Source organism: Tympanuchus pallidicinctus, unplaced genomic scaffold (genome assembly GCF_026119805.1).
Source record: "Tympanuchus pallidicinctus isolate F22 unplaced genomic scaffold, pur_lepc_1.0 scaffold40, whole genome shotgun sequence".
In the NCBI taxonomy this organism is placed as follows: Eukaryota; Metazoa; Chordata; class Aves; order Galliformes; family Phasianidae; genus Tympanuchus; species Tympanuchus pallidicinctus.
This window is the reverse complement of record NW_026294759.1, coordinates 156638-369182: the sequence shown is the minus strand read 5'-3', so window position 1 is coordinate 369182 and position 212545 is coordinate 156638. Positions and strand designations below refer to the sequence as shown.

Genomic DNA, 212545 nt, shown 5'->3' with positions numbered 1-212545 from the left:
GCCAGAAATTTTTGAACTGGCATCCATTATCTTGCACCCTAACTTTAGGCAAATGTTGTACAACACTGTGCAACATAATGATGAAAACCATGCACTAATAGATTGATAATGGAATGCCATATCACTTGGCCCAATAAGGTTGATATTCTGGTACATACAGGCTTATGGTCCTCCATGGAGGACTTCCAAACATACAGTCATGAACTAGGGATGAAAGAGACAGTATAAGAGGAAGCTTTTGAAGCTTTAGTTTAGTAAAATTTTTGTCTGGAATGAGGAGACCTAATTTTACAGCAGGCACCCTCCCATCAATAAAACACATTAGAGTCTATATTGAATCCCCTGAATTCCCTGGTAGCCTTAAAGGCCATCGTTCTGCAGGCCATGCAGTTGGTGGCTGATCTGGGAGAGATGGAGTGCTTGAGAGCAAGTTGCAATATTAGGACATTACAAGGGGCTGAAGTATTTCCAGTAATTAAAACCAGGACATCCGCCTCCCAGATACCCTGACTGGGTCTAATGCTGGTGTCCCAAAAACGAAATTTAATGATCATGTGCAGGCTGGAGTGGCCTTCACTAAGATTGATTGCCAACCCAATCATGTTCTGCTTCAATTGTGGAAACAGTTAAGGGATGATCAAAAATTTCAAAATACCCCCAAAAGAGCAAGGGTATGAATGATTGAACAAGTCCCAACAAAAACTTGGAATTTAGAGCACATTATAGTCCTTAATAAGGAGAAAGCTCCCTCAGGTGACTTGGTCTAAAATGCTTGAGCCACCTGAGGAAAAAGATTTGGAAATTGCACAACTAATGGCGTGACAGGGTATGCTAGTTCCACCATAATTAGGACCTCTTGATAGGAATGGAGGCCCTATGTTGATTTAATGGTTTTCTGGTCCCAGTGGAATATACAGTGTGGATACAGTTTATTGAAAACATCAACTATTTATGGGTATCCAACCAAGTTTAATGGGGATAGAGTGATGATCTATGGTTTTGCGGTACAGACCATTCCTGTCTTCCTGTCACCCAGACATGGTTAAGGTTGAGGGTCAGGTGTCTCCTGCCTTGGGAGTATAAGGTGTCTATTGCCCCATTCCCAGAGTACATCTGGGGCATAGACATTTTATGGTGTCTGGATCTCCAGACAATTGTAGGAGAGTTCAGACTCCGAAACAGGTGTATTACTGTCTGGGTGATACAGGAGAGATATCTTGCAAAGTATGAGCCTATTTGCCTGCTAGAACCATGCTGGATTACTAATGTGAAGCAGTATAGACCTCTGTGGGGGGGAAGGGGGAGGGGCAGTTGATTATATAGGCCCTCTCCTGCGATCTGAGAGGGCCAGATATGCATTAACTTGAGTCAATATGGCAAGTGGACAGATTCAAGCCTATCTGGTACCAAAGGTAAACCTGGTCCATACCATCAAGGCTTTAATCAAGTTAATGGCAGCTTATGGGACGCCACAGGTCATTGACAGTGACCAGGGTACACACTTCATGGGTATGATGGTACAACACTGAGCAGAAGAGAAGAACACTGGATGGCGATTTGATCCGCCATAGAATGCAATGGGAGCAGGCCTTGTTGAACATTATAGTGGCATCCTTAAGCCTGCTCTGCAGATAGACTCTTGGTCCTTGCAGGAGCGGGCAAAGAGATTGCATGAAACCCTGTGGGACCTAAACAAAAGACCTGGGGATGGCAGACCCAGTGCCCTGAAGATGCATCAGACAACTTGGGCTTCCCCTCTTAGGATCCAAACTGTGGGCACTGAAAGTCAGCTGAGACCCCAAATTGACAATGAAAATAACCTTCTGCTTTCTGCCTCTGAGAATCTAGAACCTGGTACCCATAGAATAGGGTACACCATGAAATGCCCTGAAAGGTGCAAGTAGGACCAAAGTGGTGTAGCCTACTTGCAACTTGGGGGAGAATATTGGAGGTGGGGGGATTAGTAGTTCCTCGGTATACGGCCTACTGACATTGTGGTCAATGCTTCTTTTGCTAAAGGGATCCTAATTGTGTCCCTGTGGCAAATCAGAATCACTCTCTTTGGTACCTGATATATAAGCAGTCACAAATATCTGGCCAAAGGGTGTGATACAGATGGACAGGACATGCCCCAGTGCAAGCCGAAGTGTTGACCCAGGATGGCCTGTATCTTGCCACAGAGGACAGACCTCCCCCCCAGTACCTCTGAAACATCTGTACTGCTGCCTGTGAGTCTTTGGAGACTCTAGGATCACCGGAGGGAGCAAAATGTCATTGAAGCACTCCAATGTCACTGTGAGATCAAGAATGACACCCACTGATGACCTATGTGGGACAGATGGAACATAAGATCGACTTGCACCAAACAACTACATGCCTCCAGTAACACCACGGAGCACTGGCCCATGAGAGGATATGAACTTCAACTGTGAACCAATCATCAATTCTTTTATATTGTGTCAACCTACATCGCAATGGGAAATTGTATGTGTCACAGTATGCTGGATCCCTGTATTAGGAAAGACTCACCCTCCAGCTGGCTCAATCATTGGTTCATGCTGTGAAGGGGTGGAATGTATGGAAACTGCTGAGTCAGCCTGAACCACTGACTGAGCACCTGGAAGAAAGACCTGGTCAGTCCTAGAAGCACAGACGAAGGATGTGTGATCAAAAAGGGTGGATCCAGGCTACACTGATTTTATACCTAATTTTGAGGGCTGTCTGGCACTGAGGAAGGATCTCTTGCTGCAGTTCTCTCTTTTGTGGAGTCTTCCTGTGAGCCTAGATGTATGGACATGGGTGAGCATCCTTTTTTTGTAACACCTTTTCATTGCATGTAATTACTGGTCCTTGCTGCCTTTATATCCCCATTCTTCAGTAATTTTAGCACTATTCAGCCATAAGGAATCCAGGAATCCTGGGGTTTCCCTCAGGAGTTCCACCTTTGGAGTATTAAGGGTCCCAATGACCAGCCAATGCATTATCCTTTTAAAATAATCCATCGTAAGTATGTACATTGCTGTCACTGTTGCCTGGCTTGCCAAGTGTAAAATAATAGAAAGCACGACAATGACAGCAAAGCAGCAAGATCCCAGGCCATAGCAAGAAAGGAGCTGCTCAAACACAACAGCAGGGGAGAGAGCAGTAGAGAGAAGGGAAGAACTACTACCTACCCTTAAATGAGGTCTGGAAAGGAGTGGATCCTCCCCTGGGTTGGCCCTGTCTTCCTAATAGGTGCTCAATAACTGTTTCGAAACATAACTAAGCATTTCCATTACACTTCATACGGCTGATGACTAAAGTCAGTCAAGCTGAAACTAAACTAAACTAAACTAAAGCAGTCAAGCTGGCAAGTCAAGACAAGCCAAGCACTTTAAGTATTTAGTAAACAGAGTATCTCAAATTACTTGCTGTTTTGTGTATTGCATGATAAATTCTTGCAGTCCTGCTCTTGCCCAGTGGGTGTGTAACCACAGTGAGGTGTGAAATCACCTGGAACTGAATTAATTACTTCTCTGCAACACAACGAGCGCCCACAGTTGCCCATGAAAGTACGAACAGCACCAACTGACTATAGCTCACTACCAATACATGCACCTGTCTGTGCCAGCTCCATGCAGTTTCCTTCATAATCTCTGAACAATGTATGAAGTGGAAAGCAAATCAAATAACTTCACTAATGAAACAACAACTGACCCTTGGGAAAAGTTTTTTTGGCAAAAGTAGACAACAAATACGTTCAGAAATTGAAGCCTGTGTATAGAAAGGGCAGTGTTTAATTTCCAGCAGTAGAATATTTCTTGTGGCGTGTATTTGCACTCTTCTGCAAATGTAAGCCTGCATGCACCCACTGCAGTTCTGTACTGGCAAAGCTGATGCCATGGAAAAATCCCTAATGGAGATGAGACCTAGAACTCTACTTAGTCTATCATGAATAAAAACCCAAGTTATTACAATTATAATATTTTATCAAGGCAATGAATACAAACCATCTGGCGTAAGAACATTTCACATCTTAAGACAGACCACTTAAGGACACCTATACAGGTCGTTTTGCTCTTGGCAGCAATCTAGCACCTACATGCTTCTGCCTCTTCTCTGGCACTGTTTCTTTTCACTATTGCTCTTGGAACTAGGGACTCCTTCATGTCAGTAACTAGAATCAGAAAATCAAATTACTCCGGGAAAAAAAAGCAAAAAAAAAAAAAAAAAAGCAGAAAATTAAATGTTTAGAAAGCTCACTTTTATGTAGGCTAGCAGAAGTAGATGGAATATTGAAAACTCTGATCATGGTGTTCTTGCACTGATTTTTTGACATTTTTGCCTGGCTGAGGTATTTTGCGCAAGGTTGAAGCTCCTCTTTTAAGTTCTGCATGTCTTGTTTATTTAGGAAAAATAAGCTTTCTGAGACAGGATGTTTCTTTTCAAAGACTCAGGATGGCCATAAGTAAGAAACAAGGATAGACGTCCTTGAGGTTAGTTCAAAACAAGTCCAAAAGAGTAACCAATCAAAAGGTGTCCTTGTGCCCAATTATGGACAAAGTGAGAACTAGGATATCTCCCCAACTGACCACCAAAGGTTATCTAAGATCCCCCACACAAGCACAGATTCAAATATATCATATAGCCTTGTACTTTAAGGACTCCATGAGTTTTGAAAAAAAAAAACAGCGAGGTGTGACTTAGATAGGCATGTAGTGAAAACTTTTTGGACTATAAATAGAAGATAGTGTAAAGACTCTATGCCCTGGATTTGTGGAGATTTTCCACTTAGTGGCCTGTGCAGAATAAATCAAAGTCTCTTCTCTATGCTCTCGTCTTTTTGAATGTGTTTTGAGAGACTTAAATCGATAGCAATATGAGCTAAAGGCTTCCCTTGCAGACTGAGTGACAAATCTTCACAGAAATACTTAAAAACATAAAAAGACTGTAGATCTCTGTCCCTAGTGCTTCCTTTCTGGAAATCTCACCAGAAGAAAACATCAGAACTAAGAGCCAGTTGCAGTTGCAGAAAATAAGGGAAAATAAACACCCAAAAGCAGCACATTAAAGAAGAACTAGCATAGTTTTACGAGGACAGTCTAAACTGAACTGTAATCAATCAAAATAAATGAAGATTGGACTGTCTTACAAATACAGTTTCTTCTGGGACAGACATTAGAAAACATTAAATATGTAAAACAGTTGCTGCAAAATCAAAGAACAAGACAGGAAAAATGGATCCCCCAGATCACTTTACAGCCACAACACTGGGGCATGAGGTGATTAAATGACAAAAGTGGGGATTTAAATATCCATGTTGCAAATCAGCTTAAGTTTTCATTCAGCTATGTCTTGTTTCTTTTCTAAACTACATGCTTCAGTTTATCAACCCTCCATTATACAGCTTCAGCTGTATATATATTCATATATATATATTCATGGAATCATGTCAAACTTAATTACTGAAATGGTTCTACTTAGAGATAAGACACAACAAACCATGGGTCTGAGCAACATAGAACTAGGCAGGACAGGAGCCCCTCCCTTAAACCTTATTTCAAAGCCAAAGGAAATAATTCAGGTAAGAAAAGTTCATCTGAATTTTTTTCATTTATCTTTGTAGGAACCTTATAAATGGACTCTGACAACAAAGAAAACATGTAAGTAGGCCTAGAGGAAGAAGTAGGGATTTAATTAAATCTCTTTATCCTCCTGTTTCTAGACCCAGAATACTCTTTTCTTGAATGTTACAAACTTGCTTTAGCTTTTGGCATAATGGTTTCCTAGTGACTTTTTCTTCCACATTATCCGGCTCATTTTTCATTAGTTCTTTGACTTCTTGAACTAGATAAAGGAGATGAAGAATTTGAGTGGTGACAGCAAAGAAGAAGAACTGATTCACACTGGTAGGAATGCCCTCAAACTTGTGTTAAAGATGTGGCAGAGACAAAAAGAACATGTCCAGAGCTGCTAGAGTGTCATGCTTCTTCATCAATCCTGCATCACTAGTCTGCATCAATACTGAGGGCAGCATAAATACCAAGACAAACAGGGTGATCACATACTAACCCACTTCTTTCCCCTCTTCTCAGTGGACCTCTTACTGTGTCAAGAATGTTCACCACTTAGTGTTGTCAAAGCCCAGGTGTTGGGTTGCTAGGATGTAGATGACAAGCTTAATAATATGTGAGATATTTCATATCAAATCCCACATCTGCAAGTCCTCAGTAGGTCTTCAGAATGAAATTGCTGCAGGATAGCAAACCCTGTGATTTTCCTAGTGGTCAGGGATGTCTCCACTGATGTCGTCTTCCTCTGAGGACTGAGTGGGTGACTGTTCTTTTGGTGAATTCAAAGTCTAGATTATGGGTATTGTGCACTGAATGTTTAGAATTTGATATGATTTGCAGAGGATCCAAGTAATTAAAAATTCTAAGATGATTAAAAATCCCAGTTAATAAGAAAGCTAAGTACTAAATTTCTGTGTAACAGAACCCTACAATATTTACTAAAAAAATTGTGTAACAATAAACTATGCTGATAGCTAAATTTTTATTGATACTAAAGCTCTAATCATAGCCACAATACTGCTGAAACACACCAGCCACTGCCTCACTGTGCTTGCATCCACTGTTTGGTCTCTAAAAACATTCAGCAAGTATCACTGAATGTTAGTGGGTGCTATTTTTTTCTACATGGAGGAATTCAAACCTTCGCCTCATACACACTTCCATGTCAGACACCTTTTTCTCAGACTGTCCTGCTGCCATCTGTCACACAGGAATAAAAGGTAATGGAATTTTGGTGGCAAGATTCAGCCTCTACTGCCATAACATCAATACCTGCCTCTGATGGGCCATCATAATGAAACAGGAGGCATTATTTTCAGAGCAGCCCTTACAAAATATACAATATTGTTAATATATAAGTAACAAATCATTTTTATATTATTTTTTCTCTTAAAACATTCAAAAAAGAGAGAGGAACAAAACTGTAAAACTAGTGGGATATTTAACCTTGTTTTTGTGAAACCAAAGCATCATTCTGATTTGATGGCAGTGTCTGCAATTCTTAGTGAGGTTTCAAGGTATTCAACAGATTTTTGATGAAATTTGACTCTTCCTGTGCTTCATCCTAGATGATAATTGTTTCAAATGTGTATACTTACAAAATATGGTATGATTGTGAAGCAAAGGATGTTTTTCTCTGCTAAGACAGAGATTATGAAAGTCTAGTAAAGAGTCACGATCAGATTTTTGAGTTGAATATCTGATTGCATCTCTATATATTCCATTTGAAAATTTGCAGGTGGTGTATTTATATAAACTGAACATGGTCCTTCAAATGTAAATTGATTTTTTTTTTTCTGGCAGACTTGAAACTCCAAGCAGTGCGGTGATGTTGACACACCCAAGAGATGAGATGTGATCCAGAGAAATCTAGATGGGCTTGAGTTAGATGGGCTCAGGAGAACCTCATGAGATTCAATGAGGCAACCTCTTCTACCAGTACAAGCTGGGGTATGAAAAGATTAAGCAGAGCCCTGTCAAAAAAGACCTGGGAGTACTTGTGAATGGCAAACTGGACATGAGCCAGCAATATACCCTCGCTGCCCATACAGTCAACTGTATACTTGGCTTCAAGAAAAGAAGCGTGGCAAGCAGTCTGACTGAGGCGCTCCTGCCCATCTGTTCTGTGCTGGTGAGGCCTTGCCTGGAGTACTATTGAGATGGACCTGTTGGATTGCATCTAGAGCCACAAAAATGACTTTGACTAGAACTACAAAAATCCAGTACACTTGTTTGCAACACTGCTTGTGCTTATGTCAACAGGTAAAGAATATAGCACCATGCTGTCTCTGCTAAGAAAAAGAACAACAAAAAAAGGCAACCAAACTGTCAAACTTGTTCTCCATTGCCTATACTCATTTCTTGTACTTCTCATTTTTGAGGAAATGGTTCTTTACCTCCAGGATACTCTTATTTAAAGATTAAGCACTATTCTTCAATGAAGAATCATCAGCTGTCAGGTACAATAGGAGTTACCATGTCACAACTACAGCATACAGGAGATGGAGTTTTTTGGAACTTAGAAACAAAGAGCCAAATGAAATTATCTTCACAGGTCTCTTTCTCCTGCTGCATTGCAGGAGAGATTTCCTTAGTTATTTGCTCCAAGATAAACACATAGCAATGTGTGTACATTTGTACATAAATAAATGAAAAACAGAATACTGCTGCACAAGCTCTCACCAGAAGTGAGATATAAGCATGGCAATTGTGTTGCTGGCATCATAGTGATCCAGGATGGTCAGAGAGTGATCCATCAAGCAGTACGTAAGAATACACACACAGGACTGGATGGAAACTATGAGAGAATATATCAATGTGAGTATGCCCTTAAATAAAGAAGTGTCACAACAGGGAAGGAAACATGTATAAATGAATCTGAAAATGCAAAATTCAGCTTCCTTGTGGGGAAGGAAGCTTCCCTGTCCCTGGAGATATTCAATCCAGGTTGGATGGGGCCCTGGGCAGCCTAATGTAGTATAAAATGTGGAGGTTGATGGCCCTGCCTGTGGTTGGGGGGGTTGGAGCTTCATGATCCTTGAGGCTCTATGCAAATACAGTTCCTCCAAACAGGTCTGTGTCCATAACTGCACTGCTCTACTTTTGTAAATATCTCTACCTCAGTTTGAGGCCAATTCCCAACTAGCGATACAAACCAGAACTTTCCCAAGCTGTGTTGGTACTCTGAAGACATCTCTGTGTAAGACCATATGATGACTCCAATAACTTTTTGTTGAACTTAATGGACAATCAGAAGAAGGCAATGGTGGACTTCCTGTAGGTTCTCAGATCTCCTTCACTGCCTTCTCTCACGCAGCATCACAGATAATGTAATATGCAAATGTAGCCTCCCCTTACAAGAGTAGAAAAATCAGACAGGCCTATTAGAATCCACAGCAATATACTGATAGTCAGAGATTTAAGAGCACCTAACAGTTTAGCTGTAGATTTGCCAACTGCAGTAGCAGTTTAGGTACCAGCTGGTTTCATTCATTCATTCATTTCAGTTTGCTGACTGACAGCTTAGCATGGCTAAGAGCTCCACTGCCCGTTAGAGCAGAGGTGTTCAACAGCAGGCCCTTCAGGTCAGCAGAGGTAAATGAGGGAAGGAGACGTTAGGTGCCCCTCTAGCCTTGGAGTGAGTTAACCTTGGTGCAGTCCTCTAATTCAGAGAGGGTGCAGAAGGGTGCTGCCCCTGGCATCTAGCCTGGGGAGCCTCAGGGATCTCTCGTGGTGCACGTGGGCTGCAAAGGGAGCAGGTCGGGCATCTCTGGTGAACAGGCTCCAGGCAGAGCTCAGACAGGAGAACTGGTGCGCTATGGCCGCACTTTTCTCCCTCCGAACGCCACGTAGTTGGTATGCCAGCAGAAACGAGCACGTACGAATCCAGCGCCGTCAGAATTCCCTCCCCTCGTAGGGCTGGAGCTTACCCCTGGTCAGCGCCCCTAGCTCCTCCCAACTTAGTAGCGTCGGTCCAAGCCCCTCCTTCCATTTCCGCTGGCAGGATCTGGAGCTGTCTCCTGACTTGCGCCTGCAGGTCTCTCAGGACTCGGCCCGACACAGCCTGGTCCGGTCCGGTCCGGTCCGGTCTATTCAAATGAGCGAGGGTGAGCTCCGAAGCCGCGGGCAGCTGGCGGGAAAGTTGTGGATGCCTCCCAGCCTTGGGAGTAGGCAGAGTGGGGTGGTGTGGGAAAGCCAGTCGTGGGTGCTGTGGGGAGCCAGTTGCACGGAGAGCAGGCTTGGCGAGGGACACTAGCATAGTCCCGGTGGGCTGTGGGACTTCTTCCTCTGCCTTTTGTTTCCATCTTGCATTTTACTGAACTCCAGGAACGAAAACTGATGGAGCTAATATAGTTTCTGCCTCCAGATGTTTGCCTTGCAAACTTTTAGACCTGTGCTGTTCAAGCTGCAGTTCTAACGCCTCGGGCCTTTTCTGTAATGGAGTTGTGGAGATTCTGGCAATTTTGGCTTAGGGCACGTGTGTTTTATTTTTTTTATTAATAAAGATTATTATTAATAAAGCTGCATGAGAAGACTATGGGATCAGAACATAACTCCTGCAGCATCATTTGCATTCCTGTAAGAGAGGCAGTAGGGGAACACTCCACAAGTAGCAGTGGATCCCCTACCCTACTGCGGCAATGCGGGGGGGGGAGGGGGTTGGGAGATGATGAATGGAAACAGGTTTCTGCTTGGGATGGCAGATAACCCCGCTCCTGGCCTTACCTCACCTCCCCAGCTTTCTTTGTATAATTGATATGAGGCCCGCGGGCAAGAAAGACAGGTAAATGAAGAAATTGAAGAAAGTCCATCCAGAGGGCTGTCTAGTATGAGACAGTCAACCCCATGCCTCAGGACAGTCTCTGTCAAGAACAAAAGAAGAGTAATGGTCATAGGAGACTCCCTTCTGAGGGGAACTGAGGGCCTGGTATGCTGACTGGACCTTCCAGGGAAGTCTCCTGCCTCCGTGGTGCCCGGGTCAGGGATGTCAGTCAGAAGCTTCCTGACCTGGTGCAGCTCCTAGTATTTCAGGTAGACAGTGATGAAGTTGCAGGGAGGAGCCAGAGGGCTTTCAAGTGGGACTTCAGGGCATTGGGGCAGTTAGTTTATGGAGCAGGAGCTTGGGTGGTGGTAACCTCCATTCCTTTGGTAGTAGGAACAGAAACTGAGAGGAGCAGGAAGACCCACCTGATAAACATATGGCTAAGAGGCTGGTTCCGTGAGAAGCATTTTGGGTTTTTTTGATCATGGGACAAATTATTTGGCACCAGACCCGCTAGCAATGAGAGGGGACCATCTTAGTCAAAGGGGGAAATGGATTCTGGCTCAGAGTTGTCAGGGCTCATTGCGAAGGCTTTAAACTGGGTTTGAAGGGGTAAGGGGATAAAATGGCTTGCTAGAGATGAGCCTAGGGACAGCATTCCAGGGTCAGAGGTGAGACCAGTAGTCCAACTGAAGTGCATCTGTACCAGTGCACATCAGCATGGACAACAGAAGGAGGCAGAAGCAGTGGTCTGACAGGAGAACTATGACCTACTCCCCGTCACTGAAACATGGTGGGATTGTTTTCATGGCTGGAGTGCTGCAGTGGAGGGCTCTAAGGGATAGGCAAGGAAGGAGAGGCAGTGTGGTATCTCTCTGCTTATGAGTATTTTGAGTCTGTAGAGCAGCCGAGGAGGTTACTGGAGTATGTGGAAGATAACTTTCTATTGCAGCTGATGAGAGAGCCTACCAGGAGGAGCATGCCATTGGATCTACTGTTTATGAGCAGAGAAGGAATGGTGGGAGAAGTGGTGGTCGGAAACTGTGTTGGGTGTAGTGACCGAAAAACAAATGATCTTTCTGTTCTTGTTGAAGTAAGGCATGGGAAACCTGACCGGCAGTGAAGACCGAGGCGGTGATCTTGTTAAGCACTCAGCCTTTTCCGTGTCTGATAAAGCTAGTTCTCCATTGTTGTTTATCAGGGGCATGCTCTCCTTTGCCTGTCTCTTCTGCCCACTGTGTCTAAAGAATCCCTTCTTGTTATTTTTCATGTTTCTTGCTAAGTTTAATTCCTTCTGCACCTTAGTTGTCCTGGTCCTTTTCAGCAGAAGTCTGTCTTTTCCTGGTGGCCCATTTCTCTGGTATATCTAGCGCTCTCAAAATAGTAACCGTGCTCTGGAGCACATTTACTGCATCCCCTAGTATTGTCACCCTCTCCAGAGCCTAAGAAGGACAAATCTCAAGATAGGCTTCCCTGGTATTTTATTTTCACTAGCCTCTGGATTGCGTATGATGGTTCAGTCACTGCTTTTGAGCCCAGCATCCCAGTCAGCTTTTCTCTTACCTAGTTGTCAACCCATGCAGACAGTAATGATACGCAATTGCTGTGGGAGAGTACTGAAAGGCTTGCTGCAACTGAGAGAGATGATACCTAGTGCTTTCTCTTTGTTCACAAATCCGGTTGTTTTATCATAAGAGGTTTGAAACTAGGTTCATGTTGTATGAAATAATTGTTGAAACGATGAAACATTGTTCATTGTTTCAATTCACCATCGTCTTTGAAGCCCAGAAACATGCTCCAGGAGTACTGTCTTCATGCACCAGTACCTGCTGTGGGCCAAACATCTGGAAAACAGTTCTGTAGAAATGGACTGTGAGGTCTTGGCTGGCAACAAGTTGACTAGCCACACGTGCTTTGGCAAGGAAGTCCAGCAGCAAAAAGGGCTCAAGGAAGACAGTTCTCTGCTCAGCAGGGTGAGGCTACCTCTGAAGTACTGTTCCTCAGTAAAAAAAAAGATATGGACGTATTGGAACTCATCCAGAAAAGCTTCACAAGAATGATGAGGGGACCAGTGTGAGGAGAGGCTGGGAGTGCTGTGACTGTTCAGCCTGGAGCAGAGGAGACTGAAGGGGCAAAGCCTGTCAATGCGTAGAACCCAGTTGGTCACAGTCCTATGCAACCTGCTGCAGCTGACCCAGTGTAGGTGAAGAGTCTGGACTAAATGATCTTGAGAAGGTGCTTAAAAACATGATGATTTTGTGAATTCATGATTGTTTTGCAGGTATCAAAGTGAAGTTAACCCAACGACTTAGGCAGGTTGTCCTTTTTTCCTGTTTGAAAGCATATGAAATATTTATTTTTCTCCAGTCATGTGAGGCCTACTGTGATCTCTGGAAGGTTTCAAGCACAGTTGGTGAACAGTTTTGCTAGTACATCAACCTGTTCTTTAAGCATCGTAGAGCACAAACTGTCTGCTTTCAGGTACTTCTCTGGGTTGAGGTGTGTGTTTGTTGTTACAGCTCTGTGGCTCAGTCCTGATTCTTCTGCACCTTGAGGCCTATGTCCAGAAGCAGGGACCTGAGACTTTTCCTGTGAAGGCTGAGGCCAAGAAGACATGAAGAACCTTAGCCTTCTCTGTATCTGTCAATATTGCACCATTTGCCCCTCAGCAGGCCCATGTTTCCCTTGTTTATTTTACTGCTGAGGTAGCTTTTCTTGTTGCCTGTGATGTCCCTTGCCAGTTTCAAATGCAGTTGAGCTTTGGCTTTTCTAGCAGCACTGTACAGTGTCAGAATGCATGTTGTGCTCCTCTGTACCCTGTCCTCACTTCTGTCTCTCGTGAATGTTATCTTGATTGTGATAGTGCCTTTTTTTCCAGTAACTAAAACCTAATTTGGATTTTTGTGTCTTAGCCCCACTGGATAGCTTATCTTGATAGTTTATTTTTTTCTTTTTAGAGTACTTGCCTTTCTTAACTGTGTACCGAATACTCTTAGGAGTCTTGCTTTTTGGTATGTTAACTTTGTCACTGGTGTGCAGGAGTTCGCTTCATTTGCTGGAAAAGGACTGTATGCCCTTCAAGGAAGGCTTCTCTAGTTCCGCGTGCTAGTTAAACTCTCATTAAAATTCACGTGTAGGAGTTGTGGAGGAGAATAAGGTTTTTCAGTTATGTTTTTATATAAAAAGGGTACTTAAAATACAGTGAATTGTCTCTGTAGTTCTCCTTTAGTTTTAATGTTTGCATATCTTACAGCTTGGGCTGTAGAAATAGGTGATGAATTCTTTTCTCTTTTAAAATTCTCATCATTTCTTTCTTCACCATCTAGCAGAACTTTCCCTTGGGCTCTTTCCAGTTCTCTTAGGAACAGAGGTCTGAAGTTGATTTAAAAAAAATCCCAAAACCCAAAAACCAAAAAGCCAACAACACTGCTACAGGGCAGAATCACACCGTACCAAGATTTGCCTACAGCGCTTTTAAAAAATTGACTTTATTTTTAATTTATGGCGACTAAGAAGACAGCATAATAAATAATTTTTTAGCTCGTGTATTTCATCTTCATCTTGGCCAGCTTTTACATTAATTTTAACACTAGGTGGCAGCTGAAACATTTTAGAAAGTGCTCTTCAGGAGAGCAGCTTTCTTTTCGTCATTGCCAGAAGAATGGAGATTAGTTAACTATGTATTATATTTTTATTTCTAGCAAATAACTTTATTACTTTCATTTGTTTTGAAAACTAAAGACCTGTCTCCTACCAGCACTTGTGCTTTTGTAGCACTGTTGTGTAGTTGTCTGATGTGCAGTCAAGGAGAAAGTGTAGTTTTTCATTTGAGTAGCTTTGAGAGCATGCTGCTTGTGCTTCCTGTGTGATTTCATGGCTGCTTTGAACTGTCTTGTTTCAGAAAGGAGAGAGGTGTCAATGACTGAAATATATTGAAGGGCAGTGCTGTTAACTTTTTCCTCAAGAATGCAGAAGTACTTCTCCTTTGTTGTTTTTTGTTTTTTTATTTTTTATTTTTTTCTGTCGTTGGTATGTAATTTTGAATTAATTTCCAAAGGACTTGAGTTGGTCTTTTCTTATTCTATGCTTCAAAGTTATGTTTTCCCCGGTTTTTAATTTTGTCTGGGATGATACTGTATTTCTGTCCAAACTGTCCAAAGGAATATTCAGTATCATGTAAGATCACGTGGAAGGAATGTTTGAGAGTGAGGGGAGTTCATCACTTGGCTTACCACTACTCGGCGACTAGCTGGGCATCAATCAGCGAGTGGTGAAGAATTGTTTGTGCATCACTTGTTTTATATATAGATGTATTATATATGTATATGTATATATGTATACATATGTAATATATGTATTTCAGGTTATGTGTTTCAGGGTATGTTTGGATCTGAGAGACAGGATGTCTCAGGAGCAGAGGCAAGCAAACTATGCGCTCAGAGCAGTACAGAGGGTTATGAGTTTTGTGTTTTTTCTTGTGGTGCTGAGACTGATGAAAAGCTATGGATTGCCGTTTTCCAAGATTTTAGATTAGAATGGCTTGGACTGTAATCAATGAGGATGGAAAATATGTCTCTCTTTTTTTGCTGCGGTATCTTAAAAGCGCTGCAGGTTCTGTCTTTGCTTGGTTTCCCTTATCATTTCCACTTGTATGCTGTACAGAATAGCTGTTGGTACGCTCTCATGTAGTGAGGCTGATGTGTTTCATAAACTTGTTATGTTACTGGAAAGTGAATTCTATCATGAAGCTTTACCATACACCTGGGTAGTTTTTGGACATCAACCGTGCATAATAAATTAAGACTTCAGAGAGGTTTGGCAAGAAGTCATAATATCAAAACGATGAGTTTACTGTTGTAGAACTGGAAGAATTTTTTTGTTAGACTGAAGATGAAATAAAAACAAAGCTGCTCCTATTCAGATTGTAGAAACTAAAGTGACATAGAGAGGAGGAATGGGCTTTTTGAACATTTTACATTGAACTCAAGATGTTGGTTGAAGCCAACCTCTGCTGTTCATTTTGATTAGGACAAGTTAGAGACCTGGGAGAAAGATTTCTGCAACTTGTTCCCTCTCTAGTGCTCTTTAAGAGCTATTAAGTCAGGAGGGAGGTCAGCAAAACTGCTACTCCTTCTAGGACTTCTAGAGAGTGGACTTTGGACTGTTTAGGATGTCGGTTGGGTGAATCCCTTAATAGTCCTGAAGGTCAAAGGAGTCAGTCCAGAAGTGCAAGACACTGCTCAAGAAAGAAATCTTCAAGGTTCAGGAACAGGCTGTCTTCCTGTGCCAGAAGATGAGCTGTGAGGGTAGAAGACTGGCCTGGCTATTAGGGAGCTTTTGCTAAGACTGTAGGGCAAAAAAGAGAGTTCATTATCTTTGGAAAAAGGGTCAAGCAACTCGAGAAAAGTACAAGGATGTTGTGAGGGTACGCAGAGGAGAAATTAGAAAGGCAAAAGCCCAGCAAGAACATAGTCTGGACACTATTGTTAAAGATAATATATTTGTAAAGCGTTTTTAATTAATAGCAATAGAAGAGCCAAGGAGAATCTCTTGCCTTTATTAGATGCAATTGGAAATGTTGTCACCAAGAATGAGGGAAAAGCTGAGCTTCTCAATGCTTCTCAATGCCTTCTTTTCTTCTGTCTTTAATAGTCAGGCCTGTTATCCTCAGGGTTCTGAGATCCCTGAGTTGGAAGATTTTATGAGCTCTAGCAAGACCAAGCACTGGGTCCCACATGTCAGTTACAAAAATGTAACTGACGCACTGCTACAGGCTTTGGGCAGAGTGGTTGCATGGAGGAAAAGGATCTGGGGTTGTTAGTTGACAACTGGCTGAACCTGAGACAGCAGTATGCCCAGATGGTCAAGAAAGGCAATGGTATCCTAGCTTGTAAAAGAAATAGGGTAGTCGTCAGGACTAGAGAGGTGAACACTGCTCTGTACTCTGCACTGATGAGGCTGCCCCTTGAATGCTGTGTTGAGTTTTGGGCCCCTCACTACAAGGACATTGAGGCTCTGGAGCATGTCCAGAAAAGGGCAACAAAACTGGTGAAGGTTCTGGAACAGAAGTCTTATGAAGAGTGGCTGAGGGATCTGAGATTGCTTAATCTGGAGAAAAGGAGACTCAGGGGAGACCCTGTTGCTCTCTATAGCTACATGAAAGGAGGATGTAGTGTGGTGGGGGTTGACTTCCCAGATAGCTAGCGGTAGGACTAGAGGTAATGTAGGTTGCCTCTGGAAAGAATGTTCAGGTTGGATATTAGGAAAAATTTCTTCTCAGAAAGAGTTGTGAGGTGTTGGTACAGGATCCCAGGGAGGCAGTTGAGTCACTGTCCGTGGAGCTTTTCAAGAAAAGGTAGATGTTGTGCTGAGTGGTCAGAGGCATGGATCAATGTTGGACTAAATGATCTTAGTGATCTTTTCAACCTTCTGAGTGGAGAGATGGGCATTCCTGTTAATCTCTCTTGAGAAAAGTAGAGGGTTGATTGTGAGCGTCAGTGTTGTCTAAGATATCATGATCATTTTGTTATGCCTCATAGCTGATCCTGTATTGAACAGCAGTTTGAATATGTGACTTCAGGTTCGTTCCAGCATGAATTCTCTTATCTGTGATAACACTGAAGTGATAACATTAAAGACTGATCTTAGTTTCAAAATGTACAACATAATTTTTTTTTCTTATGCTCTTTTGAAAGTTCTTCCTGTTGCTGTCCAAGTTCTCTGTTATAATGCAAACTCTGTCATGCTGTTCTAATGCCTGATATTTCTGAAGATGGGAGTGACTAATAGCTATTGTGTTTATTTCCATAAACTCTATTATAAATCTAAAAAAAGGGAAGCAAACTGCATTAACTAGTAAAAAGGTGATTGTATTTCTGAGTTTGGAGTCACTGCATGTCTCTAGTAATCAGCTGAACTGTGGGAACTAAGTGTTATTGGTTATAGTGATGTTGTTAAAATAGGACTGGCTTCTGAGTATAGACTTTGCTGATTTATGACTGCTTAGACTGGTGTGTATATTCTCATAATAAGGTATGATGAACTATGTCAACCTCACCCATTCATAGAACCATGAGAGCTGCAGAGAGAGGACCATGAGAGCTCTTCTTTATGTGGTATGTCTGTGGAGGTGGCTGGGCTAGACTGGAGAAGGAACTGGAGGGGGAGAAGGGAGAAGTCAGTAGGCTAAAGGGGAGGAAGGATGAGGTGGTAAACTGAACAAGGAGGAACAGAGGAAAAAATATATTATACCAAGCAGGTTGGAAGGAGCCTTAGCATAAAAGCTTGTGACTTCATACTAGGAAACTGAGATCAAATCCTAGAGAGTAAAGGGCTCCATAGGCTTTCTGTATTTTGGTTTTCTGGGATCTAGCAAGTTTACTCCTAATTGAAGTCATTTGACTTGAAGAATTGAAGGAGGCAGAGCTTGAAGTTGAAGGAATCCTGAGTTTGGGAGACTATGGGGAAGAACTCATAGGAAAAATAATGTAATTGGTATAATTTTATCTGTACACAAGGGGTTGCACTGTGTAACCGCTATGTAGTTATTACTAATTTCTAATTTCAGTGAAAGGAAGTTCTACCAATAGTGTTCAGCTAACTTTATTTTGCAAAGTTTGATGTGTACATATCCCCAAATCACCTTTGCTGTGCATTTTATGTTAAGAATGTAGCCTCCTGTGAATGAAGGTTATTGCTTTGCTCTGTGTAAAGAAAGTGCAGCTGAAGTTATGAAGGATTGAAAACAACACAGAAGAATTTTGGGGGCTGGAAGGGATCTCTGGAGATCATCAAGTGGAAACTACCTGCTTAACTAGATTCTTTAGTTCCCTACAGTGAGTTCCACAGAAAGGTGTCCAGGCAGGAGACTCCACAACCTCTCTGGGTAGCCTGTTCCAGTGCTTTGTTGCCCTCAAAGAAGTAATTTGTCATGTTGATATGGAACTGTCTGAGTTCCAATTTGTGCTGGTTGCCCCTTGTTGTGTCACTGAGCACCACTGAAAAGAGTCTGGCCCCATCCAGTTGGCACTTGCTCTTTAGATTTTTTTGTAAGATTTTTTTTGATTTATTTGTAAACATTGGTAAGATCTCCAGTCCCAGGTCTCAGCCTTTCCTCAAGAGGGAGATGCTCCAGGCCTGTAATCATCTTTGTAGCTCTCTGCTGGAGTCTAGGAGTTGCCAGTCTTCCTTGAACTGGGGAGTCCAGAACTGGACACAGTACTTTAGATGTGGGCTTCCCAAGGGAGAGTAGAGGGGAAGGATCAACTTCCCTTGACCTGCTGGCCACACTTGATGCACCCCAGAATACCACTGGCCTTTTTGTCCACAGGGGCACTGCAGGTTCATGGTCAATCTCTTGTCCAGCAGGACTCCCAGTTTCTTCTCTGCAAAGCTACTCTCCAGCAAGTCACTCCCTAATCTATACTGATGTGTGTGATTATTCCCCCTCAGGTGTAGGACTCTATACTTGCTCTTGTTGAACCTTATCAGATTATTATCCACCCAACTTTGCAGTCTATTGAGGTCTTGCTGAATGGTAGCACAGCCTTCTGGTGTGTCAGCCACTCCTAGAGTTCATTAGCAAACTTGCTGAGGACCTTCATCCAGGCCATCGATGACAGTGTTAAATGAGACCAGTACTGGGGAATTCCATTAGCTACTGTACGTGATACAGTGATGCGTATTGAAGGAAAGCACTCATTTACAACCAAGTGTAGTATAATTCAAACATTTATGTTGGTCAAGTTTTGTGAATATTTGTTAATAACCAATCTCTCTTTTTTGTATATAGTTGCAGTAGTTTGTATGAAGCTTTTGAACACTGGAAATGTTACTGTTCTGTAATTCTTTTCCACATGTTTGGTGGAAGTCCTCGTCGCATGCTGGCTGGTTTGCTGTTTCTGTAGCACCCTCCCAGCGCTGGTGTGGTGCAATTTAGTCTTGAAAGTACCATGAACACTGAGTCTTTTGTTGTTTGTTTTCATGTTATTTTTTTTTGTTGTTGTTGTTATAGCAGTAGTCACTAGAAACAATAATGAGACCAATCAGAAAGTGGGACTAATGGAGAAGAGTTCAGCAGGAGAGGTCTTGGTTAATCAGTTCTTGTTGCTGTAAGCGTTTAGTCAGGTGTCTTGGTGGTGATAGCATGTCTAAATACAAAAGGAAGGATTAAACTAGTAGTTCTGATTTAATTTGGCACACAAATTGATGTTTACCTTTCCTCAAATTTCTGTTTTTCCTTCAGTTTCTGTTAGTCTGTTTTAATAATTTACCTGTTGTCAATATTTAAATTCATATCTGCGTGGAGTCAGTGTATTATGATCTAGAGACAGTGTTTAGACTTGTTCCTTTTTTTCAAAGTGAGGTGGGATTTGACATAACTTCTGTTTCATTTTTTTCCCCTCAAGCCCTTATTTCTGTTCTCTTGAAGAAATTGTTTTTGATTTGAGTTTAGTCCAAAAGGCAAAGAGGTTCACTTCACCTCTCTAGATTTGCTCTGGAACTTTTATTTTGGCATACATCCAGTTACCTCAAGTAGGAAAGATCTCTGTGAAGGATACTCGCAGTAAGTTAATCTAATCTTTAATGCTGCTTCCATTAACGTTAAAGGGAGATGAATTTGACTAAGACCGAGCCCTTATGAAACCTTGTTGTAATCTGTTAATTTCTTGGCACAAAAGATGAGAGAGTTCAGAGTAAAATGGTTGCAATGCAATGCTCATGCATTGAAGTGCTGCCAAGTAGCAAAGCAAATGTAACTGGAGAGTACAGTAATTCTAATTGATCGCTAACATTGTTCTTCGTCTGCTTTCTTACCTGTATCTGACATTTGGAGGGAAAGCAATCAGGGAAGACCGTGCTATTGGCCTGGTACAAAATATTAAGTCTATGAACCACTTTCGTTAACTCTTTCATTAATTATGTTGTTTTATGCAAGTGTACACTTACAAATCAGCTTGGAAAAACAGTCTGTTAGCCTTATGTTTGCTGTCCTATGGATGAGCTGCAGAGCTACTTCTTCGTGTTTTTGTATTCTTCTTTGGGAACATAGCTTTGCCTGGCACGTGGTTGGACTATGCAGTATTTGACTGTTTCTGATAGAGAGGAACCAGCTTCTGGACCTTCTGTGAAAGGAAGGGAGAGAGAAAGGAGAGAGAGGCTTTTTTTAGTCATATGTTCTGTCATGTCATATGTTCCACACTGAATGCTACAGGGAGGCCCAGCAGTGGGTCCAGCTGAAGGATAATAGTCTTGACTTGCCAAATGCTTTTCTGATGCTTATATTAAACTTGTAAAAACAACTGTAGGCAAGGAACGTGTGCTATTGTACGTTTGGGGATGAATGATGAGAGATTATGGTCTGTGAAAGGAAAGAATTTCCTTTGGGCAGCTTGGAAAAGGTGAAGAACGTATTAGATGAGGCTAAGAAAAAAAAATGTTGAAGCTCGCTTTTATTCTTGTGTAAATTGTCATTGCAGGTGATGCCACGCAATGGCTAGTGACACAGTCTTAGGAGTATGGCATTGATCCTAAAATTGTTTATGTAAGGGAGAACAGAAGATATGGGATTTTTCAGCATCAAAGCAGTATTTTTGTTGTCCAGCTACTATGGAAAATCTAACTTGAGGGTTCCGTATGTTTTTTGGGGAAAAAAAAAAAAAAAAGCAATATGTATTAAGAGGTGCACAACTAGTTTAAAATCTGTACTTTTTTATAGGACACAAATAGCCTCTGGAACTTTCTCTTACAAGGCAGCACAGATATAGCTGGATGGTGTTAAGTATTCATATAGGTAACATTTGTATAAGGCAGAATGCTGCAGTCTATCAATTAAAGAATCTATGAAATGTCATGGTGTAGCATTTAAGCCATCTATAAAAAGCATTAGTTTAGGCATAAAGTGTCTTTTCTGTAAGACTGCTGTGTGTTAACATCTAGTAATGATTGTTTGGTTTAGTAGTTGTGCATGTCTGTCATGATCTGAATGTTGCTCTGTTAATTCCCATGTCCTAGTTAAGCTGGACTGTACTCCTGGGTGAGGGAGGACACCAGTGGAAATATAGCTGAGGAATATTGAAATGGTTGATTTTTGGCCTAGGAGTTTCCTTACTGCCACGTGTTATGATTGCAGTGCTGTGAACTTTTTTTATCTTGACCTCTTCAAAATTTAATACTGTGAAAATTAATACATGATTCACTGTGAAATTTAAAATGTTTTATAGTACGAAATTGAGAATTCGCACACCAGCCTTAACTCTACCCCCAGGAAAGAAAGCATACCAAGTGAGTGTCTTAAGTCACAAGATTATGTGAGCACTGGGCACTAGGATGTACTGTATTTGGCTAATGTTTACATTATGGATCTGGTCCAAATCCATGGCACTATTGAAACACTAATTATACTGTATGATCGTGTTACACTGGTAAAGGGGCATAGGTTGGATTCCTATAATGATAATATGTGAAAGAATGCATGTCTACAGAGAGAGAAAATATGATATTTCAAACATTTTTCTTGCATGTACAGGAATATGCAGTTTTCTACACTTTCCATTATTTTACTGAAACTGTTTCAAATTTAAAAGTTAGTGTCCTGTGTCTAACGCAGGCCTAGAAATTCCATCAGTTTCTTTACCTTGATGATCAGTGTTAGCTATGGGATTTCAGATAGCCCTTTACTGTAACTCAAGGGCTTTGTTTTTGAAGGTGTCAGTTTCTGTTAAGAGGATAGGATTTTGTCACATTGAACAGAATAGGAAAGGGGTTTTTAGTTTCTGTGAAATATACTGAAATTTATGCATATCAAATTGTTTTAAATAATTGAATTTTGGGGCAGGTCTATTTTTCACTTGTCTAGTTTGTTTTGAATTTGTAAGGAGGGTTATTGCTTCCAAATTCTTTGTACTGTGCTGGATGGAATGAGGCACAGAGAGAAGGGCCTGAGAAGTATTGTACAAATACATGCTGTGCAGTTTAGCCCAAAAGGAGATCAGAGAATGAAAGTGAAAGAATTATGAGAACAGATTTCATTAACTTCTTTGGCTGGCTTACAATTGCAGAAATAAATTGTTGACCTGACTGTATAGGAGATGTGTGTTTATAAATATATATATATGTAATTCACCTAGGTGTTCTGCACCTGACATTTTGTTTGTATTTCATATGAGTTCTTGACATAAGTCTATGTTCTTTGTCATTTACAGAACTTGTGCAATTAAATGGGTAGTATTAGGCTAGGCGGTCAGGAATGTTACTGAAAGTCCTGCTAAGATAGCTTAAGGAAGAGAACATTCTGTGAAGCAACAGCCTTGGGATTGGCCTCTGTCATGGTAAGAGTAATTTTGTTTCTTTTTGTTTATTTGCATCTTTTTTTTTTTTTTTTTCAAAGACCTCAAATAGAATTGATTCTGTCCCGTGTAGCCTGTGTAAGTTGCTAAGTAATACGATATAGCTAGGTTATAATATGCTGTAAACTTTAATCTCCACTTTGATGGGGAGAAAGGAAAATTATTTGTCACAGAGATACTGTTAATTACTCAGGTTAATTGAACCTGGAATTTTTGCTCCCATTGTTAATTAATTTAAGAGGTGCTGTATGGTGTCACCAAGAAAACATTTTCTTATTACTTCTGAACCATTAGAAAATCAGATTTGTGTTCCTCTCCCTCAGGAAGATTTTTCTCCACATTAAAAATCTTAAATAACGTTTTCACTTTGAGTTTTTAGTGGTGTTTGAAACTAAATCTCATGCTTGAAAGACTAAGTGAGACTTTACTCTTCCTTGATTGAGAGGAATGTGAAAATGCAGAGATGAATATATTTACTGATGGAACATCATTCTCTGGTCTTCTTTAGCTCATTTTCACTATTGCTTGTCACAAAGCTTCTGCAGAGCTGTGGTTTTGGAGAAGGGGGAAAATCGTCAGAACTTCCAACTCTCTGTTGAGCCAATATAAAATTGTTTCCTATTAGTCTGTTTCCTGGCACTTTGTCCAGTTGCTGCAGATCTTCAGGCATCTGGGACACCCCCAAGAAAAAACACAGAAGTTTTTTCCTGATATGGACCACTTTTTTTTTTTGTACAGTGTATTGTTCAGGATTATAGATGTCTTTGCTAGGGCAGATACATGCGCTGACCATTCAGTGCATTTGAAAAAAGTTAAGCATATATCTAGGTAACAATAGTCACTAGTCCTAGTTCTGTCTCCTTCATGAAGCTATCAATCACCCTCCTCTTTGTGTTCTTACTGGAACACAATTTATTTACTGGGAAGGTATTAACTTGCACTCCTCTCTGTATTGTTCGTGGCTAAGCTATGCTATTCAGCTGTTTCATCTTTTCCATACTGCCTTTGCTGCCTGCATCTTTATTGCCCTTGGGCTGACATGGGGATTAGTTGACCTAGAATTGTAGAAGCTTACTTGTTTTAGAGTCCCTACTCTTATACACTGTATAAGAAGGAAAATAGAGGAATTGATTAGTCAGCTAAGATTCAGCATTCAATATCTGGGGACAAAAAAACAACACAGTAACATTAATGAGGAAAGCATGACAAATGCACTATTGCCATACCGAGCTCAGGATGTAGGAGTAGAAAACCAGTTTGTATTTCCTCTAATTTGCCGTCATTGTTCTGTTTCAGAGCCTCTTGGAGAGACTCACAAAAGTAACTCTGCAGGAAACTTACTTTTCTAATTGAGCGGTATCAATCAAATTTCATTTAACTGATGCAATTATTTGAGTTGACAGTTGATAAAACTACTTCAGATTTCTTTCAGGCATTCAATACAAAACCAGCCAGTAAAGTCTGATGAAAACTGAAAGTGATTTGTGATCATTGATAGTGATTTGAAGAAATAATTACACAAAATATTCTGTTAATATATCCCTATAAACCTAGCTGGAGTAAGCATTAGAAGTAATGTTTTCTTGCAACACCATAGTAGCCCTTAAAATGTTATGAATGGGATTTGTGATGTAGCATTGTAAATGGGGAGGCATGCTGTATCATATAAGGTATGCTTGATAGGAGTATTACTCCTATGCATCCAGTGCTGTCAGTAAGAGTTCCTGCTTAATAGTAATTAAACTTTTGCTGTTGAGTCTCTCTGCATTGATTTCTTTGTTTCATTAGCAATCAACAAAAGTCTGTTGTGCGACCAGGGAATAAGTTACACATGTTTTAAATTGTCCCAATGGATGCTAAGCAAGATAAAATGTCAGCTCTGGATTGATAGCATTTAGTTTGTGTATGTATTTTTACCTTTTCTACTAGAGGTGAGCACGTAGCCAGATTTTAATAAACACTGCTAGCAGTATTAAGAGTGATAGAGTATGGGCATGGAGATAGAAGTTTGCATGGCTAAGAAAATGAATGGAATTCAGTACCTGTGACACTAAGCACAGGTGTGTGGGAAGCAGTTGCAAAAGCAGGAAGATTCCTGTTTACAGGATGTTTGAATTCAGGTGGAAAGTAAACTTAAGGCAGAATCAGACTCTGTTGGGGCTCTGCCTCTGACATGAGAATGCTTTTTCAGTTGTTTCCAGCTGAAAGAAATGATAGTGGACTTGTCACATAGTGCTGCTAGGAGGAAAAAAAAGGAAGTTACTGAGCAAATCTCATATGATGAATATCTTCTTGTCCTATTAATTTGTAATCCTTAATTTAAAGAGTTTGTGCAAATTAAGGTGGAATTAGATAGTATCAGATGCACTTTTTTTTCAAGTGACTTTCATTTTAAAAGACAGATTTTTATAAGGATACTTGTAAAATTTCTGACAAGTGTTGGCTGCTCTGCTGTTGGCTTTTTTTCTACTTTAAAGTTGTATGCAGTGTCTATTATTTGTTAGTGTGATGCACTATGCAGTGAAAGAGCTGATGTCAAGGAACGTACATTTTTTAATGTTTCCTGCTTTTGTTTTTCATGCAAATGCTTCCTTTCATAGCAGCCCATAACAAAACATAGACTAAGCTCTAGGTTTGGTGTCTTGTTTGGTTTTATTTTTTTTAACAATTGTTACTTGTTTGGGAACAGTGGTTTACAGTTGGCTTGTACCAGCTGTCTACATTTAGTGGATGAGGATGCAGTTCAAGCAATCCAGCCAAGCTTAGACAAATTCCTGACAAAATTATTATATATCTTCTATAATCTTATGATCTGGTAGTCTTGCAAGTTTCTTAAAGGAAGCTTTGGGTTACTCTCTGGCATGGTACAAAAAGGGGAGGTTCACTGGAAGGCGAATGTGGGAAAAACAGTAAGAGATGCTGTATGACAAGTAGTATACAATCATTGTAGATTGTAGAAGTTGTCATCAGGGTTTGTGATGGATCTATGAGTTTAGTGTATTTAAAACAGTTCTGGACATATATAATGAATATCCACATGTTATACTCAAGAAATATTACTTTGGGAGCGATTTTGTATGTTTGGGTCTATCTTTAAGTCTATTCTATACTCACTATGTTTAATTAGGGATTTTCAAGTTTTCAACCTCCCTTATCTGAGATTCTCTATGAGACAATGACCTCTATAAGATTGTTGCAATTTCTTGTGAGATTGTAGCAGTTAGCATTTCAAGACTGCACACAGTCCTGTCCTTTAAGTGGAGAGCTTGCAGGATGTGAACATTAATTTTACTCCGGTCTGACCAATGTGCCTGTACATTTACTTCTCAGGGAACCAGTGAACTTCTGACATTGTAAGAATGTATGTGGAGTCATGTGAAGGGAAGGCTGCTCAATCACACTGGATCCATGTTTCTTTGTCAGCAAAAACAGGCTTAGTGCAGCGGGATTGCACTATGGGAGTGTCAGAAAGAAGAAGGAAAACATGCTGCAGGCCCCCAGGTATTAGTCTGCCCACTGTTGTAGAACAGTCAACACAGAGGATAGGAAATTCCTAAATAATAATACATGTGATGGTTGTAGTACCTGAGCATGCCTATGCAGCAGTAGTGCTGAGAATGTGCACAGAGCAACAGCACCACCGTGGAGGTGTGTGGCTGAGCAAAAAGTGATTTTAAAAATTTTGTACTTTCTGAACAAGTCCTGGTTTACTCTACTTTAGAAACTTTGACATTCCTGTGAAATATTTACATAAACATAATTCTCTGTTTTAAAACTCCATTTGTCATTTGCCCTCCTAAATATTTATTTAACTGTGCTTCTTTGAGACAGGCCACTTACTGTGATGTAATGCTTACTGCTGACAATGGTGTGAACAGTATTGAATTTTTTTGACAGATTTCACAAAAATGCTGAACAAAAGTAGATGTGTAATGTGGGTGACTGTTTCTCTATGTGTAACTGAGAGTCATGAGATCAATTCAAAGCCAAGTATTACATCAGACTCTTGTGTTCCAGGCAGTGATTTGATTTGACCCTGCTGGGTTACTGCTGCTCTTAAAGTTTGTGTCAGTAAATCTTTTCTTGATTGATGTGAAGTCTTAATTTAGGTAATGACATTATTAGAACAAACATGACTACCTACCGCAGCAGCTGGGCTGAGTCAGAAACCCAGAGGGGCCACAGCCCTTCAGGGCTAATGCATACACATAGATGGACCTCCCAGGGACCTTCAGCTGTGGAGAACTCTGGAATCTGGAAATCCCTCAGGAGACTTACAGAGGATTGTCATGGGTGGGAGTGCACCCTTCTCAATAAACTTCTTGAGCAGATGGCTGAGCTGCAAGATGAAATTACTAGGCTGAGAAGTATCTGGGAATTGGAGAGGGAGATGAATAGGAGGAAATCTGACATGTGCTGACCAATAGCCCTGTCCTAAGTCTCCGCAAGGGGAAGAAGCTAAGCCAGCTTCCCACTTTGAGGAAAAATGTCACAGTAACATGCTGGACTTTCGTCTCTGCTTGGAGCAGAAGGAGGCCACATATGCCCATGAACAACAGATACCAGACTCTGGGGAAGGAAAAAGAAAAGAGTGTGGAAAGTAGTCAAAACCCAGGAAACAACAAGCCTGTTAAGCAGGACTAACAAAGGGACCACATCAGAACTAGCGCCACCAAAAAAATGCATGCCTTAGTAATTGAGGACTCCATGCTGAGGGGTGGGGCTCTGAAACCCCCATTTGCTGACTAGATAGTCTTTCCAGCAAGATTTGCTGTCTGTCAGGGTGCATGTTAGAGATGTCAAGATGAGGCTACCATATCTGATGAAACAGATGACTACTATACATTTGTTCTCATTCGAGTTGGGTCTCAGGAGGCCATGGCAGTAAAACTGCAGAACATTAAAAGAGACTTTACATCCCTTGGAAAGACATTGAAGGGATCAAGAGTGCAAGTAGTGTTCTCTTCTGTCCATGTGATTGGCAACTGGAAAGAAGGAGGAGAATGGGTCAGGTAAATTACTGGCTATGTGGATGGTGTCATGATCGGGGCTTAGGGTTCTATGACCTCGGACAGGCCTTTTTGAGAAACTCATCATGTGGGTACTGGTGGGGCAAAAGTGTTCTGAGAAGCAAGCTGGCTGGACTGATTACCAGGGCTTTAAACTAGATTCAGTGGAGGAAGGAGGTGGAATTCTTTGTTATAGGAAAGGGCCAGGGAATGCTGTCACTTTAGAAAAGTGTGTGTGGGAGGAAATGCTGAGTCATCCCAAAGGTTCTCATGAGTACTCCTCAGAGAAGATAACATTGCTAATAGTGTGGCTGAAGTGCCTCTACACCAATGAACACAGTCTGAGTAATAGGCAGGAGAAGTTGGAAGGATATAATAATAAGGGACGTCTGATTGTTGGGGTGTACTACAGGCTGCCTGTTCACGGGGAGCCTTTGCATGAAGCCTTCTTGCTTTGATTGCAGTTTGTTGTGCTCACAGGCTTTCATCTTGTTCGGGGATTTCAACCACATGGAAAGCAAAATGGTGGGCTGCAAGCAATGTGGTAGACTCCTGGAGAATATTGACGGTATCTTCCTGGTCCAGGTATTAGACAAACCAACCAGAGGAGAAATGTTTCTGTATCTGGTACTCACCAGAGATGAGCTCAATAAAGAGGTTAAGATTAGAGGTACACTGGGCTGTAATGACTGTGCCCTGGTAGAGTCTGTGATCTAGAGGAGGATGGGCCTGGCAAAAAGCAGAGTCAGCACCCTGAAATTCAGGACAGCAAAATTCAAGCTATTTAAGGAATTACTTAGGGAGATCTCTGGGAAGCTGCCCTTAAAGACAAAGGAGTGGGGTGAAGCTGGCAACTCTTTAAGGAGAGCACCAAAGCTCTCTGATCCCCAGTATGAGAAAACAAGCAGGGGAGGCAAGAAACTAGAATGGCTCAGCAAGGATGTGCTGGTCAAACTGAGGGAAATGGATATGTACAAATGGAAACGAGATGTCACTTAGGAAGAATACAGGGAGATTGCCTGGAAGCGCAGAGGTGGGATCAGGAAAGCCAAAATGCAGGTGGAACTGCAGTTAGTAAGGGATTTAAAAAAACAAGAATGGATTCTGTAGGTACACTGATCAGGAAAGGCAGACCAAAGAGAGTGTAACTCTCTGATAAATGAGAATGGAGAACTGGCAATAACAGACATGGAGAAGGCTCAGGTACCCAGTGAGTTCTTTGCCTCAGTCTTTACTGGCAGACAGGCTTCTTGTCTCTCACATCTGGGAAATTCACATCCCTGAACTTATGCAATCTCAAAATCAGAGCATCTCAGCAGGTAGGAAGTCAAAAAAGGGAGCCAGGAGACATGCATGGTTAAACAAGGAACTGCTGGCAAGCTCAAATGGAAGAAGAGAGTTTGCATATCATGGAAGAAGGGGCTGGCCACTTGGGAGGAATATAAGATTGTTATCAGAGGATGTAGGGAGGCAGCTTGGAAAGCTAAGGCCCCCTTAGAATTAAACCTTGCGAGAGGGGTCAAGGACAACAAAAAAGGATTATTTAAATACACTGCAGATATAACAAACACTAGAGGCAATGTAGGCCCACTGATGAAATGAGGTGGGTGCCATGGTGGCAGAAGGTACAATGAAGGCAGAGTTCTTTGTCTCTGTCTATACTGCTGGAGGCTGCCCTGATGAGCCCTATACCCCTGAGGCCTCAGAAGAAGCCGGGGTAAAGAAGGAGGTTGCCTCAGTTGATGAAAACTGGGTTATGGACCAGTTGAGCAATCTGAACATCCATAAATCCATGGGGCCTGATGGGTGCATGCAGGTGCTGAGGGAGCTGGCAGAAGTCTTTGCTAGGCCACTCTCCATCATCTTTGGTAAGTCCTGGGGAACAGGAGAGATGCCTGAGGACTGGAGCAAATGTCACTGCAGTCTTCAAAAAGGGCAAGAAGAAGGACCTGGGTAACTATAGGCTGGTCAGCCTCACCTCCATCCCTGGAAAGGTGATGAAACAAGTGGTGTTGTTTCTAGGCATATCAAGGAAAAGAGGGTCATTAGAGGTACTCAGCATGGCTTCACCAAGGGGAAGCCATGCTTGACCAACCTGATGGCCTTTTATGAAGAAATAACCAGGTGGATAGATGATGGTAAAGCAGTGGATGTGGTCTATCTTGATTTCAGTAAAGCATTTGACACTGTCTCCCACAACATCCTTGCAGCTAAACTAAGAAAGTAAGTGTGGTCTGGACAATCGGGTAGTGAGATGAATTGTGAACTGGCTGAATGGAAGAAGTCAGAGAGATGTGGTCAGTAGGAAGGAGTCTAGTTGGAGGCCTGTGTCTAATGAGGTCCCTCAGGGGTCGGTACTGAGACAGGTGCTATTTACTATATTCATCAATGACTTGGATGAGGGAATAGAGTGCATGGTCAGCAAGTATGCTGATGACACAAAACTGGAAGGAGTAGCTGACACTCCAGAAGGCTGTGCTGCCATCCAGCGAGACCTGCACAGGCTGGAGAGTTGGGTGGGGAAAAATTTAATGAAATACAACAAGGGCAAGTGTAGAGTCTTGCATCGCAGCAAGAACAACCTCAGGTACCAGTATAGGTTGAGAACTGATCTGTTGGAGAGCAGTGTAAAATTACAGAATTGCTCAGGTTGGAAAAGAACTAAAAGATTATCGAGTCCAGCCACGACCTAACCATAGTGCCCTAACAACCCTCCACTAAATCATGTCCCTGAGCACCACATCCAAACGGTATTTAAAGACATCCAGGGATGGTGACTCAACCACCTCCCTGGGGAGCCTATTCCATGCATAAAACCCCTTTCAGTAAAGAAGTTTTTCCTCATATCCAACCTAAACTTGCCCTCGAGCAACTTAAGGCCATTTCCCCTCGTCCTGTCACCAGTGAGAAGAGACCAACCAGAAGCCAGGATCTTCTCAGTGACATCCAATGATAGAGCAAGGGGCAAGTCGGTCCAAGCCCCTCCTTCCGTTTCTGCTGGCAGAATCTGGAGCTGTCTCCTGACTTGCACTTGCAGATCTCTCAGGACTCGGCCCGACAGCCTGGTCCGGGGAACACTCCACAAGTAGCAGTGGATCCCCTACCCTACTGCGGCAATGCGGGGGGGGGAGGGGGTTGGGAGATGATGAATGGAAACAGGTTTCTGCTTGGGATGGCAGATAACCCCGCTCCTGGCCTTACCTCACCTCCCCAGCTTTCTTTGTATAATTGATATGAGGCCCGCGGGCAAGAAAGACAGGTAAATGAAGAAATTGAAGAAAGTCCCTCCAGAGGGCTGTCTAGTATGAGACAGTCAACCCCATGCCTCAGGACAGTCTCTGTCAAGAACAAAAGAAGAGTAATGGTCATAGGAGACTCCCTTCTGAGGGGAACTGAGGGCCTGGTATGCTGACTGGACCTTCCAGGGAAGTCTCCTGCCTCCGTGGTGCCCGGGTCAGGGATGTCAGTCAGAAGCTTCCTGACCTGGTGCAGCTCCTAGTATTTCAGGTAGACAGTGATGAAGTTGCAGGGAGGAGCCAGAGGGCTTTCAAGTGGGACTTCAGGGCATTGGGGCAGTTAGTTTATGGAGCAGGAGCTTGGGTGGTGGTAACCTCCATTCCTTTGGTAGTAGGAACAGAAACTGAGAGGAGCAGGAAGACCCACCTGATAAACATATGGCTAAGAGGCTGGTTCCGTGAGAAGCATTTTGGGTTTTTTTGATCATGGGACAAATTATTTGGCACCAGACCCGCTAGCAATGAGAGGGGACCATCTTAGTCAAAGGGGGAAATGGATTCTGGCTCAGAGTTGTCAGGGCTCATTGCGAAGGCTTTAAACTGGGTTTGAAGGGGTAAGGGGATAAAATGGCTTGCTAGAGATGAGCCTAGGGACAGCATTCCAGGGTCAGAGGTGAGACCAGTAGTCCAACTGAAGTGCATCTGTACCAGTGCACATCAGCATGGACAACAGAAGGAGGCAGAAGCAGTGGTCTGACAGGAGAACTATGACCTACTCCCCGTCACTGAAACATGGTGGGATTGTTTTCATGGCTGGAGTGCTGCAGTGGAGGGCTCTAAGGGATAGGCAAGGAAGGAGAGGCAGTGTGGTATCTCTCTGCTTATGAGTATTTTGAGTCTGTAGAGCAGCCGAGGAGGTTACTGGAGTATGTGGAAGATAACTTTCTATTGCAGCTGATGAGAGAGCCTACCAGGAGGAGCATGCCATTGGATCTACTGTTTATGAGCAGAGAAGGAATGGTGGGAGAAGTGGTGGTCGGAAACTGTGTTGGGTGTAGTGACCGAAAAACAAATGATCTTTCTGTTCTTGTTGAAGTAAGGCATGGGAAACCTGACCGGCAGTGAAGACCGAGGCGGTGATCTTGTTAAGCACTCAGCCTTTTCCGTGTCTGATAAAGCTAGTTCTCCATTGTTGTTTATCAGGGGCATGCTCTCCTTTGCCTGTCTCTTCTGCCCACTGTGTCTAAAGAATCCCTTCTTGTTATTTTTCATGTTTCTTGCTAAGTTTAATTCCTTCTGCACCTTAGTTGTCCTGGTCCTTTTCAGCAGAAGTCTGTCTTTTCCTGGTGGCCCATTTCTCTGGTATATCTAGCGCTCTCAAAATAGTAACCGTGCTCTGGAGCACATTTACTGCATCCCCTAGTATTGTCACCCTCTCCAGAGCCTAAGAAGGACAAATCTCAAGATAGGCTTCCCTGGTATTTTATTTTCACTAGCCTCTGGATTGCGTATGATGGTTCAGTCACTGCTTTTGAGCCCAGCATCCCAGTCAGCTTTTCTCTTACCTAGTTGTCAACCCATGCAGACAGTAATGATACGCAATTGCTGTGGGAGAGTACTGAAAGGCTTGCTGCAACTGAGAGAGATGATACCTAGTGCTTTCTCTTTGTTCACAAATCCGGTTGTTTTATCATAAGAGGTTTGAAACTAGGTTCATGTTGTATGAAATAATTGTTGAAACGATGAAACATTGTTCATTGTTTCAATTCACCATCGTCTTTGAAGCCCAGAAACATGCTCCAGGAGTACTGTCTTCATGCACCAGTACCTGCTGTGGGCCAAACATCTGGAAAACAGTTCTGTAGAAATGGACTGTGAGGTCTTGGCTGGCAACAAGTTGACTAGCCACACGTGCTTTGGCAAGGAAGTCCAGCAGCAAAAAGGGCTCAAGGAAGACAGTTCTCTGCTCAGCAGGGTGAGGCTACCTCTGAAGTACTGTTCCTCAGTAAAAAAAAAGATATGGACGTATTGGAACTCATCCAGAAAAGCTTCACAAGAATGATGAGGGGACCAGTGTGAGGAGAGGCTGGGAGTGCTGTGACTGTTCAGCCTGGAGCAGAGGAGACTGAAGGGGCAAAGCCTGTCAATGCGTAGAACCCAGTTGGTCACAGTCCTATGCAACCTGCTGCAGCTGACCCAGTGTAGGTGAAGAGTCTGGACTAAATGATCTTGAGAAGGTGCTTAAAAACATGATGATTTTGTGAATTCATGATTGTTTTGCAGGTATCAAAGTGAAGTTAACCCAACGACTTAGGCAGGTTGTCCTTTTTTCCTGTTTGAAAGCATATGAAATATTTATTTTTCTCCAGTCATGTGAGGCCTACTGTGATCTCTGGAAGGTTTCAAGCACAGTTGGTGAACAGTTTTGCTAGTACATCAACCTGTTCTTTAAGCATCGTAGAGCACAAACTGTCTGCTTTCAGGTACTTCTCTGGGTTGAGGTGTGTGTTTATTGTTACAGCTCTGTGGCTCAGTCCTGATTCTTCTGCACCTTGAGGCCTATGTCCAGAAGCAGGGACCTGAGACTTTTCCTGTGAAGGCTGAGGCCAAGAAGACATGAAGAACCTTAGCCTTCTCTGTATCTGTCAATATTGCACCATTTGCCCCTCAGCAGGCCCATGTTTCCCTTGTTTATTTTACTGCTGAGGTAGCTTTTCTTGTTGCCTGTGATGTCCCTTGCCAGTTTCAAATGCAGTTGAGCTTTGGCTTTTCTAGCAGCACTGTACAGTGTCAGAATGCATGTTGTGCTCCTCTGTACCCTGTCCTCACTTCTGTCTCTCGTGAATGTTATCTTGATTGTGATAGTGCCTTTTTTTCCAGTAACTAAAACCTAATTTGGATTTTTGTGTCTTAGCCCCACTGGATAGCTTATCTTGATAGTTTATTTTTTTCTTTTTAGAGTACTTGCCTTTCTTAACTGTGTACCGAATACTCTTAGGAGTCTTGCTTTTTGGTATGTTAACTTTGTCACTGGTGTGCAGGAGTTCGCTTCATTTGCTGGAAAAGGACTGTATGCCCTTCAAGGAAGGCTTCTCTAGTTCCGCGTGCTAGTTAAACTCTCATTAAAATTCACGTGTAGGAGTTGTGGAGGAGAATAAGGTTTTTCAGTTATGTTTTTATATAAAAAGGGTACTTAAAATACAGTGAATTGTCTCTGTAGTTCTCCTTTAGTTTTAATGTTTGCATATCTTACAGCTTGGGCTGTAGAAATAGGTGATGAATTCTTTTCTCTTTTAAAATTCTCATCATTTCTTTCTTCACCATCTAGCAGAACTTTCCCTTGGGCTCTTTCCAGTTCTCTTAGGAACAGAGGTCTGAAGTTGATTTAAAAAAAATCCCAAAACCCAAAAACCAAAAAGCCAACAACACTGCTACAGGGCAGAATCACACCGTACCAAGATTTGCCTACAGCGCTTTTAAAAAATTGACTTTATTTTTAATTTATGGCGACTAAGAAGACAGCATAATAAATAATTTTTTAGCTCGTGTATTTCATCTTCATCTTGGCCAGCTTTTACATTAATTTTAACACTAGGTGGCAGCTGAAACATTTTAGAAAGTGCTCTTCAGGAGAGCAGCTTTCTTTTCGTCATTGCCAGAAGAATGGAGATTAGTTAACTATGTATTATATTTTTATTTCTAGCAAATAACTTTATTACTTTCATTTGTTTTGAAAACTAAAGACCTGTCTCCTACCAGCACTTGTGCTTTTGTAGCACTGTTGTGTAGTTGTCTGATGTGCAGTCAAGGAGAAAGTGTAGTTTTTCATTTGAGTAGCTTTGAGAGCATGCTGCTTGTGCTTCCTGTGTGATTTCATGGCTGCTTTGAACTGTCTTGTTTCAGAAAGGAGAGAGGTGTCAATGACTGAAATATATTGAAGGGCAGTGCTGTTAACTTTTTCCTCAAGAATGCAGAAGTACTTCTCCTTTGTTGTTTTTTGTTTTTTTATTTTTTATTTTTTTCTGTCGTTGGTATGTAATTTTGAATTAATTTCCAAAGGACTTGAGTTGGTCTTTTCTTATTCTATGCTTCAAAGTTATGTTTTCCCCGGTTTTTAATTTTGTCTGGGATGATACTGTATTTCTGTCCAAACTGTCCAAAGGAATATTCAGTATCATGTAAGATCACGTGGAAGGAATGTTTGAGAGTGAGGGGAGTTCATCACTTGGCTTACCACTACTCGGCGACTAGCTGGGCATCAATCAGCGAGTGGTGAAGAATTGTTTGTGCATCACTTGTTTTATATATAGATGTATTATATATGTATATGTATATATGTATACATATGTAATATATGTATTTCAGGTTATGTGTTTCAGGGTATGTTTGGATCTGAGAGACAGGATGTCTCAGGAGCAGAGGCAAGCAAACTATGCGCTCAGAGCAGTACAGAGGGTTATGAGTTTTGTGTTTTTTCTTGTGGTGCTGAGACTGATGAAAAGCTATGGATTGCCGTTTTCCAAGATTTTAGATTAGAATGGCTTGGACTGTAATCAATGAGGATGGAAAATATGTCTCTCTTTTTTTGCTGCGGTATCTTAAAAGCGCTGCAGGTTCTGTCTTTGCTTGGTTTCCCTTATCATTTCCACTTGTATGCTGTACAGAATAGCTGTTGGTACGCTCTCATGTAGTGAGGCTGATGTGTTTCATAAACTTGTTATGTTACTGGAAAGTGAATTCTATCATGAAGCTTTACCATACACCTGGGTAGTTTTTGGACATCAACCGTGCATAATAAATTAAGACTTCAGAGAGGTTTGGCAAGAAGTCATAATATCAAAACGATGAGTTTACTGTTGTAGAACTGGAAGAATTTTTTTGTTAGACTGAAGATGAAATAAAAACAAAGCTGCTCCTATTCAGATTGTAGAAACTAAAGTGACATAGAGAGGAGGAATGGGCTTTTTGAACATTTTACATTGAACTCAAGATGTTGGTTGAAGCCAACCTCTGCTGTTCATTTTGATTAGGACAAGTTAGAGACCTGGGAGAAAGATTTCTGCAACTTGTTCCCTCTCTAGTGCTCTTTAAGAGCTATTAAGTCAGGAGGGAGGTCAGCAAAACTGCTACTCCTTCTAGGACTTCTAGAGAGTGGACTTTGGACTGTTTAGGATGTCGGTTGGGTGAATCCCTTAATAGTCCTGAAGGTCAAAGGAGTCAGTCCAGAAGTGCAAGACACTGCTCAAGAAAGAAATCTTCAAGGTTCAGGAACAGGCTGTCTTCCTGTGCCAGAAGATGAGCTGTGAGGGTAGAAGACTGGCCTGGCTATTAGGGAGCTTTTGCTAAGACTGTAGGGCAAAAAAGAGAGTTCATTATCTTTGGAAAAAGGGTCAAGCAACTCGAGAAAAGTACAAGGATGTTGTGAGGGTACGCAGAGGAGAAATTAGAAAGGCAAAAGCCCAGCAAGAACATAGTCTGGACACTATTGTTAAAGATAATATATTTGTAAAGCATTTTTAATTAATAGCAATAGAAGAGCCAAGGAGAATCTCTTGCCTTTATTAGATGCAATTGGAAATGTTGTCACCAAGAATGAGGGAAAAGCTGAGCTTCTCAATGCTTCTCAATGCCTTCTTTTCTTCTGTCTTTAATAGTCAGGCCTGTTATCCTCAGGGTTCTGAGATCCCTGAGTTGGAAGATTTTATGAGCTCTAGCAAGACCAAGCACTGGGTCCCACATGTCAGTTACAAAAATGTAACTGACGCACTGCTACAGGCTTTGGGCAGAGTGGTTGCATGGAGGAAAAGGATCTGGGGTTGTTAGTTGACAACTGGCTGAACCTGAGACAGCAGTATGCCCAGATGGTCAAGAAAGGCAATGGTATCCTAGCTTGTAAAAGAAATAGGGTAGTCGTCAGGACTAGAGAGGTGAACACTGCTCTGTACTCTGCACTGATGAGGCTGCCCCTTGAATGCTGTGTTGAGTTTTGGGCCCCTCACTACAAGGACATTGAGGCTCTGGAGCATGTCCAGAAAAGGGCAACAAAACTGGTGAAGGTTCTGGAACAGAAGTCTTATGAAGAGTGGCTGAGGGATCTGAGATTGCTTAATCTGGAGAAAAGGAGACTCAGGGGAGACCCTGTTGCTCTCTATAGCTACATGAAAGGAGGATGTAGTGTGGTGGGGGTTGACTTCCCAGATAGCTAGCGGTAGGACTAGAGGTAATGTAGGTTGCCTCTGGAAAGAATGTTCAGGTTGGATATTAGGAAAAATTTCTTCTCAGAAAGAGTTGTGAGGTGTTGGTACAGGATCCCAGGGAGGCAGTTGAGTCACTGTCCGTGGAGCTTTTCAAGAAAAGGTAGATGTTGTGCTGAGTGGTCAGAGGCATGGATCAATGTTGGACTAAATGATCTTAGTGATCTTTTCAACCTTCTGAGTGGAGAGATGGGCATTCCTGTTAATCTCTCTTGAGAAAAGTAGAGGGTTGATTGTGAGCGTCAGTGTTGTCTAAGATATCATGATCATTTTGTTATGCCTCATAGCTGATCCTGTATTGAACAGCAGTTTGAATATGTGACTTCAGGTTCGTTCCAGCATGAATTCTCTTATCTGTGATAACACTGAAGTGATAACATTAAAGACTGATCTTAGTTTCAAAATGTACAACATAATTTTTTTTTCTTATGCTCTTTTGAAAGTTCTTCCTGTTGCTGTCCAAGTTCTCTGTTATAATGCAAACTCTGTCATGCTGTTCTAATGCCTGATATTTCTGAAGATGGGAGTGACTAATAGCTATTGTGTTTATTTCCATAAACTCTATTATAAATCTAAAAAAAGGGAAGCAAACTGCATTAACTAGTAAAAAGGTGATTGTATTTCTGAGTTTGGAGTCACTGCATGTCTCTAGTAATCAGCTGAACTGTGGGAACTAAGTGTTATTGGTTATAGTGATGTTGTTAAAATAGGACTGGCTTCTGAGTATAGACTTTGCTGATTTATGACTGCTTAGACTGGTGTGTATATTCTCATAATAAGGTATGATGAACTATGTCAACCTCACCCATTCATAGAACCATGAGAGCTGCAGAGAGAGGACCATGAGAGCTCTTCTTTATGTGGTATGTCTGTGGAGGTGGCTGGGCTAGACTGGAGAAGGAACTGGAGGGGGAGAAGGGAGAAGTCAGTAGGCTAAAGGGGAGGAAGGATGAGGTGGTAAACTGAACAAGGAGGAACAGAGGAAAAAATATATTATACCAAGCAGGTTGGAAGGAGCCTTAGCATAAAAGCTTGTGACTTCATACTAGGAAACTGAGATCAAATCCTAGAGAGTAAAGGGCTCCATAGGCTTTCTGTATTTTGGTTTTCTGGGATCTAGCAAGTTTACTCCTAATTGAAGTCATTTGACTTGAAGAATTGAAGGAGGCAGAGCTTGAAGTTGAAGGAATCCTGAGTTTGGGAGACTATGGGGAAGAACTCATAGGAAAAATAATGTAATTGGTATAATTTTATCTGTACACAAGGGGTTGCACTGTGTAACCGCTATGTAGTTATTACTAATTTCTAATTTCAGTGAAAGGAAGTTCTACCAATAGTGTTCAGCTAACTTTATTTTGCAAAGTTTGATGTGTACATATCCCCAAATCACCTTTGCTGTGCATTTTATGTTAAGAATGTAGCCTCCTGTGAATGAAGGTTATTGCTTTGCTCTGTGTAAAGAAAGTGCAGCTGAAGTTATGAAGGATTGAAAACAACACAGAAGAATTTTGGGGGCTGGAAGGGATCTCTGGAGATCATCAAGTGGAAACTACCTGCTTAACTAGATTCTTTAGTTCCCTACAGTGAGTTCCACAGAAAGGTGTCCAGGCAGGAGACTCCACAACCTCTCTGGGTAGCCTGTTCCAGTGCTTTGTTGCCCTCAAAGAAGTAATTTGTCATGTTGATATGGAACTGTCTGAGTTCCAATTTGTGCTGGTTGCCCCTTGTTGTGTCACTGAGCACCACTGAAAAGAGTCTGGCCCCATCCAGTTGGCACTTGCTCTTTAGATTTTTTTGTAAGATTTTTTTTGATTTATTTGTAAACATTGGTAAGATCTCCAGTCCCAGGTCTCAGCCTTTCCTCAAGAGGGAGATGCTCCAGGCCTGTAATCATCTTTGTAGCTCTCTGCTGGAGTCTAGGAGTTGCCAGTCTTCCTTGAACTGGGGAGTCCAGAACTGGACACAGTACTTTAGATGTGGGCTTCCCAAGGGAGAGTAGAGGGGAAGGATCAACTTCCCTTGACCTGCTGGCCACACTTGATGCACCCCAGAATACCACTGGCCTTTTTGTCCACAGGGGCACTGCAGGTTCATGGTCAATCTCTTGTCCAGCAGGACTCCCAGTTTCTTCTCTGCAAAGCTACTCTCCAGCAAGTCACTCCCTAATCTATACTGATGTGTGTGATTATTCCCCCTCAGGTGTAGGACTCTATACTTGCTCTTGTTGAACCTTATCAGATTATTATCCACCCAACTTTGCAGTCTATTGAGGTCTTGCTGAATGGTAGCACAGCCTTCTGGTGTGTCAGCCACTCCTAGAGTTCATTAGCAAACTTGCTGAGGACCTTCATCCAGGCCATCGATGACAGTGTTAAATGAGACCAGTACTGGGGAATTCCATTAGCTACTGTACGTGATACAGTGATGCGTATTGAAGGAAAGCACTCATTTACAACCAAGTGTAGTATAATTCAAACATTTATGTTGGTCAAGTTTTGTGAATATTTGTTAATAACCAATCTCTCTTTTTTGTATATAGTTGCAGTAGTTTGTATGAAGCTTTTGAACACTGGAAATGTTACTGTTCTGTAATTCTTTTCCACATGTTTGGTGGAAGTCCTCGTCGCATGCTGGCTGGTTTGCTGTTTCTGTAGCACCCTCCCAGCGCTGGTGTGGTGCAATTTAGTCTTGAAAGTACCATGAACACTGAGTCTTTTGTTGTTTGTTTTCATGTTATTTTTTTTTGTTGTTGTTGTTATAGCAGTAGTCACTAGAAACAATAATGAGACCAATCAGAAAGTGGGACTAATGGAGAAGAGTTCAGCAGGAGAGGTCTTGGTTAATCAGTTCTTGTTGCTGTAAGCGTTTAGTCAGGTGTCTTGGTGGTGATAGCATGTCTAAATACAAAAGGAAGGATTAAACTAGTAGTTCTGATTTAATTTGGCACACAAATTGATGTTTACCTTTCCTCAAATTTCTGTTTTTCCTTCAGTTTCTGTTAGTCTGTTTTAATAATTTACCTGTTGTCAATATTTAAATTCATATCTGCGTGGAGTCAGTGTATTATGATCTAGAGACAGTGTTTAGACTTGTTCCTTTTTTTCAAAGTGAGGTGGGATTTGACATAACTTCTGTTTCATTTTTTTCCCCTCAAGCCCTTATTTCTGTTCTCTTGAAGAAATTGTTTTTGATTTGAGTTTAGTCCAAAAGGCAAAGAGGTTCACTTCACCTCTCTAGATTTGCTCTGGAACTTTTATTTTGGCATACATCCAGTTACCTCAAGTAGGAAAGATCTCTGTGAAGGATACTCGCAGTAAGTTAATCTAATCTTTAATGCTGCTTCCATTAACGTTAAAGGGAGATGAATTTGACTAAGACCGAGCCCTTATGAAACCTTGTTGTAATCTGTTAATTTCTTGGCACAAAAGATGAGAGAGTTCAGAGTAAAATGGTTGCAATGCAATGCTCATGCATTGAAGTGCTGCCAAGTAGCAAAGCAAATGTAACTGGAGAGTACAGTAATTCTAATTGATCGCTAACATTGTTCTTCGTCTGCTTTCTTACCTGTATCTGACATTTGGAGGGAAAGCAATCAGGGAAGACCGTGCTATTGGCCTGGTACAAAATATTAAGTCTATGAACCACTTTCGTTAACTTTGTGAGAACAAGATAAACTATCAAGATCAGCTCTCTCTGCAAAACAAGATATTTGCAGCTACAGCCACAAATATCAGTTACCTTAAAACTGTTAGCATACTTTGTTCTATCCCAGGGTCATTCTTTAGTCAGGGACTTTTATGTCCCCGACACAGTATCTATATATGTATTTGTCAATTCTTTTTTTCCTTTTCTCTGTCTTGATTTTTTTTTCAACCCATGAGCTCTAGTTTTTCTCCTGATTCTCTCCTCCATCCCATTGTGTCAGGGTGCTTGGAATTGGGGATGAGACATCACATCATTTGTGACACAAAACACATGTTCACAAACACAATCATCCAAAGCAAGCATTTAAGAGTTTTATTGCATACACACTCACTGATCCACCAAGAGATCCCAGAAGTATGATTAGCCAGCACATCTTGGATTGGATAAGGTGTGGGATCGGTAGGCTCAGGACCTTGCAGGCAGTGGTGTCCTCTGACTAAATTACATTACTCTCCTATCCTCCTTAGGATTCTTTATACCCTGAGCTGGGTCATGTACTCTACGCATGGCCAACACAAAAATGTATGGTGTAATGCAAACGGGGCAACCAATCTACGATTTATTGCCAGTATCTCGTTACTCTTATGAAAACACCACTTTGGCCATGTAAGTTCCTTCATTGTTTCATTGTGATTTCTGTGCACTGTATACTTTATTCTCCATTTAGGTTTTTAGATTCAGTATGGTTACTGTGGCTGCAGCCGTGCTTGTGATACTGAGAATCATTTTAGTTCAGGCATGAAGTTTACGTTCAGGCGGTCAGACAATCCGTACACATCCCTGGGAAGGGAGGGAGTGAGCAGATGACTGTGTGGTGCTTAGCTGCTTGTTTGGTTAAACCACAACAACCTAGCAGGTCAGATCCTTTAAAAAGAAATCTGATGCGTTTATTATATGGTACCATGCCACCTAATGATCATCAGCATCCATTGCAAGCTGTAGAGACTGGATGATGTCATACAGTGTAGCAGCAGTCTCAAATTCATGGATTGAGTCAAGATGTGACTGGAGGAAGCCATGGGAAGCAATGAAGTGTAATTACATCTCCTATGAACACAGGCTGAGAAAGGTGAGGCTCTTCAGCCTGGAGAAGGCTCTGAGTTGATCCGATAGTGGCCTTTCAGTAACTAAAGGGAAGCTACAGGAAAGGGGCCAGACTCTTTAGAAGGGTTTGTGGTGATAGAACAAGGGAAAATGGTTTCAAGCACAAAGAGGGTAAATATAGGTCAGATATAAGGAAAAAGTCTTTAACAATGAGAGTAGAGATGCACTTGACCAGGTTTCCCAGAGATGTGGCTGATGTCATATCCATGGAAACTCTCAAGGCAAGGCTGGACCAGGCCCTGGGCAACCTGACTGAGCTGTGCATGTCCCTGTTCATTGCAATGGAGTTGGACTAGATAACCTTTAAAGGTCCCTTCCAACTCTGAGGATTCTATGATTCTATGAGGTGCAAAATAAAAATAGTTCGATGGGCTGTAGCCTCTAACTGACATAATTCCTGGCACATTCTTATTTTAGTTTTGCTTAAGCATCCAATTATTCTAGTATAATTCTTTGAACTGAAGATGGAGCTAATATCTTGTCCTGACATCTAGCTGATGGTGTGGTCAGCATCTAAGAAGACCGATAGTACAGACATACTATATTAAGTATAACCGTCCTGGGAAGTTGAACAAGTTTTTTGGAAAACTTTAAATTTTTTAAAACTAGATTAACACATTAATTGCAGTAGAAAGTGTTAGAACAGAATGGTGCTTAGGTTTAGTTTTCTGTCTCTACATGCGGGTTCTGTGAGCCTCCCTAAGTGGCTGTGGGAGAGGAAGGGCAAAGAAGAAGAAAGGATAAAGAGAGAAAATAAAATAAGAAAATATCAGTTAACTTCTACAAGTAAAACAAATGTTGATTTGTGTTTCACCCTCTTTTCTGTGGAATTGGCCACCTACTTTAGAATTAAGCTATGATACAGCTAAGGTTGCTGGGCATTCTGTCAAATCTATGTAACCTGTTACTAGTCTGTCACTGGGGCTACAAAAATAAAAATCTGCTACGTTTACGCATCTTTATTTTTTAGCTAGAAGTAAGCTGAATGAATTATTGGCTCTGGAATTAATAAGGTACTTAAGACTTCTGATTATTTTTAGTGTTGGGGATAAGGCGGCTATAGCTAGGAAATTTTATAATAGATGTAAACTGTAAATCCAGTGATGACTTTTTTTCTTTTACTGAAATTGTTCAGTCACCTTTGACCCCACAGCACTATACCTTGGCATCTTTCTGTAAATATGGATGTATTAAAAGTACTCTAGCTGGCCTAATCAGATGCAGTTTCCCAGGAATGCAGAGGCAGCCCCATTCTCAGTTGTTGTCTTTAGTTTGAGTGTTTGAATGTATTTTTGCTTAGTTCTCCATCTACTTAAGTAAGAATAAGTTTTTTAATGATAAGAAGTGAAACACTGTAACAGGTTGCCCACGGAGGTGGTGGTGCTCTGTCTCATGGGACACTAAAGGTCAGGCTGGGCAGGACTCTGAGAAATGTGAGGTAGCTATAGATGTCCTTGTCTATTTCTGGGGAGTTGGACTAGATTACCTTTAAAGGTCCTTTCTGACTCAAACAATTCTATAATGTTGTGATACATAGGTCACTCCAAAAGTAATGCCTCTTATTTCCATGGAAACTGCAACTGATACAAAGAGCACAGTAACACATTCAGAGAGCAAATTCCCAGCTACAAAATGCTATTTTTCAACATAGTCACCACCTTTAGCTATGCATTTTTGGCAGCAGTGAACAAAAGCCTGCATGCTGTGCTTGTAAAAATCTGCATCAGGAGAAGTGTACCAGAAATCTTATCTCTGCTTTAGAGATAGGAAAGGTATTTTTAAATACCCTGTGCTACTTATTTTTAAGAGTATAAATTATCTTTCTCTGATGTGATGGAGCAGTTTAAAATTAAAGAATACTTTTGCTTCCTTGGTGGGATTAACTGAAGTTATCTGTTTTCTTTGGTGTTTAAGCTCACAAAGAATACATCAAAACAATGATCTGAAGTAGAAATACATTTGAAAAAACATATTTGAACTCATGCAATTGTAGGGCTGCATGAACGGAGCTTTTAAGAGATAGCTTTTCGTCTTTGAATGCAGTCATGAAAATTGACATAGCAGAAATGCTAAGTCACAGCCTGAAACAGTGATTGAGTGCCTGGTGGGAATGCAGAGCCAACCCTGGGGAGTTGCAGTGCACCTGAGTGACTGAAAAAGCTGGAACCAGTATCTACCCCTTTCCAGACCTCATTTAAGGGCTGGCAGCAGAGGTGAGGGCATCTTTCTAAAGATCCCTGCATGCCAGAAGTCATGCAAAGGTAGGCAGTATTTTTTTCTCCTTTGTTTATGTGTTATGTGTCCTTTGCTGCATCTGGCCTTATTCTCATTTACTGTAGCCTAAGATTGTGCCACTCTGCAGTTATTACTGTTCTTTCCATCACATTACAGCATTATGACTGGCAATATAGCTGTTCCTAAAATCTCAAGTAATACCTTCTGTTGATTTATTAAAACAAAATGTGTATTTGAACAAAAATGCATGTTCTTGGTAGCAAGGTGATTTGGACTTTGGTTGACAAAGAAATTCCATATGTAACTCTGTGTGGGATTTTTTTTTCTAATTATGGGGTCATTGTCAAAAATGAAGAGCATGTAGAAGAGTAGCTGATTCTCTGTAGATACATTTTATTTTGCTTTTCAGTGATTTGTAGATGATTTACCTGGAGTGTACGTAAACTGAACCTTAAGCATGCCTCGTGTTGTCCTTGTTCTTACCTATCACCTGCCTTCTGGCATTTCATTCTTTCACAGTCACTTGTACAGAACTGTGGCATGGAAACAAGCTTGAAAAAGACCTCTAAGAACATCCTTTCCAACTGTCCCCCATCAACAATATTTCCTACTAAACTATGTCCACCAGTACAACATCTAAACACTTTTTAAACACATTCTGATATGTAAAGATTTAAACCCTCTATGACCCCAACCTTACAAGGAGAAGAACATCATTATTCTTGTACTTGACATCTCTTATCCAGCTCGGTGAATTCTAAGAATTTAAGAATTACAGACAGAAGGTAAACCTCATAACTATATGATAAAGGAAAACAGCTTAGTGCAAATCTTGATGTTCTATTTGGTGTAGGTAGAGAGCTAGGGAAAGCTGATGGGGAAAGTTCTATTATTTGTATTTCTTTATTAGAGATTCTAGATCGATGTATTTAGTGTTTTAAAGGCCTGCAATTAGTGACTTTTTAGTGTGCCCTTTAGTTTGAGCACTCATATAGATATCTACATGACAAATGTTAAACCTGCAGCCATTCCTTTTATATGCTTCCCAAAATATAAGAAAATTCAAAATTTGCTATTTAAATTTGAGTCTTTGTACTTCCTAGGATGAGGCCCTTTGGTGGTGTGCTTCCTCTTTTGGCCAGACTAAACAATATGACTGAGTCAACCATCTTTCCCCATAAATAGTGAGCAGCTGAGAGCTCCTTGAGTTTTCTTGCACAATAGTTGGCTGTATCCCCTCTTGAGAAGGAAAACCTCTTGAGAGGTGCAGAGATCCCTTATGCTTTAACATCAAGCTGCCTTGCAAATATAAGTACTTGGTAAGTGACTAATACCTTTAAGATTCTTAAGCTTTGCTAATACTGTATCTTTGATTGTGCACGTATAATCCTTCAGACAATAAACCATTAAGTTTGGGAGTTGGACTGGATTTGGCTGTGCCTGAGCAGCTTACCTCTGTGATTCAAGAAGTTTAGAAAGCAAGGAGTTCTACTCTGAGCCACCATGTGAGAACCAGATGAACCTAAAGATGAACCAGACTGTTTGTTTGCTTTGTAACTGTTGCTGATATTTCTAAGCTTTGGGAAAAATAGTAAATCACAATCCTGTAAATGCAGTAGTAGCCATAGAGGAATACATTACATTGTATTCATATATTTTATATCTTCGCAGATGTATAATAATAGGAAGTTGCCTGTTGGAGTTGCAATTTAAATCATTTTTTCAAATAGAGAGATAAAACAGCAACAAGTAGAACTTTGTTAATGTAATGACAGTATAATTTTCCAGTCTCCTTGAAGTTAAGGGTGAGACTGGGGTTGCCAGCGCTGGTATACTGTTTAAATTGAAGTGTAGAGAAATAACGTCAAGACTTTGTTGTCCTTTTGGTGGCAGTACTGGCTAAAGTAATGCTTTGTGGATGGTGTTGTACTTGCCCATTCAATTCTGTTGCAGTCCTTAGAGCTCTAGTCTTTCTTTAAGCTTCTTTCATTTGCTTGTTTCTGTAAGTAGTCTTAAAAGGTATTGCTCACAAAGGCTGTCGCTTGAAGACTGTTGGTATGTTGCTATGTAGAATATAGTTCTAAGTTGAGATCCTTGAGGTGGTAATAGAGAATGTATCTGTTCAGACAGTATTACATAATGTGGCTTGGTTAAGTTCCTTTCGTTCTGCAACTCGCGCAGCATCTTGATCCTGTGTTTAAAATAAGCAGGGTAGACTTTGCTCATTTACAAAAAAAATGTGTGGGAAAAAAAAATAAATGTTTACTGTACTGATACTTGCAGTTATACCTTTTCAGGTGTAAGATTCTACACTTGCTTTTGTTAAACCTCATCTGGTTTCTTGCTATCCTCTCCAGGAGGATCTGTCCAGGTCTTGCTGAATGGCAGCAGAGCTTTCAAGTGTGTCAGCCACTTCTCCCAGCTCTGTATCCCTGGTGTACTTGCTGAGGGTGGATGCTATCCCCTCATCAAGGTCATTGATGGAGATAATGAACAAGACCAGACCCAGCAGTGACCTCTGGGGAACACTCCTAGTTGCAGGTCTTCAACCAGATTCTGCACTGTCAATCACCACCCTCTGAGCTCTGCCAGTCAGCCAGTTCTCAACCCACCTCACTGTTCATTCATCTATCTGACATCTTCTCAGCTTTTTTATCAGGATGTCGTGGGAGACATTGTCAAAAGCCTTGCTGAAGTCAGGGTAGATGACATCCACTGCTCTCTGCCTATCTACCCGGCTGATGATGCCACCATAGAAGGCTTGGCAAGGTTGGTTGAGCATGATTTTCCCTTGGTTAATCCATGCTGACTATTCCTGATGACTTTGTTCTCTTCTAATTGCTTAAAAGATGGCATCTAGAACAAGCTGTTCCACCACCTTTCCAGGTGCAGAGGTGAGACTAACTGGCCTATAGTTTCTTGAATCTTCCTTCTTGAAGACCAGAATGACATTGACTATCCTCCTGTCTTCTGGCAACTAACCTGTTCTCCAAGACCTGTCAAAGATGATAGAGAGCAGTTTGGCAATCATATCTGCTAGTTCCCTCAGCCCACATGAATGCATTGCATCAGGGCCCATGTATTTGTTCATGCTGATCCCATGTAGACACTCCTGGACCACCCACTCCTCACCTAGAGGGAAGCTCTCCATTTCTGAGGCTTTCTCTCTTCCATCCAGGAGTCCCAAGGCAGAGTCTTTTAAGTGAAGACTGAAGCAAAGAAGGTGCTCAGCATCTCCACCTTCTTAGCATCCCCTGTTACCAGGACATCCCTGTTGTTCAGCAGGGCACCCACATTGTCTCTACTCTTCTTCCTACTGTTAACATACTTAAAAAAACCCCTTCTTATTATCCTTGATTTTCTTTACTAGCTTCAGCACCAGGTGAGCTTTAGCCTTTCCCGTTGCTACCCTGCAGGCCCTGACAACACTCCTATACTCCTCCCAGGAGGACAGGCCCTTTTTCCACATTTCATAGACTTTTTTCCCTTTGATCTTATCCATGAGTTCCTTGCTCATCCATGCAGGTCTCCTGCCTCCCTTCCCTAATATCCTACTCTTAGGGATGCACTGGTCATGAGCTTGGAAGTGCAGTTTAAATGTTGCCTTGCTCTCATGGGTCCCCTTATCTTTTAGCACTCTAGCCCATGTGGTATATCCAAGTAGGTCCCAGCAGAAGTTGAAGTTGGCTCTCCGGAAGTCTGGGATAGCAATCCTGTTTTTTTTTGCCTTACTTTTTCCATTCAAGGTCTTGAACTTCACCATTTTATGATTTCTACATCCCAAGCTGCCCCCAACGTTCATGTCCCTAACAACTTTATCCTTGTTTGTAAGAACAAGGCCCAGAAACAACCCCTGCCTTGTTGGCTCCTCCACCACATGCTTGAGAAAATTATCTTCAACGCATTGTGGGAACCATTTGGACTACGCATCCCTGGCCATGTTGCTTACCCAGCAGATATCTGGATGATTCTTTTTACTAAATGTAGAGTACTACTTTTTTTTTGTCTGCATCATCATATGTTCAACAATTCCATGTTACTGGTATCAGTGAAGCAGTGTACACTGGAATGTGTTTTATCAGGTGGCTTTATCTCTGTCTTACTACAGAGTAGTATCATTTACTGTTTTATCACTACATCAGTAATACCATTTGAGGTAGGAAGACAGAGGGGCTGAGATGAAGTGTTGCGGTAGTCGTCTTATTTAATCCAATTCTCAGGAATGCCAGAAGTGAGTATGCCTTCAGATGCATTCTGTGCACAGTGGTCCTGACCACCTAGGACCTGGCTGATTGCCAGCAAGGATTTCAGAGTGTGCCTGTGGTGATTATGAGGGTCAAGTTTCTGATGTCTCCCTGAAGTGAGATGTAGTAACAGCTGTGCATTTCTATCCTGCTGCCGAACAGGAGTGGGATTCATTTTTTGATTCTGATTCATACTCATGTGCTAGAGTGTATTTCTGATCATCTTTCAAATGGTGTTCAATTCACTTTCAGTTGGGTGTCTTGAAAGCACCTCCTACATCAGAAGACTCAAGGAGCTTCGAGTGAAGGAATAGACAGAATAATCAGCAGTTTTTGAAGGTTTTGTCAAGGAGTCTGGGCTGAGGAGGAGTCTCTTGGCAATATAAGGCATCAGTGACCCAGTGCAAATGGATATTTTTAGGGAAATGGGAAGTTCTGTTCTGGGTGCTTTAAGCCACTTCTTAGTATTGGTCCAGTAGTTTTATCTGTCTCTACTTCAATATTCCCATCAACTTGTTGTAAGATAAATTGAACTTGACAAAATGAAATTTACTCTTATACAGCCAATTTATGTGGATGATATTTTCTATTATAACTTGGTGTGGCAAGTATACAGAAAAAGGACAATAAATACAAAAGAGTAAAAAGTATTAAGTTCGACATTTTATGCCTTTGTTTCATGTAATTACATCATTGCGTTTAACAGCTTTTGTTTATACCAGTAAGATGCTGGCTTGTGAGAATTCTTCTAAGACTTCCTCTTTATTTTCCCCTCTTCCAAAATTTGTAATTTTGGAAGCTGCGGATTTGTAAGTTTCAGTTTGCCCTGTGTTTTTTCTCTGCTCTATCGTTTTCCTTCCTGTGGTCCTCAGCCCAGTCTAATTGCTGTCAAGTGCAGCAGCTGCTGCATCTGCATTGCTTAAATTGGTAATAATTTCTGTGTGTCTGGTCAAGTGAATTCACCTTTAACATCCAGCATAGACATACCATTCCCACAGTGCATCTTGGTTTTATTTCCTGTTATCTAATAACACGTTAGTGTATAGTCTTCATTAAGGAGAACAAAAGCTGTCCCACAAAATAAGGAAAAATGAAAAGGCACCGAATAAAACTTTTTTTTATGAGCAAGTGTCTCATTTAGAGCATTATTTTTGATATCCATAGACTGAGGTTGGGGGTGGGGGGGTTGATGGTTGGAAAATCATACTGTACATCTTCGTGTTATGTTGAGCTCATTCTAGTGAGTTAAGATCAGCTCTCTTTCCCTACAACTTACTGTTTGATCAGGAGCATGCAAGTATCCAAGATGTAGAGCAACACAAAGGGATATTGTGTCTGTCCATGTAGCATAAAAAACATAAGATGAGAGAGCATAGTCTGAAAATGTGATTACAAAGAAGTGATGATTAAAACAAAAAAACATCAAACATAATTCCTCAAATAATGGCCCTTTCAGAACAAAGAACAAATATCACTGCTGGGGTGGTGCGTTTACATTGGTATTTCAGTAGCTGCATTTTTTTCTTTACCTACAGGCACACAGGGGAGAATTAATTAAATAGACAGTTAGTGTAAAATCACAAAATAATTACCAGTAATGTGTTTAAAAATCACCTTTGGTAAGCTTACTTTCTTTGCTCTTTTTTGTGCAGTGTAGAGCTCATATAATAAACATAACGTGTCAATAAGATATGGGGGAAAACCATGTGAAGGATGCTTTTAAAGGTGTTTGTTTCTATTGTATATCTTGTTTACTTAGTTTGCTCATTCCTGTACATTAGAAACTCAGCTGCACCAGCAATGTGATGTAAGGAAGATTCGTGGTAGTATAAAGTAAGGGAACTGGAGACAGAAAATACGAGGGAAAGGGATTCATTAAAGCTTAGTTCCTCTCTGCCACTTATTTTGTTGTAAAGCTGTTAAACATTCTTCAGGCTTATTTTTCATGATTCCATAGAAACTCTACAACCTTGCTAGTATAATTTAACAAAATATCTGTAATTCCAAAAATTACAGTACAGCTGTAAAATTGCCAGGTGGTAGTAATGCTGCATGTTTGTACTGGTGCATCTAAAGAACTGTGGTCATTCCTTGGCACTAGCACGCTTGTTTTAGCACACTTAATTTTATGGTAGTAACCATGTATTGACTCTTCTGTCTTTCAACTCTTCCTAGTTTCCTGCCCCTCACTTTGATGGTAGCTTCCTCTGTATTTAAATCCAGTGTCAAACTGGTATACTAGAAACAACTTGGAATTTGCAAATGATGTGAGCATTAGAGTTGTCTCCTTTTTGAGGTAAGAGCTATTTTACGGCTTCTGTTTTGACAGGATAGGGCAAAAAGAGAAACTTGTCATTTGTCTTTGATTTTGTGATGTCCCTGTCAGAGCTACAGGATTTTCATGAATTCCTAATACTCAGTGCATGCTGTGCAGTGCATGTATTTGGATTTCTTTCTGATGCTTTTTGTATGGTCTTCCTCTGCATTTCATAACATGTCCCATACTCCTAGGCCCCTGCCATATTTGGTAAGGTGACTCTGAGAGCTTTCCCACTTGCCTTGTCTGATGAGTGTCACACTTGGGCCATAGAGCTGGTTGAGGCATCCTGGGATGACTGTTTCCTGAATACTGTTGGGATCTTCCTTGCCTTTGTGCCTCAGTGCATGCATGCATATATGTGTATGTAGATAAAAGCCTTTGAGAGATTGACTGATTTCCTTCCATGGTCGTGGTATTTCCTTGAATTCGTTGATCAGAAAACTAAGACTCAGTTAGGGGTGTTAGAAAGCAGACATTCTTGGTGCCAGAAGCACGAGGGGATCCTTCCAAATCAAATTGCACATCTTTGCACAAAAGATCTTCAGCTTATACACGTTAACGTTACACGTGTTGCATATAGAGGGGTTTTCCCATACAGTCCATACATATTCAGTACTTTCCCCAAAACAATTAACATTAGATTCCGCCTCTTTGCCTTGATGGCACAGTACTTGCTTTCACAACTGGCAGAACTTTCCCTTATCTGCTTAATATGAAGACTTGAGGGAACTCCCTTATCTGCCCAATAAAGACTGTTCAGTGTATCGTCCTTATGTACTTCCTGTTTTCAAGCTATAGAGTCACTCTTCAACAGACAATGGCAAATTTAATAATATCATTACAACCAGCCTGATTCTGTGACTATTGGGTTGGGGGACCCATGGGCCCATACCAAAGGGAAGGGGGAAAAAGGGAAAGGATAAGGAGATGGGTCTAAAACCAAAACAGTGGCAACAATCTTGGGAAGAAAGCTAATTTACTGAATAAGATACTGGAATGCAAAATATAATACAATATAACTAATTGAAGCCAATAAATCAAATGAATGAGAGAGTGTGCAAAAACCGAGAGTCTTATTCTAATGCTGAAGACAAAATGGCTAGGGAGCACACACGCTACAGAGATGAGCAGAAAGGGGAAAAAAGGATGTCTCATGACCTGCAGTTTTTATCTTTCCCTCTGAATGGAAAATGGAAACAGAACAGTGAACAGACTTCTGCGGTATGTAGTTCTCTTATGAGAGAGGTATATGTGGATCTACCGGTGGTCCATGGAGCTGGAGCATTAACTATTTAAATCCCAGTACTCTGTGTGATGTAATGGTGTGGAATACTGATAACAAAAATCATAAAGCCAGGACAAACTTGTATCACTGGAAGTAACTGAAAAAAGGTCTTACTGAGGTTTCCTTACCTGTGCTTCTTCATGAGTGTGAAGAGCTTTTTACCAAATGACCAGTCACCATCTGCAGTAAAAGTCAGTAAATAGACTCCAGCCTTTGGGTACCAATTAATTTTCTACAAAAATTGAAATAATTCCTTTTTCTCCTTATTTCTCTTTTTATGACTCTTATTCAAGAGTTCTCAAGTATTGGATTGCTACAAAACTTCTTTGTATAGGATGGGATTAGTGATTGATGTGTGATGGTATTTCTAGTCATTTTGCTTATTTTTTGTAATGTAAAATAGTTTTCTGTAGTGAGTTTAAGTGTTTAGACAAAGAAGATTTGTCCTGTGATGAATGATAACCTGACTGAGTTGATAAGAACAATTCTAGGTAATTTATGCAGTCCTACTTTCTTTCATATAACTGGAAATATATAGTAGGGATAAAAATGGTTTGGGATCTCCAAAGATATCTCTTGTCTTGTGCTGATCCAGCTGCTAGCTTTGCTCCAGACCTCTAGTATCCCCACTCTCTGTTCCTTTTTCCCTTTCTTTCTTTTTTTTTTTTTTTTTTTTTTTCCTCCACCCTCTAGTCTGCTACAGCTGTTGGAATTTCATCATTGTCTCAATTTCTTATTAACATCACAGACTCTTCAGTTTCAAGGGGAATGTCAGCTGTGTGCCATGCATATGTACTATTGCTAGGCAATCTGTATCTAAAATATATATTACAGTGTTGTAAAGCTGTATTCCTTGGTAAGAGGCACACTTAACATTGAGAAGCATTGAATAGTGAGAAATACATACTTGTGAGAAAGTTTTTTAACATTGTTGGTAGGATCTGCTTTTTGATCCTTTGTACTGTATTTTGTCTTATCAGTATTCAATTTAACAATAGGTGACAGTATATTTATTCCTTTTGGCAGTCTCAGTGCCATGGAATTCATATATTCTTCCCTTTGGATCTCCTTAATGCTGGTCTTACTTTTTGATTAGTGTATTATACTTGTGCAGAGAGAGTATTTGCAACATAAATCACAAACCCTAGGACAGCGCTTGTATATTTAATTTATAAACTGCTGGGACACAGAATAGGCTTTTCAGTCATGATAAACAGGAGGCATGTTGATGTGTACCCTATATGCATGTATCTGTGTACCAAAAGAAATGGTGTGAGCGTGGATTAAGAAAAAGTCATGGACAACATGTTATCTCTGATGCAGAGCTGCACTTTTCGTATGTGTGACCATTGCAGATGTGTTCAGTGTTACCTGTCATTGTTTGTTGACTCATTTGAGCAATGAATGCATATTGTTAATTCCGTTGTGCAAGCATGGCCTTACTTTATGCCATCAAAGACAGTTTAAAGTAAAATACTGCTCACTGGACTTTCTGTTCTTTGTCAGGAAGCAGCAAGGGTTTTTGCACAACTCTTGGTGAATTCTGGATATTTTTCTCTCTTCTAATGCAGCTATTTCATCAAATCCTTTGCTGAGAACAAAGAATGTGGGTCCTTTTGCAGTTTTTTGTACAGTGCATGGTTTTAGGATGCTTTCCTGAGGACAGGGGTTGCAAAGCTGAAGATTTGCCGGAGTGTAATGCTTGACATTGGTATTTATCTGCTGTGGTAGTATATCATGCTGACAGTGAACACAAAACCAGCCAAGGGATGGGTGGTGAATGTTTGAGATGATGTGACTAGAGCATTGTTTTGAAAAAAAAGATCCTGTTTAGAATAAGCAGAAAAGAAATTTCTCTGCAAATGACTGTTCAGTTTTATCTATGAGGACTTAATCTCTGAATGATTGCTGCTTCTCTGCTATGAGCAGAATACAGCAGTTACTCAAAAACTCCTCAGCGTCACTAAAATAATCTTCTACATTGTATCTTGCTACTGCTCTTCTCTTTAGGATACCATAATTTTGTCTATCATAGAATTACTTGAGTTGTAGTGGACCTTTAAAGGTGATCTAGTGCAATGAACAGGGACATCCATAGCTAGATAATATTCCTCATAGCCTGGTCCAGCCTCACCCTGAATAGGCATGGGGCATCCACCAACATCTTTGGGCAACCTGTTCCAGAGCTTCATTACCTTTATTGTAAAAAAAAAAAACATTTTCCTTATATCCAGTCTAAATCTCCCCTCTTTTACTTTGAAAAAGTAGCTAAGGTACTTTTGCTTTTTGTTTTGAACATGCAAGGAGACAAACATCCATTGTCTACCCATATACTTATGAAGACGTAGATTAAAAGTTAATAGAAGATTGTATGTAGAGAGATTTGAACCTTTGGGGTTTCTACAGAGATGCTCTGCAAGAAGCACAACTATTGTCCATTTTTCTGAAGAGATTTTAATGAAGTGAATGCAGTGTGGTGTTACCCATTCTATAGGTTTAGTTATTTTAGTGGTAACAGCTAGTGGTCATTGGTTGTAAAATCCATAGATATATTGTCTTTAAGGAAGGTCCCCTCAGAGTGAGTTGTTTGCTAGCAGAGCTGGTGCATACTGACTTCTCATATCTAGTAGTAATCCTGAATGTGGCATGCTGAAAAAGATGAAGTGGTGGTAGTTGCAAATGCAGTTTCACTAAGTTCTCACTTACTTTGGTTGATTAGAGTGAAAGCAGGGTCTTGCTCTGTGACCTAGGCAGAAAGTGATGAATGTATGGCTCCATTACACAAAACCTGAGAATGTTTCTCAACTTTGAGGCTCTTGAAATTCACCAGTGATGAAGACTAAAACACCCTGTGTTTTAGTACTTCAGTTAGGCTGCTCTGTACTGAAGAATGTTTGCTGATATGAAGGCAGAAATGAATACCTTTGGTGCTCATCTTTGATTTTCTAAGTTGAAGACACCCTTGGTTGAAATCTTTATGAGATTTTAAGAAGCTTTGAGGATTGCAGATCATGTCTCTTAGACTGTGAATCAGCACATTTTGAGTTAAGAGGAATGCAATGGTATTGTGATAGTCTTGGATGGATCTTTCTGTTTCTTATTTTTACTGATCAGAAGAGATTTGCTTTCTTAAGCTGCCTGTGACTTTTGGCCTCATGATTTTATGTGTTCCACTCAGGACAGAATGCTCAGCTTCTCTCCACTTCATGTTGAATACCAGTAGTTGAAAGCTTTATCTGGTATGGTTAATATTCTCATCAAGCAGTGCTGAAATTGCATTTTTATTTTTTGTTTATTTATATTTTTAACCTAGTGGTTGTGATTACTTAAATGTACTTTAAGCAATGTTTTTAAACTCTGCAAGCACTGGTCTGAAAAAAGGTGTTGAAAACAGACTGGCAGCTTGTTCTGGGGTTGTGGAACACTTATGTGGTTTGTTCTGTGAATGACGGTTTTTGTATAGACTTATCTTTCTACAGGTTTTATCAAATCCTGTCTACTTTCTCCTGCCAAATAAATACTGCCTAATAATTTACAAATATGTTCCTTCAGCTTAATCATTTATAAATAATAAAACCTTTTTTTGACTTAAACATGTGCAAGTCATTGACAGAAGTTCATAGCAGCTTATAATGTGCTGTGCCTGGCAGTGTTCTTTGAAGAACCAGTGGTACTCCGGAAAATCAGCTATACATTATGATGTTCCCAGTAGGCATCTTAAGAGAATAAAAGAAAATAATGTCTTTACTATGCACCATGGTAGTAGGTGCACTAGACTTTAATGAATTTCTCATTCTTAAACTGAGCAATTGAATTCTTAGTTATTTGCAGGATATGAAATGATTTATCTGCAGAATCTGTGCCTTCGTATATGGCATTAGTAACTAGTTATAATTTAAATGTTTAGACTGTTGCGAAAGCATTCTAAACAATTGCTTCATAAACAATTTGAATAAGTGTTTTGAATTCTTTAGAATTCTGTGTTCTTACTTATTTTCCATGTTGTTGGCTTCTACTCTGTTAAAATACTAATGGTAGTGTCATCCAAAGTTGGGAAATAACAACTCCCATGTAGTGCTAGAAAGCAGGCATTCTTCATTCATAACACTGCGGATGGATATCCTGGACCAAGCCAAGTGCACCAGCCTGAAGTTGGCTACATTGTTTATACATTTAGAATATACATATGCAACACAACTTATTTGTTACTTTTCTGGGAACTCAGTGAATGTATGTTAATTTCACTTGAGTGTGTGCAAAACAACCCTCTGGTGGTCATCAGTGGTCCCAAGACCCCTGTTCTTCATCATTCTTTATGTTCCTCCTCTTGACTGTCAGATGACCCTTTTTGATTTTCTGACCAAATTGGCTGCTTTTTATAGTTGGTTCTGCAAGGACAAGCAGTTCTTCTGTCAGTTAGCCCCTCTCTGTCTCATTTCATTCTTCTTTAGTTAATATATGACCACCCAAGTCAGCATGATTCTCAAAGATAAGACCTGTTCATTGTTAGTTTCCTAAAGCTTACGGTTAGCTTAACCGTTATTATCGGCCTTTAAATTTTAACTTTTACTGTTTGTGACTTCTATCTACGAGATAATTAATCTTACTGATATCAGTAGAATTGCACACTCCATCTGCAGCACCACTTCGAAGGAAAGAAAAGCAAGGAAAGGCAGATTTTGTCCATGTCATTCACTTATAAATAAGTCCTTGCAGAATAATAAGGCCATTGTCATTGGCTTCCTTCCCCCCTCCCACTGAACAGTAATAGACTTCACATAAGAATAAAATCCCTTTAGCTGGGTACCTTTTTACGAGAGGTCTGTATTATATTACATGTTTCTAGCTGGTGGCTCAAATTTCTGAAGTAGGAGAAGCAGGATTTTTCTGATTACCAGCTAAAGTTTGAATTTCCAGCCCCACTGCACTCCAAACCTGCTGGCTACACCAGGCTTGTGGATTTGTTAATGTTCAAGCTACATTCTTACCATTCTTTTCTCACAGGAAAATATCTGTAAGTGACCGTCTAAAATTCCTTTCTCTGCTGGATTTCCTGTCACCCTCAGGAACTTTCGTGTCTTCTTTATTTTGAATGTTAGTATACCTCTTAAAAATAACCAGCCTGGAGAATGGTGATAGATTAGTGCCATTTGGGTAAAGGAACATCTGTTGAAGTATATAATTCCTACCTCATTTTAAAAGTACATAGTGTCACTTTATTTTTGCTTGCATTCAGTATGTATTTTATTTCTAGTTTTTATTCATAAAACAGCATTATTGCAGCACTAGCTTTTTTTGTTGTTTAATTCATGTGTCATTAGTTCCATTAAGGTTTGATGCTTGATCTCACAAAGATTTTATTCCTAAAGTTTTCATCCATAAAGCTTGGTGTCAACAACTGTTACAATCTGATGTATTTTGGGGGAAGAGGAAGGAAGAAAAAAGTTCAGCTTAAGTAGGAAAAAAAAAACTAAGGGAATAAGCAAGTTGTCATCTTGATTGAATTCAAAATTTTCTTCAACTCCAAGAAGGAGACTTCACAGCCTCTCTACGCAACCTGTGCTAGTGCTTAGTCACATGTATAGTGAATGAAGAAAGTGACAGAATCATTAAGGTTGGAAAAAACCTCTAAGATAATCTAGTTGAGCTGTCACCTACCATCAGTAGTGTCCACTAAACCATTTTCCTAAGTACTACATCTATCCTTTTTTCACCTACAGGGACCCTGACTCCACCACCCTCCTGGGCAGCTGTTCCAATCCATTGCCATACCTTCTGAGAAGAAATTCTTAATATACAATCTGAACCTCACTTGACACAACTTGAAGCCATTCTCTCTTGTCCTATTGCTGTTAACAGAGAGAAGAGGCCGATCTTACCACAGCTTCCTTTCAGGTAGTTACAGAGAGTGATAAGGTTTTGTACAAGCTGCATTATCATACAGAATATCTAGAAGCATATGGTTTATGCCAAAGGTATTGTAACATTGCATAAATTTAAGGCTTTTATTCTTCAGAATAAAATACCACATTCATACGTTAAAATAATTATAGAATGTTGACTAGTGCCGTTTAAGAAAATGATTGACTGAATGTTAAGACTGTTGTTTGAAATAAAATAATGCTAATATATTTAGAAGAGAGAAAAAAAGACAAAACCCTGCACAAAAAGTTGAAATGCTGCCAAATGATATATCATAACACATTGAAACTGACCGTATTAATGAAAAATAGTCTTGTTTTTTACCTCTTTTTATTAACATGCCATCACTTTATAGAAAAAATCCTTGCAACTGTTGATATTTGGTGAGATCTCTGTTGCTGTTGACTTTTCACATTGGCAGTATAAAGCTGTGGGGAGTAGTCTGATCTGACCTGACAGACTGTGAAACCTGCTGTCATTACTTGTACTCAGTGTAAATGTCTTCTTTCTTGGAGGGGGAAAAAGTCATCAAAAAAATCCTGATGCAGTGGCACTCTGAAATACTGAGGCATTAGGCCTTGCATGTATGCATAGTATCACGTGTGGTGTGCTTGATGGTTAGTGCTTTGGTGCGAGTACTCACCCACACCTTCAACTTAGAACCCAAGACTGGTTTTCTGCATTGTTTCTGTAAATCAGCTTCCTTCATTGCATCTATAGGACCTCTGCAGGGTCACAGATTTGTGCTGAAGGAATCCAGACTGTTTTCTCTTAGGCACGTTGTTTGTGAGACCTGTAGAGGAGGAAAAGTTCAGGAAAGCACTAACAGGCTGTAGGCACAGAAGAGGTCAATTCTGTCCTCCTCACTCTTGAAAACTGTTTAGGTTAGCTTTACCAGCAAAGATATTGCACTTTGCTTTATCTGACAGTCTAGACAAAAAAAAAACAACATTATGAAGCTATGAAAAAGTCGTAAGGAAACAGCAACAAAAAACAAGCTATGTCTGCTATGAAGAACAGCCTGAAAATACAGTCTGGATGACCTCTTTTAAGCTACTTTTTTAAACAAGTGGAAGAACTATATGAAGCTTGACTATTGCAGTAGTGACCTATAAATAGGGAAAAAGCATCAAGTTTCTTCATAGATTTTTCTCTTGTTTTTTGTAGAAATGAAAAAATTCTTTTTTTTTTTTAATGTCACTTTGTATGAAATGATGAAGGAGCTGAACTAGTTGCTTAGACTGGAATGAAAGCAGTAGCCTCTTGAAAACATTGCTGCTGTTAAAGCTGATATCCGTTGCTTCAATTCTATACTTTGTTTAACAGCAAAACTAGAATAGTTTACGTGTTTATCTAATTAAAAACATTTTACTATTATATATTTTCTTAGATCTTAGAAATTGTCATAATTTGAAATTTTTAATAATTTAATTTTATATGACAAATATGCCATATACTTGCAGGTATTTTGACTTTTTTGAAGCATTCTTTTACTTATTTTTTTATTCTTTGGAAATGGCATAGCTTGTATTTAAAATGGAGCAATCACCCTCCAAGTTGTTCACCCTACTTTAGATAATTCATTTTCTTTCAGTTGCTTTGCGCACATTAGCTTTTTAATTTTTCATTTTTGAATGATCATTATGTAAAGTCAATTATAATATTGATATTGCTTTTGCTACAAAATAAACAGAGATATGGGATGCTGTTAATTCTTGCAAGATCTGGTGTAAAAATGCTGAAATGCATTTTTAGTTGCTGTGCCAGACTGTTGGAGAGGCTAGTTTCCCAGCAGGGTTTCAGTTTCAGAATGAAAAAGACACATGGATCAAGCAGTCCCTGCACTGCCATGTTGCAGCAGAATCCCATAAAGTGAGGTATTCATTTGTAATTCAAAACTTCAGGAGGGATCCAGCTGAAGCAATGGAGGTCCTACTTTTTGGCATTCACAGAGCAGCTGCCTGGGCACTGTGCCATTCATCAGAGGCAATACACATTCCTTCTCAATCCTGCTGTGATTCCCTTCCCTCTCTCTTGTTTCAAATGCTTTAGTAATGATAACATCTCTGAATTTTTATCAGAGGAAATGGAACTGATGTTGCTCATTCTGAACATGCCAGGATTATTCTTCCAAGTTCAGCCCACTAAAGGCTTACTACTGTTTTTCTCCTGGTTGTTCTCTTTTAATGCTCAAATAGGTGTGCACTTTATTGTAATTACAAGAAAAAGACTTTTCCAAGAAAACAAACAAATAAATAAATAAATATTCATGTCCTTATACTCTGAGCTGTATTGTTTGAGTACTAATCTAGTCACATATATATAATTCTTACAATATGAACATTTATAGCATGTATGTGTTTGTTTAAATATATTAATTATATAAGATATTTGTATATTTACAAAAAATTTTTTGGAAATGAAGGCCATAAAATAAAAGCAGCTTTGATCTGTTTCAGTTACAGTAGCCATGAGATCCTATCTTTGTAATCAGTGTAGGGGTTTGTAACTTAATTTTCATTGCTGTATGTTAGAAATGGTTCGGGAAGTTTTTGTTATCACATTTTGTGAGAAGCTATAGGTAAAAGCATATATATATATATAGAACTTCAATCTGTCTTCTGAAAAAAATGAGAAAATCCACAACTTGTCATCATGAAATAAACCTCAGGGACTTCTGTACAAGAGCACCTGTGAGAGGGAATGAATACCTGATGAGTAGTCTTTCCATCACAGAATGCTTGTCTCTTTATCTAATAAAAGCCTTGTTCTGAGAAGGCTGATGAGCATAGAGGATATAAGAAAACTTTCAATTTTAACCATAAATCCAATCACCTACCGTGTTTAAGAAAGAAACTGTGAAAGGGTGGATTACCTGTGTGTAGTGATCTGCAATAGTCTCTGCATATCCTAATCATTGGTCTGAAAGCTGCTGCCAACTGGTAGTTTTTTGGGGGGCTGTGAGAAATGAGTTCCCGTTCAGGCTTTAGTGGATAGAGGCTTTTGCTACAGAAAAGCAGACTCGCTGCTTAATCCCTGTTGGTGGTGTCAGTACAGATAGTGGGGTCAGAAAAAGCCCAGGCAGCATGTAGTTGTGAACATTTTGTCTTGGTGCAGAGAAGGTGCTTGTTTGTGATTCGCTCCTGGCTGTAAGGAAGAGAGAGGCTACAGACTATGTACAAACACAACGTTATTTTCACATAACATGTTATTATTAGCAAACATAATAAAATCAATAATGAGAATAAACCATAATAATTTTACATACTAATGAGTAAACTGAGAGAGCATTACTGATGTTTCAGAAATTAAGCACTGACAAAAAGTGAGAAGCAGAGGAGGTTTTGTGTTCTTAACACCAATGAAAGGACAGTCATGGAACTGATTGAATGAAGAAGGTGCAGAATCTCCAGCCTTGAGGGTTTTTAGGAACTCATATTGTGCAAACTATTTGTGTGGAGAATACAGTCCTGGACAGTAATTAGATTTTTCTGAAATTTTTGTGAGGTCTGGAAGACACAAAATAATTCTCACAGAGTTGTGAGACTAATGTATTTCTTCTGCTGGTTTCCTTGGTAGTAGTTACATAGCATCTCATCTGTTTCCCAGCTGTGAGTATAGCATGCAGGATCTGGCATGACATACAGATTCTTGCTGAGCAACTGACTCTATCTTTTCATACTCCTTCTGGAGAGAAGGGCATACTATGTGAATTCTTGAATTCTGCTTTTCTGTGTCTAATTCTGTGAAAGTTAGGTGATTAATAGGTTTATGGTAACTTGCATGACTTTAGTTAATTTGCCTCATGTGAATTCATGATGATGCCACTTTTCAATGAGATCACACCCAGCTGTTCCCTTGAGATGTTACTTCATACTGTCTTGAAGGGGCTTGCGTTGCTTCTTGCAGCCAAGGAACACCTATTAAGTCTTTTGCTTCTTATTGTTTAATTAGTGTGTGCTATTCAAACTTTACTCTAAAAACAGCTTGCACTGACCTTATAGTGATGATATTGAAATGCCTCAAACTTTCATGACATGAGGAGCACTCATTTATGCACTATTTTACATATGGAAGTTCAGAGACTCATTGATTATGAGATAGCTTTATTGTACTTTTCTTTTTATTTACTCTAAAAGATAGAACCTGTCTACCTGTCATTAGTTATAGACATAAATAAAAGCCCAAGCATATACTTTGTAAGGCATAGAAGAAGGTATGTGTTATATGCTTGATATAGAATATGATTCATAAACTTCTAATTCTGCTCTGTGACCTTGGTAGGAATTTATTCAGCGTGTGTTTCTTCTGATTTTGACAAAAGGTACTTCTCAAAACATTCAAGCAACTAAAATTTAAAACTGCTAAGGATATATTTTGCTGATTATCAGTTCACTGTTTGACTTCTGTTTTCTTCCCCATCAGAAAACAAACAAACAAACAAAAAAATAAAAACCAAAAACTTCAGGGTTTAATTAAGATAAGTTATTCTTCATTTCAGGATCCTAAACACAATTTTCTGAAATTCTGAACTTTTTACTTGTTCTGTTCCAGGACAGCTGCCTCTGACTGGGGAAAGTTGCTTTTTCTTTTCTTATCAGCCTGTCAATTTAATGACTTGAAAATATCACCTCCTTTGTCTCCTAGGATATCAGCTCTGCAAAGAAGGCTTCAAGTAACAGGTTCCAGTTGTTGGAAAAGGCACCTCTTTAATCATGACAAACCTGAATTCAGTTTCCTGCTCCTTCTAGAAGCTTTCTGTTCAAGCTTTTAACAATTGGTATCCTTTTGCTTACCTGTAAAATGAGATATATCCTTCTGCACAAGATTATCCACCAAGTGAATCAAGAACAGAAACATTTAGACCGTTATTGCAGAGTATTTGAGGTTAAACTTAAATTGTGATTGCTAGGATTGAGCCTTGCCCTCCCTTTCCTCTGTGCATGTTTTCATTATCATGCTAGTGCCTTATGGAGCTACTCTGATCAGATTCATGATATTTTATTTCATCAGAATAGTTTCCAGTCATTGCATTTTCTTGAAATGACTTACTGAATGGGTATACAGGTTGCTCTGAAAGAAATGTCTCCTATTTATTCTCATTGAAACTACAACAGGTGCCAGTAGCGCAGTAACACTATTTGATAGAGCAAATTCACAGCTACAAATCACTATTTTTTTCACTACCAATTTGCATGGCTTAGTTGATTGAGATGCTTTTCATTTCGTGATGTGATGGCTTTGTATGGCCATCTGGAACAAGGTTTGTTTTTCATGTTACTGTCACTGTTGCTGAAACAGACTACCTGTCACCTCACTGTGATAACATTCTTAAGTTCTTCATAAATGTTAAGCAAGCATCAATAAGTGTCAGTAGGTTCTTTCTTCAATTTTTTCTTCATGGAGGAATTCAGTGACACACCTTTGCTTCATATGCATTTCCATATCAAACACCATTTTTTCTGGACTTCCCATCTGCTGCTGTCTGTCTCAGCAACAGAGTGTAGCAGGATATTGGTAGGAACGTTCAACTCCTACTGCCATACCACAACATCTACCTCTGATGTGGTGGGACAACATAATAAAAGAGATGGCTTATTTTCGGAGCGTCCCTCATACTCGTGACCTGAGAAGTGTGGAATGCTGCAGGAAGAGTGAGAAGACAGAGGAATCAGGAGTTTGAATTTGCAATTGATTACTTTAAACTGCTAACCCCGTGCAGCCCAGTAAGAAACTCCAGTGTTTAACCATGAGATGATTGTATTGACTGAATACCTACGTGCAGACCAGTACAAAGAAGCCTTGTTCTCCACAGGCATGATATAAAGGTACTCCTTGCTTGAAAGCTTTCTTTTTCTTCTTAAAAAGCCTTTGAAATGCCATCTTTATCTTTTCCTAATAATGGGCTGATTTGGAGGATTGTGACTGTGGTAGCAAACTCCCAGCCAGTCCTGAGCATGGGGGGGATTTGCTGGTCAGTTGCCTGCAAGTATATCTATGGAGACTGTTGTGATTCATCTAAGGGTTTTCAAAGAACTGGCCTATGTCATCACAAGATCTCTCCTAATTAATTTTCAATGGACTTAGAGAGTTGAAAATCTGGAGAAGATCTAGTTGACCAGAAGCTGGAAAACATTTTTGAAAAATTTTCAAGAAGGGCAATAAAGAAGACTCTTCTAATAACAGGCTAGACAATCTCATTTAAATGACTGGCAAATTTGTGGAGATTATTCTGGGATTGCGAAGAACACCTGAAAGATAGTGTGATCATTGGTCTCAGCCAACACAAGTTGGAGAAAGTTCTGTTTAACAGACTGACTTTCTTTTTATGACAAGGTTACCCAAGTAATTTATCAAGGGAAGCCAGTTGATGTAATCTTGAATTTCAGCAAAGCTTTCCACACTGTTCCTTTTTTTTTTTTCCAGAAGAAAAAAACAAAAGTACAGCATACAGGTAGGCAAAATATAAGTGAACAGTTGGCTGACAGGTCAGGCTCAAGTTGTTATTGGAAATGGTGTTATATCAGGCTGTGAGCCAGCAGTAGTGGGTTTCCTCAGGTCTCCATTTTAGGGCCAGTTCTCTTTATTGTTTTCATTAATGACTTGGATATAGCATTTGAAGGTATACTAAATAACTTTGCAGACAGCAAGAAAAATTATCAGAAGGTGCTGACTCCCTTGATGCAGAGTGGCTTTGCAGAGGGATCATAACAATTTAGAGGGCTGGGCAGTTAATAACTGCATGAAGTTTAACAAAAGCGAGTGCCAGATTCTGCACCTAGAGTGGTGCAAACCAAGTATATGTACATACTGGGGGACAAGCATCTGGAAGGATCCGCAGATTCTGGTTGATGGCAAGTATGAGTCAGCAGTATGTTTTGGCAGCCACAAGGGCCAAGAGTATCCTGGAGCACACCAGGCACAGTACTGCCAGCTGGTTGAGCAAAGGGTTTGTGCTTCTCTGTGCTGTACTGTGCAGCCTCAACTCAAGTAGCGTATGCAGTTATGACCACCAGAAAATGAGGAGATAAAACTATGAGAGTGCGTCCAGAGGAGGATATGAAGATGGTTAAGGGTCTAGAGAAAGACATATGAGGAGTGGCCAAGGTCAGTTGGTTTGTTCAGCCTAGAGAAGAGGAGACTGAAGCGAGGCCTCATGGTGGACTACAGCTTCCTCAGGAGAGAAGCAGAAGGGCAGACGCCCATCTCTTTGGTACCACAATAGGAACTGAGGGAACATCATAAGACTATGTTGGGGAGGTTTGCATTGGATATTAGGAAGAGATTCTTGGTTGAGAGTGGCCAGATGCTGAAGAGGCTCCCCAGGGCTGTGGTCACAGCATGAAGGCTTGTGGAACTCCAGAAGCATTTGGGCAATGCTCTAAACATTGGGTTTGGTTTTTGATTGGGTGGTTCTATGTGGAGCTGAGAGGTGGACACAGTGATCCTTATAGATCTCTCACCACTCAGTAAAAGTAAAATTTTTAGAACATTTTAGTAATTAGAGAAATTTTGATCCTTTAACCACAATCCATATTCCATGCAACTTGTTCATGGATGTGCCTTTCAGTCTTGTCTCTTACTGTTACCCTGCTATACAATTCTTAGCATTTGTCTCTGAACCCTATTGTAGTTGATCTTCCTTTGCATTAGTCCTTGTCTTGTAGAGAGCAAACCCAACCCTCTGTCATGTTGCTCTTAACTTGTAGAAAGTTTCTTTGCCTTTTTTTTCCATGATGCAGCAAAGAAAAAAGTGTGTGTGGAGAGACCAAAAACAACTTGTCTCTGTATAATCAATGAATATTAAGATGTTATAATTATGAAATAAACAAGAGAGTTAGGCAAAGCAGATTACGATAACAAAAAGAGAATAGATAGAAAGCTTACCCATATCCTGGGCTCACTTACAAAACCAGCAGAGTGAATCTCCAGAAGAGATCCTTCCCCACTGGTAGTCAGCTCTTAAATAGGTCTAGGAGAGGTGCAGCCAGGCTCCACCCTTCCAGCAGCACAGGTGAATTGCCTTCACCTGTGCTCCTCTGGCTGACTCACTGCTCGCCTCCGGTGATCAGTCAGAGGCTCAGGCCATGACTCAGCAGTTCTCATACAGTCTTTCTGAAAGTAATGCTTCCTATTTATTTCCGCAAAAACTACAACAGATTTCTAAAGAGCAGTAACATTATTTGATAGAACAGATTGTCAGCTACAAAACACTATTTTTCTACATAGTCACCAGCATTAGCTTTGAATTTTCACCAACAGTGAACAAGAGACTGCATGCTGTACTCATAAAAATCTTAAAGGCAATCTGGAACATTTCAATCATTCACATTTTCATTCACATCACTGACCATTGCTGAAATATAACACACACTACCTCATTGTGACAACATCCACTCTTTGGTGTCTGTAAGTGTTCAGCAAGTGTCAATGAATATCAGCGAGTACCATTTTTTTCTGGATGGAGAATTCAATTACACACTTTCGCTTCATATTCACTTCCATGTCAGATGCTACTTTTTCAGACTTCCCCTCTGCTGCCACCTGTTGCATGGCAACAAAACGTAGTGGAATGTTGGTGGGAAAGTTCAACCTCTTCTGCCATATCACCAACATCTGCCTCTGACATTATGCCAACATAACAAAGCAAGAGGCATTGCTTTTGGAGCAGCCCTCATTTTTTTGTGTGTGTGTGTTTAGTGTACAGGGAAGGAGACAGTAGCAAGTCTCCAGATGTTCTGTTTCTGAAGGTGTGGGGCAGTGTGTTGATAATGCATGATTTCATTGAAGAGTAAGTATTTTTGAAAGATATTTCACAAGAAACGAATCACTGGGAGATGTTTTTCTGGGACCATACATTTATTTGTATAGTGTCTCTGGCAACATACATAAAAATATTGTAAGTTATGTATGCTGTAAGTCGTATGTGGTCTAATATTTGTATACATGTGCACTGTAATTTCATTGTTGGGGGAATATGAATGCTTAAGAGGAAATTCTTAATTTTAAAACTAAGGTTTCTCAAAAGACTTATGCTAATTTAATGAATTTGCAGTGTGTTCATCATAACAAGCTCCCTGCCCCAGCCTCCCTTGATTTGATTGATTCTTTAAGAGAAATAAGTTCAGTATTAACGAACAGTGCACTCTTGATCTCCACATTCACATGAAATTTCAGAGGTTTCTGTTAGGCTATATGGTTGGAGGCTTGCGAACACTTAATGAACAGAGGAGTGATGAGAGTGAGGGAGCCCCACTAACCTAAATTATTGCTAAGGGAACTCTTTAACGTAGCTTCTCTCCCAGGCTGTTGCAGAGTAGTGATCAGCCTGGGTAGGAAGCCTGTGAAGTCTGGGTCTGATATTGAAGACACCAGAGGATCTGAGAGTCAGCTGCTGAAGGAGTGTGGAGACAACAGAAAGACCAGTTCTGACTGATTCACCAAACAACTATTCCAAGCAGATGGCCTCTTGTGATTGAGGTAACTTGTTCATACTTATAGTTTGTGCAGCAAATGGGCCTTTGGCTCATAACAACTCTTAGATATTTGCAGATAAAGGATTTTTTTCTTCTTTTTTTTTTCAAGCCATTCTATTTGGTAAACAAGCTGGCTGGACAGATCAGTAGAGCATTAAACTTGATTCAGTGAGGGAAGAGGATGGACACATCTGTGACAGAGAAGAGCCAGAAAACACTGTCACTTTAGGAAGCAGCCCCAAAAAACCTCAGATTTGTCCCAAAGGACTTCTGGACACTACTAGAAAACTGTGACCTAATTGCTATCACAGAAATGTGATGAAATGGATTACACAACTGGAGCATGACGATTAGGGGCTACAGACTTTTCAAAAGAGGTAGGCAGGGCAGGATGGATAGGGGAACAGCCCTTGATGTTAAGAAATAGATTGCAAAGAGATGCCTCAGAGAAACTGCCATGATCAGGTTGAGAGCTTGTGGGTAAAAATCAAGGACCAACGCGGTAAAGAAAATTTGGTGGTCAAGGTCTACTGCAGCCTGATCATGGGTAGCATGTTGACAAAGCCATCTTGGTTCAGCTATAAGAAGTGTCATGCTTGCAGGCTCTCATCCTAATGCGAGATTTCAGTTGCCCAGACATCTGTTAGGAAAGCAACACCGTAGGCTACAAGTAATCCAGGAGACTCCTGGAGTGCATTGGAGGATAACTATCTGGTCCACATATTAGACAAACCAACTGGAGGAGAAGCATTACTGGACCTGGTGCTCAACAGTGCAGATGAACACAGTCTTCCAGGTGTGGCTTCACCAGTGCTGAAGCATCACCTACCTTGACATGGTGGAGATATTTTGCCTAATGCAGCTCAAGATGCTGTTATTCGTGTATTGTAAGGGGACATTCCTGGGTCATGCTCAACTTGATGTCCACCAGGGCTCCTAGATACTCTTCTTCCAAGGTGTTTTCCAGCTGGTGGGCTCCCAGCTTCTACTTGGGGTGCTTGGTGTTGTCCATCTGCAGCACTTTGCAGTTCTCTTCACTGAACTTTATAAGATTCTTGTTCACAAGAGGACAAATAAGCCATGTGGAGAAGGAGTGAAAAAAAAATAAAGTTTGCTAGGATGCACTTGATGACCTGGATAAAAATCTTTGCAGCAATAAAGACTAAATGCATACTGCACTTTGATTACAAATATGTAGACAGTAGATCAAGGGAAGGGATAATTTCTGTTTCCTGTTGCTCAGTACTTGAGGCTACATCTGGAACATTCTGTCCAGTGTCATGTCTAAGATGCTAGCAAGCAAATTCAGAGAAGAACCACTGGACGTTTTTAAGGGTCTGGAGTACATGATGTTTATAAGTTCTAGGTAGCTGGTTTTCTTTCCTGAAAAATAAGCTAATTTACTGTGTGTAGGGTAGTGTGTAGAGACAGAGTCTTCTCAGTCCTTCACAGTAATGACAAGAGGGTACTCACAGTAGGTTGTTAAATACGAATGGAGGCAAAGAATAAATTCTTCCCTGAGAGTGCTTCTGTGGGAAGAGGTTACAGTAAGAAGCTGGGGGATCACCAGCCTCAGAAGTTTTCCAAATTCAGCTGAACAGGATGTTAAATAATGTGATATAGCTTTGAATTTAGTCCTGCTCTGAGAATGGGGATGGAGTAAGTGATCTATGGAGGTCTTTTCCAACCTGAATTATTCTATGAGTCCAAACACTATTACTAACTTGTTTCTTCTTGCAAAAGTGTGACTTTAAATTTGTTTTAATGTTAAAGTGATTAAGCAGTATGTGAAAAACAAGTTAAATCTCTTTTTCTCAGCTCCACTACAGACTTTTCATAGTTTGGGTTCATTTTAGTGCCATAATTACATGACTGTTATCTTTATGCTAAAATGAAGTGTCTGTGTGACTGAAAGGTGTTGCCAACCACTAGATCAAACTGTTCAGGGTCCCATTTAACTTTCCATTGAAGACTTCTAGGGATGGAGCATCCACAACTTTTCTAGGCAATTGTTCCAGTGCCTTGCCTTTCCCTAAGTGAAGAATTTCTTTCTAACATCTAACCTGTCTCCCATCTTTTAGTTTAAAACCATTCCCCCTGGTAATATAATTATCAGACCATGTAAAAAATTAGTCTCTGCCTTTTTTATGAGCTACCTTTAAATACTGAAAGGCCACAGTGAGGTCTCCCCAGAGCCTTTCTAGGCTGAACAAACTCATGTCCCTCAGCCTGTCTTCATAAGAGAGATGCTCCAGCCTCTGATCAACTTTGTGGCCCTTTTCCACTTGAAATGGATGTGGATCTGTTGAAGTTAACAAACTTCAACAGATCCACATCTTTCTTGTGTTGGGGGCTCCAGAATGGTTGGTCTTGATGGTGCTTCACAAGGGCAGAGTGGAGGGGAAAAATCACCTCACTCACCCTGCTGGCCACCCCTCTTTTGATGCAGCCCAAGATGATACAGTTGGCTTTCTGGGCCACAAGTGCACACTGCTGGCTCACATCCTGCTTTTTGTCCACCAGAACCTCTAGTCCTTCTTAGCGAGACTGCTCTCAAGGAATTCTTCTCCCAATATGTACTCATGTCTGTAATTATTCCACTCCAATTGCAACAACTTGCCCTTGGCCTGGTTACTTAAGTTCATTTGGGTCCACTCCTCAAGCTTTTCTAGGTCCCTTTGGGTGTATCCCTTCCTTCTGTTGTATCAACTGTACCACTCAGTGTCATCAGCAAACTTGCTGAGAATGCACTCAATCCCACTATCCAAATCATTAATAAAATTTTTAAAGAGCGCTGGATAAATAAGCCCATGGTGAGATGCTTATGTAAATGTATATGAATACTAGATACCAGTTAGAATCCTGTAATTCTGTCTTAGACTCTTGTTGGCTGATTGAAGCAGAGAAATAAGTTTACATGGATACTTGGGTGGATATTAATGTTACTTTATTTTTCTTCATAAACTTAAAGGCTTTAACTATCATTAGTATTTTTGTCTTCATTTTAATACTGGCATTTACCTTATTTTCTGGATGATATTAGGACATTTTTCTCAGATCTTCAGTGATGTTAGAGTGGGCTATGTTGCATAGATTTCTTAATGTGTTTCTGCCAATTGTAGAAAATGACTGTTGTGGTTAAAAACAAAAAACACAATAGCAAACAAATACAAACAAAAATTAAATCTGGATGTTGATGGGATTGGCCTATTTGAGCATTGTGAGAACTGCAAAAGCTGTGCATGAAACAGAATCAAAGAATCACAGAATTGTAGGGGTTGGAAGGGACCTCCAGAGATCATCGAGTCCAACCCCCTGCCAAAGCAGGTTCCCTACACCAGGTCGCACAAGTGGGCATCCAGGCAGGTCTTGAACATCTCCAGAGAAGGAGACTCCACCACCTCCCTGGGCAGCCTGTTCCAGTGCTCCGTCACCTCACTGTAAAAAAGTTCTTGCGCACATTTGTGCGGAACTTTCTGTGCTGCAGTTTCCGGCCGTTTCCCCTTGTCCTGTCTCCATTCATTCTGCCCCCCACACCTTAGATACTTATAGACCTGGATCAGGTCCCCTCTCAGTCTTCTTTTGTCGAGGCTGAACAGACCCAGTTCACTCAGCCTTTCTTCATAAGATAGATGCTCCAGGCCCTTCACCATCTTTGTGGCCCTCCGCTGGACTCTTTCCAAGAGATCCCTGTCTTTTTTGTACTGGGGATCCCAGAACTGGATGCAGTACTCCAGATGAGGCCTTACCAGGGCAGAGTAGAGGGGGAGGATCACCTCCCTCGACCTGCTGGCCACGCTCTTTTTAATGCATCCCAGGATGCCATTGGCCCTCTTGGCCACAAGGGCACACTGCTGGCTCATCGCCAACCTGTCGTCCACCAGGACGCCCAAGTCCCTCTCCGCAGAGCTCCTCTCCAGCATTTTATATGTTGGTGTATTTTGGAATCCTTTTATCCTTTATCAGTGGTTATATGAGAACAGTCTTTAAAATGATTTTCTGCCTCATCTTCTTCTAGCAATTCTGCTTTGATTATTGCCTTCATCTTGATTGTTGTTCAGTTGATGATTTCAATTAAACTCCCCTCTAATATTAGCAAAACATGTTGTATCAGCTTCAGAGCTCTGGCTCTCCAATAAAGCTCGTCATATCTTTTAGCTCATGCTCCAGATTATGATTCCAGTCAGCAATTTGCTCTTGCTGCTAGGAAGGCTCATGGTATTCTTGGCTGCTCTGAGGAAAGGATTGCCAACAGGTCAGAAGGTGATTCTTCCCATCATGGGCGTAGATGTTGATGAAATAGTTCAGTGGAGGGCCACCAAGATGACCAAGGAGCTGGAGAATCTCTGCTATAAGAGGCTGAGGGAGACGAAACTGTTGAACCCGAAGAAGAGGAGACTCAGTGTGCAAATCTTTTCTATAAATACCTGCAGGGAGAGTGCACAATAGGCAGAGCCAGGCTCTTTTCTGTGGTGCCCAGTGCCAGGACAAGAGGCAATGGGCAGAAACTGCACTGGGGCCAGGATGGAGTTCTTAGAGCGGGTACAGAGGGAGGGCCACTAAGATGATCAGAGTTCTGGAGCAGCTCTCCTATTTAGAAAGGTTGAAGGAACGGGGCTTGTTTAGCTTGGAAAAGAGACCTCATTGCAGCCTTCCAGACTTGAAGGGAGCTTATAAACAGGAGGGGAATGGCTGTTTCTGAGGGTGGATAGTGATAGGACAAGGGGAAATTATTTTAAACTGAGACAGGGGAGGTTTAGGTTAGATATTATGGGGAAGTTTTTCACACAGTGTGGTGGCGGACTGGAACAGGTTGCCCAAGGAGGTTGTGGATGCCCCGTCCCTGGAGGCATTCAAGGCCAGGCTGGATGTGGCTCTGGGCAGCCTGGTCTGATGGTTGGAGACCCAGCACATAGTGGGGGAGGTTGAAACTACAAGTTCATTATGGTCCTTTTCAACCCAGGCCATTCTATGATTCTAGGAAACTGGAACACAAGACGTTCTATCTGAACATCAGGAAGCACTGTACTTTGCAGGTGACCGAGTATTGACACAGATTGCACAGAGAAGTTGTGCAGTCTCCTTCTTGGAGGTCTTCAAAAGCCACCTGCACCTGAGCAATATGCTCTGTGTGTGCCTGCTTGACCACAAGCTTAGGACCTTCCTACTTCCAGATGACTTCCAGAGGTCCCTCCCAAGCTCAGCCATTTGATTCTGTGATACCTGGCTATAAGCATCAAGTTCATTTTTGGCAGGGGGGGAGGAGGGAGAAAGTATTAATCCTAATTGGTGTAGAAATAAAAATGGTATTCAGGTTAATATGTGGAGATTCTGCCATCCAATCAAGTCATGACACCTTTATGATGATGATAAGTTCCCTTCTAGAATACCCTGCGCTCAGTGAGTCTTTTATACATGACTGTGATTCATCTGTAAAGATATCAAACTGCCATTACATTATTTGTGAATATCCCTGCTAATTTTGTGATGTGTACTTGAGAGTTCAAAGTGTGACTGCCTAGCTGCAATTCTGTCTTGCACGTTTTAAAATTCTGCTAAATCTTAGTGAATAAGTCCCAGTTTTCTTTTGTACTTACGGTTTTGGTTGACCTCATAGTCTTTCCTTTCATTCCACCAGACTCCAAGCCCTCCAGCTGACTTGACATCCTCTATTTATCTCTAACTCAGCTATGAATGCTATTAATACAGCACACAGAATACTAGTCTGGAGTCATGCACATGCTTGACTCTGGGAGAGCTTTCTGGACTATTCTGTCTTGCTGCTATCAATATGTCAAATGAATCCTACTGAGTGTTGTGTTAGATTTCCAGGACATCCACTGCATCCTGCCATCTCCCATCCCAGATCTGATTGCAGATTTCGAGGCATCTAAAAGTTACTGAAAGATCATGATAGAAGTTCTTATTGCATAAATCTTATTTCCACAAAAATGCAGATTAAAAGTAAGTTGCTTGGTTTTGGGGAAGGAAGAATGACTGACTAGAAACTGTTGCTAACACCATGCTGCTTACACCAAACTTCAATTATACGTAATGCAGAAATTCTGTGCTTTTATTTATGTTCTTGTTTTGTTTCTGTGCCTGGGAATTGCAGAAGCAGAGAGGCCACCAGAAATAAACTACAAGGGCTACTCCAAAAGTAATGCCTTGTATTGTATTATGTTGGCCTACCACGTCAGAGGCTGAATCTTCCTACCAGGTCCTACAGTTTTGTTGCTGTATGACATGGCAGCAGAATAGCAGTGTATAATCAATGGATATTAAGATGTTATAATCACAAAATAAACAAGGGAGTTAGACGAAGTAGACTATGATAATAAGGAGAATAAATGGAAAGTTTACCTGTACGCTAGTACTGGTAGCCAGCTCTTAAATGGGTCTAGGAGAGGTGCAGCCAGGCTCCACCCCTTCCAGCAGCTCAGGTGAATTGCCTTCACCTGTGCTCCTCTGGCTGACTCATGGCTTGCCTCAGGTGATCAGAGGTTCAGGCTGTGACTCAGCAGTTCCCATACAAGCAGTATGACAAAATGGTGTCTGATATGGAAGTGTGTATAAAGCAAAGTTGTGGAATTGAATTCATCCATGCATGAAAAATTTGACTTGCATGAAAAACATTTGAAAATTTGACATGCATGAAAAACATTGACTTTTGTCAATGCTTGCTGAATGTTTATGGAGACCTAAGAGTGAATGTGAGCACAGTGCATTTTTGCAGTGATGACAGCAACATGAAAGACATCCTGTTTTTAAAATTTTTTAACTTGCTTAGGTGTGTGCTAAAATGGCATGCTGGCATACTGAAATGAAAATTCTAAAACTCTCAGTTCTGTTAGCAGAACTGCTATTTTTTATTAAATCTCTCTTTGGTATGTGTTTTTATTTTGGACTGCACTGAGTTATTTTTTCTCCAGGTTACAGCAGGCAATGCTAGATTAGCATAGAACATGATTGCTTGTTAGGAGAAAAAAAAAATGTATTGTCCTTGAGAAGGTAAATCATGTCAGGTAATGAAAATGTTTAACAATGAAAAGAACGTACACCACTCTGAAAGTATGTGAGTAGGATTGCTTAGTTTAATGATAAGGTTAATTTTATTTAGTAGTGTGGAAGTTGGGAAATAAAACATTTAAATTCCTTCAAAAATTTTCTTACAGTCTCTCTTTTCATTATTAGTGTCCAAGGAACAATTTCATGTCTGTTTTCTTAATATTTTATGCTCCATGTAATATAGCATAGAAAACACAAAGCACAGCAATGGAGATTTTTCGATATGCTACCATTTGCCATTAGAAGAGGATCTGATGCACACATGTACCACTATTGCTTTAAAAGGTTCTTTTTCCCCTGTTCTCCCATATCCTTCTTTATTCTCCCTCCCCTTTTCTCCACTGGTTGTTTTTATGCAGTTTCACAGACTCTTTTCTTCCTTGCTGAAACTATAAGGAAAAGAAAGAAAAATGCTTATAAGAATAGAACAGTATGACAGAAAACTACGGCTACAGGAGAGATTTGAAGCAGATGGTATATCTAACCAACTTACAAGTCTGTCTGCAAAAACTAGCATTAGTTTATGCTGGTAATACCCAGTTAAGAAAACACGCATGCCTAAAAATTGTATCAACTTCTCAAATCAAAGTTATTTAATAGATTTCCACTGTCATGATATAGTGTCAGCATCAAACTAAATTTTAGCATCTCTGTGGTCAAGGATCATGGTTTCTTCTCCTACATAAATGAATTTAGTTTGGAATCTTTTGGAAACCTATTTTTGAGGAGATTAAAACAGCGTTTCATCTGTCTGTTACATCTCTAGGGTCAAATAGATTTCTTTTAATGAAGTCTTTAAATAATTACTTATCCCTGTTTTTGTGGATAAGTTACATTGTTGTGTTTGGGAAAGGTCTTGCATTCTAAGAAACACACCCATGTATGGGATTCATGCCCTACATAGGATAGAAAAGGATAGATAAGATACAGAAGACAAGAATAGGATAGAAAAGATACAGAACTTGATGATGGAAAAGGCTGGAGTTTGTTGTGTCATTTATTCTGTTAAATGTGGATTTCAACAAGATAGTAGTCACCACGTTAGAAAAGATAATTACCAGATTAATTCACTCAAATAAGAAAGGTTTTATGCTTTTCAGATGCTTAATAGGATAAGGTTGTTACTAATTTGAAAAATCTAGCTACTGGTGAGATATTTCTCCTCCTTGTGTTAGCAATTACAGTTTGCCAATTTTTCAATGCCTGTGATTGTATTTACCTTCTAAGTAAGTGACTGCTACTCTGTACTTAAAGACCTCTGCACCGTGCAGTTCAGTCTAAGTCTTTTGCATTCTGGGGAGAAGTTAAGCTGTGATAATTACACAGAAACAGACTCCATAGTTGAATATCAGAGCAAAATGTTAGAGTAATAGAAAAGTCTGTATTGGAAAAACAAACTGGAGACTATATTGTCCAACCTTCTGTTGAAACAAGAATCTTAGTTTAGGTTTTCCAGGGACAGGTCACATGGAATGTTGAATGTTTCCAGTGAGGAAAGTTCCATCATCTCTCCACATTATTTTTTCCAGTGTTTAATTGGTCTCCCACTGCATGTCATTTTTTCCTTACATCTAAACCAAATTTTCCCTAGAAGCCAGTTATTTCTGTTGCTAATCTTGTCACCCTGCATCCTTGTGAGCATCCCTATCATCATCTTTTATAACTTCTTTTAGCTACTGGAAGATGCTGATTAACCTTCTGGAAAGTATTTAGGTATTAGACAGAACATCTGATCATGAACTAGTGTCTGCCTGCAGCCCTAGAAATAACATTTTATGGGCTGAAGGTTTTATTTCAAAATAGCATGTAGCACCTATTGAGCTTATCTTTACTAGGCATTCTGCCCCTAAGCATGTCTTTCCTCTTCTGGAAGTCAGTTGTTTCACATTCCTCAGCATTTGGAAATGTATGTCAATAATCTATAATCTGGTTTTTAATTCTGAAAGATTCCTGGTTATTTTCAATATGCAGTTTACAGAATGTGTGTAATTGCTGCTAGTATCCAGCCTGTGGAGTCTGAGAGGGAATCTGGTTGACAGGACTTTACAGCATTTATGTAGCAACATACTAACCATCAATGTTTTGTTCGTTCATTTGTTTCCCCACTGAGAATGCAAGACTGTTGAAATCTGCTTTGGATTCTTTGAATTGTAAGTTTTTTGTTTTTTATGTTAAATCTGGATCTTAAATATAAACAAATATATCTTTAATATAAACAAATCTGGATCTCATCCCCCACTCTCCCATCGCAAACAGGAGTTACTTGGTCGCAGGCTAAATCTTCTGCCAGCAAACAGTCCTGAGCACTATCTTCCGAAGGTAAACAGCTCCAAAGAAATGCTTTGAAATGTAAAATTGTCCACGCAGCAACACTCATCTCTCATCTCCTAGAGTCTTATCGGAAGAAATACCTCAGAAAGCAAGCTTTGAGCCAGAAAGCAAAGAAGGGTTCATATACCTCCTTCAGGTAGTTGTAGAGAGTGATAAGGTCTCCCCCTGAGCCTCACCTTCTCTAGACTAAACAATTCTAGTTCCCTCAGCTGCTTCTGATAAGGCTTGTACTCCCCTCACCAGCTTCGTTGTCCTTCTCTGCACATACTCCAGGACCTCTGTGTCTTTTTTGCAGAGGGCAGGTGAGGGCAGGGCTTGAGTACACTGTTCGCTTTAGTGCAGTGTTCATTTTTGAGCTGCTCAGTACAAGAAAGACTAGAAAGTACAAGAAAGGCCCTGGAGTGTGTTCAGAAAAGGGCTCAATTACTTTCCCAGCAGCTCTTTTTTTACGGTGTTTTGCTGCAATTTTACCTTTTCTGTGAAGAGTCCTAGGTGCAAGCTGATCTGCACAAGGTCCTAGCTGAAAATGAAGCTAAAAACTGTATTACAAAATAGTGATAGGCACTCTGAAGGAGGCACTGAACTAGACTAAGTGTTGTTTGGTTGCTTGTTTGAAATAATCAAGACAATTTATTGGTCTTTTTTGTATCATTATATATGAACTTGGCATTGAATTATAGGGCAGGTGAAAAGACATCATTCAGTTTGGAAGAGGATTCTGCACAGAAAAAGAAATCATACATTAAAATTAATCAGATCTGTTTGTGTATCCACAACTGGACTGATTAAACTTTTACTCCTTTTTGTTTTTTTGTAACCTACAGATCTTCAGTAGTACCTCTGCTATGGAGTGAAATTTATTTATTTTCTTATTTATGGTCTCAGATCCAATTTCTTAATACAGTTAAAAATTCCATTGACTTGTTCTGTAAAGGTCATATTTAGTCACAATACTCCCCCTCCTGTCTTTAAAGTGGCTTGCTAATTAATATACTTTAAAAAATTAAATACAATTAAATGATATATTAACTGAGCTACACAAACACTTAGTGTTTACAGCTGGAGGAGGTAGCATCTGATCTGTAAAGCTACAGTGACAGAAGATTACTGAAGCTTGCAAGGTCTCCTTGGTTGTAACAACATAATCGTAAGAGAGAGTCATGTTTATTTTTTACACAGCAGAAGGGGAGGCTAATCTTGTTCATTATGCCCTAGTGCTAGTTCATCAGACTTCAATTTTGAAGTTGGATATTGGCTCCATTTATTTCTTTGATTGTTCTAGTTTATAAACTGTGGTGTCGGCCAGTCATGGACAGCTCTTAGTGGTAGGTGCTACTGTAATGGTCAAAGAGGTAATCCCCCTGCCCTGGAAGTCTTGGAGGGGGAGCAGAATAACCCCTCCATGATTCTGGTAGGAACAGTTAGAAACCTGAACTGTCAAAAGTCCATGGGGCTGGATGGGGCCCTTTGAGGGTGCTGAGGGAGCTGGCAGAAGTAACTGCCAATCTGCTTTCCACTGTCTATTACCGTTCCTGGTCAACCAGAGAGGTTCCAGAGGATTAGAGGCTTGCCAGCATGACTCCCCTCTACAAGAATGATTGTAAGGAGAATCTGGGGATCTGCAGGCCCATCAGCCTAACCTTGGTGCCAAAAGATTATACAGCAGATCATCTTGAGTGATACCACATGGCATGTGCGAGACAACTGGGGGATGAGGCCCAGCAAGCATGGGTGCACGAAAGGCTGGTACAGCTTGACCAACATGATCTCCTGCAGTTGAGTGACTCTCCAAGTAGATGAGGGATAGGCTGTTTAATATCTTTATTGGTGACCTGGATGAGGGCATTGAGTGCACTCTCAGTAAATTTGCAGATGACACCAAGTTCGGGGGAATCTTCGGAGGGATCTGCTTGAGGGTAGGAAGGGATGGGGGATCTGGATGGGCTGGATCACTGGACTGAGGCCAATAGAATGAAGTTCAGCAAGATCAAATGCCATGTCCTGCACTTTGATAACAGTAGTCTCGTGCAGTGTTACCGGTTTGGGTCAGAAAGCCTGGAAGACTGTGTAGAGGAAACAGACCCTGGGGTATTTGTCAACACTCAGCTGAATGTGAGTGTGTCCAGGTGGCCAAGAACGCCAATGGTATCCTGGCTGGTACCAGAAATAATGTTGCCTGCAGGAGCTGGGAAGTGATCATCTCTCTTCATACAGCCCTGGTGAGGGCAGGGCTTGAGTACCCCGTTCGCTTTAGTGCAGTGTTCATTTTTGAGCTGCTCAGTACAAGAAAGACTAGAAAGTACAAGAAAGGCCCTGGAGTGTGTTCAGAAAAGGCAGTGTAGCTAGTGAGGGTTCTAGAGCACAAGCCTTATGAGGAGCAGATGAGTAAACTGAGATTGTTCAGTCTGGAGAAGATGAGGCTCAATAGAGCCTCACTCTCTTACAACTACCTGAAAGAAGGCTCTGGTGAGGTGGGTATTGACCTCTTCTCCAGCATAAGCGATAGTGAGAATAGAGGGAATGGCCTCATGTTGCGCCAGTGGAGATTCAGTTTGGACGTTAGGAAAGATTTCTTCTGGAGAAGAAGGTGCTCAAATTTGCTTCGCAGGAGTTAGTGGAGGCGTTAAGAAATGTTGAGATATGAGGGTCATGGTTTAATGGGAAATATTGGTGATAGGTGGACAGTTGGACTTGACTGTCTTTTCCAATCTTGGTGATTCTATAATTTTGTGAAGAAATCAGGATGGTCTACTAATAAAAAATTGAAAAAGTCTTGGGTGAGCTTTTTTTCTTAACCAGCAATATAAATGTTTCTACCATTTACAGACTCCGACTGGATTTATGGAGATTTTTTGTACATTATAAAATAATCCCTTTTTAATCTTGAGGTGTGTATAATTTGTTATTGTAATGTAGCTGTTAGTAATTGAGGCAGATATTTATAATGCAATATTTTTCACAAATACGCAACATTATTTTTTTCTGAATATCCAACTCCTTTCTTTCTAGTTTGTCAGTGTAAATCTTACGGCAAACTAAAGAGTAAACAGAAAAAAATATATTAGACTGTAGACAACCTGTGCAGTCTCATTTTTTGCTGAGTGCTTATTTTGGTAAATTCTGAAAGTAACTAGCTGCAGCATAGGATTGAAATGGCATAACTTCACAATCAGTGAAATTTCAAGTAAATTTTCAAAGAGTGTTTTCATTCTTCTAAAACAATACTTAGGTATTTGCTTTGTGCTTTAAATGCTACTTACCCTGCAAATTCCAATGTCTCAGGCAGATTCCTGATCACAGCATACCAAGGTTTCACATCTTTGGATTTTTTTCTCCTTGTGTTATGTGCACAAACTTTTGTGCTGCAGTGTTTCATGTGGACTACTTAGTCTTTATCATATAGTTGCAATTATGATGGAGAAACTTGATACATATGGTAATACGGTAATTCTGAAATGACTTCTAAAAAACAGAGTGAATAAGCATGCTTAATAAAGGGTTGGGCCTGCCTGCTAAAATGTTATTCAAACACAGAGAAAGAATTTTACATTCACAAATGCTAAGTATTTCATGGCATGAAGCACTTCGTGGTTATTTTCACAGGAAAATAAGGATATTTTCACAAGAAGAGCCTATCAATAATGGTACATAACTGCTTTAGGAAGTTGATTCCAATGTTTCAATGTAAAAATAACAGAATTTTAAGGAGCTGTTGGGCATAGATATCTAAGAGTAAAGAAATTTCACAGGATCAGCTCTAATTTGGCTTTTTTTTTTTTTTTCTCGGTAGTTGTATTTCTTTTGTAGTGGTCTCCTATTATCCTTTCTCTGAAAAAAGAGAACAGTAATTTACAGTTTAAATGTTTTCTCCCTTTGCAACATCCTTGTGGTGTGCTTAAAGTCTTGACAAAATGACAAATTTGAAAGCACCAAGTGTGACCAGAATTACTGCCCCTTTCCCTGCCCCCCCTCAAGCATAGGCACCAACGCACATGCACACTCCTGCTTCCTCTATTTCAAGGTCCTACCAGGCATTTTGTGCTACTATCTGGAAAAGAAATGTGACATTTGTGTCAATGCTTCTAGTTCATAGTCTACTTACAGCATAGGATGATACATCAGCATACATAAAAATAATCTCTGAATTACTGGTTAAGCAGCCTGTAAATAGGTGGAGGTTCAGATATTGTTACATTTCAAGTTTTAAGAATTCACTGATCATCCTGAGACAGCAGCTCAGCTTTTCTTATGGTTAATTATTTCAGAGGTGACGGTGTCACTGTGTGCATGCATAAGTGAGATATGTGTCTATTCAGTGTATGCTGGTTGCTAGTCTGTTCCAGTATCTTGTCCCATGACATTTAAGCCCGAAGAAAATTCTGTTTGTGTAGTCAGTGTTCATTTTGTGCATAGTGGGAGGCTAGATCTTGGCTGTCTAATATATATTTTAACATGATTTGATTGCACTGTACAAGTACTATTACCTCACAGTTCTAGCTCATAAACAGCTAAACAGTACTTGACATTTAAAGAGATTTTCTGTTGTGCACTTGTATAGTCAAGAGTAATTCTAATCCTATTAAAGATACTGTGTCATGGAGGCGTGCCCTGTGGGAGAAGGCTTCTTCTAACTGGTCAGATGGAAAGCAGAGGGGAGGAGCAAGAAAGAGGGTGGATTTATTATTTGCTATTAGGTCAGGGATTTCTGTGGGAAATGCCCAGTGGTTGCAGTTGCTGCTGATTTCACATCAACAGCAGTGAAACACAGAGTGCACTCTGATAGCTGATTACTGAATGAGATACTGTAAACGGGTGGGAAAAAAAGACAGCGTGTGAAACAGACAGACTCAGAGAGGGAAGGTTAGAGCAGGAAAAGTGGTCAGGCTGCAGAGTATTCTCCTAGGTGTACTGCGGAAGCTTTTTGGAAATGGATGCAAGGACCATCTGCTGCCTACAGATTAGAGGGCTGTAGAATAAGGGCAGAGAGACGAGCCTGTGGCTCTTGAATAAAAACTGAAGTTCTGCATATCTGATTTATCAAGATAAATCATGAGTCTGTGCATGGATAGGATATTAATGAATAAATCCATGCTATGGATAGAGTACAGCCTGCATTGCTATAAAAAATAGATAAACAGCAACAATGCAGTGAATAAATTCTGCAGTAATTATCTGATTTATGTATGAAGAAAAAGAGAAGTGAAATACAGAAAGCCTGTATTGCATTGCATTTAACACTGAGAGATGCTGTACATCATTGAATCTGACAACTATGGAAAGAGAAATCATGGAGAAGTCAAGTAGCGAGGATTCTTCAATTCACCGGAGTCCATCTTTGGATAGCAAAGACTCAGATTTTGCTAAACCTTCTACCTCAGGAAGGCAATTTGGTCGAGGTTTTACTGCTGGAGCTTTCTATGGTACAGCTGGATCACGCACACAGAACCACACTGGCATCGAAACTGGGACTGGTTCTGGGACTGGGACTGGCATAAAAAGTGACAAATACAGTGCACCCAAAGGCAGCAAATATGTGGTCTTTTACCTGGATCTATCCTTTGTTTTCCTTTTAGAATTTAAGAAGTGCGACATGACAAGAGGCTGCCTGTGTTGTTTGAAATATATGATGTTCCTTTTCAATTTGATATTTTGGGTGAGTATTGCATTTTCAGTTGCCTTCATTTGTTAGTGCTGTCTGTACTGCTGCATTACATTTATAGTGCATCTTTGAAGCACTACAGTAAGTTCTTCCCCTCCCCCCAGCTGTCTCCTCTTCCCCTCCTTGCCCTGTCTCTCATGCTTGCATGGAATACATTCAGTATTAAACCCTCATTAAACTAATGAGAAAATATACATTATTAGTATATTTATTATCATCTGGTTGCTGAGATTAAATTAATAAATCTTGAAACTCAATATTCTTTCATGTTTTGAACTGTGTTATTTAAGAAATGGCAAAACTGTTATTCTTCGGGAAGAGAAGAATTACTGTAGGGTTAAAATCCTGTGATGTCAGGTTTCATAATTTATTAAGCTGAAGTTAAATATAATTTTGAAGTGCATTCTCGCTGTTGACATAAATGTCATTTATTTATTGTAAACTTCATTCACAAGCTGCCTTTTTGTTTGAAGGAAATTCTGTTCCATTTCTCCAATTAAAAACAATGAATTGCCTATGTCCTAACCTCTTACAGTATCAGCATAAATGTGAAATAACTGGAATGATGAAGTAGTCTGGGTTCAGTTTCAGCGACAGTTGTCCACACTGATATATGAAATTGGAGGTCTGCATTTACTTCTGAAGGATCAAAATTGATTTTCCTCCGTCAGCCAAGAGGCAAGAGGAGTTGTAACAATGCCTTAACAAGCAAATTAAAAGCATAATGTCTACTTTGAACAAAATTATGTGAGATACAAGGAAGGGAGGAGATGTTCAAATCAATTGGTAGCTTGGCATCCTTGAGTGAACAGTATTGCTGAGGGACATACAGACTAATGGTAATACTCGGTGCATGAATACAGCTGAAAATGAAATAGTTTGATTCATTTAAAAGCAAAGGTCACTGTTTTCCTGATGACTACAGTGTTTGAATGTATGAACCATATCATTAATGTTTGTGGTCCGGAAATACACAATATATCTCATAAATAAACGAAGACGTCTTTTCTAGGTTTATTTTAAAAGAAGGGCCATTAACAGTACAGTTTAGGTGGACTGGAGTCATCGGTGTTCAAATTTGGAATCTTACTAGCGGCTTCTCTGTTCATCTGACCCACTTACTGAAATAACTTTTAGGAGCAAGCATTAATGGGAGATTTGGTCTAGCACTGAACCACTCTAGCAACAGTGATCTTTTAACAGTAATAGATTGAAATGTTTCAACCACTGAAATTGTGTGAATCTTACTTAAATAGAAAGAAATAGAAAGAAAGGAGTGAAGAAGATTCCATCAAAGTTTGTATGTTGTTTTCTTTTTTTTAATCTTTCGTATATGAACACTACTAGGAAGTTGCCTTAACTGTTCCTGGAGTTAATCATTTTTATTCAACCTGAAGGTTATATTACTTTGATGCCTTGGAAGCATTTTTTTCATGTGATGCTTGTTGCCATTATTTTTGGAACAGCTCTTCTGATATCATTATTTGTGTTCTCTGTGATCAGTCATTAGTTATCTCTTCGCCCTCACTTACTAAAATATATGTGTTTTCTTATGAGGATTATATTACTTTTCTTTCTGTTGTTAAACATTGTCACATCTCTGATATTCCAAAAATGTTTTTTTTTATGAGCTATGCCATACAGAATAAATACGGTTCTGTAGAACCACAATTACAGAAAAATGCTAACGTGCAAGATGTCAAGTACTTTTCGACGTTGGTTACAACAGAAACTTGATCAACCAGCCTGGTTTATGTTGTTCACCTTAGCTGTATTAAATTCCTCCTTTCTTCTCTTTACCTGACTTGAATTCAGTTTTGCCAGCCAAACTTGACATCTTGTGCATCATTCGAGAGGACTGAAGTCTTGCTAGATTCTTATTTTTAGTAATCAGACTATGTTATTATCCTGTGTCTCAAGCCATTCAAGTAAATAGACCATCTCATTTTACTCATGGAAATGTGAGCTAGAATGAAGCATGCTTCGTTCTACTGTGTAGTGTAGAAGTGTAGTGTACTGTACTGTGAAGTGTACTGTACTGTAGTTTGCCACCTTTGGCTTTGTATCTGGAACCTTTGTTTGTTACATTATGGCTGTGGGTATTTGGCTGTGTGTGTGTGTTCATTGCTGACTATGAAAATTTCGGTGTCACTCACTGCTGCCTTAAACTCTCCTGCTAGCCCAGCTCTGGGCTTCCCAGGCAGCTCTGCCACTGTCTCCTACTTCTACTCTGTACTGAAGCACTCCCTGCTTTTTCAGTCCTGTCTTTCCTCTCAACCCTTTTTCCTCATTCCCAGGTCTGCCTGGTCTCATTCGTCCTGGTCGTCAGCTCACTGAGCTGTTAAGTACAGAGCATGTTTCCCAGCATTGCTGACCGAGCTGTGTCTAGGACTGTAGTATCCCACTGCAATTTGAGCGTTGCATCCTTCAGAACCATGAAATTGTGTCTGCTCTTGAGCAGTTACAATCATCTTTTGTAATGCAAAGTGATTTCTTTTATTAAAAAACCCTTTTTTTAGGCAACTGTAAACAGAGATTGAAAGCAGTTCTAAAGTGTCTTTAAACAGATGCCAGTCTAGCAGCTATGTGGCAAATGAAGTAGTTAATGGGCAATCTGAAGGACTTGTGTACTTTCCAGAAAGCCACTATGTTCTAGATTTATAGTAGCACAATGGGTGGCTGCTGGGAAGTATTGTTCTACTGTAGTGCTACAGTAGTTCTTTAATACATCTACTGAAAAATGGGGAACAGTGTTTACCTCTGGTGTCCAAGAACTGTGAACCCCGTTACCTTGAACAGTTCTTAGCGTTGGCCCAAAGAAGGATGTTTTTTCCATTATTTGCTTATTGACATGGAGAAGATTTAGTCTCTCCCACATGTGCCAGTGAACTGTACTATTCCTTCTGCCTGTCAGCCAGATCACACATATTTGAAGACTAATTATGTATGCATATATAAATATACAATATATATATATATATTGCAGAGGAGAGCATTAGAGAGGTTAAGATTGGAGGCAGCTTGGGCTGTAGTGACCATGCCTTGATGGAGTTTACGATTTTGAAGAATGTGGACCTGGCAAAAAGCAAAGCTAGGACCCTGTGCTTTAGGAGAGGAAAATTCCAACTGCTCAAGGAATTGCTGAGTGGGATCCCCTGGGAAACTGTCCTTAAGGGTGTGGGTACAGAACAAAGCTGGCAGCTCTTTAAGGTAACCCTTTTGAGAGCACAACGGCTCTCCATCCCCAGCAGAAGAAGTCGAGCAGGGGAGGCAAGCAACTGTTGTGACTGTGCAAAGACCTGCAGCTTAAACTGAGAGAAAAAAGGGAAATGTTCAGAAAGTAAAAGCAGGGTTGTGTATCCTGGGAGGAATACAGGGCTGTTGTCCGTGCGTGTGAAGATAGGCCGATCACAAGCGGTGTCGCACAGGAGTCAATCTTGGGACCAGTGCTCTTCAACGTCTTTATCAATGACATAGACGATGGCATCGAGTGCTCCCTCAGCAAGTTTGCAGATGACACCAAACTGAGTGGTGTGTTCGATACACTAGAGGGAAGGGAAGCCATCAAGAGGGACCAGGACAAGCTAGAGAAGTGGGCCCATGAAAACATAAAGAGGTTCAGTAAGTCCAAGTGCAGGGTGCTGCACTTGGGTTGGGCACGATATGACTTGGGGCTTGTATAAATACAAGCTGGGGGAAGATCTCCTTGAGAGCAACCCTGCAGAGAAGAACTTGGGGGGTCCTAGTGGATGAGTAGCTGGACATGAGCCTGCAGTGTGCACTTGCAGCCCGGAAGGCCAACTGTGTTCTGGGCTGCATGAAAAAAGGGGTGGCCAGCAGGGAGAGGGAGGTGATTGTCCCCTTCTACTCAGCTCTTGTGAAGCCCCATCTGCAGTACTGCATCCAGGCCTGGGGCCCCCAGTACAGGAAGGACGTGGAGCTCTTAGAGCGGGTCCAGAGGAGGGCCACTAAGATGATCAGAGTTCTGGAGCAGCTCTCCTATTTAGAAAGGTTGAAGGAACGGGGCTTGTTTAGCTTGGAAAAGAGACCTCATTGCAGCCTTCCAGACTTGAAGGGAGCTTATAAACAGGAGGGGAATGGCTGTTTCTGAGGGTGGATAGTGATAGGACAAGGGGAAATTATTTTAAACTGAGACAGGGGAGGTTTAGGTTAGATATTATGGGGAAGTTTTTCACACAGTGTAGTGGCAGACTGGAACAGGTTGCCCAAGGAGGTTGTGGATGCCCCGTCCCTGGAGGCATTCAAGGCCAGGCTGGATGTGGCTCTGGGCAGCCTGGTCTGATGGTTGGTGACCCTGTACACAGCATGGGTGTTGAAACTAGATGATCATTATGGTCATTTTCTACCCAGGCCATTCTATGATTATGTGATTCTATGATAAATAGATGTAGGTCACTCTGAAAGTAATGCCTCCAATTTATTTCCGTGGAAACTACAACAGAAATTGAAAAAAGTTAGTAAAGTGCTCTAGAGAAAATGAAATAGTTCCTGGTTATAATGATGAGGAGTGAGTTTCTGATATGAAGTAGAAAGTAAATTAATATTTTGTAAAGCAACTTTTACAAGACACTGCAGCAGTTTCTTGAAATGCTTCTTAATTCTTATTAGTTCTTTTGTGAGTTGAAATTCCAGTGCTGGTTTCATGAGGAAATTTTGGAGGCAGACATTCTGCTTTCTTGTATGTCGGTCATTCTTAAAGTAGTGCCTCCTGTTTGCATTGAAACCACAGCAGATACAAGTAGCACAATAACACTATTGGACAGAACAAAATCTCAGCTACAAAATGCTATTTTTTAACTAGTCACCACCGTTAGCTGTGTATTTTTGCCAGCCATGGGCAAGAGTTTGGATGCCTTGCTTTTAAAGACCTGCACCAGCAGAGGTGAACCACTGTCACTGTTTCACAGCTGCTACGATGGTGGTGTTGCTCACACCATCCATGTTTCATCAGCCTGAATAGGTGAAAGTCAGAAGAGCAGTCACCAAATCTGGACTGTACAGTGGGTGTGGTAGGACAGTTAAGAGAAAACTAGCAGTCTTCAGATGGGTATGGGGCCTGATGTTATTGTGTTGCAAGAGAAAAGTTATCTTCTCTGACCTGGAACTCTGAGCCTTTAGCTTAGTCAGCATTGTGATGTAGCTTTCAGAGTTGATGGTTTGTATTGGTTCCTGGAAATCCAGAAGGCTCGCCCCTTTCTTATCACAAGAGATGATTCTCATCATTTTACCTACTAGAGGTTGCTTCTTGATCTTTTTCTTCAATAGGGAATTCCCATGTGGCCACTGTGGACTCTTTCTCATAGTGGTGACACCTTTTCTCATCAATGATGATGATACAGTTCAGGAAACTGTCACCTTCAGCTTCGTATTAGTTCAATAGATCCTGACAGATATATATACAGTGTTCTTTCTGTTCCTGTGAGCGTTCACGGGATCCACATGGCACAAACTTTGTGATTCTCCAGTGTTGCAACCATTGTTTTCAGTGCACTGGAGCTCCATACATGTATTCCTGATTGTAATCCACAGATTCTCATGGATGAGCTCTTCATTTTGTAGTGTGACAGCTGTGCATGGTTGCCTGGATTGTTTCTTGCCTTACAGCTTTGCTTCATATGCACTTCCATGTCAGATGGCATTTTGTCAGACTGCTACTCTCCTACCATCTGTCACATGGCAACAGAATGTAATGGATCACTGGCAGGAAGGTTCAATCTTTACTGCCATACCATCACCTGCCTCTGATGTCATGGGCCAAGGTAATAAAATAGGAGGCTTTACTTTCAGAGCAGCCCCTGTATATAACACACACATATATGAGCATATGTACACATATTGTATACACATACATACATATATATGTGTGTACATATTTTTCTTCAGACTTATCTGTATTGACAAGTATATGCATGGAGGTGATGGAAGAGTACATTGTTTAGTGGATTGTTCTTGTCTCCATGTAGCAAGTATATTGTTGCTGAAATAGATGTGGTAAAGAGTTGGAGTATTGTTTCTGCCCAACAGGACATAAGTTTTGTTGAATTAGATTCATGACAAAAAATACATTTTTTGAAAGTTAAAAGCAGATGTATGAGCTAATGTTGAAGGATTGCATGCGAGTTCCACACAGCAATTTGATCTAAGTGTGGCTGAGCAGTAAGTTGAAACAGAAGGTGTTTCTCCACCATACTACTAAGAGCTACAGGTGTTTCTCTGTGGTCCTCTTAGCAGTTGTTCATGACCATCTGGCATTGCTTTCTTTCAGAGATTAGGGAAGTCTGAGCTGAGGGTTAAGGAAGCTTATAGTATTTAAATTTGGCTGGGATGATGATTTACACTGAATTTATCTTAAGTGTGTAATATGTTTTGCAAAGGGATGGGGCAAGTGCAAACATTTGCTGACTTAGTTTGCCTTCAGAATGTTTATGAGCAAATATATGGAGATTGAGGAGCTCTCTGTGTAGCTCTGCAGAAGAAATCCAGTATTGATGTTTGCCTTTACAGGTAGCAACTTAGTTGTCAAGAAAGGTATTCATTAAATTAAAAAGTTTAGGTTACATGTATTTGTAGGATAGGTTTCACTTCTTTTTTTTTTTAATCAGAGGAAAGGTTTATAGAAACTGTTTTCACAGACTGTATCACAAAATCATGTTGTGTATAAAATGGAAATTTTATAAACAAAAATTTTTAAAATAAATTTTATTCATGACATGAGAATTTCAAAATGAGAATTAAAAAGTAAAATTTGAACTGTCAGGAAGAAATTATTGAAACTTCAGCAGAGAACTTTGCAAGAAAACAGACTTCAGAAGTTTAATTTATCAGTTAAGGTTAGTGAATGCACATACAGTGAGGCATTTATAATACACTTAACATTGCTTTGATTTTAATATAAAATGTGTCTTATTTTGGGAACTATGTATCTGTTAAGATGATACAATTTCTGATCTTCTGTATTTCAAGGAGCTGTAAAGCTAAATGCAGTCAGGTTGTTAATGTGTCTTATTAGTTGTTTATATTTAAGCTATTTCAAAAGTGTCTCATAGGAACAGTACTAGTTTATTATTAGTAATATAATTATGAGGATAAGTTCACATATCTAAGTTAAATGGAGTCAAATTTCCAAATTCAGTTATTTGATACTCAGTTTTGGAGTAAATTTATAGCAGATTGCTAAGATTTTCTTTTTGCTAGAATGTAAAGTACAGAAAAATGTGGGCTATAGAGTAGCTGACCTTGAAGTATCAGCAAAATTTTAATTCAGCAGATTTTCCATTGATACTGTGTTACAGATAAAAACTATTGCTCCTGATGAGATTTTTCTGCATTAGTTATTTGTCTAATTTATTATTACAGCAAGAGTGATTCATATTTTTTCTTACAGATGAAAAACAATGTTGTGTGATTATCATTGTACATAAAGACAGTAGTACTGCAGCCATGCAAGTCACATTTTATTAAGTCTCAGATCACACTAAAAGAAAGGGAGCACGTCTGTATCTGTTTGGACGAGACTGCTGTCAGAGATAATGGTACTGTAGACCAGGCAGAGATTTTAGAATGGTTTATTTATGGTAACATACTTAAATGTTTATTTACCCTTAACAGGAATATATGAAATAGCACACCAAAGCTTAAACGCTTATTTGAGCCTGTTGGTCAGTTAAATCTTGTGAGCAGGCTTTGTCCCTCTGCATAATTGAAAGTTAATCTCTGAGGCTTAAGAGGGGCAGATGGTTTATCCCTGAAATGAGAAAAATTGCAAATTACTGATATCTTACAACAGGAAGCACGTTCAAATTCTCGTGTCTATTCTCTTGCCCCTGGCTGCATTATCTGATAACTCCATTTATTGACACAGGGAATAATGACAAAGAGAGACAGGCAGAGAATGACCCTGAGATGCTTGTCCCTTGACATAATAGACATATTTATTTCTGTTATATTTTGACTGTTATGTCATAAGACAGCAACAGAATAACAATTGCAGTACAATCCCATGAAAGTAAGGGTACTAAAAATAAATAATAATAATAAAAGTTATTCAAAGCAATATAATGAAGTCTGGAAAAGAAGTGGTCCTAATTTTCTAAAGACTGTTTTCAGTCACATTAGCAGAAGAACTCCATTTTTAATATGAATTTGAGAAGCTGAGAAAAGATTCCACAGTTTAGTTTTAGTTTCCGAGTGCTATGGCACTCTTCAGGTTGCCTATGCAAATTTACACATCAATGTTGGATTACACTTAGCAAAAAAATGTTTTGTATGTCAGTGATTTGTCTAGAAGGAGAAGGAAAAGTAATATGTAGTTAAACAGTATCATGTCCTAATGAATATGTTGTGAATAAACTCCATTAAAAATAAATATCATTATAGCATAACAGTTATATGTTATTTGAGGCCTGGGGCTAGGTTTATTTTAAAATACTGAGGCTTACTTCAGAGTTAAGCTAGACATTTTTATCTTCACGGCAGGGGCCCCATAACTGTTTTTAGGGAAGTGAGTCTAAGCTGATTAACTCGATAGGGGGGACATCTGATATGTCACTTTTCACAGTGTCTCAGTTACTGCTCTTTACTAACATCGTATTTTAATCAGTTGGTGGTTTGAGTTTTTTGAGTTTGTTTCTATTATTTTTTTTTCCCTTCAGTCCTGGAGCGTTCTTCCTCTAGCTGTAGGTTGAGCAGGCCACTTCTGCTTGCTATTTTGAGTAAATGGTCAGTTGATTCATAACTTAAAATGCAGGTTTGTTTTGTGCATCTGATATAGAGTAGTGTGCTGTACATAGTTTCCTAATTTATGTATTAAGAAGCTTATATTGATTGAAAGTGAAAAGTAAAATAACACTTTCAAACTAGAAAATATGTCCCCAGTCCTCCAACTCCCAGAGTAGACTTATTTCTTTAAGAATATGACTCAGGTTCTATTTTATATATCCACTGTCTCTCTGACCTTAAGAAAGTATGTTCAACCCTCTGTGTCTTAATTCCTGCAATTTTAAAAAATAACTATAATACCAACTTTTATAAGGCTATGATTATAATAATGAATAAGCAAAATAGCTGCAATTGTCCTTACTTTCCTCCAAACCCATAGAGTCTTCTAGATCATACCAGTAAGTTGCTTGACTTGGCCTTTGTTAGCACATTCCTTGTATGTCTTCTTGCTGTCTTCCTTGAAAGTAAGTCTGCAAATGCTGATCTGAAGAGGTATAATCTTCCTTGTGCACGTAGAGTAGGATGAGCTTGTAACTCCATTAACAAAATGTCCAAGAGGCTGTCTATTTAAATGCTGCTGGTGCAAAATGGAACCTGGGTAGAAAAGATGTGATGCAGTCCAAATTTGGAAAGTAAAGTTCAGTTTGTTTCACCGTGTATAAAATTAGGGCATTTCCTGGAGGCAGCCAAGTTGTCACATACAATTTGGTACAGTATACTTTGTAGCTCCTGTATTCCTCTCACATCACTAGTAAGGTAACCTAAACTTTCAGCAACTCACTGAAGCTTTAAATTAAAGATGGAATTGTAATGGGTATCTAGGGTTCTTTTTTAAGTATCTTGCAAAAACAAATAAATGACACCTTCCAAATAAATTAGAGGGATCTAATACAGCTGGAAGTGTGTTACTGAATGTATTTAATGAACTTATTGGGGTGGTAACATCAAACTTAATAATGTTAATGTCCATTTACAGAAATGACCATGGACATTAAACCCAAAGCAATTTCACAGCTTTCTGAAACAAATTAGCTCTAAGTCTACTTCAGCTCAGTACCTTCCTGCTTAGGACTGCTGAATATATATTCAGCAGATACCTGAACTTCCAAGTGTTTGGAAATTGGACTGTGATGATCATTCTTCTTTCCTGCTGCTTTTCCTGAGCTGAGCAAAAGTTCACATTAATGTCCAAACCTCACTGAATTACTCCTGTCATCCAGTATACTATGGATATAGAATATTCTTGGCCTTGCTGCCAGTTTGTATTTTGAAAGTCATGTGTCATTCATCTTCTCTGGTATCTGTCAAAACTGGGCACCATGGTCAGCAGGTTTATCACTGCTTAGATAGAGCAGGTAATGCTAGATTTCTCAGAGCATTACAATACATCCAGGTGATGTTTATGGTTGCCCTGGATGAAGTCATAGCCAGGTCCAGTGGTATTAGTAACCAGTCTGAACCTTCCTGTAAACATTTAGTGTCACGGTAAGACAGTGTCTCTATTCTGCCTTGGAGGGGATGCAAGCTTAAGCACACTATATCTAACGTGCAATTTATTTTACTCTTTGTGTTTGCTAGGTTTGTTATTAAGTTCAGTAAATGAGAAATTATTTTTTAGAGGCAGTAGTGTTTGCAAAAAAAAAAAGTTATTTCTGTTTTATTGGGGAAGAAATTGTGCATCTGTGGGTTCTTGTTCAGCCTACTAGGTTCTCATTGCAAGCTGAATTTGCTACTCCTTCCTTTGGCTTATTTTCTGACTCTCCTTAATGTAAACCCTTGTACTGTTTCTCTAATCAGTGCACCTGAAATAGTACTTCAGTGTATTTTCAAGCATATGTAAGGTCTGTGTGTCTTTCTTCAAATATTATACTGACAAGTCATAAGAAGACAGGAACTGAATCTGTATTTTATTTATTTTATTGTAGATTTCTCCATAGTTCCTAAGTGCATTCAGGTACAATTTCAACTGCTGTAGGTTAAAATTGTAGAAAATGACTACATAACTGTTGATTCTTAAGAGCAGCATCTTGAATCAACCGTACATGACTGGGAAATGTATGATGTGTTGAGAGTTGTTGCAAGGATTTTAAATCAGCACAAATTGGTGTGTGTCTTGTTAGTTACAGAACTATTAATTCCAAACACTGTAAGGATTTGTGACTCACAGGTGTTGGTTTTCTTTACTAAAATAAGTGTTTCTTTTTTAAATTTGTTTATTTATTTATTTATTTAAGTTCAGTACAATTAAGTGGACTGAAACCAGAAAATCATGAGCTTCCAAAGAAGATTATGAGCAGATGACTGTAAGCTGAAAGGATTCATTAGTTTAATTACTGATCATAAACAGAGATGTATTAGTTGCTAGCAGGTTTCTACTATTTTGCACATACAGTGCAAAACATGTAAGGATGAAGTGTGGAACTGGTTACTCAGAGTAATTCTGTTATGTATGATCATCTCTGTATACTATAAAGTACAATTACTGAGTCTGAAATGGTGCAAAAATGAAAGAGTTTACAGTGTGATATTCTGTGTTCACTTAATTTGCTAGCTCAGAGAACTAAATAAAATCCGTATAATAAAATGAACAGTTTTGTAATGATCTCTGCAACTGACCACATAGGATTCATTGATTTTTTGTGTCTGACCCTGTAGCATGTACTCTGATTTTTTTTAGATGGCCTGACTTATATGGATTTCTAGTAATTCTGCTAGTAAATTTCAGTTACCAGGAGGATTACTTCTGAATCAAAGCTATATTCTTCTGTTAGGGTTCTTGATTAATTTGTTCCCACACTTTTCTTACATATAAGCTGAATGCTTATAATCTGTTAGCAACGGTGTGACTGCTAGATAGCTTGAGTTATTCACAAGACTCATTTCTTCTTCTTTATTGTCTTTGAAAACTTCCAATCAGTTATGTTCTTAAGCAGGTAAGAGATGTTGATGTTCTGTCAATGAATTGTAATTCAGAAAGGTAAACATCTAAACTAATCAGCTGAATAGGAATCTTACTGTCCTGCGTATTCCCTCAGCCCCCATTCCAGTTATTCTAGCTCTTGTCATGTTTGCAAAGAGGGCCTTTTCTTTTAGTGTCTTTTGGTTGTGAAGATATTTTTTCTAATTTAACTAATAAACTGTATTGTCTTAATTATTCTTCCTTAGCATTCCAATTGCCCTGTCAAATCAATTTTCACTGTTTTAGGGAATTGATGTTACATCTGTTTCTATAAGACTTAGTCCCTTGGGACCAGTTAATGTATTTATCCATTTGACAGTCTGTAAATATGAGCAGTGCTTTTTATCCTCTTGATACACATGGCAAACTGAGCCACTAGAACTAAATATCTCCATGGATGCTCCACCTTTAGAGGGCCAAGATCTCAGACTAGCGGACTGAGCTATTGGGGGCAAGGACTTGCAAGTAGCACACTCCAAATTCCAGTAGGCTTGTGGTGCCTCTGTGTTCCTCTGTGTATGCATGACGTTGCCCATGAGCTCAAAAATTCTGCCAGTCACATACTTTGAGCTTTGTTTTTTTTTTTGCAGTGGTGTTCCCTGCACTTCATTTCCAAATTAACTTGGACAGAGACAGCTAGAGTCTGTGTGTCTGTATGTTCTTGTATGACTCCAAAGCAGATAATAAAAAAGTATAAACAATAAATAAATAAACCAACATGATATCTAATACTTGCAGAAGGCAGAGAAATTAATTTTTTTTTTACATTCAAATCAGAAAAAAATTAATGTAAAAATAAGATTACTGCATAAGTAGTATTTAGCAAATGTTTAGATCACAGTATACGTTTAGATTATGGAATCACAGAAAAAGTCTAGGTTGGTAGGGATCCCTGTAGATCATCTTGTCCAGCCTTTTGCTAAGTGGAAGGCAAGTAGAAGTTAAATTGTATTACTCATGGCGTGATCAACCTGAGCCTTGAGTATTTAAAGGAACAGATATTGCATAATTTCTTTTGATAATCTATTCTAGTAGTTCTCAATTGATTCAGTTTGTTTTCAGTTTTTTTCTATGTACACAAAAATTCAGTACAGCAGCTTTTGTACACTGCTGATCTTGATGATGTTCTGCCAGATTATCTCCAAGTTTTGAATATTTTTCTTGAACTAGGAGGACAAAACCTGGACATAGCATTCTGAGTGTCATCTAACAAGTGCTGACTACAGCAAAATAATCATATCCATTGATAGGTATAAACCAAACCAAAAAATGTTAAACCATACATTTAAACCAAACACTTCTTTCAGTACTTTTAGTAATCTGTCCTGCAGTTATGTCAGTGTAAGCCTTTCAACCTGAAGGTGCAGTTTGCACAAGCTGACAAAAATAAGTGAATGTTATGACTCCCGCATTCAGGCTGCAGGGAAGTACAATTGTGTTCTCTAGTACAGTATACTGGTTTATAAATTGTTGTAGGTGCTACACTGCTTCACAGTATTTTTCAGAAGTGTTTAGTTTTTTGTTGTTGTTGTTTTGTTTTTTGGTGGTTTTTTTTGGTTCTGGAAGAAGCAGTGTTACTGCAGCTCAACAGTCACTGTGTGCCCAACCCCAGCTTATTCCAAATGATTTGTCCTTTTTGAAGCAGAGCTTGCATTCGGAAAGATTAAGTACTTGCTGTCTCAAAAGTGTCATGCCAAAGGTGGCAAAAGATTTTTTATTCTTCAAGGTTGACTTTAAGTCCTGTACTTCTGAGGTTGATATTTTTTGCTGATATCCCACCTTTTTTTGTGTCTATGTTTATAACAATTCCATTGTTGTTGTCTATCTCGATATCTATCTTGGGAAACTCAGCAGAGCAAGAGAACCTATAGCAGGAGTAAACGGTAGGAGAGCCAGAACAATGGAAAGGAGAAAAAAAATCTGTTTGGATCTGAATGGTTTCTGTTTGCCTATTAATCAACAACTGTAAAAATACCAGTTAGATCCTGATTCTAGATCTCTGAAGAGTTTTTCAACAAGCTTCAAAGAGGAAGTACATAGAATTAATATAGGAGGAAGAAAACAACACTATTTTAGTCCCATCTGGTCTCCTACTTGTGAGAATACATAAACGAGACAATTTCTGTCTTTTAAAGCTGTGCTATGTACATCATAAAAAATATGAAAGAAATGAGGAGATTAAAAGCTTTCTCCATTTTTTCTCCTCTACTCTTCCCTTACTCTTCCCCCACCCCCCTTTTTTTTTTTGTCAGAATGAATGTCATATGATTTTGTTGCTGCCCCAGATCTGCCTGTACTTGTCTGCGTGTTGTCCTCTTCCAACCTTACTGGTTCTAATGTCATAACTGCCCTGCAGGTTCAAAATCTGAGTAACTGCTGGGGAAGTAAAGGTCCTAATTATGATAGGCTATGATTAAGTTTCTGTAATAACTTGTGATTACTTGCTTTCTTTCTCAGTCTCTCTCAGAGAAAGCTAAAAGGTTTCATTTGCACTTATGTGAGGCATTGCTTTTATAAATCAGATAGCACTATGCTAGCATGCACCGTTTGACTAACATAACTTCAGATTTTTGAGTCAGCAGCAGGTAGATTTTTTTCTTAGATATTGAAAGAACCTCGGTATCTTGTAAAGAGACTTGTTGCTGGTTTCAGCTTACTCCTAAACTGCTTCTAGAATCCATAATTAAAGCACCACTTTAATAACGTCCAGCATACTTTCTTGCTTAATTGTGGCTTTGGGGAGAGGAAGGCTTATTCCTTCATTGTTGCTGCACTGTAGTGTTCCCAACTCTGTTCTTATGAGATTACTATCAGAATTGACATTCATTTCAGTGGTGACTCTTTTTGCTCCATTATGAGTGCAGATTAATGGCTGGTCATTGATGAAATGTATTTTCTAGCTAGCTGCTTCAAGGTTATCTGTGTTATAGGAGGGATTGTGGGCAGGTCTAGCAAAGGAAACTTTCAAACTCAAGAGCATGAAAAGGAAAAACAGCTTTAGTGAATTATGTCTGCTTAATATTATATAGACTTATGAAAAACCTTGGGAGATCAGAGCTTGCCACAAACACGTGACAATATCATTCCTATTCTGGGCAGACCCTGAGTTGTTTTTTGTTTGAAAGATTAAATACTATTTGTGGTGCTTGTTTTGGTCATTAACTGTTCCTTAATTTAGTTGAAAAGTTGCTGAGAAATATCCTAGCAGTTTTGTTTGATGAGATTCTGAATGAAGAAATAGTGAAAGGTGCTCCTAGCAGCCGAGAGTTTAATTTGAAATGGATTAGGCAGAAACAGGAAATACTTCTCCATATATTTTACAGGTGGTGAACTGGAATATAAAGTTAGTGATTCATGAAACAGCTCCAGAAGTATGAATAAAGGTCTCAACTGACCCTTAATTCCCTTAAGACCTCTAGATGATTGATTATTTTCTTCCTATTAGAGTTTTTGGATTCAGTAATTCTATAGACATAATTCTCTATGACAATTTTATTACGTTAGTAAAGGTTAGTAGACCCCAGTAAGTCCCCCAGGTCACTACAAAGAAATGCAAAGGGGCCCTTGCCCCATTAAGACTTACAGTTAAGAAATTTGATTGAGTGCAATAATTGACACCCAGCTAAAAATTGAAATTAAGGGCAAGTAGCAAGTTCAGTGGTGTGTGTTTGATTTTCTGCACTCACTCCAAACCTTGGTTGATGACAGTGAATCTACTTGTAAGCAGTTGGTCTCCATTTTTATGAAAACCTTTAAAAGAGGACTAAGTCTGTCTTCAATTTTAAATGTTGATTTGATCCCAGAATTGATCCTATGTAGTTAGGCACACAAAGATTTGGGAGATAGAGATGTCAGTGAATGCTTAGGTGAACCACACATATTTCAAGCCTGGCAAATAAGTTTTTGTAGTTGAAGCAGTGGATCTAATCAGAAAATTAAGTTATTCATTCAAAATTCAGTCATTACCTGATTAGAATGCGTCACCAGCAACTTCTTAATCTGGTATTTAAATGATAGTCATAAGAAACACTTTTTTAGAGTTGATGACTCTTGAGTTTCACAATTCTGGGACCTCTGACAACTTTCAAAGGCAAGACCTTTGATGTTATAGGCCAGCAGAACAAGAGGCATTACTTTTGGAGCAGTCCTTGCAAAATATACAATATAATTAATGAAATATGGTGTGATTGTGAAGCAAAAGATATTTTTCTCTGCTACAATAAGAATTTTGAAAGTCCGGTAAAGAGATGTTATCAGATTTTTTAGTTGAATATATAATTGCAGCTCTGTACATTCCATTTGAAAATTTGTGGGTCATGTATTTATATCAACTGAAAATGGTCTTCCAAAGGTAAACTGATTTTTTTTTTTTTTGCAATCTTGAAACCCCAAGATGTAGGGTGCAGTTGACATCTCCTGGGAGATGGAATACTATTCAGAGAGATCTAGACTGGCTTGGGCAGTGGGCCTAGGTAAACCTCATGAGATTCAACAAATCCAAGTGCAAGATCTTTCACCTGGGTTGAGGCAACCCTTTCTACCAGTACAAGCTGTGGATGAAAGAGTTGTGCACAGCCCTGCTAAAAAGGGCTTGAGGGGTGCTGGTGGGTAGCAAGGTGGACATAAGCCAGGAGTGTGCCCTCACAGCCCAGACAACCAACTGTATCCTGGGCTGCTTCAAAAACAGTATGTCCAGCAAGTAAAAGGAGGTGATGCTGCCCCTCTACTCAGCGCTGGCAAGGCCTCACCTGGAGTGCTGTGTCAAGAGGTTGAGTCCTCTGTATAAGAAGCTATGAACCTGTTGCAGTGAACCCTGAGGAGGGCCACAAAAATGATCCTAGGGTTGGAACATCGCAAAAACAGTCTGGGGCTGGTCAACTGGGTGAAAATAAAGCTCCAGGTAGACCTGAGAGCGGTCTTCCAGTATCTAAAGTGGGCTGTAAGAAGGAAGGGATCAGACTCTTTTGCAAGGCCTGTTGTGATGGGATAAGGGGAAATGATTTCAAACTTAAAGAGAGAACATTTAGATTGGATACGAGGAAAGAAAGTATTTTACAGTGAGGGTGGTGAAGCCGTGGCACAGGTTACCTAGAGATGGGGTGGATACCCCATCCATGGAGACATTCAACATCAGGCTGGATGGGGCTCTTAGCAACTGCATCTAGCTAGCGTGTCCCTGTTCATTGCAGGGGATTTGGACTAGATAACCTTTAAAGGTCCTTTCCAACTCTAATGATTCTATGATTCTATTTTCAAATTCCTTTATCGGAAGAAAAAGTGTGGCTGCGTATTCTTCACTGTTCAGAGCCCTGTGTTTAGCCAGTGTATCAAAACGCATTCAATTATCTGCCATCACTTGAGTCAGCATTGCACAGCACTGCCCTCCCCATATCCTGCTTTCAGTCTACACAGAGTTCATAGCATGCTGATGGTTTGGCTGTTGCTGAGCAATGGGTGCATTATGCATTGTGAGGTTAGTGGGGCCACACATAGCCCCTAGGCCCCTGGTTGCATGTGCCTGATCTAGTGGAAGCTGTTTCTGCCTATTGTTGGGGAGCTGGAACTAAAGTGATCTTTAATGTCATTTCCAACTCAAATGATTCTATGGTTATATCATTTTGGAAGCTGACAAGAATAAAAATAAGCAGATCATTTGTGTGCTTTACACGCTCACTCTAATTTGAATGACTCTAATATGGATTAATCTATGTTGTGTTTTGTTTTTTGTTTTTTTTTTTTACTTCCTTCTGTGTTTCTCAGATGTATGTTACTGTAAGCATAACATTGCTAACCATAAAAAACATTTGAAGTCTCCTGAGCTAGTAACTATATATATACAATAAATACAATGTGTTTCTTGAGTATTATTAGCCTGGCAGTGCACTATAGATGTATTCTGTTGTATTTTGTTACACTATACAGAGAGATTAATCTTACCAAATCTGCTGTCAAGTAATTATTACGCGCTCATTCAACATCTTGCCCTTATGTCATATTTCAGTGGTATAGTGGTGGGAGATTTTAGTGCCATTTCCACTGTAAGGCCCTATGTGAAAACTGTAACACCAGGGAAGTGGCTTTCCTGTGTCTTTACTTCAGATGGAGGAACATGAAAGTCATCTTAAGTTCTGTGGATATTTACTAATACTGAGGAACAAGATGAAAAAATTACTGCCGTTCAGCAGTCATCCTATCCTCCCATGTGAGTGACATGAAACATAATGAATACTAAAGTCCACAGTTGCAACTTACAGAAATCCAAATATCTTTACATTTATTCACTACTAATTTGCTCATGTTTGGCTCAAATAGTGATTTATCGGTTTGATTTATAGTGCTGCTGTTTTGCTTACAAATTGGAGATATTATTGAGCTCAGACTGCTTTTAAAATTAGTGAAGAGTAATTGCATTATGCCTGTAATTTAAAGATGTTAACAATTCTTAGAACAAACAAGCAATTACAGTTAAATTACAACATTTTTTATAGTATAGGTTGTTAGATTGTTACTGTGGAAGGAGTGATGGAAAACCTCAGAAAACTGTCTGATTAGCCATCTTGTAACATCATTTTGTTTTGAATGGAAATGCTGCTTTAGCCTGTTTTTCAGATGCCTGTCCCCAGGTATCTGCTGCCTAATTTGCTTGAAAGTATAAAACATTCAGTCATGGTGAGACTTCTTATAAGGTTGTGTTTTGTATTCTGTGATAACTTTACTGTTTAGCCCCATATTTCTCCTGTTAGCCATTTTTGAAACTTTGAAACTTTGAAACTTTTGAACATTTTTGAAATGAAATGGGCAAGCATGGTCGGTTATATTTGGTATACCTACGTATTCTCAAACTGTCCTCAGGACTGGCAGATTGGTTACTAATGGCAAATTTCTTAGTATAATGGAGAACGTATACTCTTCTGTAATGAGCGAAGTAAGTAAGTACAGTTTGATTTTTATAATTCTCAACTTTTTAACAAAAGTATTTTTTATCAGAGGGCTTTTTGATTGCATAGTTTGCATGTTTGAGGAAGTGTCATGTACAAGCAAGTGAGAACATTCTGTTTCCTTTTTTCTTAAGATACCTATGGATCTTCTGCAGGTGGAGAAGAATAGTAAGTAATGATAGTTAACAAATCCATAGAGGAAGGGGAAGGTGTTGAGTGAACGGAGATTACTTCTTAACTGTAATGTAAAATTTATGTGGCGAGGCTTAAGGTAGACTAAGTCCTTGAGAGTATGTTTCTTGTGTCATATTTCTGATAGGAAAAACTAAAGGAGTGTTGCCAGTGGAGTTTCATGTGTGATTTCCTGCCAGGTATCAATAAGAGGAATAAGTAATGTGTACAAGAGTTGTCACGGAAACATGTACTTATGAGTACAAGCTATAAGTACATATATGTACTATAAGTGTACAAGTATTTATCTAGACAACAGCTTAGACAAGAAAGATACTTGTTCTCAGCTGATGTTGTAGCATGGTGTGACACAATCTCTGGTGCATGACAGACAAGTAGTGACAACTGTCATAAACCATTTAATTTTGGGTTTGCAGGGTTATGATTTCGATTTAGATAATTTTCAATAATCAAGTTATATCAGTCAGCTTCCTGATAGTTTCTTCAAGCAAAACACAGCAATACCAAACACAGCAAGACATGAGACCTGTACTTTATAGTCCGAAAAAGGTAAAAAGCCCATCAAAACCAAGCTATAAATATTTTTGCTTAATAGTGTCATTCCTGGAGGCTGTTTGTGGTGGGAGATTTTGAATGTGAGTTTATTCCTAGTGATTTCAGGCATACAAGCTTTTTGTTTCATTTGAACATGCCTTATCCCTATACTTACTTAAATCTAAATCTTTTCCATTGATTATAAGGAAGTAGATAGATTTGGCATACACACCCATCTTGGTGCAGAATCACAGAATTGTTAGGGGTCAAATTCTAGAGGTTTTAAGTTAATGAAAATTGGTAATTCAAGACAAGAATTCTGAAAAAGCTCCTGAATGGTAGATTTGTATTGCTTTTGCTCCCTAATTATATGAACTATATGCTCTACACAAATAAGTCTGTAGTTTAAATTTAAAAGTTCAGTGGAATTGCACCATGTTCTAAAATTACAACCATTTTAACACTGGAGATTATTGTGAATACAACATCATAACATTTGATGTTTTAGGATTTTTGGAGAAGAAAAATTACTGCTGTGAAGAAAGCTTGTGTGCCATATGGAATGAAAGCTCACTGCAACAAGCTATTAGTTGCATAGCTGAGACTTCTACATGCAGCCTTAATTTTGCAAGGTCGTGTCAGTTATTTATAGAAGACAGTCCATATAGCAATCTAGCATGTCTTGTGACAGTTATGCCTATATTAAATTGCATTCTCTGGTGACATTTACCAGTCAAACAGGATTGTAAAATTGAAAGAATAAGGTTATTTAAAAAAAAATCTAAGTCTGTCTTTCTAAGCCTATTGGCACTTTATCTTTCTAGGCATGGAACTTATCCAGTTGGTTTTTAAAGTTTACAAAAAAGCAGGTTTTGTATTTCACATCAGCCCTGTCAATATCGCTTATTCTGTTAACTGTGACATTCTCTTGATATGTTGTATGTACTTGTTAGAACTATAAAATCATAGAATGTCTTGATTTGGAAAAGAACCATGGGTATCATCAAATCTAGTTCCTGACTCCATGCAGCACAACCTAGGAGGTAAACCAGAAGTTCTGTGAGCATTGTGCATACACTTCTAACCTATCCCCAGAGAGAAAAGATCAGCATCTCCCTCTCCATTCTCTGTCATGAGAAAGTTGTAGACAGAAATGAAGTCACTCCTCAGTCTTCTCTAATCTGAACAAACCAAGTGACCTCAGCCATCCCTTGTAAATTTTACTGTATAGTTCTTTCACTGTCCTTGTTTCCCTTCTTTAGACACACTCCAGTATTTTTATAACCTTAAAATATGCCCAAACCTGCACACAGTGCTCAAGGTGAGGTCACATTAATGCAGAGAAGAGCAAGGACATTCACTTCCTTCAACCTGCTAGCAATACTGTGCCCGATGCATCACAGGATGGATACAGTTGGCCTACTTGGCCACCAGAGCTTTAACCTTGCCATCAACCAAAACCCCTAGATCTCTCTCTTAGGACTGCATTCAATCCACTTGTCTACCATCTCTGTACATCTGTACTGTTTCAGGTGCAGGTTCTGACTTTTGCTCTTGTTAAATGTCATACAGTTGATGACTGCCCAGCACTCTGATCTATCAAGATCTGTCTATAGAGCTTCTCTATCCTCAAGGGAAGCAGCAATTTCTACCTATTTATTATTGTCTCCAGATTTAATGTGCAGTCAATTCGTATATCCAGGTCACTGATAAAAATATTTAAGAGAACCCTGGAGAACAGTAATGCTCTATTTTTCACCACCATTAGCTTGTCATTTTTGCCCTGGATGGACAAGAGCCTGCATGTCATAAAAAGTCTGTGCCAGCAGAGGTGAATTGCTGGCTCTCTTGCCAGTGCTGAAACTCACCATCCACCACCTCACAGCATCCATTCTCTGGTCTCCATAAGCATTCAGCAAGGATCAGTGAATGTCATTCGCTGCCATTATTTCCACATGGAGAATTCAATTCCACACCTTTGCTTTGTATGCATTTCCATGTCAGATGCCATCTTTTCAGACTGCCCCTCTGCTGCTGTCTGTCACATGACAATGAAATGTAACTGAACATTGGTGTGAAAGTTTACTTATCTTTACTTCCATACCACCATCTGTCTCTGATGTCATGGGCCAACATAGTAAAATAGGAGGCATTACTTTCAGAGCAACTCTCATAGTTTTTTCCCCTGCAAATGTGTGATCCGTATTCATGAGAAGATATTTATTGCTATACTGGATATTATTAGTATTATATGCTGGAACTTGAATACAAACTTAAGTCAAAGACAGCCACCGAAGAACATCAGAACAACTAGCAGGGAGATCAAACTGCTAGAACTGGAGTGACTCAGGAAGATCAGGATTTGCAAGGATTTGCAATCATTTAGAGATTGTTGAGCCCATGACACCTCAAGCCATCAAGGAAGAGATGAAATACAGAAATGAGCTCAGGAGTGTGGAGTGAACATAACCATCAGTGCTATTGCACAGACTATCCATTGGCAATGGAACAAGTTGCCAGAGAAGTTCTGGAGGCCCTGTTCCTGTAGGCAGGCCAAGTTGGATAGGACTCTGGGCAACCTGATCTATTGAGTGGCAACCCTGACCATAGCAGAGGTTTGGAAGCTCATCTTTAGGGTCCCTTCCAACCTAAGCCATTCTATGATTTCAGGTTCACTGAAAAAGACACAGAGCTCAGCAACTGAAGGAGAAAAACCACTGACAAAATGGCGAAAGAGTCTGGAGTCTTGTAGTCTTGTAGAGCTGAGAAATACCAGTATTTTGTAGCTCTTCTCAGTCACAACCCAGCAATCTCTCCTCCTTTCCTTGATTGTCAAATCAAAAGAGAATCTGTGGCTGAAATGAAAGTAGTCAGCATGTTTAAACTCTCAAATCAATGAATCTAGCAGTAGCCAAGACTTTGGCCTCCATGATCTTATTGTAAGAGGAGGGCTAAAGGAGAATCTCCATCCTTTACTGGATGTGGAGGGGAACATGACCACTGAGGAGAAGGAAAAGGATGAAATTCTCAATGCCTTCTGGGCATCCCAGTCTGGGATGGGGAGCAGAATAAACCCCCCACAATGCAGGCAGAAACAGTGACCTACTACTTCACCTGGACTGCCACAAGTCCATGGGGCCAGATGAGATCCACCTGAGGGTGCTGAGAGAGTGGCAGATGTGATTGCCTAGCTGCTTTCCATCATCTATCAGCATTCCTGGTGTCAATGGTTTAGGGTTTAGCTGGTTTAGCACAGTTCTGTGACTAATGTGGCAGGGGGACCCACAGACCCATGCCACGGGAAAGGGAAAAAGGAAAAAGGGGAAAGGATAGGGAGATGGGCCCAAAAACAAAACGGTGGCTACAATCTGAGGAGGAAAGTTTGTTTACTAAAAAAGATATTGGAATGCAAAATAACACGATATAATGCAATGTTATTGAAATTGAGGCTAATAAATCAAATAAATGAGAGAGAGAGAGTGTCCTAAAACTGAAGGCCTTAGTCTAATGCGGAAGGTGAAATGTCTGCTAAGACAGGCAGAAAGGGAAAAGAGAGAGAGCCCTCTTCATGATCTGCGAACAGTTTTATCTTTTCCTCTGAACAGAAAATGGAAACAGAATCATGCAAAGTCCTCTGGGGTATGTAATTCTTCTTTTCTGAGAACCAGGTATTTGAAAATATCGACAGTCCATGGAACTGGAGCATTAACTCTCTAACTCCAGTGCACTACATAATGTTATGATGTGGAATACCTATAACAAAAATCATAAAACCATGATACCTGGTCAACTAGAGAGTTCCTGGAGGATTGGAGGCTTGCCAGCATGACTCTTATCTACAAGAAGGATCTGGAGAACTGCAGGCCCATCAGCCTTGGTGCCAGGAAAGGTTATGGAGCAGAACATCTTGAGTGATATCACATGGCATGTGCGAGACAACTGGAGGATGAGGCCCAGCAAGCATGGGTTCACAAAAGGCTGGTCCAGCTCAAGATTTCCTTCTGCAATTGAGTGACTCCTCAGGTAGATGAGGGAAAGGCTGTTGACGTAGCCTACCTAAAGTTCAGCAAAGCCTCTGAAACTGTGTCTTGCAGTATTCTTCTGGAGCAACTGGCAGCTTCATGGCTTGGACGAGTACACCCTTTGCTGGGTAAAGAACTGGCTGGATGGCCAGGCCCAGAGAGTGGTGGTGAATGATGACCACGAAATCCAGCTGGTAACTGGTGATGAGTGGTGTTCCCCATGGGTTTGTATTGGATTGTGTCCTGTTTAATATCTTTATTGGTGACCTGGATGAGGGCATTGAGTGCACTCTCAGTAAATTTGCAGATGACACCAAGTTCGGGGGAATCTTCGGAGGGATCTGCTTAAGGGTAGGAAGGGATGGGGGATCTGGATGGGCTGGATCACTGGACTGAGGCCAATGGAATGAAGTTCAGCAAGATCAAATGCCATGTCCTGCACTTTGATAACAGTAGTCTCGTGCAGTGTTACTGGTTTGGGTCAGAAAGCCTGGAAGACTGTTGTCATGGTTTTATGATTTTTGGTCATCAGTATTCCACACCATAACATCATGTAATGCACTGGGGGTGGGGTTTGATATCTGCCGAATGTTCGTCCGCAGGAGAAGAACTACATTTCCCCAGGAGGCTTTGCGGTCAGCAAGGGGATATAACTCCATGCAAGGTCACCTGAGCCTTCTTCTTCGCCTGCTCTTCGCTATCTGCGCTTCGCCGCCTGCGTTTCGCCATCTGCACTTCGCCGTCTGTACTTCAGTCACTCAACTGGACTGCACTTCTCACCCCAGCATTGTGGTGAGGTCTATACAATTCAAACAGACTCTCTCTCTCTCTCTCTCTCTTTGTAGTTTACTAATACTATATTTAGTAAAATCATTTGTTCCACCTCAGATCAGTGCTGTTGTTTTTTCAAGTATTTTGAGGTCCCCTGCTTCCCCTTTCCCAGAGGCGCGGATCCGCAGATCCCTCCGCCCTGCTGGTCACGGAACTGGGCCGGACCAGCCCATAAACCGTTGACAACTGTGTAGAGGAAACAGACCCTGGGGTATTTGTCAACACTCAGCTGAATGTGAGTGTGTCCAGGTGGCCAAGAACGCCAATGGTATCCTGGCTGGTACCAGAAATAATGTTGCCTGCAGGAGCTGGGAAGTGATCATCTCTCTTCATGCAGCCCTGGTGAGGGCAGGGCTTGAGTACACTGTTCGCTTTAGTGCAGTGTTCATTTTTGAGCTGCTCAGTACAAGAAAGACTAGAAAGTACAAGAAAGGCCCTGGAGTGTGTTCAGAAAAGGGCTCAATTACTTTCCCAGCAGCTCTTTTTTTACGGTGTTTTGCTGCAATTTTACCTTTTCTGTGAAGAGTCCTAGGTGCAAGCTGATCTGCACAAGGTCCTAGCTGAAAATGAAGCTAAAAACTGTATTACAAAATAGTGATAGGCACTCTGAAGGAGGCACTGAACTAGACTAAGTGTTGTTTGGTTGCTTGTTTGAAATAATCAAGACAATTTATTGGTCTTTTTTGTATCATTATATATGAACTTGGCATTGAATTATAGGGCAGGTGAAAAGACATCATTCAGTTTGGAAGAGGATTCTGCACAGAAAAAGAAATCATACATTAAAATTAATCAGATCTGTTTGTGTATCCACAACTGGACTGATTAAACTTTTACTCCTTTTTGTTTTTTTGTAACCTACAGATCTTCAGTAGTACCTCTGCTATGGAGTGAAATTTATTTATTTTCTTATTTATGGTCTCAGATCCAATTTCTTAATACAGTTAAAAATTCCATTGACTTGTTCTGTAAAGGTCATATTTAGTCACAATACTCCCCCTCCTGTCTTTAAAGTGGCTTGCTAATTAATATACTTTAAAAAATTAAATACAATTAAATGATATATTAACTGAGCTACACAAACACTTAGTGTTTACAGCTGGAGGAGGTAGCATCTGATCTGTAAAGCTACAGTGACAGAAGATTACTGAAGCTTGCAAGGTCTCCTTGGTTGTAACAACATAATCGTAAGAGAGAGTCATGTTTATTTTTTACACAGCAGAAGGGGAGGCTAATCTTGTTCATTATGCCCTAGTGCTAGTTCATCAGACTTCAATTTTGAAGTTGGATATTGGCTCCATTTATTTCTTTGATTGTTCTAGTTTATAAACTGTGGTGTCGGCCAGTCATGGACAGCTCTTAGTGGTAGGTGCTACTGTAATGGTCAAAGAGGTAATCCCCCTGCCCTGGAAGTCTTGGAGGGGGAGCAGAATAACCCCTCCATGATTCTGGTAGGAACAGTTAGAAACCTGAACTGTCAAAAGTCCATGGGGCTGGATGGGGCCCTTTGAGGGTGCTGAGGGAGCTGGCAGAAGTAACTGCCAATCTGCTTTCCACTGTCTATTACCGTTCCTGGTCAACCAGAGAGGTTCCAGAGGATTAGAGGCTTGCCAGCATGACTCCCCTCTACAAGAATGATTGTAAGGAGAATCTGGGGATCTGCAGGCCCATCAGCCTAACCTTGGTGCCAAAAGATTATACAGCAGATCATCTTGAGTGATACCACATGGCATGTGCGAGACAACTGGGGGATGAGGCCCAGCAAGCATGGGTGCACGAAAGGCTGGTACAGCTTGACCAACATGATCTCCTGCAGTTGAGTGACTCTCCAAGTAGATGAGGGATAGGCTGTTTAATATCTTTATTGGTGACCTGGATGAGGGCATTGAGTGCACTCTCAGTAAATTTGCAGATGACACCAAGTTCGGGGGAATCTTCGGAGGGATCTGCTTGAGGGTAGGAAGGGATGGGGGATCTGGATGGGCTGGATCACTGGACTGAGGCCAATAGAATGAAGTTCAACAAAACTTCTACTCTGCCCTCATGAGGCCCCATCTGGAGTACTGTGTTCAGGGCTGGGGCCCCCAGAACAAGAAAGACAGGGAGCTGTTAGAGGGGGTCTAGAGGAGGGCCACAAAGATGATCAGAGGGCTGGAGCATCACCCATCCAAAGACAGGCTGAGGGAGTTGAGGTTGTTCAGCCTGGAAAAGAGAAGGCTGCAGGGTGACCTCATTGCAGCCTTCCAGTACCTAAAGGGAGGTTTTAAGTTGAAGGAGGGAAGGTTTAGGTTGGATGTCAGGGGGAGGTAGTGAGAGTAGTGAGGTGCTGGAACAGGCTGCCCAGAGTGGTTGTGGATGCTCTGTCCCTGGAGATGTTCAAGCCAGGTTGGATGGGGCTCTAGGCAGCCTGGTCTAGTATTAGATATAGAGGTTGGCAGTCCTGCCAGTAACAGGGAGTTGGAGCTTGATGATCATTGGGGTCTCTTTCAACCCAAGCCATTCTGTGATTCTATGAAGACCAAATGCCATGTCCTGCACTTTGATAACAGTAATCTCATGCAGTGTTACTGGCTTGGGTCAGAAAGCCTGGAAGACTGTTGTCAACGGTTTATGGGCTGGTCCGGCCCAGTTCCGTGACCAGCAGGGCGGAGGGATCTGCGGATCCGCGCCTCTGGGAAAGGGGAAGCAGAGGACCCCAAAATACTTGAAAACAACAGCACTGATCTGAGGTGGAACAAATGATTTTACTAAATATAGTATTAGTAAAATACAATGAGAGAGAGAGAGAGTCTGTTTGAATTGTATAGACCTCACCACAATGCTGGGGTGAGAAGTGCAGTCCAGTTGAGTGACTGAAGTACAGACGGCGAAGTGCAGATGGCGAAACGCAGGCGGCGAAGCGCAGATAGCGAAGAGCAGGTGAAGAAGAAGGCTCAGGTGACCTTGCATGGAGTTATATCCCCTTGCTGACCGCAAAGCCTCCTGGGGAAATGTAGTTCTTCTCTGGCGGACGAACATTCGGCAGATATCAAACCCCACCCCCAGTGCATTACATGATGTTATGGTGTGGAATACTGATGACCAAAAATCATAAAACCATGACAACTGTGTAGAGGAAACAGACCCTGGGGTATTTGTCAACACTCAGCTGAATGTGAGTGTGTCCAGGTGGCCAAGAACGCCAATGGTATCCTGGCTGGTACCAGAAATAATGTTGCCTGCAGGAGCTGGGAAGTGATCATCTCTCTTTACTCAGCCCTTGTGAGGACATACCTTGAGACTGTTACTTTTTGGGCCACTCATTACAAGAAAGACATTAAGGCCGTGGAGTGTGTTCAAAGAAGGGCAGTGAAGCTGGCGTGGGGTCTGGATCACAATTCTTAAGAGGAACTGAAGAGTAAACTAGGATTGTTCAGTCTGGAGAGGATGAGGTTCAATAGAGACGTTATCACTTTCTTACAACTACCTGAAAGGCGATTGCAGCAATGTGAGGGTCAGTGATAGGACCACAGGGAATGACCTCAAGTTGTGCCATGGGAGGTTCAGGCTGGATGTTAGGATAAACCTCTTCTCTGAAAGAGTGGTCAGGTACTGGAATGGGCTGTCCAGGGAGGTTATGGAGTCCAACCTTGCAGGTTTTGGAGACAAACATATGGAAATATTGGTGAGAGGTGAGCAATTGGAATAGATGATCTTAGAGATCTAACCTATGATCTAAGATGCACTTTCAGTAGACCAGGAATGTTGATGTTGGATGAGATGGAGCTGACCTTGAGGGGCAAGAATATCCTTGGCAGCAAGCTGGCTAGGCTCATCACCAGAGCTTTTAACTAAATTTTTTGGGGAAGGAGGTTGTACCACAGAATTACAGAGAAACACTGCTGCCATGGTAAGCAGCAGGGGAAAATCTTGGATTTGTCCCAAAGGATTTTAAGAGGGCTCCTCCAGGAAATTAATGTGGCTGATAGCCCAGCTGAAGAGCCTCTATACTAATGCATGCAGCATGGGAAATAAGCTGAGGAGGTGAGATCCATGGTGCAATTAGAAAGCTATAATCTAAGTCATATCTGATGGGATGATTCACACAACTGGGATACTGTGATTGAAGAATACAAGTAAGGGCAGGCAAAGCAGGAGGGGTAGGTGAGTCGCACTCTGTGTTAGTGGATAGACTGCAAAGAGCTGCATCTGAAAAACAGTCACACAGAGATTTGAGATTTTGAAGGTTAAAACTGATATGCTCTTTGATATTTCCAGGTAGAAAATGTAATGCAAAAGCACATCAAATGCAAGCCAAAAGTCTGATATCTGTATTTTTTCTTGGAGAACCAACACCCATGAAACAAAGCGAAAGGGAAGTATGTTCTTATTCTATGTTCTCAGCCTGTTCCCAATTCTCTTCATATATTTTTCCTTCTTTTTTCTTTCAAATCATATAAAACTTCTGTTTCTCTCCTGCAGTATTCCTACTACCCTATTTCTTCTGCTTTATACTCATCTTTGGCACTCAACTTTTACGATTTTTCTTCTTGGGTATTATACCACAAGCATACTGCTTCTACTTCGTTCCTCTTTCTCCTCATAGTACTCAACCAGTCTACATAACAGAATGAAATTGCCTGACTTTTCATAAGGTTATTGCCTAGTACACAGAAATAAGAGATGTCAACAGTTCTCACACAAGGAAGAGGAGAAGCAGCACGCTGCTGGCTCATGTTCAGTTTTTCATCCACTAGAACTCCTATGTCCTTCTCAGCAGGGCTGCTCTCTGCAAATTTTCAAATGGAATACATAAGATTACAGTCAGATAGATATTCAAATCAAAAATTTGATCATGCCCCTTTACCAAACTTTTAAAAGACCTGTCTTCACAATAATGCCTTATTTGTGTAGTTGCTTTTTAGCAGTCTGTACATTTGTGAACCACTATTTTCAAGAGTGAAGGACAGGAATAGTGAAAAAAATATTTGATTAACATCTCAAGAACTCATTGAGAATTTCAAGTACTTTCTTTGAACTAGACATTGATGCATTAGTTTCACAAAAACAGCATCAAATATCCCACTAGTTTTATGTTATTGTTGCTCACTCTTTTTTATGTTTTAATAAAAAAATATATATATACCAGTAAATTCTGTTGCTTATATACACTAACTGCATAGCATATGAGGGCTACTCCAGAAGTAATGCCTCCTGTTTTATTATGCTGGGCTTCTACAACAGAGATTAATGTTGGGGATATGGAGTTTGAATCTTTCCACCACTATTCCATTAAGTTTTATTGCTATACAACAGATGGCAGTAAAGGGGCTTTGCAATTGGCCTTCTTGAACCTCATTAAGTCCACTTCTCAAGCCTGTCCAGGTCCCTCTGGCTGGCATCCCTCCCTTCTTTTGTGTCAGCTGCACCACTAGGCTTACTGTCATCAGCACCCTTGCTGAGGGTAGACTCAGTCCCACCATCTGGGTTGTTAATAAAAATGTTGAAGAGTAGTGGTCTAAAGATGGACCCCTGGGGGACACCACTCATCACCAGCCTCCACCTGGACATAGAACCATTGACCACAGTCCACTGACAGTGGCCATGCAACCAATTATTTATTTGCTTAACAGTCTGCCCTTAATATCCATATCTCTCCAACTTAGAGATAAGAATATGGTATGAGACCATGTCAGAAACCTTGCACAAGTAGATGACATTAGTTGCTTTTCCTTTGTCACTCCATTGTAGAAGATCATCAGAATGGTGAGGTATGATCTGTCCTTAGTGAAGCTGTGTGGCTTTCTTGGATTACCTCCTCATCATGCATGTGCCTGAACATAGCTTCAAAGGGCTTCTGCCCATGGTCTTCCCAAGCAGAGTCTTGAAGCTCATTGGCCTGTATTTCCTTGCATCTTCTTTTCTCTTTCTTAAAAAGTGGGTTGATGTTTCCCTTCATCTAGTCACCAGGGACTTCTCAGGCCATGACTATTCAGAATTGATGTGGCTGCCAAGCATTACCAAAATGACCACCACATCAGTTTTTTTCTTCAGGACCCTGGGATTTACGTCATTCATCTCCATAGGCTTGTACACATTCAGTCTCATGAGGTGGTCTTGGACTTTCCCTTATTTTACAGTGGGGAGAATTTTGTTCCCCTGACCACTGCATAGTAATTGAGGATGTGGTACATGTGGTACATGGGTACATTATTGCCAATGAAGACCAAAACAAAGAACTCACTGAGTACCTCTGTGTCTGATGAAGCCATTTTTCTCTTTATTAGAAGGGTTACACTCTCTTTTGAGTATCTCTTCTGACCCATATACCTAAAGAATCTCTTCTTGTTACTTTTCACATCCCTTTCCGAATTCAGTTCAGTATTCACCTTTGGCTTTTCTGATCCCATCTCCCCACATCTAGACAACATCCTTATATTCTTCCCATGCCACTCATGCTTGCTTCCACTGCTTATATTTTTCTTTCTTTTCCCTTTGTCTGACCTGCAAATCCTTGCTCAGCCATGCTGGTTTTCTACCTCCTTGCTTGATTTCTTATTCAGGTGGATGAAGATTTCTGTATTTGTTTTACTTCCTGTAAGAAAAAAGGTCTTCAGGAGACTCATGCACTTTCTTAGCTTGTGTATGTACTACTTGGGGATGAACTGTGGGCATGGGATGCAGTGTGGACTCTGGTTGTTAGGTGGCATTATAAACTGAACAGGAAGCTTCAGATGAAGAAGTGCTTCAATAGGGTGTTTTCCAGCTCTTCCTGCCAGGTCCCAATTGTGACCGTTAAGTGGGGCAGTCATGCAGGTGGCCTTCTTCCAAAAGAAGAGGAGATGAAATTTCAGAGTCAGCCTGTAGTTTTTCACAGGTGACAGAGCAGCCACAAGTCTGGCAAAATGTCAGTGCTGTCCATTGTAAATGAACTTTGGGAAGGGAAAGACAATTGCATGACAAAGTTAAGAAGAATGACTCGTTCAGGGTGTTCATAGAAAGAGTGAAATCTGCTTTGTACTCCCTGTCCTGTCCTCCCAACTCCACTTTGAAGCGTGCTCAGCATTCAGGCTTAATTTTTAACTAATTATCTTCAGTTCCTTTCTCTGTTTTATGGAATGATGGAATTCCTTGCCCTCAGATCACCGAATGTGATATCTCTCTCTGGAGGTTTTCAACACATACTGTTTACCAGTTTTTTGATTGCTACTGTCACCATTTTTATCACTTCTACAATAGAAAGTGTGTCCTGAATTTAATTTTTCTGGCCCAGATCAGACTAGCTTGCTAATTCTGTTTATATTGGCTAATGGATACATGAGGTTTTCTTTTTCACTTTTTAGTAAGACTTCCAAGTTCTGAATAGACCTGTCAGCTGTGCATGTTATCTATCATTTCTAAATTTTATCTCTTATTGTAAAGCTACATTAACTGGTGTTACTTATCACTAACATACAGTTAGCTTAATTTAAAGAACAAGAGTTGCCTTAGGAAATAGAAATTTTAAAAATTGAGTTTTTAATGCCACAGCTTTTAGAATCATAGAATCATAGAATCACCAAGGTTGGAAAAGACCTAAAAGATCATCCAGTCCAACCGTTCACCTATTCCCAATAGCTCCCACTAAACCATGTCCCTCAACACAACATCCAGCCTTTCCTTGAACACCCCCAGGCTCGGTGACTCCACCACCTCCCTGGGCAGTCCATTCCACTGCCTGAACACCCTTTCTGAAAAGTAATACTTCCTCATGTCCAGCCTGAATCTCCCCTGCCGCAGCTTGAAGCCATTCCCCCTGGTCCTATCACTAATGACACGAGAGAAGAGGCCGACCCCCAGCTCACTACAACCTCCCTTCAGGAAGTTATAGAGAGCAATGAGGTCTCCCCTGAGCCTCCTCTTCTCCAGGCTGAACATTCCCAGCTCCTTCAGCCTCTCCTCATATGGCCTGTGTTCCAGACCCCTCACCAGCTTTGTTGCCCTCCTTTGAACACGTTCCAGGGCCTCAATATCTTTCTTGCAGTGAGGGGCCCAAAACTGGACGCAGTACTCGAGGTGCGGCCTCGCTAGTGCTGAATATAGGGGAACAATCACCTCTCTGTTCCTGCTTGCAACACTGTTTCTGATGCAAGCCAGGATGCCATTGGCCTTCTTAGCCACCTGGGCACACTGTCGGCTCATGTTCAGCCGAGCATCAATCAATATCCCCAGGTCCTCTACGCAGTCCTCCAGCCACACCGCCCCAAGCCTGTAGCGTCGCCTGGGGTTGTTGTAGCCGAAGTGCAGGACCCGGCATTTGGCCTTGTTGAAACTCATCCCATTGGCTTCAGCCCAGCTCTCCTGCCTGTCCAGATCCCTCTGTATGGCCTCGCTACCCCCAGGCAGATCCACACTTCCAGCCAATTTGGTGTCATCTGCGAATACTGAGTGTGCACTTGATGCCCTCATCGAGGTCATCAATAAAGATATTGAAGAGGACAGGCCCCAGCACTGACCCCTGGGGAACACCACTCACGACCGGTCGCCAGCTGGATTTGACTCCATTCACCACCACTCTCTGTGCCCAGCCCTCCAGCCAGCTCCTTACACAGCAAAGAGTGTACCCATCCAAGTCTCGGGCTGCCAGCTTCTCTGTGGGAGACAGTGTCAAAGGCTTTGCAGAAGTCTAAGTAGACCACATCAACAGCCTTTCCCTCATCCGCCAGATGGGTCACTAGATCATAGAAGGAGATCAGGTTGGTCAAGCAGGACCTGCCCTTCACAAACCCATGCTGGCTAGGCCTGATCCCCCGGTCACACTGCACATGCCACATGGTCTCCCTCAAGACAGTCTGCTCCATAACCTTCCCTGGCTCCGAGGTCAGGCTAACAGGCCTGTAGTTCCCCAGATCCTCCTTATGACCTTTCTTGTAAATGGGAGTCACATTCGCAAGCCTCCAGTCTTCTGAGACCTCACCAGTCAACAAGGAGCGCTGATAGATGATGGAAAGTGGCTCGGCTATCAACTCTGCCAGTTCCCTCAGCACTCTCGGGTGGATCTCATCTGGCCCCATCGGCTTGTGACAGTCCAGTTGGAGTAGTAGGTCTCTGTTTCTTTCAGAATCACAGGGGGGTTAGTGTGCTCTCCAGCCAAGATTACCAGGTCAGAGAGAGGAGTGTCCTGAGGATAACTGGTCTGACTTTTAAAGACAGACGTAAAGAAGGCATTCAGAACCTCTGCCTTTTCCTTATCCTCAGTGGTCACATTCCCAGCCTCATCCAGCAAAGAGTGGATATTCTCCTTTGTCCTCCTCTTACTCTTAATGTATTTATAAAAGAGTTTCTTATTCCTTTTCACCCCTGCGGCTAGGTTAAATTCAAGCTGGGCTTTTGCCTTTCTGATTTCACCTCTACACATCCTAACGACTTCCTTGTATTCATTCTGAGTTGCCTGTCCCTCTTTCCACAGGTGGTAGATTCTCTTTTTCTCCTGGAGCCTCAGGAACAGTTCCCTATTCATCCATGCCGGTCTTCTTCCCCGCCGGCTCATTTTGCAGCTCAGGGGGACTGCCTGCTCCTGCGCCCTTAAGACTTCCTTCTTGAAGAGCAACCAGCTCTCTTGGACCCTTTTACTCTCTAAGACTGAATGCCAGGGGACTCCCCCTATTAGTCCCTTGAACAATTCAAAGTCCGCCCTCCTGAAGTCCAACGTAGCAATTTTACTATTCCCCCTCCAGGCTCCACCATGAATCGAAAAGTCTATCATTTCATGGTCACTCTGTCCAAGACAGCCTCCAACCTCCACATCTCCCACCAAACCTTCCCTGTTTGTGAACAGCTGGTCTAGTGAGGCAGTTCCTCTCGTGGGCTCTCTGACCAGCTGTATCAGGAAGTTGTCCTCTACGCATTCCAAAAACCTCCTAGACTTTCTTACATTTGGTTAAGAAAGTTAAAAGATCAAAACTAGAGTGTAAGTATGACTAATTTAGAAGTAGCTGGGGAAGGCCAGAGAGAAGCAATATAAACACCTACAGTAACTAAGTGTAAGTTTATCTGTGCTGCTGCCATTGATTTCCTTTCTAGGAATTTTTAAGGTCAAAAGGATTGGCTGATGTTTCCAGGCACAGCATTTGGGAAGCAAAGCTGCCAGCCTGCAACTCCAATTTATGTTAGTGAATAGTACATTAAAACCAGCAGTTGTCTACCTTTTGGTGAATGAAGAGAGTGAAAAAACACTAGCCATGCATTTGCCTTTAGCAAACAATCTTCTCTAATAGTTTGGCTTTTTTTTTGTTTTTTTTTGTTTTTGGTTAAAGTAAGTAATAAACTCTCAATGTGTATGCCATCAGCTGAGATTGCTGTGCTGTGTACCACTTTCCATTTTGGGGAGGTTATCATCTTGACATCCAGAGTCAGTATTCATTGTGCTGCCTAGTCTGACCAATCCATGTGGAACAGCTGCCAAGCCAGTTAATCCCAATTTTGTCTTTGAGCATCAGAAAAGAATAATGACTGTGAATCACTTCCCTTTTGTCTTTATTGAACTTTACTTCAATACATTTCTGTTTTCTCCTTCAATCTGTCAGTTTCATTACTAATTTGAATGTTAAGTCTAAGCTTCTTGGCAGTATTCTAATTTTAAACCTGCTTTATAATGAAATGACTTAATTTTTTAAATATATAATCAAGAAAGCAAAAAAATTTTCTTAGAAAAAAGGACATAATTGTCATTTGAAGTTGAATGAATGTACATTGCTCCCTTGGAGAGCTTTGCATTCTTTTTTCTCAGATTTTTTATTCTTCTCTGTCTTATGCCAGTTTAGGATTGAGAAAGATATGTTTTAGTCTTTTTAAAAGTTTGTAGCTCAGACAGTTACAATTCTTACAGAGGTTAGTTTTCTTGAGTATGGCACTTGGAAGTACGTATTGCTTCAGAGGTTTATTTCTTACTTTAGCCTCTCCATGGTTTTGGGGAATTTAATTTATGCACATTCAGTTTCAGTTATTAACTGAGTAACCTCTCCTTATTGGAGAAAAAGACGAAAAAAGACACGAGAGAACATGCTTATTCCACATAGCTGCTCACAAGCATAGCTTCTGCTGGCATTTTACCTCGGGGTGCTGTGCAGCGGGCAAGTTGGGAGGCAGGAGAGGGAAAGGCAGCAGGGAGAGAGGGAGACTCAGCTTCCATGGTTCTTTGCTCTAGTTTATGTCATCCACTTAATATAGAACAGAATTCTACTAAGTTACACGCTGTGTGAAAATAGATGCTGTACTGTGCTCTCACAGCGGCTGCCTTCTTTGATATATAGTTTCATCAGTGAGGTGATCACATGACCTTCGTAAAAAACTATCCAATTATTTGAAAAAGTTCTCTGTAGTGTCAGTGAGAATCAGCGTATCAGAGAATCAGAGTACGTCAGCAAATGAAGCCAAACAGCTTTTCTGCAGAAAAAGAGCAGAGTACTGTCTGTGATACCATTTTTACATGGATTAACCTAGTGACTGGCTTTTCAGTTTTGTTTTCTAAGCTGCTGGCCTTTAAAAATTGGCAGTGATCATTTATCTATGCCTAAAACAAAAGTATTATCTTTGACTCCTTTGGAGTAGTAAATTGCAGAGAGACACATGCCTTTACAGTTTTAATTGCACATGTTGGACTGAGAATGTGTCACAGTGATGTGATGTGTTCATCTTTGTGCTGTGCTGTCTTAATGCTTGAGCTTTATCTGTACTGGGACTGAGGGGATTAAAATCATATTTCCTAGACAAAGGAGTGATACTTCTTCATTTTGGAAATATTTTTGGCACTGAAGGAGAAAGTCTGCTTTGCTCTTTGCTTCAAAGAGCTGCAGCAAGTATGAAGAGCGTTAGAAGACTGGTACTGTTTTTCTCAGGGATTAGTTAAGTAATTAAGTGAAATGAGTTGAATTAATAGCACTATAACAGAGTGCAAATAATGAAACTTTAGAGAGAAGTCAATCTCTTCATCTTATTTCACAGCATGTAGCAAGTAAATATGCAAAGCACTTGCAGCTCTAAAAGTTTTCAAAATGTTGCTCTGGCAGTGCACACTTTTGCTGTGGAATTCACTGTTGCAAGATGATATCAACAGCAGAGATTCAGAAACAATTTGAGCTTCTGTTTGATAAGGCATATGCACTGATCAAATATCAGTGAAAAGAAAGTTTCAGTTGCTATGTAACATAATCTAATCTTTGTTTCTCAGCAGTCACTTGACAGAAGTGCTTAGCTTTTTTGGGCTCCCTTTGAGTGCATCTAGTTTCATCCACTTGACAAAGGCAAGCTGCTGGAGTGATGAAGACTTTTGATCTTGTGTGGCAGTTCTGCAGCAGCATCCTAGAAGTTTTGGTACTGAACTTGGAATAATAAATACTATTGACACTTTACCCCTTGTCTTCATATTGCTATATATGTATGGCATCACTTCATGTCATGGTAGTTTCTGATCCTACCTGGAACTGCACACCTTCTATGGGATAATTTTACTGTATTTCAGTCATTTATGATATTAAGTCTTGTGTTGGTAGTATTAATAAGGTTAAGGCTCTTGGTTTCTTAGCACAAGCAGTTTTTCTTAGGAGCTATCTAGATTAAGCCTGTTTCTTTTACCTTCTTACAAGTAGCAGTAGTGCAGCTTCATTGGCATAGAATCGAACACAGGAAGAATTTGCTGATGACTAATGTATTCTCATATTAGAACACTATTCTATAAGTAGGAAAAATTTTATATTTGGGGTAGAATTCTACCATCTAAGCAGTGTTTCATGGATATCATACACTTGACTTGTGATGTCTTCTTGTAGTTACAAAATAGTCTTTTATATATATTTTAAAATTACACCAATTAAGAAGGATCTTTGTAGAACATGAGGCAATAAATATAATTTGAATACTTTTTTTGAGAAAGCATGGTTCATTTTTACTACTGAAGTACAATGAAATATAATACTTAATATAGTTTTTCTAAGGATCCCTCTCCTTCTCCAGAAGAGCAGACAACACAGTCTCAGTGACCTTTTTCTTTTTTGCTTTTCAGTTCTTTTGATATTTTTGTGTCACCTTTTCTTTATTAACTAGGAAAGAAAAAAAGGACTCATTCATATGTTTCTCTAGATATTTTAGGTTCTTATGTTGTCACTTCATTCAGATGTGAATGTTACTAGCTACACAGGACTACAAAGAAAGTTACTAGTAATGGTTATAACCTTCAAAAATATAACAGACTCACAGAATCGTTTCAGATGCAAGAGACCCTTGAAGGTCATCGACTCCAACTTCCCTGCAATGAACAAGGGCATCTACAGGTATATCAGGTTGCTCAGAGCCTGGTCCAGCCTGATCTTGAATGTCTCCATGGATGAGGCATCCACCACTGTATCTAGGCAACCTGTTTCAGTGCCTTACCACTCATACTGTAAAAAACTTCTGCCTTACGTCCAATCTAAATCTCCCCTCTTTTACTTTGAAAGTATTTCCCTGTGTCTCATCATAGCAGATCCTGCTAAGGAGTCTGTCCCCTTCCTTCTTATAGTCCCCCCCTTTAGGTACTTAAAGGCTGCTCTCAGATGTACCTCAGAGCCTTCTCCAGGCTGAACAGCCTCAGCTCTTTCAGCCTATCATCATAAGGGAGGTGTTCCATCCCTTGGATCATTTTGTAGCCCTCTTCTGGACAAGCTCTAACAGGTGTCTCTCCTGTACTGAGGACTCCACATCTGGATGCAGTAATGCAGGTAAAGTCTCACCAGCACAGAACAGTGGGGTAGGATCACATCCCTTAACCTGCTGACCATGCTTCTTTTGATGCAGTGGAGGTGGTTGGCAGTTTGGGCTGTGAGGGCACATTGCTGGCTCATGTTGACCCTATCATTCACCAGTATCCCCACATCCTTTTTCAGCAAGGCTGCTCTCAATCCTTTCATCCCCCAGCTTGTATTGGTAGTGTGGGTCACCTCAACCTTGATGCAGGATCTTGTGCTTGGATTTGTTGAACCTCATGAGGTTCTCCAGGTTTCACTAGCCTGCCTAGGTCTCTATTCATGGCATCCACCGCTCGGACATGTTGACCACACCACACAGCTTGGTGCCATCTACAAACTTGTACTTGATTCCACTGTTGATGTCACTGATGAAGATATTAAAGAGCATTAAAGTGCATTTAATATCTATTCCCAATTTCAGGAATGGATAGAACTGAAGCTCCCAGAGCTTACTGTAAGTTATTTGGAGCCTTTTTCTCTCTTTGGACTCTTGTGGGACTTAAGCTCGTCAGGGCACAGTAAGAATAAGTTGTTTCACAATGGGAGGTAAGCTGGAAGCTAAATGTGGAAGTGAAGTATTCTGGAGCAGTGATGTTATTGGCAGGGGATAGTGTGGCAATGCTGAACAGGGAGAGTGAAAAGGGCCTGGTAATGATAGTCAGATTCAGCCAGCAGTCAAGTGACCACCAAACACATCTGTAATTATGAGGTAGGTCCAAGGTCAAGCCAGAAAGACAGGTCAGGTTGGGGTTCAAATTTGTGAGATATATCACCAGACAAACTGGCGTGTAATTCAGGCAAGAGCAATGGTCAAGAGCTGGAACTTAAATGCAATTATTAAATGCAGATAGAAGAGGTAGAAGCTTCTAGCAGGTTTGTTTTGTTTTTACCCAGGTCTTTTTGTGATAGTTTCATTCAAAGCCATGGAACTGTATCATATCAAAACTAACTTTAAGCACAGGCAGCTAACCTGGGTGGGATACTTGAGGCCTTCAAACTATAAAAATTGCAATACCTCCTTTGAGGGTAAAGTTATTTTATCCTTAGTGTCGTGACTAGCCTAACCAAACAGCTCGTGTCGTCAAAATATCAAGTGGGCTCTAGATACAGATATCGAAAACCCTTCTAAATGTACTTGTATTGTGAAGAGGGTAGCTTCCCAGAACAGTAAGCAATTAATCCTTTCATAAAAGGAGGAATGACACTAAGGTAGAAAAAAAGGATGACATTAAGGAAAAAAATCCTGAATGATTATACAGTTGTATGATTATAATGATATATATGATTGTATGATTCTTGAACTGGCTCTTAAAAGCTAATTGGTATAAATTCCATCAAATAGTTTACCTTTAATCGGTAAGCAGACTAGAATATAGCAAAAGCAGATTTTTACTAGATTTCATCTAGTAAAAGAAATGCAGACCAGTAGTAAGGAGCTATATTGCAGCTTCTGGTAGTATTTAGATATTAAAAAGTATCCATATGCTTCTTACTCATGTTCCCCTTTAATCTGCTCTGATTATGCATGTGCAAGTAGTCCATTACAGTATTGCTTAGATGCTATCTGCAGAATGTTTTTATAAGTAGAACTATCCGATTGAGATATGGTAGTAGTGAGAATGTAATGAAGTCATATTCAAGAAAAACAATACTGCAGGAATAACTGCTTGTCTGACTGAGATAGAAAACACTGTATAGCAGGACACAGTTTCAAATCCGGTCCACGTTATTTAGCAATGAACATGTGGTTTTCTATTTTTTTTTTTTTTTTCTATGATACATTGATTTACATATAAAAACCTGGAGAGGAGTCAGCCCAATTCCTTTGAAAAGCAGGCTTGGAAAGGATGACAGACCACCTAAAAGAACTTTGCTATTGTAAGAGGAGGATGGACTAAGTCTGTAAAGAGTTATTTCACTTTTAATGCTCTGACACACTGGAACTTCCAGATTTCTGATTGTTCTGATTGTTGGGGTTTTCTTTTACATCATGGTTTTGATGTTCAATTAGCAATGACAATCCTGATTAAATTTCTTCCTGATTATTACTGTCATTGTACTCATACAGAACCTTTGAGTCCTAATTAGATCCGTGTTCAAACACAGAATTGGAAGGTGTGCACGACTGATTTTTGTAATGATCTTTAATCAGAAGATTTAAAAGCATTTCTCAAGATAGGTAAATGTACTTTAGGTCCATTTTATTAACGGAGAAACCGAGTCACAGGCAATGAAAACATTCCTTGAAGGCCTTTCAACAGACCATTCATGTTGAAGACAGAATCTAGGTCTTGAGAGTCACTGTATTCTGTTGGTTATTGTATAATCAGAGAATATTAGGATGTTACAATCACAAAATAAACATGAGAGTTAGGCAAAGCAGACTATAACAAAAGAGAATAAACAGAAGGCTTACCCCTATCCTGGGCTCACTCACAAAACAGCAGCAGAGGCAATCTCCAAAAAAGATCCTTCCCTACTGGTAGCCAGCTCTTAAATAGGTCTAGGAGGGGTGGAGCCAGGCAGCTCAAGTGAATTGCTTTCACCTGTGCTCCTCTGGCTGACTCATTGCTCACCTCAGGTGATCAGAGGTTCAGGCTGTGACTCAGCAGTTCCCATACAGTCATATATTTACTAACATTTCAGACCTGATTTACTGTGGTGCTGGTTTACCTTCAGTTTCTTATGACTTCAACAGAACTTCTGAATGCTCAGTATTTCAAGAAATGAAGTTCATCTTAGAAAAAAAGGCTTGCATCAGCCTGTAACATGGATAGCAACATGGAAAGCCATGTTGCATTTATGAAGCTGTTCTGCTTTTTTTTTCCTGCAAAAAATGTGATGTGTAGTAGAATGCTGATGGGAGATTTCAACCTCTGCTGCTATACCACCATCGCCTCTTACATTTGGAAGCAACGTAATAAAATAGGAGGATTGCTTCACCTAAGTGAAGTCTTCCTGAAGTGAAGTCTTCACTAAACATAGTAAAACAAACACAGAGAGAGAAGTATGCTGCACCTTCAAAACCAGCTAACTTACATCCCCGCCAAGAAGATGTTGTCACTGGGAATCCTGATCTTATTGATATGAGTGGGGCCCTCTTTAAAAGTCCTTGTGTCTGTACAGAATAGGTTTCTACATTACTTACAGTAACTTTTAATTATACTGCAAGTCCTTAAAGGAACAAATTCAGATCAGATAGGCATTTCTATCCTTTCAGCTACCCTTTTGAAATGAAAGAGCTATTCTCCTTCTCTAATTGTCAGCTAGACAGTATGAAGGTCATTCTTTCCACATTCTTGTTGCAGAACAAGAATACACTGATATTATTTAATATTATCCAGAGTGTAGCCATCTGACAATGCACTTAACACATGAGCTACTATTTGGCAATGCTTCATACTTCAGAAGTCTTGAAATTCTAAGTGCCAAGCACGTGTTACTGTAAGTCTGTTCTTCACTCTTTTGACTATGTATTTGAAATGCCTGTTTTTAGCTGTTTTTATTTTGTGCAACTTTAACTTGTTGGACTAGAAATATGATCATATGTGACTTTTTGGTATATGTCAGAAATACACTAAGTAGAAATAAGACCAAGATCTTGGGATGTGTTAAAATGAGACTGGAATTTCATATACATTCTTAGTAATTCACTAGGCTGTATTTCATCACCTGAGATGTGCAGAATGATCCAAGTTAGAAAAAAATGTTGCTAGTGTCACAAATGTTTGCACTAGAGTAACTCAGAAAGGCAGTTACTCAGTTGAATCTTTTCAAGTAACCAAATGAACTTCTTCAATATTCACTTTCATTTTTTTGGGAATTGATAAGCTAATCAGAGAAACTGAGATCTAAACACTTGCTTCTGCTGTCTGCACTGCTAGTACTATGAAATGAATATTTAAACCTTCAGGTAATGTTTTGTTTCTGTGAGCTGTCCTAGTATTTTCAACTTGCAAAGCTTTACTCCTGTGTTCAAAGTTGAAATCTTCGAAGTTGAAATCTGTAATGGCCAATCTGCAACTTTTTCTCAAGCAGTTTCTGAACTCAGTCTGTGTCCAGCAGATTGGCAGTCATTTAAATTTCAGGCTGCTTTTCAAATCTAGCAGAGTCATCTGGGGTTGACTATGCCAGGGACCTAGCTTTGTGTTCAGAAGTGGGACAATAGGATTCTTTGAAACCTGCTGTTAGCTCTTATCTGTCAGTTACAAGCTAGGTTCCCTGCCCTTATTATCATCTCTTTCATCACTGATTTTTTGAGTTCTTTGTTGTATGCTTTTGCAGCATGGAAATTTTAGTATAAAGCTAATGAGGAAGGCTGGCCTCCTCTCCTTGCTGTGACCCTGCTGAAGTCAGCAGAAGTTATGCTACTGATTTTACTGAAGCCAGAATTTTATACTTTCTGTTTAAGAAAACAGTTTATGTTCAGACTTCTTTTACTGTGTTATTTTCCCATTGTAGTCACAGCTAAATGTTCTACCTCTTAATTCATTGCTACACAGGAAACATTGGGTCACTGTCTTAGTCTTTATGATAAATAATTATAGATGTGAATGAAATATTTTGAAGTCTCTATCTTCTGTATAACTTGTTCTCCGGGTCTGTACATTTCAAATGCACATGACAGCTTTTTTTCATGTACATGCATATATTGCAATGAGAACAAGATAAAAAAGACTAGTTCCAAAATAGGTTTTAGAGTAATGGATTTGAATGTAGTGTGTTTCTAAAGTGAAATTCAATCAGCTTCTCTCTGCACAAAACCCATCTGATCTCTGGATTAGGTTAGCTAAGGCTTAACTTAATCTGGAATCTTAACCTAAATCTGTTTGGAAAGTGATTTACAGTCTGTATTTTTTATGGACAGTATTCTTTTCCTAAAAAGAGTATTCCTTAAGGCTTTTAGCCTTTCTCAAAGTCAGTGAATGACTGCATCACCATAAGTGGGAGTCATTGCCACTTTTGTCAGGGGAATATTTAAGCTTTCTAAATTTTTTATTTTTATTCTCACAAGGAATGTTAGATGATCAACTAAGAAGCCATCATGCCTTAGAGACTTCTCTGGAATTTATGGAGGAAATAGCCTTTGTAATTTTTTATTCTGGCAAAGAAGTCACCATGTACAGCTTTCTTGTCACTAAGAAGGGATTAATTTAGCAGAAGTTAATCTATGAGCCTCCTTATAAATATACTTGGACAATTCCAATTCTTGTTAAACACAAAGCAACTGATGCATAAGTAAATGATCCCATAACATTTCATTTATGCACACAAGCCTTGCTTATTTTCTGACCTCCATATTCCTTCAGTGTTTTATATAGTATCAGCTGTTCATTCTGAATTCTTAGGGGTTATTTTTAGTTAGTACCTTTTTGCAGAGGTTACAGAAGACTCTCTGGTGGTTCATTTTAAACTTGGTTGTATATCCAGTGGCAAGTAGTTTAGTATGTGCACAGTATGGAGAAATCTGAAATGGCTTTGGGAAATAGCTCAAAATTTTTTTGACTGAGAGAAGCACAACATTAAAAAAAGGTTCATCAAGTTATTCTTCTTAAGCATTTTTCAGCAGCAGGTTCAGAATCAACAGACTTCTGACTGGTGTGTTTGCCTGAGTTACTAATTCCATTCACAAGATAGGACAGTTCTCCTAGGTCATGTAGGTTTTCGGCTGCCTCTTCAGAATATAGGACATCGGTAACACCCATGTGCTTAGTTCTAGAGTTAGCTTGTCTGAACTATGACTAGTGTACTGAAAAGTATATTGAATTTTCTTCTTGAATGAGAATAAGGGGAAAGGAATAAAGAGTAAATCGATGTTGATTGTACTTTGCTGCGTGGTCTACCAGGTCTAGAACCATGGTAGAATTATTTAGGTTGGAAAGATCATAAAGTTCACCACTAATCCATGTCCATAAGTGCCATACGCACACGTCTCTTAAATACCTCCAGGGCTGGGGATTCCACCATTTCCCCAAGCTGTCCATTCCAATGCCTAACCATTCCTTCTTTGAAGAAATTCTTCCTAATAGCCAGTCTAAACCTCCTCTGGTGCAACTTGTGGCCTTTGCCGTATCACTTCTCACCTGGGAAAAGAGACCAGCACCCTCCTTTCCACAACCTCCTTTCAGGTAGTTGTGGTGAGTGAGGAGGTTTTTCCTCAGCCTCTATTTCTCCAGACAAATCAGCCCCAGTTTCCTCAGCCACTCTTGATAAATCTTGTTTTCTAATCTCTTCATCAGTTTTGTTGGTCTTCTCTTCACAGGTCTGAGCAACTCAGTATCCTTCTTGTAGCGAGGAGCACCAAACAGTACAATAAGTGCAGTCCAGGAGTACCAAGTACAGAGAGACAATCACTTCCCTAGTCCTGCTGGCCACACTATTTCTGACAGAAACCAGGATACCATTGGCCTTCTTGGATACCTGGGCACACTGCTGGCTCATGTTCATCTAGATGTTGACCAACACCCCCAGGTTCTTATCTTCTGAGCGGTTTTCCATCCACTTTTCCCCAAGTCTGTATTGCTGCATGGAGTTGTTTTGACCCAAGTGTGGCATCTGCCATTTCCTCCTGTTGAATGCCATACAGTTGAATGCACCCCATTGATACAGATTATTCAGATCCCTCTGCACCGCCTTCCTACGTTCAGGCAGATCACTGCTCTCGCCCAACTTGGTATTGTCTGTAAACTTACTGAGGGTACACTCAATCCCTCCGTATATATCATTGATGAAGATATTTTAAAAAACTGGCTAAAGTACTGACTCAGCAGAAATCCACTTGTGATTGTCTGCCATCTGAATTTAACTCCATTTACAATCACGCTTAGTGCCCAACCATCCTGCCTGTTTTTAACCTCCTGAACAATTTCTTTGTCGAAGCCATGAGCAACCAGCTTCCCCAGGAAAAAGTCTGTGGGAAACAGTATCAAACACTTTGCTAAAATCCAAGTAAATAACGTCCACAGCTATGTGTGTATATCCACAGCCATACTTACTGTCAACAGTTTACGGTCTGGTTCAGCCCGGTTCTGTGACAAGCAGGGCAGAGGGATCTGCAGATCCGTGCCTCCGGAAAAAGAGAAACAGGGAACCCCAAAATAATTAAAAACAGCAGCACCGATCTGAGGAGAAACAAACTAATTTACTAAGTATATTATCGGAAGCAAGATAATATATATACTATACATATAGTATATATATACTATATATACTATAATACAATATAATCAGAATTGAAGCTAATAAATCAAATATAATGAGAGAGAGAATGTCCGAAAGGGTGGATAGGCCTCACCACAATGCTGAGGTGAGATGCACAGTCCAGGTGAGACTGGGAGACCGAGCAGGGAGACCGAGCAGCGTCCACGAGGAAGGGCAGGCGAGAAAGAGCACATCAGGTGACCTTGTCAGGAGTTAAACCTCCTCTCCCTGACCGCCAAGTCCCCTGGGGAATGTAGTTCTTCTCTTCTGGGCAGGTACCCAGGACTTGAGCATTGACAGTTAAAGTCCCAGTGCCCCACATGATGTTATGATGTGGAATACCGAAAACTAAAAATCACAAAACAATGACAATTCCACCCCTTATTCTACATCACTACATCATGCTTAATATATATACAAACAATAATTACCAAACATTAAACACATGCACACACAAACCTATATATATATATGTATGGAATTACTGACTGCACTCCCCCAATATCAAATTCCCTTGTGGTACACACTGAACATCCTAGTTTCTCTGCATCACCCACCAAGTGGACCCAGGTCCCTGGGCAAAAACAGTTCCACGAGTCACATGATAAAGGGGGCTTACAATGAGACTGTAGTTTGGAACATGCATTCTCCAAAAACCCACTACTCCCAGAAACAATTGTGTCTCTTCCTTATTAATGGGCGGAGACATGGCAGTGATTTTGTTGATCACATCTGTCTGGATATGACAACGACCATCTTGCCATTTTATGCCTAGGAACTGAATTTCCTGGGCAGGTCCCTTCACTTTGCTTTGCTTAATAGCGAAACCAGCACAGAGAAGGATCTGGATTATTTGCTCTCCTTTCTCAAAAACTTCCTTTGCTGTGTTGCCCCACACAATGATGTCATCAATGTACTGTAAGTGCTCAGGAGCACCTCCCTGTTCCAGTGCAGCTTGGATCAGCCCGTGGCAAATGGTTGGGCTGTGTTTCCACCCCTGGGGCAAATGATCCCCTGGGGCAAACGATACTAAATGCCACTCCAAGTGAAAGCAAACTGTGGCTTAGATTCTTTGGCCAAAGGAATGGAGAAAAAGGCATTAGCAATGTCAATAGTGGCATACCATTTGGCTGCTTTTGACTCCAGTTCATATTGGAGTTGTAACATATCTGGCACAGCAGCACTCAGTGGGGGTGTGACTTCATTCAGACCACGGTAATCTACCGTCAGCCTCCATTCTCCACTGGCTTTACGCACTGGCCATATGGGACTGTTAAAAGGTGAGTGAGTTTTGCTGATCACTCCCTGACTCTCTAGTTGACGAATCAACTTATGAATGGGAAGCAAGGAATCCCTGTTGGTGCGGTACTGCTGCCTGTGCACCATTTTTGTAGCTATCGGTACCTGTTGCTCTTTCACTCGTAGCAACCCCACAGCAGACGGATCTTCTGATAGGCCACGCAGAACAGACAGCTGCTTAATACCTTCTGTGTCTACAGCAGCTATTGCAAAGGCCCATCGATACCCTTTGGGATCCTTAAAATATCCCCTTCTGAGGTAATCAATACCAAGTATACATAGAACCCCTGGACCAGTCACAGTAGGGTGCTTTTGCCAGTCTTTACCAGTGAGGCTGATTTTGGCCTCCGACATAGTCAGCTGTTGGGAACCCCCAGTCACCCCATGAATATAAACTGATTTTGTCCCTTGGTGACTTGAGGGCATTAGGGTGCACTGAGCACCAGTGTCCACCAGTGCCTTATATTTCTGTGGTTCTGATGTGCCAAGCCATCTAATCCACACAGTCCAATATACTCTATTATCCCTTTCCCCCCCCTGTCTGGGGGCAGGACCCCTCTATTTGTTACCTCCATTGTCTGCAGCAACTGGAGCAATCACCTTTTTCGAGAAGTTCACCTTGGTGGTTGATTTGTCTTGTAATTCTTTTACCCGTGCTTGAAGTGCAGGAGTAGGTTGCTTATGCCACTTCTTCATATCTTCCCCATGGTCACGTAGGTAATGCCACAAGGCAAAACGTGACTCGGTCTTACTGTTGTCAGTTGCTCGAGCAGGAGGACGTCTCCTTTTGATAGCTGAGACGTTGGATGACACCGGCTGGGAGGAAACCAAGTTGATCAGCCCCTCCAGTATGCTGTCTTGGGAATTCTGATCTCCACTGGATGTATCTGTTTCCACCGTGGATCCATCAGCATTAGGCACAGTAGACAGTTTGTCTATGATATCTTCTTGTTTGCTCTCCATTCTGCTCAGCTTTTCAGCTACCTTTGGAATGGCTGAAACACAAACTCGTAGAGGGCTTAAATGTAACTCCAAGTCTTGAAGTTTATTTATCAGTTCATTTATAAGGGGTCTTCTTTCCCCTCTGCCATACATTGCTGCAAATGTACTGGCGTACCTTTCTGGTGCAGTCTTTGTGAATGTACACCACATGTTTGGTGTACACCTGACTCTCTCAGGATCATGCTCTTGGTCTGGATCATCAGGAATGAAATCAGGGCTATGTAGCATTTCCACCACAGCATATTCCCTCAAATAACTGATGCCTTTTTCTATATCAGTCCATTTCTTTTTCTCAGGCATAAGATCATCTTTGAAGGGGTATCTTTCTTTTACAGCTAACAACATCTGCTTCCAGAGGGTGAAGGCCTGGTTCTGGCATGTACCAATGCCTCTGTCAATGGCTGAGTCCCTAGCAATGCCACCCAGTTGGCGAGCTTCTCTACTGTCTAGCCACACACTGTTGGCCCCATTGTCCCAGCATCAAAGTAACCAAGTGGCAATAGGCTCATTTGGTGACGTGAGAAGTCTTTTCTCAGACTTCGAATTTCATTCATTTTCAGAGATTGATCAACAAGGGTAATGATATCTTGCTCACCTCTTCCTCTGTCAGGACTTCTTGTTGCCCTCGTAGGCATTGGTGACCGTGGTCTTACTGAGGGCCCCTCCCCTGGACTCAGGGGAGCTTCTTTTAGACCTCGGAGCTACTGCTCTGGACCTGTTTCCTCCTCTTTCTTCTGTTCTAACTGAGTCAAGATTCGTATCGTTTTCTGTCCTCTTACAGGGGCGACTGACATAAATTGTGGTGCCTCCTGTGGTTGATCAGGTTGGTCAGTTCCGACGCAGTCACCCTCTAGTTCTGCTTGGAGCCTGTCTTGTTCGACTATGAGAGTATTAGTTCAGATTGGAGGGTGTCTCACTCTGTTTGGAGGGTGTTGAGTTTGGATTGGAGGGAGTCTCGCTCGGATTCGAAGGCATCCCGTCAAGATTGGAGATTCCTTCTCTCAGCTCGGAGATTCTCCCCTTCGGCTTGGAGACTTTCTCAGCTCAGAGACACTCTTGCCAGGTTTTGAGATTCTCTCTCCTGGCTAGAAGACTCTCATTCTCAACCTGGAGATTCTCTGTCTCGGCTCGGAGTCTCTCCTGGAAACTCTGCTTTTCAGCCTGGAGACTCTCTCTTTGGGATTGCAGGCAGTCTCTCTTGATTTGGAGGGCATCTCTTTCAGACTTGAGGATATCCCTCTCAGATTGGAGGTCTTTTCTCTCAACGAGGAGACTCTCTTGCTCAGCTCGGAGATTCTCCCTTTCAGCTCTCAGACACTCTCAATTTCACAAACTCTCTCCCTCTTTAGGATACTGTTGAATAAGGCTCGATAAGCATTGGCCAGGCCCCAAACCATTTGTGCCTCCTCAGATCTGCCTGAGCCGCAACATTCCTGTCTCAAATAAATGCTTAAGCTCTCAGGGTCTTTCAGGTGTTCAGGAGTAAAGTTCCATAACACCGAAGATGTCCATCTCTCTAAAATCTCTCCCATGCCTCTCCACACTCCCTGCCATTCAGTATTCTCTGGTTTTGGGGAAGGCTTCCTCAAAATACAATAAACACAAAAACTGACTGAAATGGTGAACAGTAAATTCAGGGAGATTAACAATGCGATCAGGTGAGCATTCAAAAACTGTGTAAAGGATTCAAAGGAGAGACTGGGAGCCTGCTTAAAAATCCTAAGTTCTATGAAATTAGCAGCTCCCTCTGCAAACAGGTTTAAAAGAGAAAGCAGAATCATTACGTTTTTTCTCTCTTTACAGAAGATAGCAGTGCTCAAAGTCTGCAAATATCCCAGAACACTGGCAGAATGCCTAGACTTTCAAGGTCAAGTTTTCAGTGAGCACCACTGAAAAAGATAAACTTTCCCAACGAAGCTCTCCGAGAGCAGAGAGAGATTCGTTCTAGAAAGCTAACAAACAGCCATTGCCCGCATTCTCCACCAAGAATGTCAAGGTTTACGGGCTGGTTCGGCCCGGTTCCGTGACGAGCAGGGCAGAGGGATCCACAGATCCGCACCTCCGGAAAAAAAGGCGACCCCAAAATAATTAAAAACAGCGACAACAATCTGAGGAGAAACAAACTAATTTACTAAGTATATTATCGGAATGCAAGATAACACACTATAATACAATATAATCAGAATTGAAGCTAATAAATCAAATATAATGAGAGAGAGAATGTCCAAAAGGTGGATAGGCCTCACCACAACGCTGAGGTGAGATGCGCAGTCCAGGTGATCAGCAGGCAGACCGAGCAGCGCCCACGAGGAAGGGCAGGCGAGAAAGAGCACATCAGGTGACCTTGCCAGGAGTTAAACCTCCTCTCCCTGACCGCCAAGTCCCCTGGGGAATGTAGTTCTTCTCTTCTGGGCAGATACCCAGGACTTGAGCATTGACAGTTAAAGTCCCAGTGCCCCACATGATGTTATGATGTGGAATACCGAAAACCAAAAAATCACAAAACCATGACATCCAAATAAATAAATAACATCCACAGCTATGTGTGTATATCCACAACCATACTTACATACAACTTTTGAGGATAGGTTAAGTGTTCAAGGAACTAAATATGCCTATAGATTGATAATGAAGATGAGATACCATCCTAATTCAAAGTTATTCTAACATTACAGGTCAAAGAAGGTAACACATCTAGCTCAAATTGTGGACTGACTAGTTCATGTGACATGTCAGTTTACAAGCTGAGTCGAAGAATGCCATGTACCTGACATAATTGCTATATAGCCTCTACTATGATATTTAGGTTGGATTTCATTGCAGCAATTATGTTGTCTTTTTTGTGTGGCTTTAAAGTGGTCAGAGCAAAGGGAGAGCATGAGTGACAGTTTGCACAGATGAGGATGCAAACGGGGCAAGAAGCTCTGCTCAAGACAGCATGAAACTCCTTGGAACTGTGCAGAAATGTACCTTGTTCACAAGGTACACATTTGATGATGTTGCCTGGAGCAACTGTCCTGGCATAATGCAAGGTTTAGACCAGGCAAAGCCTCTGAAAGAGGATAGAATCCAAGCTTTGGACAACAGAGTGTACTCAGCACCTGTTATGAGTCTGTATCCTTCTACGGGGTAGATAGGCCTTATTTGTTACCTCACATGATCTGTGACAGAGTGCAGGCACTAAAAGATAATATCCCCTAGCTGGTCATCAATGTATGCACCAGTGATACTGTTAAGGGAGAACATAACGAAGAGTGACTACAAGGCTCTGGAACCACTGTGCTATTTTACTTGTTCCTGCCAGTGGAGCAAAAAGGTAGGAAGGCACCCAACCTACTGGTTAACATATTGCACAGCCAGTGTTTCAGGCTGAGCTTTGGTTTTTATGACCACACTTCCCCATCAGAGATGAAAAACACTGATGTCATGGTTTTATGATTTTTGTTATTGGTATTCCACATCATAACATCATGTAGATGCACTGGGAGTTAAAGAATTAATGCTTCAGTTTCTTGGACTGCTGGTTTTTCCAGGCACCTAGTTCTGAGAAGAACTATATACCCCCAGAGGACTTTTCCATTTTCCATTCAGAGGGAAAGATAAAACTGTCAACAAGTCACAAGACATCTCCTTTCTACTCATCTCTGCCATGTGTATGCTCCCTAGCTGTCTCGTCTTCAGCATTAGAGTAAGGCTTTCAGTTTTTGGACACACTCTCTCTCAATTCCAATAATATTATATTATATTGTGTTATCTTGCATTCTGATATCTTATTTAGTAAATTAACTTTCCTCCTCAGATTGTTGCCACAGTTTTGTTTTTGGGCCCATCTCCCTACTCTTTCCCCTTTTCCCTTTTTTCTTTTCCTGTGGCATGGGTCCATGGGTCCCTCTGCCTCATTAGTCAAAGAACCAAGCCAAAGTGGCCCGTAAACTGTTGGCAACTGGAATGGCTCAGGATGCCAGACAGAAGCTGGGGAAGCGCATCTTTGCTAAGAGGCTTTTCAGCCTAGCTATGAAAACTTCAGCCTAGGTTCATCAGAGCATGGTGAACAAAGTCTAGAGAGAAGACAAGGCACAGAGAAGATGAAAGTTTCTGGTGAAATGGATGTGCACCCTTCTGTTGGAGAACTGCAAGGGCAGGGCTTCTCTAAAAGAGGGGAAGACCAGGAGCCAAGGTTGTCCACAACAGTGCCCTCAGTGAGCTCAGTAGACCAAGATTACACTGGAAGCCAAAAAGAAAACTGGATGTATGCAAGCCCCTGGATCCACCGAAATCTCCAAAAGCACTGAGGTGGCTGAAAAAGCCGTGGTGAAGCTGCTGTTATCTTTGAGAGGTCATACTGATACTAATCTGGGAGGGTTTCTGATTATTTGGAGAGGCATTTAGCACAATCCTTCTCTCCCCAGAAAACAAGGAAGAATACCCAGAAACCTATTGGCTAGTAAGCTTGAGGAAATCATCATAGGAGCTATTTCCAGGTGTATGAAAGACAAGAAAATGGCTAGGGAAAGCCAACACGCATTTACCCAGGGCCTAAGAGACTGATAAATTACCACAGTGAGGCAACCCTTTTACTCCAAAGAGTGGAGAGGAGTGAGTGGCTTGGAGTTAAGCATGCTCTTTATCACAGTTTGCACAGTTACTTTGTAACCAAACAGTTGAGATATGGCTTAAATAAGTGAAAGATATTCACGGTGGGTGAATAACTGTTAGATTATTAGGCTTAAGAGTTCTAATCAGCTGTTCAAATGTTCTGAAAGTGAGTTTAACACTTCCATTTCTTAGGGATTGATATTAAGGCCAATGTCATATAATAACTTCTTTATTTTTTATTTTTTTAAAGATGGTACATCAAGAAACATACAGATTTTATTTGGTATTTTACCTGGACTGTTTTATTTGGTTTTGTGCTCCTCATTGGAAGAAAGGCATAGACATCCTGAAACAAGATCTAGAAAAATCCATCAGAATCATTTGGGAGTGTTGAATGTATGACATACAAGGAATATTTGAGATAATTGGGTTTGTTAATTGTAAGAGGAGTAGATGATCTCACTGCTGTAATCAGCTACTACATGGAAGGATGCACGTAGTCAGGCTCTTCTTGGAGATGTGTAGTGATAGAAGGCCACAGTCACAGGTTGAAACAAGGAAAATTGTGAGAGGATATTGGGAAAAGAATTTCCACTTTCAGGTTGGGTAAAATTCCAGTTTTGTGCTTACATATATTCACAATCCCCATCCTTGAGCATGTTTGTAACATGACCAGGTCTCCTGGTTTCAGCTAGGATGTAGTGTCTGGTATGATGCTATATTTTGCCTATGGGAGAAAAACACACTGATTTTTCCACTGTTGCCAAGCAGTTCTGCACAGAGTCAAGGACTTTCTAGCTTCTTGTTCTGTCCTACCAGTGAAGAAAGCCGGGAGGGGACAGAACCAGGCTAAGCTAAATTGGCCAAAGGAATGGTCCATACCATATAATGTATGGAAAACTATAAAATTGTGGGGAGCTGGCCAGGGGAAGCTGCCATAGCTCAGGATCTGGCTGGGCATCTGTTGGTGGATAGTGAGGAATTGCATTGTGCAGTCTTGTGTGTAGTCTGCAAGATGAATAATTCAAAAATTCCCTGATTCCATGTTGTGTAGCTTTATCAGTTGGGAATATTCAAAAATAGAGACTCTCAAGAAAAAAAGATTTTAGAAAGAAAATTGTAGTTGTTTTTTTGGAGCTTTTATGAAAACCAGCAGTCACCATTAACAGATTTTTTTTTTCCCAGGAAGAAACACAGTCATGTTATATGATCTTTTTGTATGAGCAAGAAAAGAGTTTCAGCATGGTAAAGGCTGTTTTTCTTTGTGGTTATTAAATTTGTCATCTGCATAATGAAAAGAGGCTTCTAAAGAAATCCTTAATATGCCATCTTAATGTACATTCATTCAAGGCCTTTATATATAACTTTTTCTTCTGAGATTTGAAAGCAGACATATCTACATTACACCATAAGAACAGCAATTAATACCAAGTTTGTGTTAATGCTTCTCCTCCCTGTAAATATATTGTTGCTCTGGTACAGACTTCCTATTTTAGGACTATTTTGTGTTGTTCAAAAATGCTTTTTCCCCATACATCTGGAATCAGAGTTCTTCTAGGATGGGTTTCTGAAGTATTTCAAGAGTAAAACAAAACAAGATACTATTAGAGCTAAGACTAAATGGTGGCTACTTTGCAGTATTTTTGCTGGGGCAGGGAGTTAGCAGCACCATGATGTTTCCAAGACTGAAATAATTCTAGGGTAGTTTTGGCCACAAAGATGATCAGAGCACTGGATCACTTCTGCTATGAGGACAGATTGAGAGAGCTGGATTTGTTTAGTCTTGAGAAAAGAAGGCTCTGGGAAGACTTTACAGTGGCCTTCTGATAGCTGAATGGAGAACACAGAAAAAAATGAAGAGGGGCTCTTCATCAAGGAGTGTAGTGATAGTATCATAGAATCATAAAATATCCTGAATTGGAAGGAACCCACACGGATCATTTAGTCAACTCCTCAATCTACACAGGACCATGCAGAAATCAAACCCTATGTCTGAGAGTGTTGTCCAAATTCTTCTTGAACTCCAGAAGCCCTGCTGCCATGATCACTGCCCTTAGTTTCAGTGCCCAATCACCTTCTCAGTGAACAACTTTTTCCTAATATCCAACCTAAAACTGCTGTTGCAGCTTCATACTATTCTCTTAGGTCCTGTTGATGGTCATCAAAGAGCACAGATTAGCACCTGACCCTGTGATCCCTTCGTGAGGAAGCTGTAAGCTGCCCTGAGGCCTCCTTTCAGTCTCCTTTAGGCTGATTATTAATAATAATTAATTATTATTAATTATTAATTAATAATGTCATTGCACTAGAAGTCAGTTGTTCAGTGGTCATGATAGCTGCCAAATATTACATGATGCATATTCAGGAATAATCCATCTGCCAGTACTTTCAAATAATTCTGGCAAGGTTTGTATTTCTATTTTAAACTGTGTAAACGGAAATTGCTCTCATTCTTTCAGATTTGAGGACAGTTCATGCAGGACCCTGAACTTCTAGGTGTGGGTGAAAGGAGCAGATTCTGTCCCACAGTGGAACAAGTCCAAGACCTCTTCTTGAAACTGAATATATATAAGTCTATGGGGCCAGATGATATGCGTCCCATGGTTCTGAGAAAGATGGCTGATGTGGTTGCTGAGCCACTCTTCATCATATTTGAAAAATCATGGCTGTTGGTAAAATCCACGGTGACTGAAAAAAAGGGAAACATTAATCCTATTTTTAAGAAAGGGAGAAAGGAAGACCTGGGAAACTACAGACCAGTGAGCCTCACCTCTGTGCCTAGGGAGATCATGGAGCAGATCCTCCTCATTACCATGTTAAGGCGCATATGAGATGAAAAGGTGATCTGAGACAACCAGCATGGCCTCAGCAAGGGCAGAACTTGCATGACCAATCCAATGGCTTTCTGTGATGGAGTGGCAGCCTCAGTGGACAGGGGAAGGGCCATGGATGTTATCTACCTGGACTTCCACAAAGTCTTTTACATGGTCCCTTCTCTCTAAATTGGAGAGATATGGATTTAAAGGATGGACTGCTCAGTAGATTAGAAATTGGCTGGCTGGATGAAGCCAAAGGTTTGTGATTAGTGGTTCTGTGTTAGGGTGGAGGCCGATCACAAGCGGTGTCGCACAGGAGTCAGTCCTGGGACCAGTGCTCTTCAGTATCTTCATCAATAACATAGATGATGGCATTGAGTGCTCCCTCAGCAAGTTTGCAGATGACACCAAGCTGAGCGGTGCAGTCAATACACTGGAAGGAAGGGAAGTCATGCAGAGGGACAAGAAGTAGGCCCATGAAAACCTAATAAGGATCAATAAGACCAAGTGCAGGGTGCTGCACTTGGGTTGGGGCAATCCTGGGTATTTCACAGAATCACAGAATCACAGAATTGTAGGGGTTGGAAGGGACCTCCAGAGATCATCGAGTCCAACCCCCCTGCCAAAGCAGGTTCCCTACACCAGGTCACACAGGTAGGCATCCAGGCAGGTCTTGAACATCTTCAGAGAAGGAGACTCCACCACCTCCCTGGGCAGCCTGTTCCAGTGCTCCGTCACCCTCACTGTAAAGAAGTTCCTTTGCACATTTGTGCAGAACTTCCTGTGCTGCAGTTTTCGGTTGTTTCCCCTTGTCCTGTCTCCACTCACCACTGAAAAGAGTCCGTCCTTGCCATTCTGCCCCCCACACCTTAGATACTTATAGACCTGGATCAGGTCCCCTCTCAGTCTTCTTTTGTCGAGGCTGAACAGACCCAGTTCACTCAGCCTTTCTTCATAGGGGAGATGCTCCAGGCCCTTCACCATCTTCGTGGCCCTCCGCTGGACTCTTTCCAAGAGATCCCTGTCTTTTTTGTACTGGGGAGCCCAGAACTGGACACAGTACTCCAGATGAGGCCTTACCAGGGCAGAGTAGAGGGGGAGGATCACCTCCCTCGACCTGCTGGCCACGCTCTTTTTAATGCATCCCAGGATGCCATTGGCCCTCTAGGCCACAAGGGCACACTGCTGGCTCATGGCCAACCTGTCATCCACCAGGACACCCAGGTCCCTCTCCGCAGAGCTCCCCTCCAGCAGCTCATCCCTCAACCTGTACTGGTGCATGCAATTATTCCTCCCCAGATGCAAGACTCTACACTTGCTTTTGTTAAACCTCATCCAGTTTTTTCTGCCCAGCTCTCCAGCCTGTCCAGGTCTCGCTGAATGGCAGCACAGCCTTCAAGCGTGTCAGCCAATCCTCCCAACTTTGTATTATCAGCAAACTTGCTGAGGGTGGTCACTCAAGGTCAAGATTCATCAAGTTCATTGATGAAGATGTTGAACAAGACCAGACCCAGCACCAACCCCTGAGGAGGAACACCGCTGGTTACAGGTCTCCAGCGACGACACTCTGTGCTCTGCCAGTCAGCCAGTTTTCAACCCACCTCGCTGTCCACTCATCTATCCCACACTTCCTCAGCTTTGTTATAGGGATGTTGTGGGGGACAGTATCAAATGCCTTGCTGAAATCAAGGTAGACTACATCCACTGCTCTCCCTCCATCCACCCAGCCAGAGACAACATCATAGAAGGCTACCAGATTGGTCAAGCACAACCTCCCCCTGGTGAACCCATGCTGACTACTCCTGATAACCTCCTTTTCTTCCAGTTGTCTGAAGATGACATCCAGCACAAGCTGTTCCATCACCTTTCCAGGGACAGAGGTGAGGCTGACTGGCCTATAATTGTCTGGATCTTCCTTCTTGCCCTTTTTGAAGACTGGAGTGACATTGGCTACCCTCCAGTCTTCAGGCACCTCCCCCATCCTCCAAGACCTCTCAAAGCAGTTCAGCAATCACCTCTGCCAGCTCCCTCAGCTCCTGTGGATGCATCCCATCAGGTCCCATGGATTTGTCAACATTGGTGTTGCCTAGGCGCTCCCGGACCACCTCTTCCCTGACAGAAGGGAGGTCTTCCATTCCCCAGATCCTCTCACTAACCTCCAGGGTCTCAGATTCCCGAGGGGGAGCTTTTTCACTGAAAAAACTGGGGAAAGATCTCCTCGAGAGCAGCCCTGTGGAGAAGGACTTGGTGATCCTGGTGGACGAGTAGCTGGACATGAGCCAGCAGTGTGCAATTGTGGCCTGGAAGGCCAACTGTGTTCTGAGCTGCATGAAAAAAGGGGCGGCCAGCAGGGAGAGGGAGGTGATTGTCCCCTTCTACTCAGCTCCTGTGAAACCCCATCTGGAGTACTGTGTCCAGGCCTGGGGCTTCCAGTACAGGAAGATTTTGGAGTTCTTGAAGCGGGTCCAGAGGAAGGCCACTAAGATGATCAGAGTTCTGGAGCAGCTCTCCTATTTAGAAAGGTTGAAGGAACTGGGCTTGTTTAGCTTGGAAAAGAGAAGGCTGCAGGGAGACCTCATTGTAACCTTGCAGTACTTGAAGTTTTACATATAAAGGAGGGGGAATTATTTTTCATGAGGGTGGACAGTAATAGAACAAGGGGGAATGGTTTTAAACTGAGACAGGGAAGGTTTAGGTTAAATTTCTGGAGGATCTGAAGTTTCCAGATCCTCTAGTGGAACTTTAATCTCCTTGATTTTCTTTTTTTTTTTTTTTTTTTTGGATTCGTCAGGGATCCAAAGATCCTGCTGATTCAAATCCTTTTCACCATCTTATGATATATTTCTCAATTTTAGAAGGGAGATTCCATTTGAACATGAGTCAGTTTGCCCCATCAGAGCTGTAATTTTATTTTCCAGTTGTTTGATACAGACTTTTAGAAGGTCATTTTCGTCTTTCATTCCTTCCTCAGATGAACGACCATGCGGTCGTTACTAGTAAAAAGTCTGAAGTGCAAATCTTAATGAGGAGCAGCTGAGCAAACTGGAATGGCTTAGTCTGCAGAAAAGAAGGTTCAGAGAAGACCTTATCATTGTCTACAACTACCTGAAAGGATGTTGTGCCAAAATGGGACTTGTGCCCTGCTCCAGCCTAATTAATGATAGGACTACAGAGAATGGCCTCAAGTTATGCCAGGGGAGATTCATTTTGGACATTAGAAAAAAACTTCCCTAAAAGAGTGGTCGGGTTCTGGAATGGGCTGCCCAGTGGGTAGTTGAATCACCATCCCTGGAAGCGTTCAAGAAACATTGAGATATTTAGTGGGAAAATATTAGTGGTAGGTGAATGATTTTGGAGGTGTTTGCCAACCTTGGTGATTCTATGATTTTAGTAAAAACAGCTCAGCTTTACCTCAGCTGGGGACAGTGGTAAGATCTCTCTCCAGCTTTCACTACTGAAATCCGTATGCTGTTCAGTGTTAAACAAAACTAGGCTTTGTGTCTAGAGTGCAGAACTGTCAGGGTTTTTTTTAACATACTTTGTTCTCTGCTTCTTTATTTTTATTTATTTTTATCTTTATTTGATCCTCAGTTTACAGACATTCAAACTATTGAGCATTCTGTTCCCTGTACATCTGTCTCCTCAGAGAAGAGCTGTGTTGCTTGCATGATGTTAATATCCATTTTAAATGCAGGATAGATAGAAAACCATACAAGAATACCAGCTGGTAATCTGTGTAACATGAGAATGTTAGTTACTACTACAGAATATACTTGTTTTTTTTCTCAGATCACACTGAGGAGATAGTTGACAGTTAACATAATATAACTACTGTAACTTAAAATAGAGATGTTTTAACTCAGGAGTTTCTGTGCTCATATGTGCCATACAAGTAGAAAAAGCACAAAAATATGCACAAAATAGTGAAATGTGTGGGCTGATAAGATGGACTTTTTTTTTTCTTTTGTATTCTGTGTTTTCTGTTTCTTAACTTTTCCCTGATTAATTATGCTAGTGCTTTAAATTTGTAGGGTTTTTTCCTCAAAAGGATATTGGAATTAGAGAAAGAAGATACCTCTGTGGGGTACAGAGGTGTTATTATTCAATCTTAAAGGTGAGAGGTCTTGTATTTGATAAATAATAGGATTTTGACTGCATTTAGTTTAAGTCATAGTACTCAAGTACAATAATGACTTTACTCCCCATAATGGATAATATGTATGTATTATCCAGATTGACGGGAAAATGAGAAGATGGATAGGAGAATCTAAATGCAGTTTATGCTAGTTTTTTTTACGCAAAATCTCATCCCACTGGAGCCATACAATATTCTTTATATCTATCTGCCTGAGTTATGTTGTTTTGTGGAGGTGAAATATATGATGGGTTTCAGTCAGAGGTCTGGATCAGCATGAATTCTGAAGTAGGATGTGTCCTATGGTGACATGACACTCCAGAAAAATTTAAGTCAGATATCTCATCACAAAAATTCTCCTGTAAAAACTCAGGCCTAAGATCATGACACTGAATGGGTTTATCATATCCCCTATCATGCACCAACTTCTGGTAAAATTGAACGATACGGTGAGTTGTTAAAAGCTACACTGAAAGCAACGCACCCATTTAAGAACATTTAAGCACTGAGAGAAGCATTTGACAGAAGCCACCTGGTTGGTCAACACTTTGAGGATCTATCAGTCGCGATGGTCTTGCCCAATCCAGCTCCCTACATACTGTAGAGGAAAATAAGGTTCCTGTAGTACATGTAAAATGCAAGTCAGGAAGAGCAATTTGGGTCCTCCCAGCTTCTGGAAAGGGCAAACCTCTCTGTGAAATTGTGTTTGTTCAGGGGCCTGGGTCCAATTGGTGGGTGATGCAGAAAAATGTGGATATTCAGTGTGTACCACAGGGGAATTTAATGTTGTGGGAGTGCAGTCAGTAATTCCATGCATGTATATATATGTGCATGTGTATGTATGTGTGTGTGTGTTTAATGCATGTTAATTATTGTTTGTTTGTGTATATATATATATATATATGTTAAGCATGATGTAGTGATGTGAGATAAGGGGTGGAATGTCATGGTTTTATGACTTTTGTTATCAGTATTCCACATCATAACATCATGGACTGCACTGGCAGTTGAAGAGCTAAAGCTCCAGTTCCATTGTCAGTATTTCCAGGTATCTAGTTCTCAGCAGAGAACTACAACTCCCAAGAGGCTCACTGTTTCATTTCCATTTTTCATTCAGCAGGAAAGATAAAAGCTGTTCACAAGTCATGAGATGCCCCTTTTTTTTCCCCCTTCTTGCTCGTCTGTTGTTGTGTGTTCCCTAGCCATCTCGCATTCAGTGTTAGAATAGGGCCTTTAGTTTTGGACACTCTCTGTTTCTTTCTCATTTTATTCGATTTATTAGCCTCAATTCCAATTATATTGTATATTGTGTTATCTTGCATTTTGATATATTATTTAGTAAATAACTTTCCTCAGATTGTTGCCACTGTTTTTTTTTTTTAGACCCATCTCCCTACCCTTCCCCTTTTCCCTTTTCCCCTTTTCTGGGGTGTGGGTCCTTGGGTCCCCCTGCTTCATTAGTCACGGAACTAGCTGAACCAGCCTGTTTTGATATGTGCCCCCTCCCCTTTTTCTTTTTTTTTCGGACTGTTTTTTTTTTCAGCCTGCTGTTTTCCTGTCATGGACACAGATATAGAGATAACTCCGCGACACTGTATATGTGAATTATCTTTTTTTGTGTGTGTGTTGTATATAGAATGCTGTTGTCTACTTTCTTTGTACCCAAAATAAATACCACCTCTGGGTGTACCAGTCATTTTCTGAAGGTCTATGTGTTTTTCTACAAAAGCAGCCCAGGATGATAGAAATTCTGAGTTTCTTAGGAAAGACTGAAAATTATAGGACAGGGAAATTCTAACTGATTTGCAATTTGACCCGAGGTCTCCTGGTTAAGGTGCTAAAAAACTCTTGAATGTAATCCTAAATAGCTATAGGGTAGTGAGTATTTTAGGGAGGAATAACTTATATATCTATATGCGTCTTTCTTAAGCATGGATAACCCAGACATTAAATACAAGACTCCTTATTAGAGTATGAAAATATGGATTCATATTTGCATTTGCATATTTGCATTTGCACTAGCAGGTATGGACCTGGATAATTTCTTAGTCAAAGAACATATTGGCAGCTTGACAATTAAGGCAGTCCACTGTAGTACAAATTGAAGCAATCTAGTATTGCAGTTGTGCTTTTCAATGTAAAGAGTCAGTCATGGGAAGCCTCACATTAGATTTTCAGGGTTTTTTTTGTTGTTGTAAAAATGTTAGATGAAAGACCAAGAAAGATAATGATAATCTTTTGTTTGGAAAAATATGTTTAAAATAGGCATTCATAGATCATTGCCTATTGCCATAATTTGTTGGTTTTCTTCTCAATAGTTGCCATTTAACTAGTTCTATTAAGACTTTCGGGTGAGTGTATCAGGTAGCTTAATAACAGATGATCCAGAGGTATTACAGGTGTGTATACTCTGAAATTAATGAAAGAGCATCTGTACATACTACCTCTTACTTACAGATGCTCTTTTAGTAGGTGTTTGGTTACTTGATTTGTGATTTAAAAAAAAAAAAAAAAAAGATATAGGGAAATTAAAGCTATTTGTAAGTATCAAGTAAAGCCTTACTTGAAATATTTAATTTCATTTCTTACATTTGTTAAACTTTCAAGTCATGCATGTGTCAGTAAACCAAACAAATTGCATCTGGGATAAGAAAAGAAAGCAATGCCTACATTGTACAGTACACAGTGCAATAAATGAAATTCCATTAACAGTCTTGTGGGTTTATTTTCAGCTGAACTTAATTTCCATTTTAATGAACTTTACAAAGACAGACATAAAACTGAATCTGTGACTCAGTAGTGGGCATAGACTGTGCTTTCCTTGAAAGTAGCCTGCAGAATAAACTCCAACTTTATCAGATATTTGAGAATCCATGCATAAGCAAGTTGTTCTAAGTGTCCTTAAATAGGACAAGCATCAACAAATATTAGTTCACAACAGATCAAAAAGTTGGGAATCTAATAATGAATCATAAATCTATAAGAATCCAGGTTTCGTGACTTCTTCTGTGGCAGAGTGCTTCTTCCTAAAGAAAATAATAGTAATCTGAAGTAATTAAGTCTGAATAACAGTTGTGGGATTTTTTTGTTGTTGTTTGTATTTGGTGTTTTTTGTTGTTTTTGTTTTTGCATTGAAAAAATTGCATACAGGAAATATTACATTGATTCAGTGTTGGCATGGAGCGCTGAGTCCTTCAAGAGTAGGCTCACTGCATTATACCCAGATGAGTCCAATGGGCAATGGGATTCATATTCCTTACATACAGTATTTACATACAAGTTTTCTTTCACTGTGTACATATGATCCAGGTTGACAGTGGTTTCCTCAAATAGTGATGCTACTGTGTGACAGTCACAATCTGTGGGAGTTACCTGACCCACAGATATGTGAATACCACAAGAGTGGGTTCATAGTATTTCATAATAAAAAAAATTGAGATTTTGTTTCCATGAATTTCTGTAGTATATGTTACTACTAATTACTACTAGTAAGGCAAGTATATATTGAAAGTTGCTACAAAATTACTGTAAGTAAAGCAACTATGTACTGATGATTAGTTAGTTATTTATGTACCTGTACATAAGGGTACTCAAAACAGATGCTGACCCAGACTGCTCACTGTTCAGTCCCATCACATTGTGGAAATCATCTGAGGTAGAAAGCTGTTTTATGAAACCCTACAAGACAAGTCATAGAAACTGTTGAAGGTGAATTGAGCTAATTTGCAGAAGTGAAGGCTACCCAGCTAGCTTTAGATATCACTGAATGAGAAAAGTGGTCAGTGCTGTACCTGTGTATTGACTTACAAATGCTGACTAATGCCATGTGCTTGCAACAACAGAAGCAGAGCAACGGGCAGAGTTGCAGTGGCAACAGTGCAGAGGCAAGCCTATCTGAGCCACTACACTGTAGAAAGATATAGCTGCCAGAGGAGAGAACCTGGATGTGTAAGTACATCATGTAGATTCTCACATACTCAAGTATTATGCCACAAAAGAACATCAAAGCAACGAGCAGGTGGATCAGGCTGCTAGAATTGGAATGACTCAGGTAGAATAGGATTGGCAGTGTAAGTTGTTCATAGCTTGCAGAAGGAGGTAAACTAGGTGTAGATCAAGAAAAGAGAAAGCTAATAGAGCAGGAAGACAACAAGGGCATATGGGAAGAGGAAGAGAAGCTCACTTATCTCTTAAGCCAGAATGAAGACAAATTGAGTCAGCAAAGAAAAATCCAGAATCATAAGGATTCACAACAAACAACTTTGAATACTATCATATGTGAGGAGAAATATTTTTATCATTAAAAGGTTTAAACTAAAAGAAGATAGATTTAGATTGACATTAGGAAGAACTTATTTACTCAGAGAGTGGTGAGGTACTGGAAGACGTGGTCCAAAGGAGTCACAGATGCCTCATCTCTGGGAGAGTTCATGGCTGTGCTTGATGGGGCCCTGGGCACTCTGATCTAGGGGGTGCAACCTTGTCCACAGCAGGGGCACTGGAGCTCATTGGTTTTTAAAGTCCCTACCAACCTAAGCCATTCTGTGTTTCTCTGAAAAGTAGATTTGGCGCAGAACTATAATACTCCTCTTTAGAATATCGCAGGTTTAATGAAAACACAGCTAATTGTCTACTGATTTCACTGCACAGTGATCACAGATCAGATGGGAAGTTCTGTATCAGCCATTTTAAACAAATATTAAAAAATAGCCAGCTTTCAGTCCCACTGTAGTATATACATCACTCTTGGCCATTCTTCAAGAGACTTGCCATATGACTATGGTAGAGAACTTTATTTCTTTAACCAAATATTGTTAAGAGTGATGAGAAGAAAAGAAAAAAAGTTAATTTTGTGCTTTATTAACTTTGCATTTCCTCTGGGTTCTGCCACTGGCAGAGAGTAGCGGAAGTTGATCCTGTAGATAATGAATCTATAAATCTGATTGTTATTGAATACTGGCAAACAACCGTGATGCTATCAGAACTCATCAAAAAACTTATCCAGACTAATGGGACATTATGACAAATATTTATTGAAATGATAATGTTTTAATTACCTCCATGACTTCTTTGCTTGGAATGAGGAACTATGAGGCTGGATACTCTGAGAGATTGTAGGTGGTTGCAAAAATATATGTGTTGTGGAATTCTTTCAAATAATGTTTTTGTCCTTTCTACAGAAAAGTTGCGCTGGGTTGTGTTGCTGGGAGATAAATTGGTAGCCCTACTTCATCTGCTGAGTCTTCAAAACTAGAGTCCTTTAAGTGGCTTTTAACTAGATTTATCAGTGTAAATTGCATGCCTAGGTTTAGGTAAGGACATTTAATTTAATTTTGTTTCTGCACCAAGTCAGTGAGAATGTTACTATAAAACAGTTAACTGGGAATTTGCTTGAGAAATTCCTTCCTTTCAGAGAGCAGAGGAAGTAATCAATGATTAAACCTTTATTTTATCTCTTTGCAGTTATGTGGCTGTGGGCTCCTGGGCGTGGGCATCTGGCTGTCAGTATCACAAGGAAACTTCGCCACATTTTCTCCTAGCTTTCCATCACTTTCAGCTGCCAACCTAGTCATTGCCTTTGGTACAGTCATCATGGTGACCGGCTTTCTGGGCTGCCTAGGTGCTATCAAGGAGAATAAGTGCCTACTTTTGAGTGTAAGACATCAATGCTTATTTTTATGAACACTGTTGCTTTGTGATTATTTTATTAAAAAATATTTTCACCAGTGCAAAGCAGTCCTGTGGATCACTGGCATTTCCCTTAACTGCCTGTCTTCCGTAGGATTGCAGTATGACATCCCACAGGTTTGGTGGGATAGCCCTTCTGAAAATGTTTGTTAGAAGGACTGACTGGAAAATCTTAAGCACAACTGCTTTTGGATTCCAGTCATAATTGCTCATGGCTATTTTCTACTTTGTCTTTAGATAAGACCTGTGTCAGAGATTGGTGGAAAGCATCTGACCTGAAGTCAGGGTCACTGCCTGGCATTACCATTTAAAAAGATATAAAAAAATAATAATCTGGTAATTGGCAGCATTTGTCCAGCAAGGAAGCACAGAGTTTGAAAACCCCTCTTAGAAATCACACCGTGGATCTCTCCTCTTGCATAAACCCAGGAGGTTTCATCATGATCCTCACCACTCTGAAGGTGAGAGAAGGGCTTCCAAAGAAGACAAGTTCCAGTTCAATTGAAGTTTGTGAAACACAGGTTCTGTATTACTAAAGATCATGTTTCATGTGTAAATGTCTCCCATGCTGCTGGGGAGCAGATGAGCAGTATTCCTTATACCACTTCAGAAAATTAAACTGGAGGACGAATATGCGCTTGCTCACTCTCTGCTGTTTTGTTTTGTTGATTTTTTTTGGTATGTTGTACAGCTGGGAAAGGAAATTGAGAATAGTAACGGGGTCTATATTGCTCATTCGCATGAACTACAACACCAACAGAAACTACTTTTCTTTTTAAGAGTGTTTTTATTCTTATAAGGCTCTCTTATGAAAGAGAGGCTCTCTTATCTCAAGAAGTCTTTGATACAAATTATTGTGTGTTTCTGACTTTTCAAGTACAGCACATCACCCTCCGTTTCTCCCACTGTGTATATGGGGATGCCATGGCTATGTGGCATACCACTAGTAGCTAGAAGGTTGCTTCTGGATATGAAGAGCAATTAGAAGCTGTTGAAGCTCATACTTGGGCTGCCCCCTGCAGAGAGAGATTTCAACTACAGACAGTTAGAAATAGAAATGCTGAGTCACTTGACTGTTCAAACAGGGAGTCAGATCTAGTTAAAGCCTACCTACAAGGGAATCATTCCTGTGGCACAACACATTTATCTCTGTAGTAACAGATGACGTGTTCTGTAGATTATATGACTGTGTGTACAGCTCTGGAAACTGATAGTAGAGCAAAATCTAAAATATAGAAATTACTAAACAGCGTGCTTCCTCATTGATGGTAAGACCTATAGGAACTTTAGTGACAAGATAGTATTAACAATTAACATACTTGAACAGTTTGAATTCAATTGCATATTTTCAGGAGTAGAGGAAGGGCTTGGTGGACAAGGCCTATGATCTCCAATTCATAACTGTCTGTTTTGCAAGTGTATATTCACAGTGTTTTTCTTTGTTCTAGTTTTTCATCGTTTTGCTGATAATTCTCCTGGCAGAGCTGATATTACTAATTTTGTTCTTTGTTTATATGGACAAGGTAAGCAAGTATGACAACACAGATTAATTATCTTTACTAGCAAGTAAAACAGGTTCAATTAGCTTTTGTTAGATGAAAGTGTGAAGGTTTTCTCTGCTTTTCAGTTTGGCAGAGATCTTAGCTGTTTTCTGCAAGCTGCTTCTGGGGGAAAAGGAAGGGAGGAAATTATAAGGAGAGCAAGCAGGAGAAAACATGTTTCTCCCTGAAATAAAAATCATGGTCCAAAGCCTTCTGTTTACTCCTATCCTAAAAGTTAAGATACCTATCAACATAGTTATTTGATGTCTCTGCAAAAAGCTGATAATCTTATGGATCTGCGTTCTGGGAGGTTTGGATTTGGTTATCTTCTTAGGGCCAACCCTTCTACAGAACTAGAGGAGCAAGGAACGAGTCTGGGGAGTAGATGAAGAGGTAGCTTCTCATAAAGCCCATTGTATCCTGCTATGTGGTAATGATTAAGAGAAGCAGGTAACACTGACTGGCTTAGCAGCTCAGTAAGACTGAAAAAATCCTGAGTGAATTGGAGAGATCTGATAAACATAGGACAGAGCCTTATGCTATGAGCATATCCAGATTCATTTCGAAACAGATCTCTTTCCATATTATATCTCTTCTCAGGATGTCATGATGATGTATGCCACTTTCAGGGAGTTGAGGTGAACTGTTTTTGAATAAAATGTGAAAGAGGAATAAAATAGATCTTACAAAATAGTTGTCCTCAATGCCTGGATCTATACATAGGCTAACTCTTTCTGTTCTGCCAGCTCACTCCTGAGTTGGCAAGCTGAGTTGGCAAAACTGCAAACTGCTTCCTAGCCTTTTTCCAAACCTTCATTGGATTTGGCTGTCAGAGCCAAGATATATTCCTACTTACATTAAAAATTTCAGGCTTGGACAGAAATTTATATGACAAATAGGACATATGAAACCTCTTGCTAAGCATTCCAACTTCCTCCTTTGAAGCAAGAACACTTTCGAAAACTTTAAATCCTGCAAGCATGTCCCAACAATGATAATGCCCTTTCTCAATTGATTTCATATTGGCCATTAATTATAGCCTGAACTTGTGCAAGGAACAACTAAGTTTGGGAGATGGAGACTCCGGTTTTAGGATATTAGCAAATTAAACTAGATTACTGTCATGAGAGGCTGCTGTGATATATTGCCAACATCTGTCTGTGACAAAGTTAACATAACCTCAGCTTATGCTGATTACTTTGGTTAGTTTGGATCAGATAACTGTATGATAGACTCTTACCAGATGGGAAACTGTTTAAATTCTCATGAAAATTAATCCAGGAGTAATTAATCTGTGAGACAGATCTTGCCTTGACAGGTGCTTGAAGAGAACTTATGATAGTATTGGAGATAAAAGAGATTTTTCTGCCTGTGTTAATTTTGTGATGTGACAAAAGAAATATATTCCATATTCAGGTCTGCACAATTTGGTCTTTTCCTACAAATAGCAGTGCACTCACATTCAGTATTTGTATGATGCAGGTCAGTGAGAGCGCAAAGAAGGATTTGAAGGAAGGTATGAAGCTGTACAACTCAGAAAATAACGTTGGTCTGAAAAATGCATGGAATATCATTCAAGCAGAGGTAACTCATTTTCTCATTAGAAGAAAACAGCAATTTGGCTACAAAGGTTGCCACAGTCTGTTAACTGTAGGATCTCTTTTTAATTTAAAAGATGGCTAATACAGGCTTTTGTTTCGGGTCTTGCACTCAAATATCCGGAAAGTACTCTGAAACTCAGAATCAAGAAATACTTTGTAATATGAAAGCTGCTTACCTCTGTCTGAGAACTGTGTTTGTCATGTGAAAGTATAGTCTGTAACAGAGGAAAAGGAGCAAAACCTTCATATATAGAACAGGACTTGCAGTCAAATGCAAATTACCACATTTTGGCATTTGGGCATTTGTCTCTGGGACAAAAATGCTAACATACCTTGGATATAGGATTGGTTTTTTTTAATGTCATTAAGTATTTGCTTTTAGTTATCACTAGGCACAAAAAAAGCCCTTGAAAAACAGTTGTTTAGAGGATGTAAAGAAGTAGTCAGCCTCACCTCAGTGCCTGGTATGATTATGGGAGAGATCCTGAAACAGATATTCTTGGAAGCTATACTGAAACATGCAGAAAGCAAGGAGGTGGTTAGAGACAGCCAACATGGCTTCACCAAGGGCAAATCATGCCTGATGCAGCTAGTGACCTTCTCTGAAGGAGTTATTGCATCGGTGGACAAGGAAGGGCTACTGATGTCATCAACATGGATTTCTGTAAGGCCTTTGATACACTCCCCTACAATACTCTTACAACTAAATTGGAAGCCTATGGGTCTGATAGATGGGCTGTTAGATGGCTAAGGAATTGGCTAGATGGCTGCATTCAGAGAGTCATAGTCAATGGCTCCACATCCAAACGGAAAGCAGTAATGCGTGGTGCCTCTCAAAGATCTCTGCTGGGACCAATACTACTGTACATCTTCATCACTGACATAGGCAGTGGGATTGAATGCACCCTCAAAAAGTTTGTGGATGACACCAAGCTGAGGGGTGCAACTAACACTTCAAAGGAAAGGGATTTCATCCAGAGGGACTTTGGCAGGCTTGATGACTGGGCCCTTGTGAACCTCTTGAAGTTCAATGAGGCCAAGATCCTGCACATAGGTTGAGACAATCCCTGATATCAGCACTGACTTTAATGAATTGATGGAGTGCAGCCCTCCCAAGAAGGACTTTGGGATACTGATGGATGAAAAATTGGAAATAAGATGGCAATGTGCACTTGCAGCCCAGAAAACTAGTTGTATCCTGGATGCTTCAAAAGAAGCATGGCCAAGAAGTTGAAAGCGATTATTCTCTCTCTCTCTGCTCTTGTGAGACCTCAGCCTGGAGTTCTGCATCTCCAGTTCAAGAAATGTGGGGATATGTTACATCAGATCGAAAGGAGGGCCACAAAAAATTATCAGAGGCTGAAAGTTCTGTCCTACAAAGAAAAGTTGAGTGAGTTAGGGTTTTTTTAAGCCTGGAACAGAGAAGGCATCAAGGAGACTTTATTACAGCCTTCCAGTGTATAAAGTCAGCTTATTTGAATGACTGAGAAGAACTTTTCTACTGTACTACCAGGATATGTAGTGACAGAACAAGAGGTAATGGTTTTAAACTGATGGTCAGTTGATTTAGGTTGGATATAAAGAAGAAATTCTTCACTAGAATTTCTGGAGGAAGTTGTCCAGAATAGTAGTGGGTGACTTGTCATTAGAAGTGTTCAAAGTCAGTTTGGATAGGGCTTCAAGCAGTGAAAGATATCCTTGCACTTCACAGGAAATGCGGAAATAGATGACCTTTAAGGGTCCCTTCCAACCCAAATCATTCTATGACACTATGATTCTAGCTGAAAGTTTGCTGTGGTATACCTTTCACAAATTGCATATAGTTAAGGTAATTTATTAATCTTTTGCCATAGATGAAGTGCTGTGGTGTAAATGACTTTACGGATTGGTACCCAGTACTGGGAGAAAACATTGTCCCAGACCGATGCTGTACAGAAAACTCTCAAGACTGTGGACGGAATTCCACTGAATTAGTATGGAAAACGGTAAGGTCAAGTCTTAGAGAAGGGTGGGAAGGAACAAAATAGAGGGAATGCATATGAAAGAAATACCTTGTAACCTTGAGAATTCGATTTACATCTTACAGGGATGTTATGAGAGAGTTATGACTTGGTTTGATGAGAATAAGCATGTCCTTGGCTCAACTGGGATGTGTATCCTTATAATGCAGGTAATGCTGGTATGATGTGTGTCAACACAGATTTTACTTGCTCTGAACATCCTTGTTTCTGTTACATGAAAAGTGGTCCTCAACTGCTTTGAGTTTGATCATGTTTTCAAAAATGTCAGATTTATTCTATGAGCTTATTTGAGGCTTTATCTTTGTATAGAATGCAGGTCAGTCATCATGCTGACCCTCAAAGAAGACATGCTATAGTGGGGTTTCACTTATCTGCATTTTTACTTCAGAGCCTGGGGTTACCAGATTTATTATCCGTTTGTTACCTTGTCTCTTAGAGCACTGTACTTTTTTAAATTTGGAAGCAAGTTCTGGAAATTGCCAGAATGAATTAAATAATGGGTATTGAACTGAGGAAGTTAATATGTGCATAAAAAAGGAAATGCAGATGTATCAACATAGTGTAATATTGTTTGGGCACTCCTGTATAACTGCTGTACTTCGTACAGATTGCCAGAATCTGATGTTTTCAGTCACAGGTTTTTGGTTAATCAAGCACAAGATTTTGGATAAAAAAGTGACACAATTATGTTTTTCTGATTTTTTTTTTTTTTTTTTTTTTTTGGCATGTGTGACCAAGACCCCTGAGAGACCTTTTTGCTTTCATCACTGCTTTAACAGATGATACATCTTCAGGCATTGCTGTGTGCCTTTATAATATGCATCCTAGTTTACTGACAGTTTAGAATGTCTTTTAAAACTAAAGTTGGACCATGAACACACTGTAGTTTTGGCCATCTTCTTGTACTGAAGCCTTCATTGTTTGCTTTCCTTCAGATTCTTGGCATGGCCTTCTCCATGACACTCTTCCAGCAGATTCACAGGACTGGCAAAAAATATGATGCCTAAAGCCTCTGAAACATTATCACATCAGCCCTTGTGTTTGATCATAAAAATGAACAAAAGGAGAGACTGCAAAGAGTATCAAGCCAAGCCCTGCTGAGTGAATCCGTCCCACTGTCTGATCTACTTTGTTGTTACTTGTACAGATATTATCACAACTTGTTGTTTGATTCATATTTTTCTCTGTTTCACATTTGCCATTTATTTGCCAAAGAGAGGGGGAAAAGCTCCCGAACACATGGATTTTCTAAACAAAATCATACATCTGTTTCCAAGACTATTCCCTTGATTTAAGAACACGTTTTGCTCTACCAATACATGCTAAATGTGCAAAAGTTATATAAGTTAAACTTTAAGGGAGAATTCTTCAAAGTCTTCCATTACGTTTTCAACCCTCATGTTCAATTCACTGGAAGTCTTGTAAAAGCTACTCTAACTGGGAGTCTTATGAATTGGAGCTTCTTGTACCTGATGGTGTATACTTTTTTGTTATGATAATGATGATTATTAATATTATGATAAATATAGCTTAGAATTTAGTATCCTGATTTATAGCTTCTATATAATATATCTGTTTTTACACATTTATTGTACATTAGTGTAGAAACCACTGTGCAACCTCCTGAGGATATGTTTTTCAAAGTTGACAGTTGGGGAGGACAGATAAAGAAAATGTTTCTCAAGTTCACTACTTGAGAAACACTCCTCCTACCTCCTACTTAATACTCCTGTGATGCTAAATTTCAGTGTCTTTACCCAGCCAAAGCAGACTGTGACACTGTAATTGGTGCTCCTTGTTAGACTGTTTTGATGTTATGCTACTTTGAAATCTAAAAGTAATGGCTAAGTGAGTAATTCTCCCTGGCATAAAGGAGAAAGGTTGCAGTCTGGCCTGCTGGTCACTTGGCAGCAGGTTTCACAAACTGTATTGTCTGTTTCAAAAAATTTGCATAAAGCATGGTGTGCTGCAGGATATTAGAAAGAGGGGTAGCAATTTTATTACAATTTTGTCATGCTATGCCTTTCAGTGAAGTGGTTCCATCAAAGAGATGACAGCTATCTCTCTGAGCTGGAAAAGATGTCTCTGGACAGAGAGGAACATGAATTTGATTAAAGAAGAGCAGGTTCAGAAAAGGGGCAATTTCCAAAAGAAACTGAGAGAGACAATGCACTGTCACACCTTCAGCACAGAACTGGTTCATGCTGGGAGATTGCCAGATCTACCCAGTGATGTGATCAAGAGTTCACTGAGATGCGATGCATATTTTTTAGCCATATTCTGACTACAAAATTTGAACAAAAATTCTAGTTTGAATGCCATTTTATTGTAAGCCAATTCCATTTACTTTTTTTTTTTTTTTTTTTTTAAAGAAATCTCTCCTAAGTTTTACAGTGTTGTGAAGGAAGAAGAAAAGGCCATTAGAGCATGTTGTGTTTTAGCTCCAGTCAGGGCTTAACTAAGCTCTGAAAGGAATTCTACTTTATATTAATTCAGCTTATATTAACTGGCAGTTAGAGGGGATCTTTGTAAGTTACCTCATCCAGTGTCACTCTCAAAAGAGAGCTGTCATCTATGTGAGATGGAATTCACTATGATGTTAATAGACTGAATAACAGAAACTGCTAAGGATGGAGATTTTATGCCTCTGTGGTATCCCATTCAGAGCCGTGCCATGTCAAACTACTCCTGTGGTAAATACATTTCTCCTAATGTTCAGTCTGAATATTTATGTTTTAATCTCTGAAAATACGTTGGTTTCGTTGTATAATTCAGCCAATCTTTTCATGATGAGCTGAAGTAACAATTGGGCCGCTTCCTATCTGGAAAGTATGAGTACCCTGTTTTATCTTCCTAGTAGGTTCTGTTTGCATTTGTAAATCAGACAGCATTTTGTGTGGACTCTCTCACTTTTTGATGTTCCTTTGAGATCAGTATGATGGAAAGAGTGTGAATGCATGGGACAAGAGAGATGAATTTGTATTTTGGGTATTACAGTGATGTAGTCCATTACTAATCTTAAAGAATGGCCCTTGTCCACATGAGCATGATGTCTGAAGTTTCATAAATCTCTTGTTGCCTACTGAAGAACACTGTATGGGCTCAGCTATTTAATTTGCATTGCCTTTGAAATCCAGGGAAGGAGTAGAAGGGAAGCACAGTAACTGAATCCAGTTTTAATTCCACTTCTAACAAAAATTGGGACCAAGAACATCTGAGCCTCATTGGAGATGTTGCTCATCAAAGAAGGGGCTCTGATGCCCAGTATACTTGCTGCTACATGTAAGACCATATACAAAATACCTTATACAAAATTACTAAAATGTGTTGCTATTTCTACAAGAAAGACAGAACAATTTTCATCTAATGACTCTATTACATTCTCCCTTTGGTCAGAGGTGCTTTACTTTTTTTAATTTTCTTTGGGGTTTGAGAAGAATAAGATGCATCACATCACATCTGTCCTCTTGGGTTGCACTGTGGTACGTGCTACAACTTAAATTTCAATCTACATACAGCTTTTATACAAAAAAAAAAAAAAAAAAAAAAAGTGAAAACAATAGGAAAGTAAAAAAAAAAAAATTAAAGTTCATCAATAAAACAGAGAAGAAATGCATAGTTGCAGATTTGACTATTTTGCCTTCCATCTAAACTTTTTTTAGAATGCTTCATTCCATTTCACAATCTAATAGTAAATACAATAGATCTTAATCTGAAGATTACTTTTATCATTCTAAACACAATATTAATTGAGGTAGTTACACAAGCTTTGTGTATTTATCTCTGTGAAGCCACTCTACAGTAAGGTAGTCGAGAGCAGGGCTGGTTTGTGTCTCTAGCTGACACACCGATGTGGGAGAAGACAGACATCCTGAAAGGAGAAGAAAAGTAATGCCATTTTCTAGGCAACAGAAACAGCCTTGGAAACTGTGAGGCTGCATCAGTAAGTTTGTCATGGAAAGCACTGTCTCGTAACTGTTTGGTCTCGTGTATATATGCACTTTTCTTGCTTATGCTAATGGGTGGCTTTCTCTGCGTTTTCCCCAAACATCATTTTAGTTATTTAGCTGCAAATTTTTAGCATGTTTTTAAATTTAAAAAAGTGATAATTCAGTAAAAATATATTTAGTATACACAAATATTGATTTGTATCAATACATACTTCTCTGCATCGTGTTTTCTGGAAAGCAGAGTTCAAGTGTGTGAAAATGCTGTTTCTTTGAATATTTCTTCAGATTGTAGTGTATCTGCTGTCTCACTGTGCTTTATGTTTGGAAGCTGCATCAGCGCTTAGCAGAGACATTGGGAAAACTCCTTGAAAACTGTGGAAGTGAAAGCAGTGAATTATGTTCCCTCTTGGTGGTACCAAGGTTTTTAGTTATAGGAATTGCAGGTGGAGAGAACTGAAAAGAGCACACTCTCTGCACATAGCATGTGAGATGTTACCAACAATGGCGTAAATTTATCAATGATAACAGATTAGTTGTGTACTCTGTGCATTGAGTTCTTGGACTATGGTCAAGTTATGCCAACCCTCTTACAACTCTCTTGTGTCCCTCCCCACTGTCTCCATTACTATTAATATACATGGACTACAAATATACACAGGAGTGCAAGCAGAAGACAGCAGAATTGCTCCTTGTGGTCTTTTTTGGGCAGTATGTTGGTCAAGTATAGAGAAGACAAGAAAGAAAAGGGTATTTTCCTAGCTGATATTTTTTGGGAGCAGCATGGAATAGGGCACACATTCTGATGTAACTTACTTTTATAGGGTTGAACAGCTTCATCCTGTAGCCTACGTGGGGAAACATGGAGATGTTTGCCTGCAGACTAGCCAGCCGTCTGTTGTGCAGTAGATAGTAGACACAAAGACACTAACAACATACCATTCCCACCAGGTGATGTTTGCACCAGTGTTTCTTCTATGCAATACCTTTTTTGCCTTTATATAAAAGTTTTTTTAATAGGATGATACACAAATAAAGGATATTTTAAAAGGTGCTTCTTGGAGCTCATTTCTTTCCCACCCTCTTTATCACTAAAAAAATACCTAAAAGATGACTCACAGAGATCCATTCCTACTTAAAAGTCACTGAGATTCCACAGGAGTTGCTTGAATGGGTTGGTAAACAGTGAGCCATTTGGGCAGGACAGAAGAAGGATGCGGCTGAGATAAAGGGCTAAAGCCAGAGAATATGTGCACAGATATGGAGATGTATTAAGTCAGAAGGATAGGACTAGAATTTGAAGCCACTTAGGAACAAAGAGGGAGTGGATAGTTCAAAGTATCTAGTGTTGAGTGAATGGAAGCTAGTAGAGTATGAACTCTGAAAGTATTGTGTCTTGCAATCCAAAGGATTGCGATTCGAAAGAAACTGGAACTTCCATACTGTTTAGTTTGTGAGTTGAGTGTGAATCGAAGAAATAGACGTGTAGAAACTTAACAGCAAAGTTTTGTTACTGCTAAGTCAGGTATTCTTTATCAGTGGCACCAGAAAGCGCTGGGGATATTTCCAACATAAGCACTTCAAAGATTACATGTTCATCACATGATCAGAGTTCATTATATTTCCACAGATGGTACATATTCATGAATTACACATGAGACAATTAACATATACATGCTCAGACAGTGATTCATGAGGTTTCCGGTCTTCTATTCCATGGTATCTTCTACCATCTATTGTCCTTTTAGCATCATGACAGTCCAGCCAACAGTCTTGTACTTCATCCAGTGATCTTCCTTGCTTGTCCTCTAGATGAACTTTTTTCATCGACACACCAAAATAGTGGCATTTGTTCACTCTGCACTCAGCCATTATTTCTGGACATCTGCTCATCCTTGGATAGAGATAAGTTTGGCAACCCGATTGTTTATTTGTTTGTTTGTTTGTTTGTTTACTGGGGTGTTAACCTGCCCTTTAGTGATGTATACTGGGGTGCAGAAGGTAAGGAGGATAGTGAGGAGTACTTGATGCCTGCCTGTTGCATCCCAACCTAATCCCAGAGTGACACAATTTGGCCTTGTGTGGAGGTCTCTGCTTTCATTATTGTGTTTCTTTTGCCAAGGGTCTCTTATTAAAACAGAAGAACCTTACAGCATGCTTTCTAGTCTATAATGTTACATCCACACTGTTTGCAACATCTAAAATCTATTACAGTAATGCAAGAATTAATCACATAATACAGCAATTCAACAACTTTATTTTTAAAATATGCTACTAAAATATATGGTATTTCTACTTTTTTCATATCAGCTATTTCTAAAAACAAGTAACAAATTACGTTGTGCCCTACTTCAAATCAAGTGGAAGAAGGCTGGAGCTGGAAGTTTTACTAAAGCTAGGGTTGGGGAAAGTATGTGAAGTGAGAGTTGTGGGGCCTAGAATTGGAGAGTCAGTCAGAGTGAGAAAACTAAAACTTTGACAGAGAGAAGAGGAATGGGTATGGAAGCCATGTACGCTAAGAGGAGGATAAATGGAATTTGGAGTTGAAAAGTATGTTGGGAGTGTGAGCTCTGGAGGCAAGAGTATGTCTAGACAAGCAGAGAAAAGATTGTCATTGGAAGGTGCACATTCTGAGGGAAAAAGAGACAAGAGGTATAAAACATTTTAAGATAATAGGAAGAAGACTAAAGCAAGAGGTTATTTGTATTGAGCGAGGCAATGATACTGTGATTACATTCATTCCACTAGTGACAACAGTCTTCAGAGAAAAAATGTCTTTGCAGCTTTCACTTGTTTTTAGCAGCCCCTTCCCAACCCCACTCTAGCTGTAGCCTCTCAGCCCTAATCAGAATCCAAACTGACCCATAGTCCAAAGACTCCAATCCATGACTCAAATAGATGTATTTTAATTACAGACTGCATTACCTTTTTCAGTGCCTTACTTTTCCCACTGCACATGCAGTGCTCTATATTCTCTTAAACTTTAAGTATCTTATAGGTTAAGACCCACTTTTTCAAGATCCTCAGTCTTCCTTCATTGGCTGGCCCTTTTCAGTACCACTGTAATATGCTTTTGTGCTTTTCTCTGATTGTCATCATTTACCATAACCTGTAGGTTCTTATAGGACCTCACTTATGCCAGAAAATTATTTTTCCTGAGAGAAATTTTATTTGTAGCTGATGCTTTTGTTTTGGTAATCCTATTTCAGTCACAGTTGTCATCCAAAATCCAGGAAAAAAAACCCTCTAACTCTAGTGTGGTGTTAGAAAGTGGTATTCCTTTATTCCTCATGATATGTATCAGGCAACTTGACAAACAAGCACAGAGTTCAGGTTCTACATTTAAACAGTTGAGACATACATATAAAGTATATTGGCATACATATTCATTCTTTTCCAAGAACTCCATTATATATGCTAATATCCCACTCAGTAGTGTCTTGGGTGATCATATGCCCACTTACTTTATTTTTCCATCATCAGCGTCATCGCTTATGGCTGACCTTTAGCTGTTTTCCCCCAATTTGGCAAATTTCCATTGCTTGTTAGGCCAGAACAAGCAACTTCCAAAACAGTTTATGTGAAATCTGAGGAAGACATCCCTTTGCACCTGTTGGGTGCAAAAGATAAAAGTAGTTTATTATGACTCCAGAGTTTCTTGTGAAGCAAAATTGTTGAAGATAAGACTGTTCACAGAGATTGAGAAAAGAAAACAAGGTTGTTCACACACCAAGCAGAATTGAAATTGAAAGTTTTACAAGTAAGGCTCATGGATTCCTTTTGTTAAACTAATATATTGGTCCTTAAATTAATATACTCTCCGCTATTGCTAAACCAGCCTATATCACAGGAGAGGTGTGACTTTCAACTCTAACCTACCTCCACAGACTCCATACTTAGGAGAGAATTCTTCTGCAGTCCTGACATCCCTTTGGCAGGCTCTTTCCAGCCCCACTCCAATTTCAGTGGTGTACTCAACCATAATCCAACCATAGTCCAAAGGACTTTACTTTTCACAAGTATTACTGAGAAAATATTTTTTTTCTGCAGCCATCACTTTTCTTCAGCAATTCCTTTCCAACCACATGACAAATGTAGCATGTGTAACACATCTTTCTCTCAGTCTTAGCCCTGTGTGGAACTATGGTCCTGGGTCTATATGGTCCTGGAACTATATTCCTCCTTTCACAGGCTCCTCAGAAGCAAATATAAGAATGCTTACTATTTTTGGCAGCCCTACTTCAACTGTATGCTTTCTCTGCCCTCACTCTAAACTTTGTGATTCTAACATGTGATTTTGTGATTTGTGAGATGAAATTAAGTCATTTATGGAATCAAAAGAAAAACTTGTGCCTGAACTTGAAGATCGCAGAATCATAGAACAGCTTGGATTGGAAGGGACCCCAAGGATCATCAAGTTCCAATCCCTCTGTCACAGGCAGGGCCACCAACCTCCAGATCTAGACCAGGTTGCCCACAGCCCCATCCAACTGTGTCTTGAACACCCCCAAGGATGGAGCATCCGCAGCCTCTCTTGTTCCAGCACCTAACCATTCTCTGTGAAGGACTTCTCCCTGATATCCAATCTATGCCTTCCTTTCTTGAGGTTAAAACCAATCTGCCTCGTTCTATCACTATCTACCCAAGTAAAAAATTGATTCCCCTCCTTTTTATAATCCCCTTTTAAATACTGGAAGAGTGCAATAAGATCTCCTTGCAGCCTTCTCTTCTGCAGACTGAACAAGCCCAGCTCTCTCAAGCCTGTCTTTGTAGGGAATAAGTGAAGTGCTCCACCCCTCTGATAATCTTTGTGGCTCTCCTCTGGACCCTCTCCAACAGCTCCATGTCTTTCCTGTATCCCCTGATCTGGACAGAATACTCCAGATGGAGTCTCATGGGGGAAGAGTAGAGAGGGACAATCACCTGTCCCTGCTGGCCACCCCTCTTCTGATGGAGCCCAGGATACCATTGGCCTTCTGAGCTGCAAGAGCACACTGCTGGGTCATGTTCAGTTTTTCATCCACCAGGACTCCCCGGTCATTCTCCACAGGGCTTTTCTCAAGGAGTTATTCTCCCAGCTTGCATACGTATCTGGGATACTCCTACTCAAGTGCAATACCTTGCACTTTGCTATATTGAACTTCATTAGATTCACATGGACCCACTTCTCAAGTTTGTTGAGGTCCCTCTAGATGGTGCCCCTTCCTTCTAATCTATCAACTGCACCACTCAGCTTAGTGTCATTGGCAAACTTGCTGAGGGTGCACTTGAGCTGGTCATCAATGTCACTGATGAAGATGTTGAAGAGCACTGGTCCCAGGATAGGCTCCTGGGGACACTGCTTCTCAACAGCATCCACCCAGACATAGTGACATTCAACCCAACCCTCTGTCTATGGCCTTCTAACCAATTCCTTATCCACCGAATAGCCCACCCCTCTAATCCATATCTCTCCAATTTACAGATAAGGATGTGGTGTCATATTAAAGACCATGTTAAAGGCCTTTCACAAATCCAAGTAGTCATCTTCCATCGTCTACTGATGTCATGACTCCTTCATAGAAGTCCACCAGTTTGGTCAGGCATGATCTTGTCTCGGTAAAGCCATGCTGGTTATCTTGGATCACCTGCTCATCTTCCACGTGCCCTAACATGTTTTCTAGGATGATCTGTTCCATCATCTTCTCAGGCAAAGTGGTGAGGCTCACTGGCCTGTAGTTCCCCAGGTCCTCTTTCCTCTTTTCTTGTAAATGGTAGTTATGTTTCCTTTTTACCAGTCCCTGGGGACTTCATCCAACAGCCATGACTTTTCAAATATGGTAGAGAGCGGCTCAGCAACCACATCAGCCATCTACTTTGGATCCCTGGTTTGCATATCATTCAGTCCCATTGAGCTGTATACATTCAGTCTCATGAGGTGTTCTTGGACTTGTTCTGCCTTTACAGTGGGGGAATTTACTCCCCAGTTCCCACCTAGAGGCCCAGGGATGCGAGCTTCAGGGATGTGACAAATATGAGAATAGGTCTTCACTGGCAGCTAGGATTCTTGTATTTGTCACATTCCTGGAGCTCGCATCCCTGGGCCTCTAGGTGGGAACTGGGGGAGTAAATGGCTCACAGATTTAGAACTTCTGGTGGATTTAACTGATCATCTAAATGAACTAAACATGCATCTTCAAGGTGAAAATCAACTTACTGTGCTATGTTTCAAACTATAGCAGTGTTCAAAATAAATTTTGGAAAGCTCAAGTTAAGACATATAATTTCATATATTTTGATGCATTAGCTATAGATTGTCCTGGGGACATCCCTCATTTCATAATCATGTTTTATTCATGTCATTTATTGATGTGATGCTATCCACCATCCCTGGATCTGTTTAAAAACCATTTGGATGTGGTGCTCAGGGACATGACTTAGTGGAGGGCTGTTAGAGTTAGGGTATTATGGTTAGGTTGCGGTTGGACTCAATGATCTTCAAAGTCTTTTCCAACCAGACATTAATGCATAAATTTCACAAAATCAAGGTAAAATATCCCACAAATTTTATGTTTTTGTTGCTCCTTTTCACATTTTAATAAAAATATATTTAAAATAGGTTTTACTACTTATCTACATTAATTATATTTTGTATGCATCCCAAGGCAATTCCTCTTCACTCATTTTGGCTGAGGCAAGCCAAAAGGTTGGACACCATGCTGTAGTCAGAGTTGCCCCAGGCAATATCATTGGTATCCACATGGAAGAAATAGCAGGGAGTGAGAATCACAAAGCTGGACATACTCTCACAACAACGTCCCAGATCCAAACAGCAATCTTCTCTAGATGATAAGCCAGGTTATCAGATTGGCCTGTCGACTGCAGAAGGAAGTTGCACACTACTGTTACTTACCACTTCTTGCTGGAGATCTTGCATGATTCTCACCCAGATACTTCACATGAAAGCATAACTAGCTCATCATCATTTTTAAGAGAAGCGAACGCTGTAGTTTTAAACTTGTAGGTGGACCCTTCCTCTCAATGCCAGAAGTCAATGCCTTTCATTCTTTGCCTTCCCTAGAAGTTGCACTTACGTTCTATTAAGAACAGACTCTACCTGCAGCTAAGGTCTTCAAGCTGGTGCATTTCTGAAAAGATCATGTCTGTCTCTCTCATCCTATCTCATCTTCCTACAAGAGAATATTCTAATAAAAGAGAAATAGGTGTGAAAGGACTGCAAAGCTCAGCAAATTGTTTTTGAGAGCCTCACAATATAGAAAACAATCTATACGTGTCCCAGAGAATAAAGAGTAGACTCAGAGAGGAGAAAATAATGGAAAGATAGCCAGAAGTCTCATAGAAACCAGAAGAACTGATGAAATACTGAGATAGACAAAGATCACATTATAGTTCCCCAAGTGTTTGCAAAGCCCATACAAAACAATGAAAACAAGCAGAAGTCAACAAAGCAAGAGTCTGAAAGAGGGTCAGAGAAATGAAGTAGTCTAATGGAAAGTAAAAAAGCCTGTAAGTTCCAGAGGGAATAGAATGTTGCAGTGCCAGAAAGGCCAAAGAAATCAACAAGACGAATGACCCACCCAGAGAATACAGAGGAGCCTCAGGTATAATAATAAAGCATCACAGAGATGAAAGGATCTCCAGAGTACCCAAGGGTTTTTAGAGGAAAACAAAACAAAAAAGGCATAAAGCTTGGAAGAACCCCAAGAGGAGTATCAAATATACTCTGTAAAAGATTCAGAGAACACAATGTAGCCTCAAAGAGGCAGAAAAATAATTGTAGAAAGGCAAAAAAAGAACCATGGGCACTACAACACAGACCTTGGAGATGACAAGAAAGCAACAGAGATTCTCAAAGTTCAGTAGCACTAGAGAGAGTACCACTGCAACTGCTAAGAAAGGATAGAATGGCAGAGAATAGCCCAGGAGTGGGGAATTAAAAAGTAGGGAGGCATTCTCCCAGGAGAAAGAAGAGCAGCTGCTGAAAAGCCAAGAATCTTGAAGACAGTCTGGAACAGCCCCAGAAAACCCACATGAGCTTCAGGAAGGTGAGGAAAAAATAAGATGTAAAAAGACGGGAAGTGCTTCAAAGTCAGCTTAGAAAGGGGAAAAAACAGACTAAAAGCCTTAAAAGGAACCATAGCAGCTTTGGAGAGGCTAGGAAAGCAGTGAAGAGGTTGAAAGAGTCCAAAAGAATACAGAGTAGCCTTGCAGAGGCTACGGATCTAGAATAGAGAGTGAAAGAACATCAGTGAAGTCTCAGAAAAGGTAAGAAAATAGCGTAAAGCCTGCAAATGTGAAGGATAACAGAGACTAGTCTGAGAAAGATGGAAAAAAATAGCTGCAAAGATATAGCATACAATATCCTTAACAAGGTGAAAAAAACATAGCACAAAACTGAAAGAATGCAAGCAGAGCAGAGAGCAGACTCACAGAGACCATGAAAAAAACAGAGATTTTAAAAGAACCCTCAGAGAAGAGAATACCATTGGAAGGCAAAGAAAATAGATTAGAAGAACCTAAGCAGTGTATGCTTAGGGCAGAATGGAAATAAACAAATAGCCTCAAACAGCCTCTGAAAGTATGCAGAGGATGTCTTAGTGGGAGAGAGACCTGGGTAGGTTGGTGGAGGCTGTGATGAGCGCAGAAGGAGCCTTTGGCAGAACCTTGAGACAATGACTTCCAGTTTTCTTTGTGGTTAGTCTCTACTTGGAAACTGAACAGGATTTGTCATGTTCTGTGCTTGGACCTGCGTAAGGAGGCCTTGTGTCACCATTTTCCAAATCTCATGTGGGGATCCTTTCCCGCATCATTTCTATAAGACTCTGTACTGCTGTAAACGCATTGCTCAGCCATCACCAGATGGCTCAGGGATAATGCCTCTGCAGTACTGCAAGGACATCACTTCGCCAGGCTGGGAAACAGAGCTGTTCTGGCTCCTTATGTTTATAGACATTGGAACAATGTTTTGTACTCACTAGATAGGGATAGTTACTCTTGCTGTATTCTGTAGACTAAGCTACTTTCTAGACCCTATAGGAAGGAGAGATCTGGATGATAAGAAACTAAATCTACAGCTTAGTGGATCCAGGAAAGCACTGGTGCACACATGCATATGACAACAGAAAATTTAAAAATCACACACATTTTAAGGTAAAAGGAATCTATGAAAATTAACATTTTTCAAGTTACATCAGGCTGCTTTGGGCCTGATGTAGCGAGGAATAACACCATCAACAAAGAACCTACAACCTCTCTAAGGAACCTGTCCTAGCCTTTGACCACATTAATGATTAAAATAAATATCCTAATAGCTAACTGGAATTTTCCATTATCTGACTTAGTCCAATAGCTCTCATCATTTCATTCTACACATGTGAGAAAAGCCCAGCTCTGTTTTATCCACACTTTCTACTTAGTTAACTGAAGACTGCAAGTGAGATTTCCCCTTTCTTCCTAAGAGCAAATTCAACTCTCATTTTTCCCTGGTATGTGTGTATGAGATAACTGGCACAGCATTGCAGTCCCCAAATTATCTTAAAGGCATGCCATTGGACCCACACCAGTATGTTAGTTTTTTCTTCTGCTGGAAAGCCCAAAACTGGGAACAAGTACTAAAGTTCTAGTAGAAAACCAATAGAGGACAATAAATTATTTCCCTTGTTGCACTGTCTACCCTTTTGCTAATATTGGCTTGTTCATCAATAAGATATACTGCTGAGTCACATTCAAATCTAAAAAGATTTCTGATGTTGTTTTCCGTAAAGATGCTTTTTTTCAGATTGGCCCCCAGTCTGTACTGTAGGATGGGATTATCCCACCCCAGCCTCAGAATTTCATACATTTGCTCTTACTGAAACTTCCTGTTCTTACAGAAAATTCCTGTTAACCCTTTTCTTCAGTCTGTGAGAGCTCGCTACATGGCAGCCTTCCCCTCCAGTGTATGGACCACCTTCCCCACCCATTTGAAACTGTCCACAAACTTGCTGTGGAGCACTCCATCCCACTGTCCATTGTTAATAAACAATGCTGGCACCAATATTTACCTCCAAATGGAGCCGAGTAGGGGACAGTGAAGAGGTACATAAAGAAGAGGGAAGATGTGCTTGACATGCACAAATTGGTGCCAGAGGGACTCTGGGAAGAGGATCACACTGATAGCAATCTGAGGTCCCTTGAGTGCAAATGAGGAAACCAAAAGTGTAGGCACCAAAGACAGGATTTGGCTCAGCTACACCAAGAGAAGCTGGGGAAAAGGGGAGACACTGCTGTTTTTATTGTGTGAAAATACTAAAGAGGAAGATGAGCTGCAGGATGTGATCATTCCAACTCTGGAACACCAACTCCTTAATATTCATGTAAAGGACAGTAATAGAAAAAGGAAGAATTTGGGGAGAGTTTCAAGGATGCACTGAGAACCTTTCACAGGATGACCGAGGTTGTAATAGATCTCTGAAAATCTAGCCCAACTTCATTTCTCCAAGCATAAGCCTTGTCCAGAAAGATTTTGAATAGCTCCAAAAATGAAAACTGCAGCCTCCCTAGATAACCTGTGACCACAATTGATCATACACAAAGTAAGGGTAGTTTTTCTTATGTTGAATTGAAATTTCCTTTATTTTTATTTGTGTTCATTGTTGCTTATCATTTCACTAGATGCCACCAAGAATTTGGTTCTATATTCCTTGCTCTACCCCCTCCATCAGGTATTTATACAAGCTGCTAGATTTGACTCTACAAACCTTCTATTCTTGAGCTAAATAATTTCAGATTTCTCACTCTCTTTACATGTCAGATGCTCTAATCTCTTAACCATATGCATGGCCCTTATGCCACTGGTAGCCACCTTTTAAGCTCAGCAGTTCAGGCAGTTTCTCTCATTAGGAAGCAAATTGTTTCACTGCAGAATTTGATCAGACTTGATATCTCTTTGGAAGTCAATGTGAACAAATGCCAATTACCTTCATATTATTGAAAATAATTTCCATAAGGATTTGTTCTATCACCTTTCCCAGAGTCAGTGCCAGGCAGACTAGTCTTTTGTTCCTTGGATCCTCTTTCTTGCTTTTCTCGAGATTTGCTTTTTCTAGTCCTTAGGAAGGACTAAGGATCATTACGGCATTCCAAAGAAAACTGAGAGTAGTGTTGCAACTGCATCATCTGGCTCCTTCAGTATTTGTGGCTGCATGACAGCAGGTCCCATGAATATATGTCCAGTCTGTTTAGATGTTCGCTGGTAAGGGCTTTCAGAGAGACCTATTGGATCTGAAAGTAGGAAAGATACTTCTGACAAGAAACTCGAGAACCATGAGGACATATAATGCAGAGACATGGGAATTAATTTTGCTTTTTCCTATGGGTGGCTCTGCTCTTCAGAGTTCCCAGTCAACCCAGTGCCACAGTTTGCAAAGTAGGATTTTCTGTGATCACTTCAATCTTGCTCACTCCATTACCCAAGCAGAGAAGAAACTGCCCACAGTAGCTTCTGCTGCACAATATAATTAGACACAAGATTTTTTTCTTCAGAAAAGTCTTTGCCCAAAACTGGGAGCAGAGATAAGAGAGCCTACACAAAGAAGCCATTCCCCACATGAATGTTATTCACTAGGGTTGAGTTGAACAGAAATACCCTCTCCTGGCATTGAACAAGGTTGATAATACCTGAATTCTTTTCTTAAGGTGCTGCAATGAATGGTAGGAAAGGACTGCACCAACCTGTTGGAAAGCCTCTTTTCCCCAAATGTAGAATTAACCTTTCTATTGAAATTTTAGATTGACAGAGTTCAGTGCAGACATGGTATGTACACCAGGGCACAGAAAAACTGTTCTATAAACACAAGCAGAATAGAGTGAGGAGCAAACTTTAGTCACTAAATGTCGAGGGAGCAGCCTCATTCGTCATTTGCATCACACCTCAAAAACTACACTGGTGTTGGCAGCTTTCTGCTCTTGACATTATCTAATTCTCTGACTTTGTCTCATTGTGTTTCAGCTATTTGTCTTAGACCTTGATGTCATTATGATATACTATGCTTAATGGTACGTGACTCTCTCAGCCTAGGAAAGATCTAGGTCTATACCTAGAAAAGATTTATATTTTACACAAAAAGCAAAAAAAAAAAAAAAAGAAAAGAAAAGAAAAGAAAAGAAAAGAAAAGAAAAGAAAAGAAAAGAAAAGAAAAGAAAAGAAAAGAAAAGAAAAGAAAAGAAAAGAAAAGAAAAGAAAAGAAAAGAAAAGAAAAGAAAAGAAAAGAAAAAAAGAAAAGAAAAAAAATGTATTTTGCAACAGGTAAGGTGATAATCCTTGGAAAATTGTTCCATTCTTGAAGCCTTGCATTCATCGTAGTGAAATACCCTCAGTGATTCACGAGGTGCTGTTCAATCTTTTAACTCAGAAAAAAATAACTTTTTATCTCAAAGGTGAGGTCAGCCAGAATCTTGACACTTATCTGCCCGACACTCCCTTAGAATATAAGAAACTCATCATCAGGAAAAATTCTTCTTAGAATAAGTAGTCAGGCACCGTGCTTCCCACAGAGGTGATGGAGACATTGTCACTGCAGGTGTCTAAGAAACATGTAGATGTGGTATTGAGGGACATGGATTAGTGGGAAATATTGGTGATAGGTGAACAGTTGGACTAGGTGATTTCAGAGGTCCTTTCCAACCTTAATGATTCTATGATTTTATGACTTTAAATCCATCCTTTGCTGCTTTTGTCTTTCCACTGTACCAGTTTGGGCTGAGATAATGTTCTTCAGCAAAGCTTGTATGGTGCTATGCTTTAGATTTGTGATCAGAAGAGTGGTCATAATACATTAATGTTTCAGTTGTTTCTTAACAGCACTTAAGCACTTACACAGCACCAAGGTCTTTTCTGTTTCTCTCACCATCCTTCCAGCATGACGGCCAGGGGTGCACGAGAAGCTGGCAGGGAAAATAGCCAGTATAGGTGATCCAAACTGGCAAGGGAAATTTACATACTGTAAAACACCATATTCAGCTGTTAAAGCTAGATGAAAGGAAGAGGAATGGGGCTGCAGGGAGATGTAAGACGAGGACATTATCTTCCCAAGAAACTGATATGCATGGTCTGTGCTGCTGTGCTGGAAACATCTGCCTGCCAGTGAAAAGTAGTAAATGAATTCCTCATCTTGCTTTGCTTTGTGAACACAGCTTTTGCTTTATCCATCAAACTCTTTCATACATTTTAGACATTTTATTTCAACCTACAAGTTCTCACGCATATACTCTTCCCTTTCTCTTCCACATCACATTGCAGAGAAGTTAGCAAGAAGCTGTGTGGTTCTTGGCTGAATACTGAGGTTAATCTACAACAGTTGCTCAATGAAAATCCTTCACAGCAGGACATACTTTACAAACATTGCACAATATTACAACATTTGATATAGGTTGGTTTTTTTTTTTGTTTTTTGTTTTTTTTTTTTTTAGCAATAGGGATTAATACATTAGTTTAAGAACCAATATATTAGTTTAGCAAAAGGAATTCATAAGTGATAGTTCTAACTTTCCGTGTCAGCTTTAGTGGGTGAACAGTCTTGTTTTCCCTCAATAATTTTGCACTGGGGACATAACAGATTACTTTTATCTTCTGCCTCTATGATTTTGCCTCACAAGAAGTACTGGAGTCACAATAGAATACTTCTATCTTTTGCTTCAGAATGTGCAAAGGACATTTTCACTGTGTTGCACATACACTGATTTTTTAAAAAGTGGCTCACTATGGCCTAATAAGCAATGAAAATCTTCCAAACTGGGGAAAAGTGGATGGAAGTGAGCCAAAGGCTTCAGTGATTAAGCTGATGGTGAAAAGAGGGGAAGAAGCAGGTAAACTAAACTACCCTAGATACCACTGAGCATGCCCAAAGGGATATTAGCACATATTTATGAGTTCTTGAAAAAGAATGAATATGTATGCCAATGTACTGCATAGCATGTATTAGCTGCTCAAATGTAGAAACTGAACTCTGAGAGGGTGCACTTTCTTGTCAAGTCACCTGGTATGTTACTGTATTGTGAGGAATAAAGGAATGCTCCTTTCTAACACCATAGTGGAGTTGGAGAGTTTTCTTCCCAGATTTCAGATGACACAATGGCCTATCTGGAAGCTTCCAGCACAGTTTCCAAAGACTGCAGCATACATCTATGGATTGGTCAGTGACAGCTCTTCCACTCAGCAGCTCTCATCCTAGAGATTTCCCTTGAAGGACCCCTTGAAGGAGTAAGGCACATGTATGAGTATGTCCTCTTACCAGAAGTCCTTCCTAGAGCTGCTGCCACTTCTAGAACTTGATTATAGGGTAAAGCTGCCCACAGAGTGTCCATTTTTCAAATTCCGAAGGTCCACTTGATGGATAATGCAATAGGCTGCAGCTTTTATTGTTATTTTCATTAGATAATGTTCTTAGAGCTGCCATTTTTACTGCCTTACCTGATGGTGACACAGTATGAGTCCATTAAATTGCTACGTGCGAAGAATATATATAAAGGCTCATAAGGAAAATTATGGGCTGTGAAAAATCCTTTGCAGAGAGGAAGACCCTTTCCTATCCACAAATACAGCCAATAATTTAAAGAAAACATCAGAAGGTAGTTAAAAGACTGCCAAACAACCTACAACTGACAAACCAGTGTCACACAGCTGCTCCAGGGAGACCAGCCCATACAGCCGCTTGCAAAGCCACAGTTTCACACAGCGTCACTCACTGCCCTGTCTCTTTGTGGCACGATACAAAATCAAACACAACCGCTCCCTTGCCTATTACTTCAATCCCGCTTACTCCGCTAAAAATTTGCATACCAGGCCTCGCCTCTCTGTGACGATCCGATATAGCGTTGCCAGTAACAACTGTTGCCCCTCCCTTTTCTTCTGCCTTCGGTAACGGAAGCGTCTGGAGTGTAAGCAGTGACGTGACCTGCACTGCTACGCTTGGGCTGCTTCCTTCTTCCCCGCCTCCTCCCCCAACACATACACTCCTCCCCACTCTCCGGCCAACATGTGGGGAGCGAGCTCGGGGTGGGCGGCAGATGCGGTGAGTGCGCGCGGGAGGGGGACGTGGGAAATGGCCGCTCCTTTCCATATGTTCCTCACCCGCCTCCTCGCTACGCGCTGCCGTTTCCTGGCCGGCCCTGCCTCACTCCATCATACCCGCCGCAGGCGTGGGGAGCGACAGCGTTGCAACGTCGGGGAAGAGGGGATGGTGGTATAGGCCGCCATCTTCTCCATTTTTCGGGAGAACACGGGAGACAAATGGGGAGATAGTGGTGCCGTGTGTGGGTTAATGCTTTCTCCCTTTCAGTAGTGTCTCTTTGTACTGTAACGGGAGAAATGGTGATAGAGCTCCGGAGGTTATCACGTGGTGTTCCCTGTACTTGTGCTAATGCAGTTCTTCCTCCTCACTTCCACTTCCCAGCCCTGAACTCTTATTTAATTATAAGTCACCCGATCACGTACCATGTTTCCTGAGAGGCCACAGGCCATGGTGCATGTGTTTACATCAGGGCATTAGATAATGTCTGTAGGCAAAGCAGCTTTCAACAATAAAGTACAATCTGCCAAAAGGACACCAATAGAAAGCAGCCCATCTAGATGTGCCATAAAACATGCTTATTCAAGCTTAAAAGAACTAATAGGTAAATTGGGTTAGCAGTAATAATAAAGCCACACTAGTCGTAGCACAGCACACAAGTGAGTTCTCTTTAGAAGGAGAATTTTGTTGTCAAAAGTAGTAGTGTTTCCTTTAGGGTGTTTATGGCATACCTGGGGCCATTTTTAAAGTTGATATTAATGTGAATTGACTTTTGTTAGAAATAGCATTGCTAATAAAATTCTCATTGCTGCATCTTTGATACTTGACATCCTGTCATCCAGAAAATCTGGTGACATATTTCTGCTCACGATGCATGTGTTCATAGCTTTTGGACAAAAAGTTACATGTGCCTTATAAATCGTGTATACATGGTGGTTAAATTCATCGATAAGCTGAGTAATTTTCTTCAAGAATTTTGCATTTATATCTTTTTTGAGAACAGCATTCTGTTGTGTTTATAGATTTGGGTCATTCTTCCTTACTTAGTAAGTATCTGAAATCTACTTGTTTACCCTGAACTTCCTGTCTAAAGGTAGTGCCTATGGTCTGAATTTTTAAAATTGTGGGAGTACTTAGGTCTTTCATCAGTAGTTTATTCTGGAAGCTGTGTTCCTTCCAGATGCATAAAATTGTCTAGGTGAATATATCTTCAGTGTTCGTAACTTTTTTGAAAGCCAGTACTGATTTGAATGATTAAATTCAAGGCCCTGAACTAATGTTGGCATGTAGCTGCGATCTGACAGTTTTGGTAGAAATATGAGGAAACCAAAGTTTACCCAAAAAGTCTAAATTGTGTTCCTCTTAGCTGTAAAAATGTGTGTACACTACAGTACATCAGCCTGTAGAAGAGAACAGGGCCAAATATTCATGTAATCAGAAGAATCAAGTTGAAGGTGGAAGTTGATCATCAAAAGATCTTGGCCAATTGTGCTTTAATACCAAGTGAACGTAGGCTCTATGGCTTTGTATTGTTGTGAAGAATGGAACAGAGCATGGTTTTCTTACGGTTACAAAGTATTTTTGCCACATAGCTGATGTACCTTTAGTATATTTTGCTTAAGCTGTTCATATAGGTAGATTTGCATGCTTCCTTTTGTTCTTAAGTAGATTTGCTCACAAATTCTGCATATTAGAGATGTGAGAAGATCTGTCTCTGATTCCCCTGGTATCTGTTTATGTTTTTATAGTCCTTTGAAGCTTATGACGATGAACAATCATTCCTCATTTGGGATGCAGAGCTGTGTCCATGAGGAGGCTTCTAGGATTGTTTCTGCAACAACCACAGTGAGCAAATAAGGCAGGGTGGTGCTAGCAGTTTTCTGCACTGAACTCCTGCCTCAGCAGAACTGGCCAGTTGGTGCCTACTTGTAGATTCTAGTATGCATTTTTCAGGTTGCTCTGTACCTTTTTCTGGGTTGAAGTGTTCAGGAAAGAACTAAAGCATTCAGGATATTAACTGTACTTTATTTAACTTATTTATACTAGAGTGCATTGTTCTACTTCTTGAAAGAGAAAGTTAAGTTGAGGAAACTGTTGGGAAGAGTGCCAGTCATGGTTAAGCAGTTTGTCCAGATGATTTGCTAGTACTGTCTGGGAGGAGGTCATACTTCTTCCTCTGAAAGTTCCCCCAGTGCTTCATATTTGATGTTTTTGGGGTTCAAGCATGGAGCTGGTATGTTAAGATGTATATGTAATTAAAGTCAAGTACTTTCAGGGTTTTCAGGATTTTATTGTTGAACGAGGAAGGGAACTGACTAGGATTATTCTAAAGGCATACTGGCATAGCTGTTGGTGGGCATGAACTTGCCTAGCTACTTTTTAAACTCACATAAACTTGCAATATCCACAACATGCTGCGGAAAGAAATATCGTAGTTTGCCATCTCTGCTATGAAGAAGTTTCTCTTTAGATTGTTGTGAACTTAACACATGCAAACTTTGATGTATGTTTTTCATGTAGAAAGAAAATGTCATCAGTTATTCTCTACTCAGTTTTGCCATAATTTTATAGACCTGTGTTGTGACTCTTCCCCTGTCCTTTTTTCCCCTCATCCTGAAGAACCCTCACTATGGTGGTAATAGTGTGTGTGAAAGCCTCTGTTTTTTTCCAGTGTGAACCACTGTACCAGAACAGAGTGCCAGGTAATTTTGTTGTATCTTTTTTAAGTTAAGCAATGTTGAGGAGCAGTGCACCATGGACTCTAGTGTCTTATTTTTTTTGTAACATCTCAACAACCGGTATGATCTATTTATGCCTGGTGAGTATCTAGTAGATGTTTTTGTCAAGTTATCATGTAACCCCAACACCTTATTCCTAAGTAGTACCTTTGACCCTGTTGCATTATAAGAATAGCTTGTCATAGGGTTATCAGTATAAAATGTAGTACCTTTCTTTGATATGTTAAAGCATATAGCTCTCTTCTGGCTGGGCATGCTTATGGACATATGAGAAAGAGTTAGCTTTAAAAATGTTTAACTAACATAAGGGATAATACTGAATAAGTAGAAAATAGAGACATTTCCTCTGTAAAAGAGAAAGTACCCAAACCATGTTTTTTTTTTTTATTTAAGAGTTGTAAATTCACTTTTTTATTATTATTCTTTTTTATTCTTTAATGAATTTCTCAAATAATGTACTTTCACAAAGAGTATCATAAAAAACTTTGCGTGTGAATATTTCAGGAAATGTTTCAAAGAACATCTGAAGACCTTTTTCCAAAGATGGAAAGTTCTGTTGAAGAGATGGATACCTCTGATACTCAGTGGGGCTGGTTTTATTTGGCTGAGTGTGGTAAATGGCATATGTTTCAGGTAACTACAAAGTTATATTACTTGTGACTTTTGTATGTCAAACAACTTATTGCTGAAAACATCTAAATGTACTTTTTCGTTTATTTTGAAGACTGATTCAAATAGTCATTGCTCAGTTAGCAGTGAAGATATTGAAAGGAGCTTCAGAACAAACCCATATGGTTCTGTTTCTTTTACTACTGCAAAATTTAACTACACACTAGACTTTTCAGGTATGTATATTCATAGGATTAACTTAAATAACAAAGATGTCAGATATACCACTTCATTTGCTTTGTGTAGTATTTGCAATTTTTGTCAACTCTTATAAATAACACTTAATACTGAGGCCAGTATTTTGAGTTTTTTTTATCTACGATGTTGATTTACTAATTGTTGAAATATGAATTCCTTTCAAGCAGCTTTTGATGTAGTAACGTTGTTTGAAAAAGAAAAAAAAAAAAAGACTCTTAAATGACCATATGCTATAGATGAAGTCCAGAAACATTTATCCTAACTCTTGTTTTATGCTCAGAGATGAAACAAACCAACCTAACTACCCTTAAACAACGTCCAATAAAGCGAGCTCCCTTTTCTATCAGTGCTTTCAGGTAAGGAAATAAAATGAAGCCTCCTGATTTTGATTTTAATCCTGATTTTGATTTTAATTCTGACTTTTCAAAGGAAAATGAAACAAAAATATGTTTTATGTGGACTGTGTATATTTATTTACTTTCTTTGTCAAACAATTTGAAAATGGGAGAAAGCAAGTCAAGTAAAAAAGGAAGAAATTTTAGAGGGAGAATAACAAAAGGTTTCATTTATTTATTTCTTTATTTATTGAGAAAATAAGGATTTTGTAGTGGGAGAGGCAAGACGTACTGAATACTGATATCCTTCTGCAAGCTGCTTAAATTTGTACCTGACTTCACCTGTTGGATTCCCTTGCAGTAACTAACCTGTAAAATCAGAATTGCTGGTTGGAGAATTGGAGGAACAGCAGCAGAAAGAAATGGAGTAGTTTGTTCCAGTGTAACAATGACTTCCTAAATTAGTTAGAAGGAACATTGTGATGATATAATGCTCTTCTGATGTAATCTGATAGTCAATAAAAGCTAGCAAACTCAGTGATAGTGCTACAGATAAAATTGACCACCTCTATTGTGGGTTACTTTTTCTAAATGTTTTTTAAACAAAATCTCAGTTTTTAATTATTATCTGATTGTATTTTTTAAAAGAACTTTGACATTTGTAATAAGAAATGTAGTAGCAATCACTTAACATTGGCATTTAGGATGGGCTGGGATTTTTTTTGCTGTTGTTGTTTATTTGTTTTTTGAAGTGTCAGCTGTTTTTCACTGTGTGTTTCCTGAAGTGTACATGCAGTAATCTTGCAATTCAACTTTTTATGCTTATTGAAGAATTTCCTTTAATACTTCTGATTCATTCAGCATACTCTCTTTTCACATGCTGACACTACACTTTAAGATTGCTACATTTACTGTCTGTTTTCAGGCCTAAAGTTGCTATGTACATGCTTAAAATTCCTTTTTTTCTTTTTCTTTTCTAATCTAATGTAATTTTCTAATATGTATATCTAACACAGTGACTTCAGATTACTGGCCCAGTGAAGGCCCAGTTTTCAGAGTCTTAGAGTAGTTTTAATTCTTGACACATAGAAATGTTCAGGCTATATCTGCACTCATGTTTCTAGATTAGTGTTGCTCTCCTGATGTTGCAGATATCTCTGACTATTCCTTTTAATTTAACTTTGTATCTCTTGTTGGACAGATGATGTAATAACATATTACCACTGTTTGTAATAAACTAAGCCGTAATTTGAACACAAAGAAAGATCTTTACCTTTGACCTTAGCTGCTGACAACAGGCTTTTTCAGTATTAAACACTAAGTAGTTTTGTGTTAAGTGGTTGGGATTTATGAGGAGGGGTGGGGGTGCATACTCTGTTGTTTGGAGAAAGAGTTCATAGGAAAATGCTTTTTGTCCTTGTTGTGATGTGCTCTTACCATTTTTTTATTTGAAGTTTCATCTGTGAAAATGAGTCCATCCCTATGCCTTCACACTGGGAGAACGTAAATCCTGAGGAGCCATATCAGGTAAGAGTCGGTGCAAGTTGAAAAACACATAATGAAATAGTACATCATGTTGTAATTGTGCTAACTTCTTTTTTTTCCAGCTTATTCCTTTGCAAAAGAAAACAAATGAATACAATGAAGTTTCTAATCTCTTTGGAAAAACAATGGATAGCCACCGAATAAAAAGAATAAAGAGAATACAAAATCTAGACTTGTGGGAGTTTTTTTGCAGGTGAGATTATTTTTAAAACCAACAGTTTTAGGATTGTTAACAGAGCAAGGCATTCAGTAAAAAAAATGCTTAATTACTTTTATAGTTTTATAATTAAAATGTGTTACTTTTGTTATTATATAATTAAAATGTGTTAGTTTTATTATTTTTCTTTATTTGCTTATTTATCAATCTCTGACAGTCATGAAAACAACTTTGAAGACTGACTTCTACAAGGGCAGAACTATAATGCAGTTATATAAGTATTACATATATATGTAGCAAAGATGAAAGTGATGCACTGCAATATGTTGAAATTCTGGGGGAACATCTTCAGAGCAGCCCTGTGGAGAAGGACTTGAGGGTCCTGGTGGACAAGAAGCTGGACATGAGCCAGCAGTGTGCGCTTGCAGCCCGGAAGGCCAGCTGTGGTTCTGGGCTGCATGAAAAAAGGGGTGGCCAGCTGAGAGAGGTAGGGATCCTCCCTACTCAGCTCTTGTGAGGCCCCATCTGGAGTACTGTGTCCAGGCCTGGAGCCCCCAGTATAGGAAGTATGTGGAGCTCTTGGAGTGGGTCCAGAGGAGAACCGCTAAGATGATTGGAGGGCTGGAGCACCTCTCCTATGAGTAAAAGGTTGAGGGAACTGGGCTTCCAACTTGTTTAGTTTGGAAAAGAGAAGGCTCTGGGGAGACTTCCAGTACTTGAAGGCCTTGTTCTTGGAGGCCTTCCAATTCTTGAAGGGAGCATATGAGCAGGAGGGAGAACGGCTGTTTCCTCTGTTACGCGCATAGCTGCACAATTGGCAGTTCTTTTTCCTCAGGTGGCTTGGGCATAGTGCTCCAAGTCATTTGAGAAGCTTTTTTCCTTTTTTCTAGAATGTCTTTACTATCACAAGCATGAAGTACACAGTTGTTAACTTCAGGGCTTCTGGGGTGGGACTGAAATTAATCATAACCTTAGCATAGGGAATCAAGCTCTGACTTTCTAGCCCTATTAAAATTAATTATTCCAAGATTCAAAAAAATAATGATGATTGTGCTGCATTTGGTACTGTATTCATTCTCTTTAAGTAACTTTAATTTCTTCGAAAATATTGAGAAAGACATTTCTAGTATTTTTGTAAACAGTTTGATATGATCTTTATTTCATTGTAAAAGGCAAAGGTATTACTATCTATGTAGAAATGTCAGCTTCTCCTAATAATGTGATGCTGAGGTTTTTTAGTTTCATGACTGATTTTAAGGATAGCAAGCATTTAAGCAGTAACTTGTTGGTCAAGTGGTAAAGAATATGAGAGAATAGCAGCAGGTAGACTTTTTAACCTATCAATATAATTTGGCTGGGTTGACAAGGATGGCACTAGTTGTTTGTTTTTTTTTTTTGTAACTCCTCCAAGTCTAAGTTTACTGTATTCAAATGTGATGAGTGTTCAGAATATCCACATGGTAGAGACCCACACTTTCTCATAATAAAGTAAGGAGAAAAAAAGTAAGTTTTTTTTTTTTTTCTTTACTGGCTTTTATGTGTTGAATTTGTAGTGGCCATTAGAATATTTGTGATTTGTCTAATTTCTCAACTTCATGAAACACAGGGCAGAGTTATGTCCAGTTAGCATGAATTCATGTCATTTCTTCAAATTTGTGTTGGCCTGGAAGAACTAGAAGTAGTGAAATTCCCTTTCTACTTCTTTCCTAGTATCAAGATTTAATTATTAAGGCTTATTTGCTTGGCCTTGTGATTTAACAGTCACCTTTCTATAAATAAGTTTCTGTAGATATATTTATACCATTTTAATACGTCAGTTTTTGAGACAAGAAATAGCAAGCAGACTTTAAATGTCGTCTGTGTCTCCAGTGTAGTTGATAGGGGCAGGGATGGGGAGGTGGGGAGAGAACTTGTTTGCTTACATAAGGAACAGATTTAATTTGAAGAACATTTACCAGGCTAATCAATGAGTGAGACAAATTCATGGCTTAAGAACCTGGAAGGTATGGGTGCTATGCTAAGATGTTTTTAAAGTACAAAACTGACAATGAGAATTTGAATTTCATATGTGAGGAGTATTACATTAAGAGTTTTTACACATCAGGTGTGTTGCTATAGAACTATGAATCAAGATACTTTTTAGTACTTTTACCTTTATAAAAGTATATGGAGAAAAATGCATTTTAAAACATTTTTCTTTTATGGCAAAAATACTTAATAAAGCGTAATAAAGGTTGCTAAAATATGTATATGCAATTGAGGTCTAAGTGCCTTTCTTGTCCCTCCATTTGAGAGGTAAAATACAGCTTTTTATACGTTAGTGTTCTGCCATTTGGGCTATATGGGCTTACGCACACTGGTGTGTATTATATTACAAAAAGCGGGCATTACAGCATTTGAAATTCACTAAAAATTCTTCTGGTGTCTCATGAGGGATTGCAAAAATAACAAAGGATTACTCTTGATCTAGCATATGTAGATTTATGCATCTCGGTTTGGAATTGCAGAGGAGCAGAGCAAATAGCAAAGGATGTTCGGTCATGAGATTGTTGCCCTTGTATAGAAACAGCCTGCGTGCTGGCATGTATACAAGCAGCATGTTACTAGGTATTTAATTTTGCTTTAGGTTTCTCCTTTATTGAGTGGACTGGCTGTATGAGAGCCTGCTTGTGTGGTGGATCAGCTTAATTTTGTTTTGCTGGATTAGTTTTTCTCTGCTGGTGAAAAGTGCTAAGAAGATGATTTTTAGAGTGGCTGAACTCTTAGAGATAGAACTGAGTTCTGTTTCAAATCAACAACAACAAAAAAAGGCTGTGGCATTTCTGCACTCTGTAGAACCAGTTTTTCCAGTACCCTCCGGATATTCTACTATGAGAAAGATTTGCTATTTACGTTTGTGTTTTGAAAAAGTGTTTTTTCTTTCACTGATAAGGGCCGTGTTTAAATATGAGCATTGCTTAAATGGTTGTTTGCAATATCATCAGAACATATTTGTCTGTTTTAACAGTTACTGTATTATCAGATTTTAAATTATGAAATCAATTGGTTGGAGATGTGAAGGACTGTTAGAAAATGTTTGTGGACAATCGATTATTCACATTTTTCTTGGAACAAATGCGTTCTATTTAATCAGAAGTTGAAGCTGACTTTTTACTTTGTTAGAAACACCAGCCAGCAGCAGAGGGAGACTGACTGGAAAATATTCAAATATTCATCGATGGTAGCCCTTAGCTCGGAAGTTTTTCTTCACATAGGTGTTTTTCATAAGATAAAAGGAATCTTGACTCCTTCATTTTGTCAGTATGTTTACAGAGTGGAACTTGAGTGACTGGGACCTCTCTGCCTCTGACATAAAATGCCACAAATTAGATAATTTGTGAAAGCTTTTGACTTTATACTGATGTTCTTTGGATTTGGAAAACAGTTCTAAAATAATTTTTAAAAAGTTGTAAAGACACTTTTTAGCTAGTTAATTCATACTAAATAAAAATATGACAGCTTAAAAATAAGACAATTTAAACATATTTTTAAGCAAAGTAGTGCAAGATGTCAATTCCTTTGAAATGTATTTATTAATAAATCATAATTAATTGCAATATAATGCCTTTAATATGGTGGCAAATCTTTACCACCTCTCTCTTTCTCTGGACTTGGTTGATAGGAGATTGATGTATCTAAGCTGTAGGCCCTGAGAATGCCTCCCCAGTTCATATCTGCGCTAAAGTTATAATCAGATTGCTTAGTTTGATAAACCTGCTTTTTTTTTTTTTTTTTTTCCTGCAGCTACACTGTGGTTTTAATGCATAGAAAATTCAGATACATAGACAAGAATGAAGCTATGATACATCTCAGTTTTGTATGTGTTCCATGGCCTTCTGCTCATAAGACTGTAATATAGGCTCATCTGTTGTCTTGTTTTTTTTCCCCCCCCTTCTCTCCAAAATTCTTTAACGGTATAGCATAAGACTTGGCTCTTCTAGAAAGTATGAGAACCACAAATTCAGAAAACCATGGTCATGTTGGTAATTTTGCCTAAACATTTAGATACTTTTATTTTTAATGGTTTTGTTATTTTACTGGGATAATTATAATCCACTAAGATTGTTATCCCTCTAACCATGCAGTTTATGCAGTTGAAGAGAACAAAAACAACACTTTTTTTTTTTCCTGAGTGTATGTGCAGAAAATGTCTGTACTGAGCCTATCACATAAATAGAATTGATAAAAATTTTTTATAGGACCTTTTATCCTAACCTTAGATTACTTCTGAAAATAGCCTACAACATCCAGATATGATTTCTAAACATGTACCTTAAGAATTCTAATCTCTTTTAAAATATGAAATCATATAGACACTTGCAAAGGTGAAATTTATGAAGTTTTAAGTCTGTCACCTCTCTGCAGTATTTTCAGAGTAGGAACTTAATTGTTTTTGTACAAATGTTTATAATGTTGCATTGCATGTTCTCTGCAGGAAGAAAGCCCAACTGAAGAAGAAGAGAGGTGTGACAACTATTAATGAGCAGATGTTATTTCATGGCACCAGTAATGAATTTGTAGAAGCAATATGTATTCATAACTTTGACTGGAGAATAAATGGAATGCATGCTGCTGTATATGGAAAAGGTAAATATTTTTTCACATATTGCAGTTTGGCAGTCTGAACTGTTCAACATTAAGTGTTCCTTATAGGATGTTCTTTGTGGTGTACTCCTGTGTTTTTACAGAGACATTTAATATCGCTCTGCTTTTACATCAAGTAAAAGATGTAAATTAAGATGGAGATAAATGAAGAAAGTAAGAATACAGTGAATAATGTAATCAGTGTAACTGTCAGGTAGGACTTGGGAGTGGGGTGGATGAAGGGTGAACTGCAAAGCAGTGTAGTTCACAAGGAAAGTCTCCCTGCTAAAATGTTCACGCAAAATACTTGCTCATGTTCTGTAGGTTGCTCTGAAAGTAATGCTTCCTATTTATTTCCATAGAAACTACAACGGATCCAAAGAGCACAATAACACAGTTTGATAGAGCACATTCTTCACTACAAAGCACTATTTTTCAACATTAGTCACCAGCCATGAACAAGAGCCTCCATACTGCACTCATAAAAATTGACACCAGTAGAGGTGACCTACTATTTCACAGTTGCTGTGATAATGTTGTTGATAGGAAAAATGCTGCCCATGCAATCCATCTTTCATTGGCCTGAACAGATGGAAGTAGGAAGGTGCCAAATCTGGACTATATGATGAGTATGGTAGGACAGTCCAGCCAAGACTGGCAATTTGCAGCAAGGTCTTCAAACTAGTACAGGGCCTGGTGTTACCGTGTTGCAAGAGAAAGTTTGTCCTCTTCTCTGGCCTGACTCTGGGAGTTTGAGTCTTCAACTTAGCATCGCGATGTAACGGTCAGAGTTGATGGTTTGTCTGGTTTCTAGGAAATTCAGAAGGATCCCCCCTTCCCTATTCCAAACGACAGTCCGTATCACTTTACCTACTGAGGGCAGTTTCTTGAACTTTTTCTTCAATGGGGAATTCACGTGTCATCACTCCATGTATGCTGTTTTGACTCCAGTGCACATTGGTGACACCATGTCTCATGACACCAATAATGATGTGATCCAGGAAACTGTCACCTTCAGCCTCATTCCATAGGTCCTGACAAACTTGCACATGTTGTCCAGGGCCATTTGCAACTTGGCCTGTCTTAAACTTTGCTGCCACCACTGCTGGAATGCACCACTCACTGCTTCGCTTTGCTAACATCCACTGTTTGGTCTCCATAAATATTCAGTAAGATGCAAACAATGTCAGTGGGTGCAAGGTTTTTTTCTACATGGAGGAATTCAATGACACACCTTTGCTTCATAACACACTTCCTTGTCAGTCACCATTTTGTCAGACTGCGCTCTGCATCCATTTGTCACGTGACAGTAGAATTTAACAGAATATTGGTGAGAATTTTCAACTTCTAATGTCATACCATCAGCATAGATTCATACCTCTGACATTGTTAGCCAACATAGGATTGGATTATCATGATGTCAGAAAAAGTCATTGGATTGCTAACAAATAGGAAAGAACAGACTTTTTCATCATCCTGGTACCTACTTGTTCGTTAGAAGTTAACCTACCATGATAAGAATATAATAAGAATTTGCTTTTTATTTGAAAGGGACCTACTTTGCAAGAGATGCATCATATTCCAGTCGTTTCTGCAAAGAGGATATGAAGCATGGAGATACTTTCCAAATTCATGGTGTGAATCTGCAGCCTCATCTGCACAAACCAGATAAAGTCATGTTTCTTGCTCGTGTATTAACTGGCGACTATATCAATGGTGATTCGAAATACATGAGGCCTCCTTCAAGAGATGGAAGTTTTGTGAACTTGTATGACAGCTGTGTGGATAATACTTGGAATCCAAAGATATTTGTTATCTTTGACGCCAACCAAATCTATCCTGAGTACTTAATAGAATTCTGTTAAGTTTAATGAAGCTGAACTGAATATTTGTGTCTTTTTGGTACTTTTTTTCCTTTCACGAAAACAACAGCATGAAAGCCCAAACTGTGAAAGGACAGAGGTGAAAGAAAAGCTAGTATACGTTTATGAAGCTGTTAAACATTTAAGAGAGATTGTCCATCTACTTTTAAAAATTTGTAAACAAACTTCACTAATGCCTTTTTACAATGTAAGGGAGTATTACGAGTCTGAAATTGCTTAGTGAATGCATTAGTAAGTTTTTGTTCAAAGACGAGACTTATGTTCTGAGTTCTTGAAAATATGTTGCAAGTAGTTATGTGTGTGATAATAATATGCTTGTAATACTGTAGCTCTGTGATTAAACAAACCTTTTATAAAGATTGTTTGTAGGACTTAAATCCAAACCTTCTCCTATATGTATGTATGTGTGTTTTGTAGTGCACATTTCAAGATGTACAGGACCTAATGATCAACAAAGCTGCTACATTTAGCTTGAAGGTAAGCTTCAGTTATATCCTTGCTTGGTTACAAAACTCTTTCACTACAATTTCGAGTTTGCTTTTGACAAAAATGATGCCCTAGGGCTCATGTGGTTTGTAGCTGTTCAGTGCTGGGATGTCATCACAGCCATATACCTTTCTGAGTTCTTGCTCTGCATTTTTGCCATGTCATTGTAGTATGTATGTGCATGCACGTATTTGCATGCAGATTACATAATCTTGTCTGATCACTGTTTAAGAAGCACTCAGTGCTGATTTACTTGCTGTTACCAAAGATGGCATAGGTTAACTTCACTGCGAATAACACAAAGTTAAACCAACAACAAAACTTTTCAAAAGATGTCATTCTTTCATTTTTTAACACCTCAATAAAAAAAGGTTTTAATAACATATGTTTAGATAGGTTTTCCTAATTTGTGTAGTTGTAAAATTAAGGAGTGTTTTTGACAAAAAGGACAGAAGAAACTATAAGCAGCATATGTAAGTATCCAAACACATGAATAAGAGTTCGAAGAAGGGAGCTGTAACTATGATATGTACTGAAATCTTAGCTGATTTGCCATAAAATTGTATTCCTAGTGATTTTATTTGCTAAGAGACATAATGAGGAACACTATGAACATAATGAAACATAAAAACGGATTCATTAAGCCTTCCATGCTTCTTCAAGCTTACCTTTGGCTATGTAACAAATCCTTACAGACAGCATTAAGGCAGGTAGGGACTAATCTTCATTGGTTTATCATGGAATCGTTAACAGACTTATTGGAACAATGGTTGTATTTAAAATTCACTACGTATCTGGCTTCCTAACTGTCTCTGATGTCTCATCCTTTTCCCTTCTGTTGTTATCTTTAGCTGTCAACGGAACTTGTGCAAATTGGATGCCTGTTTAAATTTATAACTTTATAGAAGGTTTTCCGTTTGAGATAAAGATGCATATTTTTTTCTTTATCTTAGATGAATATTTGATCTCTGATTCCAGCTGAGAACTGCAGGTCCTACAGTTGAAGCATGGTTCATGTTTGATTCATAAATATGCTAGCTGTGCACACTGTTTCCCACGCTGTGTAAAATAGCACATCATATAGAGAGTTTTTAGTTACATTCGTTACATTGAATTTTATTCTTAACCAGTAGTCTACGGCATACGTCCTTCATGAAACTAGCAGAAACTCATGCTGTTGTCACTTTGATTTGTTCTTTTATTTCTTCTGAAGTTTGTACTGATCTTTAACTAGGAAGCAAAGCTTTATTTTTTTTTATTTTTTTCTTTTTTTAAGGGTCTCATAGTCACAAAATATCAGCTGATCAACTGAAGTATCTTTTCCAATAGTTCGTATTCTGTTCTCTTTTTTACTACTTAATTAAATCAAATGGCAGAATCTTTATCTTACCAAATCACTGCACAATTGTAGTTTCAGCTCTTATTGAATGTGCTTTCTGATTACCAGTGATTATCTTTGTGCTGATGAATGTTGATACTTAAACTATGTCTTCCTCTTGCTGGTAAGGGGAGAGAGATTTATAAGTGCAAGTAAAATCCAGAAAGGTAATGGTAACCAGTACAAGAAATAGTTGGGCTTAATAAAAGGAACATTGAAAGAGGAAGAAATTTTTTTTTTTTTTTGGACTAAGGAGTGTTAAAAAAATGAAAAGAGATTTGGTGTGATTATGGGAAACAGAAGTTGCTATTGTCAATTACTGTTACATGTTGTCAAATTTTTCTTCCATTTTCTTTTAACACCTTTGTAAAAGAGCATGCTCTTCTCTCATGTGTCATACTTGAGGTAAAATTTTCTTACTCAGTTAGTTTTATTGCAGAATGTTTTCACATAGGCTTAATATTTTTTAAGATGATCTCATCTCTGTATCATATCAAATTTCATCTTTCGGCTTTGCTTTTTAGAAAACTTGTGTGTCCAGTTATGCTGAAATATTTCATTTCATTCAAAGTATTTTGGTGTCAGTATTCATTCTAGTTCATTTATAGTGACAGTTTTTACAAACTTTTGTATTCAAGTGAAAATTTGCAAAACCAAAAGATTTTAGCTTTATTTTTGTATAGAAACTGTCCTCATACCCAGTGCCTCGCTATGCACTGACTTCAAAGCTATAGTTGAGATACATAATTTACTAGCTAGAATTAGTAACTTAAATTCCAGATTATGCTAAGTGCCACAGCTGGTGGTTTGAAGACAGTACTGATCCTTGTTAAAACATATCAGCAAATGAGACCCTAACAGGAAAGCTAGAGGGAATTTATGCAATCTGCATAGTTGGCAATTATTTTCAGGAAGGAGACTTATCAGTTACTGATGTGCTTTGAATTGGCTACCTATGCCTAATGAGCATGTGTCAGACTTAAAATTCCTTTTCTCAGTATGTGCACCATTGCTGTAATTGTGATTACTATTATGTACTGTACAAAATAGTGTACTCCCTCAAATTAGGTCTAATCTATTATGCTTTACTGCTAAAAGAGAGGAAAAAAATGTGGGGACTGAGATAGAATATTCTGTAACAGACTTGTATTTCTCCCATACTTTTCTTGCTTCTCTCAAGTGACACAATTTTGGTTTAGTGTGGCAATTCAGAGGCTTGATCTTTGAGCAGCCAAAATAAGATTTTTTTTTTTTTTTTTTGCATGATTGCATTTCTTTTGCCGTTGTTTAACAAAGACAGAATCTGCTTACATTGCTCAAAAATTCAGTTACATAATTTCTGTCATTTATGCAGTAGAAAAACTTATGTCATCAAGGTACGCTAGACATCAAATTTTTTTTTGCAAAAAAAACGAAAGCCATATTTCATTGCAAATAGTGTGGTCACAGCGGTGGTATTCTTGTGAGTTTTCAGAGCAAGTTTTCCTTTTTCCAGGCTTAGTTCTTGAGAATGTTACTCAAACCCTTCCTCATTCCTTTAACTGATGTCAATGTACCCAGTCACAGCAGTAGCTGGCACCACAGGCTACGAATGCCTACACTCCCAGTCTGACTCAAGTAGCTAACACTCAGTCCACTCATATGGACCCCAGTAGCTGACACTCTGGTTTTGTTGATCTCTTTCACATCCACAACTTATGGCTCCTCCAGCTACTAATTCTAGGACCCTTGCTCAGTCCAGTAGTTGTCACCAGAGGCCAGACTACTCCCCTAGTCTGATACCTATACCTGAAGTCACTTGCGCACATACAGGTCTTACTGGTACCTGGCACATAGTCCTTGTGGCACACACACACACAGCATAGAAGGTGAGATTATGCAGGAAAGATTTCAGGAAATCAAGGAAAGATTTAATAAGAAGATATGATGATATGTGATGATGAGTCACAGGTCTGACTAGAATACTGATCAGCTCTGTTTCATACATTGTCAGCCCCTTTTATCCTCTCTTTTTTTAAATTGCCTTTATTCTTTCAACTTACCAGTGGAAAATGCAGATCTTCCTTTAAGTGGTGCTTGTAGTTTCTAGATAGCCCATCAGTTTGCATGATTAACAAGTTTTTTTTTTCTTGTCATTGTCTCCACATTTGCTTTGCTAGGTCTGTATCTCTGTATACTTTGTTTCTGGTTTCCCCATTTTTCCTTTAGTTTCCTAACTGACAGGATCAGATAACCTTACTGGAACAAACATTCTAACACTTGTACATGCCCTTGTCCATAATACTGATAAAGTTTGTTCTCATCACTGCTTCCCTTACCATGTCAGCCAGGATGGTATTCCTGTATGTTCTTGTTTGCTTGTGGCTTCTTCTCTACCGTATTACCTTACACCCTTTTGTACTGGAAAAGCTCCTTGACCAGATATGCTTAAAGGCATGGGCACTCTGCTTCTACATGCCCTTACAGATAATTGTGCTACATAATTTCTTAGTTGGAGAGGTCAGATTTTGTTATTATGGTAAGAAGGCACACAGTAAGTATATTTTCACCCAGTTTTCATCCTGATTCCTGAACAAGAGACAGCTAAGATGAACACAAAGATAGATAGCTTGCAATTTCTTTTGAAAGAATATTTTAGTTTTATAGAGCCTGCTTGGATGTATGGAAATAGGATACTATTTTGTGTGTGGTGGAATAAACAAGAAAGAATATGCACCACAATGAAGAGAGAGTGTACATTGGGAAAAGGATTATCTGATGCAGTATTCAAAGAAAATAAACTTAGCTTATTCAGACTTTCATCAGTTCCATGGAATGAGTTTCTCTTCCTTGTTTGCTTTGAGTTGTTATGCGTTCGACATTGTGCCATGTTAAGGACAGTAAACCAGTTTGCAGATGTGTTATGAAGCTATGTTTGTTTGGTTTTTGGTTTTTTTTTTTTTCCTTTAAGAATAATCAAACACCAGAACATGTTGTTTGGAGATGTTATGTAGAATTTTCTTGGAAATTTTAAAAATCCAATTGAACAAGGCCCTAAACAACCTGCTGTGTCCAACCTTGCTTTGAACAATAGGTTGTAACAGATGACAGATTTGTCTCAAGATTAAAGCTAATTTTTAAATAATTTGACATATGTATTTAATGCAGTATTCCACAATCATATTTATACTAGTGCAGGTCCTGTTAGCATGATGTCAAACATAGATTTCCTTTACTTTGGCAAGTAAGATTTTGAGAGCAGGTCAAACTGGAAGACCTCCAGTTTCTTGGATGTCAATATGCTTTTATAGCAAATTTATAGATTTCTTGCACTGTGTTTATGACTCCGGCCGGTTTCAGTGACTTTTCTACTGATCTCTCGGCATAAAAAAAGGAAAATGCTGAAATAATTTTGAATGTTAATGAGTTCGCTCAGGTGGTACAATTTCATAGCTCATTAAAAGCATCAGCATAGAAATCACAAATAGACCTGTTGCCATCAGCCTAAATGTAGAAGAAATCTACCCTTTCCTTCCCAGCAGTATGATGGCTCTCTTGACTGAAGTAAATACCCATCACCACAAATAAACTGTGAAGTACAGCTTGTTTTATTTCAATGATGGACTTTCTGTATTGCACTTGACATTTCCTGGCTTAGAGCTGCAAGTGGTCTTCTGCTTAGCACCTGCTGCTCTTTGTATTTCTAGCATTTGCATACCTCAGTGATAGAGACTGTCATCTGGTTTATAATTTAGGCTTCAGGGGGAGCAGATTCTGGGCTGCTTAATACTACACACGGACTCTGTGGCAGTGAAGCAGGAGTCCTAAGTAGAGGACTATGTCACCAGCTGACGTAGACATATGCAAGTTCATGGCCCACATGGGATGCAGGTGAGGCTGCTGAAGGAGCAGGCTGCTCACAGTCAACTCCAGAAGGATCAGGGCGATTGGGTGAAATTCCTGATATATAGACTCCTTGCCATTGAGACTATTCTAAGAATTTAGGAGGGTTTGGGAGCAAAACTCTGAAGAAGACATTTTAAATGCAGGACAAGAAGGTGGATGGAAGAAGCCAATATGAAATTTAAAGGCAAATCATGCCTGAATGTCTTCCATAATGATTGGTTCCTTTCTCATAACTGGAAACATGGGAGGTGAGAGCATGTGTTATTACATAATGAGTTATTAAATTGGAGAGATATGGGTTTTAAGAGTGGACTGTTTGGTCAATAAGGATTTGGCTGTTTGGAGAGTCAATGGCTCTACGTCCAGCTTGAGCCTGGTGATGAGTGCTTTACCCCAGTGGTCTTTCTTGGGACTGGTGTTCTTCATCATTTTTATTGGTATAAAGCAAACAAAAGCTATGACAGAGCCTTTATTTGAGATACAGGCACTGTAGGACAAAATGTCAAAGAATGAGGAATTAACTCACCCCTCTCAGCAACAGTTTGGAAAAAAAGGTGAGCTGAAGAATGCAGTTTTCTTCACTTTGATCTCTGACACATGAGGCAGCAGGAGGAGGGAAAGGGGATTGGGGGGAAACCTGCACAGACTCAGACTACACAAGCGCTCCTGGAATCACTGCTGGGGCAGTGGAAAAGAGGAAGGGTGGATCTAGGCTCCCCCTGCTGCAGACACTCACATGCTCACATATTGGTTCAGGCTGTGACTCAGGAATTCCGCTGCAATCAGTGACTGGATAGTTGGGATTGAGTGCACCCTCAGCATGTTTGTGGATGGCACTAAGCTGAGTGGTGCAGTTGATACAACAGCAGGAAGGGATGTTATCCAAAAGGATCTGGAAAAGCTTGAAAAGTTTTCCCATGTGAAACAAATGAGTTTCAACAATGTCAAGAGGAAGGTGCTACAGGACAATGCCAGATATTTGTACATGCTGGGAAAAGAACTCACTGAGAGCAGCCATGTGGAGAAGGACCAGGGGGTTCTGGTGGATAAAATGATTGACATGAACCAGCAGTGTGCACCTGCAGCCCAGGTAGCCAATGGTTTCCTGAACAGCATCAGGAGGGGGTGGCCAGCAGATGAGGGAGGCCTCTGTCCTTCTGAGGCACTACCTGGAGTACTGCTTCCATGTCTCAGGGTTTCCAGCACAGGAAAGACGTGGAGCTGTCAAAGCATGCCCAGAGGAGGATCACAAAGATGATCAAAGGACTGCAGCATTTCTTCTCCAAAGAAAAGTTGAAGAAGCTTGGCTTGTTAATCCTGGAGAAGGCTCCAAGGGAGCCTCATTTTGGCCTTTTAGTACTTAAGGAAGCTTATAAAAAAGACGATCAACTTTTCACATGGTCTTTTTGCATGGTCTGATAGGACAAGGGGGAATGTTTTTAAACTAAAAGAAGGTTATTTTAGTTAGATGTGAGGCAGAAATTCTTTACTCATAGTGTGGTTAGGCATAGGAATAGGTTGCCCAGAGAAGCTGTGGATGCCCCATCTCCGGAGGTGTTCATTGACAGGTTGGATGGAATCCTGGACAACCTGATTTAAGGGGGTAGCAACCTTACCCACAGCAGAGGGTTTGGAATTTCCAAACCAAGAAATTCTATTATTCTATATTGTGAAGAATAAACAATTCCTGGTTTGACCTCTAAGTGCTTCTTGGTGAAGCTGAGTTATTTCTTTACAAGTACAAGTAATCCTAATATACTAATTTCAGTCATAGCAAATGGTTTCAGTCCCCTTAGTCTTCCTGGGTAACTGGGGATGTCCCAGTGGACTGGAGACTGGCAAATGTGAAACCCATCTTCAAAAAGGGCTGTAAAGATGATCCTGGAAGCTACAAACCCATCAGTCTCACCTTGGTGCCTGAGAAGGTAATGGAATGAATAATCTCAGGAGCCATCATGGGCCAATTAAAGGTCAACCAGGGGATCAGACCCAGTCAGCATGAGTTTACAAACCATAGAGCCTGTTTGACAAACCTGATTTCATTCTATGACAAGGTGACCCGCTTAGTGGATGACGGGAAAGCTGTTGATGTGGTCTACCTGGACTTCAGTAAGGCCTTTGACACTGTCCTCCACAACATTCTCATGGAGAAGCTGGCTGCCCACGGTTTAGATGGGTGTATGCTCCGTTGGGTGAAATGCTGGATGGCACAGACCAAAGAGTTGTGATCAATGGAGTTAAATCCTTTTGGCTGCCGGTCATGAATGCTGTCCCCCAGGGCTCAGTACTGAGGTAGCTTTTATTTAACATCCTTATTAATGATCTTGATGAGGGGATTGAGTGCACCCTCAGTAAGTTTGCAAAGGACACCAATTTGGGAGGGAATGTTGATCTGCCTGAGGGGAAGAGGGAACTGCAGAGAAGCCTGGATAGACTGGATTGATAGGCCAAGGCCAACTGCATGAGTTTCAATAGGGCCAAGTGTTGGGTCCTGCATTTTGGTCACAACAATCCCAGGCAACCCTACAGGCTTGGGGAGGAGTGGCTGGATAGCTGCCTGTTAGAAAGGGATCTTGGTGTACTGATGGACAGACAGCTGAATATGAGCCAGCAGTGTGCCCACGTGGCTAAGAAGGCCAATGGCATCCTGGCTTATATCAGGAATGGAGTGGTGAGCAGGACTAGGGAAGTAATCCTGCCCCCGTACTCGGCATTGGTGAGGCCTCACCTCCAGTACTGCATTCAGTTTTGGGCACCTCAGTACAGGAAGGACATGGAGATGCTGGAGCAGGTCCAAAGAAGAGCAAGAAGGCTTGTGAAGGGCTTGAAGAATATGCCCTATGAGAGACTGGAGGCACTGGGGATGTTCAGTCTGGGGAAAAGGAGACTGAGGGGAGACATTATTGCTCTCTTCCAACATCGGAAAGGTGCTTACAGCATGACCGGGTTTGATTTCTTCTCACTGGTGACAGGTGACAGGATGAGGGGAAATGGCTTCAAGTTGAGCCAGGGTTAAGTTGAGGATATTAGGAAACACTTCTTTCCAGAAAGAGTTGTTAAGCACTAGAATAGGTTCCCCAGGGAGGTGGTTGTGTCACCATCCCTGGACATGTTTAAAATCCATTTGGATGTGGTGCTCAGGGACATGATTTAGTGGAGGGTTGTTAGAGTAGTATGGTTAGGTCATGGTTGGACTCGATGATCTTCAAGGTCTTTTCCAACCCGAGTTATTCTATGATTCCATGATTTTATTCTATGATGCTTTAGTGTGCGCTTTCCAGTTCTTCCATACCTTTGAGATTGTGATATCTATATCATTACTTATTTAGGTAAATAAGTACTACTTAATAGATAATTTTGGGAGAGTGATGCTTTGGAAGCAGGCTGCCTTTAAATAGCTGCTTTTTGTTTGTTTGTTTTTGTTTCTATTTCAGCTATCCTTTTGAATTATTTTCTAATTATTTCTCACCTCATGAAGTTATCCATTTTGAGGTCAAACACAACTAGATGAATTGCATCACTTTGCTTTAGCATGTATACTGAATTAGAATACATTATGAGTGCTATGCATGAAGAGCTCTTCTGCAGTTAAGATATCCTTCAGGGATATGAACAAAGTTAAGTTTCTTTTGGGGAGTGGGAGGAGGAATGAGGGACAGGGGAGGTGGAGCAGTACAGAACCTGCTCCCTAAATATAGAGATTTGCACACTGTAGCATTATATATTATATAGCAGTGGACAGGGGTGGCTGCACAATCTTGCTGTTGGAACTTAACTGCTTGTCACTAAGTTATGTCATCCGTGCCTGCACAGAGATTTGAAAGTTGTTTCAATGTTTCTGTGCTCTTACTTTCACTGTATGATGTGTGCATGGGACTGCATAGGTAAGGGACTTGTGTCTTGGCATGTGTGCTTGCAGCAATTTGCAGGAGGTGAGGTAAGGGGGAACCTGTTATAGGCTTAAAGTATCAGAAGTGAAGAGCCAGATCATTCCCCCAACAATGTAGCTGGTGAAAATGCATCAACAACTGCTTCACCCCTCCCTGAAGAGCACAGATGTCTCAACAGTGCCCTGCTCTTCCACAGTGCACTGTCCGTTGAAATCTTTACTTCCCATGACAGGCTGTTTGCAAGAGACCACTGCTTCTGTAGACTTGGCAATACGGTCAGAGACTGGCATGTTCAGGGCTGCCCACAAGTGAAGGCTGCCATTAGTGCATTTCCTGTTCCTGAGTGCCGGTCCATGTTTCTGATTTTTCTTGGAGTAGGGACCTGCATGCTATGTTGGCAGCAGCTCTTGCAATATGTAGGGTAGTGTCTGCTGAGAGAAAGTTTGAAAATCTCTCATGAGAGAAGCATCCTAGTCTGTTCGCCTGGTAGGTGGTAGTTCTGCTTATGACAGTGAAACTGAGGTGGCACAGGACCATTTCTGGATATGCTATATTTTGTACATTGCACTCCCAGCCCATGCCAGACTCTTTTGTTAATCTTCAACATGATCTCACATGGGAAGGCATCAGTATTAGAACCACGGGCATGCTGCTCTGCCTTTGCAGTATATGCTGGTGTGAATGTGAGCAAACTGTTTAAGCCCATTTTGCCTTGATTTCCATCTGTGTGTAATGTGGGTACTTTAGCAACATTGGATGAGAAACTTGCATTTGGAATGACAACTTCATGTGTTCACGTGTCAGATGTCCAGTGAAGTCCCCCATGACTGGAAAAAGGGAAATATTACTCCCATTTTTAACAAAGGGAGAAAGGAAAACCCAGAGAAATACAGGCCAGTGAGCCTCACCTCTGTGCCTGGGAAGATCATGGAGCAGATCATCCTAGAAGCTATGATAAGGCAGAGATGAGATAAAGAGGTGATTCGAGACAGCCAGCATGGCTTCACTAGAGGCAGAGTGTTCCTGACCAATCTAGTGGCCTGCTATGAGTGTTGGCTTCAGTGGTTAGGGGGAAGGGCAACGGATGTCATCTACCTGGACTTCTGCAAGGCCTTTGACATGGTCCCTCACCACATCCTTCTCTCTAAATTGGAGAGGTGTGGATTTGAAGGATGGATTGAGAAACACGCTCAAGATAAAAAATTTCTAATCAGGCAGATCTCTGTGAAGAGCAATTTATTCATTACTGCAATAATGGGCGCACACCCCCTACTGACAAAGGAGAAATTGCGCAACTAGTCAGTGAAATTCATTCCGTTATATATCCTGGGTCCAATGGAGGTAAAGCTTCTCCTGGCACTCAATCAGCTTCTCAGGCTCACAATCTTCCAATGCCGTTGCAATGTTACACTTCCATAGCTATGTTACACTTCCATAGATACGTTATACTTCCATACAATGTCTGTTACAACCCACTGTTCTGTATGTTCTGTACCTTTTACGGTGATAGGAGAACAATATTTTCAACAATCTGCACACTAATTCTGTCCTGTACCAGACTCTCCCCTACCCAATATAATTACCTTACCTAGAGCCTGTGTCAATTTTACCTAGATGGAAACGCCAGTCTCAACTTTAGTCTGTTCAGCAACTTTCTTTGTGAAAGGCAACTTATCCTATGCTACATACAGAAATACTGGAAATTTCCACTGCAAATACACAATCTACCTCTCACAATTGGGAATTGGTTGGCTGGATGCAGCCAAAAGATTGTGATTAATGGCTCTGTATCAGGATGGAGGCCAGTGCCCCTCAGGGGTCGCTCTTAGGACTGGTGCTCTTCAACATCTTTATCTATGACATAGATGATGGCATCGAGTGCACTCTCAGAAAGTTTGCAGATGACACCAAGCTGAGCGGTGTGGTCAATACACTGGAGGGAAGGGAAGCCATCCAGAGGGACCTGGACAGGCTGGAGAAGTGGGCCCATGAAAGCCTAATGAGGTTCAATAAGGCCAAGTGCAGGGTGCTGCACTTGGGTTGGGGCAATCCCAGGTATATATACAAACTGGGGGAAGATCTCCTTGAGAGCAGACCTGTGGAGAAGGACTTGGGGATCCTGGTGGACAAGAGCCAGCAGTGTGCGCTTGCAGCCTGGAAGGCCAACTATGTTCTGGGCTGCATTAAAAAAGGGGTGGCCAACAGGGGGAGGAAGGAGATTGATCCCCTCTACTCAGCTCTTGTGAGGCCCTATCTGGAGTACTACATCCAGGCCTGGGACCTCCAGTACAGGAAGGATGTGGAGTTCTTGGAGTGGGTCCAGAGCAGGGCCATTAAGACGACTGGAGGGCTGGAGCACCTCTCCTATGAGTAAAAGGTTGAGGGAACTGGACTTGTTTAGCTTGGAAAAGAGAAGGCTCTGGGGAGACTTCCAGTACTTGGAGGCCTTCCAGTTCTTGAAGGGAGCATATGAGCAGGAGGGAGAATGACTGTTTACAAGGGTGGATAGTGACAGGACAAGGGGGAATGGTTTTAAACTGAGACGTGGAAAGTTTATGTTAGATATTAGAAGGAAGTTTTTCACTCAGAGGGTATAGGCACACTGGAACAAGTGCCCAAGGAGGTCGTGGATGCCCCATCCCTGGAGGCATGCAAGGCCAGGTTGGATGTGGCTCTGAGCATCCTGGTCTAGTGGTTGGTGACCATGCACATAGCAAGGTTGTTGAAACTAGATGATCATTTTGGTCCTTTTCAACCCAGCCCATTCTATGATTCTCTGATTCTAAGATGAGACTGAAATAATTGACCAAAACAACAGACTGTCTTGCTGGAGAACGCAATACTGCAATGGCAGGTCAATTACACTGGATCCCTCCCTTAGTTTGAGCAGTTAGATATGCCCTGACCTGCATCAGCACAGCAAATGAGCTAATGCAGGCCTATCTAGTGCCAAGAGCAAGCCACACATGTACCATCAAGGTACTCATCAAGTTGATTGCTGCCTACAGGACACCTCAAGTCACAGTCAGACAAACTTCACTGATGAGGAAGGTTGGAAGAATGTCCCAACTCAGCGTCACAAGAGACAACCCTGCCTGCCTAGCCCACTTCCACAACTTCCCTCTAAGTAACAGGTTCCAGATGCTGAAAGGTGAAGGGGAGGTTACTGGAGAGGTGATGGAGGATCTGCCTAGGAGAGAGCCTAGGGTGAGGCAGTCACCCCCACACCTTGAGGCTGCCTCCGACAGGAAAGAAAGAAGGATGGTCATGATGTGTGACTCCTTTCTCAGAGGAACGGAGGGCCCCATATGCAGATCTAACCTGAGCCATTGGGAAATGTGCTGCCTTCCTGGGGCTCAGGTCAGGGACATAGCCAGGCAACTCTCAAAGCTGGTTCGGTCATCTGACTACTTTCCACTACTTTTAGTTCAGATGGTCAGTGATGAAGTCACTTAGACAAGCCTATGCACGATGAAAAAAGATTTTGGGGGTTTAGGGCGGTTAGTTCAAGGAGTGGGAGCTCAAGTGATCTTCTGCTCTATACAGTGAGGCAGTGAGGGACTTGAGCAGGATCGGAAAGCACAAACGATGGCTTGGAGGCTGGTGTCAAGCCAGAAACTTTGGGTTCTTTGATCATGGGGAAGTTTACTTGGCCCCTGGCCTGTTGTCTGTCCATGGAACCTACCTATCTCGAAGGGGGCAATGAATACTAGCGCAGGAACTAGTGGGGCTTATTGAAAGAGCTTTAAACTAGCTATGAAGGGGGAAGGGGCAAAACAGGCAAAAAAGGAACGATGCTTGAGCTGGGGGTGAGGCAGATGACTCGTTTGAAATGTGTCTATACCAATGCACGCAGCATGAGCAACAAGCAGGAAGAGTTGGAAGCAATTGTGAGTCTGGCTAATTATGACCTTGGTGACCCTGACCATGGTGGGACCACTCCCATGACTGGAGTGCTGTGATAAATGGCTACAAGCTATTCAGAAGGGATAGATGAGGAAAGAAGGGTGGTGGTATGGCCCTTTATATTAAAGACTGTTTCAAGGTTGAAGAGCTTGGGGTTGGGAATGATAGAGTGGAGTGTCTATGGGTAAGGATCAGGAGGAAGGCCTGTAGGGGTGGCATCTTGGTGGGGGTCTGTTATAGACCACCTAATCAGGATGAAGAGTTGGATGAGGCATTCTATGAGCAGCTCTTGGAAGTCACACGATCGCCAGCACTTGTTCTAATGGGGGACTTCAACTTCTCTGATACATGTTGGAAATACAATACAGCGCAGAGGAAGCAGTCCAGGAGGTTTCTAGACTGCGTGGAAGATAGCTTCCTTACACAACTGGTCGGAGAGCCTACCAAGGGCAGTGCCCTGCTGGACCTGGTCTTCGCTAACAGAAAAGGACTGGTGGTAGAAGTGAAGGCTGGGGACCGTCTTGGGCAGAGTCACCACAGAATTGTAGAATTCTCCATTGTCAGAAGTGTGACCAGCAAAACTACCTTCTTGAACTTTCAGAGGGCGGACTTTGATCTGTTCAGGGTGCTTGTAGCACAGGTCTCTTGGGAGTCACTTCTTAAGGGTAAATGGGTCCAGAAAGCCTGGATGCTCCTCAAGACATAAATCTTAAAGGCGCAAGAAGAGGCTGTCCCTGAGTGCCATAAGGCAAGCCGTAGGGGAAGACAACCAGTATGGATGAGCCAGGAACTACTGTTGAGACTCAGGGAGAGTCTATGTCCTCTGGAGGAAGGGACAGCCTACTTGGGGAGATTACAAAGAAGTAGCTAAGGTATGCAGGGAGGAAGTTAGGAAGGCGAAAGCCCAACTAGAACTCAGGTTGGCCACTGCAGTAAAAGACAATTAAGTATCCTTTTATAAGTATATCAATGGCAAATGAAGAACCAAAGATAATTCTCACCCTATACTTGATGCAGCAGGGAATGTGGCTACTGAGGACAAGGAGAGGGCTGAGGTCCTCAATACCTTTTTTACATCTGCCTTTAATAGCCAGATCAGTTATCCTCTGGGCTTTTTATGCCCTGATCTGGAAGTGTGGGTTGCTGCTCAGAATATGCCCCCAGCGATTCAGGTGGAGACAGTCACAGAGCTTCTCCTCCATCTGGACTATCACAAGTCCATGGGACTGGATGGGCTACACCCTCGGGTGCTGAGGGAGCTGGCGGGTGTGATTGCTGAGCCCCTCTTGGCCTTCTATCAGCGCTCCTGGTTAACTGGTGAGGTCCCAGAGGATTGAAGTCTTGCTGATGTGACTCCCATCTTCAAGAAGGGCTGTAAAGAAGATCCGGGGAACTATAGGCCTGTTAGCCTGACCTTGATACCAGGGAAAATTATAGAGCAAATCATCTTGGATGAGATTGCATGGCATGTGCATGGTGTCCAGGGGATCAGGCCCAGCCAGCACAGGTTCGTGAAGGGCAAGTCGTGCTTGACCAACCTCATCTCTTTCTATGACTGGGTGACCAGACTGGTAGATGACGGAAGGGTTGTTGATGTAGTCTACCTAGACTTCAGCAAAGCCTTTGACACAGTCTCTCACAGACTTCTGGGGAAACTGGCTGCCCGTGGTCTGGACAGATATACACTTCTTTGGGTAAGGAACTGGCTAGAAGGCCATGCCCAATGGGTAGTGGTGAATGGAGTTAAGTCCAGCTGGCTACCTGTTTCAAGTGGTGTCCCCCAGTGGTCAGTACTGGAGCCCATCTTGTTTAATATCTTTATTGATGACATAGATGAGATGATTGAGTGTACCCTGAGTAAGTTTGCAGATGACACCAAGCTGGGAGGTGGTGTCCATCTGCCTGAGGGTAGGGAGGCCCTTCAGAGGGATTTAGACAGGCTGGATGGCTGGGCTGAGGTGAATGGGATGAGATTCAACAAGGCCAAGTTCCGGGTCCTGCACTTTGGGCACAACAACCCCATGCAGCGTTATAGGCTTGGGGATGAGTGGCTGGATGATTGTGAAGAAGAGAGGGATCTGGGGGTGTTGGTTGATGCTTGGCTGAACATGAGCCAACAGTGTGCCCAGGTGGCCAAAAGGGCCAATGGCATCCTGGTCTGCATTAGAAATAGTGTGGCCAGCAGGCGCAGGGAGGTGATCATCCCCCTCTGCTCAGCACTGGTGAGGCTGCACCTTGAGTATTGTGTTCAGTTTTGGGCCCCTCACTACAGGAAGGATGTTGAGGTCCTGGAGCGTGTCCAGAGAAGGGCAACTAAACTGGTGAGGGGTCTGGAGCACAAGTCTTATGAGGAGTGGCTGAGGGAGCTGGGATTGTTCAGTCTGGAGAAGGGGAGGCTCAGTGGGGACCTTATTGCACTCTACAACTTCCTGAAGGGAGGTTGTGGTGAAGAGGGTTTTGGCCTCTTCTCCCAGGCAACGAGCAGGACGTGGGGAAATGGCCGCAAGTTGTATCAGAGGAGGTTTAGATTAGACATAAGGAAGACTTTTTCTCTCAGAGAGTGGTCAGGCACTGGAATGGCCTGCCCAGGGAGGTGGTGGAGTCACCGTCCCTGGCAGTGTTCAAGAGGCATCTGGAGGACGTGCTGCGTGATATGGTTTAGTAGCTTGTGGTGATGGTGATGAGTAGACAGTTGGACTAGATGATCTTTTCCAACTTTGTGATTCTATGATTCTATGATTCAAGTCATCGAAAGCAACTAAGGGACTCATTTCACTGGTGCAAAGGTTTGGCAGAGGAGGTGAGGGTATCTTACCTGGAGATCCCTCCCTATCTTAGAATCTTATAGGCTTTCCAAAGGTAAGCCTGTCATTGCATCTGAGCAGATGCTCCCTTGCTGCAGCCTGGGGCCTTGATGCTTGACTGTATTGTTGCACTTTCTACTATGTTACAATGTCATAGACTGCAACAGGGGTGAATCTCCAGAATTCTTTCTAGAAGAAAGCTCCACGGGAGACTTGAGGCTGATGCCTGGGGTTTTGGAGTCAAGGATACAGAGGATGTGAGGCCCGCTATACTCCAAATAAGAAAGGGATGTTGGCAGCATATGAAGGGATCTGAACAGCTTTGGAAGTAATTGGTGCTGAAGTTCAACTCCTTTTGACTCTCTGACTGCCTGTGTTGGGCTGGATGCTCAAAGGGAGGGTTTTTTCCATACATTATGCAACTAACGTGGAGTAAGTGGAGTAAGTGGGCTGCACTATTTCCACAGCAGGCTAGAATAGGGAATCCCTCTTGTCTAGGGACCTTAGAAGTGTTTATGGACTGGCTCAAAGGCAAAGATTTTAGAATACCACCAGAAAAGAAGGTGATGTGCTGAAGAGGCTCTGCTATATAATGAACTCACAGAAAAGGAGAAGAAATATGCCCTGTTCACTGATGTGGGAAAGATGTGGGAGGTGGAAAGCTACTGTGGAGTCCCACATGATGAGCTGCAGAAGCTACTGAAGGCAAGGGTAAAAGGAGCCAATTTGGAGAAGTGAAGGCCATCCTCCTGACTTGAGACATTGCTAAATAAGAGAAATAGACTGTGCTCTAGATATGGACTCCTGGATGGTGGCAAATACCCTATGGGCATGGTTACAGCAATGGAAGCAGAAAAATTGGCAGTGCAGAGATGAACCTGTCTGGGCTGCTGCACTGTGGAAAGATACTGCTGCCTGGGTAGAGAACATGGTTGTAAAGGTATGTCAAGTAGTTGCTCATGTACCCAAGAGTCGTGCCATTGAAGAACATCAAAACAACCAGCAGGTGGATTGGGCCACTAAGATTCAAGTGGCTTCAGGTAGTTCTGGACTAGCAACATAAGGGTGAACTATTTCTAGGCTGATAGGCCCAAGACACTTCAGGCCACCAAGGAAGAGATGCAATCTACAGATGAGTTTAGGATTGAGGGATGGACTTGACTATAGATGCACAGGTTATCCTTGAATGCAAAACGTGTGCTATAATAAGAAAGCTAAACAGATAAAACCTCTTTGGTATGGGAGGACTGACAGGTGGGTTACATCACGCTCCCACAAACTCACCATGGCAAATATCATGTGCTCACAATAGTGGAAGCAACCACTGAATGGCTGGAAACATATCCTGTACTCCATGCCTTTGCCTGAAATACTATCCTGGGTCTTGAAAAGCAAATCTTGTGGTGACATGACACCCCAGAAAGAATTGTCAGACAACGCAACCCTTTGGTTGTGTTTTTTTTTTTTTTTTTTTTTTTTGTTTGTTTTTTTGTTTGTTTTTTTGTTTGTTTTTATTTTTAAACAACTTCATAGCCGCCAGGGCCAAAGAGCACCCATAAAGAGTGGGTGTATCACATCCTCCGTCACGCACCAGCCTCTGGAAAAACTGAACAATACAATGGACTGTTAAAGTCTACATCGAGAGCAAAGGGTGCTGGGACACATATTTAGCAAAAGCTACCTGATTAGTAACACTCAGGGGTATGCCAATCAAACTGGTTCTGTCCATTCAAACATCCTGCATCCCATAGGAAGGGATAAAGTCCCAGTGGTGCACACAAAGATCATGGTGAGCAAGACAGTCTTGGTTATTCCCTGCCTTAAGTGAAGGCAAGCCTATTCATGGGATTGCTTTTGCTTAGAAACCTAGGTGTATGTGGTGGTGGGTAATGCAAAAGGATGGAGATGTCTGTGTATCTCAAGGTGATCTGATGGTAGGTGAGAATAGCCAATATTTTAAATTGTATGATGTTAAATTTGCTATATAATACTGCGTGTCAACATTATCATGGCAGTTAAAGATCTTCTTAACAGTAGTACAGTAAGAATTATCCAGGTCAAAGAATTCCAATGGAACCAGCACTATCATCTGCATACAATAACTGCACTATTAATCATCCCCCTGCACTGAAGAAATGTTATGACACATGAAGCCCGAAGTTATGAACTGAGTATCATGGATGATTTACATGAATGGCCCATATACTATCGTAATAATAAACGTATGTGTATGTATGAAAAAACAAGATAGGTTATGAGAATTAGGCTGTTAAGAAATTGTGGGACCTGAGCATGATGGTATGCAATTTAGCGTGGCTATTGTCTTAGCTTCACCTGGGACAGAATTGTTCTCTTCAAAGTATCTGGTATGATGTTATGTTTTGGTTCTAGGAGAAAAACTATGCTGATAACACACTGACACTTAAAGTTGCCTCCTAAGCAGCATTGTATAGAGCCAAGGCTGTTTACAGTGAAGGGTCCTATTTACAGATTTAGGACAACTGACTTAAATTGTCTAAAGAGATATTCTATAATATATAGCATTATGCAGAAGGAGTTTTAAGGGGGTGGGAGCTCTTCCACTGCTCAGAGGGCTAGCTGGGCATTGGTTGGGGGTTAGTGAGTAATTCTTTGTGCATCGCTTGTTTTCTATGTATATAAATATATTTATTATATATATATGTGTAAAATATATATAGTGCATGTGTGTAATATATTACATATACACACATACTTGTCATAATCATGCTTTTATTTTTCTGTCTTAGTAAATAGTTTTATTTCAACTCACAAGTTCTACTTTTTTTTTTTCTCTCCCTCATCGCACTGGAAAAGTGAAGAGTGAGCAAACAACTATGTGGTGCTGAGCCACTTATTGAGTCAAACAACAACAAAAATTAAGTTGCATAAGTGATCACTTCTTGGAGGAGAAAAAAAACCAACACAACAAACAAAATAAAAACAAAACATGCTAGGGAAGAATAGACAACAGGCTAAAGAGAGAAATGCTGTTTATGCTGTGTTTAGCGCAAGTCTGAATACAGATGGTAGAGGTTAAAGTATCTATATTGAAGAGTTCCCTGAATACTGCAGTAGATTTATTTCTTAAAACACACTAGCAGCTGCTCAGAGTAATGTGTGATAATGTTTGTGGAGACTGCGGCTGTCACAGAGCAGATCTTAAGAGGGCAATTCCTCAAAAAATAAGAGTCTGAAAATTTAGGCACAGTGATTAAAAGGCCAAGCTTACCAAAGCAAGTCAAATCATATCTAAGCATGTGGGTAAGTTACGTATTTTCAGAGAATTCTTAGAATATTACAATCTCATTAGCTACAATATGTACAGCTACAATATATACAGCTCCCCTTACGCCAAGTCAGCTGACAGGCCTGTAGTTCCCTGGATCCTCCTTATCATAGAATCATAGAATCATAGAATCACTAAGGTTGGAAAAGACCTAAAAGATCATCCAGTCCAACCGTTCACCTATTCCCAATAGCTCCCACTAAACCATGTCCCTCAACACAACATCCAATCTTTCCTTGAACACCCCCAGGGACGGTGACTCCACCACCTCCCTGGGCAGTCCATTCCAGTGCCTGACCACCCTTTCTGAAAAGTAATACTTCCTCATGTCCAGCCTGAATCTCCCCTGCCGCAGCTTGAAGCCATTCCCCCTGGTCCTATCACTAATGACACGAGAGAAGAGGCCGACCCCCAGCTCACTACAACCTCCCTTCAGGAAGTTATAGAGAGCAATGAGGTCTCCCCTGAGCCTCCTCTTCTCCAGGCTGAACATTCCCAGCTCCTTCAGCCTCTCCTCATATGGCCTGTGTTCCAGACCCCTCACCAGCTTTGTTGCCCTCCTCTGAACACGTTCCAGGGCCTCAATATCTTTCTTGCAGTGAGGGGCCCAAAACTGGACGCAGTACTCGAGGTGCGGCCTCACCAGTGCTGAATACAGGCGAACAATCACCTCTCTGTTCCTGCTTGCAACACTGTTTCTGATGCAAGCCAGGATGCCATTGGCCTTCTTAGCCACCTGGGCACACTGTCGGCTCATGTTCAGCCGAGCATCAATCAATACCCCCAGGTCCATTTCCTCTACGCAGTCCTCCAGCCACACTGCCCCAAGCCTGTAGCGTCGCCTGGGGTTGTTGTGGCCGAAGTGCAGGACCCGGCATTTGGCCTTGTTGAAACTCATCCTATTGGCTTCAGCCCAGCTCTCCAGCCTGTCCAGATCCCTCTGTAGGGCCTCGCTACCCCCAGGCAGATCCACACTTCCAGCCAATTTGGTGTCATCTGCAAATTTACTGAGGGTGCACTCGATGCCCTCATCGAGGTCATCAATAAAGATATTGAAGAGGACAGGCCCCAGCACCGACCCCTGGGGAACACCACTCACGACCGGTCGCCAGCTGGATTTGACTCCATTTACCACCACTCTCTGTGCCCCTGTGTCTCCTTATGACCCTTTTGTAGATGGGAGTCACACTGGCAAGTCTCCGGTCTTCTGGGACTTCTTCAGTTGACCAGGAATGCTGACAGATGATGGAAAGTGGCTTGGCTATCACCTCTGCCAGTGTCCTCAGCACTCTTGGATGAATCTCATCTGGACCCATGAACTTGTGGCAGTCCAAGTAGAATGATAGGTCTCTGACTGTGGAGGGGTTTTGTCTGCCCCTCATCTGAGATTTCCAGGTCAGAGAGTAGAGTACCCAGAGGATTACTAGTCTGACTTTTGAAGACGTATGTAAAGAAGGCATTGAGAACTTCAGCCTTTTCCTTATTCTCAGTGGTCATGTTCCCAGCTACATCCAGTAAAGAATGGAGGTTCTTCTTGGTTCTGTGCTTACTGTTAATATAGTTGTGAAAGAGTTTCTTGTTCCATTTTACCCCATTGGCCAAGTTGAATTCAAGCTGGGCTTCTGACTTTCTAGTTTTCTCACTGCACATCCTACCAACATCTTTCTACTCTCTCCAATTTGCCCGTCTCTTCTTCCACAGGAGGTAGATTCTCTTTTTCTGGAGCATGAGGAAAAGCTCCATGTTCATCTAGGCTGGTCTTCCCCACCAGCTCATTTCGCGGCTCAGGGAGATAGCCTGCTCCTGCACCTTTAAGACTTCCTTCTTGAGGAATGCCAGCCTTCCTGGACACCTTCACCCTCTGAGACTGAATCCCAAGACACTCTCCCTCTCCCTTCTAGTCTCCTGAACAATTTAAAGTCCACCCTCCGTAAGTCCAAGATTTGTAAGTCCAGTTTTGCTGTCCCTCGCTCCACCAAGAATCAAGAACTCTACCATTTAATGATCACTCTGTCCAAGACAGCCCCGGACCTCCATGTCTTCCACTAGATCTTCTTTTTTTTTGTGATCAGGAGATCTAGCAGACATCTCCCCTGGTAGGTTCTCTCACCAGTTGCAGAAGGAAGTTATCTACCATATGCCCTAGAAACGTCCTAGACTGCTGCTTCTGTGCTATGTAGTACTCCCAGCATATATCAGGAAATTCAAAGACCCCCATGAGGACAATGGCTGGCGATAGTGCAACTTCTGCCAGTTGCTTGTAGAAGACCTCATTTGTCTCTTTATCCTAGTTAGGGGGTCTGCCTTGTCAGCCCTCCCCCTGATCCTTACCCACAGAACTTCAACATTATAATCCCCAGCCACAAGCTCAATAACATCAAAACACTCTCTAACATAGAGAGCCATGCCACCACCCTTCGTTCCTTGTCTATCCTTTCTGAAGAGCTTACAGCCATCCATTGCAACACTCCAGTCATGGGTGCAATCCTACCATGTTTCCCTAATGGCAACTAGTCATAGTTTGCCTGCCACTTCCAACTTCTCCTGTTTGTTGCCCATGATGCATGTGTTGGTGTAGATGCACTTTAGCTGAGCCACTTGCCTCACCCCTAATCCTGTTATTGCTCCCCTAGTCTCATCTCTAGAGGGCCTGGTTTTATTCTCTTCTCCCTTAATATCTAGTTGAAAGCCCTCTCTACAATCCTGTCAGTGTCTGGGCAAGGATCCATTTCCCCTTTGAGACGCATTACCAGCAGGCCTCAGGCCAGATGCAGAGTAAACTGTCCCATGATGAAAGAACCCAAAATTCTTGCATTTGCACCAGCCTCTCAGCCATGTGTTTATAAGAGGGCTTTTCCTGCTCCTCTCAGTGTCCTTTCCTGCCACTGAAGGAATAGAGGAAAATACTATCTGTACACCTGCTCCATCAACTAACTGCCCCAGTCCACTGAAATAATTTTTGATGATCCTCAGGCTTCTGTCAGCAACGTCATCACTGCTGGCCTGAAGTATCAATAAACAATAATAATCAGAGGGATGGATCAGACTGGGGATCAGACTTGAGTTTCCTAGAAATATCCCTGACCTGGGCTCCTGGGAGGCAGCACAGCTCCTATGGCTAGGGTCAGGCCGACATACCGGGCCCTCCATTCCTCCCAGAATTCAGTCGCCTATGGCAATCACCCTCCTGTCCTTCCTGGTGGAGGCAGGCTTGAGGTGTGGAGTTGACCACCTCACTCGAGACAACTTTGCAGGTAGACCTCCCACCGGAACCTCACTCAACTCTTCTTCAGATTCCAGGGCCTCAAAGCTATTACACAGAGGCACATGGGAACCAAGGTAGGTTAGGATCAGGATTGCCTGTATAGCCAAGCTGGGACCTGTTTCCATTCCTTCTCTTCTCTCAAACTGGCTCTCTCTGCTTGACTATGGCAGGGGAGAGGGTCCACCACTGTTTGGGGGATTTGGTGACAGCTTGTTGTCTTTCTCGCAGAGAGTTATTTCACCAATCTATCTCCTGCTCACACTCCCTGATGGTCCTTAATTTCTCCACCTCCTTCTTGAGCTCCACCACCATACTTTCTGCCACCCTTCCCTGGCAGCAACAGCCTAAGGCACTCCCCGCAGCCTGAGACCTGAACAGTCACATTTCTGAGCAGGCTCTCTGTCTGTGTTGCCATAGTTTCCTTGGGGAAAGCCTGTTGTCTGGTGGAGACCATGTTTAAACCTGTGGTCTCAGAGACAGTAAAAAAGCAGGTCTCCTGAACAAAGAGGGACAGCACCTACCTACCCTGTTGCTTGACCCATCTCCCACATCTGCTGCTGCAGTACAGTACGGGCAGTGTAGGGTGTGCTCATGCACCGACTTCCCCTCCCTATTCTCAGTAGGCAGAAACACTGTTTGCTTGGCCTGCTTCTGTCCTCACGTCTGCTTATAATTGAGCAGCCTGGTCAAGGTAAATATCAAGAGTAGGCAGCGCTGGCTCCACCCCTGCTAGCTCAGTAGGCTGCTCGCAAGCTGCCAGCCCCTGGGACACAGGCACAACAAGATTACTGGTTTCAAAAAGCCCTAAAAAGAGCTTTTTTGTCACACTTTTTGCTTCAGATTCCTTGCCCAGTGCAATCTTACCTGCCATGAGGCTGGTCTCTGCAACAATTGTTAGTATTTTGGTATTACTGGATATTATTATTATTTGGATTTTGAGTATCTCTGAGGATAAAGAGTGCCCGTTCTAGTGTTTAACCAATCTCACAGTAATGAGCACCCAAACTCGAATGGTAATTAGAATTAAAATAAAAGCAAAATATCAAAAGAAAATGTATACTGGAGTTACAATTGGAATAAGCTATCAACTTTTAAATTGCATCCTTGGATGTCTTTATATAAAGTTTTTTTTTCTTCTGTTGTGAGCCATATAATATTTCATAGTTATTACTCTCTTTTCTTTGTATGGGTGTTGGAAAAAGTCTTCTAAAAATGTATGAGAAAATGTTTTTACCTACAGAAGGATGCTTAAAGATTTCACTGAAACCTAGAAAATCAGAGGTATGAATGTAGGTAATACAGCTACAGAGAACAGAGTTATCACAACTCATGACTTGTGAAATCTGTGGCTCTACAGTGCTATATAACTCTGAAGTCTAGTGATTTACTACAGAACAGATTGCAAAATCATGATCAAAGTATCAGCAATGGCCTACCTTTTGTAGACCAATCCCAAAATAGTTAATCACCTGTAAAAACCTCACAAAGCCCACATCCTTGGTTAGTATTATTTGGAGCAATGCTCATTCTCATCAACTTGTGATATGATCTACTTTTATATGGTAGAGAGATAAAAGAGCTAAGAGATAATGGTAACTGTGGGACCAAGAAAGTTATTACCTTGCAGATGAGTAAACAAGCTTGACAGCTACTTGCACCAGGTGCAAACATGCACGAGGCACCTGGTTGGTACGTGTGACCAAGGGGTTGTTGCATGGGTATAAAAATATTGTATGTGTAAGCACATACAATAAAGGTCTTCACTGTGCACCACCAATGGAGTCTGTGACTCTCCTGCCACGGATAATAGCTAAAAGAGAGGGAATGATGGTTCCTAATAGAATTCTGAATTTATAAACTGTTGGGTTTCTGAAAGAGGTGAATAGGTGAATGAAACTACTTGTATTACTTGAAAGTGATCTTGAAATCCATGGGGAAAATTGCAGTTTTAATCTTTTATGCTATTACCAGAACCAGAGCACTTTAGGAATTCAGATGAATTGTTCCAGCTGTGAAAATGCCATAGCAATGAAAAAATTTAATGCATGCTTTATTTATTTTTTTCCGTATTCAAAATGTTGCAGGTTTTTATGATGTCTTCAAAAAGTGGAGTAACTTGTAATGAAATGAGGCTCCCAAGATACAAGCAATTTCATTTTGTGGAATAGAAAAATTTAGAAAGTATGGTGATGTTTTTTGAATCATATGTGTTGATTGCTAAATGTAAATAACCAAGTAAAATAGTGTATAGTGCTTTTTTGTTCCACTATTTTAAAATCTGTTTTCCAATTTCTATTCTTTCATATGCAATTAACTATTGCATAAATTTTCCTTAAGGAAGTCTAATGAACTATGAAGAAATTGTAGGTATGATAGCATCATATACTGTCATGATTAGCATGGCCTGTCACTGCAGATGAAGCCTTTTAAGAAATTGGTGAAATCTGGAGAAGAAAAAATTGATTTTATCCAATACCCTTGCAACCTGGGGCTGATCTTACATATGGTCAGGACTATCTTTGGGCTGCACTAGTCCCAGTGAATTTTTATATAGTTAAACCTCATGGGTGCAACTGAAAGGTTGAAACTTTTAATTTCAGTTACTGCATATTCTGTCAAGAATATATATATTTTTTTAATTAGATGAAGTTTAGGTGTGTAAAAGCAATATAAAAAGAAAATATTATCCAGACAATGACACTACTGTAGTCTCGCTGGGGCATTTCCACCTGATCCATTTTTAAGTGTGGCTAAATTGACTCAGAGCAAAGATTCACCTAGTTCAATATTTTTCAAAATGGCTAATATTGGAAAATCCAACACAGAAATAAAAAGAGAGGTCAATTAGTGAATTATCTTCTCTTTAGTGTCTTCCCAACGAGTACAGCTGTCCAGGCTACTGTATAAGTCAAATTAGCCTTGTTATCTCTGACCTATATTGCAAGTGACAGCATTTAATAGCTTCATTCATTTTTCAGAGCCTGTTAAATCCCACACCAGTGCTCTCACAGGCTTGCGTGACCTCTGGGTGTAGTCTGCTGCGAGTTCCACCAGAGGGCTCAAATGCTACAGGAATGAGCAAAATGCAGTAGGTTGCATGTGTGCACAGGAGAAACGTTCAAACGCCTGGTATCTATGCTAATAAAGCATCTTTAACATACATACATTAAAACTGAAGTAAGGTCTATTACGAGAAGAAGTTTCCTAAAACAGGATAGCATTGAATATAGCCATTCATTGCCTTCTCAGAATGTTTTCTGTGTGCTCAGTTACATTGAGAAGGCCTTTGAAGTTAGATAATTGCATGCTAGGTTTACCAAGGATTAGAGATTTTTGCCAAATAGTTTCAGAGTGTGTGATTGATTTGCTTAAAAAAATCTGAAGCTGGAAGTCAATATCTCATTTACAGTGCTTTTGTACTTCATAGAATCATAGAATAGTTTAGGTTGGAAGGGACCTTCCAAGATCATCTAGTTCCAATCCCCTGCTACAGGCAGGGACATCTCCTACTAGACCAGGCTGCTCAAAGCCCCATCCAGCATGGCCTTGGATGCAACTAGAGACAGGGTGTCCAGAGCCTCTCTGGGCAACCAGTTACATTGTTTTACCACCCTCACAGTAAAGAATTTTTTCCTGATTTCTAGTCTAAATCTACACTCTCCCAGTTTAAAACCATTTCCTCTTGTCCTGTTCTACATGCCTTTTCAAAAAGTCCCTCTCAGCTTTCTTGTAGGCCCCCTTCAGGTACTGGAAGGTCACTATAAGGCCCCCCAGAGCCTTTTCTCTTTTCCAAGCTAAAGAGCACCAGCTCTCTCAGCCCATTCTCATAAAGGAGGTGCTCCAGCTCTCCAGTCATCTTCATGGCACTCCTCTGGACCTACTCCAACAGCTCAATTGTGCTGGGAGCCCTAGAACTGGATGTGGTACTCCAGGTGAGGTCTCATGAGAACAGAGTAGAGGGCAGAATCACTTCCCTTTACCTGCTGGTCATGCTTCTCTTATTGCAACCCAAGATATGGCTGGCCTTCTGGGCTGCAAGTGCACATTGCTGACTCACACTGGGTCTTTCATCAACCAAAACTCCCACATCCTTCTCCTCAGAGCTGCTTTCAAACCATTCTCCCCCCAACCTGTATATGTGCTTGGGATTACCCTGACTCAGATGCAGGACCTTGCACTTGACCATGTTGAACTTTAAGAGGCACAGACCCACCTCTCAAGCCTGCCCAGGTCCCTCTGGATAGCACGTCTTCCATTTAGCATGTCAACAGCAATACCCAGCTTGGTGTCATCTGCAAACTTGCCAAGAGTACACTTGAACCCACTGTCCCTGTTGCCTACAAAGATGTTAAGTAATACCAGTTCCAGAACCAATCCCTGAGGCATGCCATTCATTACTGATTTCCACTTGGACACTGAGGCATTGACCCTAGTATTTTAAGTGCAGCTATCCAGCCAATTCCTTATCCTCATTCATCAATTCCGTTTTTCTCCAATTTGGTGATCACAACATCATGTGGGACAGGATCAAATGCTTTGCACAAGTCCAGGTAAATGATGTCAGTTGTTCTTCCTTTATCCATTGATGCTGTAACTCCATCATAAAAGGCCACCAGGTTTATCAGGGATGACTTGCCCTTGGTGAAGCCATGTTGGTTACCATCAATCATCTTGTCTTTATTTTCCATGTGCCTCAGTAGGGCCTTCAGGAGGATCTGTTCCATGATCTTATCAGGCACAGAGGCAAAAATGACCAGCCTGTAGTTTTAGATTTTTTTCCCCCCTTCTTGAAAATGGGAGTTTATATTTCCCCTTACCTGAAATATCTGAAGTCTAATGTCCTGCCACACAGCTAATAAATAAATAAACTTTGGAAAGGAAGAGAACTTAATGGAAAGCCACTGCCCCAAGTATGAGGAACTGTACCTTGAATTTCTTGAAAGATAGTATGTTTTAAGAGGTATAAAGTACTGATTAGGAATCAAATACAGAATTGTCATCCAAAATCCAAACTCCGATGTGGTGTTAGAAAGTAGCATTCCTTTATTCCTCATGATACTTACTGGGCAACTTAACAAACAAGGATGCACTCTCAGAGTTCAGTTTCTGCATTTAAACAGGTAAGACATATGCAGTACATTGGCATGCATATTCATTCTTTTCCAAGAACTCACACATGGTAGTGTCCCTCTGGGCATGTGCAGCAGAACCTAGGGTGGTTGTACGCCTACTTCCTTAATCTCCATTTTTCCACCATCACTAAGACTTTTGGCTAACCTATAACTGTTTTTCACCAAAGTAGCACATTTCCATTCGTTAGGGCATAATGATCCAAAACAACGTATGTGAAATCTGAGAAAAATGTCCATGCATGTGGCAAAATGCAGATAAGTAATCTGTTATGATAGCTTCTTATAAAGCAGAATTGAGAGAAAAGAAGGTTGTTCACACACCAAGGTTGAAAGTTTAAGAATTAGCACTCATTGATTCCTTTTGCTAAAGTAATATATTGGTCCTTAAAGTAATATACTAATCCCTATGGGCTAAACAAACCAGGCTACGTCAGAATAGACAGATTCTGCCTGATTTGCTCTATGTGATCAGAGCCATTTCTACTTTAGAAGCTGAATAGAGAATCAGAAGTTCAATTTTTCTTGTAATCTGCCTTCACCTTCATGCAAAGGCTAGGCTTGTACTCTGGAGACAACATATATTTCAGATGCAAATAATTCAAATTGGGCACTGTTGGAGTTTTTTCCAGATTGTGCCAGTCATGGTGGATCAGACTCAGGTTTTGTTCCTTTAAGAAAAGCTTCTAAAATATGTTTCTCTCTAAAAAAAACTTCAGACAAATTTATGGCTATTTTAGATTCACCTAATTAGAAAAATAGAAATACAAATTCAAGATACTTATGCACAGTTGGTGCATGTCAGCTGAGCCTTGACAACTGAATACATTCATGGACATGATGGGGGTCCCTTTAGCAATGAAGATTAGAGTGTTGACCACAATACCAGTAGGCCATTTACCTATTACCAGAGGGACTACTGAACCTCCCATGTCCAGCAATCTCCCCTAAGATACAAATAGGTCACACCACTTAGGTCCTACTGCACCTT

General features: G+C 40.6%; 2 protein-coding genes across 9 annotated transcripts; both read left to right on the top strand.

The window, feature by feature from the left end:
• The first annotated feature begins 9511 nt into the window (after positions 1 to 9511).
• TSPAN9 (tetraspanin 9) lies at positions 9512 to 157363 on the top strand. 4 transcript variants are annotated; one of them, XM_052701692.1, is made up of 10 exons: positions 9526 to 9658; positions 57058 to 57147; positions 57774 to 57948; positions 82424 to 82503; positions 146975 to 147166; positions 148648 to 148722; positions 150223 to 150324; positions 152195 to 152326; positions 152428 to 152511; positions 153298 to 157363. In XM_052701692.1, the coding sequence occupies exons 4-10, from the start codon at positions 82441 to 82443 to the stop codon at positions 153367 to 153369; spliced, it is 720 nt and encodes a 239-aa protein (XP_052557652.1). In that variant the 5' UTR covers positions 9526 to 9658; positions 57058 to 57147; positions 57774 to 57948; positions 82424 to 82440; the 3' UTR covers positions 153370 to 157363. The 4 variants fall into 4 exon arrangements, with proteins under 4 accessions (XP_052557650.1, XP_052557651.1, XP_052557652.1 ...); XM_052701690.1 differs by lacking the exons at positions 57058 to 57147; positions 57774 to 57948 and adding an exon at positions 135746 to 135805 and having other exon boundaries at positions 9512 to 9658; XM_052701691.1 differs by lacking the exons at positions 57058 to 57147; positions 57774 to 57948 and having other exon boundaries at positions 9512 to 9658.
• A 13825-nt stretch (positions 157364 to 171188) lies between these two features.
• PARP11 (poly(ADP-ribose) polymerase family member 11) lies at positions 171189 to 188964 on the top strand. 5 transcript variants are annotated; one of them, XM_052701688.1, is made up of 10 exons: positions 171369 to 174174; positions 174599 to 174727; positions 174819 to 174939; positions 175242 to 175317; positions 176751 to 176823; positions 176904 to 177034; positions 181473 to 181624; positions 183173 to 183256; positions 183922 to 183981; positions 184944 to 188964. In XM_052701688.1, the coding sequence occupies exons 1-9, from the start codon at positions 174091 to 174093 to the stop codon at positions 183972 to 183974; spliced, it is 903 nt and encodes a 300-aa protein (XP_052557648.1). In that variant the 5' UTR covers positions 171369 to 174090; the 3' UTR covers positions 183975 to 183981; positions 184944 to 188964. The 5 variants fall into 5 exon arrangements, 4 of the variants coding, with proteins under 4 accessions (XP_052557646.1, XP_052557645.1, XP_052557648.1 ...); XM_052701685.1 differs by lacking the exon at positions 184944 to 188964 and adding an exon at positions 171194 to 171359 and having other exon boundaries at positions 174084 to 174174; positions 183173 to 184937; XR_008210705.1 differs by having other exon boundaries at positions 183173 to 183981.
• Positions 188965 to 212545: the final 23581 nt, after the last annotated feature.

Excerpts from the sequence above, each read along its gene's own strand:
- TSPAN9 (XM_052701689.1), top strand. The coding sequence starts at position 82,123 with ATGGAAAGAGAAATCATGGAGAAGTCAAGTAGCGAGGATTCTTCAATT. Across the intron at positions 82,504-146,974 it reads TTTTCAATTTGATATTTTGG|TTATGTGGCTGTGGGCTCCT; the intron begins GTGAGTATTGCA and ends ATCTCTTTGCAG. Across the intron at positions 152,512-153,297 it reads TGTGTATCCTTATAATGCAG|ATTCTTGGCATGGCCTTCTC; the intron begins GTAATGCTGGTA and ends GCTTTCCTTCAG.
- PARP11 (XM_052701685.1), top strand. The coding sequence starts at position 174,091 with ATGTTGAGGAGCAGTGCACCATGGACTCTAGTGTCTTATTTTTTTTGT. Across the intron at positions 174,728-174,818 it reads GTAAATGGCATATGTTTCAG|ACTGATTCAAATAGTCATTG; the intron begins GTAACTACAAAG and ends TTTATTTTGAAG. Across the intron at positions 177,035-181,472 it reads TTGTGGGAGTTTTTTTGCAG|GAAGAAAGCCCAACTGAAGA; the intron begins GTGAGATTATTT and ends TGTTCTCTGCAG.